Source organism: Camponotus floridanus, unplaced genomic scaffold, assembly GCF_003227725.1.
Source record: "Camponotus floridanus strain SB8 unplaced genomic scaffold, Cflo_v7.5 scaffold11, whole genome shotgun sequence".
In the NCBI taxonomy this organism is placed as follows: domain Eukaryota; kingdom Metazoa; phylum Arthropoda; class Insecta; order Hymenoptera; family Formicidae; genus Camponotus; species Camponotus floridanus.
In genome coordinates this window covers 168960-457317 of record NW_020229226.1, presented here as the reverse complement: position 1 = coordinate 457317, position 288358 = coordinate 168960, and the positions used below count along the sequence as shown (strand labels likewise).

Sequence of the window (288358 nt, the reverse complement as noted above, 5' to 3'; positions counted from 1 at the left end):
GCCAACGAGCAACAATATCTAATATTTTTAAATCTGGACTACAAATAGTTTGAACGTTTATTGAAAAGAAATTTTTTCTATTTCTGTATGCTTCACTGTTGTTGCCACCTGGAGACTGAATTTTTATGTGAGTGCAATCAAGGGCACCAATGCAACGTGGAAATTTTGCAATATTATAAAATTTTTGGCGAAGTCTTCCAATTTCTTCCTCTGTATTCGGAAATTTTATATATAAAGGGCTAAGCTGAGCAATGGCCCTTGAAACTTTATTAATTACTTTACTTGCTGTACTGTTATGAATACTACTAAAATCACCTATAGTTATCAAGAAGGATCCACTTGCATAAAATCTTAATGTTAATAAAACCATCTCAGATGCAGAAAGAGCCTGATTCCTAGATAAAATTAATAAATTTAATAATTTTATTTAATAAAATTAATAATTTTTTATTATTCATATTATAATTATTAATAGTTAGTAATAATATATGAAATATATTTAATATGATTAAATATATTTCATATATTATTACTTTATTATTACTTTATTATTACTTTTTTTTTTTTTTTATTTATTTTCATTCTTTTTAGAAATAATTTTGATAACCTTAATTTTTAGTTTACATAATATATTGTACAACAATACCTTTCAGTTGGTGATTTGATAGTATCTTCAATTTTTTGTATTATCATATGTACTGTTTCTTTGGATAATCGAAATCTTGTAATAAATTCTTTCTCATCCCAAATTGCGAAATGATTTCGTCTCGGCCTTACAACACGATCTTTTCTTCTAATCTGTCTTATATATCTTAAAATATTCTCATCTTCATCACTCACTTCAAAAAATTCTTCATCAAACATTATGGAAAATGTTTAACACTGTTATATATACACACAGAGATATATAATTTATTAAATCGCTTGTATCTTTTTCGCAGAAATCTTACAACAGACACTAGTTCAATATTTTATTTAATCTGCTTACACACATTTCGCAAATCAGAACAGATTAGAAATTATTACTAAATGAGGATCAGGATTATTTTAATTTCTAAAACATCTTTTATATAATATATGGTATATAATTACAAAAAACGTTTTACGCAAGTTTTAAATCGCACAATCTTTAAATCGAAGTAAGTTATGAAAACTTGGCGTGCCCGGATCGTAATCAAATACAGATTTAATATTTAATTGTATAATATTTATGATTTTACATTTTATTGGGGATATACAATATTTGTTTATAATGTAAACGCTACACAACAACGATGACTCGGACGTAAAAATGAAAGACACTTTCATTATATAAATCATGTCGTAGCTTTCCATTAAGAAAAAATTATCATGTAATTGTAAATTATCATGTAATTGTTTTTTATATTCTCATTGAATAATTAACTAACATGCTTGAATAAATAAATTGATAAATAAATTAATGAAATATTAATTTATTAATAAATAAGTAAATATGGATTACTTAGATAACTGAATCAACAACGAATCTTGTCTTAAATTTCTGCGAAGGGTCCCATTCAATTTTTGCCCGGAGGCCCCCAATATTATAGCTACGCCACTGAATAGAGATACTATGCAGCATGTTTCAAGTTTCTTTATAATATTTCACGACTCCTACTCAAACAAGCTACTTCTTTTTAAGTTTAGATTTTATCAACGTATTCTTTTTACTTCCACAGTCAAAAATTCTTCTACAAACCATATGAAAAAGTTGTAAAAGGTGATAAAACTCTATAAACAAATTCAACAATATATAATTTTGAAAAAAGGTATTTTTCGAAAAACATAAAAATTATCCCGGTTTAAAAGTACGCATAAATTTCCAAATAATATTCGCTAATTCGAGAATTCGAATTTAACAGGCATCGAGAATTTTCTCGAGTTTTCGATCCGTCAGAAAAACTCGACCGTTTCTGTAATTTCTCATTTTTTTCATCGTAAGAAACGCTTGTCACGCTTTATAATAACATTGTCAATCGTTATTCGAATAGCTGATTGCCAATCAGCTTATTGAAAAATACTACGCACATGAACTAAAAAAATTTCTACGTCAAACCTCATCGGTAGTCAATTATACGCGGCGCCTTGGGGCCGGTTTTTCAATAATAGTTTAATCTTAGATTAAAGTTTAAACTTTGTTCAGACATATTTGATTGTTTTTCAATGTATAGATTAATATAAAACCTAGTTTAAAGTTAAGATTAACTAAACGGTAAAAAATGACTGTTATATGTCGTTTAATAGATCTACAAAAATCATTACAAACAGCTTGTGCTCCTTTTTAAAAACTCATTAAGGGCCGGTTTTTCAATAACAGCTTAAACTAAAGTTTAATAAAACGTTTCTTGATCCTTAAACTTAGTTTTATATACTATTCGTTTTTCCATTGTACAAGGAGGATAGATTAATTAAACCTTAGTTAAACTTCTGTTAGCAACTGATCACATGCGCGAACTCGATGTGCAGTAAATATAACCTGAAGATAAGTCTATACTATACGTGTCAGAGCTTCAATCTTTACATCTATTAATTGATTTTTTTCAATTCTCTCGCAAACTATCGATTTGTTTGTCACGACTGTAATTTATAATTAACAAATATGGCAAACGATAGCAGTGCTTCATCAAAACGTGCTCCCAATTTTACAAAAACCGAAGAAGAAATTTTGGTAAGTAACCTGATTTGGTAAATAATTATCAATGAATTGTCGACAATATTAAATTATTGTTATATTAGAATTATTTCTATTGTGTAAATACATTTTTGTGCTTATACATTTTTTAACATAGGTACAATTAGTTAAGAAACATGATAAAGTATTAGAATGTAAGCGGACGGACACAAATTCGAATATATTGAAAGAAGAAACGTGGAAAACTATTTCCAAAGAATTTAATTCAACTACTGGGACGTTTAGAGATTCTCCAACTTTACGCCGCAAATATAAAAATTTAAAAAAGAAAGCAAAGAAGAAATTTGCTGATTTAAAATGCCATGTAAAAGGCACTGGTGGAGGAGAACCTGCAAATATTGTTTTTGATAGTATAGATGAGACCATACAATCTATGTTAGGAACTCAATTAACAGGAATGACATCTCAATTTGATAGTGATGCTACATTGGTGATACAAAATGATGAAAGTACATCTGAAATTTTTAAATGTATGTGTTTCGTCATTTTTATTATTTAATATATTTTTCATTAATTAATTATTTTTTTACGTCATAGTAAACACTAAAGATTTAAAAGTACAAGAAGGGATAAGTGAAAATAATATAAAAATTATTATTGAAGACACCACTTCATTTGACAATGAAAATAGTGTAGACAAGGAGAATATTAATGAAAAGAAAGGTAATATTAAAAATTAAATCTCATGATCTGTAATCATTATTAATTAAATGTACTTAAATTTTATTTATTTTGTATAAAAATTAACTATTGTATAAAAAAATTTAAGATTGGGGAAAATATTGCCCAAATATGTTGAGAACTCAAATCTAAAAAATTAAATGTATTATCTGAAAAAACAGGCGACGCTGAAAAAAAAAGTCAAGGTAATAATAAAGTTACAAAATTTTCAACTCATGAAACATATGTACTTATATATTTATCTCTATATCCTTATACTATTATATTTATTACAGAAACTTTAAAAAGTTTATCTAATAAATGTTTTAAAAAGACATCAGATGATGATACATGGACAAAAGTAGGAAAAGCAAAATTAAATTTAATTGACATTCAAAAACAATGTTTTCTAGAAGAGCATCAACTCAAAATCGAAAAATTAAAAATGGAAAAGGAAATATTACAATACGAACTCGAATATAAGAAAAATATGTTGGAGAAGAAAAATTAATATTATTAATTTTTTTTTTATAAGAAAAAGAAAAAGAAAAATTTTTGTTTTATAAGAAACTATTTACTACTAAAATATTTAATGCGTTAATTTATATAAGTATAATTTTTGTTTTGAAAATTTGTTTTATTATTTATTATTATCAAGGGCATATAAAAAATTTTATTTATGTTAATTATAAATTTTAAAGTCTTGAAAAATATTCATTAATTAAAGAAAGTCTAGTTGAATTATTGATTGTAATTGTGTTTCCATTTATATTATTTGGCATATTATTTACTACATGTATTGCTGCTTCAACTTCTGTATCTGTTAGTGGAATTTCTTCATTTTTTTCACAAGCTATGTTATGAAGAACAGCTGTTGCTACGATCACAGCTTCGACTCGATCTAAATTTAGTCTGATACCTAACGCTAGAATAGGAAATCTTCTTTTCCACACTCCATAGCATCTTTCTACTGGATTTCTGGTGCGAATTTGTGATTCATTAAATAGTTGTTCTTCATTTTTAGCAGGTCTCAATAAAGGTGTTATTAAATAAGTTTTTACGGGATATCCGCTATCACCAACTAAAAGGTTGTCACCAAATTCACCTCGTTCAAAGTGCCCTCTTATGTTATTATTATTAAATATTGTAGAATCGTGTGCTGATCCTGGCCAACGAGCAACAATATCTAATATTTTTAAATCTGGACTACAAATAGTTTGAACGTTTATTGAAAAGAAATTTTTTCTATTTCTGTATGCTTCACTGTTGTTGCCACCTGGAGACTGAATTTTTATGTGAGTGCAATCAAGGGCACCAATGCAACGTGGAAATTTTGCAATATTATAAAATTTTTGGCGAAGTCTTCCAATTTCTTCCTCTGTATTCGGAAATTTTATATATAAAGGGCTAAGCTGAGCAATGGCCCTTGAAACTTTATTAATTACTTTACTTGCTGTACTGTTATGAATACTACTAAAATCACCTATAGTTATCAAGAAGGATCCACTTGCATAAAATCTTAATGTTAATAAAACCATCTCAGATGCAGAAAGAGCCTGATTCCTAGATAAAATTAATAAATTTAATAATTTTATTTAATAAAATTAATAATTTTTTATTATTCATATTATAATTATTAATAGTTAGTAATAATATATGAAATATATTTAATATGATTAAATATATTTCATATATTATTACTTTATTATTACTTTATTATTACTTTTTTTTTTTTTTTATTTATTTTCATTCTTTTTAGAAATAATTTTGATAACCTTAATTTTTAGTTTACATAATATATTGTACAACAATACCTTTCAGTTGGTGATTTGATAGTATCTTCAATTTTTTGTATTATCATATGTACTGTTTCTTTGGATAATCGAAATCTTGTAATAAATTCTTTCTCATCCCAAATTGCGAAATGATTTCGTCTCGGCCTTACAACACGATCTTTTCTTCTAATCTGTCTTATATATCTTAAAATATTCTCATCTTCATCACTCACTTCAAAAAATTCTTCATCAAACATTATGGAAAATGTTTAACACTGTTATATATACACACAGAGATATATAATTTATTAAATCGCTTGTATCTTTTTCGCAGAAATCTTACAACAGACACTAGTTCAATATTTTATTTAATCTGCTTACACACATTTCGCAAATCAGAACAGATTAGAAATTATTACTAAATGAGGATCAGGATTATTTTAATTTCTAAAACATCTTTTATATAATATATGGTATATAATTACAAAAAACGTTTTACGCAAGTTTTAAATCGCACAATCTTTAAATCGAAGTAAGTTATGAAAACTTGGCGTGCCCGGATCGTAATCAAATACAGATTTAATATTTAATTGTATAATATTTATGATTTTACATTTTATTGGGGATATACAATATTTGTTTATAATGTAAACGCTACACAACAACGATGACTCGGACGTAAAAATGAAAGACACTTTCATTATATAAATCATGTCGTAGCTTTCCATTAAGAAAAATTATCATGTAATTGTAAATTATCATGTAATTGTTTTTTATATTCTCATTGAATAATTAACTAACATGCTTGAATAAATAAATTGATAAATAAATTAATGAAATATTAATTTATTAATAAATAAGTAAATATGGATTACTTAGATAACTGAATCAACAACGAATCTTGTCTTAAATTTCTGCGAAGGGTCCCATTCAATTTTTGCCCGGAGGCCCCCAATATTATAGCTACGCCACTGAATAGAGATACTATGCAGCATGTTTCAAGTTTCTTTATAATATTTCACGACTCCTACTCAAACAAGCTACTTCTTTTTAAGTTTAGATTTTATCAACGTATTCTTTTTACTTCCACAGTCAAAAATTCTTCTACAAACCATATGAAAAAGTTGTAAAAGGTGATAAAACTCTATAAACAAATTCAACAATATATAATTTTGAAAAAAGGTATTTTTCGAAAAACATAAAAATTATCCCGGTTTAAAAGTACGCATAAATTTCCAAATAATATTCGCTAATTCGAGAATTCGAATTTAACAGGCATCGAGAATTTTCTCGAGTTTTCGATCCGTCAGAAAAACTCGACCGTTTCCGTAATTTCTCATTTTTTCATCGTAAGAAACGCTTGTCACGCTTTATAATAACATTGTCAATCGTTATTCGAATAGCTGATTGCCAATTAGCTTATTGAAAAATACTACGCACATGAACTAAAAAAATTTCTACGTCAAACCTCATCGGTAGTCAATTATACGCGGCGCCTTGATGTCATCGCTAAACGATCAAATTTATTGGCTTACGTTGCCAAGCGCCCCAGAATCTGCTCGCTATAAAACAGGCACCGCACGTGAGCACTTCGTAGTTCGCACTTAGCAATTCACAGAATTTTCGGCAAGTAAAACCGCTTTTAATAAAACTGCTCTTAGTAAAACCGCTCTTGAAACTGCTCGTTCTTATTAGTAAAGATATATGTCGCAAAGTTACGCCGCTATATTCGTCTTCGGACTTACCTCGACGTCTTCGCCATTTCATTTCCTGAAACTTTGTACATTTTTTGTAAATATAATTTTATTTAATTGTGTGATGTAAAATAAAAAAATCAGAAAAAATACAAAAAAATACGTGTCGTGTAGAGTCTCTGTAGCTATAACAAAATTGTCGTGTTCTATTCTATAACGCTCTCTCAAATTCTCTACTCCGCAAATTCACCGTCGCGGTAATCCGCAGTCGCTCCGTGAACATATATATTTATTTTTTTTTTAATATTTTGATGAAAATGATAAGATAGTAGAAAAATTATGTAAAAGAATATATATGTTCAACTAGAAGAAATTAATAAAAAGACAGATACAATCATTATGAAATTTGATAAAAGAGAAAAGCTAAGGACCGTGGCATAGGTTGTTATTACGTAATTAAAATTAGAACATAAATTTAGGACGGAAAATTTATATATTCTTTAATAATTGATAGCAAAAGAAATAATATTATCCGTCGATAAAATAATACAAATGTCGACATACGTATGTTTCGATCTAATGTGGATGTTTTTCAACGTATTGAAACGGATTGCATTACGTGATTAAAACGCGAACGTTGCAAAGGCGCGTTAAAAAAAGTATGATCACCACGAAGGCCGAGACATTATATTATTGGTCAAGATCATATTCCTTTCTCTTTATACATGGCTTTTTCTTTCGTCTTTGCACTCTTTACGCTTTCACCTCGTTATCAATCAAACCAATTTCTTTCGGCATCTTGGAGGTTTGGATGTTTGAGTGGTTTTCACGTTTTTATCGCATTGGGACTATCATATTCTTATTACAACGACTCTCAACATATGGACAACTTTTTATAATTCGGATTTCTCTTTGTTTTAATAAGGTAAAGTACATCTTTCCTTGATTGCTCGTGTTACTTGGACGATTATGATATCGAGGTGAACGTTGCGCATTTTGCTTGAATATCATCACCATGCGCATACACATACTTTTTATTTATTTTTATTTTATCATATTTTGTACAAGTGCTTTTTATTTTTTAATCGTTATTATTTTTTTGTTGTCTTTGCGTTTTATTAGATAATCGACCGTTTTAATATGTTTGTTTGATCTATTGATTACTTTTTACTGCGCGTACCTCCGCAATGTTCACGTTCTAATTACGTTCACTTATGCGATCCGTTTTAAGACATTGAAAAAGACCCGCATTGGATCGAAACATACGTTTGTCGATATTTTTGTATTTGTATTATTTTTTCGACGGATAATATTCTTTTTTTTACTATCAATTATTAAAGAATATAAATTTTCTGTCCTAAATTTATTTTAATTTTAATTACGTAATAACAACGTATGTCACAGTCCTTAGCCTTTCTCTTTTATCAAATTTGATTGTTATCTTACGGACCATTATTCTCTTTTGTTTTTATCATTATGAATCAAGGGAGATTCAACAGGTCTCTTATTCCAAATGAAAAGAGACCTCAAATACAAATCTCCCACAATTCTTCAAAGCAAATCATTTACATTACTGCATTCTTGTACAATTCTTGGACGCAAATCATTTATATTACTGGTGTTTTATAAATAACGGAGTTTAAGTGCCCCTACAGAAAATCTTTTATAAAATGTTAAAAAATTTATATTTTGGGCTAATTTTACTTGTTTATAATTGAAATATGATTGAATTAAAACAAATGTCTTTTATAATGCAAGAAAAATAAACGTTTTTCTTGCATTATATGTCAGAATAAATTAATATTTCTAAATTTCACTATTCATGTTCCATAGTATTTGGTAAAACTAGATTTATAAAAAATTTATTAGTTGTAAAATTTTGAGTTACCGTATAAGTTAACTCTTGATTATATCTAATTCAATTAAATATTTATAAATATTTTTTCAGTCCTTTTCAATTACATTTACTAATAAAAGATTACAAGATCGACAATTTTTACGAATATTGAATATTGAACACATGAGTAGTGAAATGTAGATAAATTAACTTATTTTAATGTGTATTATACAAGAAAAAAATTTATATTTTCTTACCTCTAATAATACAGCTGCATTGAGAAAGAAGTATTCAATATTGAATCGACTTCGAATCATTCTATATCGATAATTGATCGAAACATTAATCAATTAAAAATCGATGTAAAATTAATTATGAATTAATTTTTTTTATGTTTTCGACGTATCGACACAATCTGTCGAGTCATCAATCGTTACATCAATCTGTCGAGTCATTTCTCGCTGGATCATATATAAAAGTATTTTTCTCCTTATTATTACTCCTTATTAAATTCTTACAGTTTTGCGAGAGAAAGATATCGCTGAGAATTGGAAAACATGACGAATACAAATAACAACTCGTTTTATTATTCTCTGAGCGGTAACAAACAAGAAGATGAGGTAAGAATTTATCTTTCATTCTAATTTTTCTTTTTTTTTAGATATTTCATTTATCTATGATGACTAGAGATTTTGGTGACATAAAAGATTAAGAAAATTATGATTTATTGTAGAAACTGTTAGAACCGATCAGATACAATCTTCAAATTCCTGGAATGCAGATAACGGCAAAATTAATCCAGACTTTTAATTACTGGCTAAAAATATCACCTGACAGAATAAAAGCAATCGAAGAAATAGTAATCATGCTTCACAACTCGAGCATTATGTAAGTTTGCATTTTGCTACATCATAATCTTTCATGTTTTTTTATTCCAATATATATTAAATTCTTATGATTAATATAATTTTCATTAAGAAATATTATTTTTTTGTAATATTTCACACAGCACCAAGTCTAAAAGTACCTACTCTTGAAACTGGATACATTTTTGTCATAGATATCTTTTACTGATATTGTTAAGGCTCCTGACCCTGAATAATCACCGCAGCCATATTGAAATCGTGACGTCAGAAGCGAGAAATAACACGCTGAGAATTCTTGCGTGCCATTTTTAAATAAAAAGATATTTTAAAAAATAACACTACAGATCGCTTTAGCACACTTGTAAAATATTCCGAAAACTAAGTTTTTCCCTTGACGGTTAATTAACTGCCTTAAAATAAGTATCAAAGTAAGCGAGGAAACGCATGGTTTGATAACTGTTGAAAAAAGTGGAAAATGTTTTTTACACTATATATTTCTTATTAAACTTAGTTTTCGGAACATTTTATGGGTTTCACAAACACGTTACACGTCACAGCATTAGGATAAAATGAATGATAATGAAATGGCACGCAAGAATTATTAGTCATGTCATTTAGGCTGTCAAAATGTCATTTTCATTGTCGTTTTGCGTGTGTGGATGACGGATGAGTATGTGTGTAAATGTGTGTTGTACACTGATCGATTTCTTATCAATTAGTAACACACTTCACTTATGTGATAAATCTTATTCTTACCGCGTATTTTTTTTGTCGCTACTGTCAACTCAGAGTTTCACGGTGAGTATTCAAGAGCCATAAGTCGATGGAAAAATGGCTACAAGCTGTTTCATTACTTGAATTGAGTGACATTTTAGTCTTATCCATATGATGACTAAAAGATGACTTCATTCAAGGACATCTATATAGATTATCGATACTCGGTAATAGGAATACCTTAATACAAGAAATAAATGGACTATTTATCATTTATGCATCTAATTTCAAATAATCTTAATATGCTATTTAATATTCTGAATCTCAACAAGGAATATACCTAGTGAAAACAATCTAATCAAAATGATGTCAAAATGTTATCAAATTGATAAAGAATATAATATCAAAAGGAATGATCAAAATAACGGCCAAAAAATGACAATTCGACTACAAAACGTCTCATACTTTGACGATGATTCTAACTGTCATTTTGATATCTGTTTGATGTCAAAGTAAACAAGTGGTGCACGTAACTAATCTCAATCATTACAATAAGCTATTAAATAAAGTACGAAGTATAAAATGCAAAGATATTATACAATTAATAATATTTACTTGTCTTCCATGTTAACGGACTAGCGATTACTGGTTTTACAGTGAAATTTACTGATTTTACAATGAATTTTAATTTAACAATTGTTAAAGTCTGATCACGAAAGTCATGTTATATAAAAAATTTCAACAGATTTTTTTATGGGATCGATGTACTATTATGACATTAATAATAAAATAATCGTCACTTCATGACTAAAAAATGACGTCAAAATAATGTTATATCAAGCCGTCAATATAAAGTCATGTAACAAATCAGTCATTTTGACGACATATGACCAAAAATGACCAGTTTGGAACTTCAAAATGACGTATACTTGCTACCTGAGTAAATTTGATCAAATTATCTTATTATAATATACTCATTTTGATGTCAATATGACATTGAGTTTTTCTCATTAATATTATATATAATAATTAATCACTTAAGGATGCTTTGTATGTACAATCCCAGCAAAAAGTAGCTGAAAATCAATATTGACGAATATATCCACTTTTGGTGTATTTTGAGTATGAGAAATTGCATGGAATATTACAATTTGATCTCAGTTACAGTGCATGTATTTTTTAATATTTATTGCGTTTTTACTGAAATATTCCAAATTTTGTTAATCGAAATGATTAACTTTTGCAAAGAATTTCGCCTTGTCACAGATATATGGCTAATTTCATTGAATTATATTTAATATTTAGTTTTTAATCACTTAGTACTTGTATAATATTATTTGATCAAATATTTCCTTTGTATCTAAACTACTACTTTTCCAAATTTTAAACAAATTCTGAATATTATTCCCATATGTTTTTATCATTTGAATCGACGTGATAATACGACGTGGTTTCCCATAAGAACACATGCTAATTCAGTGCAAATTAAAATCCTTATAACTTGTGAACGTTTTAGTGAATCGATTTAAAAATTGTACTGAAGATTCTAAACACATGTAAGAACATTCTGATTGCCTCGGAGGACTCTTGAAGAGTCGTTCGCTGACCAAATAAGTGTCGGTGGAGGTATTCACGTGCACTACATGCTGGCTTCCGACTGGTCTTTCGTAAGAAATGGCATCGACGAGCACAACATAATTTTTACATTACATTTATTTCTGTATTATTATTTCTATATTATTGTTCTATACTACGTGTATTTTATATTACATTTTTTTATATTACATGGATAAAATTGAATTTATATATCAAACGTGCAATTTTCTATACTGAGAATATTATAATATTCTCAATATTATAATTTGTTTTATTTTTTACAGAATTGATGACATTCAAGATAATTCCATTTTGCGGAAAGGTATTCCTGTCACTCATTCTGTTTTTGGGATTGCTAGCTCACTAAGTGCTGCCATTTATATATTGTTTATTGCTTTGGAACGAGTTATTAATTTACAACATCCTGCAGTAAGTAGCCATATTATACTTACAAAATAAGGTAAAGTATACAGTATTTTAGTCGCATTATCTTTACAAAGCAAAATAACAGATCTTATTCTCTCTTAGTGTTTAATAAATATTGTCAATGTTTAATAAATATTGTCAAAATAGGCAAAATTTAAATACTATCCTTGGATTATATGGCATTTATATATTTAAATAAATCGAAAAAATTGAAGATTATTTTGTTATAGAAAAAATAAAAATTATTGCGAGGACTTGACTGAGAAGACAAACATACATAAATGTTTTATCGTTAAAAAAAAATAAACATTTTATGATATTTTAACATAATTAATATAAAGCACATTAAATGTCGTTAAAATTGTAAATGATAAGCTCTATAATGAATGTTAAATAAAATTGTGTGTTGTATTATTGTATTAACTACGTTTTCCTTTTAGGCACCAAAAGTATGTATAGAACAATTGTTGGAACTTCTAAGAGGTCATGGAATAGAAATTTTTTGGCGGGATAATTTCATTTGTCCAAGTGAGGAAGATTACAAGGCTATGGCAATAAAAAGTAAATATTTATATTTGTGTGTGCATATATATATTTCTTTGAAATAAAAAAATTACGTCTCTTCAGAGGAGTAAAGAGGGTTTTATAGAATTCTCAAAAATGAGAATCTGTATATCTTGGTAAATGCTCCAAGTAAAATATATGCATATGCCTTGTTCTCGTTTAAATTTTCGCATACAATTAAAGAATTTTTATGCATTACCATCCGCTGTGGCTCAGAGATGCTAGTTTTCTTATCTTGTTGTTTAAAAAAATTACATATAAAAAATTATATATATATATATATATATATATATATAAAATATATAATATATAATATATATATTATAATTACATATAAAAAATTATATATATATATATATATATATATATATATATATATATATATATACACCGTGGCCCATTTTAATCGACGCACCTGAATATCTCCGTTGGTAAATCGAATACAAAAAAATTGTTCAGACAAAAGTTGTATGGCTTGAAGGGAGACATAAGATGGTATCATTGGTTTTATCTTAAAAAGTTGTTGGAAGGTCACATGAAGGCCACCTTCAATTTTTTAAATGGAACTCCCTATTTTTTATTACTTATTCTTGTAGCTTATCTCGAGAGCTTTTCAAAACACTATAATGAAGAAAACACATAATTATTTCGAAGAAAAAATATGTAATTTGCAATTAACAATTCCATATTTTTTCTTAAAAACAACTGTGTTTTTCCTTTACACCAATTGATTCCTCTCATTATTTTGTACATAAAAGTATTAAGGTAGGATAATCGAAAAATGAATATTTTATTAGATATTTTATGGTTTATGTAAAATTAAGAAATTATTTCAAGCCTCATAACTCGAAAAGTACTCAATGAAGAAATACTTTATTATAGTGTTTTGAAAAGCTCTCGAGATAAGCTACAAGAATAAGTAATAAAAAATAGGGAGTTCCATTAAAAGAATTGAAGGTGGCCTTCATGTGATCTTCAAACAACTTTTCCAGATAAAACCAATGATACCATCTTATGTTCCCCTTCAAGCCATACAACTTTTGTCTGAAAAATTTTTTTGTATTCGGCTTACCAACGGAGATATTCAGGTGCGTCGAATAAAATGGGCCACGGTGTATATATATATATATATATATATATATATATATATATATATATATACGTATACAGCAAACTTTAAGTTATACATGTTATATAACTGTAACAATTATATTATAGAGTGGGAAATTATAACTAATAATTATATTACTGTTACATAGTGTTTACTGGGTGTACATATATACACATAATTGAAATATCTATTAATTTTACAGAGATTGGTTGTCTCTTTAACTTGCCAATAAGGTTAATGGATTTGTTTTCAACTTACGAGGAAGATTTATCGCCGCTATTAGCTCTTTTGAGTTTATACTATCAAATACGTGACGATTATTGTAATTTATGCCTCAGTGATGTGAGTAATAATATATATATTTGCAACATTATACGTACGTAAATAAACTGAAAAAATTGAATTATCAATGTATTTTTTGTTATAGTATACCGAAAGTAGTTACTGTGATGATTTGACTGAAGGAAAATTCAGCTTTCCAATTATTCATGCGCTTAAAACCAATCCTGATGATAAGCAAATAATGAGTATCCTTTATTATATATTATTTGTTTATATTTTTTTTAATTAACACACTAGTAACACATTTACTAAAGAAATGTAAGCAGCCCTACATTTCTCATCATATACATACACATATACAATTTTTAGATACTTCATAATTTTATTTATAATTTTATTATATATATGTTTCCTTAATAATGCCTGATAAAGATATTCTGAAACAACGAACGAAAGATATCGAAGTGAAACGTCATTGCGTTAAATTATTAGAGAAATTTGGCTCTCTCAAGTATACAAGAAGCGTACTTGAAGAATTGGACATGAAAGCAAGAGCTGAGATTGATCGCTTAGGAGGCAATCCGTTCCTAATAAAAATTCTAGATGAGTTGAAGAATTGGGATAGCAAATAAGCGTCCCAAGATCCCTTAACACGGACATTTTTATAAGAAACAAAGTATACCCATACAGAGAATAATTGATATTAGATCCATTGAATATTCTTTATAGACATTAAGGATATCCACGAGCATATGAGAATCAGTTATTAGAAATAGCTATAGATATCCAAATATTCGTGTTTCATAAATATCCACAAGATGTATAAGCTATTATCCACAAAATATTCATACAACATCCAGTGGATACTTATGTGTATGTATATATATATATATATATATATATATATATATATTAATATCAATATAAATATCAATATATGTAATATATGTAATATATATATATATATATATATATATATATATTAAATATATTACATATATTAATATTTATTAAATTTTTGCATGGATATCCATGTTTTATATATAACAGAATTCGTCTGCGATTTCGTGATCGTCTGCGATTAATTTTTGGAGTTCTGAAGCTCCTCATAAAAGATAGAAAAGATGCGAATATAATAATCTTCGAGCTAGTGCGCTCTTTGATAAGCCGTGATTTGCGGGTCTTATACATGCGCGGCGTTATATACTGTCTTAATTGGATTCCACTCTCGAGTTAGGTGCTCCCGTTTTCACCACCTAGTGACAAAACACGGTATGGATGTATATAAATATCCAGTATATCTTTAGTAGTTGGTGAATATGCACGCAAAACAATTGGACCATTAAATTTTAGCATTTTTTTATAAAAGAAGATCGCAGAAAATTGATTAAAATATGAATTTGTTAGGATATAAATGAGCTTAAAAACTCATACATTTTTGTACCAAGAAACTGATACAACTAAGAAATGCAACTGTTTTAAAAAAATTTGTTTCCTATTTCTCAAAGTCTATCTTCAACGCCATTTTGTAAAACATTTTTTGTAAGTCAAATTTATTTTATTTTTGTTTTTAAGAGAAATGTTCAAGCTTTAATTTGATGTGTTGTTTCATTTGAATTGTTTCATCTCAGTATGATGATTTTTCACTGATTTATTTCTAATGAAATATGTTAAAAAATTGTGCTAAAATTTAGTGGGCCGTTTTTCTTGCATGTAAATATAGATATGAAAATAATATCGTGTATATCTAGTGGATATCTTTGATAGTTACTTAATGGATATGTACATGATATATATACAGGGTGTCTGCTAAACATGCGGCAAAAATTCAGGGGGTGATTTATTGGGTTATTTTAAGACTTTTTTGTTATCTGATGATTTTCGAAAAAATGCTTTGTTTCGAAAATAAAAGCAATAAAAGTTTTTTTACCAATTTTTTATTCCAAAGATAACACGCGGTACAGGTTTTTTAACAAAATTATTGAAAATTACAAGAAAAAAAAAAAAATTGGTCAAAAAACTTTTATTGCTTTTATTTTCGAAATAAAGCATTTTTTCGAAAAATTGGTCAAAAAACTTTTATTGCTTTTATTTTCGAAACAAAGCATTTTTTCGAAAATCATCAGATAACAAAAAAGTCTTAAAATAACCCAATAAATCACCCCCTGAATTTTTGCCGCATGTTTAGCAGACACCCTGTATATATACATATATAGATCTACTAGTTATCTATAGCAGACATAGATTTTATATAGCCATTTAAATATCTATTAGATCCAATTTTTTCTATGTGGGTATTAAATTTATGTATTTGTTTATCATATAAAGTGTCTTCCTAAGTGCGCTGAAAAAACTGACAGTACTGTTTTCGCATTCTAAAATTGTTTTCAGCATGCTGCAAGAGAATAACAATTATTACCATTTTAATGAAAATAGATCCTAAGGAGGTGCTAACGTCTGACTGATTCTGCACATATTCTCGAGGTAATACAAATTCAGTAATACGTATGGCGACTGGTCGTTTCTAAATTTTTCGTAACGTTTGAAAAAAAAAGGAATATCATTAATAAATCTATAATTTTATATCATTAATAAATATATCATTTTATACGTCATTATATATTTTTACGTTATTTTTTTATATTAGTTAAAATGGTTAATTTTTCTATTTTAATACTTTTCGCTCCTTTTTGTTGCTATAAAATTTATTACGCGTTATCAAGATTTATCTCTCTCTCCCTCTCTCGCGCCTCTCTCGATCCATCTATTTATTCCTTTATCCATGTTATCTACAATACTACACCTGTATTCCGATTTTCATTGCTACCACAGTCTACAGACAATTTCGGAACTGTTGATTGCAGTAGCAGTATTCTGTACTGTCAGTATATTTTCGGCGCATTTCGAAAAACACCCAATGTGACAAGTTCCCACTATTACTCAAAGTTATCTGTTATTGATAGCGAAATAGAATAAGGGATTGGGTGAAAAAAATAATATGTGATATATGATACTAATGTGAAACACTGATATATGAAATAAAAACAAAATAATATATGAAAAAAATAATATGACAAAAAGCCTTATAAAAAAGGTCGTCATATCCATTTAATTTTCAATAAAGAAATATATTTCTTAGCAATGGGTGAACATGTTTTCTGATAATTTCACTTATATATAATATATAACATTATTAAAAATTACAAAAATATTTTGGATACGTGAATTTGTACATGTATTTTATTATACATATATATAAATGGTATATGCCTAAAAATATATATGGTATATACCTAAAAATGGTATATACCTAAAAATTATAATATTTCAAAATGTCAATGGATGTCCAATACCTGCAAATAGTTTCTTAGAAGAAATTAAAAATTAATGTTAATATCCGCACCTAGAAATAATTTTTTAAAAAAGACAAATTATATTAATTAAAAATATATTCATTCGTAATCATTTTTATCAAAAAATTTATACAAATTAATTACAATATGAAATTACTTGAAAAATTAAAATTTATACACAACTCTATATCCATATTTAATCTACTATTAAATCTTTCTGGCATTATATATATAGACAATAATAATATCAATCCTAATAATGATAGAACATTTTTAACGAAGAAAAGAAAAGATACATTTCCCTCATCTAAATATATATTATTTAAATTAATTCGACGTTAAAAAAGTCATTGAATCATTGAATCATTGAATCATTGAATGAAATCATTGAATTACTACCAACATTGCTTTCGGAAATTGGCAGGAAAACTGGGATTAGTTCCTTCAATCTTACAATAAAGATTCCCAATTTTCAACAGTACACTGAACTAGACGTCGCGAATGGATCTCATAAGAACCGATGAGAAATAATTCTCCATGATGAAAATCATTTTGACTCCTCGGCGGTACGAGCGCAACTTTCATTAACGCTTATTTAACGGAAGACACAATGATAACTCTTTCATTAAAACGACAATCTCGTCTAGGAACGCGAAAAGGAACGCGAGAAAAGTACGGTGTTTTCGCAACGGTAATTTATTAATTTATCTATGAATATTTTCCGATACGAAAAAAAAATTCGTAAATACAAATATATAACTGAAAAAACAAATTATTAAATTCATAATAATTAACTCGCGATTTTATAATATCGAAGATAAACGTCAAATTTTGTGAAGCTAATATTTAATCTTTGACTTATTACATCGAATCTTCACTCTCTTATTCGACATTTCTTTATATTTAATTAGCAATATTTAGGAATATTATCTGACGAGAGGGACAGCGATAAAATTCTTTTGTTAAAATAATAATCTTTTGTTAAAATAATAATATTGTATAAGGACACGAAGAGAACGCGGAAAAAACACGGTATTCTCGCAATCATAATTTAATAATTTATTTTAAGAATATTTAGTTCCGCGCGATATAAAATTCATAAATAAATAAAGCTAACGGAAAGCAGTATTATTAATGGGTCTATTCTGTAAAAATGCTCTATAACGCTGTATCTCTATAAGCTATGTAGCACTATAGAGTAAAACAGAAAGAGCGAAGAGAGAAAAAAAGAAAGAGCTAAAGAGCTACAGAGTTACAGAGCTTACAGAGCTTACAGAGCAAAAATTCTTACCGAATACACGACTAAATTTATAATAATTGACTCGCGATTCTGTAATAAAGGCGTCCGTCAAATTTTATAATGCTTATATTTAATCATTAATTTAGCATCGAATTTTTACATTTTATATAAAAATTTTCCGAATTTATTAATGACTCTTTCATATAAAAACACAAACAGTTACTCTTTTATAAATATTCCAAACATATATACTTCAGAAACAAATACTTTAATTTAATGAATTAATAACTATTATGTTAATTACTATTAAGTAATCATTATACGTACACTTTCGATCATTTTTCGTGTAATTTACGTAAGAATTTACAATCGTAAATACAATTTTATATAATATAATTATAGTCATAATTGTATTGTATTTTACAATTAAAATATCAATGTTAGATTATAATTAAAATACAATTATAACTATTTATAATTTACAATTTATAAATTTATGATGCTATAAATATCAAATAATAATATTCCATTTATTCAAATATTTAATAATATCGATATAATAATTTGATACTGATAGCATTTGGATTTAATATTATATTTGATTTAATACACATATAGTTTTAAGTTTTAAAATAAAATATAACGTGTTATGTTATGTTATTTCTTAAACGTTAATAATTATGCAATTTCTTCAATATTTCTGAAGATAATTTTGATAATTTAAACTTCACTTTTAAAACATTTTTATTTTTAAAACATGTTATATTTATTTTTACAACGTTTTTAAAAATAAATTCAACTTAATTAAAATAATTTTAATTAGGATTATTGGAATATTAAAAGAAAGAATGCGTCTTACTTAATAGCCCTAACAATCCTACTATTACAGAATTCTAATGATCTTAAGAGCCCTATCAACCCTAATATCAATAGAAAAATTCTAATGATTTTACTTAATAGCCTTAACAACCCTACTTCATGATTAATTAAAATTATTCGAGATTTGAGGAACCTATCTCTAATCATCACCTCACCTAATCATGTATATATATTTTAGTCACGTGCCCTAACCGCCGTGCCCTAATTGCATACTCTAACCGTACTCTTCAGGCCAGTTGAACCTACTTTCGGTGATTCTGGCCACTTTCTTTCTCGATCTCTAATCAGAGATCGAAGAAGAAGATAATTACTTACTTCTTCTTTTGCCGGATAATTACCGGCAAAAGAGCGTGAAATATTTACGCTCATTTAGTAACGATCGTTCGATTTCACAATCGTTCGTTAAATATTGAATATAACTTTATTTTAACTGAAATAAAGCCAAATTACTACAAATTTCTATAAATTATATTTTATAATAAAATATAAAATTAATGTGTGTATTTATCGTATTATAAATTATTTAATTAATTAATCATTTGGTTTTATATTAAGTTAAAGTAAAGTTTAAAAATATCTACAAACAAATTCTACGATTGATGAGCTATGAGCAATTAGAAGATAAGTGCGTATTATAAGAATAAATTAGCATCAAAAGATAAAATTGATAAATGTTAATGCGTGTCCTTTATTTAATAAATTAGACAAAGTCTTTACAACAAAATCTTTTCTTGATCTCTTCTTTTTTTAAATTAATATTTCAATAAATTTTCACAATAGATGCAAAGCAAATGTTTGAAAGAACTTATTAAAATTAAAGGATCATTGAAAAAAGTGTAGTCGACCAAACTAGCCAGAAAATTTGTTTATTAACGTTTCTTGACGAAGTCTCACACGGACACAATTTGTCTCTCGAGTTCAAATCTAGTTAAATAAGGTTTTTGTTAATGTGACTTGTGCAGTTTACAAGATTATCGTCTATGCCTGTCTTCTGATTATTATTACATCGGTATTAAAATTGTTCACACTCACATTGTTTAATTCGTGAGCGTACTATGTATTCAAACCGTTAATTAATTAATTAATTTATAAATCTTTTCCAATATATACTTGATAAGGACCACAACCATATGGTCAAAAACGTCGTATTAATAAACAAATTTTCTGTTATCTTAAAGTTAGTTAGATATGCATTTTAAGATCTATCGTCGCGACACAATTTTGCATATTATTTAGCATGTATAAAATTAAGTAATAATCATATCAAATTATTTCTTAATATACTTCTCAAATCAATTGCATTTAGAAAAGGAATCTGATGAAGTTCCTCGCATCACTATTTTGTTCGAATTTATTTCGCGAATGATAATATAACTAAAAAAGTAAATATTAATGCGTTACATGTTATGAAGATGGGACGCGGTATTATTATTAATTTGTTGCAAAAATATTTTATATATAGTATATACATATACGCGCGAAATATTAAATTAATTTAGAGAATTATTTTAAATTATTGATTAATTTACTATAAATTAATTAATTATTGATTAATTTACTATTAATTTACTATACGATTGATGTATCACGAATCTTTATATTAATCTCGACTTTGCGATTTGACTGTCAAACTGAAAACAATAATGAAATAAGCATATTTAGTCAAGTTAATATTTTTTTTGGTATAATATCTACATATGTTATGATTACTATATAAATAAGACATATAAATAATTTTCTTTTTTTAAGAAAGAGAGAGAGAGAAAAGGAAAATAACTCGCAATAATATTAATTACAATTTCGAGAACTTCCTCTGATTTGTTATAAATGTAAACGCCAAGTACAAATTAAGCATGCAAACAAACAGTACTTTTACAGATCCCTTTTATATAAAGCAAAACGTCCAAAATAAATGATTTTGAGAAACTAATTATTATGCCTTATTTATATTTTTATTTGTTCGTTGAACAGGTATTTAATATCATCAATTGCACAATTATCGAAAAAATTGTTCTTGAGTATAACTTTTAAAAAGTGTAATAAATAAAAAATCTAATTCTTATGTATAAAATATCTAAATAAATATATTACAAAAAATATTTTATAACATATCTATTAAAGGTTTATATTATTATAATTAAATATTAATATATTATAATGTATCTCTATATTAAATGTTAATATATCCATAGTTTTCATGTTATCTCGTATAAAAATATTTTATTTTATTTTATAATTTTAAATATTTGAAATTAAAATGTGGAATGTATGTTGTATATATATATATATATATATATATATATATATATATATATATATATATATACGTTATATTGCATAATAATTTAGAATGAATCACTATCCAGACAATGAAAAAAGAACAAACAATATTTATTATGTGTGAAAATAATAAAATTACTTATCGCATATGTGTGTGTGTGTATGTGTGTGTTTCGTACGTTGACCAATGCTTTTCCAGATCTTTTTTTTTCTCCCTTGTATATATTATTCTTCACTATTTTCTGGTGGCATTCATCCGCGTAAATACAATTAATTACCATTAGTAAAATACGATTAATTACCATAGTCTAATCCGTGGGACATTTTGCATGCTATTCTCGATCGCGGAATAATCATATAAAATTCGCACTTTGTTATACTATAAGAGCAACATTTATACGAGATTAAAATTAATAATATAGCAGAGTGAATAGTACTGTTGATGTATGTATATATAGTATATTATACGTAAAATATAAATCTCGTAAGATCAAAAATTAAAGTAATGAAAAATCGTGATATAACAATTGTTTAATTAATAATTAATTTATACTTGCTTTTTAGAAAAATTTAATCAAAAGATACTTGTTAATTATAATAATTATAACAAATTATGTTACAATATTAGTTACGATCAGGTTGGAAAAAGAATTTGATAATATACGAAACATTTCGCACACTACTACATTATTATTCGAGTGTCACCGTGCAAATGATGACAAAGTTGTGACACGTATGCCAAGGCCAAACATAATATTATTGATAATTCTCTGCCGAAATATTTTACGTACTACATATATACACGCGGAATTTTAAATTATAGAGATATATTTTATTTTAAATTAATTATTAAACGATTGATGTATCACGGAACCTTGTGTTATGCTAATGATTTGAATTTATTCGATTGTTTTGCCGCTTTTCCGAAGTCAAATTTTATAATATTTAGTTTTACATTGTAAAAGACTGACTTAGAGCGAGCTAAATAAATAAATGATGTTGAGAAAAAGAAGACACATAAATAAATAAAATTGTAATTATAAATAAATAAATAAATAAGTAGAATTATAATAAATAATAGCGTGTAAAGAAAGAACATACTAAATATTTTTATATAATAAATTATTATTAATTAAATTATTTATATTTTTATTTATTTATAATTATAATATATTTATAATTTGTTATTAATATATTTATAATACATATATTTATAATTTATTTATAATTATTTATATTTTATTATTTATATTATCAGAGAGACATATATACTTGAATGGAAAAGAGAAATCGCGCTAACGAAGTATATTATTAATTACGTCTATATGCGAGACTATATTTCTGGTCTATAAATTGTGGATGTAGCACAGACATGAACCAAAATCGACTGTTTTATCGGCACCTAAAAGTGGATGTGGCCATGTAGTTCCAGGCGGCGTAAAATGAATGTACGCACCGCTAGTGCACGACATAGGGAAGGCGTTACCTGAAAAAGTGGCCCCTCTTAGGTTTTTCTCTGGTTCTAAATATATCAAATAAGAAATATAAAGAAAAATGTCAGAATAACTAAAAAGATTTATGAAACGTAAGCAGAAGTGGATAATTTCTCTTCCACGTGAGTTTAAGTATATCTGAAAAATATTCAATATACTCAAAAATATTAATTTCAAGAAACACAATTTTTTTAAACAATTCGTGAAATATTAAAGATTCGTATGAATCGCAATATTTTTTAAGTCGTCTATTATTTTACAATGCTTTATAGTATTATTTTTACTTATTTAATATATCAATATTTATGCTTCTAATTATTATAAACGAGTGATGATTGTTTTCAATATTTTTTATTTTATGTATATATATTTACAGATTTTATCTTTTCAGATATTAATCATGTATGATGTCACCGAGGCAATTGTAGCACAAGCTACAGATCCAAAAATTGCTTTCATAGCTGCAACTGTTTTTGGTTATTGTTTGTACAGAATTATGAGGATGACAAAAGGAAGAAGTCATCAATTTTCTGAAGACTCTGATGAAATGGATAATAATATGGTAAAAATATCAATTCATTTTGTTTTCAATTATTTAACAAAAATTCACTCAATTACTAATAATATTTAAAATTGTGTATTTTTTTGTACATAGATATATACAGACAAGTACGATAATTACAAGTTGATTCTAGTAATCAGAACAGATTTGAAAATGGGCAAGGGAAAAGTGGCAGCGCAATGTTCTCATGCTGCTGTTGCGGCATACAAGGCTGCCAGAAAGCATCCAAAAATTTTGAAAGCCTGGGAAGAGTCTGGTCAAGCTAAGATTACCCTTAAGGTATCATATCTAAATTGACAATGGATAATTGATACACAGAGAGAAGGAATATATTTTTGCAAAACATAAGAAATTTGTTCTATCAATTCGCTATATTAAATTCAATATATATTATTTTAAATTGAATATAGAGAGCCACAATACAAGTCCTATAGATTAGGTTTCGATTAAAAAAAAAAGAGTATCACTTGACATTTAATAAATATATTTAAATATACACAATTGAAATAAATATATTTTCACACACACCTTTCATACACACGTATGAAAAAAGAGATGCTAATACTAATTTTCAGGTGGATAGTGAAGCCGCCCTTGTAGAAATAGCGAAGCAAGCTAAAGCTGTAGGTCTATTATCAAACATTGTACACGATGCAGGACATACGCAGATACCAGCAGGAAGTAAAACTGTTTGCGGGGTCGGACCTGGTCCAGCAAAATTGATAGATCAAGTAACTGGACATTTAAAGTTGTTTTAAATACTTATCAAATAAAAATCGTAATCTTTTTATTACATATTTTATGATTTTGTCATTTATTTTTAATAATATCATCGCATTACCTATTATTAAAGTTATCAGTCTGTCGTTAAATTTTTCCAATTGCTATATATATGCAGAAAAATCGTAATATGGAGAAACGTTAAAGAAACTCGTAAGAAATTCGTAAAAGAAACGTTAATATCTCAAATTTTTAATATTCAAATTTTTAATATTCACATATATACAGGGTGTCCCAAAAGTCTCGGACCGGTCGAATATTTCATAAATTATGCACTTTAGAAAGAAATGTTTCAGACAAAAGTTATGGCTTGAAGGGGGCCATCAGATAGTGGCAATCATTTGATCTTGGAGAGTCATTTGAAGGTAATGTAAAGGTCACTTTCAATTTCTTAAATAGAACCCTCTATTTTTTATTACATATTCGTGTAGCTTATCTACACGAAATCTATACAAAATAATGAGAGGAATCAATTAGTGTAAAGAAAACACATAGTTGTTTTTTAAAAAAATATGTAATTGTTAATTGCAAATTACATATTTTTTTCTTAAAAACAACTTTTCTTTTTCTTTACACCAATTGATTCCTCTCATTATTTTATACATAAAAGTATTAAGGTAAGATAATCGAAAAATGAATATTTTACTAGATATTTTATGGTTTATGTAAAATTAAGAAATGATTTCAAGCCTCATATCTCGAAAAGTACTCAATGAAGAAATACTTTATTATTGTGTTTTGGAAAGCTCTCGAGATAAGCTACACGAATATGTAATAAAAAATAGGGAGTTCCATTTAAAAAATTGACGGTGATCTTCACGTGACTTTCAAATGACTCTCCCATGTCAAATCATTACCACTATCTGACTGGCTCCCTTCAAGCCATACAACTTTTGTCTAAAACATTTTTTTCTAAAGTGTATAGTTTATGAAATATTCGACCGGTCTGGGACTTTTGGGACACCCTGTATATGAAGCAAATTAATATTACATGATTTTTATCTCTTGCTTTGCAAGAAATAGAATTTCAAATTAATATTCTCTTGAATAAGATATTCCAAAATATATTTTCCTCTTGATGACCTTTAATAAAAAAAGTTCTTGTACCTTAAATTTCTCTCTAAGATTAATATAGTACATGTGTATATTTCAAGATACAAATATAGATAAATTATTGTTGTAAGTACATAGGATATCGATCTAAGTTGACTATCGCGATCAATTACGATACATAATATTGTAAGAAACACAATAATCACATTAGAGTTTGGATGCTGGTGCAGCTAGAGCCATTATAGACCGTATCGATCACATATGTTGAAAACAAATATGTAATTGTAAGTGGATTCTTTCAACTGATCAACATACAAGCTCCATATACGATCATCTTTTGTCCTAAATAATAATTCAAAACGTTAATACTTATAAACGGATGGACGGATTACAATTAAAATTATACTTGAGCATATATTATCGCTTATCAGCGAAATTAATTCGTACGTGCTAGATATTTTAGATCATATTATTCCGCGAGGTTCAACATGTACGAAAAGCAGAAATGCATCTAACGTATATTAAGGCATTTATGAGATGGCCAGTGTATTTTTCTACAAAGTGTTTTTGAATATGAAGAAATGGCAAATGCAAGATAATACGCTTCTCGTCGATCGTTCACTGCCACCGGCAGCAATTGATTTTCCGACGCGTGCGTGTGTCTCCTCTTCTTTGGTACCCAGTACTATAATCTTTCTGCAACAATTACGTTTTAATTCTTCTTTTTATAAATATAAATAATCTATACCGGTGGCGCGGGAGCCTTCCGAGGTATTTTATTCGAGCTGGCAGCGCTGCATTGCGACTCGGCAATAGATCTACCGTCTGCCTCATCCCTCCGACAAAGCTCCGGCTCATTCTGGATCCAGTTCTGCGTCTGATTATGGCCCATCGCTTTCGCAACGGATTGCGACTCCTCATTCTCAGTGGGCACGGTGCCTACCTCCTCCAGCAACTTGGACAAGGACGGTGCCAGACCTAATCCCAGATTTCGCTCGTGATACACCTCGGAGATCGTGGGCGTGAGTTCGCGCGTCAGACTCGTCAGGGAGGTAGCCAGGTTCCGCAAATTTTGAGGATGCGTCTCCGTAGACTGCGTTGCATCAGTCTGCGGGTTGCAGATATCCTCGCTGGAGTGCCGTGGCTTCCGTGATGTATTCGATGCCCCGACTTCCGTTCTCACACTCAATCTTTCTAGCATCGTGGCTGGCAGCGGCGGCAACGGCTGACGTCTCAATACAGTGGCGTGGCCGTTGTCCCAATCTGTCACCGAACTGCTCGAACTCGAGCCGGGTCTTACTGGATTCTGATCGGTATAAAGATTCCGGATTCTCGTTTGATGAGTCAAGTTGAGCGCCACGGGAGGACTTGGTGTGAATGCTACGTCTGATTCGCCTAGAACGCATCAACACATTCAGAAAAATTCAATATTGTTTGATTAATTTTTATGTAAGATTAATTATTATGTTCTTCTCTGGTTAAATAGCTTTTTTTTAATATCTAATCGAACAAATAGAAAGTTGACTTGCATGTACTCTCTTTTATAACATGAAATATTTATACAGGGTGTTTCAGATCACCCGTACTACCCATTTAAAAACTAGAGAAGTGATTATTTCAAAAAAGTAAAAACATTTTCTTTATAAATCGGGTGCGCTCTATCGATGGTGATATTTTCAACTTTTGGTTCCGGCCGAAAATTGGCGATTCAGATCGGAAGTGCATTTTTTTAAACGGAACCCCTTATTTTTCATTGCATATTTTTGTAGCTTACCTCGAGAGCTTTCCAAAACTCTATAATAAATTATTTTTCCATGAAGTATTTTTCGAGTTACAAGGCTTGAAATCATTTCTTAATTTTACATAAACTATCTTGTAAAATATTTATTTTTTGATTATCTTACCTTCATACTTTTATGTACAAAATAATGAGAGGAATCAATTGGTGTAAAGAAAACATGCAGTTGTTTTTAAGAAAAAATATGGAATTGTTAATTGCAAATTACATATTTTTTCTTAGAAACAACTGTATGTTTTCTTTATACCAATTGATTCCTCTCATTGTTTTGTACATAAAAGTATTAAGGTAAGATAATCGAAAAATGAATATTTTACAAGGTATTTTATGTAAAATTCAGACATCGAAAAGTACTTTATAAAAAAAATACTTTATTATAATGTTTTGGAAAGCTCTCGAGGTAAGCTACAAAAATATGCAATGAAAAATAAGGGGTTCCGTTTAAAAAAATGCACTTCCGATCTGAATCGCCAATTTCCGGCCGGAACCAAAAGTTGAAAAATATCACCATTCGATAGAGCTCACCCAATTTATAAAGAAAAAGATTTTACTTTTTTGAAATAACCACTTCTCTAGTTTTTAAATGGGTGATACGGGTGGTCTGAAACACCCTGTACATACCTCCACCATTTGGACACGATTGTCGCGACGGTGGTATCAGAACATTCGGGGGTTCCATGGTTTTTCCATCTGGTTCGCCACGATGTCGTACGTAACTTGTGAATGCTCCTCCTAGTCGAGGTCGTTCGAGGTTTTTCTCGGTGCTATGGGCTACGGAAGCTAAACTTTCCATTGAACTGCTCGAATCTAAGCTAAGACTTTTCGGTGCTTCCTGGGTATCTATAACACAATATATGGATATTATTGATTTATAATAATTCATCATTTATAATAATTATTATGATTTATAATAATTTATAATTTATAATTTATAATTAAAATTTTAATAATTTTTAATTAAATTAAAATTATTAATAATAATTTATAATTTTATATAATTGAAATTATAATTTTTTGTACTACTCGACACTATCGTTTACTTTTGTTAATTAATTGAAAAAATTTTTTTCACTGAAGAGAACCCGATGTGGGTAGAAACGTTTGCCAATAAAATTTGCACCTGATACATATGTTATTTTTATGTTATTTTTATAGTGTTTTCCATCTTTGCTAAAATAATATATGGGTGCTGTTATTTGAGTTTGTCGCCACAAGATACGCGATCTTGATTCATTGACCCAGAATTTCTTTTGATTATTATTTGAAATTATAATAATTTTTAATTGTTAATAATTTAAAATTTTTAATTTTTAATAATTTAAAATTTTTAATTAAATTGAAATTATAATAATTTATAATTTATAACTGAAATTTTTTCTATTGTAAATGCAAAAGTGTTGCATTATAAACGTGTTAAATTTCTTTACTTATGCGCTATTGATATATAGCATTGATATAAATGTTTTAATTTACCGAACAATGCAAGGAGAGCTTGTAGAGCAAACTGAACGGCTCTGCGCGAGGCTTGTTTGCCTGTTCTTAATGTCACTTCTGATTGTCCAACTTCCATTAAATCGAAGCCTAAGCTAGCAAACAATTCATGCGATCCCGATGCTCTCCAAACGTATACAGGCAAAATAACTTCTTGTCCTTCTGTAGCACAACTAGCTCTTCTCATGGCAGCAATAACATCTTCTGCAGCTTCAGGTGCCTACAAATTTTTAACAATTGGAATCATTGAAAAATTAAAATAATTTTAATAATAAAATTTTAATAAAATAATTTTTCTTAATAAAATTTTAATAAAATAATTTTTTTAACATGATTCAAGTAACCCAGCACCTGTAAGAGCCTGGCTAAAGCATGCAACGACGATTGACCCAATCCCAATAGAGCTTGCAAGCTGGCGCTGCATCTCGTCAGTCTTTCCTCGGGATCACTTTGCGGGAAGAATACAGAGGACGGTATTCCGTTGCCAGCCGGCTCGAATCTAAACCCTACGGACATCAGTAATTCTCGCCAACCGGTAGCCGCGCCTACTTTATTCTCAATACTGCGCTGAGTCGTATACATTGCGTTCTTCTGTCCACGATGAATTCTCTGCAGCGATTTCTCCACCAGATGAAGTGTCACTCGCAGCGCATCTCTACTATGTTCGGGACCACCGCGCAGCAATTCTGCTAATGCCTGGCCCATAAGTGCGACCTGACGAAAGAAAAAAAAAAGATGAAGCCGTCAAATGTGGCCATTGAAGCCATTGAAATAAAAAAAAACATCCTAGTCCAAACATAAATATATTGTTAAATCAGACTTATTGTACCTTGTTGGATAATCTCGCGTCTCCGCCGATGAGTAGCCAACCGGCCCAGTTAGCGGGATGAGCGAAATGTCTAGTGTGCTGGACAGTCTGCATTGCCTCGGCCAATGCACGCGATGCTCTCGCGCCTTGCAGCATCGCGCTATAGAAAGCTCGCAGAAGGATACTGCCGGCAGTTGGCGGTACCGCCCACATTCCTATCAGCACGCATTGCGCACCAGCGTTTAACAGAGTCTTGGCGAGATTTTGTATACCATCTGATGTAGCGTTCGTGGACTCTACGTTATTCCAACCGTGACCTCTGGACACGACCACTAGACGAGCGGACATTTTCAATCTGTGTAAATCTGCCTGACTTATAAGATATTCCGGTCTCTCAGATGGCTCTTCGCACTGATCGGGTGAAAACGCCAAACTGCCGGTGTTCCAAAAGACCGGTACTGTCAAATGAACGCACTCCGCATCCGGTAGAGACCGCAGCACCGCCGACTTGGTAGCTTCGAGTCCTATTGTAAACAACAAAAATGAAAAAAATTTTTTTATTAAGTTTTTGTAAAATTAGAAAACTCTGTGGATATACAGGTGTTTCAGACCACCCATTTAAACACCACCCATTTAAAAAATAGAGAAGTGATTATTTCAAAAAAGTAAAAACATTTTTATAAATCGAATTCGCTCTATCGAATGATGATATTTTCAACTTCTCGTTTTTCAACTTCTCGGCCGGAAATAGGCAATTCAGACCGGAAGTGCATTTTTTAAATGGAACCCCCTATTTTTCATTGCATATTCTTGTAGCTTACCTCGAGAGCTTTCCAAAACACTATAATAAATTATTTTTCCATGAAGTACTTTTTGAGTTGTGAGGCTTAAAATCATTTCTTAATTTTACATAAACCATAAAATATCTTGTAGAATATTCATTTTTCGATTATCTTACCTTAATACTTTTATGTACAAAATAATGAGAGGAATCAATTGATGTAAAGAAAACACATAGTTGTTTCTGAGAAAAAATATGTAATTTGCAATTAACAATTCCATATTTTTTCTTAAAAACAATTGTATGTTTTCTTTACACCAATTGATTCCTCTCATTATTTTGTACATAAAAGTATTAAGGTTAGATAATCGAAAAATGAATATTTTACAAGACAATATTTTATGGTTTATGTAAAATTAAGAAATCATTTCAAGCTTCATAACTCGAAAAGTACTTTATAAAAAAAATAATTTATCATAGTGTTTTGGAAAGCTCTCGAGGTAAGCTACAAGAATATGCAATGAAAAATAAGGGGTTCCATTTAAAAAATGCATTTCCGATCTGAATCGCCTATTTCAGGCCGAAACCAGAAGTTGAAAATATCACCATTCGATAGAACGCATCCGATTTATAAGGAAAATTGTTTTTACTTTTTTTAAATAACCACTTCTCTAGTTTTTGGGTGGTACGGGTTGTCTGAAACACCCTGTATATGTAGCTACAACTGACACTAACCGGTCATCGCACGAGCTTCCAACAATTCGGCGACTATCTCTGATTCAGTTTCGGTAGAAGCGACGCTCTCTGGCCAACCGTATTCCTCTCGAATGTCCTCCGGTAAAACGGGATTTCCAACGACCAGCGCAGCCACAGTAGCACCACCTTCCAATACAGGTGTCTTAGATCTCTTTCTAAGAGCTGCGAGAGATGGTACTACCAGCAACGAAAATCTCTCGCATAGATAATCTTCGCCCGGATTGGACTGCAAGGCTGGGAATGGCGCCAGGTAAAGTGATTTTTCGACCACCATGATTAGCTCCTTTCGCGGTGGCGGTAATAGATCCTCGAACGGAGCAAGAAGAAGATCATAAAGCACTTGTATCGGCAACGGCGCTTGCCATGTAGGTCCTTTCGCCCCTCGTCCCCAGCGTGCGCTTCCAGCGCGAGAGCTTACGGAGCCGACACTGAAGAGACTACTCAAACTATAAGAACTGGCGTTCAAGTGATGACCTCTCGATGGGATCTTGGTAGATTCCTCGATGAGTTCGTTGTTCTCGTCTAGGAGCGCTTCGCGCGCTTGAAGGACTCTTTTCTCTAAACCTACTCCGTCATCCAAGGTTGCGGAATGGAATCGTAATAGTCCGCGTCCTGGTGCTAAACACCATGCGTGTAGTTCACATCCTACCTCGCTGAAATCATTTGGTTCAATCATTTTCATCTTCTGAGAAATTCAAACAACAATAAAAAAAAATGCTTCAAGAAATATTAAATATTAGACAATATTAGATAATATTATGTTTTGCTTATGATGAAAGTTAAATTATTTGCTTGTAGAAAATTCATACCTATAATATAAAATAACTCCGCGCTGTCGATCAATAATCTCTGAATAATGAGCCGCATCGTCTAGAGAATTACTTTTAGAACGTCTGGACCTTTCCGCCCAATTCAAAGCCTCTTCTGCTCGATTCAGGCTAATGAGTACTTTTTGCAACATTCTGTACGTCTCTGATAGTAACTCGCTTCGACTGAGTTGCCCGCAAGTAAGGGACACTGAAGTTCCGTCTAATGATTCTAACAAATTCGCGGCCTTCTCCAAGTGTTCCACGGAAATGCTCGCTTCTCCGGCTTCCCAGTGTACGAGACCAAGTCTATGTCGCAGTCTTGCGACTTCCTCTCTTCTGCCCAAGCCCTCGGACAGAGATAAACCGGACTGCAGGTAACTTAGAGCGCGAGGCAGATCCCCGCATAGATGATGAAGTCGCCCCAAATTCGTGAAAGCCACTGCTCGAGCAGGTTGATCCCCCGCCGCGGCCGCCAGACTCAACGATTGTTCCTGCAACCTTATAGCTTCTTCGTACTGCCCTAAAGTCTCCTGAGTCACTCCCAAATTGGCACAAGCGCGAGCTTGCAATCCGGCGGCGTCTAGACCTTCGGCGATCGATAGTTCTAATTGATGATGACGTAACGCAGAATTTGGATCGTCCATCAAAAGATGTACCGCTCCTAAACCGCTGGCGGCTTCGGCCTCGGCAGCTTTATCACCCAATCCTCGAGCAAGGGCTAATTGATGGGACAAACAACTGACGGCTTGCTCATGATTACCCAACGCGGCATGTACTCTGCCTACAAATTAAATGTTAGAATTAGTTCGCACAATCGAGAAAAAGTTGGTGTGATTCGCATAGAAATACAGAGTGGACCAAAAGTCTGGATACAGCCGAATATCTCGTATAGAATGGATTTTAGAACAAAATGCTTTAGACAAAAGTTGTAAGGATTAAAAAGATGTATTTAACTGTAATATCCATTTGACATTGAGTGGCGTCGCCAAGGTCAACTTGAATTTTTTAAATGGAACCCTCTATTTTTCATTGCATATTCTTGTAGCTTACCTTGAGAGCTTTCCAAAACACTATAACAAATTATTTTTCCATCAAGTACTTTTTAAGTTATAAGGCTTGAAATCATTTCTTAATTTTACATAAACCATGAAATAGCTTATAAAATATTCATTTTTCGATTATTTTACCTCAATACTTTTATGTACAAAATAATAAGAGGAATCAATTGGTGTAAAGAAAACACATAGTTACTTTTAAGAAAAAAATATTTAATTGTTAATTGAAAATTACATATTTTTTCTACGAAATAACTATGTGTTTTTTTTTACACCAATTGATTCCTCTCATTATTTTGGACATAAAAGTATTAAGGTAAGATAATCGAAAAATGAATATTTTACAAAATATTTTATGTAAAATTAAGAAATGATTTCAAGCCTTATAACTCAAAAAGTGCTTGAGGGAAAAATATTTTATTATAGTGTTTTGGAAAGCTTTCGAGGTAAGCTACAAGAATATGCAATGAAAAATAGGGGGTTCAATTTAAAAAATTCAAGTTGATCTTGCCCTGACCTTGGTGACGCCACTCAATGTCAAATGGATATTACAGTTAAATATATCTTTTTAATCCTTACAACTTTTGTCTAAAGCATTTTGTTCTAAAATGCATTCTATACGAAATATTTGACTATATCCAGACTTTTGGTCCACCCCGTATATTTACCCTGGATATTTCTATGTAATTAATTTTTTTTCTAAGAACTTAAGAAAATTATAATAAATCCAAATTCAATTTTTGTATTCAGTTTACCTAGATCCCCGTAAGCAGCACCTCTCGCTTCAGGACTGTCCACTTCGTGAGCGGCCACTAATCTCTTTTCGAAACAAACCAAAGCTTCCGGTAAATTCCCGGTAGCCTCGCGAGCTCTTCCCAATCCTCTATACGCTCTCTCCTGATCCCTTATGCTTTTCAATTTTGTTGCGGCTGTCAGTTGTTGCTCGTGGCATTTGATAGCTTCTTCGAGATCACCCAAGGCCTCGTAACAATCTCCCAAGTTTCCAAGTGCTCGAGTTTTGTCGAGCAAAGCCGTGCCAGTAGTTAGTGGCTCCAAAGTTGCCAATTGCTGTTCGAAGTAACCAATGGCATCCTCGTAGTGCGCCATATTAAGTCTAGCTATACCTAAATTTCCTGTAATAAAATATAATAGTAAACGCAAGAACATTTTTAATCTTCAAAACCAAATTTGTGAAAATTAAGCAAAAATCGAATAAAAATGATTTTACTTTGAAGATGAGTGAAAAATCTTCAACGTTTATTTTAGACATCCTTAAATTACCTAATGCTTGAGCTTCGACTCCGGAGTCTGCTAGTTCCTTTGCTCTCTCCAACTGTTCTTGATAACATTTAACAGCGTGAGTGTACTGCCCCAGTGCCATGTGCACTGCGCCCAGATTGCCATGTGCTCTGCATTCGCCGCGCAAGTCGCCGGCCTCTTGCCTCAGAGTTAATTCTTGCGTGTGAAAACCGAGCGCCTTGTCCAGGTTCTTCGTAGCTCGATGAGCGATTCCCAATGCGCCATAAGCGGCCGCTTCCAAGCCGCGATCGGCGGCTTGACGTGCCAAGTTGAGTTGACGTTGATGCATCTTGATAGCTTCCTCGACTTCTCCCATGCGCAGTAAGCAATCACCCATATTTCCCAGAGCGCGGAACTTGCCGGCCAGATGTTTGGTCATGTGCGCGATCGCTATCAAATTATTTTAATTTTTCATCGAGAAATTTATTAGAGAGGACGTTATACGATTATTCACACAAGTTTTACCCAAATAATATTTCTGACATTCCAGAGCAGTGTCTAGGTTTTCCAGGGCCAAGTGAGCCAATCCCAAGTTACAGTAAGCTCTTCCCATTCCAGATTTATCCTGCAGGTCCTTCGCTAGCGCTAAATCCTGATCATAATATCTCACTGCTTCTCGATGATTTCCCAGGCAATAGTGAGCGTATCCCAGAAAGTGGCACGCTTTAGCTTCCCCCTCCACATCGTGCAACTCTTGCGACAGCATAAGATAATGCTCGTAGTACGGCACTGCCTCCTCGAATTTGCCGCGCGAAGAAAGACAATTGGCGAGATTTAACAATGCGCACGCCTCACCAGCCGTGTCCTTCAGTTCCCGCGCTATGGCCAAGTGAGCTCGGTAATGTCTTAATGCCGCCTCGTGACCTTGCACAGCTTGATACGCGACCGCCAAATTTCCGTGTGTGCTAGCTTCCGAGCTACGATCATTAACCTGAACACATCGAACATAGACGATAGATTTAATGAGTAGTTTTATAATTAATTTTATAATTAATTTATGATACGTTTTATAATTAATTTATGATACGTTTACTTTCAAGAATCTCACCTCTTTGCTTATCGTCAATTCTTGCTTATGGTACTTGATAGCTTGTTCATAGTAACCTAAAGCGTTATAAGCGTTGCCGATATTACCATAGGCTCTACCCATGCCGGCTTTGTCTCCTAATGATCTCGCGATTCCCAAGTGTGCCTGATGTAATTTTAAGGCAGCATCATGCTCGCCAAGCAATTGATACACTATACCCAGATTGCTGCAGGCTCGTCCTTCAGCCACCTTGTCCTTTGTAACCAACGCAACGTCGAGTTGTCTCTGATGCCAAAGCTTGGCTTGTCCCAGATCACCTATATGTATTAATAAAATTATATTATACACATGCATAATCAGAAATTAGTGTGAATTAGAAAAAATAATTTATTATAGTGTTTTGGAAAGCTCTCGAGGTAAGCTACAAGAATATGCAATGAAAAATAGGAGGTTCCATTTAAAAAAATGCACTTCCGGTCTGAATCACCTATTTTCGATCGAAACCAGAAGTTGAAAATATCACCATTCGATAGAGCGTATCCGATTTATAAAGAAAATGTTTTTACTTTTTTAAAAGAACCACTTCTTTAGTTTTTAAATGGATGGTACGGGTGGTCTGAAACACCCTATATAAATAACAATACGATTATTGTTATCACCTGCACATCTGGCAGCATGACCCAATCCCGCATATGCTCTGGTCTCTATAGCCCTGTCGCCGAGTTCCTGCGCTATTCTCAGAACGTTTTCGTGATAAGTCATCGCTTGTCCGAAATTTCTACGATAATGATGAGACGATCCTAAATTACTGAAAGCTCTTGCTTCCTCCACACGATCGCCCAGCCGTCTAGCTATCCTCAAATGCTGCGTGTGACAATCAACAGCGCTTTCGAATTCACCCATCGCCAAGTAGACCGCTCCAACATTGCCAATCTCACGAGCTTCTTGCAGTCGATCACCCATCTGTTTCACCAATTGTACGCACTGCTTGTGGGATGCTAGAGCGTTCGGCAAATCGCCGATCGCCGTGTACACATGTCCTAGACTGGTCAAGGCCGAAGCCGCCGCCTGAGTATCCTTGCATTTCATAGCCAGAACAAGTTGGTACCTATGAGCTGTTAAGGCTTCCTTGAAGCTACCCTTGCTGAAATAAGCGGAACCCAGATTTCCGTGAGCTCTGCATTCGCCTTGCGTGTCTCCTAAAGAGCGTGCCACTCCTGGAAGTTTTTATTGTCGATAAAAGCCTCACATTATTTTTACAAGAAAAATAATAATCAATTTATAAAGTCGATCAAAGAAATGTATCTAATCATTAGACTATTTGTGGTACTTTATTGTTACTTGTGCGCATTTTCATGCTCCATTAAAATTATAATTAAATAATAAATAAATTAATTAATAATATTTATAAAAACAATAATTTCTTATTTATTATAAGAGGAACAATATATATTAATATAAACTAATGTGAAAAAAAGATAATAATTATAGAAATAAAAATGAATTATATCAATTATAAAATCATAAATGTGTATAAATTAAAAAAAAACATGGAATTTATATATAAATTGAATACATTGATTTTAATAGATACAATTGCAAATAAATTAGATTAACTGGAATCTACAAAGTAAAAGTAATCCAAACTAAAATTACCCAAATCTTGTTGCATGTAATTTATCGCCTTGTCCAAAGAGTTCAACGCCCAGTACGCGCTAGATAGAGCGGAGAATACGGATCCCCTCAGTTTCAAGCTACACGAACCGATTGTGAGAGCAGCCTCGAGCACACCAGCAGCTGCCCTGTATTGTCCAGCTCCAAGTAACTCTTGGCCGACCACCGATATGACGACGAACGGGGATTCATCGAGTTTCATCGCTCGCAGTTGTTGAAATGTCGGTTCTAAAGTCGGTCTTAACGGAGACTTTAGAGATGCTTCTACTAAGCCAGATAATAACTGATGATTAGACGCGTCATGAGCTAATCCCGTGCTGAAGGCAACGAGTGCCTCTCCGTGACGTCCTAGGCATTGCAGAGCTACTCCTTGTCGGTAGTACGCCTGATTGCAAAATGACAGTAATAAATAAAAGGAAAAAATGTATAATGTATAATGGAAGAAATAAAAAAAATATATATATATACCTTTGGCCATTGTGGGTTCAGTTCGGTAGCTTTGACAGCGTCCTGCAATGCGGCTGCAAATAATCCCATTTTGAGCCTTGCAGCTGATCTGTTTGAGTATAATACATGACTGAGGGGATCCAAGGCGAGAGCTTCTGTATACAATGTTGCAGCAAGAGCGTAATCTCCATTCTGGCATGCCGCATTACTCCTGCGCACTGTTTCTAGGAATAGTGCCCTGGATCCAGCGGCCAAGGCCGACGTACCTTCGGGATCCACCTGAGTACCAAATGAAATAATAATTTAAACAAATTTTCCTTCTTTTATCAGCAGATAATATTAAAATATTTGTATATAAATAAAAATATCTGTATGTAAAAAAATCAAGCAAGAAAAAAAAGAAAGAAAATTGTAAAACTTTAAAGAGAGGAATCATTTTATGAGAATTATTCTTCTTATTTTTAATTCTTATTATTTGAATTATTTTTATTCTTCTGCTTATTTTAATTATATTTGTATGAGATGCATATTTATATGATAAGAATGATGAAGTTGTAACGAATATTTAAGAAGTGCAAATTAATTTAAGAAATTATATATGTATAAGAGATAACACACTTTCTATTTATAAAAAATCCTCTTAATAAAACCAAAAGACCAAGGAGATAATGTCAGACATTTTCATGCTCCATGAAAATAATAATAATAAATTAATTAAATAATAATATTTACAAAAACAATAATTTCTTATTTATTATAAGGAACAATATTGATATAAACTAGTGTGAAAAAAAATAATAATTATAGAAATAAAAATGAATTATATCAATTAAAATCATAGATGTGTATTAAAAAAAAAATATTGAATTTATTTATAAATTGAATACATTGATTTTAATAGATATAACTGCAAATAAATTAGATTAACTGGAATCCACAAAGTAAAATATAATCTAATAAAATATAATAAGAAATAAATATAAAACACGAGCGAGAACGAGACCCTTAGATCCAGAGAAATCGGGCCCAAAATCAGGGGCTGGAGGATGAAAATCTCATCATCGTTACCTCAGAGATATCCCTATGAGACATTGCTTAAGACGAGCTAGTAGCATCCTCTGGCATGAGCATCATCTACGACACAGCGAGCTGCTATGAAAAACAAGCCCCGGATTTTCAACGTGCGACCCTCTCTCTCTCTCTCTCTCTCCGCCTTGCGATAGGATCTTGGCGCCTTCCCTCGACGTTCCCGTTGTATCTGTATCTCGCAGACTAGCACTTGGCCCGTTACATTGTATCACTGTACTAGGAGCGCTAATAAAGGAGGCTTTCTTTTCCCTAGAACGAGGCAAATGGAGCCGATTAATAAAAAAGAAGGGAGGCAGGCGTCTTAGGGGGGCACCCACTGCATTCCTCAGGCACAGCCATCTTGGAATGTGACCTCGGGTCCCCCCGTTGGACCCAAAGCGGGGCCGGCACTGCTGCTGATGCCTGCCCGGCTGTTTGCTCCTTCTACGCCACGTCCCCCCCTCTCTCTCCCTCTCCCTCGTTGGGCCCCACTAGTGGGTCCCGTAGCGGGGCCCGTGTTGCCCACTTGCTCTGCAACACTATCATCAGCGTATGCGCACATACGTATACATATGTAGAGAGGCGGGCCACGAAGGCTGGATACCACCGATGAGCGTGCAACAGCATCCGTTAATGCATTTCGCACCCTCCCCGCCCTCCCTGAATATTGAGGGGGGAGGGAGTCCGTCTTCGTCAGCCGTAAATTTTATTTAGATTCACCGATTATTCAGATTATGCGAGACGTTCCGGGAACAACCAGGCGAATCTCCATCCTTTGCATTAACTGAAGAAAAACCGTTATGACCGGGATACCGTGTATATAAAAGTATGAATGATGAAGGAGGACTTTCTTCTATATATAATGAGAGGGAAAGTTGCACCAATCCTCTGTATAATTAAGATCTGAAATTTTTAACACACATTAATAACACAACACACATATACACGTATATGACAATCAATCATTTTTCAATTATATTATTTATTTTTAGATTATATATATATATATATATATATATATATATATAAATTATAATAAAAATAATAGAAAATTATAATAAAAATTATAATAATAAAAATACTAAATATATCAATTATAATAAACAGAAATAGAATATTGATCATAGAATTATATATATATATATATATATATATATATATATATATATATATAATTATTTTATTATTTATTATTATTTTTATATTATATATATATATATATATATATATATATATATATATAATATAAAAATAATAGTAAATAATAAAAAATAGAAATAATAACAATAATAACAAAATAATAATAATAATAACAATAAAAATAATTATAATAATATAATAATCAAAATATATATAATAATAAAATATATATAATATTTATCAAAATTATATATTTTTCAAACATCAAACAAATCGAAAGTTGAATCATCTCGAAAAGAGGCGCTCTTTAAAAAGATGCTCGTTCTGAAATTTTTTTTAGACAGTAATTTTCCAAACTATTTTGGTAATCTCTTGGAGTTATGCCAATATATACTAAAAAAACCTAGGAGTATAAATATGCATGAAATCAGATTCTAGCAAAACGTTAGTTCAACATATATTTATTATTTTTTCTGGAAAACAAATATCATATTTGTATGTCACTTGCATATTTTAGTTAACAGAAGAAAGATTACATATGAAAAAATGATTATACAGAAATAAGATTAAATTTGTTTTTATTAATATACACATTCTCTCTTATATTTATCTCTGCAACATTGATGTAATCCTCTCGGACGCGAGAAATTATACAAAATTAAATTCGTTGAGGTGTTTTTTCCCTGCTCGATTATTATGTAAGTGTGCTATTTCTCTCTATAAAATTGTACATAAATATATTTTGGTATTAACACTGTATATATGTATATATTGGCATATGTGGCATATACAATACGTTGGCATGTACAATATATGTGACTTACAGATATATTATAAATAGACTATTTTCACACACTTCAGGAATTTACAAAAATGATATTCTTATATTTATAAATATAACGGAACGAATGTGATTCCAGGAATGTATGTTGTTGCAGAATATTGTTAGAATATTTTATAACTAAACAAAATAATATTCACGGATGAAGCACAAGTTCATCAAAACACAAAGCTTTCGCAATTAAAAATAATTATTTTTGTGCACTGCACATTGTATAAATGCTAGAGCCGGAGGTAGCAACATCACATTATTGTGCAAAATTCGTCTTGATGTTATAAAAATCGATCGAAATAGGATGCATTTGCGATTTACGTTTTCCTAATTTTTGATACAAATGTTACCATTGGAAAACTTTCGCGCGCGCGCGCGCCCACACACACACACACACACACACACACACACACACACACACACACACACACATATGTGTATATATATATCTTAAATAAAAATATAAATAAACTCTGACAAATTATATACAGAGTGTTTGATAAAGACTGGACTAACATTCGGGGATCGAAGCACAAAAAATTTAACAGAAAAGTTCTTCACATTTTGCAATTTTTGCAATAATGATTGAAATATTAATTAAAAAAGACTGGCGAATGAGCACGCGTTTCGTGCGATGAAATATAGAATGTATGCTCTAGATACGTCAGCAGCGAGTGTCACATGGTAATAAAAAGCTTAGTTGTGCATTCTCCGATTTTTTTTTTCGTTGTGATATTCTCTTGTTGTTGCGTCCCATATATACATTTTTTAGACTAACTTCGTGAAAGGCGCGCTTATTTGCCAATTCTTTTTAATTAATATTTTAATAATTATTGAAAATTGCAAACTCTGAAGAACTTTTCTATTCAGTTTACTACTCTTTATCTATTTGCAAGCGTGGTACAATTTTTATCAAACACCCTGTATATAAGTATTTATATATCCCTGCATATATATATGTCATACAAATATGCTTATAAAAAGTATGTCAATGTGAAAGCAATATTTGTAAAATCTGACAGAATGTATAATGTGTATATACAAAATGTGACAGACCTAAGGCCATACTTTGTTGAAAAGTTCCATGAAGGAATCATATATCATGAATGTTATAGCGACATCTAGACACACTCTGCCCAGGCGTGGAATGGTTCCTTTGTAAAATGCCATTGGACCCTCCTTCTTCCACACTTGAATCACACAATCCATACTATTCTTGTACTTTGAAGCTTCCAATCCCTAAACACAAAAATAAATTGCAAATTTAAAATGACAGAAAAACACACAAATATGTATAAATAAATGATCCATAATATATACCTGCATCCTAGTTTTTATAACATCAATAGGTGTATTTCCGAAAACGGATGCTGCACCAGCGATTGCACCAAATGCACCCACGACTACTTTAGGAACACTTTTAGTATTGTCACCTCCTTTGTACCAGTCTTTTAATGTTTCCATCACAAAGAAACGGATAGCTTGATTGGATCCTTGCTTCAAGATTGTAGGTACTACTCCCTGATATACTCCTTTAAAACCTGTATACATTAACAATAGCTCATGTATCACTATTGATATATTTTATATTATAATTAAATATAATTTTGTGCACTATTAATATATTATTTAATATATTTCTTACTAAGCTATTTTTAATAAACTTCTTTAATTACAAATATTCATATTTAATATGAAAACAAACATTTGAGCATTTTACAATGTATGTATCACATGATAAGCCAACAGTGTAAGTATACAGGGTGTCCCAAAAGTCCCGGACCGGTCGAATATTTCATAAACTATGCACTTTAGAAAAAAATGTTTCAAACAAAAGTTGTATGACTTGAAGGGGGCCATCAGATAGTGGCAATGATTTGATCTTGGAGAGTCATTTGAAGGTGACGTAAAGGTCACCTTCAATTTCATAAATAAAACCCTCTATTTTTTATTACATATTCGTGTAGCTTATCTCGAGAGCTTTCCAAAACACTATAATAAAGTATTTCTTTATTGAGTACTTTTCGAATTATGAGGCTTGAAATCATTTCTTAATTTTGCATAAACCATAAAATATCTAGTAAAATATTCATTTTTCGATTATTTTACCTTAATACTTTTATGTACAAAATAATGAGAGGAATCAATTGGTGAAAACACATAGTATAAAAAAACACATAGTTGTTTAAAAAAAAATATGTAATTGTTAATTGCAAATTACATATTTTTTTCTTAAAAACAACTATGTTTTTTCTTTAGACCAATTGATTCCTCTCATTATTTTTTACATAAAAATATTAAGGTAAGATAACCGAAAAATGAATATTTTACAAGATATTTTACGTTTTATGTAAAATTAAGAAATGATTTCAAGCCTCATAATTCGGAAAGTACTTAACGAAAACTAATTTAATTATAGTGTTTTGGAAAGCTCTCGATGTGAGCTACTAGAATATTTAATAAAAAATAGGGAGTTCCATTTAAGAAATTGACGGTGATCTTCACGTGACTTTCAAATGACTCTCTCGTGTCAAATCATTGCCACTATCTGATGACCCCCTTCAAGCCATACAACTTTTGTCTGAAACATTTCTTTCTAAAGTGCATAGTTTATGAAATATTCGACCGGAACTTTGGGACACCCTGTATGTTGTAATCTGACCCAATTAAATAGTTATGCAACTCTTAAGTAGATTGAAGGTTAAACTGTAATGATACTTGAAACAATTCTTTAATATTTCTCTTTCAATATTCTAAGTAAATGATTAAATTATTAAAACTAAATAAAATAAAATATATTTAACAAAAGAATTTATACAAGAACATTTAAGCAAAAAAATTTAAGTTTCGTTGAAAAATACATTTAACATAATTACATGTATAAACATATATATACACGTATATAAAATATATTTTTCAAACTTGAGAGCAATTAAGTTACTTTTGTCTTTTCTTGAATTAATTTTTTTACCATGTTCCTTTACAATCAAGTGCACTCCATGAAAGAATCCCCTGAATCTTGGAGTCGCCGAACGTTGATCGTTGATAAATTTCACTTTAATCGTCTCCATCGGAGTGACCGCAAAAATAGCTTCGCATACTCCGGCGCAAAGACCCGCCAGGAGTCTCCTTTGTGGATTGAGTTTCCCATCCGCATCCACCAAGTGATCCTTCACTGTTTCAAAAGCACCAAATCGCACCGCTGACTTTGGTATAGAACCATAGAGTAGGACGGACAAGCCTCTATACAGGCCAAAGAATCCACGGGTCTTAATAGTCTTGGTTACGCAGTCAACTATTCCTGTATATTCTTTGCCAGCTCCAGCTTTTCCATCTAGTTGCAATTGTGTCTTTACATATTCTGTTGGATATGTGATGCAAATTTCTATGCCTCCAGTAATACCACCTAAAAAAATTAAATATATTAATTACATATTCTCAAGTATATTTGTAACAAATTTAGAAACAAATGATATATATGCATTATTACTGCTGAGGAAATATCTTGAGAAAGAAAGATTGAGTGAACTATAAATAGCTCAAGAAATCTATTATTAAAAAATAATATAATAGAAGCACAAGACTTTTTACAATCAATATGTACAAAATTAAAAGTAGGAAAAATTATAATTATAATGAGAAGAAAATAATTATAATTATGAACAGAAATAAAATATGAATTATAAAATTACAATTATAAAGAATATTATATATATGTATATATATATACATACATTTTCTTTATATAATATATTGATATTTCTACAATTATGTTTCATAAAATTTCAATTTATTACTTATTATTTTCACATAATAAATTAACACTTTTGTAATTAAAAATTGTCCACATAAATCTAAAAGTTATGCTGAAACGAAACAAACATGTGATTCATTAGTAATTATTGAAAAAGAATCTTTTGCCAAGGAAATACTGACTGTGAATACTCCAAGAAATCTGTCATTGAAAAATATGTAATACAAGTGCATACTTTTTATAATGAATATGCAAAAAATGACGATAGAACAAAATTATAATGAATAAAAATAGAACATGAATTATCAGATTACATATATATATATATATATATATATATATATATATATATATATATATACACACTATAATTCTATGATCAATATTCTATTTCTATTTATTATAATTGATATATTTATTATTTTTATTATTATAATTTTTATTATAATCTTCTAATATTTTTATTATAATTTTTACTATAATTTTCTATTATTATATTATTATAATTGAAGAATTATAAAAAAAAATATACATATACATATATACATATACATATATTTTTTTTTTATAATTCTTCAATTATAATAATATTATAATAATAGAAAAATATAATAAAAATAATAGAAAATTATAATAAAAAAATTATAATAAAAATAATAGAAAATTATAATAAAAATTATAATAATAGAAATAATAAATATATCAAATATAATAAATAGAAATAGAATATTGATCACAGAATTATAATTATAAAAAAATCTTTATAATTTATTGATGTTCTGCTATTGCATTTCCATATACATAATAAATTCATGTTTTTCAAATTACAAATCATTTAGATCCAGAGGTCATAATGGAAAGGAGCGAGCGTAATTCTCCGTTAAATCTTGGAAAAAAACACGAGGTGAGCGCACATAAATACATATTAATACGTAATTTTACGAGATCGCGCGATCTCTCGCGCCATCATCATCATCATCGTACGATTATGCCAGAGTGCGCTGACTCCGCAAAAGGAGTCCTTCATGAGCGATCCTCCTGACAGGTGTCAAAGGTCGACGCGGAGGCCTCCGGCCTCCCTCCCCCTGTCCTCCTCCCAACGAGAGTAACTTACCGGCAATGACCCCCTTGAGGCCCAGGTTGCCGGAGGCGACGGCGGCGGCGGCGACGCCGGTCTCGCTCGTCCACGGCCTGCGTGGAAACGGCGTCGAGAAGCCCCGACATCCCAGAGTCGCCAGCGTGCCCTGTTGCTGCCTCCTCGTCGAATCCATGGTACTCCGGATGTCCTCGTCGTCTCGACGCGCTGCCGCCTACACCGCACAGCTGATCGACGCGGCCGATTGACACCCGAGTCCCGATGAGCCGCGACCGGGTCCCTTCCCCCCCCTCCGCCTCGCCTCTCTCTCCCGCTCCGCGGATCACTCCCCCCTCCGCGACCGCGAACGACGACAACAATGTCGTCGGCTGTCGCGTTATTGCTTCAGCTCCAGCGTTTTTTTTTTCCTCGCCTCACTTGTAGAAGTGGACAGGAGGGGAATGTCTTCGAATTAAATTATGAAATGACATGAAAAAATATTAAAATATAATTAAATAAATATATTAAATAATTTAATATGTAATTAAATATTAAGTAATGTATCTTAATGTTTATGGAATAATGTGTATAAGTTTGTCGATCGCTCGATAATTATCTGCACGAGTGTTCTTTTTTTCTTCTCACATTTAATTGCACCTCCCCCCTCTCTTCAGGCTTGAAATAAATGAAATGAAAAATTGTTTGCTATTGTCGTTTTCTTTTAAAGAAATAAATAGACCTTCGCCGAGTTTTTTTTTACATCGAATTAGGATAACAATATCGATAATCTCGGTTGGAGACAGTTATTTTTCGAAACGATATTTTTGTTCGATGCGTGGAAAAAGAAGGCGCGGTGTTGAATATTATACATGTTTTATATTTGAAAAATTAACGAAGAACGAGTGAATCGAAAGATAAATTGCACCAAAAAGTGCCAATCATATCGTCTATTGTGCCGTTCTCATAGCTCAGTCTATTGTAAGTCCAGTGTAGTCCAGTGCGGCTAAATATATACATAAAGATCTGCTTCGTCATGGAATCTCGATTCTACTTTTAGCTGAAATTTCCGGAAAGTATATATATAAAATGTAAACATATATATATATATATATATATATGTTTACATTTTATATCAGTAAAAACTGGGAAATATTAAGATATGATGAATTAAAATATAATGAAATGATATTAAAAAATATTAAAATATAATTTAAAAATAAATATCAAATAATTTAATATGTAATTAAATATTAAGTAATGTATCTTAATATTTATGGAATAATGTGTAATAAGTTTGTCGATTGCTCAAGAGTAATTATCTGCCGTTGCACGAGTGTTCTTTTTTTTCTTCTCACATTTAATTAGCATCATGCTGATGCTTAATTAATGGGCTGCCGAAACGTTAGATAATACTCGCATCGACATACATTTTAGAATGATAATTTATTATCGTGAATAAATATAAAATCACGCGATCTCGTCGTTCGATTGAAGAAAACAAAAAAATCATAATTATAATCAACTTTATAAAGCGTAACAAATATTTTAGATATGCAGCATTTGAAACTTATTTGTCAGTTATATTTTTTATAAACAATTTTAGTAATTTTAATCATATTTTCTCTTTTTGTTGTCAAAGTTGATTATTATAAAAAGTCAATTATAAGAAACTTTATAAGATATAACGAATATTTTAGATATGCAGCATTTGAAACTTATTTGTCAGTTATATTTTTTATAAACAATTTTAATAATTTTTACTTTCTTTTTTTGTTGTCAAAGCTGATTATTATAAAAAGTTGTATTATTTTATATATATAGTTATATATATAGACCCTCGACTATAAAAAATATTATATAAATACAAACAATAATTGTAACATTTTAAATTATACTATATATATATATATATATATATATATATATATATATATATACATATATATATTTTTTTTATCAAATAAATTTACATGAAAAATAGATCTCAAATTAATTGAAAAAAAAAAAATTTTAAGGGATGACCCATTAAATCTAAGACATTTTATATAAAGGAATTCATGAAGCTGAATTTCATGAGCAGCACATATATATAAACACTGTTGACTATAATATTGTTACATCTCTTCAGATGCAACCATGCATCCATTATTTTTTCACAATTTGTTTCCATATATTTCATATTTTACGATGTGAATGATGTTGAAATAAAAATTGTATTGTTACTTATTCTACCACTATAAATATTAAAGGATATATACCATAAATTGAAATAGTATATTCATTAAAAAATGTGGATAGGATTTTTTTCTAAATGTGGCCTACCAGCCAGGTGTCGTATTTGCTAAACGTCGCATACGTCTGAAAGAGAAAATAAGTGAATGAATGATATGTCCTATATTCATCATCATAAAATACAACCAAGTATAGTTAATCCTTACCGAGTATTTCGATCCTGATCGCGTATCTTCTTCTCCATCTCCGCGTCCGTTAAAGTTTCCAAGAATGGCGCCCATTGATCAGCCTCTGATGGAGGTCTGAAAGGGACCTCTACGGTTGGAAGCGGCGCTTCGGAAAATGCATATGTTCTCTGATGCCATGACAATTGTCCACGTACACTGCAAATATACATAAGTGTACACATAGTGTATAAATCATGAGGAAAGCATTCGAAATAATTAATATATTCATTTCATATTAATTCCATTGATATTCCTTTAATAAATTATCAGACTACTCAAATCTTGTAAAAAAATTTCCAATTATATTTACTCAAAATTCGAAGAGAAACAATATTTTTATTGTATGTCTTTCCCTTTGCTTTTACAAATTTAGTTACAAGGAAAAATAAATTTACTACAAAGGAAAAATCATTTAAATTTCAAATGCTAAATTTGCATATAACTGAAAAAAATTAAATAGCTTTTGCAAAATAAACATTTTTCATTTGTATAACATTTTTTATATTTTTATCACTAAAAATTATAATAAAAAAGATATATTGCATATTCAATATCTTGCTAAAAGAGGCAAATATATATTTATAATACATTTTAAACACATAATTTAAACTTGGTTTATTAGTAGATTGCTTATACTATAACAGTAAAATAATTAAAGAATTTCTAAAAAATTTTCTGAGTCTCAATAAAATTCCATAAGAATTCCCTGACTCTTCAAGCTACAAAAAAAATCTCTGAGAATTTCAGAGAGACTAGACACCCTAGTTGTTAATTTAGATAATAGAAAATATAATTCACATTGGGCATGTATAGCTATATATCATTCTGCATAAATATAATTTTATAGTTGTAGAACGAATGAACAGTTACATTATTTTACCTGTAAGCGATGGCGGTAACAAATTCTCCACCGAGACCGAGTTCCGCGCAAAGCTTCATTGCAAATTTCTCCGGATTGTTCTCTTTCTCAGACATATCCCATTCTACTTGATCTACTAAGGACGTATTGCCTACATGTATGTTTAATTTTATTATCACTCGCTGATCGCATTGATCTTCCAAAATTGTCTCCTGTGGAAATGCTTCTATTTGTTGCCTTATCGCTTGCGCAATTGCAGGGACAAACGTTAATGGATTCAAGTCTAAATCATCACATAGTACTTCGGCGAATTGCTCAGGTGTTATGAGACTTTCTGAAAAATAAAAAATTTAATTTATCATAATTGACTATTTCTTTTCATTATTGGAATCTTTATTATCTATAAATATGTACCGTTTTTATTCCAAGTGAAGGTGTCCCTTAGTTTCTGACCTTCAATTTCCATATCTAAACGAATCGGAACAAGCATTTCTTGTTGTGCTGCATTTTCCAAGTTTGCTGAGGGATCTGTATCGTCGAAACTACATCCAAAATAAAAGCATAAGGTTTATAATTGCTACATAAAATATAGAATTTCATATTTATTTGATTGCAAAATTTCTTACCATAATGGAAACGTTCTAACTTTTTTATTGTGTACTCGATTGCGATTTATTGGCGTGGCTTGAGGAACTGCATCCAGGTGTGAACTATTTGGCAAGCTGGGTACCCATGCCATTGATTTCTTGGATTTACCTTCTCTGGGTGCCGGTGGTTCAGTTGAATGTACAGATACAGCCTTGTACTTGTCATCATTGCCTTCTATGATATCTTCTACCTCGCTAGCTCTCAACAGTGAAACACTGGATGCTAGAACATGTTGGCTTAATCCAAGCTCTACCAATTTCTTACGTTCGTCATTAGTTATGGATCTCCTAAACATGCCAGGATATCGTTTATACAAAGACCCGCGAAAAAGACGCAGATAATTGCCAACTTCCGATCCAATGCAGTAGTATTCTCCATTTTCTTCTACTTGGAAGCTTATGGGTTTGTCTCCATAGGTGCGTAACGCCATTTTGATGGCAATGTTGCTGTAAATTTTAAAAAGAGTCAAGTTTCATTTTACAAAGTGACAATTAATTTAAAGATCGCAAAACAATTATACAATGAGATATAAAAATTTCAATATATCTGGCATATTAGATATTAGATTATTAAATTTGTGAAAATTGGCAAACAAATTAAATTAATGAAGAGGATTTACTAATAATTAACAGATTTATTGCATTTATCTGTATTCTATTTTTTTTTTAATTTCTTGATAAAAATCAATGCTCTTCTATTAAATATTCATCATAGCAGATTGGTAATATTGAATGAACTGTGTTTTTTGAATATTTTTGAGCAATTTCAGAACTTGTAGACATAAACTCTTAAACTTAGATAAGATAATTTTCATCCACTTGCGTTTACAAACTCTCATAAATCTTTTCTGTCATGCATTTGTTTATATTTTTTGACACGTATTTAGGCTAGATATATAGCAATTCGAAAATCAAGATCTCATTAATTTTTTTTTAGACTGAACACAAAGGAAGGATAATTATGTTAAGATGTATTATCATAGGCAAGTAAATATAATACTCACACTGACAATTAATTATCAACTACTAATAATGAGTTCTATTATGATTCTATTAACATATCGGAGCAACAAACAGTACAAATCCTCTAATAAGAATCTGGATTACTCTATAGACTACTCATTCGATACAGAATTCAATGCTCCTATGATTGACTCCGCCATTCTTGACCAAAAAGACACCCAACCAATCAGGAAAAACTCCAGACTCGACTCGACAGTCTTTCAAGAGCGCCTCGTTTGACAGCCAATTACATCAATTTGTGCCTAGAATAATCCTTAGGGTCCCTAGGGATCCAGCATAGATCGACCAATCAGGGAATTCTATTTTGAATTGGCCAATAGGCAATGTGGTCGTTCGAAAATCAAGATCTCATTAATTTTTTTTATATAGATTAATGAACACAAAGGAAGGATAATTATGTTAAAATATATTACCACAGGCAAGTAAATATAATACTCACACTGATAATTAATTATCAACTATTAAATTGATTCCGCCATTCTTGACCAAAAAGAATCCCAACCAGGAAAAACCCCAGACCCGACTCGACAGTAAAGGTGCAATTTCATTGACGCTAGAAACCAGCGGCAAATTAAAATCACTAGACTTTCTCTAGATATGGCGTCAATAAAATAAAGTTCAACAGTTTCAACTTTTTCAGTGTGTAAAGGTGCGGCCTCATTGACGCTACTTTTTAGCGTCAATGAAATTGCACCTTAACAGTTGGCAGCCCTACGAGATAGGCTGTGCAGCACTGCGCGTATATAAAATAAATTTGAAATCGCTTCTAGCCTAACCATCTTCACGCGATCGACTTTATTTGAATTGCACGGCATCGCATCGAATTATGATGCGGCGTCGATTTGTTCGAACGTAATTCGGGACATCGCGATGCTGTATAAGCGTCGAATGAGCACGAATTGTCACGCAAATATGATAAATTACATCTACTCACCGTTCACCGGCTGTTCCACAGGCCGCTCCACTCGCTCGCCTCGGGACGTCCCATTCCGATCTTGATGCACACGATATCATCAACGAACGCGCGACACTTTATTCGGCACTCCCGATATTCGCTCGCATCCGATAATCATCATCAAGGGCGCAAATAACGCGATGCGACTTCGCTCCATCTTCGCGATCGCGCTATCACTGAACTGTGAAAAATAGCTGTCGCGCACTTTCACCAACATATTATGAAAGTCGCGCGATCATCCTTGGACACTTTCGACGCTCTTTCACTCGCGATATTCGTTTAAAAACGGTTAAAAGACGCGAAAAATGCGGACGTACAACGATCCGTGTAACTGCGTATGACTCCGATTCACGTATGACGCGTATGACGTAGCAATGACGCGTATGACGTAGCGATCACGCGCTAACATGGCGGCCGAACCAGTGCGCATTCGTTTCTGCGTACTGGTTCGGCCGCCATGTTAGCGCGTCACTGTACGTCATACGCGTCATACGTGAATCGGAGTCATACGCAGTTACACGGATCGTCGTACGTCTGCATTTTTCGCGTCTTTTAACCGTTTTTAAACGAATATCGTGAGTGAAAGAGCGTCGAAAGTGTCCAAGGATGATCGCGCGACTTTCATAATATGTCGGTGAAAGTGCGCGACAGCTATTTTTTACAGTTCAGTGATAGCGCGATCGCGAAAATGGAGCGAAGTCGCGTCGCGTTATTTGCGCCCTTGATGATGATTATCGGATGCGAGCGAATATCGGGAGTGCCGAATAAAGTGTCGCGCATTCGCGTTGATGATATCGTGTGCATCAAGATCGGAATGGGGGCGAGCGAGTGGAGCGGCCTGTGGAACAGCCGGTGAACGGTGAGTAGATGTGATTTATCATATTTGCGTGACAATTCGTGCTCATTCGACGCTTATACAGCATCGCGATGTCCCGAATTACGTTCGAACAAATCGACGCCGCATCATAATTCGATGCGATGCCGTGCAATTCAAATAAAGTCGATCGCGTGAAGATGGTTAGGCTAGAAGCGATTTCAAATTTATTTTATATACGCGCAGTGCTGCACAGCCTATCTCGTAGGGCTGCCAACTGTTAAGGTGCAATTTCATTGACGCTAAAAAGTAGCGTCAATGAAAAGGCCGCTTAAAGGTGCAATTTCATTGACGCTAAAAAGTAGCGTCAACAATTGGTTGAACAAAGAAGCAACTACTTCTTTGTTCAACCAATGGTTGACGCTACTTTTTAGCGTCAATGAAATTGCACCTTAAGGCACTAAATATATGAGTATTCTATACTCCGCCATTTTTAATCCATCCCCCCACCCCATATAATCTCACTAACCTATCTACTATAATCTCAGCTTAGCGACGAGGCGAGTGACACGAGAAACAAGGAGGGGGAATGGATTAAAAATGGCGGAGTATAGAATACCTGTATATTTAGTGCTCTATCGACAGTCTTTTGAGAGCGCCTCGTTTGACAGCCAATTATATTAATTCGTGCCTAGAATAATCCTTAGGGTCCCTAGGGTAACCAGCAGAGATTGACCAATCAGGGAGTTCTATTTTGAATCGGCCAATAGACGATGTGGTCGTCTGAAATAACACAATATTTAATGTCAAGTACATACGTTTCACGTTCAACGAGAACCAATCGGGGCCAATTCGCTTATCGTTAACTCCGCGAAGCCCGTCACCTGTCACCTACATGTGCGCGGAGTCTTCGTGCTCCGATAACGCGCGGTGAGGTGTCAAACGCCAGTATCATCGTACGGTGTCACTTGCACTCTAGCAGAAGGAATAACTCTTTTCCAAAGTGGGTGGCAGCTCGATCCGATTCTCACGGTTGTCTGCGGATAACCTTCGATTGTTTCGCTCGCCCCTTCTCCGTTCCAGTCGCTGTAACAAAATAGACAGGTATTAACGAGCGAGCAGATGCAACCGTTCGAGATACTCCGTAACGTATCACGCTTTTGGTCCATTTTGTCATTAAAGGCGACGCGTTTCCTTATCACCCTCTCGTATCCACCTCCAAGACTGCTGCATCATTTTTTTTTCCGGGCGAGCCCGATGTAGCTTGACATTTCTAGTATCCTAATCTTTATCGGCGAGAGAGTTAGCGTTATGACACCATAGATTCTGAACATTGATCCAGTTTGCTATATAGCAAGATTGACAGTGAGGCTGAATTTTTTTTATCTCGTTCAATTGGTGTCAAATCAAATTGTAGGAGAAATTAGATATAAATTATCCCATACAGAATATTGCAGCAATATTATTAATATTGTTGTAACATTGCAATATTGCTACAATATTATTTATTATTTAATTTCTCTGATTGATATTTCTTATTATTTAATTTCTTCACTATAGAGAGAGAGAGATATTTATACAGAATATTACAGCAATATTATTAATATTGTTGTAACATTGCAGCAACATTGCAATATTGCTACAATATTATTTATTATTTAATCTCTGATTGATATCTCTTCTTATTTAATTTCTTCACTATAGATATTTATACAGAATATTGCAGCAATATTATTAATATTGTTGTAACCTTGCAGCAATATTGCCACAATATTACTTATTAATCTCTTATTAATACTTTAATCTCTGATTGGTATCTCTTATTTAATTTCTTTACTATATATATATATATTTATTTTTTATATATTTTTTTTTTTTTTATTATCTGCCCTCTCATTTGCATCGCTCTCAGCTGATGTGAATTCTATATTTATTGCATTTTATTCTTGCTGCCTTTAATCCTATCATTGAATTTTGATAAGTAATTTTAAATATAAATTTAATAGTTAATTTTAATCAAATTTTACTTGTGTGGGAAAAATTTACATGAATTATCAAATTCATTAATTACTCTTACTTCAAATAAGTTTATATATTATTATGATTACTTAATTAAGTAATTATTGAGATTTCATTCTCGTGGATTTTGAATCAAATTCTACAATTTTATTCAAAACACAACTCTACGAGCTATGCAATGAAATCTTTTATTTAATTCCAGTGCAAATCTCAAAATTATTATCTCCTCTCTCATCCTCGTGGAATTATTTTTCTTTTAGCTTATGCGAATTTTGAGATATTCATTACATTTTAATCTTATTTCATTCTTTACCTATTGAATATTTTGATAATATTATTGTAGTTAATTTCAGTAAGATTTGACTTGTGTAATAACAATTTTTATTTTACTTTAAAATTTTTATATGTGGCATAAATTATCAATCTTATTTATTATTTTTATTCTAGAGTTTCTAAGTTTAGTAATTTTTATTTTATTTTTTATATGTGGTATAAATTATCAATTTTATTATTTTTATTCTAGATAACTTTGTATATATATAATTACAATTACTGATTAAGTTATTAATGAGACCTTAGTACTTTTATTAAGAAATTAGTGATATTAGATCAAAGAAAAATAGATAAAAATAAAGTTTTTTTATATTGTGCATATTGAATGTGTAATTATTAAAGATTTTATCCATAGGTTATAAATTTACATAATTTATATATTTTGTTACATACTACGCTATATAGACAGGATGACTGATTCAAAGTATTTTACTACTACAAAAAAGGGAGAGATATTTGAGCTCAAGTCAGAACTGAATAATGAGAAAAAAGAGAAGAAAAAAGAAGCTGTAAAGAAGGTAAAAATAAAAATCTACTATTAATATATGTCGTTTTAAATTTTTTTTCAAAAGAATATTAAAGAGCTTTTATTTTTTAATATGCAAAGAGATAAATAAATTATATATGTTGCATTAAAAAGAAATATACATAATTAAAACAGCAATATATTATTATAGACTAGCATTATTATAGCATTATTATAGACTAGCAAGATATACTATGACTGCATTGTTCTACTTATTGTAAATCATCTAATTAATATGAAACTAATATATCAATATAAATTATATGTATTAATAACAAATGATGTGCAATATAATAGCACTTACATAAAGCTTATTTTAAAAAGTAGAGTAAAATTAATTAATCTTAATAATCAATCTTAATAACATTGTAGAATAAAATTAATTAATCTGAATAAAAATTAAATAATAAAAAAATCTATATATCTACTATAAAATATTGCATTTTATATTGTATGGTATGTAATAGAAAGTAAACTTGTGTTACAATAACGTTATGTTGTTGTTAATTATTTATCCAGGTTATTGCTTCTATGACAGTCGGGAAAGACGTGTCTGCGTTGTTTCCTGACGTAGTGAACTGCATGCAGACTGACAATTTGGAGCTGAAAAAACTGGTGTATCTGTATCTGATGAACTATGCCAAGAGTCAACCCGACATGGCCATCATGGCAGTCAACACGTTCGTCAAGGTAACGTAGCTTAGAAACTCGCCAATTCAATTCATGATCACGATTTTATTATATAACGTGCACTTTTACCTTCTATTACATATTTCTTAATGATACTGGGTAATGTTCAGAGTCTGTCTGTAAAGAGAGGCAAGCTGAAAAAAATCCATTCTTATGTATATTAAATCTTTTTCTCTCATTGGTATTGTAAATACATTCCCTTATCAGATATTATCCTCGCTGTATCTATTTTACAGCGTGCCTCGCACTGTATACAGACTGTGCTTTGCAAATTACAGTTTGCACAGGGCTGTCTGCGTTATGGGACGGAATGTAACTTTTTCGTTCATTATGACTGAACTGTTCATTTTTCAAAGGGCACAGAGGGAAAGGGGAGACAGTGATCTGGACTTTGGTTGCCCCAATATTGTATATTTTAATAATTTAATTATTTATTAATTAATTATTATTCCTCAACAATCGAATTATATAATGATGTAATGTGAGAGAAAACATTTCCTATTTTTGTAACATCATTTTATATGCAAAACCAAATTCCAGAATGTACTCTATTATATTAATAGCCTATTTATATTGATATATAAATATTTACATGTAATGATTAGATACAATAATATATATATATTTACATGTACAACGATTGTTAACAAATAATTAATTGAATAATTTATAAAATCTCGTACATATATTACTTTCCTCACGCTAATGCACTAATATATATAAATCTTATTTTTTCGGACTATTGAGCATGTATAATTTAAAATCACGCAAATTTCAATCTTTATCCAAAATGCTTTAAATATATACCTTTATATTTCTCGCATTGCTGTATTATTTATGATATAAATATATTTTAAATCGAATTTTAAATTACACAAATACCATCTCAAAGATAGAATTCAAATGTTAATCTTTTATTCGCAAATTTCTAATGTGCAGGAGCATGAAGAATGTGATTCCTTAAATGTTTATTTTATATATATATATATATATATATATATATATATATATATATAGGGTGTGTCACTTTAAGTGATGCAGCTGAATATCTCTTAAAGTAAAGGAGATTGGGAAAAATGTATCAGACAAAAGTTGTGTGGTTTCAAGGGGGACATAAGATAGTAATTGGAGTAAATGGTCATTAATTTGACCATGAATAGTTATTTGAAGATCACGTGAAGGTCACCTTCAATTTTTTATTACATATTCTTATAGCTTATCTCGAGAGCTTTCCAAAACACTATAATTAAGTTAGCTTTCATTAAGTACTTTTCGAGTTATGAGGCTTAAAATCATTTCTTAATTTTACATAAACCGTATAATATCTTGTAAAATATTCATTTTTCGATTACCTTACCTTAATACTTTTATGCATAAAATAATGAGAGGAATCAATTGGTGTAAAGAAAACACATAGTTGTTTCTAAGAAAAAATATGTAATTTGCAATTAACAATTACATATTTTTTTTTTAAGAAATAACCATGTTTTTTCTTTATATCAATTGATTTTTCTTATTTTGTACATAAAAGTATTAAGGTAAGATAATCGAAAAATGAATATTTTACTAGATATTTTATGTAAAATTGAGAAATTATTTCAAGCCTCATAACTCGGAAAGTACTTAATGAAACTAACTTCATTATAGTTTTTTGGAAAACTCTCGAGATAAGCTATAAGAATATGTAATAAAGAATAGGTAGTTTTATTTTAAAAATTGAAGATCTTCACGTTACCTTCAAGTAACTATTCAAGGTCAAATTAATGATACCATCTTATGTCCTCCTTGAAATCATACAACTTTTGTCTGAAACATTTTTTTCCCAATCTCTTTTACTTTAAGAGATATTCAGCTGCATCACTTAAAATGACACACCCTGTATATATATATATATATATATATATATATATATATATATATATATATAATTGCAATCGGTGCTTGTGTATAAAGATCATATTTACTAATTGCACGCACAATTTGTATCATTCTCAAAATTTCAGTGTATCTATAATGAATGTAATTTGTTACAAATATAATACTTTATGATGCAAATAATATATATAAATATATATTTTGTAAATATGCTCTTCTCTATGTTAGATACATATACATATGTATCTTGTTTAAGTTATCTTTATTTGCATGGCGCTGATATTGGTGTAACATTCGTAATTTAACTTTCTTCTCATAAAACCAGCAATTGAAAGAAAAGGAAAAACAATAACTTACAATACCTCGTGCTCTTTAAAAAATGACCAGTTCTTGATCACATACTACTTTATAAATGACTGATAAGTATATAGTATTTAACACTTAATGAAAAATGGTGACGGTGACCAATTTGACCTTTTTCGTTCTGACACGCAAAAGGAGCTAGCGACATCTCCGATGACAAAGGTACCAAATGCTATTTTCTATTTTGTTAAAATTCATGGGTTGAGATAGATAGCCACTACTGTGACTAGACTTGAATCCCTGGCTTGCCCGATTTTTGCGCAGGACTGCGAGGACCCAAATCCGCTGATTCGCGCGCTAGCAGTTCGCACGATGGGATGCATACGCGTCGACAAGATAACCGAGTATCTGTGCGAGCCGCTGCGTAAGTGTCTGAAGGACGAGGATCCATATGTACGCAAGACCGCAGCCGTGTGTGTCGCCAAACTTTATGACATTAACGCAGCCTTGGTCGAGGACCAGGGATTTCTGGATCAATTGAAGGATCTCCTATCCGACAGCAATCCAATGGTAAGCTAGTCATTGTTCCACTCTCTCAGAGCTTGGTAGATCTTAAATATACCATATAGCAAATCAATACTTTCAGATTTTACATATTTTCAACGTTTCTCTGTATACAGGGTGTCCCAAAAGTCCCGGACCGGTCGAATATTTCATAAACTATGCACTTTAGAAAGAAATGTTTCAGACAAAAGTTGTATGGCTTGAAGGAGGCCATCAGATAGTGACAATGATTTGACATGGGAGAGTCATTTGAAAGTCACGTGAAGATCACCGTCAATTTCTTAAATGGAACTCTCTATTTTTTATTACATATTCGTGTAGCTTATCTTGAGAGCTTTCCAAAACACTATAATAAAGTATTTCTTCATTGAGTACTTTTCGAGTTATGAGGCTTGAAATTATTTCTTAATTTTGCATAAACCATAAAATATCTAGTATAATATTCATTTTTCGATTATCTTACTTTAATACTTTTATGTACAAAATAATGAGAAAAATCAATTGATGTAAAGAAAAAAAAAGTTGTTTTTAAGAAAAAAAATATGTAATTGCAATTAACAATTACATATTTTTTTTAAAAACAACTATGTGTTTTCTTTACACTAATTGATTCCTCTCATTATTTTGTATAGATTTCGTGTAGAGAAGCTACACGAATATGTAAAAAAAATAGAGAGTTCCATTGACGGTGATCTTCACGTGACTTTCAAATGACTCTCCCATGTCAAATCATTGTCACTATCTGATGGCCCCCTTCAAGCCATACAACTTTTGTCTGAAACATTTCTTTCTAAAGTGCATAGTTTATGAAATATTGGACCGGTCTGGGACTTTTGGGACACTCTGTATATTACATATGATATAATGTTAGAAAAATTGATAAAAGAGAAATTTTTAAAGAAGAGAGATTAAAACGATTTTAATTATTATTTTCTAAAAAAAACTATGAGACTAAATAGTGTGATAATACAGTGACGATTGTTGCTAGGTTGTTGCAAATGCGGTAGCTGCATTGTCTGAAATCAACGAGGCTAGTCCAAGTGGTCAACCGTTGGTGGAGATGAATGCACAGACCATAAACAAACTACTGACAGCACTTAACGAATGTACAGAATGGGGCCAAGTTTTCATCCTGGATTCACTGGCGAATTATTCGCCAAAGGACGATCGCGAGGCGCAAAGCATCTGCGAACGGATCACTCCACGCCTGGCACATGCTAATGCCGCAGTCGTGCTTTCTGCTGTCAAGGTAAACGTATTCTGAATAAATTGCAGAAGTAGAGAAGACTTTGATAAAACACACATTTTATACAATTTATGTATTTCAAATAATTTTTGTATTTTAAATACATTAGCTTTAGAATGTAAGAATTAAAAGAAATAAATACCTCAAGTTTTTATCTCTTTAAAGAGCCTTTAAAGTAATCTTCTTTTATTTTTTGGATAATTTTACCGCACATTAATTGAGTTTGCTTCGATATCGCAGGTATTAATGAAATTGATGGAGATGTTGCAATCCGAATCGGACTTCGTCGGCACACTTACGAAGAAATTGGCACCACCTCTTGTCACATTACTGAGCTCCGAGCCAGAGGTTCAATATGTCGCATTAAGGAACATCAACCTCATTGTGCAGAAGCGACCCGACATTCTGAAACACGAGATGAAAGTATTCTTTGTCAAATACAACGATCCGATATATGTAAAACTGGAGAAGCTGGATATTATGATTCGTTTAGCGTCGCAAGCCAATATTGCTCAAGTTTTGTCGGAGCTGAAAGAATATGCTACTGAAGTTGACGTGGATTTTGTACGGAAGGCTGTGAGAGCTATCGGTCGGTGCGCCATAAAAGTTGAACCATCCGCTGAACGTTGTGTTTCCACATTGCTAGATCTGATACAAACCAAGGTAATTAAGTAAAAGATGTCTTGGAGTAGAGAGAATGATCAAACTTAGAGGTATTTTTTAAAATCTTTTTATTCATTTTTATCAGGGTTGGCATGTTTTAAACAATGTGTTTAAAACTATTTGATTAAAACAGTGGACACTGTTTTAAACTTTTTTGTTTTAAACTATTTTAAACTACTGTTTAGAATCGTTTAAAATATCGCAAATAAAATATATGATTATTTGGAAAAGAAATTGTAAAAAAAAATCAAAAACAAACAAAAACTAATAGATGCGTATATTGCAAAAAAGTTTTTGTTTTAGTGTTTTTAGTTTTTTATCTATATTTATATAACATAGATATAAAAATATAAATAATAAAATAAAAATGATAAGATGGGTTATTTTAGCAGAAAAAATGATAAGATGGATTATTTTAGCAGAATATTTATTTTATTAAATAACAATCAATACAATAAAGATTACTTAGAAGATATTGACTGATTTTACATTTTACATTTTAGCATTTTAAATTAATAGTACATAACTCATAGCAGGTCAGTAGTTCTAAAAAAAAGTTCTTTTAAAAAGAAGAATTGAGGTTTTTTATTTTTCTTTTATTTATAATTTATGTTGAGAGTTAAGCATGAGATTACTTAATAAGAATAAGAAAGGAACCAAAGTATTATATATTAAATATTGTTAACTAAAACTTTTTTTTTCCAAAAATAAATAACTCGAAAAATACATATTCTGCTAAAATAATACCCATCTTATCATTTTTATTTTATTATTTATATTTTTAATAACGTTGTCAATTTTGGCAACGTTATTTACAGTTTAACGCTAGCGAAAAATTTAAATATTTACACAGATCAAAGCTATTAAGTGTTTTTTGCTTGTTTAAAATATGCTTTTTTTATTTAAAACATGTCTTTTTTACTTTACTTAAAAACACAAATAAAACAAAAAACATTGTTCTAAACAAAAAAAACAATGTTTTTTATTTAAAATAAAAAAAAAACAAGTTTTTTGCTAACCCTGATTTTTATTCTTTCTTTAAATCCCTTTTTATTCTTTTTTATTTTTTTTAATATACTATTGCTTTTTTTTAAATTATTTATTATCATTTATGACCTCTCTTTTAATTTTTTAACTTTTTTCAGGTGAATTATGTCGTTCAAGAAGCGATTGTGGTAATAAAAGATATCTTCCGCAAATATCCTAATAAATATGAAAGCATAATTTCGACTCTATGCGAGAATCTGGACACACTTGACGAGCCTGAGGCGCGTGCTTCTATGATTTGGATCATTGGAGAATACGCGGAGCGCATCGATAATGCAGATGAACTGTTGGAGAGCTTCCTGGAGGGATTCCACGATGAGAACACGCAGGTGCAGCTTCAACTGCTCACGGCGATCGTGAAATTATTCCTCAAGAGACCGACAGATACGCAAGAGTTGGTTCAGCAAGTGCTCAGTCTGGCCACCCAGGATTCCGACAATCCCGATCTGCGAGATCGCGGTTTTATTTACTGGCGATTGTTAAGCACGGATCCGGCAGCAGCTAAGGAAGTGGTGCTCGCGGAAAAGCCTCTGATTTCGGAGGAAACGGATCTGCTGGAGCCGACGTTGTTGGATGAATTGATTTGCCATATCTCGAGCTTGGCGTCCGTGTATCACAAACCTCCCACGGCGTTCGTGGAGGGCAGAGCTGCAGGCGCTAGAAAGTCCTTACCTGCTAGAAGCAATTCGAACGAAGATTCCCGCACAAATGCACAGCAGCCTCACGCGCAGGTCATACCCGCCCAAGATTCCCTGATAGGCGATCTCCTCAGCATGGACATTGGTAGGTGAATGATAATCGGAAAGATTATTATTAAATTCGATAATTGAAAAATTAAAATAAGTAATAATATACAGGATGTTTCGATATAAAGTGTTACAAGATATTTTCTTCGAAATTTGATTATCGTACAAAAAAAATGTTTTTTTTAGACAAAATTTATAAGATTTTGAGAGAGAAAAATTGATAATTTTGAATTTTAGCTGAGATCATTTTTCAAGAACATATAAAGATAGATTTTTTTAACGACATCAATCCTAATTTGTTTATATAAATCGATTTCTCAATATTCGGCGTAAAAAATTATAAAAGTGGAATAGTCAAAAGTTGAATAGTTTATGAGATGTTTTATACTTTGACTTAATTTTACATAAATCATGAAATATCGGAAAGTACTTATTTTTCAATTATTTTATCTCAATCTTTTACAAACAAACTAATGAGAGGAATTAATTGGTATAAAGAAAATTGTTACATACAATGTTTTTAAAAAAAATGTAACTGCTCGTTGCAAATTTATATTTTTTCATAAAAACAATTTATTCTACTTTTATAACTTTTAACAATAAATATTGTGAGAAATCAATTTTTATTAAAAAATTGGATAGTTCCATTTAATTAAGTTTACCTTCGCATGTGATCTTAAAAAATAATTTTAATTAAAATTAAAGATTGTCAACTTTTTCTCTCTCAGAACCCTATAAACTTTATCTAAAATATTTTTTTTGTACGACAAAAAAAATTCAAATTTCGGAAAAACACTCTACAACACTTTAATTGTTATGTAACACGTTCATAAATTTAATATGTATAATTACATATTAAAATATCTTAATCGATTTTTTCTTAAAATAGTATGTCTATTTTTATGTTATTTTCTAAGTCACGGATAAAAAAATTATCCTATTGTCTATGTCCAATTATTCATTATTTTAGATCATCTATTTACATAGTAATGTTCAATGTTTCCTCTCTTTCAGGTGGACCTCAAGCGGCAATGGCCACACCGACGCCCGCGCCACAAGCGGCAGGATTAGGATTGGATCTTTTAGGTGGTGGTTTGGACGGAATTCTAAGCAATACCGATAACACAAGCGCAGCGCCAGTCGTTTCCCAGAGTACAACAGGTCTCCTTGGTGACATATTCGGCTTCAGCCAAGGTCCCGTGTCTTATATATCTCCTAAAGTTAACTGGCTGCCGGCCGAAAAAGGCAAAGGTTTCGACATTTGGGGCACTTTCACGAGAAAGTAATTAATATGAAATATATAATATATCAATTAACATACAGGGTGTTTCAGACCACCCGTACCACCCATTTAAAAACTAGAGAAGTGGTTATTTCAAAAAAGTAAAATCATTTTCTTTATAAATCGGGTGCGCTCTATCGAATGGTGATATTTTCAACTTCTGGTTTCGGCCGGAAATAGGCGATTCAGATCGGAAGTGCATTTTTCTAAATGGAACCCCCCCTTTTTTATTGCATATTCTTGTAGCTTACCTCGAGAGCTTTCCAAAACACTATAATAAAGTATTTTTTTAATAAAGTACTTTTCGATTTCTGAATTTTACGTAAAATACCTTGTAAAATATTCATTTTTCGATTATCTTACCTTAATACTTTTATGTACAAAATAATGAGAGAAATCAATTGGTGTAAAGAAAACATACAATTATTTTTAAGAAAAAATATGAAATAATGTTAATTGCAAATTACATATCCTTTCTTAGAAACAACTATGTGTTTTCTTTACATCAATTGATTCTCTCTCATTATTTTATCTTCATTATTATCTTCTCTCATTATTTTGTACATAAAAGTATTAAGGTAAGATAATCGAAAAATGAATATTTTATAAGATATTTTATGGTTTATGTAAAATTAAGAAATGATTTCCTCATAACTCGAAAAGTACTTCATGGAAAAATAATTTATTATAATGTTTTGGAAAGCTCTCGAGGTAAGCTACAAGAATATGCAATGAAAAATAGGGGGTTCCATTAAAAAAAATGCACTTCCGATCTGAATCGCCTATTTTCGGCCAGAACCAGAAGTTGAAAATATAACCATTCGATAGAGCACACCCGATTTATAAAGAAAATGTTTTTACTTTTTTGAAATAACCACTGCTCTAGTTTTTAAATGGGTGATACTGGTGGTCTGAAACACCTTGTAGATTAACATATCGCGTTTTCAATGAATAATTATACGTAAAATATCATATTAATTATACGTAAAATATATTAATATCGTAGGAACGGACAGATTAGCATGGATATGACTTTCACAAATAAGGCGATGCAACCCATGGGAGGATTCGCGATACAACTCAACAAAAATAGCTTTGGATTGTCGCCGGCGGCTCCGTTGCAAGTACCAGCTCCTCTGAATCCTGGAGCGAGTGTAGAGACGAACGTTATATTATCTACCGTGGGTGCAGTACAACGCATGGAGCCCTTGAATAATCTTCAAGTCGCTATTAAGAACAATATCGACGTTTTCTACTTTGCGTGTATCGTCCCGATGAACGTATACTTCGCAGAGGATGGTCAATTGGACAAGAGAGTATTTCTTTCAACTTGGAAAGATATACCTGCACAAAATGAGGTAACAATATCACTGACTTCTATCTAAATGCATTTATGCAAAGATATTTTGTAAAGTTTACAAAATTGATAATGAGGAAAAATTGTTAAGAAAAATACATATATTGCTTGCAGGTACAATATACGCTGAATGGAGTAATGTTGACCGCGGATCAAGTTGTGCAAAAAATGCAACAAAACAATGTCTTCACAATTGCCAAGAGAAATGTAGAAGGCCAGGATATGCTTTATCAGTCTCTCAAGTTGACAAATAATGTCTGGGTGTTGAATGAATTGAAGATTCAGCCAGGCAATCCTGATGTCACAGTAGGTTTAATACAGGATCTTCAATATTAATTTTTTTTAACACAGTCATCTCTTGGGAAATTTTTATAATCATTTAAAAAAATTTAATCAGATTATAATTATTTCATTCAAAGAGAGATATATTTTATCATCAGTGTAACTTTATTCTAAATTAGAGAATAATTTTTTAAGTAGCTATTAATTTTGAAAATAATCATAGGAAGATTATTACATGTATTTATAATTTCTCATAAATTCTGGTTTTTTCATAATTATTTCTCTAATTGCAGTTATCCCTGAAATCTCGGTCGGTGGAAGTTGCTCCTGGAGTATTTCAAGCATATAACGCAATCTTACATTCTTAAGTTTTCCTTTTTTTATCAATTAAAATATTGCCATAAAATGCGAATTATAAAAAATATTATATAGCACGCAAGCATGCGCAGCATTGTATTTATAGAAGCTATCTGTGTTATACATTCGCGTATCGTGCATAAGATTCGAATATCTTGAGATCTAGTATCATAGAAATCTCTCTCTCCCTCTGTTATATATTGTCGAATTTATTATAAAAATGATCACAGACATATATGAAAATAAAAATTTATAATTATATCTGTTTTTATTTATGCGTTTTTTTGTAAATTGCAGACATAATATTATTACACACACACACACACACATTCATGTGTATAGAATAAAATAAAATTTAGAAATCAATGTAAAAACTGTAGAATACATGTTTAAAGCATTATCTGTTTTGTAAAAATTAAGTTTCCTTTTCAAAATATTTTCAAAATAAATTTAATTAAAATTAAATCAAATATATGGTTTAACATCTCGATTTTAATTTTACTAATAAAATTCTTGCAAGATATTAATCGCATTTAATTTATCATTCATAAATTCACAATATATGAAGATTTGGTTCCAAATTAAAAAAATATATCTTTAATACAGATTTTTTGCATGCAATGCAATATATTTTATATAATATACAAGTAGAACATGTTCAATAAAAGAATGTTATAATGTGATTGTATTTATTTATCGAATATAAAGAGAAGCATTAAATACATCACGTAAAATATCTTGAGATCTAGTATCATAGAAATCTCTCTCTCTCTCTGTTATATATTGTCGAATTTATTATAAAAATGATCACAGACATATATGAAAATAAAAATTTATAATTATATCTGTTTTTATTTATGCGTTTTTTTATAAATTACAGACAATATTATTACACACACACACATATATATATATATTCATGTGTATAAAAATAAAACTTAGAAATCAATGTAAAAACTGTAGAATATATATTTAAAGCGAAATCTGTTTTGTAAAAATTAAGTTTCCTTTTCAAAATAAATTTAATTAAAATTAAATCAAATATATGGTTTAACAGCTCGATTTTAATTTTACTAATAAAACTTCTTGCAAAATATTAATCGCAATTAATTTATCATTCATAAATTCACAATATATGAAGATTTGGTTCTAAATTAAAAAAAAATATCTTTAATACAGATTTTTCGCATGCAATGCAATATATTTTATATAATATACAAGTAGAACATGTTCAATAAAAGAATGTTATAATGTGATTGTATTTATTTATCGAATATAAAGAGAAGCATTAAATACATCACGTAAAATTAACATTGAACTTTTCTTCTAAAGGAACAGCCTTCCGTTAATCTTGCCTTCCCACCCGTTGGTGTGCAAAGTATCGTACGACATCCGTCACATTCTACTGGTCTCTGGGCATGGGAAAATATAGTTTTTATGGCGTAACAGCCCGGGCATTTGACATCCATGAAGTAACTGTTAGGCTTCTGCACAAGCCTCTTCAGCTTATGTTTCCTCTTTTCCTCAATGGGACTGGGATGCAAAAAATCTCTGGCCAATGGCATTCTGCAAAACAGAATCAGTTGCTGAAAACTCGCTAAAAATATATTCAGTTTGTTCTGTCAAACAACGAACATATCTTTTCACACATGTTTATATTATTTGAATAATTTTTTTTCTCTTAAGAGCAACAGATATATACATAACATTGTGCAATCTTGTCTAACAAGTGACATTAGACACCATGTGAGAAAAGAAAAAAAAACTCGAGGAAGAGTGCAAATTTTGACTTTTAATCGATAAGTTGACAGTTCAACGCTGACGTAAATACGATGGAATGAAAGTGAGAAGCGATTTGATTTTTTCGTTGCTGTAATATTTTTCTCATTTATGTGGCAATGGGCGACAAAACGGCCGAAATGCCGCTACGATATGTACATCGAATAAATTATCCACGAGCTGATCGATTCTGTCGCTTTACGAATAAATGAGACGCGTGTGACAGCGAATAAAACAATATGCATACTTGCGTGATTTACTGCGTATTTCGTCTCAATTTCAATAATTACAACCGTAACCACGTGTTTAGTACAACGTTATGAACTGGAAAGGAACATCCTCGGACTCGATGCGAAACATTTTAATCCCTAAAATCCCTCAATATTGCCAACAGTTTCTCGACGACACCAAGCCTAGTTTACATCGACCGCATCGATTGATCAGAGAGAGGACTGAGAGATGTCATGGCCTGCTTTTAAGTGATCCCTGAAAGATACTCCCTCTATGGACATTGAAAACGTGGAGATGAACTGTAAAGCCAATGTCCATGAATGTTCTCAGAGGATATCATGTGCACAATTTCTGGTTTCGTTCCGTGCTATGTGCACGAAATGTCGGTAACACCAGAGTATAACAAGACACTCATGTATATGAATTGATAGTAAATAAATTATGCAATCGTGAAAGATACTGTAATCTTCTAATGTAATGTTCAAAGATGAAAAAAATATTTTTCTATATTCATTGCCATGTTTATATATTTTTATTTACAAAACACGAAATGCCTGCTGTGGAATAAAAACATTTTTAACCGTTATTTCTATAAATCTTAATTAGCAATAAACTGATCTTTGATATTTATTAATCACTTTTTTAATTATTTAAAAAAGTTATTATATTATTAATTATTTACTTATTTATTTATTACTTATTTAATTATTAATACATGTATAGAATTTGTCAAATTAATCACTGATTGTTCTAAAGTTTTTATAATTAAGATTCGAAAAATATAGTTGCAAAATATTTTAAATATCTCTTTCTTTATAAAATATAAAGAATTCATATGTTCCATTCTAATATAGTCAACATTATTTATATACTTTTATTATAATTTTCTTACCAGCATAATATTTTTATGCTTAATATTTTATATAATACAATGTACTAAATTATAAAATTTAATATAATTACAAAATAGTATTACTATTAATAAATAGCAAAATAAATTAAAATATTGATAGGCCATAAGGAGCCAAACGCGGATGTAAGGCGTGTTCTTTTTAAATCATTATCCAAGAGAACGATCAAATTAAACGGTCATCTTTAATACCAAACGTTTCGGACTCAATTCGAGCCTTCTTCAGTGATTCTGAACAAAACAAAAAAGAACCACATGAGATATATACATTAAAACGCAGTCAATCATAATAAAATACGGAAAAAACATAGTCATCATACGTGCATGATCGTTGAGAGAAAACGCGAGCTCATCAAGGCAAGTCAACTCGAAGGAAGCCAGACATACATGGTTCTTTAAACGGTGCAAGGCGCAAAAAGCAATGCACTAAACAAATAAATATAATATGAAAACGTCGTAAAAAAATAGTCAAAAATATGCAACTATAGCTCACTCGGTATCGAGAAGACGTGACAAAGACGAACACGAACACTTTGCGCGCACATAGCCGATTAGACAACAGATTTAACTGCCAACGGTGAAAAGGCAGTTACGCGTAATCAATAATAACAATACCGCATGTACAGAGGACGAAAGCAATCAACGTACAACAATCGCAATCAAATCTTCGATATATTATCGATTATCGATAGACAAGAAGCATTCAGCTTTAAGGTGTCGTTCTGGAGATTTAATGCATTTCTTTGACGTTTAATATGGATCATCTCCGATATCAATCTCCTCCCTTTAATTTGATCGTTCTCTTGGATAATGATTTAAAAAGAACACGCCTTACATCCGCGTTTGGCTCCTTATGGCCTATCAATATTTTAATTTATTTTGTTAATTTCGAGAGCCTTTAATTTTGTTTATATTTTTTATTTTTATTAATAAATAGGTTGTATTCATACTGTCTTTTAATTTCTAATCATTTCCAATCATTATGCATTTCTATTATCTATTTCTATTATCTATTATTTTCTTCTTCAAGTTCTTGGATTATTATGGTTTATTGTATATTCCTTGGTGTTAAAATCATAGGGATTATCATCATTTGTCATGCTTCTTCCTTTCTATGGAGTCCATCGAAATATTTTCTATGGACATTTGTTCTCTCGAGTATAGATATTCAAATCACTCAGAGAGAGAGAAAGAGAGAAAGAGGAAGAGAAAGGATTTGAGATATTCAAATCACTGTAGTTGTTTTTTTTCTATTTTCTCAATTACTGTCTCTTTTTCTTTTATTTTATTCAAAAATATTAATATAATTAAAAATAACATATATATAATTTTGATATTTTTCTTAGTCTGACTCTTTCCCTTCGACTTGTCCGGCATAGATAACCCTATCTAAGGCCGGCATTCATAATTCATTCTTATATTTAAGATCGTCTTAAGTAAGTTGGAAAATACAACTATTTTTACTAACTGATCGGAATCTCAAGACGCGATCTAAGATCATACTTAAGATTATTTTAAATATAAAAATAGTCTACATATATGAATATCGCGTATTATACGTTACTGCCGGCATAGCTCTTAGATTCATTAGAGTACTCAAACCTCATCCGGCAAATGCCTCTGTAAGGTGGAGATACGAGGAAACAATTTTTTTTTATTTTCTTTCAATACAGGGTTTAATACAAAAGTGAATGTAAAATATAATTTGAAACTTAATACAAAATAATTTTTATTTATTACATGGAATAATTTAATACACGAAAATGTCTCTAAAATATACATATAATATAAAATTTACTAAATATTTTTATATAGTCCAGACAAGCCCGATTAGCGATGATTAATTATGCAACATTTATCATTGATAATCGATATGCGATAATAGAATTTAATAAGTTTTATGTAACGTAAATATATATAGTCGTGATTAAAAGAATTATTAATAAAATTATTGATCATTTCTTCGATTGTAGAAGAAAATATTTGCATTATTAGCGCATTTTGTGTAGATTATCAAAGGAAATATTCAAAATACGAAAAAATAAAATAAGCTTCAATGTAAATCAACAATTAAATTACACAATAAATCGCGATTTAAAATTCGCGAGAAAACGCGAATAAATAAATCGATAATAATAGGAATATTCGATTACGAGAAATATACGTATAATTTTTATAATATGATAATCAAAACTATCAATAGATACGCGCGCGACATAATTATTATCACACAAATGATAATACACGAAGATATTTTGATAAACATTTGTGGTCCGCATTGTTTATGAACAATTATTACTTTAATGATATTTATAGAATAAAATATAATTCCCGCGACTCTTTATCTCGTTTTATTTTTCAATTATTTAAAATTTAATTATTTAATTTAGAATCAAAACGCACAACAAAACAATCGAATTATAAATCGAAATAATTAACATAATAAAAAGCTTTGCGATACAAAGAAATTAACAAATATTATTTAATTAATCCATGTAATCTAAAACTTTTAGACACTTTAACATTTCGTGTATATGTTAAAGTACGTAAAATATATCAGCAGTGAATGGATAATAACACGATCGGTCTTGGCGGCGTATGACGCGCTGTGTTTACATGTACGGTCTTGATATCATTCACACGGCAACATTCGAAGAGTAAGGTGCGAAATACTTCGTATATTATTAAATTTTTTCTCGATAAAACACTTTTCTAACGATAAAACACAATTATGACTAGTATTAAAACATAATTCGCTATGATAATTATAATTAGTACTTGCTAAACTTTTAATTGTAATTACTACGCGATCGGGAATGCCGTGCAAAATGTCTCGTGATTTTTGCGTATACTAATATTAATTAACTAATCTTAATTAATCTTGTTTTCAGGAATGAAAGTGAGTGCAACGAAAAAATAGCGAAGGAAAGGAAAAGCAAGTCTAAAAAGCACTGGGCCACGTACTAAGCAACATTATCCAGTAAATAGTTTATAAATTATTTATCATTTTATCATTTATATTCAGATTATATATATATATATATATATATATATATATATATATGCCATTTATATTCAGATCATATTATATATTGCATGTTTTCTCAATAACGATTCTTTCTCTGTCCTTCTCCCTCTCTCTCTCCCCCCCCTCTCTCATTGTAAATTATCTAAATTATTTAAGTTTTTAAATTATATTAGTATAACATATATCTAAAATATTCTGGATTATCTTATTTTAATATACTTAAAATATCTATAATAAAATATTCTTATATTATTTAACACTTTTACATAGATAGTAGTATTTCATAAACTGCTTCACAATAATATATTTAAATATTTTATGCATAAAAGATTCCATAATAAATAAATTGTTTAATAAATAATCAATTTTAATCAATCAATTAAAACACTTCTATAATTCAATATTCTATGCGTGTGTATTTTATAGAACATAAAATATTTCGACAACGAATTATCAATAAAATCATGACTTTGGCAAGAGTGCGTTGTTTATATATTACAGTTTTGCTATCATTTGCTCGGTGATATTCAAGCAATAAATAATGATACGAAATGTTTCGTATATTAATTAATTGTTTAAATAATAAATAATCATTTAATTAATCTATAAATATAAAAACTTCTACAATTTAATATTTTGCGTTACAATCAAACAACTAAACTTCCAATTTTTCTAAAATGTGAACATAAATTAATTATTAATTAAATGACTGCTATCACAACTTTATTTATTATTTTAATATTTTCATTCTTATAATTCGTATATTATACAGCATATAATATGCGTATCAATAGCATACGCATTGCTGTAACAAGTAGCGAATGAAATTTTAATCTCGTGTAAAGGTAAATCTCATGTTGCTCTTTTATCATTTAAGTGCGTATATAAGTATGATTATTTTGTATGATTATTGAGAGTTTCGTAAAGTGCGCCACGTATTTGATTAATTATAATTAAATCGTGTTTTCGTGAGTGAGTGAATGCCACAAAAAGAAATAACGAAAGATACGTAAGAGAAGAAAGGAAGTTTGGAACATACGGAGTAAAATGAAGTAACATGAAGTAAAACAATCGAATAATATATGCAAATAATTAGCATAACGAAAGGCCCGTGACAAATTGTTTAATAAATAATCAATTTTAATCCATAACTTAGAATGCTTCTATAATTTAATATTTCACGATAATGTACAATATATTTTATAATATATAAAATATTTTGGTAACGAATTATCGATAACACGATGTTCGATTTTGGCAATGTAAAATATAAACAGTAGCGCGCTATATTACAGCTTTGTCATTATTCGCACGGTGACTCTCGAGTAAAGTAGTGGTAAGAAACGCTTCGTATACTGTAATTTTTTTACTAAACACGATTACGGTTAGTATCGAAACATAGTTTACTATAAATATTGACAAAAATTAATTAATTAAAGATTAATTAACGACATGAAACTGTATCGCAACGATACAGTTAAATCTTTATCGAATCGTAATCATTCATTACCGCGATTAAAAATTGAAACAGAAAATACATAAAAAGGGATAGAAGAATTAAACATAATCTTTCGATCATCGATGCTTATTATATTATTTCTTTAATAATATGAAACTTAATAATATTAAATTTAAATATATTTCGATCAATGCTTTAAATTTTCTCAATCCTTGTTAATTAAATAATATACAATTTAAATTTTAATAATATACAATTTAAGTTCTACTTGATAATCTAAATATAATTTCGGATGTGAGAGAACGCGAAGTAAAACAATAGAATTATACATACAAATAATTAGCATAACGAAAAGCTCCGTGAATTGATTGATAAATAATTAATTTTAATCAATAAATTAAATACTTTCATAATTTAATATTCCACGTTACTGTATATAGAGATCTGAAATATAAAATAATCACTTTGATAATTGCGATTTTTACGGACAATAATTATTATTTTAATATTTAGAATCACAAATATATTTCGTCCGTGTTACTTTATCGTTCTACTTGATAATCTAAATTTAGGATGTGAGAGAACGCGAAGTAAAACAATCGAATTATAGATGCACATAATTAGCATAACAAAAGGTTCCGTGATAAATTGTTTAATATATAATCAATTTTAATCAGTAAATTAAAATACTTCATTAACTTAATATTCCGCGTTAATGTATATTTTGTAATATATAAAATATTTTAGCATCGAATTATCGATAACATGACATTCGACTTTGGCAATATAAAATATAAACAGTAGCGCTCTATACGTTACCGCTTTGTCATTATTCGCACGGTGACTCTCGAGTAATAAAGTTGTGGTGAGAAACGCTTCGAATATTGTAATTTTTTTTTGTTAAACACGATTATGATTAGTCTTGAAACATAATTTGATATGAATATTAATAAATGTTAATTAATTAAAAATTAATTAACGACATGAAACTGTATTGCTACGATAAATCTTTATCGTATCGCAATCATTCATTGCCGCGATTAAAAATTAAAACATGTTATACATAAAAGAGATTATGTGGCGATATTTCGATCATCGATACTTATTAGAATATTTCTTTATAATATTAGAATATAATGTTAGAATTAAATATATTTCGACCAATGCTTTAAATTTTCTCAATCTTTGTTAATTAAATACACAATTTAATCGAAAATCGATTAAATTATAGGGATACAAAATATTAAATAATCACTTCGATACTCGCGATTTTTACGGATAATAATTATTATTTTAATATTTAGAATCACAAATATATTTCATCTGTGTTAGTTTATCATTCTACTTGATAATTTAAATATAATTTGAGATGTGACAGAACGCGAAGTAAAACAATCGATTTATAGAAGCAAATAATTAGCATAACAAAAGACTGTGTGAATTGTTTGTTAATAATTAATTTTAATCAATAAATTAAATACTTTCATAATTTAATATTTTACGTTAATGTATATTTTATAATATATAAAATATTTCGGTAACGAATTATCGATATCACGATGTTTGATTTTGGCAATATAAAATATAAACAATAGCGCGCTATACGGTGCCCCTTTGTCATCATTCGTACGGTGACTCTCGAGTAATAAAGTAGTGGTAAGAAACGCTTTGTATATTATAATTTTTGACTAAACATGATTACAATTAGTATGGAAACATAATTTACTATAAATTTTAATAAAAATTAATTAATTAAAAATTAATTAGCGACATGAAACAGTATCGCAACGATAAATCTTTATCAAATCGCAATCATTTATTACCGCGATTAAAAATTTAAACAGGTTATACATAAAAGAAGATAAAAGATTATGTTGTGATATTTCGATCATCGATACTTATTACAATATTTCTCTATAATATTAGAATATAATATTAGAATCAAATATGTTTCGATTCAATACTTTAAGTTTTCTCAATCTTTCTAAATACACAATTTAATCGAAAATCGATGAAATTATAGGGATTTAAAATATTAAATAATCACTTTGATAATTGTGATTTTTACGGACAATAATTATTATTTTAATATTTAGAATCGCAAATATATTTCATCCGTGTTACTTTATCGTTGTACTTGATAATCTAAATATAATTTGGGATGTGAGTGAACGCGAAGTAAAACAATCGATTTATAGAAGCAAATAATTAGCATAACAAAAACTGCGTGAATTGTATGATAAATAATTAATTTTAATCAATAAATTAAATACTTACATAATTTAATATTTTACGTTAATGCATTTTTTTCATAATATATAAAATATTTCGGTAACGAATTATCGATGACACGATGTACGATTTTGGCAATATAAAATATAAACAGTAACGCGATATACGGTTCCGCTTTGTCATCATTCGTACGGTGACTCTCGAGTAATAAAGTAGTGGTAAGAATCGTTTTGTATATTATAATTTTTGTACTAAACATGATTACAATTAGTATGGAAACATAATTTACTATAAATTTTAATAAAAATTAATTAACTAAAAATTAATTAGCGACATGAAACAGTATAGCAACGATAAATCTTTATCAAATCGCAATCATTGATTGCCGCGATTGAAAATTGAAACAGGTTATACATAAAAGAGGATAAAAGATTATGTTGTGATATTTCGATCATCGATCCTTATTATAATATTTCTTTATAATATTAGAATATAATATTAGAATTAAATATATTTTGACTAATGCTTTAAATTTTCTCAATCTTTATTAATTAAATACACAATTTAATCGAAAATTGATTAAATTATAGGGATACAAAATATTAAATAATCATTTTGATAATTGCAATTTTTACAGACAATAATTATTATTTTAATATTTAGAATGACAAATATATTTCATACGTTACTTTATCGTTCTACTCGATAATTTAAATATAATTTGGGATATGAGAGAACGCGAAGTAAAACAATCGAATTATAGACGCAAATAATTAGCATAACAAAAGACTGCGTGAATTGTTTGATAAATAATCAATTTCAATCAATAAATTAAATACTTTCATAATTTAATATTTTACGTTAATGTATATTTTATAATATATAAAATATTTCGGTAACGAATTATCGATAATACGATGTTTGATTTTGGCAATATAAAATATAAACAGTAGAGCGCTATACGGTGCCGCTTTGTTATCATTCGTACGGTGACTCTCGAGTAATAAAGTAGTGGTAAGAAATGCTTTGTATATTGTAATTTTTTTACTAAACATGATTACAATTAGTATGGAAACATAATTTACTAAAAATTAATTAAACATAATTTACTAAATTTTAATAAAAATTAATTAATTAAAAATTAATTAGCGACATGAAACAGTATCGCAACGATGAATCTTTATCAAATCGCAATCATTTATTACCGCGATTGAAAATTGAAACAGGTTATACATAAAAGAGGATTAAGAGATTATGTTGTGATATTTCGATCATCGATTACTTATTACAATATTTCTCTATAATATTAGAATATAATATTAGAATCAAATATATTTCGATTCAATGCTTTAAGTTTTCTTAATTTTTCTAAATACACAATTTAATCGAAAATCGTTGAAATTATAGGGATTTAAAATATTAAATAAACACTTTGATAATTAAGATTTTTACGGACAATAATTATTATTTTAATAATTAGAACACAAATATATTTCATCCGTGTTACTTTATCGTCCTACTTGATAATCTAAATATAATTTGGGATGTGAGAAAACGCGAAGTAAAACAATCGAATTATGGATGCACATAATTAGCATAACAAAAGTTTCCGTGATAAATTTTTGAATAAATAATCAATTTTAATCAGTAAATTAAAATACTTCATTAACTTAATATTCTGCGTTAATGTATATTTTACAATGTATATTTTACAATAAAATATTTCAGCTAATTATCGATAACATGACGTTCGACTTTAACAATATAAAATATAAACAATAGGGCTCTATACGTTACCGCTTTGTCATTATTCGCACAGTGACTCTCGAGTAATAAAGTAGTGGTGAGAAACGCTTCGTATATTATAATTTTTTTTGTTAAACACGATTATGATTATTCTTGAAACATAATTTTTTATGAATATTAATAAATGTTAATTAATTAAAAATTAATTAACGACATGAAACTGTAATGCAACGATAAATCTTTATCGAATCGCAATCATTCATTACTGCGATTAAAAATTGAAACAGATTATGCATACATGAGTATAAGAGATTATGTTTTGATATTTCGATGATCGATGCTTATTATAATATTTCTTTATAATATTAGAATATAATATTAGAATTAAATATATTTCAATCAATGCTTTAAATTTTCTCAATTTTTGTTAATTAAATATACAATTTAATCGAAATCTTATTATGTAAATTTAAATTTATATACTATATTTCAAAATAAATTCCAAATTATATGTATATTATATTATATATTATATATTATATTATTAAATGGAGTGAGAGTAAAGGATTTGAGAGCTTTTACTCTCACTCCATTTAATTATTTTTTATAGAGAGCTTATTAATTACAATTATTATATTATATTATATTATATATAAAAAAAAATTATATATAATATACCCTCCCATGGGGTACACCTTGTCGTGGTGGGAGGGCTTAGTACTTGGATGGTGCCTTGAGATTTATTTTAAATTTTTCTATTTACGATAAATTATATGGTGCCTGAAAGGGAAGCGAAGTACCCTTTCGCGTCGTCGGTGCTGTCAACGTGCCGCGGACGGCTGCGTTTCGTAACCGCGTTTTCGCGTTATAGTACTCTCGCGTTATCGCGTTTTCGCGTTTTCAAAATCCCAATTTCGTTTTTGTGAACGAGTCTCTCCTTCCGACGCCAACTAACTGGGATGTTTCATCGAGTCGTTGCTTTGCAACGTACTCGCGCCTTGTGCAACGTGGCACTTGGTGATGCCGGCCGCGCAGAACGTATGTCCAGTACAAAATGTACATGGGCGCGCGGGTTCGAGCTTCGCGCTCGATCGGCTTAGTGATGAACACGCTCTGCTTCGTCAATTGATTTGGTCCGAATCGGTTAGAACTCGATCGATTGTTCGAAATGGTCGTCAATGGGTCCCTTCTCTTTGCTCGTCTACTCTACAGCCACACGCCTAGCGTGTGTTAACCCTGTCGAGGAGTCGAGTGGATTCCCCTAGGCACGATTTTCGCTCGGTAAATGGAGTTGCCTCCCCATTTTCTAAATTGCTGAATGTTAGCTTTTAAAAAATGTGAGTATCCTCTTCTTTTATCGTCTATCAGCCTTGTGTACTGCGCTAGTGATATAGCATCCGTGCGGGTCACCTGAAATCGTGCTTAGCGGGTCCAGGTTCGATACGAGATAGGATAATTATGCGCGAAAAAGAGCTGGTGAACTTTATTTTCCTCTATTCCGTCAATCGTTTCGTCTTCTTTCCGGTTCGGGCCTAATCTTTGCTCGTTGTATCGTTGCATTCCCGACCTGTTGGCTCGAAATTGATTCTCGCCAAATTAAATGGGATTTTCGCTCGTACCGAAACCGGGAGTGTCGGACAAAGTATATATATATTAAATATATACATCGCGCGACCAAATTTTTAATCCGAATACCGAAGTAGTGCGGGAGTGCCGTTGAAAGTATCGCGCGTCAACAACATGAGAGGAGGAGGAGACCTGGGAGAGGCATCTTGCATCGGCGGAGCAACCTGATGGTGAATATTTATTATTTGTATATCAATTGTTATAAATCGTACGCATAATAATTCGATCTTATTATTTAAATGAATTAAACAGAAAATTAGAGAGAAAGATTTTTATAAAAGTTATATAAAACTTTTTAAAAAACTTTCTTAAAAAACAGTTTTAAAATTTTATAAAAATTTTCCACACGTGTTTATCTCTGCTTATTATTTTACATGTCGGATATAAAATTCCGCGCGATAAAAATTTTTTGAAATATTGATTGCATTTTGTGAGCATTAATATAAATGCATTTTGTGAGCATTAATATAAATGAATATTTGTATGTTACAGACAACGTAGCTTCGATAATTATAACTCCGCTGTTGCGCATCAGTGTCGGTGAGTGAGAAAAACTTTTATTTAACTTTAAGGTAACGGATTCGTAGAGATTGTAGATGTAGATTGTAGATTGTAGATTGTAGATTGTAGATTGTAGATTGTAGATTGTAGATTGTGAATTGTAGAGTAAGTCCGTTGCCTTAAAATGGATGAGCTAGGATAGATTAAATTAAATAACTTTTAATAAATTCTTTCGAAATGCTTTGCATCTATTGCGAAAATATATTGAAGTATTAATTTTAAAAAGAGAATCAAGAAAAGAAAATTTTTTTTGTAAAGACTTGACTAGTTTATTAAATCAAGAGCACGCATTAATAATTTTAACAATTTTATCAATTTTTGATACTACTTTATTCTTATAACGCGCACTTATTTTATTCTAATTTCTTATATCATAACTCATCTATTGTAGAATTTGTTTGTAGATATTGTTTTTAAATTTTACTTTAGCTTAAAATAAAGCCAATAAAGCCGATTAATTAATTAAATAGTTTGTAATATCATAAAAGTTATACACATACATGAATTTTATATTTTATTAGAATATATAGTATATAGAAATTTGTAGTAATTTGGCTTTATTTGAGTTAAAATAAAGTTATATTCAAATATTTAACAAACGATCGTAAAATCGAGCGATCGTTACGATGAGCGTGAAATATTTACGCTCATTTGCCGGTAATTAATCGGCAAAAGAAGGAGTGTTTATCTCCTTTTTCGATCTCTGATTAGAGATCGAGCGAGAAAGTGGCCAGAATCAACGAAAAGTAAGTTCAATTGGCCTGAAGAAAAGCTTTACGTACAATAGTACGTAATGTCGGACATTTATTCGCGCGGTTAGGGCATGCGGTTAGAGAATGTAATTAGGGCACGTAATTAAAATATGCGTGATTAGAGATAGGCTTTCCTCGAATAATTTCACTTAATCGAGAAATAGGATTGTTAGGGCTATTAGGTGATCATTAAGATTTTTTAATTTTCCTTTCAAAAAGTAGAGGATTGTTAGGGCTAATATGTGATTAATTTAGCTGATTTTATATTATGTATCTTTTAAAGAATCAGGAAATGTAGGTTTAAATAATATTAGGGAAAACTAATTAATAAATAGTTCAATAATTATATTTTTAATATTAAGATATTTAAGGGATCAATATTTTTTGAGTGTTTTTTAAGAGAGTTTTTTTTCCCCACGTAAAAAAAGAAAGGATTGTTAATTTATTTTGTATTACATTTCAAATTATATAATATTATATTTTACATTAACTTTTTGTATTAAATTCTGTATTGAAAGAAAATGAAAAATTTTGCCTTCTTGATATCTCCATCTTAAGAATGGCATTTACCGGCTGAGGAGGTTTGAGTATTTTAATGAGCCTGAGAGCTATGCCGGCGGTAACATACACCGATATTCGTATAGACTTTTCTTATATTTAAGATAATTTTAAGTATAATCTTAAATATAAAAGTGAGTTATGAATACCGATCGTAGTTATATATTGATAGAGTCATCTATGCCGGACAAGTCAAAGGGAAAGTGTCAGACTAAGAGAAATACCAAAATTATATAAATATTTGTTATATTAATTATATTAATATTTTTAAATAAAATGAAAGAAAAAGGGACAATAATCGAGAAAAAGGCAACTACAGTGATTTGAATATCTATACCTGAGAACAAATGTCCATAGAAAGTATTTCGATGGACTCCATAGGAAGGAATGACAAATGATGATAATTTTTATAATTTTAACACAAAGGAATACAATAAACCATAATAATCCAAGAACTCGAAGAAGAGAATATATTGGATAGAAATGCATAATGATTGAAAATAATTAGAAACTAAAAGACAGTGTGCAATCTTTTTATTAATAATAATACTATTTTGTAATTATATTAAATTTTATAATTTAGTACATTATATTATATAAAATATTAAGCATAAAAATATTATGCTGGTAAGAAAATTATAATAAAAGTATACAAATAATGTTGACTATATTAGAATAGAACATATGAATTCTTTATATTTTATATAAAGGAAGAGATATTTAAAATATTTTGCAACATCTATATTTTTCGAATCTTATAATAATTATAAAAGCTTCAGAAGAATCAGTGATTACTTTAACAAATTCTATACATGTATTAATAATTACATTTTTAATTTTTTTATCATTTTTATCATTTTTTAATCATTTTTAATCATTTTACTGCTAATTAAAAAGATTTATAGAAATACGATTAAAAAAGTTTTTATTCCACAACAGACATTTTGTTTTTTTGTAAATAAAAATATATAAATATGACATTGAATGTATAGAAAAATATTTATTTTATCTTTGAACATTACATTGGAAGATCACAGTATTTTTCGGGATTGAAGTCAAATTTTAACTTCTTACTTTGTGATACGACATAAATAGATATGAATCAATTAATTAAATATATATTATATTTAAATTTTTCAATGTTAATATATCTTTCGAAAAGAGATAATATATCTGTATTTATGTACACATAGAATATATATATGTAATTCCAGCGCGTGTATTTCATGTAATGTTTTAAATTGAATATATATATATATATATATATTTCTAAACATAACGCAGCTATTTCAGAATAAAGTTGTAGCGTTATATTATATGTACATATATATATTATATGTGTGTGTGTGTTTATTTGTGTATGTGTAGAGAGAGAGAGAGAAAGGGAGAGAGAGAGGACCACAAAATTTATTTAAAAAATTAAAATTAAAAATTTATTTATATTTATATACATATGCGTTTTGCTATACAGCACTGATGGCATTTCGTGTACATAGGCATTTCGTGTACTACAGGCATTTTTTACATAGCACAGAACAGAATCAGAAATTGTGCACATATATGTTACTCTCTAAGGCCGGTATTCATAGTTCGATCTTATATTTGAGATCGTCTTAAGTTCGAGCTTGAAATGCTACGCAGCTATTTGATTGGTTGAATGAGGTCTTAAGTCAACCTCCAAGCAGACTTAAGACGATCTTAAATATAAGATCGGACTATGAATACCGGCCTTAGAGAGTAACATATATGTGCACAATTTCTGATTCTGTTCTGTGCTATGTAAAAAATGCCTGTAGTACACGAAATGCCTATGTACACGAAATGCCATCAGTGCTGTATAGCAAAACGCATATGTATATAAATATAAATAAATTTTTATAAATATAAGAACTTTCGTGGACTTTGGCTTTGTAGTTCATGTCCACATTTTTTAGATTAACAGAGGGCGTATCGCTTTCAGGGATCATCTAAAAGCGGGCCATGACACCTCTCAGTCTTCTTTCTGCTAACCAATCAGCCATTGCCACGCTGCCAGCTGATTGGTCACTTCTACGCTCCCCTTGCCCCGCGAGAGAGTGGCCGCGGAACGAATCGTTGTCGCGCAGTGTTCGTTATTCCAGTGCAAGAAAACTTAGGCCGGTATTCATAGTCCGATCTTATATTTAAGATCGTCTTAAGTCTGGCCCGAGGTTGACTTAAGACCTCCTTCAACCAATCAAATAGCTGCGTAACATTTCAAGCTCGAACTTAAGGCCGGATCTACAATAGGCAATTTAAGCTTTAAGCCTTAGCCCGGGTCCACAATAGGTAATTTAAGCCCTAAGCCTTAAGAAATTGACCAATCACAGTCAAGTATGAAGAGAATATCTGACTGTGATTGGTCAATTTCTTAAGGCTTAGGGCTTAAATTACCTATTGTAGACCCGGGCTTAGGAGATTGACCAATCACAGTCAAGTATGAAGAGAATACTCGACTGTAATTGATCAATTTCTTAAGGCTTAGGGCTTAAATTACCTATTGTAGATCGGGACTAAGACGATCTCAAATATAAGATCGGACTATGAATACCGGCCTTAGTGCACGAGTTCACTGAACTGGCTGCACTAGGTCCGGAGGTAGTGCAAGCAGTGTAGAGCAACCAAGGAGGTGTTTTTTATTCCTGCACTGAATATAGCCGGCAATTTCAAAACTTAAAGGTTAATGTAATTATAAAAGTAGAAGTTTTTTTAGATAAAAAAAATTTTACAAAATTTATATTTTAATATATATACATACATATATATATATATATATATATATATATATATATATATATATATAACAGTAACTGATAACGATTTTTACTATATAAATTGTGAACATTATATATATATATATACATTACCATTATTAACAATATATATATATATATATATTGAAATATAAATTTTGTAAAATTTTTTTTTGATCTAAAAAAACTTCTACTTTTATACTTACATTAACCTTTAAGTTTTGAAATTGCCGGCTATATTCAGTGCAGGAATAAAAAACACCTCCTTGGTTGCTCTACACTGCTTGCACTACCTCCAGATCTAGTGCAACCAGTTCAGTGAACTCGTGCACTAAGTTTTCCTGCACTGGAATAACGAACGGTATCGGCTACATCAGTTCTGGAATAACGAACACTTTAGTGTACACTTTTTGAACTAGTGCAGCCAGTGCAGGAATAAAAAACAAACCTCTTATGTCATTAACATCTTGTTCGTGATGTGAAATATATAAAGTACTTTTTAAAAATTTTATTTTTAATTATATACAGAAGTAAATTGTATTTTATATCAAGATGTCACAGAAAAAAAGAGTACTTATGATATGTTTAGGTAAAAATATTATACATATAATGGAAAAAAAATGGTCTAAATTTATATAAGATGGTTATATATATGATGTTTATTAAATTAAATGATGTTTATTATGTGTGTAGTTGTAATATTTATTAATTATTTGCTAATATTTCATATTGTAGGCAATATTTGTCGTTCACCGATAGCAGAAGCTGTATTTGAAAATGAAATGAGTAAAAGAGGTTTGAAGAATCAATGGGAAGTAGAAAGTGCTGCTATAATGGGATATCATACGGGTAAAGTGCCAGATCATAGAGCTTTGAGTACGCTGAAGAAAAATGGGATCACTAGATACTCTCACAGAGCACGCCAAGTAAGACTACAGCTGAAATTAAACGTTGCAATTATAATAAATTTCCTATTAATTGTAATTGATATAAATAACAATATATAATCTTAACTTTTTTATATAAATCTTTTTTATATGAATAACTTATAAAATTTTTTTAGAAGAAATATATAAACATTATGATTAAAATTAAATAATTAATAATTGATTAGAATTATTCGAGTCATTGCTTATTGTATTTAAATCTCTTTCATTTATACAGATTACACAAGATGATTTTGATAAGTTTGATTGGATATTTGGCATGGACAATGCTAACATTCAAGATTTAAATAATCTAAAGCCAAAAGAATGTCGGGCAAAAGTGGAACTTTTAGGAAGTTATGATCCAAATGGAGAAATCATAATACGAGATCCATATTTTGTATGTCATTCTTGAACATTTATAGGATTAGGAAAAAATGCGAATGTTAAATTGTTTTTAATTTTCCTGCAGGATGGCGGTAGTGCAGGATTTCAAAAGGCTTATGAACAATGCCTGAGAAGTGTAACAGCATTTTTGAACAAACATGCAAATTAATGTGAAGAGTAATCTAAATATTAATTTAAATACAATTTTAGGAAAATACATTTTAATGTAAACTAATGAAATTTTATATTATAATTTTTCGTAATTTGTGACTGCTATTTAAAATATTGAGAATAATTATGTTTTTTTTTTTCAATTCTGAATATTTATTTCGTGATTTTTTCATTTTCAATATTAAATATTTTGAAACAAATAAAATTGAAATTCTTAAAATATATCTTTAATGTGTATGTAAAATGTAATAAAGAGTTATTTTTGTGAAGAATTGTATCTCACTTATATCTAATATATTACATTGAAAAAATAGATTTTCAATGCTTTAAAGTCTATAAAAAGTCTATAAAAAACATAATAATAAGTATATATTATATAATAAGCATATATTATGATAAATGTATATTATAAGCATTGATATAATAGAATACAAGATAAATTAAAAATTCATACATAGGCATCACAAATAAAGTTCTGAGCCAGATCACCGACGAGATATTAAAGATCGACAGTCCTAGATTTTCATGTCCACCAAGTGGACCCAGTAGGCCTGAAGATGATACAAGATTGATATCACCGACCATTTTGATTATATCAAAGACAGTTATAAAAGTTAATTAGACCATGCGAGTATTTTAGGTCATTTACTATTGTTTTATTATCGAAAATGTATAAATTGTTTATGTAGCTATTTCAAAAATAACAAAACAAACATTTTATGGTATTATCGACCATGCACAAGACATAGCCAGGTAGAAATGTTAGAGCAGGCAAGAATACTGACAGAAGTTTTGCTATCTGATGAGCAAAAAAAAGGAATATGCAAATAATTGAACAAAAATTAATTAATAATTAATTTTCCTGCTCTTGTCACTCCTCGTGGCTATGCCTCTGACTATGCATAGATTTTTCACAAGAATGGAATTTGCACATACGTATGTATATCTCCCACACGAATATATTCAAGAATCTGCCTTCATTCTTTAATAGTATCTTATTATGATCAAACAGGAAGAGAATGATGTCTTTCGAATTTAAATGGCAATATATGCTTATTTTATACATGATGAAAAGATAGAGTTTTAAAGATGATAGAATCTGCAAAAAACTGATTTTAACGTAATCTTTATTTGCCAGTAATTATAAGTATATACTGTATTGAAATATTGCAGTGATACATATGCATTATCATCAGTCGTGAGAAAGTCGTATCTCGAAAAAGTTGAATAGATATTAAATAATTCTTTTTAATCTTCCTAGAACTTATAAGCAATAATTTACAATTAGAAAGGAATCAACAATGGTGCAAAAGAAGAAAGTTCTTATGGTTTGTTTAGGTATATATTTTAATTTATTGATTGTTGATAACTTTTTCACTTATATCTTCTATTGCTTTAAAAATAAAGAATGAAAATTATTATCATTTCAATTTTTTTTCTCGTAAAAAGAATTTAATGATTGAATTAAGATTGCTTTTATATAATATATATACAGAGCGATTTATATAAAATAATCGATGTAAATATTAAGCTAAAGTTTAAGATATATAAAAAAATTCTTCATACATAAAATATTTGACATGGAGGGAAATCTCCTATAATATAAATAATATTTTTTGTAGATTGAGACTTTTGTAGATTAAAGAGGGACTTCAAGGTCTAAATTTTTTAAAAATAGGATTACTCTAATTTCTCCATATAAATCGATGCTTTACAATATTTCATTCTCTTGTAAAAAGTTACAAGAGTAAGATAGTTAGAAATTGAATAATTTACAAGATATTTTATATTTTAAGTTGACATAATTTTGCATAAACTATAAAATATGTCGTAAAATATTCATTTTTCGATTACTTGACTTTAATGCTTTTATGCAGATTAGACTAATGAAACGAATTGTGTATCGAAAATTTATTAAAAATTAAAAATATAAAAATATATTTTTTTAAATATAATGTATTTGATATGTAAAATTAAATATTTTTATTAAATATATTTTAATGTGAAATATATATTTTTATCGTATATATTTATAATATGTTTTTATAGAATAGAATAATCCTAAATTTTTCATTTATTCATTTTTTAAACGAATTTATTCATACATAATATATAAATTAATTATATATTATGCATAAATAAATTATTAAATTTATTATATTTATATTTGTATATCACATACATCGAATCTTTCTATGCAAAATTTATAAAAAATTGAGAGAAAGAAATATTTGTGCATGTAAATATTTTTATTAAAAGAAATTATTTGAAACATTTGAATTACAGCTGTAAATATCGCAATTAGTTTGCGGCAATTTGTAAATAACATGTTTTTTAAAATATTCCCAAATTAAAGTCGAATGATTTTTTTCACATAGGAAATAAATGCCGTTCTCCTATGGCAGAAGCAGTGTTTCAGGATCAAGTGCGAAAAATGGTTTAGTCCGATTTTTGGAAGGTGAAAAGTGCTGCTATTTTGGACTATTACATAGGTAATGTTCCAGAACCTAGAGCAATGTCCACTCTTCGAAAGGAAGGAATTACGAATTACTCTCATATCGCGAGACAAGTGAGTCTGAAATCTTTTTTATATGAAATTTTTTGTTGACAAAAATTATTTTCAGGTCAAAAAAAAAAGATTTCTATAAATTCGATTGGATATTCGGAATGGATAAGGATATTATGCACGAACTGTATAAGATGTGACCAAAGGATAATCGAGCGACGATTGAACTACTTGGGAAATATGATCCGGATGGAATAGCTGTTATAAGAGATCCCTTATTTGTATGTTTTATTGCATAAGATTTTTCTCATATAAAAAAAATGAAAGTTTCCTATATTTAATAGATCAAGCATTCTTTATTGTATTTTTCTAATACGTAATTATATAAATTTTATATTTATATTTTAATATTAAAAATTTCTAATATTATATTCTATATTAAAAATTTTTAATATATTAAATTTTAAATTCATAAATATATACAAGTATATCTAATATAAATTTTTCTATCATAAAATTAATCAATAGATCTTTTTTGTTAATAAGATATTGGTAGTACTGGATTTGAAAATACCTTTCAACAAGCTTTAAGGAGTCAGGCGCTCATTTTTGGAAATGAAAATGGTATTTTATCCTATTCTTTTAGAGCATTATTTAAAGAAAAATTTAAAAAAAAGATAATTGTATTTTTTGTGAAAGTATTCTTTACAAGATCTATTTTAATATCTTTTTGTGAATACTCATATATTTTCATAAAATAAATAATTAAAATATATTTTACATTATATTATAAACAAAATATAAACAAAAAATAAAATATCAGAAATTTTTATTTTAAGGAAATACTAAATATTCAAAGAAAAAAGATTCGATATAATCTGTATGGATACAATCGGGGATACGCTCTGAATGCTTTGAAGCTTTTGATTGATCAATCAGATTACAAAAATCTTCACTCCTTTTATTCTGATTGGTCAAACAAACGCTTCAAAGCAATCAGAATGTCTTCTCGATCAGATGAAAAAATAGAGTTTTAAAGAATGGCGGAATCTGCAAATTGGTTTTAACATTGTCTTTATTTATCAGTAATTATAAGTATGTACTGTATTGAAAATATTGCATATATTGATATTAGACACTTAGGCCCGGTCCAACAGTGGCTAGTTAGCTTAATTAGTAGTTAAGTAACCACTGAAACAAAATTCGGTAAGCTAGGTTAGATTTTGACAAGTTGCATTTTCGCAAAATAATATACATAAGTGAAATATTGAAAATTTATAAATTTTGTAAATAAATGTATGTATATTTTCAATATTTCACTTATGTATATTTTGCGAAAATGCAACTTGTCAAAATCTAACGTAGCTTATCGAATTGGTCACTGTTGGACTGACCGAACCTTATAATCAGAGATCAGAGATGCACCAATGACTCCCCACCACGATTTCTATCCGCCATCTTATACCCTATGACGTCATTAACATCACATATCCTTGTGTTTCGAGTCTAATCATACTGTAACAAAACGAGTTTGCTATATGAAGCATTTGGCAGTGTCTATTTGATTTAATTATTCTTATTTCTACGTTGAGTAAATCATTTAAATGTATAGTGACGCTATATTATATTTTATCTTTCTTATTATCTTTCATAATAATATCATAATAAATGCAAAATGTAAAATATATATTAACATATAATATAAATATATCAATGCATTTAGATATACAGGGTGTCCCAAAAGTCCCGGACCGGTCGAATATTTCATAAACTATGCACTTTAGAAAGAAATGTTTCAGACAAAAGTTGTATAGCTTGAAGGAGGCCATCAGATAGTGGCAATGATTTGACATGAGAGAGTCATTTGAAGGTGACGTAAAGGTCACCTTCAATTTCTTAAATGGAACCTCCTATTTTTTATTACATATTCGTATAGCTTATCTCGAGAGCTTTCCAAAACTATAATAAAGTATTTCTTCATTGAGTATTTTTCGAGTTATGAGGCTTGAAATCATTTCTTAATTTTGCAGAACCATAAAATATCTAGTAAAATATTCATTTTTCGATTATCTTACCTTAATACTTTTATGTACAAAATAATGAGAGGAATTAATTGGTGTAAAAAAAACACATAGTTGTTTTGAAAAAAAATATGTAATTGTTAATTGCAAATTACATATTTTTTTTCTTAAAAACAACTATGTTTTTTCTTTACACCAATTGATTATTTACGTCACTTTCAAATGACTCTCCAAGATCGAATCATTGCCACTATCTGATGGCCCCTTTCAAGCCATACAACTTTTGTCTGAAACATTTCTTTCTAAAATGCATAGTTTATGAAATATTCAACCGGTCCGGGACTTTTAGGACACCCTGTATAATAATATATATAATATATAAACATAATTTGGTAATTTTTTCAATTATTATAGCAGTTCTTCCTAGCAAAACAATCTTTCTCAATTTAAAAAAAAATTATGTAAGCTAATTGAGATTATGTTATAAACTTATAATATTACATATAATATCATATAATATTACATAATATATGAAAAAGACGTCATGGGGTACAAGATGGCGGAAAAACCATGATTTTACAGTGATCAATCAAAAACTGTTCGTCATTGGCGCTATTAGTTTCTGATTATATGTCGCTAATTGATACATATGCACCATCATCAGTTGTGAGAAAGTCGTATCTGGAAAAAGTTGAATATATATTAAATAATTCTTTCTGATTTTCCTAGACTTTATAGACAATATATAACTTGCAATTGGAAAGGAATTAAAAAATGGTGGAAAAGAAGAAAGTCCTTATGGTTTGTTTAGGTATACACTTTAATTTATTGATTGTTGATAATTTTTTGAATTATTTCCTATTGCTTTAAAAATAAAGAATGGAAATTATATATTATCATTTCAATTTTTTTTCTCGCACAAAAATTTGATGGTTGAATTAAGATTGCTTATATATAGTATGCTTATATATATACAGGGCGATTTATATAAAATAATTGATGTAAATGTTAAATTAAAGTTGAAAATATATAAAAAATATATAGAAAACATTTGATATGGAGGGGAACCTCCTATAATATAAACAATTTGTTTGTAGATTGAGAATTTTTTTGTAGATTAAAAGGACTTCAAGGTGTATCTAATTTTTTAAAATGGGATTACTTTAATTTCATATAAAGCAATTCTTCACAATATTTCATGTAAAAAGTTATAAGGATAGCCAAAAATTGAATAATTTACGAGATATATATATTAAATTGACATAATTTTGCATAAACTATAAAATATCTCGTAAGATATTCGTTTTTCGATTACTTGACCTTAATGCTTTTATGCATAGATTAATGAAACGAATTGCGTATCGAGAATTTATACAAAATTAATAATATAAGATATTTTAAAAAATTTTAAATATAATGTATTTGATATGTAAAATTAAATATTTTTATTAAATATATTTTAACGAAAAATATATTTTTATCACATATATTTATTGTACATGTTTTTATAGAATAAAATAATCCTAAATTTTTCGTTTTTGAATTTATTCATACGTAATATGTAAATTAATACATATATATATTTATATTCGTATATTACATTGAATCTTTCTATGTAAAATTCATAAAAAATGTGAGAAAAAAAATATTTGTACATATTTGTAAATATTTTCATCTATTAAAAGAAATCTTTTGAAAAATTTGAATTCCAGCTTGTGAATATCATATATAGTTTATGAATATTTGTAGCAATGTGTAAAAAACATATTTTTTTAAATATTCCCAAATTGGACTCGAATTATTTTTTCACAGGAAACAGTTGCCGTTCTCCTATGGCAGAGGCAGTGTTTCAGGATCAAGTACAAAAAATGGGTTTATCTGATTTTTGGGAGGTAGAAAGTGCTGCTATTTTGGACTATCACATAGGTAATGCTCCAGAACCTAGAGCAATGTCCACTCTTCAAAAGGAAGGAATTACGAATTACTCTCATATCGCGAGACAAGTGAGTCTGAAATCTCTTTATATAAAATTCTTTTTTGACAAAAATTATTTTTAGATCACAAAAAATGATTTCTATAAATTCGATTGGATATTCGGAATGGATAAGTATATTATGAGCGAACTGTATGAGATGCGACCGAAGGATAAGCGAGCGACGATTGAACTACTTGGGAAATATGATCCAGCTGGAATAATTACCATAAGAGATCCTTTATTTGTATGTTTTATTGCATAAGATTTTTCTCATATAAAAAAATGAAAGTTTCCTATATTTAATAGACAAGCATTCTTTATTGTATAAAAATATACAATTAATATAAATTTTATATTTATATTTTCATATTAAAAGTTTCTAATATTATATTAAATTCTATATTAAAAATTTCTAATTATATATTAAATTCTATATTGTATAGATAAAATTATATATTAAATTATATAATAAATTAATTATATATTAAATTTATAAACATATAAATATATAAATATATCTAATATAAATTTTTTTACCATATAATTAATCAAGATTTTTTTTATTAATAGGACGTTGGAAGTGCTGGATTTGAGACAGCCTTTCAACAAGCTTCAAGGAGCGTGCGCTCATTTTTGGAAATGAAAATGGTATTTTATCCTATTCTTTTAGATTTTATTTCTTTTAGATATTATTTTAAAAAAAATTAAAAAAAAAGATGATTGCATTTTTTGTGAAAGTATTATATTCTTTGCAAGATCTATTTTAATATCTCTTTATGAATACTCATATATTTTCACAACTAATTAAAATATGTTTTACAGGATATTATAAACAAAAAATAAAATATCAAAAATTTTAATCTTATGGAAATACTAACTATATTTTTAAAGAAAAAAGATTCATGTAATTGAAGAAATAATGTTCATATAATTTATAGATATCTTTAAGCACAGATTATCTGTATATATTATACAATATTTTTGAAATTGAGATCTCTCCTTTTTCCTATTACAGAATATATATTTTTTAAAAATTTATATGATCACATTCGATCATTAATTAATTCCTTAATGAGTGATCGTGTTTCTGAATCTATTGATTATATACCTACAATTATATTAGATAAATGTAGATGTAGATAAATGTAGATAAATGTGTAGATTAAGGATCCATTTGAAATAATTTTGATTTTGACATATGTCCTCAAGATTATAATATTTTAAAAAGTTTTTCAGTTTTGCTCGTTATTTTTATTAAAAAATTGTTATTAAATTTAATGAATAAAATGAATAAATTAATCAAATTGAATGATAAGAACAAGAGTATTAAATGCGGTATAATCTGAACTTCTTTGAATATAAATTTTATATTATATTTAAATATATAAGTAAATTCATAGGTGAGAATTTCAGAAATTCTGTTTTTCCCTCTCATTCTCATCTCCACTGACAAATTCTAAACTTTATTAACTCAATATATGCATTTATGTACAAATGTACAAATAGAATCATGTATATAATTTATGTGGAATCATACAATTATAAATTTGATTTTATATATATATATATATATATATATATATATATATATATACAGGGTGTCTCAGTTATCTTTCGTTATCTTTTAAAGATTCCTGGGATCATCTGAAGACGATTTTTCCTCAACGAAATGTGTCGAGGCTTAATAATTTTCAAATTATAAGTGATTGGAAATAAGGTGTTTTTTGTAAACTAAGCTTTGTAGAAATAAAATATTAATGGAACCACATTTTTTGATTAATTTTAAATAGAGTTTATTTTAGCTGAATTTTAATTTAAGACTTAATTGCAAAGATATATGATGACAAAAATCGGGAACATGCAAAAAATGATGGCCTTCATTGACATTTTTGCTGAGGAAAAATCGTCTTCAAATGATCCCAGGAATCTGTCTTTGAAAGATGACGGAAGATAACTGGGACACCCTGTATATATATATATTTTTTCTTTTTTTTTTTCTTGGAAGTTTTATATAAATTATTATTTATAATATATGTGTTGTATATATATATGTTGTTAAAACATAAAAATTATAACAAATAAAAGAATTAATAATTTATATAGATCATAACAAGAAAAAAAAACATGTGTATAGAATCTTAATACAAGTTTATTATGGCATGCTGGAGTCGATTATGCGTCAATGACCACAATGACTCACGCATGCGCGCGAAAGTCCCATCGGAGAGATTTGTCCCCTGCCACTGGCTGCAGTAGCCATTCAATACCCCGTATGTATTTGGTCGGTGGCAGTCTGTGATCTTTCTAACAGCGTCAACACCTGCAAGTACTGTATTGTTCTTACGGCGAGAGATTAGTTGAATATTTTCGAACAAAGAGTTGGAGAGAGACTCCTGTTGATCCCGTGAAGATTGATTTTACATCCGAGGGATTAATGTACGAGATAAATAATCCTTCAGATGTGAAATATAACATCTATTCTTCTAGGAAAAAAAAGGTTAGTAAGAAAGAAAGAGCGGGTAGTTCGCGAAATAAAGGAGAAAATGAAGATTCGCGAATATAAGGATCAAAATGGCGATTCTATAAAATGTTGCGCGAGAACAAAAAAAAAAAAAAAGACGAGACGTGAGAAAAGATCGTGATATACGTTCCAATTCAGAATATTAAAAAAAAAGATTAAAAAATATACAGGACATATCGGAAATCGTGGTACAAATGCAATGGAGATAATTTTTTTTATGCAAATACGAGTAAAAAATGTAGGGAAAAATTTGTTCATATGAAATTTCGTTTTTTGAGAAAATTGAATTTTTGCTTTTCACGAGAAGAGATATTACATATATATTTTTAAAAAAAATTCAATTTTCTCGAAAAACGAAATTTCATATGAACAAATTTTTCCCTACATTTTTTACTTTTATTTGCATAAAAAATTATATCTCCAATGCGGGGAAAAAGAAGAAATGAATATTTATCGGAAGAAGAGAATACCGTAAAAATATGACGCATAAAAAAGACACATAAAGAAAGCTCCTTTTTTTATTATTCGATCTAAAACTCGTATTTTTATGAAATCACGATTGATAAATTTTATCGATTTGCGCAGTATTTGGGATTTATCATTAGGATAATCTTTTCTAGCTTTGCAATCGTAAGAAAATTAGTATATTATTAATAAGTTCATTTTTCAAGGTCAGATTGCATCAGCATTTTGGATTTAAGTAGAACTTATATATATATAAATATGTATTTATTTTTATTTCTCTCCTTCAAATTAATAAATTTATTATATAATAAATATATATCTGTCTAAACATGGGATATAATAAATATATATCTGTCTAAACATGGGATAGCATTTTTTGTTGGAAGAGTTCATTTATATCATTAAATATCACACATATGTATTATATAATGTGTGATATTTATATATATTTTTCTAATAAGGTGAACAGATTATATATACTATGAAGATATAAATATGTAAAGCTAAAAGTGATGATAAAGATGAGATTCTGGAACAATTTCATCATTGAATATATATTGCAAATGATATATTGATATTTACAGTAACGCATTGCTTTATGTGATTCTGCAAAATGATGTATGTATATTTGTATTCACACTCAAAATAGATATTAAATAAATAGATTTTATTATGTATTTTTCTTTATCATTGTTTACACTAACAAATTATATTCAAGGAAAATAGGTGATGAAGATAAGTGCCCAGATAGCAAAATACTAGCAGATTGGCAGCAGATTTGATCAGAATCCCACACCAAAACCATAGCCATCTGTGTTCGCATTAAGCTTGTGTTCTGTCGGCAGATGTGAGCAGATTGGCAACAGAAACCATGCAGATCCTGCTAACAGGTAATGTGAGAAGATTGCATTGCGCAGACCCTTCAATTTCTGCTGCCAATCAGACATCAAACTGCGTTGCGCAGGTCCTGCTTAATTTCTGCTGCCAATCTACTATGATAATTCTGTACAAATCTTATTTGATTTCTCTTTACTGACCTGCTGTTAATTTATGTCAGCAGGTTTTGCAGTATTTTTGGTGACATTCTGCTTTCATTATTTAATGTAACAGGTCTTGTATACAATCTGTAATCTTTCTGTTGACAAAAATTTGTCGCAGATGTTTGCAAAAATTGTTGCAAAAAATGTTATGCTCGAACAGACTTTGCTATCTGGGTAGATTTTATTATATATTTTTGTATTTATTACACTATATCAAAATAAAAGTTACATTATTAACATTACAAGTTATACTTCTTATAATTCTTTAATATAATTCTTTCTTTAGGGTTTTCTCCACTGGAGTTTGTGAAATTTATTAAAACTAGATAGAATTGTATATATGTGTTAGAATTTAATTATATATAATTTATATATAATTATATATAAATTAATTATATATAATTGAAATTAGTAGAAAATTAAATGATTTATCATAATTAATTCTTTTTAGATATATATTAAATTTGTGACGAGACAAGCTATAGTATTGGAATTTGGATTATAAACTTTAATCATGATGGAGCAGTTTCATCAGGAAATTCTCCGCCAATTGAGAAAAAATATAATCGATGATTTAGATATTGAGAATGACATTTTAGAACCTTTACAACGCAATAAGATTTTAGAAAGAAATGATATTGAGAACATTTACACTGGGGTTTCTAAAGAAGAAAGAGCAGAAAAATTGTTACATATACTTCCAAGGTATGTTTATACTTTCTTTTGTTTTATATGTGCACATGTTTAATCTTTCATATCTGTTTTTACCTTAATTGTTATTTAAATTTTTATCCTATTTTTACTAATAAATAACACTAATCATATGCTGCAATTTATGCTAACAATTATTTATTTAACAATATAAAACTTACAATAAACAGAGAGTTCGATATAATATAATACATAATAAATCATTTTATCACATATAATATGTAGTAAATCATTATGTTTTTGTATTAACATTTTTAAGATGTGGCCCACATGCTTTTGATGTTTTTCATCAATCCTTAAAACATCACTACATCTGGCTTAGTGAGCAAATAGATAAATTGTTATGTAATTACAAAGTAGAAAGCAATGAAGAAGTAGATTTTTATGTTGGACCTGCTAATATGCCACCCCTTTCTCCATTGACAGTTACCAGAGAAGAAAAGGTATAATTACAAGTATAATATCTATATGATATTAGATTATATGAGTCATTATCTGACCACATTTTGATTATAAGTTCTGATGTGATAAGATAAAATTATATCTGACATATTATCCCTATAATACATATTACAAAGTATATGTCAGATTATATTATTACACAAAAGAAGGTATTTATATCGCGTAATCTTTGTGATAAAATTACTTTAAATATTTTTAAATATAAAGAGAAGTTGTAGCTTTTTTTCTTTCATAACATCAGATGTAATATATTTAATTTTGTGGTATTATAGATGTTATGATACATTATTTCGTTTTTTCTTATTGACTTTTGTTTCTTTCCATGCATACATATGGAATCTAAATTGTAAGTTTATACTAAGTTACTCAATTTCACTACTTTTATACAGCTTGAATACACACACACACATAAGTTAACATAATGAAATAATACAATAAGTCATATAATAATACAATAAGTCATATAATAATAATAATCTATAATAAAGTCATATATATATAACAGCATGTATATATGTATATGTGTGTATTTTTGAACTGTGTGTAATTTTAATTACCTAATTTATAAAATAAAATTTTATTATATAATATATTATGTTTACAGATTATACAGTTGACGACGGCTTTACAACAATTGAAACCTGCAGAATACATTGTATTACATGGTATGAAGGGATTTGGAAAATCAAGTCTAACTGCTAATAGTCTTCAAGATAAAAGATTACCGAAAAATGTATTTTCTGTATGTTTTTTTCGTTATTAGGCGCCCTTAATAATTTAATATTATATTTTGCATACAAATTATTTTTCCTTTATTTTTATTTTAGAATCAAATTTATTGGATTAAATTTACATGCGATCGTTCAATCGATGACGAAATACTAATTCAGTTAAACACGCTCTATCATAACATGAAGAACTTGGCAATACAACCAGAACAATCATTCACTCTGCTGGAGAAAGATTCTTTAATCCGATTTTTTGAAGGTTATTTTTGCCAGCCAGATAATCGCAATGCTCTACTGATTTTAGATGGTGTATCTGATAAAAAGATTGTTAACGCTTTTGATTTTAAATGTAAAACTCTGGTTCTTACTGCTGATATCAATGTCGTAGAAGGAAAAGTATATAAGAAAATAGAGGTATATATTTAGATAATTAGAATATATATTTCATTTTATGATTGTATATATGCGTTAAAGTATATAATTATTTTTAACAAAATGTGCATTGTTTTCAGATGAATGATGGATTTACAGAAACAGAGACATTAGGTTTGTTCGCTAAAGTGCTGGAAATGGACGTGGACAAACTACCTATACAAGCAAAAAGAATTCATGAAGAATGTAAGGGTATGCCATTGCTCATTGCCATGTTTGCTGCGCAATTTGAAGAATTTAAATTTGACATGAAAATGCGCTCTAATAGATGGAAATACTATCTTGAATCCTTGAAAAAGAAGGATGCAAAAAACAAGTATAAGCATTATATAATTTTTAAATATAATTTAATTTCTAACAATATTAATAAAATTATATTGAAATTGTTACAGAGTAATAAGAGAATTTTTTAAGAAACAAGAAACTATTTTTGATATGTGTATTGCACAATTAAAACCAAATTTGAAAGAATATTATAAAAATTTCGCTATTTTTAATGAAGAAGTTAACATAACTTCAAAGGTATAGTAAATTTATAACATTTGTTAATTCATTAGATATGCAATTTACACACAATGCATGAAGATTTACATCAATGTTGTCATTCATAGAGAAGTATGGGTTAAATTAAAATTGTATAGTTTTAAAGAAAATATAAAACTGAAATGAAATGTTTAAGTGAAAGGGTTTTGGACATTTGAAGATGATTCTTTTAATAATTTTTTAAATAGAGATATTTTTTTAAGCGGGATATTACTATATTATTTGCATTGAAAAACAATATGTAGTACATTACATATTGTTTTTGACTGCAAATAATATAATAATATTCCGCTTAAAAAAATATCTCTATTTAAAAAATATCATTAAAAGAATCATCTTCAAATGTTCAAAAGTGTTTTTAAATACAAATAATACAGAAAAATATGTATTGCCATCCTATTATAAAAATAATACATGTTACTATTTAAAAAATCGAAGTTTTGTAAAAAAATATTTTGTAAAAGAATCATGTATAAAAGATCGAAATATTTATTTATTATACATTAATATAAAGAAATATTGAAGTTTTGTTTTAGTGTATGCATTATTTAATGTCAAATTTCCAAAACATTTTTACTTGAAAAAATTTTATTTTATTTACTTTATATCTTCCTTAAAACTATTCCATTTTAACCCATTTCTCTCTACAGATAATCATATTTAAATTATAATTTCATGCTTTCTTTTTTTTCCTCAATTAATAATTTTTAATAACTTTTTTTAGACTCTATCAATTCTCTGGGATGAAGATATATATCAAGTTGACGAACTGATGCTTGATTTGTGCCATAAATCTCTTGCAGCCAAAAAATGGAATGAGGACTTGAAAAGTTATATTTATGGCATACACGATTTATTGTTATGTCACCTAAGAACAAAACTAACGCAAGAAGAATTAAGACAGATGCATATATCTGCTATTGAAAAATATCGCAAACATTGCGATTACGATTTTTCAAAATTGCCAGATGATAATTATATTTATTCCTATATTGGCCATCATTTGGAAGAAGCAGAGTTGTTTAACGAGTTTCCGAAACTTTATTTGGACTTTGGTTTCATTCAAGCTAAAATAATTCATTCAGGTTTAACAGACCTATTGTTGGATTTGAAAAAATACAGAGGACATATTATATATTTCGATAATAGAACACAACTCAATGATATCGAAAAATTTCTCCAAGAACAAGCACATATTATAATAGAACATAGACGAAAGAAATGCTTGGATATAATTCAAATTGCAATGAACTATCCATATGAAGGATACGTTATGCAAACTGCCAAACAACTAGCTATGACAAAAGGGCAATACCTGTATTTATCTCATCATAAAAACCTTGAACATGTGAATACATCCTTAACTCACGAACTACCAATGGACATCTGCACGTCAGTTTTCACAGACTATTCTAATTGGATTTTGATTGGGACCAAATCGGGTAAAATAATCTTGTGGAATTGCAAAAACAATGAGCAACAAGTTTTTAACGGTCATAACCATGAAGATTCAATTAAAAAACTTATTGTATCTACGAATGGTGATTGCTTCTTATCATTAAGCAGTGCTGGTATAATAAAGCTATTTCCTCTTCATTTGAATGATGAATTAGAATCTAATGATCACAATACACACTTGGAAAGCCCACGACAAAAACAAAGTTCCTGGTCTAACATTTTTAAAAATAATAATGATTTAGACGATAGTGTGGTAAAATTCTCGATCAAAGATGAAATGGTATTGGACATGGCATTTGGATACAACGAGCAATATGTTGTTGCATGCACTAATAAATCAAGAATTCAGGTATTTGTTATATTAATGTAATAAATATTTCAATCTTCCTTTTTCTTTTTTTATTTATTGATATATTTCAAAATATTCGTTTTCTTCAAAATACATACAATAAATAAAGAGAGAGAAAAAAGGGAGATATATTTTTAATAAATATTTGAATCTCCCTTTTTCTTTTTTTTTTTTTTTATTGATACATTTCAAAATATTTGTTTTCTTCAAAATACATACAATAAATAAAGAGAGAGAAAAAAGGGAGATATATTTTTAATAAATATATGAATCTTCCTTTTTCTTTTTTTATTTATTAATATATTTCAAAATATTTGTTTCCTTCAAAATACATATAATAAATAAAGAAAGAGAAAAAAGGAAGATATTGCCTTTTCTTTCCTGCACTCCAATTACTATGCTTTAGTTCTTACTTGCCAATTTTACTATTTCATAATTATAATATGTACAATATATTATTCATTTTTTTTTTTCTCTCTATGATGTCTTGTACATTTTTTTTTAGATGTGGAATCGAAAGGGGGAACTTGTTTTTACTGAAGAAAAAAAAGAGCCCACGTAAGTATAATTGTACATATAAATGATAATGTGTATATATATGTGTTAGTATAACATAATACAGCATGCATTTATTACAGGGAAATTATAACGAAAATAACATTTACGGCTGAATGTTCGTTATTACATATAATGGACGAATCAAAGATGTCTTTTTCTGTATATACAAACTGCAATAATTACGCTAGTTATCGATATCTCGCCTGTTTCAATCCTTGTCTGTTGCGATCAACAGACAAAAAGGTCATCTTTTTTCATCATATACCTAAAAAAGATAACTGGTTGATGATCGTTACCGAAAAGCAAGCTCTACATGTAAAATGGTGTTGGGATGGGTACAACGTGCACTCTTTCGACAAACAAAGAAAGGTTTGCATTGAAAATGGACCTGTAACTTATGTTTGTGCAACTATAACTTATGATGGTGAATATATGATTACGGCTGACTCTGCGGGTTATATAAATGTATGGCAAACCTCAGGTGGAGACCCAATTATCGCTATTTACAAAAGTCGTGTCACATCTTTAGACACTTATCATTTAGAAGAAGAAGGCTGTCACATTGTACGTATTATTCTTTATTATTAATTAATTAATATATTTATAAGATTTGTTATTTAAAAGATTAATTAAATTTGTAAGATTGTTTGAAATGATGGGGTAATTTCTTTTTTTTCTTTCAGATATGTGGAAACGGGAAGAGATCATTTTACAAATGGAAATTTCCAACACAGGAATTGAACAAAAAACCAGGGTAATACGTTTGAACATTATTTTTACACTACTTTCTCTTATACATCTACACTTTATTTTTTAAACCTAAATCTTCTAACATCATTTCTTTTGTTCAATTGCAGGAAATATTCATTTGATGCAATAGTTAAGCCTTATGACCAAAGAGACATTATAGTCAAGGAAAGCCAGTTAAAGAAAATAATCATCTCATATGGGGAAGAAACAATAGAACTTGACTCAAATGGAAAAATAGTAAACTTACAACTTTCTTCTGATGGAAAGGAAGTTGTATATGTCACAGGAAAAAACCTTATGGTATATAACATAACAACCAGGACGTCCAGTTTTATTTTGAATCTGGAAAAAGTAAACATATTTCTGAAGATTATAAACGTCTGTAATTCCAATATAATAATGTGTGAGCAAAATGATAATGATATATCGGTAAGTTCCTAATTCAATTACCTTACAATATAAATATTCAAAATATTTTAAATATTAATACTTTTATTAATACTTCAATAGATGTGGCAACATACTAATCTGATAGGAACGATACCTGCAACTATGATCGATAGATCTAGAAATATAACTGCAAGACTAATCAATATTCACAAATTAATGGACAATCATGTGGCAATAATAACACAAACTGACATAAAAATAATTCAGTTTAATTTATGCACTGAAACTTGGAAATTAACAAGCATCACTAAATTTCATCTATCTTCACATATTTCATTTAGTTGTGTTAGTCGCAACAAAATTTACTTGGCGGTCTTAAGTGAAGCGTATGAGTTAGCTTTATATTACTTTTGCAAGAACAAAACAGTATTACCGCCTTATATGGAAATGAATGAAGACCCTTATTTTATTCATCTATTTCCATGGAAAGTAACTTGCTGTGATATTTCGCAAAATGAACAGTTTATCGCCGTTGGAACTGAAAAAGGACAAATTTCTGTAAGTTTCTTTCACGATTTAGCACGACTTGGCTCATTAATTACATGCTTGTATGAATTTAATTTTATCTTTCTTTCGTTTTTAGATTATAGATATAAGAAAACAAATAGAGATCATTCAATTATCTTTCCACAAAGATCCTATTATACAATTGTTTTGGGCTCCGACTACCATAGATGTTTCGATTTTACTATCAGTAACAAATAATGAGTTAGTTTGGTGGAACATTGCTTTAGCAAAGAGCACTATGAAGAGAACTCGAATGGGTATCAGGCATAGCACAAGTACTCCATCATTCAACCTAAATCCATTTGGAACCCTACAAATGCCTAGCAGTCGAAGTATGGATGCCAATATATCTAATTTACAAAACAATGTATTAAATGCAGATATTTCTGCCAACGCCATTCGTACCGTAAGTGAATATTGGACAGACAAAAGAGGCAGAGATCCCGAAATGCCAGAATTATTAGCAGTTGTCGAATTACCACCAAATCCACATACCAAACTACATGTTTCTACAGATTTTACCAAATTCATGACAGTTGATATGTACGGATCTGTTAGTATATTTAAACTCATTGATTATAATAATATTTCAAAAGTATAAGATTATAATAACTCAGAAGTATACAGACTTAATTTTAATATGCAATACTGTAAATATGCAATTATATGTGATAATAGTATTATTGCAGCAAATGTAGATACAAATTTTTAAAAAATACGATTTTCAATGCATTTGTATCTATTGTTATAATTTGAAATATTATGTCGTTATAAGTAAAGTAAAAAAGTAATAAAGTAAAAAAAAGTGATAATATATAATTGCAATATAGATTACAATAAGATACACAAATTAATACGTGTATCTATATTATTTATAATGACACAATATGTATCATATAACTATGTTTTGCATATTACATATGCTTCAGTTTACGTTAGTGACATATATATACATATATCTATTTGTCATATATCAACATCAATATTGCTGCCACATGCATTTATCAGAAAATTAGTACTTATAAATTACTACTTATGTAGTAAAATTCCTTCATAAATGTGCATTTTTTTACAATGGAGCTTTTTCTCGCTCAATATATAAAATATAAGCACTACTGCAATATAATAGAATAATTAGATTGTTAATTATAATTAATATACATATTAATAATAAATTTAATATACCTTTGTGCCATTCATAAAATCTTTTATAAATATATTGCCATATATGAGTGCCAAATATCTTACAGATATATTTTAATCTTTTTGCAAGTTTGCTGACTTTTTATAAATGCTACTTCATTTTTATTAAAGTATTTTAGAAACTTCTCTGAAATTAATAATCCGTATATGATAAGAGTGTTTTCTAAAAATTTTATATTGCTTTTGTATTAATGTTACATTAAAGATGAACATAAGACTGATAAATGTGATGGCTCATCAATTTTACTGGATTCATCCAGTTAAATAATTGCAATGTATATAGCAATTAATAGCATTATATGCACACAATTAATGGTACTAATAATAACTTATAATAATTTATATATATATATAAATTATAATAATTTTATATATATATATATATTGTAATTATATATATAATTACAATATATATATGTATATAATATATTATATATATATATATATATATATATAATTATTTACATAATTAGTTCGAATATAATGATACCATGGTCACAACCGACCTTATTCTTTTATTATAGGATAAAAATAGGGATGTTCCATTGCTTCACGAACAATTAATCTTTCATAATGATCATAGCGTAAAAGTTTATCAAGAGAATCCAAGCTTTCAGATGATACTAGATGCTGATTATCCGAATGTACAAAACGTTCCACATCATTTATGCGAATGTCAAATCTAGAATGTCATTGAAACGAGGATCTCATTCAATATGATACTTGTCAAGCTATTCAATTCCTCAGTCCTAAGAATTTTTGCAATTCGAACTAATTGTATAAATATTAAATATTATAATTTTGTAATTCCATGTGCCTTATATATATACATATATATTATACACAAATATGTCAGATCTTTTTAGTAAAACTGTGTATATGATGTAATTATATTGCTGCCAGTGCAAAGCTACATTGTGCAATCTATCTTTTTTTTATTCAATTGTATTATATTATATATATTTTAATGCTTTTGAAACATAGAGAAAAAGTTTCACTAAATTTATAGTTGCTCAACTATGTAAAATATAAAAAAAATATATCTTTTATCATTAATAAAATTTTATAAGATTTTTTTGTTATTTTTAAAATAACATTTCTATTTATCATTTCTTTCTGTTAATGTTATAAAATGAAGTTTTCAATCTTGTTAAGTTATCATGTCAAGTATTGCACGTATTGATCTTATATATTTTTATTGTATACAGTAAAAAAAAATAATTATATCTCGATAAGAAAATTTTTCTATATCCAAATTATTAAGAAATGTTATTGTATATATAAAATGTTTTCACACATATATCACATATATACTGTATATATAGAATTTTTTCATACATATATCACTTTAATGTCCGTTCGCTTCATCAAAAATTCGCATTTATTGGGGACAGACTGTATAGGGTTAATTTTACAAAATGATGTACTGTATATATATTTATAATGTATTGCGACCACAAATTAAGCGAATTACTTAAAAAAAAAAGAAAAAAAAATATCACAACTAATCAGCTGTACCATCAGTTATATATTTTAATCCTCATTTTTTGAAATCTTCTATTTGTATGTTTTGACAATTACTTTGTATTGTATATTTTAATTATTATTATAAATATATATTGATCGGTAATGATAAAAATTATAGTTATATTAATTATATTATGTTTGTAACATACATGTATATAATTATATTAATTATAATATGTTTATAAAGTCCATATGTGTTTTTTGTGATGCCGATACACATTATACAATAATTTAAGCTGTTTTAAATCATTAACTATGTAAGACATTTTCTTGGATATTTTCCAAAACTATAGTTATACTTTTTCAAATCATATGATCAATGCGGAACAAATACCTTTGTTTTATTAATAGAAAATTTAACCGTCGTAAGAGACGATTTGGCGAACATCCGAGTATCCGATTCGAAACTCTCGGCCAATGTCAGTAAGAGCAAGGTCTTCTGCAAGATCACTCCTTGAAGTATCTCTAGTCACATTTAATATATTTCATACAGATAACTCAGCTATACTTACATCAAGGACATGTACAGTAAATATTTTGTTTATATGTGTTTTATTCTGTATTTCTTATATGATGAAAATATTTTGCAATATTTATGCTCCCAACGAGCGAACGTTTGGAAAAGAAAGACTTTGAAGAGAAGTATTGTTGTCTTTATCCGGCAGTAGATTTATCTGTGCAAATTAGAATGTTTATATTTTTTATTTTGTCTTTTTAAAAATAAGTTTTAAAAATAAGTCCCTAACATAACTTATGGAAGACAGTAGGAAAAGATAATTCTAAGATTTTGTAAATTGTTTCATATATTTATTTTAATTTATTTTTAATTAATTCGAAATAAACAAAAATGATAGTGATATATATATATATTAACAAATTGAAAAAGAAAGATTCTTTGAAAATTAAACTTTGAGAACCGATGACAAAACTACACTTTACAATTAATTTTATAGGTGGAATTTATTTAGAATTAATAGAATTTTAATGTGAAGCTTACAATTAGTTACAAAAATATGTGTTGGAAATGTAATAAATGATAATTTCCAAATTGAACAAAAAAATTATCGTTAAAAGAACATTTGGTGATATTTTTAGAATATCACGTGTGTAAAAGTTAATCTTTGATGCTTGTTTGCTATAATTGGAGAGCTTACTGACTTCTTGCACTATCTTATCATGTCATTCCATTAATTTTTAATAGATTATGTTCTAATTATATATATATATATATATATATATATATATATATATATATATATTGTAACAAACTATAAGCTTTATAAATGGATGATAAAAAAAGATTTATTAATAAAACAAAACATATAATTTGAAAAGAAACGAACTTAAGGAATCAAGTATCAATAGTACAAATCTTGAAAATTTTTGAAACTAAATTAAAAATATGCAGGCAAATATCCGAAATTTTAGATAGCAGTTGGGTTACGAAAAATAATAGAATTTTCCATAAATAAGTAAAAAGTGTACCAATTATTTTTCCAGAAATAAATAAAAATATACCAATGAAAAAACCACTGTAGATACGAAAAGAAATCGATCGAATTCAAACGATAAAAACACAGAAAGATAATACGTGTCGCACGTTAAACGGTAATGAAATTAAAGAATTAAAGATGTCTACGAATGCGAAATTCCAAAATAAATAAACATGATATTTCTGACCTAGAGATAAACGTTGTCTATTCGAATTTTGAAATGGTAATCATTTGATTAATAATCGACAAATAAGAAAAATACAACAATTTAATATCATCTTGCAAATTGAGATTAAATTTTTTTAACGATATATATTTTTAAACTTCTTGTAAAATTGGACATTTCATCGAGAATTTGGAGCTCTCAGTCAAAATTGTGAAAATGTTATTATATTAATTTTAGGACAGTAATTACTGGGCTTTGAATAATAATACAATTTCTTTTTAATATCATTATCTAATATTGGCACACCTATTTTTTACGAAAAATAATTTTTTAAATTATTATTTATTATTAATTTTTTAAATAAATAAAAAATTATTTACGAAAATATAGTTCTTAAATTATCAATTTTTAAAGAAATTTTTAATTAAAAAAATATAATTTGGAAAATTAACTCTATTATAAATTTCTATCAATTTACTAATATCTACAAATTATTTCTATTAATTTTTAAATTGCTTTTTTACTATATTTTTTAAAAATGAAAAATTTTTCAAAAAAATTAAATTCTTCACAGAATTGATTTCTCGTTTATGCATACAAACGATACGAATTTTCGCGTCCATTTTCTCGTTTTTACTAATTTTTATACATTATTTCTATTAATTTCCAAGATGCTTTTTTAACTATACTTTTTACTAATTTCAAAAATTAAATTTTTCAAGAAATTGATCTCTCGTTTATGCGTACATACGAATTTTTGCGTCCGTTTTTCACGTTCCTAATTTTCCATAGTGGGCGCCAATTAAGCGACACCCTGAATATATGTATGTACGCGCCAGACACTTTAAATTTAAACTATCGCGAGCTATGAAATCTGCGACTCTGTGTATCACTTGGAAAATTAGGAACATGAAAATGGACGCAAAATCGTATCGTTCGTATCGTTTGTATGCATAAACGAGAGATCAATATTTTGGAGCATTTAATTTTTTTTGAAAAATTTTTCATTTTTAAAATTAATAAAAAATATACTAAAACAGGAAAACACCTTGAAAATTAATAGAAATAATTTATAGAAATTAGTAAATTAGTAATTTATAGAAATTAATAAGCTAAAAACGAGGAAATGAACGCGAAAATTCATATCATCTGTATGCATGAATAAGAGATCAATTTTTTGGAGCATTTAATTTTTTTGAAAAATTTTTCATTTTTAAAATTAGTAAAAGATATAGTAAAAAAGCACTTTAAAAATTAATAGAAATAATTTCTAGAAATTAGTAAATTAATAGAAATTTATAATTAGAATTAATTTTCCAAATTATATTAATTTTTTTAAAAAGAAGGCGCCAATTAAACGACACCCTGTATACACGCGCGCAAATCCATCGTCGACGGTGAGAAAGGGAGGGGGAAGAGAGAGAGAGAGAAAGAGAGGAGGGAGGAGGAACCAGCAGGGATTCGAGACGAGGTCGAGGGAGGCAGCGAGATCGCGCGAGCGTCATCGCGACCAATCGGCGCACTTTGCGCCTCTCGGCCACAGCGTGCGGATTGCGTTGTCATTGATTCTCGGTCGCGTGGAAATTTCACGATCATCCGATTTTTCACGACCAAGTTATCGATCCGCGTATCTCTCGTATTCGAGGAGACCATCGATCGAGCCATGTCGGTAATCTACAGGAATTCGATGAACGCCATCGGCAAGTTCGTGCCCGAAGGACTGCAGCCTCTGTGGAAACATCCAGCTGGTCAGTACAGTGATCGATCAGGTGGCACGTGTGCCTGGGTGCGAGAGAGAAAGAGAGAAACGGAGCGAGAGAGAGAGAGAGAAAGAGAGAAATGAAGAGTGACGTGTGTTTACTGAATAATAAATAATATTTCCCTCTCTTGGAGATTGCGTTCAAATCGCCCACCCTGTATATCTTTGTTATTTCTTCGATCGATCTCGGGGCGACGATTGGTGATTTTTTTTTTAATTTCCGCGCAAAGTGTGTTCTTTTTTTTCCCTCGCAAAATAATAATAGACGCGGAAAGGTTGCTCTGATTAATCGGCGATTTTATCCTCGAGCTTATCCTCATCGATCAGAAACGCAAATGTTTCTTCCCGCATCTTATTATCGCGTAAGACTTGCGTAAGATCGTAAAAGGCGACACTCGCGTACAATTGCCTTTCCCCAAGGTCGCGTTCCTAAATTAGGTCTTGCATATCTCGCTGTGGATTTTAATAAATTTCACGTCGCGCGAGTTAACTTTCTACGCACGTCATTCATGCGAATTCACATTTTCCATTACGAATTTTATCCCATACAGCACGGAAAATTGCAGCAATATTGCAGAAATATTGTAATGTTACAACAAAATATTAATAATATTGCTGCAATATTCTGTGTAGCGATTAATACAACAATAATAATTGTAATTTTATTGTAATGTTACAATATTAATAATAACAAATTGTAATGTAAACATATTACAAATACAACATATAACAAATGTAACAATATTAATAATAACAAATTGTATAAATAAATATATATATATAAAATAATAATATTAATATTAATATTAAATTAATATATATTAATAACAAAATTTAATAACAAATAAATATTAATAATATTGCTACAATATTCTGTTTGTAGCCTTCTGCAATTTGTTATTAATAATATATTTATTTATACATTAATTTAATATTAATATTAATATTATTATATATATATATATATATATATATATTTATATATTAATATTATATATTAATATTTATATATAATATTATATATGTTTATATAATATTTATATGTATATATTAATATTTATATATTAATATTAATATTATTATTTTATATATTAATTTGTTATTAATAATATTAATAATATTGCTGCAATATTCTGTGCTGTATGGGATCGATTTTACCAAGGATTTTACGATATTATCAACCTGAAGAGTACTCGAAAACGTTTGATATCAAGATATAAGGGTGCTTGAAAATATTTAAGTGAAGATACGAAGATATTTAATATATATCCACGATATCAGATTCAGTGTACAATTCACAGATATTAATTATAAATTTATTATTAATACAGATGGAGTAGCAATAATACTAATTGATGGAAGATATTATTTGTATGAAAAGGAGATAGATTAGATTGTAGATGTAGATAGATTAAATTAGATTAAAGTTAAATTAAGTAAATTAAGATTAAATTGGAGGAATGGAAATTGCATTTTTTTTAAACATGCACTTCATGAAGTCACGAATCCACGATTTGATATTTCATGTTCACTTGTTCTATTTTCCGCCAAAATGTTGGCAAAACGGTCGCACCTTCACCGAATTACAACATGAATGAAGGCAAGGCCGTTGCGCAGCTTCGGGCTTGTGCTAAAGCTATTCTCTAACGAATTTACTCGCGCTATTAGAGCGGAAGCTCGGATAAATAGAGCGAATAGGGTCGATCAGCTCGCGAAAATGTGTTGTCGCATTGATTATCAATGGCTGTTTAATTCCTGGAAAAATATGGAAAAGGTTGGAGATTTTTAAGGATTACCCTTGTCCCTGAAAGAATCAAGGAATTCTTGTGGAATTTTACCGGGACAAGTTTTTTAAGAAATTTCTTTCTTTAAAGAGAATTTAAAAAAGAAATTTTAAGAATTAAAAGAAATTTCTTAAGAAATTCCCAGAGGGTTAAAGTTTTCTGAATATTTTTAAAAGAAATTTAAAAGAATTAAAAAGATTTTTTGTAAAAAATTCCTAAGATCGCAATAAATTAAAAGATAAGGATTCTTTCCTTTTGATAATTTCGTTATTACAATTGTAAATGATGACAATTGCAAATTATTTATGTGTTTAAAATATATTATATTTATATTTTTAATGTCTTAATAAAATATTAAATATACAGTACTTATTCTTTATTGTAATCTTTAGTGACAAAAAAAATGAAAATATAATGCAAATGAAAAAATGTTTATCTCTATTTAATTTTTTTTAACAGTCATTTTATTTTTAAGTTTAATATTTGAAAACATTAGAAAACGTATATAATAATGAATTCTGCTTTAAAAAATTGTACCAGAAAATTTTTAAATATTCTCTTTATCTGGAATTTCGAATAAAATATTTAAAAAATATTTAAAAAATATTTAAAAAAATATTTGAAATATTTAAAAATATTTAAAAAATCAGGAAATATTAAGGAAATTTTTTTACACAAGATTTGAGTGTGGATATCTATTATTACATTTATATGGAATATTATGGAATATTATAGATATATTTTTCTACATTTATTTATTTTATTTATCTTTTATTTTAAACTAAAATAGCTTTACGAGAATCTTTAAAGAATTGTATGCAAGAGATAATTGAGAGGAAAATGTGTTGCAGGCATGAAACATTTAGCTAATGCACTGTAGATTATAAGAGCGTCATAATATTCGTCATAATATTCTTCGTAATTTATGTTAATTACCATATCCTTTTTAGGTCCGCAGACCATCTTCTTTTGGGCACCAGTCTTCAAATGGGTCAGTAAAAATGTCTATCTTTTTAATATATCAATTTTATTGACTCGTTGTAATAAATTAACTAATAAACATCGAGATAATCTAAATTTAAACAGTATTACATTACAACAGTGCATTGCACACATTATTAACAGTGTTATATAAATATAAATTATTGTGATTTTCGAATAATACTTCAATTTTTTTTCTTTCAGTCTTTAAAAAAATTTATTCTCTAATTTGATTTAAAAAAAGTGTTACAAGAATGTCGTATGATTGAATAATGCTATGCCTGCATATGATTAATATACCAATCTTGCTTTTGCAAGGCAATTGCATAATGTAATGTTGGAAAGACATATATATCTACCAGAAATAAATCTAAATGCTGTGTTTATTCATACTGTAACGATTTCTTTTATAATTTGATAATTTTATAACAATTGTAAAAAATATATATTATATATTTAAATATAAAATTGTATATATTATATATTAAAGTCTCTCTCTTCTCTCTAATATATAATACAAAATAAAATAATATATAATTTATTACATAAAACAAGTATTTTATTTTTGAATGAAAATATGCGTTTTATTAATATTCAATCTTGTTGAACATTTTATTTCAATGACGAATGACATTTCATAAAATGTCGCGATAAATTAAAATAATATAAATGTAAAACTTGACACATCAACTGTGAGTCAGATTATTCGATTGCCGCGTCTCGCTATTTATATCTGTACACATTGATAACTTTGTGATAAAAATAATTCTTATTTATGTGCATTTTCCAATTTGTAAAAAAACAAAAATAAATAAAATTCAAAGGGAAACGCGATCAAACTCAAAACGAATACGCTACATCATAATGCTTAAGGTTCGCTATTTTTTTGAAAGTAAAATAAAAATGCAATAAAAAAAATAAAATTATAAAAAAATGAATAAAAAAAATATTATTCAAATTATTCTTTTCTGCAGGGGCTCGTAGTTGCCGGTCTTGGTGATCTGCGAAGACCAGCGGAAAAGATCTCCGTCAGTCAATCTGGTGCTTTGGGGATCACGGGGTTGATCTGGACCAGATATTCCTTAGTTATTATCCCAAGAAATTGGGGTCTCTTTAGTGTTAATCTCTTTGTCGCGTTTACGGCTATATACCAAATAACGAGAGCCTTAAGGTGAGTAAACGTAATATCTCGACACATTTTCGCTATCTGTAAATGTTTGATAAATTCGCCTTCCTTGAAATCTCTGTTTCGGGAGTTTCATATTAAGCACTATAAAAGTTTTATACAAGTAGAGAGATGTAAAAAAAAATCGATTTTTTTTCTAATAGGAAACAAACGTTGAAGAAAAAACATGTTTTTCATTATAAAAATAAATTTCTTTTTCATTATTTTTTTAAATATAATATTATTCTTCTTCATATTTTGTTGTTAATTCGAAAGTTCTTATATTTTTAATTTATCTTTTTTCAAAAGTTTAACGAATTAATAAGTCTTTTGCAGCAAATTATATCAAACACGCCCATGATTCGGATAATTTTTAATTAAATACATAACAAAAAAAATTTTTATTATGCATCTAATTAAAAATTATTCGAATCGTATTTGATATCACTTTAATCTCTCCCAACAATCGTATTAAAATTATTTTCGAAAAAAAATAAATCGAAAACTTTAGCTTTTTTTATTATATTAAAATAATGATTAAAATAATTTAAAAAAATTTTTTAAAATTACAAATTGTGTCTTTATATCTAATAAAAATATTTATATAATTAAAAATAATAATTACATCACTAAAAAATTTAGAAAATTAAAAACAATGAAATAATTAACTTGCAAATATTAAACAGTTAAAAAAAATTTGAAAAAAATAGCTTGTATAAAAATCGTATCATAAAGATCGTATTTTATAAAGATTTTATAAAGCTTTTTTTTATTTACATCTCTAATAGATATCATGTTTTTTGAACACTTTTTATTATTCCTGATTCGTTTTCATCTTTTAATAAGTCTTATATATGTAGAAATGAGATTATTCTCGATTATTTTTACACGTTTCTGTAAAACTTTTAGCTCTGCTGAAGGAATTAATTAAATAAGCGAATCTTTGCCAACTTTTTGTTTTCTTTGTATTTCGTTTGCTCGTAACTTCTTGCATTATTTATATTGTTTAATGTCACAGAACACGTGTTTCAATATCGTTTACTTCTTATTCTGATGGAATCAATATTTGTTTCAGGTATCAATATCAACAAGCACCTCTGGAGGATGCAAAGGCAACTTCATCAGCTCACTGATGATAAATATACTAGATATACATTCCTAGGGGACGAAACTAAGAACATATTTATTTCTTCGTGTTTTGCGAAACGTTCACGTTATTATTTAAGTGGTTGAAACGGGTAGAGTAGTGTATCTGACCAATATATCTTAATGTCGAACAAGAAAATGGAAAGATAATCGTCAAGTTATATTTAAACTTTTTAAAACCATATATACGTATATACACTAGCGGATCCTGACAACGATAATGGGAGGGAGGAGGGGGTTCTGCAAAATTATTTGATTTAATATTTTTGATTTCATGCTTAGCTTTATTTTTCTTTACGTATACTTTTTAAGCGGATTCAGCAAAATTAATTTCTTTTAATTTGCAAGAGGGGGTTTTAATCCCCACTCCCTCTTAGGATCCGCCGTGCGTATATACAGGGTGGTCCTGAACGTTCCACCTAGACTTTGAGATCTTATAGGAAATTTAATTCTGAACAAAAAATTTCCTATAAACATGGGTCGAAAAATCCTTCTTGAAGAAGTGATCGCTCAAAAACCTCTGATGAAGGAAGAGCAAAAAGTGAAAAGAAAATGAAATAAAAAGAAAATGAAACTAAATAAATTTCTTGAAAAAAACGATAAAAATAAAAAATAAAAATCTTTTTCTTTTATGAAAATAAAATTTTTTTTTAACTAACTTATTTTATTTTCATAAAAGAAAAAGATTTTTATTTTTTATTTTTATCGTTTTTTTCAAGAAATTTATTTAGTTTCATTTTCTTTTCACTTTTTGCTCTTTCTTCAGAGGTTTTTGAGCGATAACTTCTTAAGGAAGCATTTTTCGACCCATGTTTATACGAAATTTTTTGTTCAGAATTAAATTTCCTATAAGATCTCAAAATCTCTGGCTAGAACGTTTGGGGCCACCCTGTGTAGATATACATATATAGAGTGCGTATATATATATATATATATATATATATATATATATATATACATATATATAATATATAATTGCGTCTCAAGACACAGATCTGTCAGCGATCAGGCGTTATAGACACATAATTATTTTTAAATTATTTCTAAATAGGGCGAATTAAAATATCGCCTGGAATAACGGAAAAGGACAATATTCTAAAATCTAAAAAAAAATATCTAAATTGATCTGAAGTAAAAATCTGACATCTGATTAACGTTTAATTGGCATCGTTTTCGTTACAAGTTTTACGTAATGTCGATTAAGTTTTTTGGGTGCCAAACTGTGATACGTATGACTTGGTCTTAATATTACGTGATAAATCAATATTGTACGGTTAGATTAAGTATAACCACGATCGACCGAAGTCTTGCCAAGTCTCACAAGTAACGGACATTGCAAATTCGACCACCATCGTGTTACCACATACTATTGGTCTCATCGATTGTACATACATACACGTGTCCTCGACCGTCACGCATCACGTGCGTCTTATCTCGCGACATAAGGTGCTTCCGCACGACATATCGACGCTACACGATAATTTAGAGGCGAGCGGATGAATGTACAAATGTGTAAATCTCACTTATTATTGTTGTAACTGCCTCGCTCTGATCAGTTGAAATAAATTACGGATATTTTTAATATCATTGTGTTCTGAAATGTGTAGCGAGCTATCGCACAAGTTTAGCACGACATGCGTTAAACTTGTAAAATATTGAATTGCAAGTATTGGATAACGGTAAGTTGTTAGACGTTTGTTGATGTTTCCGCTCTTATCACACCTTTTAAGTCGTAAAAGGATCGCGTGCTAGATATGCTTTAATGACAGGAATAATGCCCGTTAACGTCTATTTATGTCTTCTGAACGTTGAACATACAGATATTTCACCTCACCGATCAAGGTAGACATTATTCTGTTTGATTAATGTATTCTATGACGCTTCCGCGACGACAATCTCATGGATACAATAAAGATTCCGATTCAATAATTCTAAAGTTTATAAATTTGTATCATTAATCATTTTGTAATATCAATTTTTACAAAATTTAAGCTCTAGATCGAGATATGGATATGAGTTGGTGGTTATCGGTATATTATTTATACGTATGTTAATAATTTATTATTCGTCTTGTGACAAAATTAGAATTGGAACTCTTTGATTTAGAAAATGAAAATTTGTTTTCATAAAATATAATATAATCATATATATAATCATAGCGATAATGATTTTTGAAATTTTATAATATAATCATATATATAATCATAGCGATAATGATTTTTGATCATATATATATATAATGTAAAGCAAATTATTACATTATTGCATTATTGTTATTAGTTATTAAATTAAATTTTTTTAATAAAAAGGAATATCGGATTAGGAATAAAGGATTTCAAAATTTACTTTTAAAGATTATCTTTATGAAAAAAATTCAAATATATATTTTATTTATATATTTATTTTTATATTTTTTATGTTGAAAAAAATAAATGATTTATTTTTACTATATATCAAGATATGATATATACATATATATATATATAATATATACAGAATGTGCCAAAGTTTTTTAAATGATTAAATTTTCTTAGTATATTCTATGAAAAATAAAAAGTATATATAAATATTGATTTACAAGAATCATAAGTTATTCATTTGTAATTAAAATTAATTTTTTGATTATTAATTTATCGTGCATTTATTATCATGTTATTGAAAAAAATATATTTAATTATATGTTTCAATATCATATCATTTTTTAATAGAAATTTGACATTGTTGAGAGATTGAATTTTAATACTTTATGGATTTCATGTTTACCTTGTTTTAACTTATATGAATGCCAAACTATTAATTTCCTCTTATTTATTTAATAATGTCATATAATTAAAAAGATATATTAGTTATATAAAATTATATATTTTCTTCTACACATTTTATATATACTTACGCCACGTATATATACATATATATTTATATATACAATATGATTACATATGGGCTTTATTTCTGGAATTAACAGCTCGTATATGTTTAATATATTTTTATTACAATTTTCTAATAAAATGTTTTCGAACTAATATTTATACATATAACATTTTTTTCTTGCTTTTCCATAAAACATACAGACAAAATTTGATCATTTAATTTTGGAACTTTCTGTATATACAGAGTGTTTCAGACCACCCGTACCACCCATTTAAAAACTAAAGAAGTGGTTATTTCAAAAAAGTAATAAAACATTTTTTTTATAAATCAGGTGCGCTCTATCGAATGGTGATATTTTCAACTTCTGGTTCCGGCCGGAAATAGGTGATTCAGATCGGAAGTGCATTTTTTAAATGGAACTCCCTATTTTTCATTGCATATTCTTGTAGCTTACCTCGAGAGCTTTTCAAAACATTATAATAAATTATTTTTCCATGAAGTACTTTTCCATTTGTGAGACTTGAAATCATTTCTGAATTTTACATAAAATATTTTGTAAAATATTCATTTTTCGATTATTTTATCTTAATACTTTTATGTACAAAATAATGAGAGGAATCAATTGATGTAAAGAAAACATACAGTTGTTTTTAAGAAAAAATATGGAACTATTAATTGCAAATTACATATCTTTTCTTAGAAACAATTATGTGTTTTCTTTACACCAATTGATACCTCTCATTATTTTGTACATAAAAGTAAAATAATCAAGGTAAAATAATCAAAAAATGAATATTTTACAAGATATTTTATCGTTTATGTAAAATTAAGAAATAATTTCAAGCCTCGTAATTCGAAAAGTACTTTATGGAAAAATAATTTATTATAGTGTTTTGGAAAGTTCTCGAGGTAAGCTACAAGAATATGTAATCAAAAATAGGGGGTTCCATTTAAAAAAATGCATTTCCGGTCTGAATCGCCTATTTCCGGCCGGAGCCAGAAGTTGAAAATATCACCATTCGACAGAGCGCACTCGATTTATAAAGAAAATGTTTTTACTTTTTTGAAATAACCACTTCTCTAATTTTTAAATGAATGGTACGCGTGGTCTGAAACACCCTGTATACTCTGAATATTATTTAGTATAAGAAATACATACTCTATACATGTCAATATATCTCTATTATCATCCATAATAAAAGCGATCAAATTTTAATCGGCAGAATTATGTATATATTACATGCATATATTAAATACAGCTCTCGTTAAATTTCGCTTTTTGTGTTTACGAAATGTTAAATTTTCCAGCAGAGTCATCTTGAATACCAGAATCTGCCTTCGACTCGAAATCGAAATTATCATCAATCATTCCAAGATCCGAAAAAATCACGCGACACATCATCGCCCCTCGCGAATATTATCCCCGCAGCATTGTTATTCCATCGCAGCAACATTGCAATATTACCGCAATATCGCTGCAATGTAACAACAACGGTCTCCTCGACGGTTGTTACTCCTCGCGAGATGTAATTGACGCTCGGAAAGTCGGCGGGGCGCGCGCGCGAATCGATGAGCGGCGCGGCTCTAGTTCGCCGAGCGGCCGCGCAAGGCCGCGCCGCCCGGCGCCACCGTCGCCGCCGCCGGACGGTGCGCCGTGCGAGCTGCGCGGCGCGCACGTGCGACTTACGCAGTTCGTGGTTGCGCTGTCGCGAGGGCGGACGAGATAACGCCGTATCTCCGTCACTCCGGTCCCGCGAGGGCTTCGGCGATATTCGCGTTCGATTCCGCCGAGTACTCGAGCGAGAAACGTCGAGAGGAAGCGGGGGAAAGCGAGAGAGGGATATAAATCTACCGGGGAGGAAGAGAGATCGAGAGGGAGAGGTGCAAACTCCAGGAGCGAGCTCGTTGACGTACGTCGCAAGATGTTTTCCGGCTTGACGAATCAGGTGTCCAATTGGATGGGGAAGAAGCCCGAGAACGGCGGCGAGGAGACGGCCGAGCAGAAGCCTCCGGTCGCCTCCCCGGAAGCCGAGAGCGCCGTGGATCTCGAGAAAAAGAACAACACCAGGTACGCCGTCCCCTGTTATCTACCATAACCTGCGCTATCATTGCTCCGAAACGGTTCCAGTCCGTTGACCCGTCCCGCGAAATGTCAGCCGCGCGAGATCGATCCTCTCGAGCCGGATTACGTTGACAGGCTACAGCATCCTTCGAACGAGAGATGCGCGAAGCTCGACTCCCGATTTTCACGAAAAATCGTCAATTGGCGCGTTTCAATCATTGCGAGCGAAGTGAGTCGCTTTCGAGATTCGATCTCTCGGCAGAGATCGCGAGCTGGCATGAAAGGTACCCTTAGAGTGGATTTTCACTTGACGCTCATTTTTAGCGTCGAAAGACATCATGTGATCGAAAAATGACGAATTGGTATCTTTATTTTTAGTCGCATGATGTTTTTTGACGCTAAAAAACGAGTGTCAAGTGAAAATCCATCCTTAGGGTGGGTTTTCACTTAACGCTCGACGCTCATTTTTAGCGTCGAAAGACATCATGTGATCGAAAAATGACGAATTGGTATCTTTATTTTTAGTCGCATGATGTTTTTTGACATTAAAAAACGAGTGTCAAGTGAAAATCCTCCCTTAGGGTGGATTTTCACTTCACGCTCGACGCTTATTTTTCAGCGTCGAGAGACACGACGTGACTGAAAATAAAGATACCAATTTGACAGTTCTTTGATCGTACGTCTTTTGACGCTGGAAAATGAGCGTCGAGCGCCAAATGAAAATTTGCCTTAAACTTTTCGTCTCTCAATCGCCGTTGAAAAGCGGTGGATGCATTCTCGAGATTAGATCAATAACGCTCGCGACTTACGTAAAGAGTAGCGCGACCGATATCTCAGATTATTCCTCGTGCATTATTTCGTGAAATTTTCCTTCTTAGAAATGCAGAGAAATTCTACGATCATTTTTTATTTTTTTTTTTTACCTCAGGAAATGGGAAGTTCGAATTTTAACGTCTCTTGTCATATTTTTAGATGTAAGTTGCAATAGCATATACGTCTAATTGTAACAAACGTAGTTTCTCACACACGTAACAATCCTGAGACTCATACTCGTTATAATATACAGAGTGTCCCGAATTTAAATGTCAAGACTTCGGAAGCGTGGATAATCGATAAATTATGAAAAAGGGATTTTTTTTCCTATAGATTTGCTTGTTTTTCATTTTGAAGAAAATTGTAAAACGAAAAGTTTTCACTTTTTCACTTATTTATTTATATTTTTATTTATATTTATTTATATTTTTTCACTTATTTCTTTATATTTATTTCTTTTTCGTTACTGCCTTAATGAAAGTATTATTCAAACGTACATAACCATTACACTCTCAAGTCAAGTAAAAGCAAAATAAGGTAAACAGGATATGACAATAGTTCTGCATTGTTGTGCATTTATTTACAATTTTACTTTAGGAGGATTTTAATTCACTCTCTTTTTTTTAATTCCATGTCGAACAACTTTTATCTCACGGCACTTTTCGAAAAACTTGATAATTTGTTTGTTGTTTTACATTTTTTTAGAAAACTTTTTCGTTTGTTCTTTTTTTCGATTTCTTCGAAACGAAGCAAAAACGAACAAATTTCTAAAAGATTTTTTCTCTTCGATCCCTCTTGCACTCTCAAAGTCGACATTTAAATTCGGCACACCTTATGTATCTTTCCAATGTTAATTGTCTCGTTGGACTTTAATTGCCAACTTATAATTTTACGGTTGTGTAGAATAATTATGAGACATGATTTTTAGGTCCATAAAATATTTGATGATGCTGTGATATAAAGTAAACTTTATTTCTATTAATACGTGTGCGTAGTTAATTTCATAGTTTGATGCATATTTAAAAGCATTCACGGTGTAATATGCGTTGACGCATATTAATAGTCGTTGTATATATTATACAGATCGTTGTATATATTATACAGGGTGGCCCCGACCAGACTTCCAACCAGATTTTGAGATTTTATAGGAAATTTAATTCTGAATAAAAAATTTTGTATAAACATGGGTCGAAAAATGCTTCCTTAAGAAGTAATCGCTCAAAAACCTCTGATGAAGGAAGAGCAAAAAGTGAAAAGAAAATGAAATAAACAGAAAATGAAATGAAAAGAAAATGAAATAAACAGAAACTAAATAAATTTCTTGAAAAAAAATTTCTTGATAAAAATAAAAAATAAAAATCTTTTTCTTTTATGAAAATAAAATAAAAGTTAGTTAAAAAAAATTATTTTATAAAGTAAACTCTATTTAAAATTAATCGAAGAATGTGGTTTTGTTAAAATTTTATTTCTACAAAGCTTAGTTTACGAATTTTCAATCACTTATAATTCGAAAATTAGTGCCTCGACATTTTTTTTTGTTGAGGAAAAATCGTCTTCAGATGATCCCAGGAATCTGTCTTTGAAAGATTTATTATGAGTTTTGAGACACCCTGTATATTTATTTTGTGAATAGTACAAATTTTGAAAAATTAAAATTTTAAAAAATAAAATACACACAAATAGAAATATAATAAATCAGATTCAGGAATTTTTTTTTAGATGTTTCGATCCTCGACTAAAGTATTTTTTATTGAAACTACAATTTTATACAATTTAACTGACCATTTAATATTGATACATCCTTATATTTTTATTGAAGAAGATTTATTTGAAGATCGAAATATCTAAGAATTTTGTTTATTATTTTTTATTATTATTTATTTTAATCCAGTTTTAAAAATTTCCGAGTTTGTCCTATTACAATGTAAGATAAATATATCCCCAGTTTGCTCCTTTTCGAATTAAATTTCGAGAAAAAATATTACCTCGAACTGTAATAAAAAATTTTCTAATTTTTCGAGAAATTCTCCTTTTTTTCGTATTTTAAATAACAAATCAATAATGACTCAAAGAATGGAATGTGTTTCTCAGACGATAATATCATACATAACACACATGTGGCCTTCGTAATAAGCAACAATAAAATGTTCGTATGCCATTCTGTGATTTTTCAACGACACCGCAACGTCGAAACGATCCTTTGTTTATCGCGAATTGATGCGTGCGTCGCGAATGTAGTACCTGTCAAATGTCAATACACAAAGCGACTCGTGCATTTGCGCGAAATCAACGTCCGCGTGTTCGACGTTCACCTGGCGAATACACTGGAATTTACGAAATGGAAACCGCGATGTGCGTGTTCGGTAATAATGACGTTCGTTCGCACGTGACGTTATCGAGTTTTGTTCGCGATAGAAATTTAATCGAAACTATGTCATATAAATGGAGTTTTTATATTTATTATTTTATTATTTTATTATTATTTTATTATTATTTTTTTTATATTTATTATTTTATTATTATTTTATTATTATTATTATTTTTATATTTATTATTTTATTATTTTATTATTATTTTATTATTATTATTTTTTTATATTTATTATTTTATTATTATTTTATTATTATTATTTTTTATATTTATTATTTTATTATTTTATTATTATTGTAATTCAGAATGCTATTCCTATTTCCTGAAAAATTAAGAATTCTCAGGGATTTCTTTTATATATGAAAAAAATCAGGTAATTATGAAATTTTACTGATGTTCAGGGATATTAAAAAAAATTCTTTCGTTGACAATTTTGCTCCCACATTGTAAACAATCAGCAAATCAAATAAATTAAATTTTTAAAAAATTTTGAACATTGTAAATATATATCTGTCTTTTTGTTTAAATAGTTTTTGTTTACACAATTTTTGTTTACATAATTTCTGTTTACAAAAATTTCCGTACATAATTTAACGTCTTGAAATGTCAAATTAATGAATATACAGTACATGTCATTTATTGTAATTTTTAGTGATAAAAGAATGAAAATATTGTAAAAGTGAAAAATGTCCATCTTATGCGTGCTATTTAGTTTTTCTTTAATATATTTACAAACTTAAAAACGCTCTGCGTTTTCTTCCTTGTATGAATAAAAATGTATACACAATATACAATGTGTATACAATAAAAAAAAATTATTTTAAAAAGTTGCACTAAAAAAGTTTTTAAAATATATATTTTCTTTATTGAAATTTTGGACAAAGATCAGGGAATTTTCGCGGAATTTCTTTATGAAAATTAACTAGACATCCTGTCTAATTTCTTAAAAAAAAATATTTGTGTTTAAAATAAGTATCTGCACATTATCACTTATTATTATATAATTAAATTATTTATACATCATTATATGTACCAATTAAATTATATTATTGTGAGTTTATGTCTCGTAATGCATTTCGGAATTCTCATTAATATATTCCGGAGATTCATAAGCATAATTAGTACCGCTGAGGATTTTGTCTCGCGTTGCTGCAAGTCTTTTGTGTAATAATTAGTCGCTTTGCTATAAGACGATGCATGTAAATCACATTCATGTTCCTCCGAGATTGTAAACTTTTGGCCGAGTAAGAAAGTTTTTAAACGAGACAAACTTTTATATCCCTGAATTTTGGGAAACGATTAAAAGGATCGCGTTTGTAATTCTATCTAAGCTATTGCGCTTTAATTTGATTTCCTCGCGTTAATCGATCGATTTTATATGTCTATTTGTGATTTTTATTGTATTTTCTTTTTTTTTAAATATTATCAGACGTACATTTTACAATATTCTTGAAACGGAAATGACATTATACAAACAGATTATGTTTATTCGGTCTCATTGTTTACATTATTATTAAGATTGCATGAGATATCAATCTTGATATTGTTTTGTCTTGTGAAATTTAAGAAAAGCTTAAAATAATATTTTTGATTTTCTTAAAATAACATCAAAACTAAAATTGTCAAGATTATTGATTTTGTCCAAATTATCGGATTTAAAAAAAGTTTAAGATTTAATAAGATATGTATATTTGTGAATTAAAAAAAAATATATGAACTTAAAAAATTTATTTAATAAATTAAAACACTTGCATTAATAAATTTCGAAACTATTATAATAATAAATTAAATATAATAAATAAATTAAATAATAATATAATATTTTAGACAATTATTTAGCTACACAAAACTTTGCATGCAGCACATATATGCAGTTCTTAGTATGTGTGTAAATTGCATTTGCATTCTAGCATCATTGTGTGCAATTACCTTTTCAGAAAAAATAATACATAATATATTATTTTGGAAAATAAATAAATGGCAAATAGTAATTATCTTATAAATTATTATACATTATGAAGCTTATGTTACATATTATTTTAAACAATCGTTTAGTATTAGATAAAAATTAGTAATAAAATCGAGACAAAATACAAGACGACATTTTTCTTACAAAAACTCAAGATGTAAGTTCTCAAAAAATTTTCAATATCAATAGAATATTTGATGAATATCTTATCTTGAGTATTGTGCAATTTTAATTATTACAAGGAGTCGCATTATCATTTTACAATTTTAATTAATATTATTATTTTACATTATTCCGTTATCTCGAACCCCTTTAAGAACTCAATTTTTTGCTTAAATATACGGTGGTGTGAAAAGCGTACGTATTTTCCATTAAAGTCGCGAATACCAAGATTAGTTTTGATATTCTCTTGTCTTGTCTTGAATTTCAATATCAAGATTTTTAATTAGTTATCAAGACAATACCAAGACTAAGATTATTACTATCAAGATTATTAGTCTTGTCAAGATTATTGATTCTCAAAAAAACTAAAATATTTATATTTGTAAATGAAAAAATCTCTCTCTCTTATCACTATATACGAATTTAAAAAAATTTTATTCAATAAAAACATTTATACTGATAAATTTAAAAACATTTAATATTAATACAATATAACATTTTTATAAATTAGAAATCAAACTCGCAAATTTTAGACATTAAAAAGCATTTCACTCAGGAATTGGTGTGCCTTTAAAGATTTACTTTGTAATCTGGTTTTATTTTTTGACATAGTCGGAGTTTCTATTGAGAAAAGTCTTTCTACTGGCACAGACGAGACAATTGAACTTAAAATGTCTCGAGCCATTTTTGACAATGTGGAATAAATATGAACCTGATTGTTTTACCACTCCAAAATATTTATATCTGCACATTCCTTTGGAGCCTGTAAATAGTTATTAATTTCTGTTTTCCATGAAATAGTAAATGTTTTCTTAAGTAAATAGACGGCATTTATATCGATTACATATTAATAATTATAATTAAAATATAATACAATAGTAATAATTATTTCAAATTATATTACAAAAATTGTTAAATATTATTTAAATACTTTTTTAATATTAGATAAAAAATTGTTAATAAAATCGAGACAAGACAATACAAGATTTTTGCTACCAATATTTACTCAAGACCAAGATTTAAATTTTTCAAAATTTTCAATATCAATACAATATTTTTACGAATATTTTAAATTATATTACAAAAATTGTTAAATATTATTTAAATAATTTTTTTAATATTAGATAAAAAATTGTTAATAAAATCAAGACAAGACAATACAAGACGAGATTTTTGCTACCAATATTCACTCAAGACCAAGATTTAAATTTTTCAAAATATTCAATACAATATTTTTACGAATATTGTCTTGGGTCTTGTGCAACCCTAGTCGCGAAATTCCTTTTATCCAGAATTTCCGACGAGATTTTGTGAAACGTCAGATTTAAAACGATCTTTTCTCTTGTCTGGCAGTCCGAAGGGCAATAAATTGGAAATGTTCGCCGGAGTAAAGAATCAAATGTCCGGTTGGTTGAGTGGCGGTATACCTGGATTAAGCCGCGGCGCCGGAGGCGGCGAGGGTGAGGCTCCACCGTCAGCTGAGACAGAAGAGAGCCAGGTGCCCCAGGAGAGCCAGGCTCCCGTTGCTGAACAAGTAAAGGATGATGACGCAAGCAGGTAGTTGTGTATTTCTTAAATCTTTGTTAAACTTTTACACGCACTTTTTAATATCACCTTTTCATCATTCATTTTTTAATTAATCTGCGAGACAATAAGATACGATCGGAAAATCTCTAGTAATATTTTTCATATTTTTGTCGCGAAAAATATTTTCGCAATCTTAAGTCGATCAAAACTGAGAAGATTAAAGTGCGAAAATATCAGAAATGCGTGTTTTTAACTCTACTTTCCGGATATTAATTTTTTTTATGGACATTCAATTTTTCTTCCTATGTTGACTTTAAGGGAGTGTACATTGAAAATGATTAAACTTTTTTTACTTAAAAAAAAGCTTTTTTTACTTAAATAATTTTCTCAAACTATTTTGAATTTTATAAAAGGATATTTAAATAAAAAAAATATTTAACATATAAAAATGGTTAAAAAGAAATTTTCGATATATTTTCTTATAAAATTATATTTTCCAAACTTTATGTGCCTTTTTCTTGGATATTGATTTAATTATTATTATTATTTGTTTAATGTGTATCTGTTCAACAATAAAAAATGTAAAATTTTTTGATTATTTGAGTCAAATTCTAATCAATCTCTAATTATTATATTTAAAATCTCTAATTATTAAATTTAAAATAAAAAATTTGAAAATGAAAAAATTATGATATTTGATGGTTTGATTAAAAAATAACTAATCTTATCGAAACGATTGAATTATCATATTGACTTTATTCAAATTCTAATTACAATTCGAAAGAAAAACTTATTTAAAAAAGAGCATTGATCAGAATTATATGATAATTATATGAATATAATAGTTATATAATAGTTATATAATAGTTATATGAATGAAAAAAAATTTTTTAAAATTATTTGAATGCATCAATCCAATGAAATGGTTTTTTAAATCTATTTAATACTAATAAATAAATTATGATTTGGTCGTTCAGAAAAAGGAGCATAATATATAAACATACACAAGTAACTCTGACATATTTTACAATCGCATTTACTCCTTTAAAGTCGCATGTATGACAATGTTATATTCGATATGAAACTTTTCATAAAATTTATCGTGATATAATTCGAGAAATCACAATTTCAAAAATCTAAATGTATTTTTGTAAGAAAAAAATCACGTCATTTACCGCAATACTTGTATAATACTTGATTATTGAAAGATGTTTACTTTTATAAAACTGAAGCTTTCGAAATCCAATATTTCACTTGCGACGATCCAACACTGTTATCGGATAAAAAGCGGAATTCACGGAGAAAATATTTTCACAGTGCAACCGGTGGAGCGGACAGCGGTCCCGCGAGTTTAGAGGGCACCCCGACCGACGACAAAAATGGACAACAGGCTTTTGGTGCCGGTAAGTCTCGTTATATTATTGTATGGAAGTATTGTTCGACGAGAGGCATTACTTTCAACGCCATTTATGTACATTGTTTCGCTACATTAAAGCGTCTTATGTATTTTTCATTGAGATCATCTTTACTTCTACAGGGTGGCCCCAACGTACCAGCCAGATTTTGAGATCTTATAGGAAATTTAATTCTGAAGAAAAAATTTCCTATAAACAAGGATCGAAAAATGCTTCCTTAAGAAGTGATCGCTCAAAAACCTCTGATGAAGGAAGAGCAAAAAGTGAAAAGAAAATGAAATAAAAAGAAAATGAAATTAAATAAATTTCTTGAAAAAAAAACGATAAAAATAAAAAATAAAAATCTTTTTCTTTTATCAAAATAAAATAATTTTTTTTTTAACTAACTTTATTTTATTTTCATAAAAGAAAAAGATTTTTATTTTTAATTTTTATCGTTTTTTTCAAGAAATTTATTTAGTTTCATTTTCTTTTTATTTTATTTTCTTTTCACCTTTTGCTCTTCCTTCATCAAAGGTTTTTGAGCGATAACTTCTTAAGGAAGCATTTTTCGACCCATGTTTATACGAAATTTTTTGTTCAGAATTAAATTTCCTATAAGATCTCAAAGTCTGGATGGAACGTTCGGGGCCACCCTGTATATTTTTCATTGAGATCATCTTTACTTCTATACATGTAAAAAAGAATTCTTAGAGAGCTCTTTGTATTTGGAATAAACAAGGAATTTTCATGGAATCAAAAAAAATTCTTTCTTTGAATTTTGCTTTCAATTTCATTGGGTCAACATGCAAAGCAAATTATACATTTAAAATATATTATAAATATGTATCTATTTTTGTTTACATATTCAATGACTGAATGAAATATTCAATATACATATTATATATATACATATTTAATAATATTGTAGTATTTGACAATGATAGAAAAGAAATAATTTTATGCAAGCGGAAAAGAATTATATTTGACAAAAATTCAGTACATTTACATTTTAATAATTTTAGTAAATATAATTATAATTACTTAATAAATATAATTTAATAAATTTAATAAATATAATTATTTAATAAATATAATTATAAATTTAATAAACTTAGACGTTCTGTGTTTTTTCCTTTGTACGAGTAAAAAACATAAAAAATGCATAAAAAAATATAAAAATTATTTTAGAAAGTTGCAGCAGGAAATGTTTAAAGAAAATATTTTCTTTATCTAGAATTTTAAACAAAATATCTGGAAGATCAAGGAATTTTCAGGAAATTTTTGAGGATAGTTACTCTCTGTTGTAAGTTGTCTTTAGGTAGATAAAATTGAAAGAGCGTTTTCATCGAATAACTTTGCGTTATTTTCAAATGTTGACCTTATCCTTCACCTTTCGTGACACCGCGTACGCTCGTTGGCTCGGGATTGACTGTAATATTTAATGAAAAAGCATTCGCGCGAAAATTGTACTTAATTTCAGTTGCAATTTTCGGGCGTTCTCGCTGTGTCAGGGAAAAATTGATTCTTTATTCTGCGTTTACTTTGAAAATTATGCTAGTATTAAAGTTTTAATTAAATTTTCGTCTGTAAATATATTATATAAGAGATGCTATGAAGAAATTATATTTGTGTAAAAGTGATATTAAGGCTGATATCCATCACACGAATTTTTTTTTTTTTTTACGGTGTGAATAGAAAATTGATAATAAAATTCGTAGTATTTTCAGACGCTAAAATCAATTTAAAAAATTGCAAGAATGCGAAAAGAAAGGTTGATTACATGTTATGCGTCTCGTGCATTTCAGTATCCGCTCGTGTTTGATCGCTTATTCCCACTATTCTACAATAGAGATTTGATTTCCTGGACGGCTCTGCGAAGCAATATACATATTCATTGGTAAAATAGCTAACGGCAGCATTTCACGCTTTACAAGCACGAAATTTAGCATACATTCATAAGAGTAATGCGATTAAGCAGTGAGCTATTATCGATTTGAATTGCACGTAGTATTAATTGTTGTTAACAGTTCCGTCAATCTATGTAATCAACGCATTTGAATGGATTTGCAATTCTATTTCTAAAAACAGATTTTTAACAGATTTTTTTTATTTAAATTTTTAGAACGAATATATAATTTTAAACGGTATTTGAAAAAAAATCGTCGGTCTAATCTTATAAAAAGATTTCCTGAAAATCAAGGTTGGCAAAAAACTTGTTTTTTTTTTATTTTAAAGAAAAAAACATTGTTTTTTTGTTTGTTTAGAACAATGTTTTTTGTTTTATTCGTGTTTTTAAGTAAAGTAAAAAAAACATGTTACGTGTTGTTTTAAACAAAAAAAGCATGTTTTAAACAAGCAAAAAAACACTTAATAGCTTTGATCTGTATAAATATTTAAATTTAAATTCTTTTGCTAGCGTTAAACTGTAAATAACGTTGCCAAAATTGACAACGCTATTAAAAATATAAATAATAAAATAAAAATGATAAGATGGGTATTATTTTAGCAGAATATTTATTTTTGGAGAAAAAAAACTCTAGTTAATAATATTTAATATATAATACTTTGATTCCTTTCCTATTCTTATTAAGTAACCTCATGCTTAACTCTCAACATAAATTATAAATAAAAGAAAAATAAAAAATCTCAATTTTTCTTTTTAAAAGAAGAACTTTTTTTTTAGAACTACTGACCTGCTATGAGTTATGTACTATTAATTTAAAATGCTAAAATGTAAAATGTAAAGTCAGTCAATATCTTCTAAGTAATCTTTATTGTATTAATTGTTATTTAATATCCAAAAATAAATATTCTGCTAAAATAATATCCATCTTATCATTTTTATTTTATTATTTATATTTTTATATCTATATGTTACATAAATATAGATAAAAAACTAAAAACACTAAAACAAAAACTTTTTTGCAATATACACATCTTAGTTTTTGTTTTCGATTTTTTTTACAATTTCTTTTCCAAATAATTATATATTTTATTTGCGATATTTTAAATGATTCTAAACAGTAGTTTAAAACAGTTTAAAACAAAAATGTTTAAAACAGTGTCCATTGTTTTAAACAAGTTTTAAACACATTGTTTAAAACATGCCAACCCTGCTGAAAATTCTCTATTCTATTGGATATTTTTGTTCAAAGTTTCAAGTAAAGAAAACATTTTAAAGATTTCTTAATGTAACTTTTTAAAATAAGTTTTCTGTTGTATGCGTTTTTTAATATTTCTTTTCATTCGTATAAAGAAAAAATGCAGAATCTTTTAAAAGTTGATAATTATACTGAAATAAACTGAATATAAATAAACTGAATAGTTTTTATAAGATCATTTTTCAGAACATTTTTTTATTTGCATAACATTTTCATTTTTTTATTACTAGAGATAAAGTTACAATAAAAAATAAAAAAATATATACTACATAATTCAATATTTCGTTAAGACATTGAATATGTAAAAAAATATAGATAGTTGCATTTATAATATACTTTAAGCACACATAATTTGATTTGCTGATTTTAATTATAATATAATAAAATTATCAAAAAATGAATTTAAAAAAAATTTTTTTAGTCCCAGTAAAAGTTTATGAGAATTCCCTGATTTTTTTCATGTACAAAAGAGAAATTTCTGAAAATTTTCGATTTTCCAGAAGTTGACTTCATAATCACGTTTGTCTTCATTATTTTTGCGTGCATTAATTCGTTTTAGTATTTTTAGATTAACATGTAGGAACACGATATTCTTTTTGTAATATCGTAAATATTTTATCATTAAACCAACCTCTAGATATTCGAGTCGACAAATAATGATTCTCTTTGAAAGAGGACGCTTTGTTATGAAGCACTGTGTTTCTGAAGCGTTTGTATATAGGGTGTCCAAAAAGTCCCGGACCGGTCGAATATTTCATAAACTATGCACTTTAGAAAGAAATGTTTCAGACAAAAGTTGTATGGCTTCAAGAGGGCCATCAGATAGTAGCAATGATTTGGCATGGGAGAGTCATTTGAAAGTCACGTGATTGGTGTAAGGAAAACACATAGTTGTTTTAAAAAAAATATGTAATTATTAATTGCAAATTACATATTTTTTTCTTAAAAACAACTATGTTTTTTCTTTACACCAATTGATTCCTCTCATTATTTTGTACATAAAATTATTAGGTAAGATAATCGAAAAATGAATATTTTACTAGATATTTTATGGTTTATGCAAAATTAAGAAATGATTTCAAGCCTCATAAGTCGAAAAGTACTCAATGAAGAAATACTTTATTATAGTGTTTTGGAAAGCTCTCGGGATAAGTTACATGAATATGTAATAAAAAATAAGGGGTTTAATTTAAAAAATTGACGGTGATCTTCACGTGATTTTCAAATGACTCTCCCCTGTCAAATCATTGCCACTATCTGATGGCCCCCTTCAATCCATACAACTTTTGTCTGAAACATTTCTTTCTAAAGTGCATAGTTTGAAATATTCGACCGGTCCGGGACTTTTGGGACACTCTGTATATTCTCAATATTAAACAAGTTATTTCTTTCTCCATTGGAAATACATTATTATGTCGACGGATCTTATCATTTCCCTTACATCATGTAATTTCTCGCGTAATGCAAACGTACTTTCTTCCATCGTACTTCTGAAAATTTTCGTAGAATTATAACGAGAGTGCAGTGACGTGAGAGGAAATGAGTTAGCACATGTTGAGTAATAAAATGTCACGCAAAGTGTTTGGGGAAACGAGAAATATTATGAGTGAAATATTTTTGAAATCTTAACGCGACACATGCATTTCGATTCATGAATGAAATATGCTTAAATTTGTCCGAATCGGGAAAAGTATTGTCTCATAAGCAAGCTTTTTGACAAAGTGCATTCTGGGAATTTTTCAAGAGTAAGTGGTAAAGTAAAAGCAACGGTGAGAAAATTTTTTTATACTCTCGTTCGTATTAACTCAAAAATCAAGGATAATTATTTTTATTAATATATTTTTATATCAATATATTAATATTAATATATTTTGTTATATGACATATTTTTTTATATTTATTTTTATTCATAATTCTTTTTTTTGCTTTTCACTATTTATATAATAAAATATTATTATTAATAAAATATAATTTATTTTTATTTATATATTTATATATTTATATATTTTATTATATAATTAATAATAATATTTTAATAATAAAATATTATTATTAAAATATTATTATTAATTATATAATAAAATTATATTTTATTATATATTAAATTATATATTATATATTAAAATATATAAAATATATTCAATTAAAATAGATATAAAAATAAAATATATATAATTATTTTAATTTGTAAAGATGAAACGAGGTCTGATTATGATGATTTGATTTTGTAATAATATTTTCGACGGAATATCCTCCGAGTCACGTGAATATTTTTACACATATTTCATATTCGTGCGCGGGACAAATTAAAAATCACTTAAATTAACCCATTAATTATAGGCTTGTATCGTTCGCGTAATTATTGGTTAATTTGCCTCGGTCGCGTTTGATTACACACACCGCTAAATCGTCCTGTGCGTCCGCAGAAAATTCGATTTCTGCCACGAGCGGTTATCTGCGCTTCCACACACGCGATATTATGGCCGCACAAGCGGGGATATCTCTCCTTTTTCGCCCATTTTCGCAGAGAAATTGCCTTTGTATCATTCATGTACCCTTTATCTGGCGAACCTTTTTGTGGGTCGCGTTAGCCCTTCTGTTTCAGAGATACATATGATACTTAGACGTTATGTGTATCCTCTGTACACACGAAGTTTCCTCCCTCTTGAAGGAATTTTACTCCCTTTTTCTCCCTCTTGAAGGAACTTTTCTCTCTTTTTCTCAGCTAAGAAACGTCCTATTGTAATGCATCATGCGTTGTAAATAATTGAAAGAGACAATTACGAACCGCTGCATTAAAGATTACATGTGTAGATAAAGGTTACATGTCGCAGAATATAGCCCCTTTAACATTTCGCCCTTTCACATCTCGTTATGTAAATACGTACATCGTGTCTACTCGTGAATAATTCGCGCGCATAGCGTTCATTTATTTGAAATATCTCTCATCAAGGTTTACTCCCGGGAAAAACCGAAAATTTTCAGGGATTTTTATGCTTGCAAAATTTAGGGAATTCTCGTGGGATTTTAATGTGATTCGAATAATATGAGGAATTTTTTGACAAATTTTCTCTTTGCTTTTATTATTAGCAGTCTGTTGACAATTCATCAATAAATTTTCAATTATGTGTCTGAAATATATTTATAAATATACAGAGTGTCCCAAAAGTCCCGGACGGTCGAATATTTCATAAACTATGCACTTTAGAAAGAAATGTTGCAGACAAAAGTTGTATGGCTTGAAGGGGGCCATCAGATAGTGGCAATGATTTGACATGGGAGAGTCATTTGAAAGTCACGTGAAGATTACCGTCAATTTCTTAAATGGAATCCTCTATTTTTTATTACATATTCGTGTAGCTTATCTCGAGAGCTTTCCAAAACACTATAATAAAGTATTTCTTCATTGAGTACTTTTCGAGTTATGAGGCTTGAAATCATTTCTTAATTTTACATAAACCGTAAAATATCTTGTGAAATATTCATTTTTCGATTATCTTACCTAATAATTTTATGTACAAAATAATGAGAGGAATCAATTGGTGTAAAGAAAAAACATAGTTGTTTTTAAGAAAAAAATATTTGCAATTAACAATTACATATTTTTTTTAAAACAAGTATATTTTTTCTTTAGACCGATTGATTCCTCTCATTATTTTGTACATAAAAGTATTAAGGTAAGATAATCGAAAAATGGGACTTTTGGGACACCCTGTATATCTATATACGTATATTATATCTGCCTGTATTTATATATTCAGTGTTTTAACAAAATATTAAATATGTATATTCTTTATTGTAATGTTTAGTGATAAACACATGAAAATATGCAAATAAAAAATGTTTATTTTACAAATTTACATTTAACACTTGAAACTTAAATGACTCCGTGCTTCGTTTTCATATGAGTGAAAAGCAGACATTAATTAGAAGACATAATAAAAAATTTTATTTTAGAATATCGCAGCAGAAGATCTTTAAAATATCTTTTTTATCTAGAATTTTAAATAAAAATACCTGGAAGGTCAGGGAATTTTTAAGGAATTTTTTTACAAGATTTAAATAGACCCCTAGTCACGATCGCCTTATATATGACGCGGAAATTGATTTTTTTATCGGGGAAGCCATATTTCTTAAATATATTGTTACTCTGTAAGTATCTTTTCTCGAGAATTGTTTTGTTCGATTTTTTCTTTTATTTATTCTTATATTTTCTTATATTTATATTATTAATAATGTAAACAAAATTATTTATTTATTTATTTTAGTCATTATTAATAATGTACTTTTGTTATTATATTTTTAATAGAATTTTTTTGCTATCACATATATCACTTTTTCTCATTTATTGTCCAATGACAAATTTTTCGCGTTTCTTTCGGTAATGAAACTCGGTGAAAGAATCATTTTGCTCCCTCTCTGTGTGCAGTGCGATGGGGCGTTTATAATGTCATTGACAAAAATCGCAATTCTATCTGTAATTTGTGTACATGGGCTTGGGGATCGGTCTGACAGGGAAGAAACGAGTCGCAAAGAATGATTAAGTACCATTATTCAAGGTAAATTTTCTCTTGAATATCTTTTCCTTTTCTCATTGGACAAAAATGCAAAAAAGTTTGAGAGTTTTTCAACAATAAAGTAGGATAACTCGGTCTATTTGTTCACTTTGAAAATGTGCACGAAGGGAACGGGATGTTTGATGAACTTTAAAGCCGCGAGACGATCTATATGAATACATATCTCTGCAATATGCCTTCTATGTAAAGACGCGAATGATATTTGCAATATTGTTCAAAAATTTATAAAAATATACAAATGTAATCGTACAGAGCAAATTTAATTTTTTTAATTTATTGAATCGAGTGGATTTATGGGATCAATATTTATATTATATAATAATGAAATATACATGTAAGTATAACAGTTATAATATTTACTGCAGATACTCATGAAGTATTTTTTATTTATTCAAATTTAAGAAAATATTTATATACAGAGTGTCCCAAAAGTCCCGGACCGGTCGAATATTTCATAAACTATGCACTATAGAAAGAAATGTTTCAGACAAAAGTTGTATGGCTTGAAGGGAGCCATCAGATAGTGGTAATGATTTGACATGGGAGAGTCATTTGAAAGTCACGTGAAGATCACCGTCAATTTCTTAAATGGAACCCCCTATTTTTTATGACATATTCGTGTAACTTATCCCGAGAGCTTTCTAAAACACTATAATAAAGTATTTCTTCATTGAGTACTTTTCGAGTTATGAGGCTTGAAATCATTTCTTAATTTTACATAAAGCGTAAAATATCTTGTAAAATAATCATTTTTCGATTATCTTACCTTAATAATTTTATGTACAAAATAATGAGAGGAGTCAATTGGTGTAAAGAAAAAACATAGTTGTTTTTAAGAAAAAAATATGTAATTTGCAATTAACAATTACATATTTTTTTTTAAAACAATTATGTGTTTTCTTTACACCAAATGATTCCTCTCATTATTTTGTACATAAAAGTATTAAGGTAAGATAATCGAAAAATGAATATTTTACTAGATATTTTACGGTTTATGCAAAATTAAGAAATGATTTCAAGCCTCATAACTCGAAAAGTACTCAATGAAGAAATACTTTATTATAGTGTTTTGGAAAGCTCTCGAGATAAGCTATACGAATATGTAATAAAAAATAAGGAATTACATTTAAGGAATTGATGGTGATCTTCACATGACCTTCAAATGACTCTCATGTCAAATCATTGCCACTATCTGATGGCCCCCTTCAAGCCATACTACTTTTGTTTGAAACATTTCTTTTTAAAGTGCATAGTTTATGAAATATTCGACCGTTCCGGGACTTTTGGGACATTCTGTATATTATATTTATATAACTACGAGTTTTTAAATATATTTTAAATTTATTTTTTTGTTTCCAATTTCATCAACAAAGACATCGTCATATGTGTTTAAAATATTTAATATAAATTATTTAATTTATTTAAAGTAATGCATTTGATATTTAACCATTTTAATATTTAATTTATTATTATTTAATATAATTTATATAACGAATAATTAATATAATTTAATGTAATTTATTATTATTTAATATTTAATATAATACATTAAACGTATATGGAGGAATAAATTTAACAATATACAATTTTACAGTGTAGTAATAAATTTAATATAATAAATATTTAAAAGTATTTTTCAATTTGACGTAATTGAAAATTTTTGATTTCAATCTAACATGTAAGCATTTCATTATCAAACAATCTGTCGTAGAGATGATCGCTTTTTCATCGCGAGAATTTTTTGCTGTGAATGAGCAATCACTGTACAAAAGTGCAATTTCCGCACTATCTACCTAGAAGGCTTGAGAGATGCAAATCGGAAGAAATTCAAGTCTGATAACGCATAAGATGTAAACGCATTCGCTTTCCTCGACCTTGTTTTTTTTCCTTCGCGACTTCTTGGCTCTCTATTCCATGAACGTGAATTGAACGCAGTGATTAACAAGATAGAGTGACGAAGTTGAATGGGAGGGGAACGAAGCGAGCTCGATGGATTCGTCCTTGGCCTGGGTTATACATGGATACTTATTCGAGTATCATCACCGTTCGGTTCAAGATGAGCTTTTATAGAGCCACACATTCTAAAAGAGATTGATCGGCTATTAAAAGTAAAAAATATCGGTCGCAGATACAGATTATAGCAATCCCATTTTTACAACTTGCTCCCAATTCACGGTACCAACTCCCAACGCACTCCCAATTGGCGGTACGCGAGTGATTTCGAAAATTGCATAATCGAAAAACTGTTACGTTCCCAAAGCGCTTATATATCAGGAGATTCAAAAGCCGATACGCTGATTCCACATGCACATTGATTACGCATCAATCTCAAAGGGAAAATTCGCATCGCGCTTCTATCAGAGCGAGAGAACACAAATCCCAATATGCAGATTAATTGAGCGGATGAATGGGAGGGAGGGACAAAGGGAGAGGACGCAAGGAAAAGTGGGGGAGGGCAGGAAGGGTGATAGACTGAGGAACAAACGAGTGGAGGAAAAAGAGAGAGAATGTGTCCTTGGCCCGAGATAGACCAGACACCCAGATCTAGGGGGCTCCGTCAACCCCGAGCGCAAACCGCGCTAAAATCATTAAATGCGTCTCATCTCACCCTGTCCCTTCGTACTTCACATCCTTTTCAACCCCTAGAGCCGCCAGTGTGATACATATGTAGGAGAATAGAGAAAGTGAATGGATTCCGAATGAATCCCGTTTTTCTCGCAACCCAAACCTGAGTACGACCAGATCCCGTCGTCGAGAGGTTGGACCCCATCTTCGTCGATCAATACGACCACCTCTCCCCCTCCCCCTCCAGTCTCCCGCGGATTCCGGCCGACTATTCCTTCCCTCGGAAAATCAACGACTGCGACGTAACCGCAATTCGATGGGTCCACCTCACCCGCCGCTCTCCATTTCCTCTCGTCGATTTGTTTTTCGCTCGTCCAGATTCCGGATAATTTGGTCAAGTGTTGATTTCGGCGATCAGTTCGAAGTATACAGGGTGTATCTTAAAAAGCTCTTACTAAGCAAATAGCGTTATTCCTGATTAAAAACCCGAGCCGAAAAGTCCTGAATAGAATTGCACGAGATACCAAGATTAGTCTTGATATTGTCTTGTCTTGAATTTCAAGACAAGATCAAGACAAGATTTTTAATTAGTTATAAAGACAATACCAAGACTAAGACTGTCAAGATTATTAGTCTTGTCAAGATTGGTTCTCAAAAAAACTAAAATATTTATATTCGTAAATGAAAAAAATCAGTATATACGAATTTAAAAAAATTTTATTTAATAAAAACATTTATATTGATAAATTTAAAAACATTTAATATTAATACAATATAACATTTTTATAAATTAGAAATTAAACTCGCAAATTTTAGACATTAAAGAGCATTTCACCCAGGAATTGATGCACATTAGTGCTTTTAAAGATTTACTTTGTAATCTGGTTCTATTTTTTGACATAGAGTTTCTATTGAGTTCTATTGAGGAAAGTCTTTCTACTGGCACGGACAAGACAGTTGAACTTAAAATGTCTCGAGCCATTTTTGACAATGTGGGATAAATATGAATCTGATTTTTGTATCACTCCAAAATATTTATATCTGCACATTCCCTTGGAGCCTGTAAATAGTTATTAATTTCTGTTTTCCATGAATCAATAAATGTTTTTTTATGTAAATAGACGGCTTTTATGTCGATTACATAGTAATAATTATAATTAAAATATAATACAATAGTAACAATTATTTCAAATTATATTACAAAAATGATGTTAAATATTATTTAAATAATTTTTTAATATTAGATAAAAAATTGTTAATAAAATCGAGACAAGACAATACAAAACGAGATTTTTGTTACCAATATTCATTCAAGACCAAGACAAGATTTAAATTTTTGAAAATTTTCAATACTTATACAATATTTTTACGAATATTGTCTTGTCTTGGGTCTTGTGCAATCCTAGTCTTGAATCATTTTTTTCCATAATGCTTAATAAAGTAGTAATTAATTATTGAGTAAAGTCGCGCCAATAAAAAGACAAACTTTCTCGTTATCAACATATGAAGATTTGGATAAGCAAAAAAATAAACTGTTTTGTGATTAATTTTTAAACAATTCATCTTTTAAGAAATCTTTTTAATACTTAAATCTGATTAATTATTTAATGAATCTTGGAAAAAAAATGGTTCAGGACTTTTCAACTCGGTTTTTAATCAGGAATAACGCTATTTGCTTAGTGGGAGCTTTTTAAGATACACCCTGTATACTCGATATTATATTGTCGCCAAAGTTTCAATCTCTTTTCGATAATGCGCGGGCGGAAATGAAAGAGGGAAAGACACTCCACTTGACTTTTCTCGAAAGGCATTTTTTATTAAAGACAAACGCGCGCGTGGAAGAGATATTTCTGTTCGACGTACACTGGCATCTCGACCTATGATTTTTATACGCGATTTGTGTCTTTCCGAAGGAATATTTCGGGCGCCAACCTTTTTCGTTGACGCCCTTCCGTTCTGATTGTTGCAAGTATTTCTGATTCGTCTGCGAGGCAGTTTCAAAGGTGATTCCTTCGATTTCTTCGATTTTCTTTCTGGTGGCAAAATTCCTTTCCACATCGTTTTTGTTTGTAGAACTTGAGACATGAAACAATGTGGATGGAATGCAACTTTTGTATGTTGTTGCAAAAAATTCTATAGAAAATAAAAATCGCACACATTTAAGAAAATTTATAATATTAATTAAAACAAATATTTGTTTATTAAAATATATTGTTCGACTTTTCGTACGTATTATACGATTTAATTTTTAATGTATTTTGTACCTTTTTAAGAAATTCTGTTATAGCTTGATCGCATCAGTTAAATCGCGAGGAAAATTCATATCAGATGTAACTTCAAGAAAAGCGAGCACGAGATACTTTATACCTATAGCATTTGAATGCGTACTGTGTATAAGCTTATCGTTTTTGTTTTTTTCAATCGTGAATTTAAAATTGAGATCCAGTTGCAGATGTGCAGTGAAATGGCTTTTTAGTACCATTTTCTTTGATTGTTCCCTTCGATAGCTATTTATATTCTTTGCAGAACTGGAGACAGCATAACTGTTTGTTAAAACTCCACTTATATAAATTCTATATTGTTTCTAAACTTGTAAAATTCCTTTTATATAAGTATTTTTGTATATTTTTGCTATAGGTTATTAAAGAAAACGAATAATGTAAAAAAAATCGATAGTTTAAAACGATTCTTTATTTTTTTCTAAAAGGGTTGTAATGTATATATACAGGGTGTGTAACATTTAAAATATATATTTGTAAAAATTATTAGAAATGATTAGAAAAGATAATTAAATTATTAGAAAAGATTTCATCCAGGATTACTTTATATTTATTATTTGATTTATATTCATAATTAACGATAATTAATACGATAATTAACGATAATAATTTTTTATTCGGAAATTTTAATAGATTATTAAAGAAAATGAATAATGTCAAAAAAAAATCGATGGTTTAAAACGATTCTTTATTTTTTTCGAAAAGGGTTGTAATGTATATATACAGGGTGTGTAACATTTAAAATATATATTTGTAAAAATTATTAGAAATGACTAGAAAAGATAATTAAATTATTAGAAAAGATTTTATTCAGGATTACTTTATATTTATTATTTGATTTATTATATTTTATTTATAATTAACGATAATTAATACGATAATTAACGATAATAATTTTGTATTCGGAAATTTTAATTTCGCTAAATGATACGGAACACTCGGTCGCGAGGAAGTTTTTTTTTCTTGCGAATGAAATTCATGACTTTTTAACTAGGCTAGGCTAGAGCTCGCATCGATCTTCTCCTACAGCAAGGCTCGTAATCTTAAGAGGTCCCAGGAAAGACATTAAACGATTCCGAGAAGATTATACCGAGCTACCGTACGATCATTACTGTGCCAATCAAATTTAACGTGTAATTAAGCGGTAGAATGGTGGAGAAATATTTTCGAAAATGCGATATCTAAAATATTTCTTTCACTATTAATGTTGTCCACTTGAGAATTCTACTTCCCCCGAGACGATAATCCATCGATAATCGGTTTTAACGAAGTTCATAACGATGCAACACATTTTACTTTTAATATTGAAAATCGAGACTCTACTTTTTTGTTTATGCAAGGCTTTGAACGGTCTCAAAGTGTCTTTGCGTTCCTCTTATCGAGATTATCATAGATTAAATGGGCTCGATTAATGATGGAAAGTTGGGTGATATTTAAACACACATAATACATATACATATAATAAAAATTTAATTTTTTATCATCATCTCATACGTTTATTTTTTATGGAAATTAAATTAAAATATAGTCTTCTTCAACATTTTGGTATTAAGATTTTTGTTTCCAAATGATCTCAAGAATATCACTAACGACTGATTTGTTAAGTCTGGAACATCCTGTATATGAAAGAAGCACGTACTCTCAAACTATAAAGAAAGGAAAGTCATAAAATGAACAAATAAAAATAGCAAGTTTTATCAATATTAATTATCTTTAAGAAATTCTCTGTAATGTTTATTTTTGTATAGAAGAAGATAAAAATTAAGAACATATATAATCATATTAATAATAAATATATACAGGGTGGGGCACTAACTATTAGCACCTTAAATATCTTCAAATCTATGAGGCCCAGAGGAAGATTTGTATAACCAAAATTGCACGGTACGAAGGGGGCTATCATATGACGATAATAATTTTTGTTCAGGTGGAGGCGCTTCGGAGATACCAAGGTCATCTTCATTTTTTTAAATGGGTCCGATATGTTTTTTTTCCATAATATGATAGAGGAACTCGAAACAAGTTTAGAACTCCCGACACAAGATCATTGAACAAGATTTAAAGTAAAGAAAAATCGATAGAAATACATTTTTATTATTAAATGACATTTACGTTTACAAAAGATGTTCGAACGGATACATCGTGCATGATTGACTGACTTTTATTTACATATTATTTTAATCTTATTTCAACCCATTTTTATGTCTAGTTTATCCTGAGAACTTTCTCAGATGTCTTTTAGCAGTGAAAATAGTATTCACGTATTATCACTACAATGTAAACAAACACTCTTTGAAGGACATCGTAACGACAAGATTAGTATCGACGTTCAATCGTGCAAGATGTATCCATTTGAAGAACAAGTTGACATGATTTTAATTTATGGTGAATGTCAACAAAATTCAGTGCAAGCAAGAATTTTGTATTCTGAACGATATCCTAATCGCATTCTGCCTTCGCGTCAAACATTTAAAAATGTGTGCGATAAACATCTTTTGTAAACGTAAATGTCATTTAATAATAAAAATGTATTTCTATCGATTTTTCTTTACTTTAAATCTTGTGTCGTGAGTTCTAAACTTGTTTCGAATTCCTCTATCATATTATGGAAAAAAAACATATCGGACCCATTTAAAAAAATGAAGATGACCTTGGTATCTCCGAAGCGCCTCCACCTGGACAAAAATTATTATCGTCATATGATAGCCCCCTTCGTACCGTGCAATTTTGGTTATACAAATCTTCCTCTGGGCCTCATAGATTTGAAGATATTTAAGGTGCTAATAGTTAGTGCCCCACCCTGTATAGTAAACTATATATAAATATATAAATTTACATATATGAAAAGTTTTTAAATTAAAATATAACATGAAAGAAGCACGTACCCTCAAACTACAAAAAAGGAAGCTAATAAAACGAGCAATAAAACAGGAAAAAAGTCTTACCAATACTAATTATCTTCAAAGATTTTTTGTGGTGTTTATTTTTATATAGAAAAAAATATAAGTTAGAAATGTATAATCACATTAATAATAAATAAAGTTTACATATAAATATTATAAATATTATAAAATATATAAAAATATAAAAGAAGTATAGAAATGTTATTCATATATAAAAATATATAAAAAATTTATAAAAAATATTTATACAGGGTGGCACCGAACGCTCCAGCCAGACTTTGAGATCTTATAGGAAATTTAATTCTGAAGAAAAAATTTCCGATAAACATGAGTCGAAAAATGCTTTCTTAAGAAGTTATCACTCAAAAACCTCTGATGAAGGAAGAACAAAAGGTGAAAAGAAAATGAAACTAAATAAATTTCTTGAAAAAACGATAAAAATAAAAAATAAAAATCTTTTTCTTTTATGAAAATAAAATAATTTTTTTTAAACTAACTCTTATTTTATTTTTATAAAAGAAAAAAATTTTTATTTTTTATTTTTATCGTTTTTTTCAAGAAATTTATTTAGTTTCATTTTGTTTTTATTTCATTTTCTTTTCACCTTTTGCTTTTCCTTCCATCAGAGATTTTTGAGCGATAAGTTCTTAAGCAAGCATTTTTCGACCTATGTTTATAGGAAATTTTTCGTTCAGAATTAAATTTCCTATAAGATCTCAAAGTCTGGCTAGAACGTTCGGGGTCATCCTGTATAAATATTAAATTTATATAAATATAAATATTATTAGAATTAGTAATATTAATAAAATAAATATTATAATATAATATTATAATATAATAAATATTATAATATAATAAATGTTATTAGTAAAGTAAATATTATTAATAGAATTGATAGAAATGATGAATGCATAATGAGACTTAAATGCGTTCGTTTAAATTTAATTAACGATGCCATTGCATTGTGATAGCTAATGTAGTATCACTTTAATGAAATGCGGCTGATCCGAACATAATTATTTCGGACCATTGAAGCTTCACATTCGCTTGATCTGTGCGACAGCAACAGCAAGAAAGAGAGAGGGCGAGGAGGGGGGAAGGGAGAAAAGGTTATCGACTCGGGAAATTTGCGAATGCATTTCCTCCAACGAATCTCGGACTCGTCGGATTTCAGGCGGAAGAAATCGAGAAGAAATCGCGAAATGCGAGAATCTGTCCCAGTCCCCTGATCCTAAAAACTTCACACTTGAAATTTTTTTCGCTCTGACATTATTGTTGAAAAAGAATACCGTGCACAGTATTTTCTCGCACATTTTATATTCATTTTTCACAGATGATTCTCCTGCTTCTCTAAATTCTTCCTTGACAAGAATTCGGTCAATTTGTCAATGACATCAAAATGAAAATCATTGACAAATCAAAGAGATATAAAGCGTATTTTTGATGAAACATGAAGTTAAAATCTAATCGAACCTTTGGATTTTTTTGAATACGATCTCGTCGATTTATCAAATTATTTTCAAGCTAAGAGAGAAAAATAAAGGTTGGTCCTATTTTTGTTTCTCTCCACTCGAGATACGAAATATTGAGGATGCATTCAGATTCGTTACAAAAACACTTCGTCGATACGATGGAATTTGATTCTTTTTGTATCTTCTTTCGGATCTTTTCTAGAATTGCTCCTCGAACAAAGATATTCGAAAATTCGTTATCGGCTAAACGAGTTCCGAAAGAAACAAAAATATTGAGATACAAATATTGAAATACAGCGCTAACGAATAAGAGAAAATTCTCTATGACATAAAATCAATCCTATCTTGACGAAATTGTAACAATACACGAGAATGTATTTTTCATTTGTTATATTATTTTTAATACGCTTTGGAGGAAATAGAAGAAATTTTTGGGAATTAATTTCTCCAGAAAGTTAGGGCTATTATTTTTATTTTTTTAAATAAAATATTTTTTAATAAACATTATTTCCAACAAATATTTTTCTCATTATTTAACTTTATCGATATTATACAGAATATTTATAAACTGCATAATAATATAGTATAGTGCAACAAGATAATGGAAAATAATACAATAAATATATTGAACTTATAACTTTTAAACTTCAAATAACACAGACATATCTTAATTAATTTTGAGACATAAAAAAATTTTGATTATATTCTAGAATCCTATTTGGTATATTACAGACTAAATTTAATATTATCATATTCTTAAATATATTTTCTTTTCTTAAAAATTGCTACTTACATAACAATTAGAAAAAGGAGAAAAATATTTTATTTTATTATTTTTATTTGAAAAAATTTTATTTGAAAAAAACAAGGAAAGAACTTTTAGTATAAAACAATTAAAAAAAAAGAGAAAAATATTTTATTTTATCAGTTTTATTTGAAAAAATTTTATTTGAAAAAAACAGGGAAAGAACTTTTAGTACAAAACAATGAGATAGATATTAGATTGATGTAAATGTCAGTTAAAAAAAGTCACAATGTGGAGAAAGTTACAATTTAAATATAATTATAAAATATAATAATAGAGCTTAATATGATAATAGCATATACAGAGTGGCCTCGAACGTTCGTCGAAATAAAATAAAAGTTAGTAAAAAAAAATTATTTTATTTTTATAAAAGAAAAAGATTTTTATTTTTATCGTTTTTTTTTCAAGAAATTTATTTAGTTTCATTTTCTTTTTATTTCATTTTCTTTTCACCTTTTGCTCTTCCTTCATCAGAGGTTTTTGAGCGATAACTTCTTAAGGAAGCATTTTTCGACCTATGTTTATAGGAAATTTTTTCTTCAGAATTAAATTTCCTATATATAAGATCTCAAAGTCTAGCTGGAACGTTCGGGGCCACCCTGTATATAATTTCATTGTATAATAAAGCAGATAACGATTTAAAAATAGAAATAAATAATATATTTATGTTCTAACTTTGCACAACGCGTGTAGACAAAATATTTGCTTTGATTATATTTCACGGGTTTTATAAAACAGTTTTAACATAAGATATGAGGGTCATGGAGTGAACCCGACGTACCCATCAGTAAAGTAGGATATTGTAGAATATTGTAGTAGCGAGAAGGAACATATAAAAACGAAAAATGAATTTTACATTAGAGGTCATTTTTCTCTCAGAAAATATGTAATAATATATAACGGAAAAGCGTCACAAGATCAAACTTTGCTTAAGCTCCAGTTGGCACGTTATACAGTTTGAAAACTCTTGATGGTAGTCAATTTCTCTCTAATCTCATATGGGTTGCTCTTTATTATCGTTTCGTCGGCAGACGAAATGCATTTTAGCTGCGATCGACGATCCAATTTCATCGGATATTGTTACAACATGCCTTGTCAATGACGATTTAATGTTTGCCTCTGTATTTATTTGACAGGTATCATTGCAGGTGTGTGTGTGTGTGTGTGCATGTGTACACTTTATCAAATGATCCTTATACAGGATGATTTAAAAGTCTGGAAACGGTCAATTATCTCCGAAAATAGTGGTCCTGTGGGAAAATGTTTCAGACAAAAGTTGTAGGATTTTAAGTGACGCATTACACAGTAATATTACTATGACCTTGAAGAGTGTTGTTAAGGTCACGTGAGGGTCATCTTAAATTTCTTAAATGGAACCCCCTATTTTTAATTACATATTCTTGTAACTTACCTCGAAAGCTTTTCAAAACACTAGAATAAAGTATTTTTTTATGGAGTACTTTCCGAGACTTTATGAGACTTGAAATTATTTCTTAATTTTACATAAACCATAAAATATCTAGAAAAATATTCATTTCTCGATTATCTTACCTTAATACATTTATGTACAAAATAATGAGAGGAAGAAATATGTAAAAATAATGAGAAGAAAAAATATGTAATTTGCAATTAACAATTACATATTTTTTCTTCGAAACAATTATGTGTTTCCTTAACACCAATTGATTCCTCTCATTATTTTGTACATAAAAGTATTAAGGTAAGATAATCAAAAAATGAATATTTTACAAGATATTTTACGGTTTATGTAAAATTATGAAATGATTTCAAGTCTCATAATTCGGAAAGTAGTTAATGAAAATTAACTTAATTATAGTGTTTTGGAAAGCTTTCGAGATAAGCTACAAGAATGTAATGAAAAATGGGGGGTTCTGTTTAAGAAATTGAAGGTGATCTTGACATGATCTAAACAACACTCTTCAAGGTCATAGTAATATTACTATGTAATGCGTCACTTAAAACCCTACAACTTTTGTCTGAAACATTTCCCCACAGGACCACTATTTTCGGAGATAATTGATCGTTTCCACACTTTTAAACCACCCTGTATGTATATAGATTATTGCCATACATCGTTATCAGTGGTGGGAGATATCTACCAACAGCTGTTGGCCTTGCAATTTGTATTGTGTAACGGAACTATTGTCGTTAATGGATCGAAGAAGCATTATTTTGGTCATGGTACACTTCCTTTATGCTAGTCACCACTACCCTTCCGACATATTACACAATTATCGATGTCATCTCGGAACATATGAGACGAGAAACCATGACATAAAGATCGTGTCACTAATATCACAAAGGAATTCCATCACTGTTGTCTATATGCGACCTTCCTGACCAAGATACACTCTTATGTAAGAGAAAAGCACAGGAATAATTATACTCTTAAGCCACCGTATTAACGTTTATCCGGATTTTTGTTGCACTATTTTCTATTTCCGCATAATGAAGGGTAGGGTTGCACGAGATACCAAGATTAATCTTGATATTGTCTTGTCTTGTCTTGAATTTCAAAACAAGATCAAGACAAAATTTTTAATTAGTTATCAAGACTGTCAAGATTATTAGTCTTGTCAAGATTATTGGTTCTCAAAAAAACTAAAGTATTTATATTTGTAAATGAAAAAAATCACTAAATACGAATTTAAAAAAATTTTATTCAATAAAAACATTTATATTAATAAATTTAAAAACATTTAATATTAATACAATATAACATTTTTATAAATTAGAAATCAAACTCGCAAATTTTAGAGATTAAAGAGCATTTCATCCAGGAATTGATGTACATTAGTGCTTTTAAAGATTTACTTTGTAATCTGGTTCTATTTTTTGACATAGTCTCAGAATTCCTATTGAGAAGTCTTTCTACCGGCATGGACGAGGCAGTTGAACTAAAATGTCTCGAGCCATTTTTGACAATGGGATAAATATGAACCTGATTTTTTTACCACTCTAAAATATTTATATCTGCACATTCCCTTGGAGCCTATAAATAGTTATTAATTTTTGTTTTCTTTGAAACAGTAAATGTTTTTTTATGTAAATAGACGGCATTTATATCGATTACATAGTAATAATTATAATTAAAATATAATACAACAGTAATAATTATTTCAAATTATATTACAAAAATGATGTTAAATATTATTTTATTATTTAAATAATTTTTTAATATTAGATAAAAAATTGTTAATAAAATCGAGACAAGACAATACAAGACGAGATTTTTGCTATCAATATTCACTCCAAGATCAAGACAAGATTTAAATTTTTCAAAATTTTCAATACCAATACAATATTTTTACGAATATTGTCTTGTCTTGGGTAACCCTATAATGAAGTGGTACAGTCCTCATTTTTCTTTGGGAGAATATTAAATTATGAGTAGAATTATCTGACTAATTTTCATTGAAAGAAGCACAATATATCGCTGAAAAAAAGGCAAGTTATATCGTATCAAAAATAGTTGTTTGTAGAAAAGAAAAAGAATAAAGTTCTAAATTTATTTTATCTCAAAAAATTTTAAATTTAAAACCATTATTTTGTGCGCAGGAAATTAATTTGTATCATTTTAATTAGCTCTTATATACTATTAATTAAAAGTATTATTTATAGAAACAGTCGTTACTTCAATAAAAACAAAAACACAGAAATATTATTCAAATATCAAATTATATTTTGTTATTTAATATCGTAAAAATTAAAAATTATGGCAAATAACGGAAATATTAAATTTTTGATCTTTCAAAAAATAGCTTCCATTTATTTTCAATACTACTACTCTTGATATTCTTGATAATAGTTTTTTTTCAGTTGTTATTAATATTTGATTCCAACATGTTTGTAAATATTTCCATTTCCATAATTGTAGAGAAAAGAAATAAATAATACATTTACGTGTATTTATGACATATACAGGGTGTTTCTAAATCTATGTCAGAGATTTAAGAGTGTATTCTAGGGGTCAAAATAAGAAAAAAAAATTCTTATAAATGGGTCCAAAAATGTTTTCCCTCCGAGTTATAGTCCCTTAAAGTTGGTGAAAAAAATCGCAAAATGTATTGTAGCTCTCGGAGACTTTTTCACAGAACGTTGAAAGTTTGCACAACAACAATAATAATTAATATGACCTTTATTTTTTCAATATATTTTGCGATATTTTCCACTAACTTTAGGGGGTTATAACTCGGAGGGAAGGCATTTTCGGACTCATGTTTATAAGAACTTTTTTTCTTACTTTGACCTCTAGAATACGTCCTTAAAATTTCGAAAATAGATTTAGAGACAATCTGTAAACTGTACTTTATAATTATTAAAGCGCATAGCATTTCATAACGCATTTTAAACAGTGTCAAAACAATTAAAATAATTGTATATTAATTAATTTCAGAAACCGAATAACAGATATTATATATTTTTCGTATTTTATGAACATGAGCAAAATTAGGGAAGAAAAGAATAAAAAATTTCATCGTTTACTTGTGTCTTCTATATTTTTTTTTAAGATGACGCAATACTTTCGATCAGTACTTAAACAATTATTTCGTGTTTCGTGTAAGTTGTTAACAAATAATGATGGGCTTTCTATCGATATCTTATCAAGACATTCCGGTCGCGCGAGTTTTACCGCAAAGTTAGTAAACGGCCACACGTCGTCTTTCGTTCTTCCCCTGTGACATCGCCTAAGTGAGCTATGCTCATATACCGGGGTGACATATAGCGCGAGATTTCTTGTCACGTGCAAAGTTCTCCGCCAAAGTTTGCCGAGAGACATCGTCGAGCAAAACTTTTCGGAACTTTTCGCTGGACGCCGGCGACAAGCAACGTCGACGAATTCTCACGTCGCTTTCCGCTCTGAAATTGTACGTGGGAATAAAACACGGTGGACCATTAACGAACGAAAGATATCGCGTATCGATGCAATTACGGAATTTTCAGCGAGACCGATCTGATACTAAAAAAAAAAAAAATTTGTCGTGAAACTTAAAAAACTGAGAGATTTTTTTACATATCTATTATAAAAATTTTTATAGCGAGTTTCCTTTAGGGTTGCACGAGATACCAAGATCTTGATATTGTCTTGTCTGGTCTTGAATTTCAAGACACAAGATCAAAACAAAATTTTTAATTAGTTATAAAGACTAAGACTGTCAAGATTATTAGTCTTGTCAAGATTATTGGTTCTCAAAAAAACTAAAATATTTATATTTGTAAATGAAAAAAATCACTATATACGAATTTAAAAAAATTTTATTCAATAAAAACGTTTATATTAATAAATTTAAAAACATTTAATATTAATACAATATAACATTTTTATAAATTAGAAATCAAACTCGCAAATTTTAGAGATTAAAGAGCATTTCATCCAGGAATTGATGTACATTAGTGCTTTTAAAGATTTACTTTGTAATCTGGTTCTATTTTTTGACATAGTCTCAGAATTCCTATTGAGAAGTCTTTCTACCGGCATGGACGAGGCAGTTGAACTAAAATGTCTCGAGCCATTTTTGACAATGTAGGATAAATATGAACCTGATTTTTTTACCACTCTAAAATATTTATATCTGCACATTCCCTTGAAGCCTGTAAATAGTTATTAATTTCTGTTTTCCATAAAACAATAAGTGTTTTTTTATGTAAATAAACGGCATTTATATCGATTACATAATAATAATTATAATTAAAATATAATACAATAGTAATAATTATTTCAAATTATATTACAAAAATGATGTTAAATATTATTTAAATAATTTTTTAATATTAGGTAAAAAATTGTTAATAAAATCGAGACAAGACAATACAAGACGAGATTTTTGCTACCAATATTCACTCAAGACCAAGACAAGATTTAAATTTTTCAAAATATTCAATACAAATACAATATTTTTTCGAATATTGTCTTGTCTTGGATCGTGTGCAACCCTAGTTTGTTTAGATCATTTGGTTTGAATTAGATCATTAAGAATCTGTATATTAAACTTTTCAATTATTTAATTTATTTAAACATAAGAATTCTTTAAGACATTGAATTTATTTTTTTTTTAATCCGTGTCTTCTGCCTTTGAATGGTTTCCAGTTTTGTAATTTTTTGTAGTGTCTGCATTAACATAAATGAGCATCGATGAATTTAAATGAACTTAATTGAACATAGATACAGATATAAATGAACTTAAATGTATATAAACATTAACCTCCTTTATAAATGACTTTCTCGAATCCAAGTCTGGATATGAAAATCAGAATTTTAAAGTAAGTCTTAGATATCCAAAGTAAAATGTTTATACATGGTATCTAATGATATCTAGAGTAAAATGGAATAGAAATAAGTATAAAAATAGACTGAATATAATAAAATAACACAATAGAATTAAAATTTAAATTAAATTTACAATTATATATAAAAATAAGATTAAAATATAAAATAAAAGAATGATAATAAATAAGAATATATATAAAAATAAGAATTGAAATCGAAACATCTTTGATTATTAAACTGATTAGTCCCTTAAAATTAAACATTAAAATTTGAAATAAAGAATTGAAAAAATTGAAATTGAAACATTTTTTTATTGTGAAGAATTTACAAGACTTTAAATCTATAAAATTTAATTTTAATGAGAGAAAGGTTTAAACAAATTTGGTTGACATTGTGCATTAGTACCTTTAAAGACTATCGTGTACAAATTTACAATAACATAAATAATTAAAATAAGTAAAATAATTAATTCTACTGTGTTATTATTATTATTATTATTATTATTATTATTAATATTATTATTTATATTGAATAACACAATATGTAATAAGTTATAGTATTAATTATTTTATTATTTTAATTATACTATTATAAATTTATAAACAATAGTCTTTAATATACACCAGTGTACACTAGTGCATCCAACCAAATTCACTACAATATAATTCTATCTAATGTAAAATATAATTCTATTTAATTAATCCCGTTTCGCCTCATTTCCACTCGCACATGTATGACTCAAACTCTAATCCTTTATGATGATGAATGAATAACATTAACAAATTTAAATTATATATATAAATTTTTGCAAAACTCCAAACAACCTGATATGAATTTTGATATTTATATTAATTTCGCTATTTTAAATTTATCAACTGGATTTATCACTTTGACGTTGCAGATTCTTATTCAGTGAGCTAAAAAAATCCTTAAGTTTAAGTAATTGAAAATTAAAGTAATAAATAATAGAAAATTAAAGTAATAAAATTTAAGTAATTTGAAAATTATTTGATACATCTTCAATCATCTAATTCGCATATTTAACTATGAAATCTTATTAACCATTGATACAATTCTTTCTAAATTCTTTCTAAATTTCTTTTGAGAGTTGGAAGATAATAAATTACAGGAAAATTACAGGAAATGATCGTGTCTTTTTTTATTAAATTAGATAAGTATTTCCTTCCTATAAATTCAACAATCCATTTTATGCTTTATTCTCCTACTGCATCAAAATTCTCCACTTTGGGTGTGAAAATTGCCTAATGTTTCCGCTATTTCTGCGGCAAATTCCGCAATTTTTGGTGAAGTGATAAATTATATCGGTTTATGACAAGAGTGGCTTGGCGTTTGTTCAACGATTCTTGGATGCTTCTCTCTCTCAACAAGAAATAAACTTATTTGTAAGGCCAGTTCCAGGACATCGATTATCCATGTTGGCATCTTACTTGCATATTCAATAATTATTATTAAGCTACAAAAATTTTTTTAAATCAAATAAATTTGTTTTCTTGAAACTTTTGCCTTAAGTGCAAGGAATTGTTTATTTCACTTAAGCAAAAGCATTTAATTTTAATTAAATATGCATGTTATATTAAGTACATTATTTTCATTTATATATTTTTTATATTTAAATACTAATTTTCGTAAAATATATACTATAATTTATTAAATTAAATATATTATTTTTTTAAATTAAAAAATTTAAAATCTTTGCGAATAAAAAATGCATTTTAATAAATATTTTGTAAAATTAAAATAAAAATATTTAATTAAAAATTATATTTTTTAAGCATATATATTTTTTTAAACATATGTAAATAAACACTTAACTTAAACAAACAGACGTTTTGAATACAAGTAAATACGCGATTAGTACCCACCAAATAAATAACTTCCTTGAGTTAACTAAAATTTTTTTATTTCAAGATAATTTTTTCCTCAGTGTATTTTATATCGTGTTCTCTTTAATGGTCGATTACTTGATCAGATGAAAATAGGGAAGTAACGATACGAATTGAAGTGCTTCAATCCTGTTGATTAAATCACCTTCACTCTTTCCTCTATAAATGTTAAGGGCACTCTTTCGTAAGCTTTTGTGAGAAATTACGCGCGAATTATTGAAATATTTTTTTTTCTTTTACACGAAAGACCCGCAATGTTTTAATGCGGTTCTTATATAAACGCAAGTATTACGAGGTACATAAAAACAAGGGAAATACCTGCCTCTCATTTCAAAGCTGCGCAATTTAAATATTTGAATATTTCAGTTTTCATGACTTTCATACAAACCAACCGATTTACCCGATTGACCTCACTCATTTCTGAGAATCTCTGTTTTTACTATTTTCGTTGTTTTCTTCCCATCAGGAAAATATTCTGCTTTTATATCGTGCATTAATATCTCTTAGAATTCAACGGCTTTACAGGGTATCTGCTTCCTGCAATAATTTGAAAAAACGTGGAATTCTCAAAGATTTCTTTCGTTCTTGGAAAAACCAGGAGATTCTCATGAAATTTTAGGACTCGGGGGATTTGAAAAAAATTCCCTCTTTGATAATTTTGCTTTTATATTCTAAACAATCCGCTGATAAGTCAAATTATTAAAAAATGTGTTCAAAACATATTATAAATATACAGGGTATCCCAAAAGTCCCGGATCGGTCGAATATTTCATAAATGCACTTTAGAAAGAAATGTTTCAGACAAAAGTTGTATGGCTTGAAGGGGACTATCAGATAGTGGCAATGATTTGACATGGGAGAGTCATTTGAAAGTCATGTGAAGATCACCGTCAATTTCTTAAATGGAACCCCTTATTTTTTATTACATATTCGTGTAGCTTATCTCGAGAGCTTTCCAAAACACTATAATTAAATATTTTTTCATTGAGTACTTTTCGAGTTATGAGGCATGAAATCATTTCTTAATTTTATATAAACCGTAAAATATCTTGTGAAATATTCATTTTTCGATTATCTTACCTTAATAATTTTATGTACAAAATAATGAGAGGAATCAATTGGTGTAAAGAAAACACATAGTTGCTTTTAAGAAAAAAATATGTAATTTGCAATTAACAATTACATATTTTTTTTTCTTATCTTGTTTTCTTATCTTTTTTATCTTGTAAATGATTTCAAGCCTCATAACTCGAAAAGTACTCAATGAAGAAATACTTTATTATAGTGTTTTGGAAAGCTCTCGAGATAAGCTACACGAATATGTAATAAAAAATAGAGGGTTTCATTTAAGAAATTGACGGTGATCTTCACGTGACTTTCAAATGACTCTCCCATGTCAAATCATTGCCACTATCTGATGGCCCCCTTCAAGCCATACAACTTTTGTCTGAAACATTTCTTTCTAAAGTGCATAGTTTATGAAATAATCGACCGGTCCGGGACTTTTGGGACACTCTGTATATCTGTCTCTGTTTATACATATATTTAATGTCTTAACAAATTTTGAATATGCAGTACATATTTTTTATTATATTTTTAGTGAAAAACAAAATTTAATACTGCTCAAAAATTATAAATATTATTTGGTTTTTTTCAGTACATTTGCAAATTTTGTACTTGAAATTTAAGAATTTTTTCCCTTCCCATAGGTAGAAAGCATTAGAAAAAATTGCATACAATAGAAAATACTTACTTTAGAAAATTGCACGAGGGAAACTTTTAAATTCTCTTTTTATTTGGAATTTTAAATAAAAATATTTTCAATCAGGTTTTTGAGGAATTTTTTTACAAAGTAGTTTGAGTAGATGTCGCTTCAACGATATTGACAATCTCTGTTTTCTGTCGACAATTTTTATATAAATTATATAAATTATTAATATTAAATTATATAAATTATTTTTATATAAATATTATTTTATAAGTATTATAAGGATCGCAAATACATGAGAAATTGAACTACACGACTCGAGTGAGATTTTTGTGGATTGAATGAACGGAAACGCGGTGTTCACACTCTTCCGCGAAATTGCTTTTGAAATGTTCCCTAGGTTACGAGCGAATTACGTTGATGAAATGTTGGTACACACTTGGTGAAGTACGTACTCCACGAGACGGCAGTTTTAAATGAACCGAGTCCGAAGACCAAGACCGGGCGACCTTTTCCACGTTCCGTTAGAGCTATAAGAAGAGGCGAATCGCTTTGTATTTTATCGAAAGTGTAAATGTCACTGTAACTTACCATCCATGCGGGACATAAAACGAAACGGCTAATATATTCTATTTATGAGGCACGGTTGTCGAAGCGTCACCTGTTTCTTTAACGTGACGTGTAAGAGGTAGCAATAATTTTTTTTTCGCAGGCACATTGTTTTATTTTTCGAACGATGAAATATACAGGATGAGGAAAAAGTATGGAAATCTCTAAATTTTTCTAAACTATGTATTTTAGAAAGCTATGTAATTTAGAAAACTATGTATTTTAGAAAGAAATGTTTCAGACAAAAGTTGTAAGGTTTCAAGTAATGCATTACGTAGCAATATCAGTATAGCCTTGAATAGCATCATCAAGGTCACATAAAAATCACTTTGAATTTTTGAAATGGAACCCCCTACTTTTTATTATATATTCTTGTAGCTTGTTTCAAGAGCTTTCCAAAACACTATAATAAAGTATTTCTTCGGTGAGTACTTTTCAAGTTATAAGGCTCGAAATAATTTCTTAATTTTACATAAACCATAAACAGTAAAATATTTTTTCTTCAAAACTATGTTTTTTCTTTACACCAATTGATTCTTCACGTTATCTTATGCATAAAAGTATGAAGGTGAGATAATAAAAAAATGAATATTTTATTAAATATTTTATGGTTTAGGAAAAATTAAGAAATGATTTCAAGCCTCATAACTCGAAAAGTACTCAATGAAGAAATACTTTATTATAGTGTTTTGGAAAGCTCTCAAGATAAGCTACACGAATATGTAATAAAAAATAAGGGGTTACAATTAAGGAATTGATGGTGATCTTCACATGACTTTCAAATGACTCTCCCATGTCAAATCATTGCCACTATCTGATGGCCCTCTTCAAGCCATACAACTTTTGTCTGAAACATTTCTTTCTAAAGTGCATAGTTTATGCACTTAGAAATATTCGACCGGTCCGAGACTTTTGGGGCATTCTGTGTACATTTTTATGTAATTTTAGTTTACACGTAATAATAATAAGAAAGGAGGTTTTATTTTTTAAAATTGCTGATAAAAATGTAGAAAATAGACATATACATTTTTATGTAATTTTAACTTACACGTGATAATAATAAATTACGTGTGCTACAATTTGCGATATTAAATATCGACAACTGCACGAATCTCGCGAATCAAACTTCTGTCGTCTCTTCATTGTCACAATTTTACATTGGGAACTACTGGCGTGAACAATATGCGCGAAAATTGTATACAGCGGCGTAGTTTGTATTACATTTAACATCAGGCATCTCGACGTCTTGCCTCAGAGAAACGATACGCGCTGTCCCTGATAAATGGCAAAGTCAGAATTCTCGGCGAAAGAGTCTTGTGAGGGATCTATCTGACGTATCTGGGTTGGAACAAGCTGACGACACTGTTCATTCATTGGTGCCTCGTTTGAACGCAATGATAGAATTTTTTTCGAATTTTCCTGTATTATTAATATCAATTTTTGTTTTCGAATTTCTGAAAAAAATGAAGAAAAAACTTTTTAGAAGTTTTTTTATTTTTTTCAACTACTTTTCTCAACAAACACTGGATTTTTTGTTTCTACAAAGTCCCTAGAACATCAATAAATGTAAAAAAAAAATAAAAAAAAATACTATATTTAAAAACAAATAGTCAGAATTGGTACTTTTTCATGGAGAAATGCATTTTCCACTAATCTATTATAAAAATTAAAAGGGCAATTTTTTTACGAACTTAGTACACTTTAAAGTATTTTTCAGAATTTTTTAAAAATTTTCCGTCATGTTTTTGTTATTAAGTCTATATAAAAAATACAATATTTTCTATATTAAATCCAAATTAACAATTGTATTTTCTCAAAATTTTCTCTAAGAATTTTTTGGATCACAGAATCCGAATTTAAGGCAAAATTTATAATTTTAAAATTTGTAATTAAATTTAAATTCATATTGAATCCGTCATCTTGAATTTTTTGAAATCGAAAATTTTGACATCAGATTCAGCGATCAAAAAAACTTCCAGAAAACGAATTTGCAAATATTTTGGATATAAGGAAAAATATATGGCTAAAAGAGTGAAAGAACAAAAATAAGATGGTGTATTTTTCCTTTGTAGAAAATGCAAAGAAAAACGATCGAATTTTATGATTTATTTCGCTTATTTTTAAGAGATTGCTATACCAGAGTGTCTACTTCCTGAAAATTTCTTTTCAGAGATTTTTTGTAACTGGAAAAATCAGAAAAATTTTATTAGAACTCAGGGAATTAAACAAAATATCTCTTTGACATATAATTTTACTTTTATATTATAATAAAAATTAATTTAAAAATATTATAATATTTATTTATTTAATATTATAATAAAATTTAATTAAAAAAAAAATAAAAATGGTATGCTAACGAAATGTTTATCTACGAAAGCTATTCAATTTTTTTTCAGTACATTTGCAAATCTAGTAATTCTACGTGTGTATTTTCCTTTGCATGAATAAAAAGCATTAGTACAATAAAAAATGTTTTAGAAAACTGCAGCAAAAAATTTAAGATAGTTTCCGTGTATCTGGAATTTTAAATAAAAATATCTAGTATATCAGGAAATTCTTTGAGCAGACACTCTGCACATTTTCTTGCTTCAGCAATGTTCCCCGAGTTAATGGTGGAAGAGGACAGCCTTCTCGTACAGGCAGTGTTTGCTGGTATCTAGATAAAATTATCCTGATAATTATCTAGATAAAGAAATGGATCATCTTTATTTTTAAGAAATAGATGAAGAAATACAAAGTATCTTTATTTTTATCTTAGATGAAAAATATGTCATCTTATCTAAAAATTGTCTAAGATGACGTTTTCATTATGCAAAAAAATTTTCCAAAAATCTAAAGCAAGCTTCTAAAAATCTATCTAAAATATCTAAAATATATTTTTTATATTATTATTATTAATATATTATAAATATATTATTATTATATTATTAATATATTGTAAATATATTATAAATATATTATAAATATAAATTAATAAATAAATATTTATCATATCATTTATATATATCTTTTTGCTACTATTTAAATATTCTTTAGGAAAAGAGAAAGAATATGTGTTTATGATTTTAATATCCCATTTATAATCTGCGTCACATTTTTTACAAATATTTATAGTTTTCTAAAATAAACAAAAATATCTAAATAATTATCTAGATTATCGCAATAATTATCTTATCTTTCATCTAGATTAAGTAAAAGCAAAATTATCTTTATCTCATCTAAGATAAATCCACGGATTTTTATCTTTATCTTTATCTAGATAATTTTGAAATTATCTACAACAAACACTGCGTACAGGAAACAATGCATCAATTTTGATTTTCGTCTCTTGTCTGCCATTAGTTTCCACAAAGGCGCTGGCGGGTGCGAAGAGTCTTGGTGGATTCTTGTACAGCGCCGTGAACAAGGCCGGGAAGACCGTGGTGGAGGCCAGTGTGAAGATCAAGAAGACCGTCGAAGAGAACGTGAGTTTTTCCCACTGTATTTGCCACTAATCCTGTAAGCTCGTCGATCGATCTCTATAATGATCGGTTGTATCGAGGATTTTAATCGAGATATCTCGGGAATTGATTTCGAAATAACAATACAATATGGCGTATTAATTATGGCCATTAATTTGCATATATCTTATTACAAATAATATTGTACAAATAATAATATTATACAAATAATATTTTACAAAATAATAATATTATACAAATAATATTTTACATAATAATATTATATAATTATTATATTTTATATAATATTATTTATTATATATTATATATATTATATATATTATACATATTATACATATTATATATATTATATATATTATATATATTTTATATATATATATATATAATATTATTTATTATATATTATATATTATATAATATTATATTATTTACATAATAATATTTTTGATAATCCAATATTTGTTTACGTTAAGTCTACTAGTGATTTGCATGGAATTAACGCATCAATTATACTTCCATCTTTTTTTTTCGAAAATTAACAGATTTTATCGCGAGATATTTTTCACACGTAATTACAGAAGCTATTTATGTGTTTTATGTATTATATAAATTAATGCGGATTTTAATAATCCTGCAAGTGTGTCAGTCGAGTTATGATGGATCAGTGTCGATCATTTCACTCGAGATATTCAGAAATTGATTTCGATGTAACATGGCATAATTATGAATAATTTGCGTATATCTTGATACAAATAATATTGACATTTTTGGTAATCAAATATTTGTTTACATTTACATCTACAGATGTTGATTCATTCGGAATTAGAGCATCGATTATACATCAACTTTTTCTCTCGGAAAATAACATTTATTTTATCGCGAGATATTTTTTAAACGTAATTACAATGATTATTTATGTGTTTTATATATTATATAAATTAATAGGAATTTTAATAATCTTGTAAATACATTGATCGAGCTATCTATGATGACCGTGCCGATGATTTCAATTGAGATATTCGGAAATTGATTTCGATATAATATGACTATATAATATGGCATAATTATGAATAATTTGCGTATATCTTGATACAAATAATATTGATATTTTTGGTAATCAAATATTTGTTTACATTTACATCTACAGATATTGATTCACAGAATTAGAGCATCGATTATACATCAACTTTTTCTCTCGGAAAATAATAATTATTTTATTGCGAGATATTTTTTAAACGTAATTACAATGATTATTTATGTGTTTTATGTATTGTATAAATTAATAGGAATTTTAATAATCTTGTAAATACATTGATCGAGCTATCTATGATGACCGTGCCGATGATTTCAATCGAGATATTCGGAAATTGATTGCGAAATAACATACAGTATAATATATTAATTATGAATAATTTACGTATATCTTGATACAAATAATATTGACATTTTTGATAATCCAATATTTATTTATGCTGAATCTACGGATATTGATTCGCAAGGAATTAATACATCGATTATATCATTGATATATAAACCTTTTTTTCCGGAAATTAACAGTTATTTTATCGCAAGCTATTTTTCACAAAGTAATTATAAAGATTATTTATGTGTTTTATGTATTATATAAATTAATAAGAATTTTAATAATCTCGTAAATACATTGATCGAGCTATCTATGATGACCGTGCCGATGATTTCAATCGAGATATTTGGAAATTGATTGCGAAATAACATACAGTATGATATATTAATTATGAATAATTTGCGTATATCTTGTTACAAATAATATTGACATTTTTGAGAATCCAATATTTATTTATGCTAAATCTACGGATATTCGCAAGGAATTAATGCATCGATTATATCATCGATATATAAACCTTTTTTTCCGGAAATTAACAGTTATTTTATCGCAAGGTATTTTTCACAAAATAATTATAAAGATTATTTATGTGTTTTATGTATATAAATCAATGTATATAAATCAATAAGAATTTTAATAATGTTGCAAATACATCGTTTGAACTACTAGAATGACCGATGATCTCAATCAAAAAATTGATATTGATTCGGAAATTGATTTCGAAATAACATACAATATGGCATTAATTATAATAATTTACACATCTTATAAATAATATTGATGTTTTTGAATAATTTTTGAATAATTTAAATATCTTACAAGTAATATTGATATCTTTGATAACCCAATATTTGTTTACCTTTAAAGTTTAAATTTACAGATGATGATTTACAAGGAATATTAGTGCATCGATTCCGGAAATTAACAGTTATTTAATCGCGAAATATTTTCCACACATAATTACACAGACTATTCATATGTTTTGCGTGTTATATAAATCAATAACAATTTTAATATCTCGCATATCACGATGATATTTTAACATCTCATGTGTCTGAAAATGAGGCATCGCGCATAAACCATATTCGTTCATATATACGGATTAGCTTGAAATATAGCAAGAAGTAGTAACCTAGCTGAAACAAATTTATTTCAAAGCATTTTTCCAAGAGATACAAGGAAACTGTATTTGCGCAAATATTTCCTTCTTCCTTTTCTGAGTAGTTTTACCCTCTCATCGGCCATCTCTTTGTCGACGATCGATATCGGCTCGTAGGATTTATGCATTCGTAATGGTACGGGCTGTTGCACAAACACATACATGAGAGAAAACGCGAGGAATCCGTGACGCATAATCGCGCTTTGCATTTCGGAAATTAAAGGAGGCGTTTTATGTTCCGATCAGCTGACCTTTCTGCAAATCCCCTTTAAACGAACCCTTCGACAAAACCGCGATATTAGGGTTGCACGAGATACCAAGATTAGTCTTGATATTGTCTTGAATTTCAAGACAAGATTTTTAATTAGTCATCAAGACAATACCAAGACTAAGACTGTCAAGATTATTAGTCTTGTCAAGATTATTGGGTTCTCAAAAAAACTAAAATATTTATATTTGTAAATGGAAAAAATCACTATATACGAATTTAAAAAAATTTTAATCAATAAAAACATTTATATTGATAAATTTAAAAACATTTAATATTAATACAATATAACATTTTTATAAATTAGAAATAAAATTCACAAATTTTAGACATTAAAGAGCATTTCATCCAGGAATTGATGCACATTAGCTTTTAAAGATTTGTAATCTGGTTCTATTTTTTGACATAGTCAGAGTTCCTATAGAGAAAAGTCTTTCTACTGGCACGGACGAGGCAGTTGAACTTAAAATGTCTCGAGCCATTTTTGACAATGTGGGATAAATATGAACCTGATTGTTTTACCATTCCAAAATATTTATATCTGCACATCCCCTTGGAGTCTGTAAATAGTTATTAATTTCTGTTTTCCATGAAACAGTAAATGTTTTCTTAAGTAAATAGACGACATTTATATCGATTACATAGTAATAATTATAATTAAATACAATAGTAATAATTATTTCAAATTATATTAAAAATTGTTAAATATTATTTAAATAATTTTTTAATATTAGATAAAAAATTGTTAATAAAATCGAGACAAGACAATACAAGACGAGATTTTTGCAACCAATATTTACTCAAGACCAAGATTTAAATTTTTCAAAATTTTCAATACCAATACAATATTTTTACGAATATTGTCTTGTCTTGGGTCTTGTACAACCCTACGCGATATCAAAAATTCGATATTCGAGACGCGATATTACATTGCGAATTTACATTGATACTTGGAAATTGAAGAACTAGAAAAATTATCAACTCTATTCCCCTAAAGAATAAAGAGATGACATTTAATGCACACCTTTGCTGCCTCTCCAATCGGCTCGAGTATTGACGCGTCACGTTTCCTCGGGACTGTATCATATCATCTGCCATATGCATCGTCGGCCATAGAACTCGCATCGATCAGAAAGCTCGCCGTTGAGCTGCATACATTCCGTGCATAAATATGCGATAGATATACCATCGCCATACGTTCATACGACGATGAGAATACGTGAATAGGCAAAATTTATTCTGTTTTTTTTTTCTTTTTTTTTGCGGCATCGCCAGCCACTTTCGCGTTTACATTCCGATTCTACCGGAATGATTTGTTGCGATTTTTCATTTTTCCTATCTGTATGGACGGCGCAAATTTGCGCGATAAACCGAAATTCGACATCCGTAATCGGGTCGCATTGGGATGCATCGCCGCAACTTTTCGCCCACGCGATGGCATATTTTTTCCGCGGTTTCGCGCAAATTTGTCGTAGCACGCGAACTGTCAAAGCCGCTCCGCTTTTCGTGGCATATTAATTCGCGCCCGGTAATTATTCTAATGGCTCAATTCACATGGAGGAAAAGTAACGAGCCGTTTAATGTTGCTGATCCATTACAAGCTAATCATAATTAGATGTGAAATAATAATGGAGTTTATCCACAGCTTAATGGTCGCGTATACATATATTCCTTCTAGTTTAACTTTGTTCTACATTAATAATAACGTCCTACGTAGTTTCCATCATTAATTTATGAAACGATCGATGAAAGCGTTAATGGCTTTTATTCTCAAGTTGGTTTTTATATTTCTGGATCTCTATTCTCTTCTTGGAAAAATGGAAAATCTAGATTTCTCAGAAATTTTTTTACCTAGGAAAACATTCTTATAGAATTTTATTGGGATTCGTGATATTTTTCTGAAAAAATTGTCTTTAATAATTGTTTAGTCTTATAAAGTTTTTTATAATTTTAAAAAATATATTGCTATATTATAATTTTTTCTTATAAAAGATTTTTTATAAAAGACTTTCTTTCATTTTAGAAATATGTTTTCGAGTACTTTTTCAAATTTAATATTTGGAATTTAAACTCCGTATTTATTTTTCTTGATTGCATGAGTAGAAAGCATTAAAAGGTGCATGCAATAAAGAAATTTAATTTAAAAACTTGCATCTAAAAGTTCTCTAATTTTACTCGAAAAAAAAGTTCTCTAATTTTACTCGAAAATTTTAAACAAAAATACTTGAAAGATGAGAGAAAAAATTTTTTACAGTATTTGCTTAGAGAGACACTCTGTATTCACAGATATGTGTACATATTCGTAAGCGAATTTACGTCATAAAGTGACGGCAAGAGGTCACATTTTTCTCGGCTTCTTGCCAAACACGTTTTCTAGCAATCTCGGCAAGCACTGATTTATCGTTTTCACTGCGTTGACCATTTCGTAATTTCTCAAGAGACCGCAAAGTATCGCGACGCATGCATCACGCATCGCAGCATCCATTTGTCCCGCGGTGATCTTCGATTATGTCGGTTGCACGAGGGCCCCGATGCCGCCTGATTATATTGATGTTTGTCAACCCTGATGCTGTTAATACAGGCAAAAATACAACAATCTGTACGAGGTATTGAGATAAAAATATTTTTTTAAAAGTACAAAATTTAAGTGGGAGGATTATGATTATAATATTTTATTTTAATAAATTTTTATCTTATCTTACTATTTTTTTCAATTTTAATTTCTCTTTAACTTCATTTAATTTACCTTTTAATTTTTATTTTACCGAAATTTATTTTCATCTAGCTTTTATGTTTATTGTTTTTTTTTTAATTTTGATTTGTTACATTTTTGCATTCAATTTTTGTTTTTTAAAATTTTGATTTAAGTTACATTTTTACATTCAATTTCTATTTTTTAAAATTTTGATTTAAGTTACATTTTTGCATTCAATTTTTGTTTTTTTAAATTTTGATTTAAGTTACATTTTTACATTCGATTTTTACATTCGATTTTTACATTCATTTTATTTTAATTTGTGGGTATACATAATAGCAGTCATTATAACAATCAATTTTATTTCAATATTCATCTACACCGCGAATAATGGCATCCTTACAGTAGTAGTAGTACTGTTAGTAGCTTCAACAATCTATTATGTTCGATAATTTCGGTCCTTACAATTAGACTCCGGCTTTAATTTCGAGTGTATATGTACGTCGCGCAAGTATATAAAGGCAGCACAAATTCGCACGTATGTAGATTTACTTGATGCTGTTACCATACATATTGTTGTAACTAGCGTTACAACAAACTGATGGATAGATACTATCGCGTGACAGGCGCCGGCAAACAAAGCGACACGGGATCTCTCCTCGAATGTACAAGCTCAGAAATGTGGAATTACATGGACGTCATATGGACGCGTTCTTGCACAAACCGAACTCTATGCATGTGTTTGTGTGTGTATGTGCTTTTTATATCATCGCGTGTCACTGATTACAATCGGCATTTATGAGAAAATTATGAGAAAATATTTTAATTAATAATTTATTATTATCCGATTTATCACATGATTTCCATTTTTTCAAATATTTGTTTAATTTTAAACAACTTGATTATATATTGTTTGCCATTCTATTATTTTTGAATTGTAATTTTTTTCGCGTATTCATTCAGGATGTATTTCCTGGAAAAACAGAAAACCTGGGGATTCTTAGGGGATTCATTTTTTGTACCTAGAGAAATCAGGGAATTTTATTGTGACTCAGGAAATTAAAAAAAAATTTTTACACCAAGATTGTTTTTTTATCAGATCAATAGTTTATTTAATATGTAATAATATGATTTCTTTTTAAATTATTTAAAATTGACTTAAAAGTTTATTAATATAAATTACAATTGAATTTATAAATTAAAATTAAATTTGTACTATTAATTAAATTAAATTAAAATTAAATTTGTGCTATTATTTTCTTTCAATAAAGTCTAGAAATTAAAAAAAGAGAATTTTTTACACGAAGATTGTTTCTTTATCAGATCAATAGTTTATTTAATATGTAATAATATGATTTCTTTTTAAATTATGTAAAATTGATTTAAAAGTTTATTAATATAAATTACAATTAAATTTATAAATTAAAATTAAATGTATACTATTAATTAAATTAAATTAAAATTAAATTTGTGCTATTATTTTCTTTTAATAAAGTCTAGAAATTAAAAAAAAAAGAATTTTTTACACGAAGATTGTTTCTTTATCAGATCAATAGTTTACTTAATATATAATAATATGATTTCTTTTTAAATTATTTAAAATTGACTTAAAAGTTTATTAATATAAATTACAATTAAATTGATGAATTACAGTTAAATTTATGAATTAAAATTAAATGTATACTATTAATTAAATTAAATTAAAATTAAATTTGTGCTATTATTTTCTTTCAATAAAGTCTAGAAATGTATTATTCTTAAAATGAATATCATATCTTTATTAATATCTTTTTTAAAAGGGAAAATATAGTGGTCTGGTCCTTCATATTCAGTTTACATTAAAAAGGGATGATTTTGTTATTCACGCATTTTATGAAATCGCGAATATATTTAGTTCCGGTTTGTAACTCTAGATATACTGATATTGCATAGCAGATAATGATACAGAGAGAACCGCTTGAAACATATGTTGGAAATACGATCGTATCGAGATGTAATACACATGTCAAGATTCTATGCGCTAGTCCGTTATCTGATTTGGTTGTTCATTATTGAATTATGTCGGCATGAGACGAGCAATACGGTTGTCGTGAGTTGTTATTGCAACGACAATGTGTTATGCGTTTTTATACGACAGAGAGAGATTTGTCTGCATTGTAACTTTACATCATCAGCTTAGCTTCAAATCTGATTTATTCTCTAGGTATGCATATGACAAATACGTATATTTTACTATGACTTTTTTAATAGAGCAATGCACATAATATGCTTTATTTATTTTATGATTCTCTTTATAATCATTTTTTTAAATAACTGTATAATTTTTTTTATCTTATGCTATTATTTTTATAATTCTTTTCACGTGTATATATGTTTCAGGATGTATTTCCTGAAAAAACATAGAAAACTCAGGGAATTTTTTATACCTGAAGAAATTAGGGAATTTTATTAGGATTCAGAGAATTTAAAAAAAATAAAAAATAAAAAAAAGAATTCTACCTTTTTGATAATTTTGCTCTTATATTGTAAATAATAGGCTATCCCTGTTTTTATGTATATTCAATGTTTCTTGATGAAATATTAATATGAATATTCTTTATTTTAATTTTAAATGATAAAAATAAAAAATATTATGAAAGTTAAAAATTTTTATCTTAACGAAAGCTATTTAGTTTTTTAGTAATAATATTTATAAATCTAGCATTTGAAACTTAAATGGCTTTGTTTTTTTCCTTTGTATGTGAAAAGCATTAGAAAACGCGTACGATAAAAAAACTTGCTTTAAATTTCATTAAAAAAGTCTTTAAAATATTTTCTCTACTTAGAGTAGAATTTGAACGAAAATATTTGGAAAATTAGAGAATTTTCAGGCGATTTTTTAACAAGATTCAAGTAGACACCCTGTTGCTTTTGAATTTGATTTATAAGATTTCTGTTTTTTTAATCCATTGCATTTTTGTAGATTTATCCTGGAGAGTCATATGTTTTATTATAAAAATTTTATTTCTCACGATTTTGTCGCGAAAATGTGAAGTTGTAGGATAAAAGAAAAATATATATAAATTATAAATATATATCTATCCCTGTTATATGTATATTGAATGTTTCTTAATGAAATATTAATATGAATATTCTTTATTTTAATTTTAAATGATAAAAAATAAAAATATTATGAAAGTTAAAAATTTTTATCTTAACGAAAGCTATTTAGTTTTTTAGTAATAATATTTATAAATCTAGCATTTGAAATTTAATGGCTTTGTCTTTCTCCTTTGTATGTGAAAAGCATTAGAAAACGCGTACGATAAAAAAACTTGCTTTAAGTTCCATTAAAAAAGTCTTTAAAATATTTTCTTTACTCAGAGTAGAATTTGAACGAAAATATTTGGAAAATTAGAGAATTTTCAGGCGATTTTTTAACAAGATTCAAGTAGACACCCTGTTGCTTTTGAATTTGATTTATAAGATTTCTGTTTTTTTAATCTATTGCATTTTTGTAGATTTATTCTGGCGAGTCATATATTTTATATTTTATTATAAAAATTCTATTTCTCACGATTTTGTCGCGAAAATGTGAAGTTGTAGGATATCAATATTCTATGGGTGTTGCCGCGGGCATTATCTCGTGCCACATAAACGATAAAAGATTTCATTATTCACTTTATCGTTCATAGACACCGTCTGTTTGTCCTTATTTTCGATAGAGAATCTCGAGAACGAGACTTATATCCTTGTTTATATCGTATCCATCATCGATCATACGTCGTTATTTCTTCGCGTTACGTATACAGCTGCTTCATATCGTGATCCATGTAAAGCTTTCTCGTAAAATAGCTTGGCACTTCGCACACCGTTTACAAGTCTCCCAGAATTCTACTACATATGGATAACAAATTATAATATATTATTCTGAAATAATGAATGCAAAATTGTTCACGTAGTTGTCAGAGTTATTCAAAATATTTGACATTGTCTCAAATATCCTTTTTTTACAGTTTTATAAAATATCAGATGAAATATCATATCGGGACAATTTCATTTCACTAATATTTTGCACATATTACGTATATCATTCTATAATTTTACCTTTTAATTATTTAATTATTTAATTAATTATTTTATTATTTTATCATTTTATTATTTAATTTCTCCTTTTTTTAATTATTTATTTATTTTTCTCTTTTTTAATTATTCAATAATTTTTCTTTTTAATTATTTAATTATTTCTCCTTTTTTAAATTATTTATTTATTATTAATTTTTTAATTATTCAATAATTTTTCCTTTTAATTATTTAATTATTTCTCCTTTTTTTAAATTATTTATTTATTTCTTCTTTTTTTAATTATTCAATAATTTTTCTTTTTAATTATTTAATTATTTAATACCTCGTTGCTTTTACGCGGAAAAAGGATATTCTCTAATTTAATCTGTGCATCTAATGGAATCGTGAATGAGTAATCTAAATTTTATGGTACATATTGCTAAAACTAAGCAGTATAATTTGATCACACGCTTATTTGACGAGAATGCGAAATCACGTAGTTATATACTTTGGATCAAAATTTATGCGTGTACATGTTTTTGAATTTCGATGTCTGGTCGCGGTTAGTTCGAAAGTTTAAATCGTATAACGAGAGAAGTTTGATGATATCGTAAAACTCACTTTGTCCTCTGTATTCCACGTATCCGATCATGCAAAACGCACCTATATTTAGTCTCTTCTCCGAGAATATTTCTCCTTTTTTTAATTATCTATTTATTTTTTCTTTTTTTTAATTATTCAATAATTTTTCCTTTTAATTATTTAATTATTTCTCCTTTTTTTTTTAATTATTTGAACTTGATGGATATTTATGGAAAGACGTGAACCTCGTTATCTTTAACTCATTATATAACCGATATAAAAGATTACATAATTAATACTTTTTACCTTTCTTCGATTTTTGGTGGAAAAAGTAAAATATCCAGTAAAATGTCCAGTTTTTTTGGCTCGAAGTTTCATGAACCTAAAGCTGATTTATTTATAAAATTTCTGGATGAGTGTAATAACGTATAAAGCATCATGAGACTTTATTATGTCTAGAGAAATGATAAAATCATCCTTATAAATGTCTCGCGCGAAATAATCGCGAGGAAAACACTTATGTAACTTCTTTATCTTCTGGTTCCAGAGCTATATAGAAGTTGAGAATTTAATTATACAAGTTTCCCGCCCGTACAATTCAGACAAGCGGAACGACTTGTTTCTTCTTGCATGAGAGGACAATATTTTCTTTTATAAATTTCGAGACACGAGATACATTTCATTATTAACGTGCAACTATAAAAGTGTCCATTTAATATTGAAGTATTACTTTACCATGCAATGTAAGAGAAAGAATCGTTTTCAAGCAAAGAGAGTTTTTTTTTTGGAAATATTTTTGAAATCATTAAATATGGAACGAATGCTGGTCAAGGATCCATATTAATAAGTCAACATCCTTACCAAGTGGGGAGGTTAATGCGGATGATTATTCCTGAGAGATTTTATAAAATCTACGTACACGTAAATGTGTATTAATATGTTAAAAACTGGGGAAAGTCTAGCTAAGGGACAGCGATATTTGCTTTTGGTCTGATTAAAGCGAGAGTAATCACTAACCAATAAGTGGATTGTGTCGATAAATCTCACGAGAAATCGTTTTTTTATTTTTGTTTTTCACAAATTATCAAGTGAACACAATACGTATAAATGGTGTCCCAAAAGCATTGGATTTTTTTAGTTGATTCTCTAGTCAATTTGAAATCGGTTTTTCCCTAATAATATCGAAATTCTTAGTATTTTACACAAGTTTATAATTTTTCTCCATGGTATCTTACATTTAAACCTCAAATTAAAATTCTATATGAAATTAACTAATTGTGAGAAATATAGTTTTGTCTTTTTGACTATACAAAGTTAGGTTTGGTTTTTACCTATCTTATTTTGTCTATCTTCCTTTGTCTTCGTTTATAACTACACTGAGAAAAAAATCTGGTTGCATTAATTAGAATTCTGGTAGATTTAAGCAGTATGTCTGTTGGAAAATGGACGAACCAGAATTCTTGTAGGAATTATCAGATGAATCTGATTCATTTCTTCCTGTTAAATTTACCAAATTTTCTGGTCAATAATACTAAACTCGTCAGCATCAAATTGTCTAAAATTTTTTCCATCTAATCTTAAAAGTCTGTTTAATATTCTGAACTCCAACAAGATTATTGGATAAATTCAATTCAGATTATTGAATAAATTATTTTAAATTCAATTTGTTAGAAATTAAACTCATAAACAGTGATGCAAGAAGAGGATGTAGCTCAAACACACACAATCAGAGAGCTAGCTCCTCTTTCTGGCACTACTGCTTATAAGAGAAAAAAAATATACTTTGGATTTAATGTTAACACTTTGGATTTAATGTTAATGTTATACTAGTTCTTTATATACATTTTATGGCAAATATTGAATACGAGTTTAAGAGTGGCAAGCAAAGAAATTAATGTAACAAGAAATTTGATAGATCCAACCAGAAAATACTAACCAAATCCTTATAGTAAAATCTATTAAACGTTCTAGTTATAAAAAATCAAGTCTTATCATGATAACTAGAAATTCTTGTTTGATTTAATCAAAATGCCTTCAATTATGTACGTCTTGTTAGTACAATCAAACGATTTTTCTTAGTGTAGAAATTAATTTATCGATGCTTATTGTGTAGAAATTAATTTATCGATACTATTGTGCTGTGAAAGACGAAAAATCGTCTTTATATTGACTGGAAAATATGCATCGAAAAAAGACATTTGATGACCCGGAATATTATATACACGAATCAGGTCTGTTTCGACCACGCGAAATCAATTGGGAAGATCACCAGTAGTAGTCCATTGTGTTTGGTCAGCCGTCTCACGAAAGTCACTTGGTTTTTTGTTTGCTTCTTTGATTTTTATGAATTGTCAATCGTGAATATCGCACCAATAAATAGTGTCCCAGAACCACTGAATTTTTTCAATAGCAAATTATCCAGCCAATTTGAAGTCGATTTTTCCTAAACAATGTCGGATCATCAGCATTTTACACAAATTTCCAACTTGTCCCATAGTATCTTATATTTGATCTTGAAATTAAAATTCTATCTGACTAAAATTCTATTCTCAGTTTGAAGCTCAAATTAAAATCCCTCCTGAAATCAACTAAAAAATATAATACCATAAGTAAATACCATAATATACCATACCCTAATTTTGCCAATTCTGATAACCCAATGTTTATAGCTTGTAAAAAGCCCATCCTCTTCGATCGTAAAATTATTCATCAATGTCTCGAAGGTCTATTTTCGCCAAGGGAAAATTCAAATATTTTCATTGGCCAAAGAATCTTCAATGAAAGAGGTGTTTGATGATTTGGGACACTCTGTATGCACGACTCGAGCGTCAAGTCTGTCTCGGCCGCGCGAGATATACACGGGGCGTGCATATACAGTTCCGCGAAGAATAGGGGCAGTTGGTATTGATCCGCAACGCCACCCCCTTCTTGATTTGAGAGAGACCCAACTCTACGCTAACGGAGGGGCTGATTCTCCTGACTTGTGCGTGGACTTTTGCGAAAAGCTGCCAGCAATAACTGCAATGCTGCTTCCGATACCTTCCCCTCCTCCCTTCTTCTCTCCCTCCTCCCCTCTCTTTCTCTTTCTCTCTCTCTCTCCTTTCTTTTTCGATACCTCTGCGCGAATAGTCACTTAATCAGGTCTGCTGGTGAGGTCTTTTATTTTCTGTTGTTACTTGTAACTTCAGTGTTGACTTCTTTTTCTTCCCTCCTACTCGTGAAGATGATTCCAATCTTTTTCCAGCGCGAAGCAGATTTCACCACATTTCTTTTCCAATTTCTCTTCAAAGCAACATGTTGCCTTAAGTATTTTTTTTTGATTCATTAAAAATGCAGCTTTGTTATTTCGAGACGGAAATTCACCTGTGCTAGGGAAAATGAATTGTTACGTTTTCTCCCTTTTCTTGCTCTGCAAGTATGTTTTATACTTTTTCCTTTTTTTTTCTTTTTTTTTTAGTTTTCCGCGAAAGAGAAATTCTCGCTAAACGATTGTCACTGGATGGTGTTTCTGTGAAAGTCTTGTCCTTCTACTTTTTCCTTTTGTTCCCGTCCGCAAAAATTATTTTTCATTTCTCCATTTTATGTATGCGAGGACTCTCAAAATTGCTCGTATTGGACCGAATGAAATGAAAGGCGTGGCGTTTAACAGCTTTGCAGTGATCACATTACGAAACGGCAATTGACCTCTGATTTTCTTTTATTCCCCCCCCCCTTTTCATCCCCATTTATTATATCTTCGTCGATTAGAGTTGCACGAGATTCCAAGATTAGTCTTGTCTTGAATTTCAAGACAAAATTTTTAATTAGTTATCAAGACAATACCAAGACTAAGACTGTCAAGATTATTAGTTTTGTCAAGATTATTTCTCAAAAAAACTAAAATATTTATATTTGTAAATGAAAAAAAATTACTATATACGAATTTAAAAAAATTTTATTCAATAAAAACATTTATATTGATAAATTTAAAAACATTTAATATTAATACAATATAACATTTTTATAAATTAGAAATCAAACTCGCAAATTTTAGACATTAAAGAGCATTTCACCCAGGAATTGATGCACATTAGTGCTTTTAAAGATTTATTTTGTAATCCGATTCTATTTTTTGACATAGTCAGAGTTCCTATTGAGGAAAGTCTTTCTACTGGCACGGACGAGTTCACCTTAAAATGTCTCGAGCCATTTTTGACAATGAGGGATAAATATGAACCTGATTTTTTTACCACTCCAAAATATTTATATCTGCACATTTCCTTGCAGCCTGTAAATAGTTATTAATTTCTGTTTTCCATGAATCAGTAAATGTTTTTTTATGTAAATAGACGGCATTTATATCGATTACATAGTAATAATTATAATTAAAATATAATACAATAGTAACAATTATTTCAAATTATATTACAAAAATTATGTTAAATATTATTTAAATAATTTTTTAATATTAGATGAAAAATTATTAATAAAATCGAGACAAGACAATACAAGACGAGATTTTTGCTACCAATATTCACTCAAGACCAAGACAAGATTTAAATTTTTCCAAATTTTCAATACCAATACAATATTTTTACGAATACTGTCTTGTCTTGGGTCTTGTGCAACCCTATCGTCGATGCACCACCTCGACTGATGAGAATCGATGGCACGAGAGCCTTGAACTTTCTCGCTCACCACACGCATACGATCTTCCTTCTCTTCCTACTGGTGCGCGTGTGTATTGAATGTCGATTCCAGATGCCAGTAGATTTTGTTAGCCCGACAGCTCAAGGTTGCAAAGCGATGGATGGTCGGTTCATTTTAATAAATGCGTATGCATTGTTATTTCGACGCGCGATGTTCGGATAACGGGCAGCTGAATTAATTGAGGGCAGAATTTTCAATATAATGTGATACAATAAATAAATCGAGCTCTTAATAATGCAATATATATATATGAATTAATAATACGGATTAAAATATGAATTAATAATATGAATTAATAATATAAATCGCACAACAATAAGTGGAAACAAGAAACTTTGTTTTTGCCTATTGTGCGATTTGCTCTCTTATGTAGTAGCCTGTATTTTATATTGTATTCTGTATAATACAATAGCTAAAGATCGTAATCACTTGCCTTATTTGAGCTGCCGTTACTCACATAATAATTTTAGTGTAATTAAAAAATAGCAACAATAAAATATGTCGCTAATGTAGGTCACAACAAAAATATTTTTGTATCTGCTGGAACATTGTAACATGTAAAATTTATAATAAATTCTAGTAATACCTTCTAGAAAATTTAAATTCCATTGTTAAATATTGCATTGCATAAATATGAGAGAGAGAAAGAGTTTTCATGTTATAGCTAAAATCCTTGTAGAAAATGAATTTTCTATGTATCATGGTAAAAATTTTATGAAATGATTAGTAATATAAATGTAATATATATGTAATATAAATGTAATATACTGGATAGGCCATTTTAATCTACGCACTGAAATATCTCAAAATCCATAAGTTTAAGACAAAAATGTTTCAGACAAAACTTATATGGCTTGAAGGGGGACATAAGATGGTGCCATTAGTTTGATCTTGAAGAGTCACCTGAAGGTCACGTGAAGATCATCTTCAACTTTTTAAATGAGACACTCTACATACTTTTACACATTCTTGTAATTTGCTTCAAAAGCTTTCCAAAACGCTATAATAAAGTATTTTTTCATTGAGTACTTTCCGAGTTATGAGGCTTGAAATAATTTTTCAATTTTATATAAACCATAAAATATCTAGTAAAATATACATTTTTTTATTATCTTACCTTAATACTTTTATGCACAAAATAATGAGAGGAATCAATTGGTCTAAAGAAAACACACAGTTGTTTTTAAGAAAAAATATGTAATTGTTAATTGCAAATTCTATATTTTTTCTTCGAAACAATTATGTGTTTTCTTTAGACCAATTGATTCCTCTCATTATTTTGTACATAAAAGTATTAAGGTAAGATAATCGAAAAATGAATATTTTACTAGATATTTTATGGTTTATGTAAAATTAAGACTATTAAAAAACACTTTATTAGAGTGTTTTGGAAAGCTCTTGAGGCAAGCTACAAGAATATGTAAAAGTATATAGGATGTTCCATTTAAAAAGTTGGAGGTGACCTTCATATGATTTTCAGGTGACTATTTAAGGTCAAATTAATGGCACCATCTTATGTCCTTCTTCAAGCCATACAACTTTTGTCTGAAACATTTTTGTCTTAAACTTATAGATTTTGAAATATTTCAGTACATAGATTGAAATGGCTTAACTTGTATATGTAATATAAATGTAATATAAATAATGTAATAATATAAATAGGTTTCACAGAAAGATTTTCAGAGATTTTACTAATAATTCAAGTAATAATATAGGTATAAGTTCCGCCTGTTATTTAGATTGAGTGCAAAATATATGCGATATTTTGCATTTATCTACCTCAGTTAATTTTTTGCATGTAGAAAATTGTCGCTGTTCCAAGACCATCTTGTTAAGTGAAGTTTAGATGACGTAGTACTATTTATTGTTAGATTGACAGCTTCAGTTCCTTTGGCATAGTAATAAATATGCAGGCAAGTACGTATCGATACTCGTTCGTCATTATCTGTCAGCGTATCGATAAGGTGCTATAAGAAACTTTGTACTTGTTGGAAAGTTATTGATGTATTTTCATCACTCTATGTTCGAGGAAACGGTATTGCTTATTCACTAGTATTGCGAATCTCTGATTCCTTGAAGTAGTTTATACAAATACACATTTCTTTTTCTTGCGTATTTTTAAATTTCGCAAATTTATATCGTCAGTTATACAGAGTGTCCCATTTTAATGTTCCACCCCAAATAACTTTCTTATTTTTAATTTTAGAAAAAGATGTTTCAGACAAAAGTTGTATGGTTTCTAGGGGGACATGAGATGGTGCCATTAGTTTGACCTTGAAGAGTTACATGAAGATTACGTGAAGGTCATTTTGAATTTCTTAAATGGAACACCCTATATATTTTTGCACATTCTTATAGATTATCTCGAGAGCTTTCCAAAACACTATAAATAAACATTTTTTTATTAAGTACTTTTTGAATTATGAGGCTTGAAATCATTTCTTAATTTTACATAAACCATAAAATATCTTGTAAAATATTCATTTTTCGATTATCTTACCTTAATACTTTTATGTACAAAATAATGAGAGAAATCAATTGGTGTAAAGAAAACATACAATTGTTTTTAAGAAAAAATATGGAATTTGCAATTAACAATTACATATTTTTTCTTAAAAACAACTGTATGTTTTCTTTACATCAATTGATTTCTCTCATTATTTTTTACATAAAAGTCTTGAGGTAAGATAATCGAAAAATGAATATTTTGCAAGATATTTTATGGTTTATTATGTAAAATTAAGAAATGATTTCAAGCCTCATAACTCGAAAAATACTTGATGAAAAAATGTTTATTTATAGTATTTTGGAAAGCTCTCGAGATAAGCTACAAGAATATGCAAAAATATATAGGATGTTCCATTTAAGAAATTCAAAATGACCTTCACGTAATCTTCATGTGACTCTTCAGGTCAAACTAATGGCACTATCTCATGTCTCCCTAGAAACCATATAACTTTTGTCTGAAACATCTTTTTCTAAAATTAAAAATAAGAAAGTTATTTGGGGTGGGACATTAAAATGGGACATCCTGTATAGATATTCATCGTGCATTGTGTGAAAAAATTGCTTCGTAAATAATATTTTTTAAATGAAATACCTTGCGAAGATGAATTGCAAGTCGCAAACAATTAATTTTTATTTTTTTATTACAATTTTATTATTTTATTATTGTGGGGAAATAATGAGAGGATAAAATTTTAATCAAATAGTCGTAGCGCTGCTTGTGAAACATTATTAATGTCAAAATGAAAATTTTATTATATGAAAAGATGAATAATTATTACGGAGTAAATAAAATTTGCGAGAAATTACAGCAGCAAACGGTTCGATACGAATGAAATATCTTTATTATGCAATCTATATGTCAATTATTTTTACACATACGATGTCAGGGGAAAAAAACAGCGCCAACATGGCGGCATAATGCAACGTTAATTACACATATAGGGAACAAATTGCTTCATGAACAATTAAATTGTAATTTCTTCTCCACTTGTGAATTGCAATTCACTTCGTTCGATAATTCGTATTATGTGTATTATGTTACCGGTTATAACAATTGTATGCAATTTATCATTATCATTACTTACACATATATCGATGAATATGTTCCACATCATTGTTTAATTTTTGAATATTTTTTCAAACACGATTTATCGTTTTTAAACCCAATGATGCACTTATAATTTTCGTGGAACATGAGGGAATCATATATCGCGCATGTAAATTTACATGAATTTATCATGATATCGTGAATTTTCCGATATTCTCTCGTTATAATCGTATCTTGTTTTCTCGTTTCAACATCGATAATATCTTTAATTTTTATAGTTTTATTACTCACCTGAAAAATATATCGCGCAAGTGATATTTTTTTAAATTATACTTTTAATTGTTTTAAGAAATATATATTTACAAATTTTAAACTTTCATATCTACATTTGAGATTTTTTAGTTCGTCTCTTTATGATATACACATAAAATATGAATCGATCTTTCTTATCGATAAAATATACAGTTATTTATTATATAGAAAATTGTTTTATATTTTTAATATAAATAAATAAATATATATTGCATATCAAAGTATTAAAATACCGAGAAAAGCATTGATATTTTTTAATATTTGAATATTAAAGTTTTTAATATTATTTAATATTATTTAATATTACTTAATATTATTTAATATTATTTAATATTATTTAATATTATATTTTTAATTATATTTATTTTAATATTATTTAATATTATATTTTTAATATTATACTTTTGAAACTAGCAGTGTTTTTTATTGTCATCAATTTTGACAAATCTAAAGGGCAAGAGATAGCAGGAGAGGGGGGAAAGAGAAAGAGAGAGCTTGATTATTTATCATTTATTTATTTCTTAATCCGTATCTTTCAACTTTAAATAGTTTTATAATTTTTGTGTAGTGTAAATAAATTTTTTAGATATGAAGTAAAATGTTTAAAGTGACAGATTTAGAGTAAAATAAAAAGTAAAAATGATCATATAATAGACAAAAAGAATGGAATAATAATAATATAATATTATAATAATATTAAATAATAATATTAAAATTAAATAATATTAAATAATAATATTAAATTTAATATTACTTAAAATTATTCGAAATTACCGTTATACATAAAAATGAAAATAATACAGCATAGCATTGAAGCTTAAATAAATAAATAAAAATAACATCAAATATATACATGAAAATAAGAATTAAAATCAAGATAATTTAATTATGAATTTCATGTGAAAATAACTGATTCCTTAAAATGAAAATTAAAAATAAGATTAAAATCAAAATTAAAATTGGAATTGAAATTCAGCATTAAGTAAGTATCAAGTGCTGTAATTTAAAATAAAAATATTCAAATACTGAATATATCGAAACTAAAGGAAAGACAATAAAAAATGAAAGTCAATCGAATCAAACAATATAAATTTCAAATCTTTGTATTTGGCAGATCGGAAGGGATATCGGTCGTTCACGCATCGTACTATCGTAGAGACTCTTTAACAAGATACTCCATCTGATCGATATCGAGCCTTGACCTTAGCAAGAGTGACCCGGGTGCATCGCTCACGATAACGAGTGTCATGTAAATAGCGATCATCACAACATTTTTATCTTCGTCCTCTAACCTTTATCCTTATACGTTGTATGTCGAGGAGAGCGACTATGAAAGAGATTGGTGATCTATTCTTAATTGATCTCCCCCGTGTACATTTCGTCTTGAAGATTGTGCGAGAGAATTCAGTCTTCAGGGAAATAATGCAAAGTTTTCCAGTCGCAGAAATAAATACCAGTTCTCGAGCCTTATCTTATTTTACGCGGTTTTCAAGTGTCGAAGTTGGGCCATTTTCACCGTATTTAGGGTTGCACGAGATACCAAGATTAGTCTTGATATTGTCTTGTCTTCAAGAGAAGATTTTTAATTAGTTATCAAGACAATACCAAGACTAAGACTGTCAAGATTATTAGTCTTGTCAAGATTATTGGTTCTCAAAAAAACTAAAATATTTATATTTATATTTAAATGAAAGAAAATCACTATATATGAATTTAAAAAAATTTTATTCAATAAAAACATTTATATTAATAAATTTATAAATATTTAATATTAATACAATATAACATTTTTATAAAAATTTTTATACCGAGTTTGCTTTAGGGTTGCACGAGATACCAAGATTAATCTTGATATTGTCTTATCTTGTCTTGAATTTCAAGACAAGATCAAGACAAGATTTTTAATTAGTTATCAAGACAATACCAAGACTAAGACTGTCAAGATTATTAGTCTTGTCAAGATTATTGGTTCTCAAAAAAACTAAAATATTTATATTTGTAAATGAAAAAAAAAATCACTATATATGAATTTAAAAAAATTTTATTCAATAAAAACATTTATATTAATAAATTTAAAAAAATTTAATATTGATACAATATAACATTTTTATAAATTAGAAATCAAACTCGCAAATTTTACACATTAAAGAGCATTTCACCCAGGAATTGATGCACATTAATCCTTTTAAAGATTTACTTTGTAATCTGGTTCTATTTTTTGACATAGAGTTTCTATTGAGGAAAGTCTTTCTACTGGCACGGACGAGACAGTTGAACTTAAAATGTCTCGAGCCATTTTTGACAATGTGGGATAAATATGAACCTGATTTTTGTATCACTCCAAAATATTTATATCTGCACATTCCCTTGGAGTCTGTAAATAGTTATTAATTTCTGTTTTCCATGAATCAGTAAATGTTTTTTTATGAAAATGGACGGCATTTATATCGATTACATAGTAATAATTATAATTAAAATATAATACAATAGTAATAATTATTTCAAATTATATTACAAAAATTATGTTAAATATTATTTAAATAATTTTTTAATATTAGATAAAAAATTGTTAATAAAATCGAGACGAGATTTTTGCTACCAATATTCACTCAAGATCATGACAAGATTTAAATTTTTGAAAATTTTCAATACCAATACAATATTTTAACGAATATTGTCTTGTCTTGGGTCTTGTGCAGCCCTAACCGTATTTGCCGACAACTAAATGCTAAATAATAAAATAACATCGTGCAACACGTGTGAGTCGAATTTAATTGCGAGACCTGTATTGACTAACCATCAACTCGAATTGCTCGACTATAGTTGTTCTCAAATGTGCGAGGATGTTTGTGCACATGTAAAATTTTCAGACTTCACAAACAATCTATTACAATAATAAATACATAGGGTTGCGTGTTCGGGATGGAATAGTTGAAATTATTACCTAAATTTATATTACTGTCAATATTATTGGGAAAAATTGTATTTAAAAAAGTGTCATATTAATTTGCGGGAAACAGTGTTATTTTAGTTTAAAAGAAAAATATTCAAAAGAAATTGTTGTGTGAAAATAGTTGTTAGTCCTAAAAGCAATGATATAAAAAATTGCGTCGAAAACTAAAAATAAAAACTTTTGTTAAATTATTTTTAAATCGAAAAAATCTGTTGCACTGTTGTAAATAATTTCCTAAGAAAACAATGATATTAAAAATTAGAAGTTTATTTTTTTTTAATTAAAAATTAAAAATTAATGCAAAACAAAAGATTTAATTTTAAAAATTGAAAAAAACGCTGCTACCAGAAGATAATAACCCAACCTATTTTTAGCTTACAATTAAAATTGGGTTTGAGTTACATTATATAAACCCAAATTGCGTCATGTTTTTGTATTGTACAAAACGAAAGCTTTTTTTCAGGGGAAAGGGGATGTCAGGGGAAAGGGCAAACCTCTCTCCCGCCCACGCGTTTCATTTGTCAACTAAATGAATCTGGTAGAGATTCATTTTGTGTAAAATGTTTGAAAATTATGTGAAATTCGTAAAACTTTTTTTATTTATAACTTTTTAATAAACAATGAGCAATAGCTGTTGATACTTACTTAGAACAGTGAGCTTGATATGTGTCAAGGTTATTGAAACCGGTGAGATCATTCGTAATGTGCATAATTATTTTTCAATTTTTTTTTTCTAAAAATATTACTTTTACAATTTTTTAAAATCTCAAGGACCAAACAAGAGTCGAAGAATATTCTTTATACAATATATGTCAAAATGAAAATGATCCGTGCTATAAGTTAATGAAAAGTTTTTTCGAATTAAATATATAATTAAAAATAATAAATATAAATTAACAATTAAAAAATATATTTTTTTTAATTTTTGGATATAGTAAAAAAATTTTCATTAATAGAGCAAGTTCGGCTACTAAATATATTGTATAGATAGCAAGCTTTAAACTATTTTCATGCGATACTTCTTATGTTAGTACACAGAGGAAAAAATTATCTTGAAATAAAAAAATTTTAGTTAACTCAAGAAAGATATTTATTCGGTGGGTATTAATCGCATATTTAATTGTATTCAAAACATCTGTTTGCTTAAGTTAAGTATTTATTTACATATGTTTAAAAAAATATATATGCTTAAAAAATATAATTTTTAATTAAATATTTTTATGTCAATTTTACAAAATATTTATTAAAATGCATTTTTTATTCTCAAAAATTTTAAATTTTTTAATTTAAAAAAATAATATATTTAATTTAATAAATTATAATATATATTTTACGAAAATAGTATTTAAATATAAAAAATATATAAACGAAAATAATGTACTTAATATAACATGCATATTTAATTAAAATTAAATGCTTTTGCTTAAATGAAATAAACAATTCCTTGAATTTAAGGCAAATGTTTCAAGAAAACAAATTTATTTGATTTAAAAAAAATTTTTCCCTCAATGTATTTGTCGGAGCATCATTCATTACACGTCGTTATCACCGAACCGCTAGTAATTGAATGTCCCGTAACGAACGATAGGTACGCGCATTGAATAGGAAAGCAAGACTTAAAGACTAATTATCACGACGTGAAGAACGAAAAGATAAACATGCGATTAATTTGCACGAAAAAGATGCGAGGTTCGATTCTTCTTCATCAACTCGATTGACAGTAATTCGATTATCCACCCACAATTAATGATTAATCAAATATGGACACTTCACATAGTTTAAGTAATTCGATTATCCACCCACAATTAATGATTAATCAAATATGGACACTTCACCAATTACGCAGCATATTATACAGTATGATAAATTAATCACCGTTCAATCAAGTATATCGTGTTCGCAAGTACAACAATACGTAATCCTTGAAACTTGATATCGCGTGCGTAAAGTTTCTCAATGAATTCCACATGATGATGAGAATTTCTCAAACTTCAAGATAAACATGTCATCGCTGTACATTATCTTAGCGATGTGAAAAATACTATTTTCCCGATTAAAAATCTTTCACAATGTCTCTAATAGAAATAAAGGAAGAATTTTATGAAGAAATCGATTGTCTTCTCCTATTTAATTCGATGCAAACTCAGCAGATGTGATCAAGATATTCATACACTGAGAAAAAATCTGGTTGCATTAATTAGAATTCTGGTAGATTCAAGCAGTATGTCTGTTGGAAAATGAACGAACTAGAATTCTTGTAGGAATTACCAGATGAATCTAATTAGTTTCTTCCTGTTAAATTTACCAAATTTTCTGGTAATAATACTAAACTCGCCAGCACCAAGTCGTTTAAAATTTTTCCATCTAATCTCAAAAGTCTGTTTAATATTCTGAATTCCAACAAGATTATTGGATAAATTCACTCCAGATTATTGAATAAATTATTTTAAGTTCAGTTTGTTAGAAATTAAACTGCACTGAGAAAAATATCTGGTTGCATTAATTAAAATTCTGGTAGATTCAAGCAGTATGTCTGTTGGAAAATGGACGAACCAGAATTCTTGTAGGAATTACCAAATAAATCTGATTCATTTCTTCCTGTAAAATTTACCAAATTTTCTGGTTAATAATACTAAACTCGCCAGCACCAAGTCGTCTAAAATTTTTCCATCTAATCTCAAAAGTCTGTTTAATATTCTGAATTCCAACAAGATTATTGGATAAATTCAATCCAGATTATTGAATAAATTATTTTAAGTTCAGTTTTGTTAGAAATTAAATTGTACTGAAAAAATATCTGGTTGCATGTATTAAAATTCTGATAGATTCAAGCAGTATGTCTGTTGGAAAATGGACGAACCAGAATTCTTGTAGGAATTACCAGATGAATCTGATTCATTTCTTCCTGTTAAATTTACCAAATTTTCTGGTTAATAATATTAAACTCGCCAGCACCAAGTCATCTAAAATTTTTCCATCTAATCTCAAAAGTCTGTTTAATATTCTGAATTCCAACAAGATTATTGGATAAATTCACTCCAGATTATTGAATATTATTTTAAGTTCAGTTTGTTAGAACTTAAATTATACTGATAAAAAATCTGATTCCATGTATTAAAATTTTGGTAGATTTAAGCAGTATGTCTGTTGGAAAATGGACGAACTAGAATTCTTGTAGGAATTACCAGATGAATCTGATTCATTTCTTCCTGTTAAATTTATCAAATTTTCTGGTTAATACTAAACTTGCCAGCATCAAGTCGTTTAAAATTTTTTCCATCTAATCTCAAAAGTCTGTTTAATATTCTGAATTCCAACAAGATTATTGGATAAATTCAATCCAGATTATTGAATAAATTATTTTAAATTCAGTTTGTTAGAAATTAAACTGATAAACAGTGATGCAAAAAGAGGGTGCAGCTCAAACACACGCAATCAGAGAGCTAGCTTCTCTTTCTGGCACTACTGCTCGTAAAAGAAAAAAAATATACTTTGGATTTAATGTTAATACTAGTTCTTTATATACATTTTATGGCAAATATTAAATACGAGTTAAGAGTGGCAAGCAAAGAAATTAATGTAACAAGAAATTTGATAGATCCAACTAGAAAATACTAACCAAATCCTTATAGTAAAATCTATTAAACGTTCTAGTTATAAAAAATCGAGTCTTATCATGATAACTAGAAATTCTTGTTTGATTTAACCAAAATGCCTTCAATCATATACGTCTTGTTGAACAATCAAACTCTTTTTCTCAGTGCACTTTACACATTTTAGTCTGTAAAATTGCTTGAATTTAATAGGAAAGATTCTGTATTCTATTCAGAGGTCGAACGTTAAAGAATTCTTGTCGCTGCGATCTCGATTGGATGACAAGAACGCATGAGACTCGTATTTTTTATCGAGGAGTTGCGAATCCTTTATCGAGATATTAATCGAGTCTTTCGAAATACGCGTCAAAATACCTTAGTTCGATTGTACTCTTTGCAGCCAATTCCGCGTTAATCGAGATCGAAAGTTTTCTCATTTTCCTACGTCGCGGATGAATCCGTTCTAAACCGAGTTCAATTATCTCCTCTCTGCTGCTGCCAAGTCGGAAAGATGTATTATCTCGTAGATTTAATGGCGGAATCCGTATACGAGTCAGGTAAATCCGAGGAGCTGATAAATTTGTTCACAAAATCTTTTTTTTTGCAAATTTACTTTGTGCATCATTTAGAGAGAGAATTAATTTGTTGTTTATATTAAGAATTACTGGGAGTTTAATTTTTAAATTTTTAATTAAAAGCCTAATTATTTGCCTAAAAATATATATTTGTTATTTAAAATGTAATAATTTATTTTTAAATAATTTATTTAAAATGTAATAATTATTTTAATTAAATTTTTAAATAATTTATTTAAAATGTAATAATTTATTTTTAAATAATTCATTTCAAATCGTTTAAAAAATAAATGAAAATTGAACGATAAAGCGAATTTTTGGGAAAATTCTGGAGGCTTCAGGGAAAATTTTATTGCAAATCGAGTAGTTAATATTTCAATAATTTCTCAGCTGAAATGAGAGAGGAAGATTATCTTGTCGCCGTAATCTTAGAATTATATCACGACACAAATTTCTTGTCGACCTCTTTTAAGAGAGGAGACATCATCGGGGCGACTTTTTGCGTCCTTCTATTATCGTTTCTCATTTCCCAGCTCGCTGGATTTTTTCGCTGAAATGTAATGTAATATTTGCGAGTAATTTACTGTTTACCCGGGTAGTTAGTACCACTTTGACCTTCGATATAGTTCGACCGACATTGTATCAACAATAATTTCGAACGCGATCCCATCGAACGCGCGTCATTGGTACTTTTAGTTTGCATTGGAATATTTGCGTAGGTAGTTGTGGTACACGATTTTGTAGTTAATTTGAAAAAAATTGCACAATCAGGTTATCGAGCCTTTCTATGATTTTATACGAAAAGATATCGAGAATAGGATCCGAGATATTTTTTGATAATTTTTATTTACAATTTTTATTATTTAATTCATACATATTATTTAGTATTTAAAATTTATTATTTAATTTATTATTTAACTTTTATATTTATTGTAATGTCTTTATATATATACAGAGTGTCCCAAAAGTCCCGGATCGATCGAATATTTCATAAACTATGCACTTTAGAAAGAAATGTTTCAAACAAAAGTTGTATGGCTTGAAGGGGGCCATCAGATAGTGGCATTGATTTGACATGGGAGAGTCATTTGAAAGTCACGTGAAGTGATCACCGTCAATTTCTTAAATGAACCCCCTATTTTTTATTACATTCGTATAGTTTATCTCGAGAGCTTTCCAAAACACTATAATAAAGTATTTCTTCATTGAGTACTTTTCGAGTTATGAAGCTTGAAATCATTTCTTAATTTTACTTAAACCATAAAATATCTAATAAAATATTCATTTTTCGATTATCTTACCTTAATACTTTTATGTACAAAATAATGAAAGGAATCAATTGGTGTAAAGAAAACACATAGTTGTTTTTAAGAAAAAAATATATAATTTGCAATTAACAATTATATATATATATATATATATATATATATATATATATATATAAAGACACTACAATAAATATAAAAGTTGAATAATAAATTAAATAATAAATTTTAATAATATTTTAATTTTTTTTTCTACAACGACTCGCCCGAAAATGATTTCTATGATGACCGGGCAGCGAATTCGGACATATTGATTAACATTCGTTATTCCCAGATCGCATGAGAAGAGAAATCGGAAGAAAAAGTGTCGCAGGCACTTTTCTCAGCTAGTCATAAAACAGTCGATAATTAAGTTTTCGTGTCAAATAAAATCGATACGCAAAGCTTGCAAATTCAAAGCGGACAGGCAGTTCTATCGAAAGGTCAACTCGTCGACAATTTACATTCGCAAACTTATTTTTTTATCTTTTAGCACGTCTCTGCACATGTGCTGAATAATGTCATTTTAAATGCTGAACCGCAGACAGAGAGAGAGAGAGGGGGGGGGAGGGAGAGAGAGAGAGAGAATTTTATAGTGTTCGCATTCTCATTTTCTCTCCCTACTTCTCTAGATGTATTCGCTAAAAAATATACAACGCGAACGTCTTTTTCGGAAATATTTATATGCATTGCCAATTGAAAAATTTCTCGTCGCATCTGGAATGCAATTACGTCGACTTGATACAATTTTCCCACCGCATCTATTGCATTCCTCGGCTTGATCGATGCATACCATTTCTCAAACTTTTACGAATATTCGTATTTTATTTATAAAACAATTTTTCATCTAATTTATAATAATAAATAATATTTATTTTTTATAATAATTATGTAATAGTTATATAATAGTTATATGATAATCATATAATAGTTATATAATTGTATAAATATATAATTATATAATAATAAATATATAATAATAAATATATAATATAAATATATAATTATATAATAATAAATATATAATTATATAAATATATAATTATATAATAATTATACAGGGTGTCACTTAATTGGCGCCCACTATTTGTGTAGCGATATTCCTCGTGGAAAACTGAATCGAAAAATCCTGAACCATTTTTTTCTATAATGAAAAAAATGTGAAACCATTTTTTTTTAAACCATTTTTTTTCTTCTATAATGCGAACAACTTTATTTGCATTAAAAATCATATTTCTTCCGTTAAAAGCGTTTTTTTAAAGAAAATTTTGTCAAGGAGGCTAAAGGTCGATGCTTATTGATGCAACTTTACTCAATAATTACAGCTTTATTAAGCTTTATAGAAGAAAATGGTTCAGGACTTTTCGACTCAGTTTTCCACGAGGAATATCGCTATATAAATAGTGGGCACCAATTAAGTGATACCCTGTATAATTATAATTATGACATGTTATATAATTTTATGCATATACGTACCATATAATAATATAAAATACATATCTAAATAATTATATAATAGAATTTCATGGAGTATGCACGATTATTTAATCTCCTTTTTTTTCTTTTTCTTTTTATATCCAATTGAAATTTATCAATGCTCGCTCGACATAAATCGTACTGGATAGAACCTTTTTCGCCGATTGCTCTCTCGCGTGCCGAGTCGTGCGATCGATTTGTTACGCGGCGCAAAGTCAAAAGTGTTGCCGACCATTAACGACGGTATCAATATACAGGGTGTCCCAGTTATCTTCCGTCATCTTTCAAAGACAGGTTCCTGGGATCATTTGAAGACGATTTTTTCTCAATGAAAATGTCAATGAAGATAGAATTGCAATAAATCGTTTTATAGGAAATTGACAATTATCGATAATTTAAATTGACGATCAGCATCGAAATATCCTTACGAGTAATTATGTATTTAGAATGTTTATTCAAATCTTGTAAAAAAATTCCCTGATCTTCTAGATATTTTTATTCAAAATTACAGGTAAAGAGAATTTTTTTAAAGATTTTTTGACATAATTTTTTAAACTAAAAATAAAATTTTATAATTTTATAATAAAACAAAACTCTGTCTTATATGTGTTTTCTAATGCTTTTCACTTATATGAAACATGGAGCCACTTAAATTTTAAATGTAGATTTGCAAATGTCCTGAAAGAAAAGTTGAATAGATTTCGTAAATAAATATTTGTCATTTGCATATCATTTTTATTTTTTTTAAATTATAATATATTTATTATAATATAACAGCAAAATAATGAAAGAAAGGATTTTTAAAAAAAATCCCTGAGTTCCAATAAAATTCAATAAAAATTTCCTAATTTTCCAAGTATAAAAAATCGCAGAGAATTCCAGGTTTTCCGTATTTTTCCAAGGAGTAAATCTATTATTAAAAATATTCGATTTTCTCAAGTTAATAAAAAAAAAGAAAGAGAGAAATATTTCCAATATAAAAAAAGAAACAATCATTTGACTTGAAAAATAATTATTATACATTATTTTCTTTAATCCTATATAATTATTATTTTGTTAGCGAGCGAAACATATTATTATATTATATATTATTATTACACATACAGGGTGTCCCAGTTATCTTCCGTCATCTTTCAAAGACAGATTCCTGGGATCATTTGAAGACGATTTATCCTCAACAAAAATATCAATGAAGGCCATCATTTTTTGCACGTTCTCGATTTTTGTCATCATTAATCTTTGCAATTAAGTCTTAAATTAAAACTCAACTAAAGTAAACTCTATTTAAAATTATTCGATGAATGTGCCTTTGTTAATATTTTATTTCTACGAAGCTTAGTTTACGAAAAACCCCTTATTTCCAATCACTTATAATTCGAAAATTATTAGTGCCTCGACATTTTTGTTGAGGAAAAGTCTTTGCATGGTCCCAGGAATCTGTCTTTGAAAGATGACGGAAGATAATTGGGACACCCTGTATAGGATATATGAACGCGCGTCCTTTTTCCATTAAGGAACGAGTCGTCCGTGTTGAGGTGCAAATGTGAGCCGCGTCCCAGTTTGCCGTTCGCTTGTATAACATGACTTTGCGGGTCTGTAAAGGTTTTTCCGTGTCACGTGTGGGCTCCCCCTCGGTCTGTATCCATCGTGGATGACAGGTGTCTCGAAAGGGAAACGGCGGCTGCCTTTCGCAGGCGCGACCTTGAACTTGAAAGTGGGAGACGATCTTTCACGAGGGAGGATAATTGGCTTTTATTTCGCCTTTAATATTAAACTTCGATGAGCTCGCAAATCAAAAATCGTGGATTCTGTCGATTCGAAATACGTCAGATTTGACTCGACTTGGCTATTGCGAAAATAAACATTCGCTATTTTCGTATATGATATTAAATATACGTTGACGTAAGATATATAATTTTAGCAGGGTTGACCGGAAAAGTCCAGGGAGGAGGAAAAAAACATGATAAATTTTTACGTTATCCAATGAAATTGATTGGCAAGAATTAAAATTAACCAATAATACTTAAATATATTTATATAACTTCTTATAAAAAGATATTTTTACTTTAATTAATAAATCATGTTAATCAATCTAATTTAAAATAAAAACTTAATAATAAATCGAAATTAATATGTGGAACTTTTAAAACAAGAGAACTTTGAAGATATAAATATTACTAAATTTTATATTAATTTTTAGTTTAATAAGAAAATTGTAATAATAACAAAATTAAAATTTTTATTAATATAAATTTGGTTCGCGTTTACCTATTAATATTTTCTAATCAAAAATTAATTTATTTGCTTTTGATTTCTAATTAATTATGGATTTTATTTAAAACTTAAATTAGAAAACATTCCCTCAATTGACGAATAAAAAGATTTTCTATTTATGTTAACATCTTTAATAGAAAAGACTAGTTTTTGCTTTTTTTCAGAAAATACCGGTTTTTCCAATGACATGAATTTTATTCAAAAATTGCAATTTTGCATGCGTAAATTTTGGACTAATATAGATATATGCGATGTATAATTATTATTATGCTGCAGGTAAATTACGAGTTAATAACGAAAATTAATTTATTTACTCACTGAATGCGGTATCGTCTATAAACCAGCAATATCGATCGGTTGAAATTTATGCATCGATAATATGTAATATATATATAATTACAAAATAATTGACATAGAAAATGTTCGACTTTTAGTGGCATAAATTTGATATATGAAATTTAATGCACATGACATGCGTTATTAATAAACACATAGTTCCCATTACACTAATAGGATACACAGGGAATATGCAGATACACTTTTGTATTCCCTTTTGGCAGTAATGTTCTCTTTTTTTTACCATAAACTAATTATTCCAGTTTATATGTATTTTGAAAGACATTCTGACAAGTGAAATTCCGCTCTTTTGTGCCAAAACTCTGAATGTGCAATTTTACAGACCTGAATTATTGCAATTTGAAAATTTTATTTGCTCCGAAAAATCAAATTCTTGTAAAATTCAGATTATTTAAACACTATGTATAATATATTATATAATATATTATACAGGGTGGCCCCGAACGTTTCAGCCAGACTTTGAGATCTTATAGGAAATTTAATTCTGAACAAAAAATTTACTATAAACATGGGTCGAAAAATGCTTCCTTAAGAAGTTATCGCTCAAAAACCTCTGAGGAAGGAAGAGCAAAAGGTGAAAAGAAAATGAAATAAAAAGAAAATGAAACTAAATAAATTTCTTGAAAAAAACGATAAAAATAAAAACTACAAATCTTTTTCTTTTATGAAAATAAAATAAAAGTTAGTTAAAAAAAATTATTTTATGAGATTTTTGAGCGATAACTTCTTAAGAAAGCATTTTTCGACCCATGTTTATAGGAAATTTTTTCTTCAGAATTAAATTTCCTATAAGATCTCAAAGTCTGGCTGGAACGTTCGGGGCCACCCTATATACATTATATTACATTAATATTATTGTTCAAAATTAAACAAGAAAATGGCATTAGTGAAAAATCATAAAATCTGCACATTCGTGGGTTTGGTGAGGACTTTCTCGCATATTCCTTTGCAAAAATTTATTTTACATTTTATTACATACATTCACAGACAGAAATATGCAAGAATAAATGAACAAAGAGATGCACGATGTAATATAATCAAGAAGAAATTTGCGAATCTCTTTGGCAGACAAATCGTATTCGTTCTGTAAATTTGAATAGGTCGGACACAGGGACAAACCAGGGAACACATCTCGTTATCAAGAATATTTCGAATTTAACTTTGGCCGCAAATAGCAACGACCATTAGAGTTGCCATACATTGTCGGGAATTTGCTTTGGTACAAGGACCGAGCGTGCAGTTTTAATGACATTATAGATCGTGTCCGCTTCCCATGAGATAATATAGTAACGTACATGGTATATACGCGTGACGTTTCATATTGTCTTTCATTATGCCTACGACACACGATAGGAAAGGTTGACTCGCGTCAGGTAAAATTTAAAAGCTTGTTGAACGTAAATTATGTTAGTATTTTGAATTATTCGTTTTTAAAATACAATTTCTTTCAGATTGCAAAACTTTTACGTAAAGATTTAGCAAGCATTATCAGGGCATTTACTTTCTGGAAAAATATTTGTAAAATATTTAACATCTTCGACAATTAAATATTTATAAAATATTTAATATCTTCAAATATTAATTATGTATATATTTTTTATTAAGATTTTTGGAGATAAAAAAAATGTTATGCAAATAAAAAATACTTCTTTTACAAAAGTTATTCAGTTTTTTTTTCAGTACATTTACAATGTAAAATTTAAGTGGCTTTGTATTTTTATGAATGAATATTATTATAAAACGCTTGTAGTAGAAAATTTTATTTTTCAAAATTATGCCAAAAAATCTTTAAAATAGTCTTTACCTGAAATTGTGAACAAAAATATCTGGGGAATCAGGGAATTTTTCTCACAAGATTCGAATAGACACTCTGATTCTTATCTGAGAGCTGTGGCTTAAATTTCCGCCAAGGAAAATTAATTCCGCACTGAGAAAAATCGTTTGATTGTACCAACAAGACGTATGTGATTGAAGGCATTTTGGTTAAATCAAACAAGAATTTCTAGTTATCATGATAAGACTCGGTTTTTTTGTAATTAGAACGTTTAATAGATTTTTCTATAAGGGATTTGGTTAGTATTTTCTGGTTGGGTCTATAAAATTTCTTGTTGCATTAATTTCTTTGCTTGCCACTCTTAACTTAACTCGTATTCAATATTTGCCATAAAATGTATGTACTCGTATATAAAGAACTAGTATTAACATTAAATCCAAAGTATATTTTTTTTTCTATTATGAGCAGTAGTGCCAGAAAGAGGAACTAGCTCTCCGATTGTGTGTGTTTGAGTTACATCCTCTTCTTGCATCACTGTTTATGAGTTTAATTTCTAACAAATTGAACTTAAAATATTTCTACAAGAATTCTGGTTCGTCCATTTTCCAACAGACATACTAGTTGAATCTACCAGAATTTTAATTAATGCAACTAGATTTTTTTCTCAGTGCAGTTTAATTTCTAACAAACTGAACTTAAAATAATTTATTCAATAATCTGGATTGAATTTATCCTATAATCTTGTTGGAATTCAGAATATTAAACAGACTTTTAAGATTAGATGTAAAAATGTTAGACAATTTGATGCTGGCGAGTTTAGTATTATTAACCAGAAAATTTCATAAATTTAACAGGAAGAAATTAATCAGATTCATCTGGTAATTTCTACAAGAATTCTGGTTCGTCCATTTTCCAACAGACATACTGGTTGAATCTATCAGAATTTTAATTAATGCAACTAGATTTTTTTCTTAGTGCAGTTTAATTTTCTAACAAACTGAACTTAAAATAATTTATTCAATAATCTGGATTGAATTTATCCAATAATCTTGTTGGAGTTCAGAATATTAAACAGCCTTTTAAGATTAGATGGAAAAAATTTTAGACAATTTGATGCTGACGAATTTAGTATTATTAACCAGAAAATTTGGTAAATTTAACAGGAAGAAATTAATCAAATTCATCTAGTAATAAATCCTACAAGAATTCTGGTTCGTCCATTTTCCAACAGACATACTAGTTGAATCCACTAGAATTCTAATTAATGCAACCAGATTTTTTTCTCAGTGCGTATTCGACTTCAAGTACATTAGACAGATCATGTTTCTCGAGGGATCCTCTAGGATGATAATTTCCATCTCTATCATGAATAACTTCTCTACATTCTTTAATAACTGCAATAATAACTGTTTATGGCGTGTATAAGATTCAGGACAGTTTCACAGATGCAGGATATCGTCATCCCACTCGCAAGTCGGAGGAGTTAAGTCGTAATCGTAGGAAGAATGGCAGAATTGAGACTCGTAGGAACAAAGAAGGATCAGAGAAACGAGGCCGGGTAAACATAGCGAATATCGACCGCATAGGACACCTCTTTCGAGCTATAGATGGGAAGGGGAGGGAAGGAATTAAGGAGTCGATCTGGCCAGGATGTTCAGGGTGTAGTTAATAAATTTTTTACGAACATTAAATATTATCCAAACAGTGTTATTGTATTTTGCATGAAAAGTATTAGCCAAATTAATATTTTATATGTATAATTACGAATGCTATCGTTAATCTGGAGCAAAATATCGTCTATTATCGGAGGGACGGCTAATAATTATCGACATTCGTATGGAAAGTACTAACTGTCATTATTAATTGGAAAGAAAATATTGATTGATATATAATTTAACAAAAAAAATTATTAAATTAAATATTAAATTATTAACTATTAAATTTATATTTAATAAAAAGTTGTAAAAAAATGTTAAATATTACTAGTAATTAAATTATTAAATATTAAATATGAAATTATAAAATTAAATATTAAATTAATAATTATTAAATTTATATTTAATAAAAAATTGTATTATTAATTGTAATATTAATAAAAAATTTTAAAAAAATATTAAACATTACTAGTAATTAAATGATTAAATATTAAATATGAAATTATTAAATTAAATATTTAATTAATTATAAAATTTATATTTAATAAAAAATTTAAAAAAAATATTAAATATTACTAGTAATTTTATGGAAAACGTACTCTAATCACTATCAGAATTCTCACATCAAGAGTTGATTGCCTTTATTAGAGAACACTGACCATACTATTTTTATTCGAAGAATATTAATAAACGTTTTCATAAACTTGGCGAACAGGATATTCGCGATGTATAGATGTGCAATTTCCACGGTGCTTCATACACGAAATGTCACACGCAGACTCTTTGCTGGTGGCGCTCGATTATGCTCGGTCGATGTATTATGCAAATACGGGAATTATACTGGACGGCTATATGTTCGGTAATACCAGGATCATTTACCTTATCTCGTTCAAGCTCATCTTTCATAATCCGATCGATGTGGGCGCAGCTGTAATTGCTAAAATTTTTTCAAAGTATATAATTTATATAGTATATAATTTGTTTCTTTCTGTATTTTTTGATTTTATATCATTTTATTATTAATAAAATTATTAATAGCCGGAAGATGATTAAATCTATGCAATTGAAACATTGACATTGAACAGTAGGGACTCCAAGCCCATAAATAAAAATCTTCTGAGAATGATTTCTAGAAAAAAAATTATTAAATATGAAATTATTAAATTAAATATTAAATTATTGACTATTAAATTTATATTTAATAAAAAATTGTAAAAAAATATTAAATATTGCTAGTAATTAAATTATTAAATATTAAATAGGAAATTATTAAATTATATGAAATATAATTATATGAAATATGAAATTATTAATATGAAATTAAATTATTAAATTTATATTTAAGTGAGAGATGTTTTATATTTCCTTTACGTTGAACGAGGACTCGCAGGAAGCTACGAAAGGAAATGAGTTAAATTTTGTTGGTATTTATTTTCAATAATAATAGTGGCTATTGTTGTAATTTCTTTTATGGAAAGTCGTGGAAATTTTTTTTAATTTGTTTGCAGAATTTTCTTATCCGCGCAGGCTAGAAAAAGCTATTATATTTCATGTATCAATGGCATGAACTCGTTTTAACTAAAAGATAACGCCCTAGAAACCTAAATCAGAAATATAAATCAGCTACTGAATATACCATGTTGATGACTTCCATTTCACGAAAGATGGAAGTCTGCCTGCTTTCCGTGTCGTTCTTAATGAATCTAATAAGTAAATATTTGATGTTAAGACGAAATTGACAAAATTCTATTTTTTAAACTTCGTGTCAAAAAATCGTTATTTTCTAGAAAAACCTAACAAAAATTGGTCTTTTTTATTAAAAATGTTAACATAAATAGAAAGTTATTTTATCGATATTCAATTAAGAAAGTGTTTTCTAATTGAAGCCTTATCCAAAAACAAAATTGTAATAAATTAGAAATCAGCGTAACAAATAAATTAATTTTTTAGTTATAAATTTCGAAAATGTTGAAAAGTAAATGCGAATCAAATCTATATTAAATTAAAAAATATTTAATTCTGTTACATTTCTCTTATTAACCTACAAATTAATATAAAATTTCATAATGTTTATTTCTAAAGTTTTTGTTTTGAAAATTTGATATTTGAATGTAAAAAGACTTTATTATTAGACTAATTTTATTTTTTTAAATCATGGCGATTAGTATGATTTATTACATAATTAAATATATATTTATTATAAAATTAAAACAAAAATATCTCGCATAAAGTTATATAAATATATTTTGGTGTTACATATTATTTTTATAATTTTTACAAATTTATTTTATTGATATAAAATCCGGGACAACATTGAAAAAAACCGGAATTTATCATATTTTTTCCACTCGCTGAATTTTTCGGGCCAATTTTGATTAAGATCAATATCAGAACGTATACTGACAGGACAGATATTAAATTTCACGGAAATGTAATTTATAATCCTCGCGTGACAGTTTTGCGTCTAGAGATAGATACACGCTTGAATTAATTACACTGGCAAAGTTCGGTGACGAAAATCGTTTGAAGTTTACAGTGCGATGTTACAAATCAGAGTACCGTTCCCTGGTAAGTCGTCAGTTTAGTTCATGCGGGTGTAATTTGAAGCTACATCACATCTCTGAATAATTGAAACATTACCCCTTTCTCGTATCCAGTAATTTAGCAAAGTATCTAAAGGGAAATTTGTGGAAGAACATGGAAAATTTGGAATTCTCAGAAATTTCTTTTATATCTCGGGAAAATTCAGATAATTATCGTCGAATTTTATTGACAACCTTTTTACTGCTATTTTAAAAAAAAATTATCTACTTGATAATATTGTAGCAAGTGAATAATATGTGTAGGTGTTCAAAAATATACTGCAAATATGTCTTCATCTCTATTTTATATTCACGTCTTAACAGAATATTGAATATTGCATAGATGTTGTTTATTGCATTTTTAAAAATTGATAAAAATGAAAATGTTATGCAAGTGAAAGGGGTTTACTTTACAAAAGTTATTCAATTTTGTTCTAGTTTATTCATAAACTTAAGTAGCTCTGCATTTTTTCTCGCGTGAATGAAAACGTTAGAAAATTCATATATGGAAAAAATTATTTTAGAAAATTGCACTAAACAATCTTTAAAAGATTCCTTCTTTGCACAAAAATATCTGGAAGATTAACAAATTTTTAGATTAACAGATTTTTTAGATTAACAGATTTTTTGATGAAATTTAAATCTAGATACACTCTGTTTAACGATACGTGATTTGAAAAATTTAGACTTAAATAGGAATATCCAAAAATAATAATATCAAAATATATTAAATAAATGTAAATATTAATATTAAATCCTGACATCAATATATTTTTTAATTAACAAATTGATATATCAAATTGGATTATTCACAAATTATAACATTCTTTATTATAACAATTTAATTTATATATTTTATATATAATTTGTATATATAATATTTTATATATTTTATATATTTAATATACGAGTATATAAAATATATTAAATATATAACTAAATATATAATTATTATATATTTAATATATATATATATATATATATATATTATATATATTAAATATATTATTTAATATATACAGGGTGTCCCAAAAGTCTCGGACTGGTCGAATATTTCATAAACTATGCACTTTAGAAAGAAATGTTTCAGATAAAAGTTGTATGGCTTGAAGGAGGCTATCAGATAGTGGCAATGATTTGACATGGGAGAGTCATTTGAAAGTCATAAAATATCTAGTAAAATATTCATTTTCCGATTATCTTACCTTAATACTTTTATGTACAAAATAATGAGAGGAATCAATTGGTGTAAAGAAAAAACAGTTGTTTTATAAAAAAATATGTAATTGTTAATTGCAAATTACATATTTTTTTCTTAAAAGCAACTATGTGTTTTCTTTACACCAATTGATTCTTCTCATTATTTTGTACATAAAATTATTAAGGTAAGATAATCGAAAAATGAATATTTCACAAGATATTTTACGGTTTATGTAAAATTAAGAAATGATTTCATGCCTCATAACTCGAAAAGTACTCAATGAAGAAATACTTTATTATAGTGTTTTGGAAAGCTCTCGAGATAAGCTACACGAATATGTAATAAAACATAGGGAGTTCCATTTAAGAATATGACGGTGATCTTCACGTGACTTTCAAATGACTCTCCTATGTCAAATCATTGCCACTATGTGATAGCCCCTTTCAAGCCATACAACTTTTGTCTGAAACATTTCTTTCTAAAGTGCATAGTTTATGAAATATTCGACCGGTCCGGGAATTTTGGGACACCCTATATATTATATATTGTATATTTTAATTTTCTACTACGAGATAAAAATCAGATCTCTTACATCACAGGCGCTGTACAAAACGCACTTAATATTGAACACGCAGCAATTCTATGCCCGTTCAGGTTGCCGAGTTCAACCCTATCACCGCGATCTCTGGGGCAAAAAGTAGCTCGCGAATAGTTGCATATCGTTCCGAGAAATAAAATAATTCGCGATAGCGAATCGACCGGCACGAATTTTACGATGGCGCACGTTCCTCGAGCCCGCTGACGTCAAATAAACGTCAAATTGCAGTCGCGTGCGCTGGAAATAATTCTGCGTGATTCACGGTCGACTCGCTCCCTTCCGGTGCGATACGCTATAATTATCCATTTTCGCCCCCGACACGTAGAGGCACGCACGTCGCTCGAGATGATTCCCGAAAGCGCTTTCGAGAGGGCGAGATGAGGGCGGAAAATGATGACGAGTATCCACTTTGGCCGAGGCTGCTTAGCGCACTTTGACAAGCGAGGGTGTGCATGTTACACCCTCGAGGAGGAAGGGCGAAGGGAGGCGAGGGAAGGCGAGGGGAGAGGGTTAGTCGTGACGTCATCCAGAACTGCAATCATCTGGGTCAGGACAGAATCTGACCTACTTGGACAGCTTTCCCCCTCTCCTTTGACAGGAAATACCCCTCGTGAATACGTACGCAACTTTTATATGCCGCACGTGTACGTTTTCAACGCATCTCTATTGATACGCTTGTGAAAATTTCTGATCATATTGGTTCCACCGCACCACGTTTTTTCGATTTCGGAATCCACGTGTGGAGGTATATATAAAAAAAAAAACGGTTTTTATCTAGTGGAAAATGAAGGTTAAAAAAATATGTTTCTTGTTTTTTCTTTTTTTTTTTAATACAATAATTTTTTTGATATTTTTTTATGAATATAATAAAATAATTAAAGTTTGTATATTTTTAATTTATCTTTATTCGAAAATGAATTCTTTAATGAATTAATATTTTTGCAGTAAATTACATCGAACATGATATTATTCGGTTAATTTTAAATTAGATGCGTAATATAAATTTTTACTAACTGAAACTTATGTTTGAAAATTATCCGAATTAAGTCGTGTGTGACATATTAATTGCAAGCATCTCATTAATCCATTAAAATTGGTAAAAATGAAATAAGTTAAAAAATATAAGAACTTTGTTTTTTTTTATTATATTAAAACAGTGATTAAAGTAGTGATTAAAAAAAATATTCTGTTGTTTTACATCCATTTACATCTTTACGTGTACATTTTTAAAAATTACAATTTATATTTTTATCTATAAAAAAAATTCATTCAGATTCAGTTTTAATTTGCTGTTATAGCAAATTATCTAATTAAAAGTAATAAAATATTATAAAGCCAATTGAAACGCAATTTATATTGAAAATAATGGTGGTTTTTTTTAGTTCAAATGTGAAATGTTATTTAAAAAACAAAAAATAACATTATCTAAAAGTTATTGCCTAAAATGTTATCTAAAAAATTAAAAATAATGAAAAATCAATATGCAATATCAGAATCTAAATTAAATATCTACAAAAAAATTTTTTTTTTAAAAGAAAGATACTTGTTTTTTTTTCATAAAAAAATCGTATTTTATATAAAAAATGAAAACGAATATTCCGTTTTTTTTTTCTATTTACATCTTCACGAATATGTACTCCGTGAAATGGGAAATGAATAAGCCCATGTCAAAGTTTCAAGTATACATATCGCATTTTTTTTTCGTTATTTATATTATTTCTTTCACTCAATGGAATTTGAATGGAGAAACGATATTTCAAGATGCAGGAATTTTAAACGTACATTATACAATATCGTTGAAAATTTATAATCACTTTTCTACGGAGGGAATACGTCGAAAAAAAATTCGAACGTATCGTGCCAGTTATTAAAATTAATTCGCGTTCTTACGAAAATGAAAATGGATATTTTTTTTTTTTTTTTTGAAAACGAGCCAAAGAGTTCAAAGCCATGAGGACGCGAGGGGAGGACTACCTCGTCGTCGTCGTCGATTCATCGATTTCATGCTAATAGGACGACGTAATCTCACCGCGGCGGCGCCTGCTGCAATTCTGCCGAGTTTTATAATAACGCGATCGCATCGATTCGAGCACGTTGCTACTTTAGTTTTGTCCCGCGAGAGAAAGAGAGAACAGCGCGAATTTATTTCTCCTCCTCTTCTATCTTTGATTATAAATTTCGCTGTAAATCTCGCGCGTTCGTTTTTTTTTTTGCGCAATCATTTATTAGAAAAAGTCGCGATGTGACATTTAACATGGTTTTGACGTCACAGTAAATGGCGTTAAAAAATATACGTCGATATGTGCATACATATATAAAAAAAAAATATATATATATATATATATATATATATATATGTGTATAGGATATATGTGTAGAGGATAAAGGGTAAGAGTCAATTTTTGTCTAAAAAATGTTACGTATATTACACGTATAATCTTATGCTATTTTGGATTGTTGAATAAAATGGTAGCCTCTTTATTCGCTTAAAATGATGAAAATTTATTTTAAATAAATAAGAATAAATATTTTTTAACAATAATGTAGTATAATATTTTTTAACAGTAATGTAGTATAATATTATTTTAATTATTTAATAATTTATTTTATTATTTATCTTTATAATTTATTATTGAAAATTAAGAAAACATCTTAAAAATGTTAAATCTGACATAAAACCATTATTATACAGGGTACTTTATTTTAATCTTAACAGGCAAATATTTTGAAAGAAAACACGTTATTTTTAAGAAAAAATATGTAATTGTTAATTGCAAATTACATTTTTTTTTTTCGAAACAACTATGTGTTTTCTTTACACCAATTAATTTCTCTCATTATTTTGTACATAAAAGTATTAAGGTAAGATAATCGAAAAATCAATATTTTACAAGATATTTTACGGTTTATGTAAAATTAAGAAACGATTTCAAGCCTCATAATTCGGAAAGTACTTAATGAAAACTAACTTAATTGTAGTATTTTGGAAAGCTCTCGAGATAAGCTACAAAAATGTGTAATAAAAAATAGGCAGTTCCATTTAAAAAATTCGGAATCTGCTTTAAAACCATATAACTTTTGTCTGAAACATTTTTTCGTATCTCACATATTTGTGAAAATATTTGCCAGTTAAGATTAAAATGAATCACCCTGTATAACAGATAAAAATAGAAAAACATTTTTTTCATTGAAAGAGTATCTTACGTTTTATCTGCCAACACGTATAAGTTTATGCAGTTAAAAAGATTTTAAGATATGAATATTCATATATTACTCTAGCGGTTCCATTAAATGGACTCCTTTATAAATGATTTGTTTAACTTTTAAATTTAATATCTGTTCGTGACGAATATTTAAATAATGCATGTAATATCAAAATCTTAAATTCTGATGAATAAATTTACAAATATTACGCGATATTAAAGATATAATATAAAAAGCTCGAAACAGGAAAATTCACTTTAAAAAATCTAACGTGCCATTAGTAAAATTTTTACGAGTTTATTAACAGCTTTTTTAATATTCTTTCTTACAACGATGTGTGAAATGAATATCGATAAGCTTTCTGGATTTTTTTCAATAAGAAAATTGACTTATTATTATTTGTAGCATATTTTTATATTAAAGTTGGTTGAAAATATTTAATTTTGAAATGTTTTTCATGATTATAATGAAAGAGATTTTAAGAATAAATGATAACAAAAATAATTAAAAAGAATGTACATTATATTAAAAAATATTTATCTTAATCTTTTTCAAATGATTAACAATTTTTAATCATTTTAAACGCATATAAATGTTATAACTATATTTTGCGTATGCAAAAAAATACAACTTTATTGATATAATTTACTTTATATACTTTTTAATAGAAAAATTATTTTTATATCCTTTTTTATACTCATTCTTTATAAATTCTTGAAATAAATTATATAAAAAATTTTAGATTTAAATTATATAAAAATTTTTAGATCCAATATTTATGTTCTAAACATTATATTTAATTGGACGCTTTACACAATAATGTTTGAGAGAAAAAGTATTTTGCCGATCGCAAAATATTTGATCAAATTTTACCACACCCTGCGTCCATTAATGTATTCAGACATTATGAGAAAAGTGTCTAATCCCTTTTCTAACCACGCATTAAAGTATAGTTACAGGTTCCGATCGATCGTTATCGCCAAGAACACATGTTAACACTTTAATTTTTTTTTTTTATTCTCCATGCCTTTTATTCTCCAGAAACCTTTCGAAGTCACAATTATTGCAAATATATCAATTTTGAAAGTTTAATTTCTAACAAAAATTAGAAATATTACTAAAAATAATAAATATAAATTATCTTAATATCGCTAGTCAATTAATCAAGGGATCATTGGAAATAATAATCGACTAAACTAGCCAGAAATTTTAATTATTTATATTTAATATATTTAATATATTTAAAAATAATAAATTTATTTCTTCATTTAACGTGTGTGTGTGTGTGTGTGTGTGTGTGTGTGTGTGTAATTTAAAACTAAATTAACAACAAAATTTAAATAATTGGAAAATAAAATAAATAATTGAAAAATAAAATAAATAAAGAAAATGAAATTAATAAATACGCAGATAAGTCCATTCAAGTTTGTATTCATGTGTTTGTGAAGATATAAAAAATATACAGAAAAAAATAAGTTAAAAATAAACAGAGCTAATGTGAAAAATTTTTAATGAAGTAGGTATTTCAATACCTACTCCATTATTACATTTAAAAACAAATTTCAAATTTTATTACTTTGCTATATTTTATTATTAAAAATCCCAGTAACTGCAGGAATCTATGATTACAATTATCTCAATGATTAAACTATTTAACGCAATATATTCAAAAATATCATTGCATTAAATGCATGACATTATTTTTATAAAGCAATAAAATTGCATATTTTTTAACTTAATCAGAAATAAATGTAGCGAGAAATATTTGAAATAAAAAAAAATATTTTTCCGCTCATATTCACAGTGTGCATCATTAGTACGATTACAATCGAGCTAATTAAGCGGGAAAAAAGACTACGGAAATTACTTCGGATTTTTTCCTTATCGCTCATTCTCAACCATACAATTTTTTTTTTATCATTATACATTTTATCATTTTATCATGATCATTTTACATTTTTAATCGTGAAAATTTATCATTTCAAATGATATAAAGAAGTCAAATAGTTTCTCTTTCTTCGACACGAAATAAAACGTCTCTCTCGCTACTAGTTTGCATTAATTCAAATGTACACCGACGGACTTTCTCTTGACTTTATTTCTTTCGAAAATCGTCATGAATGGAAAACGGAATAAAATTGATAACGTTTCCCTCTCAAGAGTCACTCCTTTTACGTATAATATTTCTACTTAAGAATGAAATTTATCCGACATTTTAATCTACGAAAAATGTTAAATCTAATAAGCTAATTTATACGGGTCGTTTTTTGCGATAATGTCGAATAATTAATCCTAAGATCCTTGCACGAGATACCAAGATTAATCTTGATATTGTCTTTTCTTGTCTTGAATTTCAAGACAAGATCAAGACAAGATTTCCAATTAGTTATCAAGACAATACCAAAACTAAGACTGTCAAGATTATTAGTCTTGTCAAGATTATTGGTCCTCAAAAAAACTAAAATATCTATATTTGTAAATGAAAAAAAAATCACTATATACGAATTTAAAAAAATTGTATTCAATAAAAACATTTATATTGATAAATTTAAAAACATTTAATATTAATAACAGTATAACATTTTTATAAAAATTTTTATACCGAGTTTGCTTTAGGGTTGCACGAGATACCAAGATTAGTCTTGATATTGTCTTGTCTTGTCTTGAATTTCAAGACAAGATCAAGACAAGATTTTTAATTAGTTATCAAGACAATACCAAGACTAAGACTGTCAAGATTATTGGTTCTCAAAAAAACTAAAATATTTATATTTGTAAATGAAAAAAAATCACTATATACGAATTTTAAAAAATTTTATTTAATAAAAACATTTATATTAATAAATTTAAAAACATTTAATATTAATACAATATAACATTTTTATAAATTAGAAATCAAACTCGCAAATTTTAGACATTAAAGCGCATTTCACCCAGGAATTGATGCACATTAGTGCTTTTAAAGATTTACTTTGTAATCTGGTTCTATTTTTTGACATAGTTCAGAGTTCCTATTGAGAAAAGTCTTTCTACTGGCATGGACGAGGCAGTTGAACTTAAAATGTCTCGAGCCATTTTTGACAATGTGGGATAAATATGAACCTGATTTTTTATCACTCCAAAATATTTATATCTGCACATTCCCTTGGAGTCTGTAAATAGTTATTAATTTCTGATTTCTTTGAAACAGTAAATGTTTTTTTATGTAAATAGACAGCATTTATATCGATTACATAGTAATAATTATAATTAAAATATAATACAATAGTAATAATTATTTCAAATTATATTACAAAAATTATGTTAAATATTATTTAAATAATTTTTTAATATTACATAAAAAATTGTTAATAAAATCGAGACAAGACAATATAAAACGAGATTTTTGCTACCAATATTCACTCCAAGATCAAGACAAGATTTAAATTTTTGAAAATTTTCAATACCAATACAATATTTTTACGAATATTATCTTGTCTTGGGTCTTGTGCAACCCTAATTAATCCTAACATTGAAATTTACCGCAAACGCGTGCTTTTCGGATATCACTCAGTTCTACGTAAAGCCCTTTATCTGTAGAAGATTAGACAGTGTATTTTGATGATATTTTATTTAAACCGATACAGAAACGAACTTGACAACCGCGAAATAGCAGAGCAGACTTCGCTATCATATTGGATCTGGGAATTCAATTGTTTGATAGAAATTACATCCAACGGACAGGTGCACCTTGTTATTACATTTAAGCCTTGACCTTGCAATTAGTGGCGCAGAACTGCTAATCTCCAACAAAACGGAGAAACATTTAATTAATATTAAAATATTTTCTTTCTTAAATAATTGTGCGAAGCGTCCAATTGATATATTTTCTAAAATATATAATAGTTATATACATTAGATCCAAAAATATTTATAATTTATTGGAGGAATCTATAAAAGAATGATAAGCATAAAAATTGATTGCTATTAAAAAGAAAAAAGAGATTATATTAATTTAATAATATTATATATATTTTTTTTAATAAGCTGAATACAATGATAACATTTTTATCTGTCTAAAATAATTAAATTTCATTTTAAGAGGATTAAAATAAATCTATTAATACATGGTGGATAAATTTGTTTCAATTATTTAATTATTTTTATCAATTATTTATTTATTTTAATCAATTAATTATTATTTATTTATTTTTATTTTTTATTAATCATGAGAAAAAAACATTTTAGTAATTTCAACAATTAATATCACAAATCTAACGTGAAAACATTAATATGATAAATAAATATTAATAAATTTTAGCTAATTTTTTATTGGAAGACTTGAGAAGTCTTATGTTTTCTTAAGTAAATATTCCACAAACTGCTTACAATAGTCATCAGAGATCTTGTGATATATTTGCAAGCAAATCTCGTTTGTTGAAAAATGAATAATCGATGAAATAAGATTTATGGCACAAACTTTTATTAGCGCGCAAAAGTTTCATTCTACAAACTTTTTTTTTAAGAGTAACGACATTGAAGGATTAATAAAAGTCAAGTGAGTTTTTGCAACCAAACACACGTAAATTTCAATGAAATTATGATCTATGGAATATTTCAAATCACGATTTTATTTTAACATTTTTGAAAAATGAATATTGCAAATAAATTTGTATAAGGATCGCGCGTGATGGAGACTTTAACTTTTGTTCTCGCACCGCATTCATATTTACCTGCGTTTTCACACAAATCCGAGCTTAATCTTTAGCGGTATAATCCTCAAATAAAGCAGTTTTATTTAGAATTGACCGATGATTTATGCTTCCGTGATAAACTAATGCATAGGGTTGCACAAGACCCAAGACAAGACAATATTCGTAAAAATATTGTATTGGTATTGAAAATTTTCAAAAATTTAAATCTTGTCTTGGTCTTGAGTGAATATTGGTAGCAAAAATCTCGTCTTGTATATTGTCTTGTCTCGATTTTATTAACAATTTTTTATCTAATATTAAAAAATTATTTAAATAATATTTAACATAATTTTTGTAATGTATAATTTGAAATAATTATTACTATTGTATTATATTTTAATTATAATTATTACTATGTAATCGATATAAATGCCGTCTATTTACATAAAAAAACATTTACTATTTCAAAGAAAACAGAAATAACTTAATAACTATTTACAGGTTCCAAGGGAATGTGCAGATATAAATATTTTGGTGTGGTAAAAAAATCAGGTTCATATTTATCCCACATTGTCAAAAATGGCTCGAGACATTTTAAGTTCAACTGCTTCGTCCGTGCCAGTAGAAAGACTTTTCTCAATAGGAACTATGACTATGTCAAAAAATAGAACCAGATTACAAAGTAAATCTTTAAAAGCACTAATGTGCATCAATTCCTGGGTGAAATGCTCTTTAATGTCTAAAATTTGCGAGTTTAATTTTTAATTTATAAAAATGTTATATTGTATTCATATTAAATGTTTTTAAATTTATTAATATAAATGGTTTTATTGAATACAATTTTTTAAAATACGTACATAGTGATTTTTTTCATTTACAAATATAAATATTTTAGAGAAGTTTTTTTGAGAACCAATAATCTTGACAGTCTTAGTCTTGGTATTGTCTCGATAACTAAAAATCTTGTCTTGATCTTGTCTTGAAATTCAAGACAAGACAAGACAAATCAAGACTAATCTTGATATCTCGTGCAACCCTACTAGTGCAACATTAAATAAAACATCCTATGGCTGATTATTTAAAGTAAGTTACCACGTTTATTTGATCATAGGAAAGCAAAGTTCCCACAACACATTTTTTCGCTCATAAATATATATAAGCTAGAAAAAAAGCACGCGCGAGATAGGTTGAACCGAAAAAGCTCAGACGACGTGATTGAGTCTCGGGAGACGTAAAACGATGGAGTTAATGGAGGAAAGCTGAAGAGAGGAGAGGTAGTTATGCGTGTAACGAGAGTCTAGGAAACTTCCATTGTAAACTAGCCATGATGAGATGCGGTTTTCTCGTTAACTGATGCCCTCTATACACCACGCTTGTGTAATACTGAATTGCAGATATGCACGTTCATCGAGGGAATTTAAGATCAGTTGTAACTAGAAACAAATGTGTTTATTTGTAACATCCCCCCCCCCCCCCCGAAGTAAATATACAAAATATTAAAATTCACAGAAAAGGAGCGATATTAAATTTTATTGAAATTACAGTCATAATTCGCTTTTTTCAGAAACCATTAATTTAGCTTTAGTTTTTCAATTTTTTAATTATATTCTTATATTCTTTTAATATTTAATAATTAATTGAATAATTTTTTATTATATTCTTTTTCTATATATTCTATATATTCTATATATTCTATATATTATTCTATATATTCTTTATATTGTATATTTTATATTTTTATTATATTCTTTTTATTATATTCTTTTAATATTTAATAATTAATTAAATAATTTTTTATTATATTATTATATTCTTTCAATATTTAGATAATATAATATTATATACATAATACATTAATTATAATATTATTATATAATATTAATACATTATTTTTTATTATACACATAGAAATTCAAATTTCACTTCTTTTAAATTAATTAAGAGAAATAAAATTTTGCCTAATTAATTGTTGCAGTTGTCTTCTAGATTTTAACATTAAATAATTAAATTTGAATATAAATAATTTATATCAGAAAAATAATTAATGATATTAAATAATAATAAAAATAATAATTAAAAATAATTAATAATATTATTAAATAATTTATATCCGAGAGAAGTAATTGTTGCAGTTGTCTTCTAGTTTTTAACGTTAAATAATCAAATTTGAATATAAATAATTTATATCAGAAAAATAATTAATAATACTAAATAATTAATAATAAAAATAATAATTAAAAATAATTAATAATATTATTAAATAATTTATATCCGAAAGAAATAAACTTTATTTCTGTCATAACAATTAATATTTTATTAACCATTCTCTATTAAAAAATCATCAACACATACTATTCATCATATCGAATTTGTTATAATTAATTTAATAAGCTCCTGCCTGAGTTGCATGCAGATGAAACGAATAAATCCGTATATTTGCAGTTAGATGAATCTTGTCAAGATACGATCGCGAAACATCTTAATAATTATATACGAGAAACTAGGTGGTCTCTCTAATTGCTCAGAGGAACAAGTAACAGAGTAACATTCTAATGAGCAAAACTTATCTCGATAAACAGTAGACGTGAAATAATTGTACTTGACCTTGTATCTTCACCTTTCGAAGGCAGGTGCATCGAGTTCCTTGTCATTTTAGCAGCAACATATACATATCTGAATTTACATGTAGAAACTAACCCTTCTCCGAGTAATATAAGCATGTACGTTTTATCAAGTAAAATATTTATTATAGGAACTTTCGCGTTTGAGTAAAATTTTAATATTACAGTCATAATTTTTTTTTTTTTTTTTCAGAAACCATTAATCGCTTTAGCTTTTCAATTTTTTTATTATATTCTTATTATATTATTTTAATATTTAATAATTAATTAAATAATTTTTTATTATATTCTTTATATTCCATATATATCTATTCTTTATATCTATTATATTCTTTTTATATTTAATAATTAATTAAATAATTTTTTATTATATTCTTTCAATATTTAGATAATATAATATTATATACATGATACATTAATTATAATATTAATATATAATATTAATACATTATGCAATATTTTATATATAAAATTTAAATATTTGATCAAAATTTTATGTAAAAATTGCTTTAGATGCAAAGAAGAAGCGACGGGGAGAGTTTTCAACGGAATCAACATTTTCTCTGTTGGTTATTTATACGTTAATGAAAAAAACTGTGACACCGACCTCATTTTTCCCTTAGTCTAATTTGTTACTCGTGTAACACGAAAGGAGAGTCGGAGACCCTTCTAATACGGTCCCCTCGTGTTTTACTCGCCAACTGCGCTGATGATCATGTTTTTGATCCCCTATCATGAAACGAAACAAATTGTTCTACCGCATGACAAAGGGCAAATGTTATTTCCCGTAGATTGTGCCACGTGCAATGCTGATTGTAGTTATTACATCCTTTATGAAATTCCTACAGTAATACCAAAACTGATGGAATATACAGGGTGGCTCCGAACGTTCCAGCCAGACTTTGAGATCTTATAGGAAATTTAATTCGGAACAAAAAATTTCCTATAAACATGGGTCGAAAAATACTTCCTTAAGAAGTTAAAAACGCTCAAAAACCTCTAAAGAAAATGAAACTAAATAAATTTCTTGAAAAAAAAACGATAAAAATAAAAAATAAAAATCGTTTTCTTTTATGAAAATAAAATAAAAGTTAGTTAAAAAAAAATTATTTTATTTTCATAAAAGAAAAAGATTTTTATTTTTTATTTTTATCGTTTTTTTTTCAAGAAATTTATTTAGTTTTATTTTCTTTTTATTTCATTTTCGTTTCACCTTTTGCTCTTCCTTCATCAGAGATTTTTGAGCGATAACTTCTTAAGGAAGCATTTTTCGACCCATGTTTATTGGAAATTTTTTGTTCAGAATTAAATTTCCTATAAGATCTCAAAGTCTGGAACGTTCGGGGCCACCCTGTATAGGTGATCAAGGTATATCCCTAAAAAGAACATGGAAAATCTGGAATTCTCAGAAGTTTTTTGTATTTGGGAATATTCCTGGAGTTTTATTAATATTCAGGGAATTTTAAAAAGCATTTTTTTGTAACACTAATAATTAAAATAGTTCGTTGTAACAGTAACATCAAAATACTGGTAGAATATAAGTCACTAGGGTGTCTACCCTCTAGAAAAACATAACTCTGGAATTTTCAGAGATTTCTTTTCACTTATAAATATCAGAGAATTTTCATCGAATTATTTATTATTTATTATTTATTATTTTCATCGAATTATTTTATTGGAATTTAGAGAATTTTTAAACAGCAACTTTGGTAATATTGCTCTTATATTATAAATAATTGGAAAATCTGGTCAAATTGAAAATTATATATATTTAAAATATATTTTAAATATACATCTATCTCTGTTCATATATTCATACTGTCTTAACAGAATATGCAGTTCATATTTTTATTGTAATTTTTAGTTAAAAAAAAATAAAAATATGAAAAATATATTTCACAAAAGTTCTATTCAGTTTTTTCTTAGTATATTTTTACAAACTTAAGTGACTTTGTAATTTTCTTTCATATGAGTAAAAAGTATTAGAAAATGCATACAATAAAAAAAACTTATTTTAAGAAAAAGAAAGTTGCATCCAAAATGTTTAAAAAATATTTTTTTTATTTGGAATTTCGAAGAAAAAAATCTAGAAGATCAGGGAATTTTCAGGGAATTTTATGACACTCTGACGAAATGTGAAAATGCTTTGATACGTTATCGTGATACGTACATATGTGAGTCTTGTTCCAGGAGGTTGAACGAGTGTCGCGATGTACAGGATCGAAATTGCGTCCAACGAATAATTGAGTTTTCTCTCGCGTGGTTAACAGCGTTGAACGGCGTTTCGCTATTTCTGTCAATGCGAAAAACTCGTCCAATAAATAGATTTACAAGTGTTATTCCCAAAATAATATCATGTGACGTTTGCCTTTTTTTTGTTTTTAATGTCAAGTAGTGTTGTTAAGTCGAGTTTGGGGAATCTTAATAAAACCAAAATATGTACAATTATTTTATGAACTATTTAAATATATTAAATATTTTTTATATTTAAATATATTAAATATATTAAATATTTTTTATTTTAAATATATTAAATATATTAAATGTATTAAATATAATAAATACATTAAATATATTAAATATATTAAATATAATATATTAAAGATATTAAAGATATTAACTATATTAAATATAAAAAATATTTAATATATTAAATATATTAAATATTTTTTATATTTAATATATTTAATATATTTAATATTATATACGTGAAAATATCGAGAGAGAGAAAGGTAAAGTGTCATATGATGCACGAGGAACAAAGCAAGCGAGGGGCCAGCACGTTGGGCCGGAAGTTTCGTCTGGAAACACAGAGTAATCAAGTTTTGGTTGTGCTTAATGGATCGCCGATACTATTAATTAGCGTTTCCCCTTCGAGAGCTCGTCTATTCAATCGCGGGGACAATGATAGAACGCGGAGAGAATCTCAAAGAGGGAGACACATTTACTATCTGCAGTGAATTTATTGTTGTTGAAGAGTGACGTGGAGCAAATATTCGCGAGACGATGTTTAATATATTAATTTATACATTAATTATAAATTTGATTAACTGTACCTTAGTTACACGCCATTCAAAATTATTCAGATTGCTTGCTAATTAATTTTCTCAATAATGCAATCGGGAGATACGCATCTGAAAATCTTTCATCCGAAGGGAAATAATGCTTGTTAAATATGCAATTAATATATGTAATTAATATATGTAATTAATATGTAATAGATATTAAATGTTTATAATTATTATATAATATTAATGAGTAATAATAATATAAGTAATATTAATTAATAAGTAATAAGTAATAATTAATAAGTAATATTCTATTCTATATAAATTACGTATATATGAACAATACACAATTTTATTGTATTAATAACATTGTGATGCTAAAGTGCTCTCTAACATCTTAATATTGTACAATGCAATTGTTTAATACAAATATATAATTTTTTTTATTTATTAACAAATAATGTTGTTTATATATCATAATTATAAATATATGTTGAATATATAAAATAAAAAAAATCATCCGAAAATATATTAAGATTTTTCAAATAATAAAAAATTTATTATATATAAAAAATTTATTATATAATTTATTATATATTTTATATGCATATATATTTCAATTTTTTTTATCTGACACGTCAAATTTAATAGAATGAAAAGAAATCTTCACATTACCTCACTGCTAAATATTTGCAATTTTTATTTTTCACAATTTATAATTCTTATTTTCAAAGTTTAACCTGACTTGCCGATATTAAAGTTAGATGATATTTTCAAACACGATAACGTCAATTTCGCGGAAAAGTATTTTCGAATTAAATTATTGTTTTGGGCAAACAATAATTCTAATTCATGCAATAAAATCTTGATTGATTTTATAACATCGTACTTAATTTACTTATAATACTTTAACAAAATAATTACTAATAATTAATAATATTTCAAACAAATTATTAATTACCTATTTTAATATAAGAACTAATTTAAATAATTATTATATCTAAATAATCAGGAGAAAGAGAAAGTGCGCAATTATTAAATAATAATTAAAAATTCATTTAACAAAACAAGAAATATTATTCCCCTTCAAATCACATTTACTTGTCGCACTCTGCGAATTATTAAAACGTACATTATCTTATAGAAAATAATTGTACCGTATTATGGGGAATGAGGCTGCTAATTAATTATGTGGAAGAGCTAAAACCATTAATTTCTCGGAATAAAGAAAATAGGAATTTTCCTGGAATTCCGCGTAGGCGGATTGTAATTTAACCGATGCAATTATTAATTAGATTACCGCGTGCGGAGCTTATATTCTCGCTTATATTCTGGCACAGTGCTTGCGCGTTTCCGTAATTGAACCAACGCCAACGCGACCGAAAAGTTGACGCGATAACGCGCTCGCTATAGTCACCTTCAACTCGATCGATTAGATAATTGAATTTCGACGTAATGCACCTCGAACGCTCGCGATATCGCGAAAGAGGGGGAGGGAGAAGAGACACGCGGGGGGGTCTACTCCCTGGAAAAACATGGGGAATTTCAAGAATTTTTTTTCCATCTGAAAAAACCAGGGAATTCTAATGAAATTTTATTTAATTAGTTGGAATTTAATTTTATTAATTGCAATTAATTGGAATTAATATTGGACTTCAATTTAAAAAAAAATTGATTCTCTTTGATGAATTTTAGTCTTACATTATAAGCAATCATATATATATATATATATATATATATATATATATATATATATATATATACACAGGTTGTCCCAAAATTTATAATCATTCTTTCAAAGACCATCATTTTTTGCATGTTCCCGATTTTTGTCATCATATATCTTCGCAATTAAGCCTTAAATTAAAACTCAACTAAAGTAAACTCTATTTAAAATTAATCGAAGAATGTGGTTTTGTTAATATTTTATTTCTACAAAGCTTAGTTTACGAAAAATCCCTTATTTCTAATCACTTATAATTCGAAAATTATTAGTACCTCGACATGTTCTTTGAGGAAAAATCGTCTTCAGATGATCCTAGGAATCCGTCTTTGAAAGATTGATTATGAATTTTGGGACAACCTGCTCTTCCTTCATCAGAGGTTTTTGAGCAATAACTTCTTAAGGAAACATTTTTTGACCCATGTTTATAGGAAATTTTTTATTCAGAATTAAATTTCCTATAAGATCTCAAAGTCTGGCTGGAATGTTCGGGGCCACCTTGTATGTTCTAAACCATCCTTAGTTAATAAAAAATGATGTGCCAAAGGTGACACCAATAACTATCTTATTGTTATCGAGAAAAATGGTAATAACCGATCCTGCTCGATGAAACGCATACTTTTTCCGTCTTTTGCCAACCGTAGGTTGGCAGCAGTCGGGAGTAAACAATATTTTAGAAAATTGCATCCAAAAAATCTTTAAAAAAAAAATTTTTTTTAAATTTGAAATTTAAAAAAAATATCTGGAAGATTAAGGAATTTTCCAGATAATTGTTTTAATAAAATTTACAAATATCTCAACACGATATCGCGTCGGGAGTAAAAAATATTATTTTAGAAAATTGCATCCAAAAAAATCTTTAAAAAAAAATTTTCTTTTTATTTGAAATTAAAAGAAAAATATCTGGAAGATTAAAGAGTTTTCCAGATCATTTTTTTAATAAAATTTACAAATATTTTAACACGATATCGCAAGGATCAGTATCGTCATGATCGGCGCAATTACTGTCGAAGAGCTTAATTAACGACAGGAAGAGTGATAGACGCCGATACCGCACAGTAAGAGCTGTGTGCATCGCCGATAACGCATTAATTAATGCTCGCGATAAGTCTCGGTCTCGCGTAGATCTGATGCGGATAATAAATTTCTGCTTACCCGGCAAGCGAGAGATACTCTCAGGTGACCTCGGAGTGTCGATTTTGCGGAGACACCCTCTATTCACGTCGTTATTTCTGCACAGTTTCCATAGGTGTCGATCGAACTCTCTCGTCGAAGGCATTTCCACGGAAACGTGCGGGCTTCCTGTCGCATTTCAAGGTTGTGAAAGCGTTTTATCGTGTTATACCGAACAATTGCGATACGCCTTCTTTCATTCGTAGCTGCTTCTATCCTTTTCTGTTTTTTTGCAAATAGTATTTCGCGATAGATATTCGAAAAAAACGCGAGACACTCGGTATCTTCATGAATTTTCTTGTAATCAGTAATGTTGTCTTTAAAAAAATGCCGCTCAAAGGTCATCATTTTATTGATAATCTATTGCTTTAAAAATTCGAATTAATGGTTGATTTATTCAATCATTATATCATAATGAAATGTGATAGGAAATGAAAAAGTATAAAAAAGATGTACGGAATTCCACAATTTTCGCGAATCGAATCCTAGGAAAATCAAAATAAGCAACGAGAGTTTATTTTTTTTCATTCAATCTTAAGCGGATTTTATTTTAACATAATTTTAATTTGATATAATTATCAAAATATTTAACTTGAAAATTAAGATTTATGGATGGGAACTGTTTTCGAATTTTTACCGAGAAAATTTCAAATTAGGCGAATAACAAGCAGGACGTTGTCTTTGGAAAAACATGAAAAACCTGAAATTTCTTTTCAGGAATTTCTTTTGCACTGAAAATAATCAGAGAATTTTCTTATAAAATTTTATAGGGATTCTGGGAATTTTTTAAAAAATTCTCCCTAGATTTATAAATCTAGCACTTGAAACTTAAATGATTTTGTGTTTTTTTTCTTTGTATAAGTGAAGAGCATTAGAAAATGCATAAAATAAAAATCCTATTTGTTATGAAATTTTATTGGAATTCTGGGAATTTTTAAAAACGTTCTCTCTACATTTGGAAATCTAGCACTTGAAATTTAAGTAGCTTCGTAAATTGTTTTGTTTTTGAAAAAATCAGGGAATTTTCTTATGAAATTTTATAGGGATTCTAGGAATTTTTTAAAAAATTCTCCCTATGCATAAAATAAAAATCCTATTTCAGAAAATTGCACCAAAAGATCTTTAAAATGTTTGAGATATTCCTTGTATGGAATTTTGAATGAAAAATCAAGGACTTTTTAAAGAATTTTCTTACAAGTTTTGAGAATACATAGGATTTTTCACTAGTAAGATTCCTTCTTCCAAAGTCTTTTCTCACAATTTAAGCCGTTCCATAAAATTTTAATCAGAAACATTAGGACATTTTTTTTTATATCCAAGCCGACGCGATTACCTTGGATATCGCGCAACATTAGCGATGAAAGAAACTTTCGCAACTTCGATTTCTTTTCAACGCGAATCATGCCATTATTTATGGCTCCACCTGCCTTGCTCTATTTCATCTTCGTCATTCGTATTCAATCTCCCAAGTTCTTTTCGCGAAGAAGGTCGCGTAGAGTTGGGTTAAACTTGGAGTAACTCCTGGCGAGATTTCACACAATTGGTCATCAAATCGCGTAAAGATGTATACTAATATCTTGTCAGGTTGACAGGCGCAAGTAAACTTTCGCCAACTTGGCGCGAGGAAATGTCGCAAAAAAAAAATACGATTTTATATCGATTTTATATGCGAGTCACATTATAAGTCAATGTGACAGCTCTATAAAAGATCATGCAGTCGAAAAGTCTCTTAATATTTTCGTTTCCGAAGTTGCTTGAAGAAGTTTGGCAAAATATGTCGAGCAAAAATATATTATTCCTCGATATTCGATCTATTTCTCACAGAAGTAAGAAGTATTTTAATTTCTAATATTATATTTTTTTAATAATAATTTAATTATATTTTATTAATAATATATATTATATTTTATTAATAATAATTTAATTTATGATATATTATATTTTTTTAATCATTTATAATATATAATATTTTTAATATATTATATTTTTATATTATAATATATTATATTTTTATATTATATATTAATCATTTTTTATTATATATATAGGGTGTCTCATTTCAAGCGATACAGTTGAATATCTCTTAAAGTGAAAAAGATTGGAAAAAGTGTTTTAGACAAAAGTTGTTTGACTCAAAGGGGGACATAAGATGATGCCATTAGTTTAATCTTGGATATTTGTTTGAAGATCACCTTTAATTTTTTAAATAAAATCCCCCATTTTTTATTACTTATTCTTATAGTTTATCTCGAGAGCTTTCCCAAACACTATAATAAAGTATTTTTTTATTGAGTACTTTCCGAGTTATGAGGCTTGAAATAATTTCTTAATTTTACATAAACCATAAAATATCTAGTAAAATATTCATTTTTCGATTATCTTACCTTAATACTTTTGTGTACAAATAATGAAAGGAATCAATTGGTGTAAAGAAAACACATGATTATTTCTAAGAAACAAAGATGTAATTTGCAATTAACAATTACAATGCAATTATTTTTTCTTAAAAATAATTGAAACACCCTGTATATATATATATATATATATTTATTTATTTATTTATTTATTTATAACATTCTGCGTGCGCGTGCATTTTGTGACATTACCATATAACTTTGATAAATTAAAAAAAATTAAAAAATCAAAATTTCCCCTTTTTTTCCTCCCCTGTGTTGTATATTTTTTTTATAAATATTTTTTAAGCCACGTTTAAGCTTGAGGAGAATAATATTTTAATCTGCCACTGTTTATGAGCGTCGTCTGACCTACTTTATACTTATACTACTTGTCAGAGCGTAACGTTTACTTCTGAAGTAAGAACAATTTCTTCGCTGCTAAAGGAGTACATTCATCTCAACTTACAAATAATCTTTTCATATTATAGCGAGAAACGTGAAAAAAATATAGTGATTTGAACTAGTGTCTCGCACTAGTCCCTTTGTTCGGGTTATATTTATTAAGTTATCATCTCACTGGACATCATATATCTCGTGATGTTTTCAAATAAATCTACGACTTGGGTCGTGAAAAGGAGAAAAATTGCATCTCCTCAAAATGATTTAAAAATTCATGCGAGATCGTACACATTCAGAGTTTTCGAAATAGTCGAATATCTAAAAAATAAAGCATTTTAGAGAAAAATGTTTCAAATAAAAGTTGTTTGGTTTAAAGAGAGTTATAAAATGGTGGCAATGGTTTGGCTTTGAATAGTCGCTGGAAGGTCACATGAAGGTCATCTTGAATTTTTTAAATGGAACACCCTGTATATTTTTGCACATTTTTGTAGTTCATCTCGAGAGCTTTCCAAAACACTATAATTAAGTATTTTTTCATTAAGTATTTCGAGTTATGAGGCTTGAAATCATTTCTTAATTTTATATAAATCGTAAAATATCTTGTAAAATATTTTTCGATTATCTTACCTTAATACTTTTATGTACAAAATAATGAGAGGAATCAATTGATGTAAAGAAAACATAAATGTTTCGAAGAAAAAATATGAAATTGTTAATTGCAAATTAATGTAATTTTTAAAATGAAAAAACAGAAGATATATTTCTTTATGAAACCATATTAGATATTATGAAAATGTGTTAAAGTATAAAAGCTCCGCGTCTTAGAGCGATATCGTAAAAGTTGTCTATACGATGTTTTTTCTGTTAAATGAAACGAGACGAACATATTATAGCCAAGAATTATGGGGTCTCGTTATAAAGTAGGGGATAAGCACATTGTCGGTTGGATAAACGGGCAACTCGCGCAATGCTTTTAACTGCTCCATAATTTTCCGTCTCATAAATTTCTCGCGTATATTCTGCTAGTTAGGATTACACGAGACTGAAGACAAGACGATATTCATAAAAATATGATATTGAAAATTTTCGAAAATTTTCATCTTTTGTCTTGGACTTGAGTGAATCTTGATGTCAAAAATTTCGTTTTACATTGTTCTGTCTTGATTTTATCAACAATTTTTATCTAATGCTTTGAACAATTGTTTAAAATAGTAATATATTATATTAAATTATATATAAAAATTAATAAAATATCAAATATTATTTATACAATTTTATATTGTTTATTTTGTTTATTGCATCAATTCTTTTTATAAATTTGTTAATATAAATATTTATGTTTATTAAATAAAATATTTTAAGTCTGTCCAATATAGTGATTTTTCCCATCTAATTTACAAATATACATATTTTAGCTTAGATTAGATATCTTTAAAGATCAATAATCCTCACAAGATCAATGATCTATATATTATATTAAAATTAATATCAAATATTATTTATACAATTGGTCAGTATTAAATAAAAATTATTAATGAATGCGTTGTAAGCAAAGTTTTGTGTAGCTAAATAATTCTAAAATTTTATATTGTTTATTTTGTTTATTGCATCAATTCTTTTTATAAATTTGTTAATATAAATATTTTTATTTATTAAATAAAATATTTTAAGTCTGTACAATATAGTGTTTTTCCCATCTAATTTACAAATATACATATTTTAGCTTAGATTAGATATCTTTAAAGATCAATGATCTATATTATATTAAAATTAATATCAAATATTATTTATACAATTGTTCAGTATTAGATAAAAATGATTAATAAATGCGTTGTAAGTAAAGTTTTGTGTAGCTAAATAATTCTAAAATTTTATATTGTTTATTTTATTTATTGCATCAATTCCTTTTATAAATTTGTTAATATAAATATTTTTGTTTATTAAATAAAATATTTTAAGTCTGTACAATATAGTGATTTTCCCCATCTAATTTACGAATATACATATTTTAGCTTAGATTAGATATCTTTAAAGATCAATAATCCTGACAAGATCAATGATCTTGAAAGTCTTAATCTTGATATTGTCTTATGACAACTAATGAAAAATCTTGTCTTCTGCTCCATTTCGAAACAATATCTAGTCTTGCAGCCTATCTCGTGCAGCCTTAGTGGTAATCTTTTATTTAATAATGGTCACATTCGTGCTCGTAATCGACAATACCATTATGTCGCAACGGATCTATTTTTAGTCACTTAGGAGAGTGTAGTTGAAGTAACTTGACTATGGACTCGGCTGAATTAATGATCGCCAAGTTTTCTACGAAGTGAAATTTTCGCGCAAGGGGAGTCGGCGGTTCTCTCGTTTCTCGGTAAATGAGTGAACTACGGTCCAAGTTTCGCACGCGCGAATCTACGTTGCCCTTCGGGCAACTACTGCCTTATTGCATTTTCGTGAGAACATCCCATCATGAGCGATGCTACTTCGTTAAACATCGGTGAATTACGTTAATGCAAAATATAAACAAAGCTGTAAAGGAAAATGAGAAATATAGGATGTTTCAAAATCTGATATCTTTTTTAAATAGCAGATTTTCCAGCCAATTTCGATATTTTTTCTTAACAAAAATAGAGAAAAGTTAAATTAAGCTTTTAAAAAATTAAAATTTTAATATTAAAGTTCATCTAATATTAATTGAAGAATTTATTTCTCTCAATCTTTCAACTTCACAAAATATAAACTTTAATATTAAAGTTCATCTAATATTAATTGAAGAATTTATTTCTCTCAATCTTTCAACTTCACAAAATATAAACTTTAAAAACCTTTCTTTTTCAATTGCGTGTATAATATATTAAAAATTAATAATGTTTCGATATTTTTTTGCAAAAAAGAATTTCTAAAGTGGCTAGAGAAACTGCTATTATAAGAACTTGTTGGGACACCCTGTATATAATTTGATATGAAAATTCGTTAATTTTAATCTCACTCTATATCGAGAAAATAATTTCCTAAATTTTGTTTATTTAAAGGAAAATGAGAAATATAGGATGTTTCAAAATCTAATATCTTTTTTAAATAGCAGATTTTCCAGCCAATTTCGATATTTCTTCTTAACAAAAATAAAGAAAAGTTAAATTAAGCTTCTAAAAAATTAAAATTTTAATATTAAAATTCATCTAATATTAATTGAAGAATGTATTTCTGTCAATCTTTCAACTCCACAAAATATAAACTTTGAAAACCTTTCATCTTCAATTGCTTGTATAATACCTTAAAAATTATTAATGTCTCAATATTTTCTTTGCAAAAAAGAATTTATAAAGTGACTAGAGAAACTGCTATTATAAGAACTTGTTGAGACACTCTGTATATAATTTGATACGAAAATTCGCTAATTTTAATCTCACTCTATATCGAGAAAATAATTTCATAAATCTTGTTTATTTTTATTAATTATTTTTATATAAAGCAATTATTTTTATATAAAAAAATTATGTTTGCTATTTTATTTATTAATAAATTCTTTGATGAATGTTTTGAAATAAATTGTAGCTAAAATTTTTAATATGACTTTACATATGCATATAACATCATATATTATATATAATGTTTCTTATCCCTGAAACTTTTAACGATCTTCTTTGTTCAAATTTACATTTAATACATTTTCAAGTATTGAAATGGACGATTTTCCCTCATGTTGCATATGAACTATATAATCGTTTCATCTTCGAACAATTTATTATCAAAGCTCCGCCTCGAGCGATTCATTTCGTCGATATATTATAATATCACAGGATCAGAGAGAGTGGCTGAATGTTTATTGCTCGTTTTTGTTTCTCTTTCTCTCTCTCTTTCTTTCTCTTTCTCTCGAGTGACATATATAATACAAATATATATAAATAAATATATAAATAAATTCACAAATTGAATATGCCACATATCGTAAATGCTCAGTTTGCATTGTCACAATCGTTAAGTGATTTTCTCTTGGAGTATAATTGTGAGATTAAACTGTAATTTATTATATAATTTAATGAAAATACAATCGCGCTTCAATTATGTCATCAAACAGGTACGTCGCAATATACAGGGTGTCCCGGACGTATCGAATCAGTCGTAATGGTAGATTCCTGAGGTTATTTGGAAACGAAAATCTTAATACTAAAATGTTGAGCAAGATGTAGTTTTGGCGCTATAAAAGATTAAAGGTTACCAATCAGCGCGTTACGTTCTCCTATGCTCAAAGACATAGCGTCAAGAGACTCGCGTACAGCGCGATAATATCGATGTTGATAGAGGATGTTGATAGAGAATATAAGATAAAAAAGGATTCTTCTAGTCAGTAGTATGGACATTTTTATGAAGCCTTCCTCAACATTTTGGTATTAGAATTTTCGTCTCCAAATCTCAAGAATCTACCATTAACGGTTGATTCGTTAAGTCTGGGACACCCTGTATACAGAGTTGACTGGGACACCCTGTATACAGTTGACTGAGATATCTCATTTGAGCACATTATTATTCAGGATCATTATTATTGGTAAAATTATCCAGAGACGAGGATTCTTTGTAAATTATGGGTCGGAAAAGAAAAAGAAAGGAAGAAAAACGCGTACAAGATGGCCGGAAAAAAAGAGAGGCACTCGCGACCGGGTCAGGAAATGAGTCCTCTTCGACCAGGACGTCAGGGACGAGGAGAGACACCGCCATTTCTTTGGCGGCGATCGATAAAGGCCTCTTCTTCTCCACGCGCAGATGGTTTAGTCTCGATCGTTCACCTCCCCTCGTGTGATTATTTAATTTTTCATCATTTGAAATATCCCAAAGTTTTTACTCTCCCCTTACGTAACCGGTTAAATAAAGCTCGTGACGTAATCTAACTTTTGAAACTTGATTGTCCCTCGTAGTAGATTTTTGCGGCGCAGTCTGAAAATATCTTTTTCTTTTGTGAATTGTATAATATATATACAGGGTGTCTCAATTATTTTCCGTCATCTTTCAAAGACAGATTCCTGGAATCATCTGAAGACGATTTTTCCTCAACGAAAATGTCGAGGCACTAATAATTTTCGAATTATAAGTGATTGGAAAAAGGGGTTTTTCGTAAACTAAGCTTTGCAGAAATAAAATATTAACAAAACCACATTCTTCGATTAATTTTAAATGGAGTTTACTTTAGTTGAGTTTTAATTTAAGACTTAATTGCAAAGATTAATGATGACAAAAATCGGGAACATGCAAAAAATGATGGCCTTCATTGACATTTTCGTTCAAATGATCCCAGGAATCTGTCTTTGAAAGATGACGGAAGATAAATGGGACACCCTGTATATATAATAATAATATATAATATAATAATATGTTTCGCTCGCTAACAAAATAATAATTGTATAAGATTAAAGAAAATAATGTATAATAATTATTTTTCAAGTCAGATGGTTGTTTCTTTTTTTATGTTTGAAATATTTCTCTCTTTCTTCTTTTTTTACTAACTTGAGAAAATCGAATATTTTTAATAACAGATTTACTCCTTGGAAAAATACGGAAAACCTGGAATTTTCAGCGATTTTTTTATACTTGGAAAATTAGGAAATTTTTATTGAATTTTATTGTAATTCAGGGATTTTTTTTTTAAATCCTTTCTTTCATTATTTTTCTGTTATATTATAATAAATATTATATATTACAATTTAAAAAAAAAATGATATGCAAATGACAAATATTTATTTACGAAATCTATTCAACTTTTCTTTCAGGACATTTGCAAATCCACATTGAAATTTAAGTGGCTCCATGTTTCATATAAGTGAAAAGCATTATAATAAACGCAAGACAGAATTTTGTTTTATTATAAAATTATAAAATTTTATTTTTAATTGAAAAAATTGTGTCAAAAAATCTTAAAATAAATTCTCTTTACCTGTAATTTTGAATAAAAATATCTAGAAGATCAGGGAATTTTTTTACAAGATTTGAATAAACATTCTAAATACATAATTACTCGTAAGGATATTTCGATACTGATCGTCAATTTAAATTATCGACAATTGTCAATTTCCTATAAAACGATTTATTGCAGTTCTACGTTGAAGCGACTTCGTTTAGCGTAACCGAATTTGCGTCTGAACTCGAATAATCTAATATCGATAAAATTAACTGAGATCATAAAATATTCGAAAGTCTTATAAAATGTGACGTAAATCCAAACAACATTTATTTTTAATTTTTTTCAAATTGAAGTTGGAGTATTATCCTTGTGTCGGTCCTCTTTGTTTGATTATTTACGGTCAACATTTGCAATAGCATCCCTTCATTTGATGAAGTTTTTATTTTTTTTATTTTGACAGAAATAAACAGGAACATCGGAAATTCTGAGCAAAGTATAATATCTTGCGTATCTTTTCTTCCTATCGATTTCAATTATATGAACGATCAATTCATTTGAAAGCTCGAAACAATTGACATTACAACGTCATCTCTTGGGTGATCTTGGACGAATGTTTCCTGAAACAACAACAAAGATCGTAATTCATGGACTTCTTTTGCTTTCTGTAAGTGGTATCTTACTCGTGATAGTAAACCCTGCGGCGCTTAAACTTCCTTCCTGCCTGAGAAATATTCTTAGCACAATTTCAGCACAATTTTATTCCTCAGGTGAAAATGTTCTCTCGAAGAAAAATCGATATCGATGGTTTGAAGAGATTTTTGCAACAGACCTGTAAGGTTGAGAAATTGCAATACTTTGTCGACTTTCGTTCGTAAGCAAGTCGATCGAGAACCAATGGCAAGTAATTGAAGACGATAGAAAAAATTGAAATTTCTTAATAAAAGCAGAGCCAGACTTTGAGATCTTATAGGAAATTTAATTCTGAACAAAAAATTTCCTATAAACATGGGTCGAAAAATGCTTCCTTAAGAAGTTATCGCTCAAAAACCCCTGATGAAGGAAGAGCAAAAGGTGAAAAGAAAATGAAATAAAAAGAAAATGAAACTAAATAAATTTCTTGAAAAAAAAACGATAAAAATAAAAAATAAAAATCTTTTTCTTTTATGAAAATAAAATAATTTTTTTTTAACTAACTTTTATTTTATTTTCATAAAAGAAGAAGATTTTTATTTTTTATTTTTATCATTTCTTTTCAAGAAATTTATTTAGTTTCATTTTCTTTTCACCTTTTGCTCTTTCTTCATCAGAAGTTTGAGCGATAACTTCTTAAGGAAACATTTTTCGATCCATGTTACGAAATTTTTTATTCAGAATTAAATTTCCTATAAGATCAAGTCTGACTGGAACGTTCGGGGCCACCCTGTATATATATATATATATATATATATATATATATATATATATAATTTTTGACGATCTCGGAGATATCTTCCGATATCTTCTCGATCTTCCTTCGTTTTTACTTAATTGTGAATATTTTCCATTAAAAATAATATTATTTATATAACAACTATTTGCTTTATTTACGAAGCATACTATTTTCTCTTCATCATATTTATTCACATTTGATACACTTATAATGTAAATATTTTACGACATCGATCCAGATCGAGTTTGCAAAACGTATATTTTCCACTTTAAATGAGATAACACAAAGATATTGTATTTTATTTTACATTTATATTATGATTAAATTAAGAAATAAATTAAAAAATATTTGAGAATTAAAAAACACAAAAATTATTTAAAAAAGGTATTTTAACAGATAAATAACACATTCATATATGCCAACCTAATATTTTTCCAAAAAAAATTGTAGCGAATATTTGAATAGTTTTCAATAAAGATCATTTTTTATAGAATGTAAAAGATAAAAGTAATAAAGTTTCATTTATCCATATATTTAATAGGAAAAAAGAAATTAAAACATTTGGGACGTGAAATATCGCCACTCTTTTGTTGAAATTTAAGACACGACGAAACATATGTATTATAAATTAGCGTTATAATCGGGATCCTTGAATAAATGAACGATATCCTTGGGCTTTTATATACGTTGGGTCAAAGTTGCAATTAACAATAATCGCTTCTATCCAGCCCTTTTTACATCTACCTGGTTCGCGATAATCCTCGTGTTACGTGACAATTTACGATACGAGAGTTGTTCATAATAAGTTGATATTTCGCCTGAAGCTTGATTGTAAGTGCTGCCGACAACTTGCATCCTATCAGCAATTTCTCGTGTCAAGCACTGATAATTCGCAAGATTAAGATGAGGGAAAATTAATGAGAAGTGATATCAATGTTCTGCGCAATCTCGATCTTAATCATATACATAGCATGATTTTTTTTATAAACAAATATTTACTATATTAATATATTATTCCAAATAATTTTGTCAAGTACAATGATATTAAAGAAATTAAAATTATTGATTATGATATTAAAAATTTCTTACCATATTAAAGATGGACAATAAAAATTATTTTCTGCATTCACTGCTTTTTGCAAAAAAAAAAATAAAAATTTTATGCTGAGAAAAAAATTTTTTTAAATTTTTTCTCAGCATAAAATTTTTATTTTTTTTTTTTGCAAAAAGCAGTGAATGCAGAAAATAATTTTTGTTGTCCATCTTTAATATGGTAAGAATTTTTTTAATTTACTAATTATATCTCTATTAATATATAATATGTACAGAATTCCATTTAAACTATCTATATTTAATTTTTTTTAATTACTGCAATTACTTTTAATCTTTTTAATGCTATTAATATGCATCACAATTTATTTAATTGTAAAAACCGAAATATAACATCTTATATAATATGTACAGAATTCCATTTAAACTATCTATATTTAATTTTTTTTAATTACTGCAATTACTTTTAATCTTTTTAATGCTATTAATATGTATCACAATTTATTTAATTGTAAAAACTGAAATTTAATTTCTTATATGTACGGGAAAAATTTTCCTTAGTGCAACATTCCTACAATATATTAAAAATGTATGTGTCTCTGTGTTTGTACTAGTCCTTATAAAAAACGGCTAAATAAATATTAGCAAAACCCAATTTTCATTGAATCTCTATAAAATTAACTTTGGATATCGAAAAATTTTTTTTTAATTTTTTCTCAGCATAAAATTTTTATTTTTTTTATAACAAAATTTTGAACCTCAATCTTTTTTGTCGATCTTATCACTTTGCTCCGTCTGCTGAGTCATATGGCAACCTATTTTTCGGATACGAGGACATTGTCAAATCGTAAAGAACGCCAAAGGGAAGTCGTTTATTCCTGCGAATCTCTCGGGTTTCTTTTTTATTTCGACTTTTTTTAGGAAACTAGAATTTCACGACATGATTTTACACACAACTCGCACACATCTTGACACTGGACACGATTTCGATTTCTAGGAGAAAAATAAAAGGACTCTCACGTAGATAAACTGTCCCGATAAAAGTCATGCTTTCTTCATCGAATCAAATCGTTTTTCTCACGAGCATCGTCTCTTCCACAGCTCTGGTAATCGCTTGTGTTTATCAACTATTGATTCGACAGTTTGATCGATATCAAACGTGTCTTGAATACGTCTAGGACAAGAGACGTCCGAGATTAGAAGAGCGCCAATAATCTCACAACGAAAAAGACTTCTTTACCGCATTGCATCCTAATAACAGACATAATTAAATATATCAGAAACTAAATAATAAATAAATTTAAAAAGTTTAAAAACAATAAATTTTTAATATCTATTGTATTTATTAATTATAATTAAATTCCTATTTATGTATTAATATTAAATAAATTATAATTAAATTCTTATTTATGTATTATTTAATATTAATACATAAATAGTAATTTAATTATAATCAATAAATACAATAGATATTAAAAATTTGTTGTTTTCAAACTTTTTAAATTTATTTATTATTTAGTTTCTGAAATATTTAATTATGTCTGTTATTTTTAATTATATAATTATTTACAATTTATTTGTAGTTTTTGATATAAAGCTTAATAATAATAAATTATATATAATAATAAAGGGAACATGTACACACGCACATTTATTTTTTTATATGCATAGAATTATCGATTAATGATAAATTTCATTTATTTCAATAAATAATATTGGGGGCGAATATTCAAAAATAATTTTTTTGCATCCGTTGTTTTTTGCATCATGCACTTTATCCCGCATTAGAATCCTTTAGCGTTCGATTTTTTTGGTTCCTTTTGCATTCTTAATGACTTAATCTTTCCGCAATATCCTAGGATAGCCCTTTCTTGGCGAAGGTATTTGCCAATGCCTATCGCATGCGAATCACGTTTTACCTGTAACACGTGACTGTGATACGAATTTTTTTACTCTGCATAATCTGTCTTCCGCTTCTTCATCACGGCCATATCGTGATTAAAATTATTTTAAGGCCGCCCTTTCGCTCGGCGAATCCGGTAATAGATTTCCACGACGATATCGGATAAAGGAAAAGAAGATTCGAGTATCGCGAACGCGAGAATTTTTTACTATGGCGTTGAAGATGATCAGTAATTTCTTCTATCGTGGTTGATCGATCGAGAAAAGCGAATGGAAATTTATGCAGAATTTAATTGAAAAGAGTTGAAATTAAAATGAGATGTACGGTAAAATCCTGATAAATTCCAGACGATATAATTGTATGTATGTATATATACATAAAAAATAATTTTATGATATATATACAGGATGTCTCATTTTAATTTCCCCAGGCAGATATTTCGAAAAATAATGAAAAATCGAAAAAATGTTTCAGACGAAAGTTGTATGGTTTCTAGGGGGACATAAGACGGTGCCATTAGTTTGATCTTGAAGAGTCACGTGAAGGATACGTGAAGGTCATTTTGAATTTCTTAAATGGAACCCTATATATTTTTGCATATTCTTGTAGCTTATCTCGAAAGCTTTCCAAAACACTATAAACAAACATTTTTTCATCAAGTACTTTTCGAGTTATGAGGTTTGAAATCATTTCTTAATTTTGCATAAACCATAAAATATCTAGTAAAATATTCATTTTTCGATTATCTTACCTTAATAATTTTATGTACAAAATAATGAGAGGAATCGATTGGTGTAAAGAAAACACATAGTTGTTTTTTAAAAAAAATATCTAATTTGCAATTAACAATTACATATTTTTTCTAATTTAAACTAATGGCATCATCTTATGTCCCCCTAGAAACCATACAACTTTTGTCTGAAACATTTTTTCGATTTTTCATTATTTTCCGAAATATTTGCCTGGGGAAATTAAAATGAGACATCCTGTATATATACAGGGTGAGGAAAAAGTATGGAAACCCCTAAATTTTTCGAAACATTTGTTTCTAAAATGCATAGTTTTCGAAAAATTTAAAGGTTTCCATAATTTTTCCTCACCTTGTATATATATATATATATATATATATCACAAAATAATTCTTTTTTTTTACTTTTCTACGAAGAAGATATAAGTTCCTGCGAGATATCGTGGATATCTATCCTCTTTCGAGAAAGTAAAAATAGTTGAAATATTCCAAGGAAGTGAAAAGAAGGAAGCAGATTTCAATTATCATCTTTCTCGTCGTAGGAAATTTACAGGGAATGAGTTCTTAGAGACGATAAAATTATATTGCGCAAAATTACGTCGCGATGAAAGGAAGTTTTTATAATAAAAAACTACCGGGTATTTTATATATTACATATATTATTAAATTTTCACGATGAATGGCTCTTAATAATAAATATTGCATGTTTATCGCAATCTTATTGCGATAATTATTTCTTAAAAGTTACATAATGTCGAAGAGAAAGAAGTTTTGGCTTCGGTGGGATTCTAATTTGTTATTCCTTTTTATCGCCGTTTCAGGTACACATTTTTAATCCTTGTATATTGTGATGTAGATTTTTTTCAGAAATAATTGTTGAGAGAGAGAGAAAGAGAGAGAAATCGTCTATAATCCGATTGGATAGAGTTTTTGCTCAGTTTTATAATATCATCAATCAATCATTTTTTCGTGCGTGTAAGATAAATTCTTTAATTTATTGTTAAATTTTACAATAAATGTAATTGAATATGTCCGAAACTATAAATAAATTATAAATCTAAAAAGTTAAAAAAAAATATTAAATTTTTAATATCTCACATCTATTAATTATAATCAAATTACTCTAATTAAATCTATTAATATTTAATTGAATCTATTAATATTAAATAATCTATTAAAAAATCTATTAATTAAATTTAAAAATAATTAATTAATTAATTAAATTAAAAAATATAAATTAAACAATCTATTAATATTAATATTAAATTTAATCTATTAATATTCATTAAATCTATTAATATTTAATACATATAACAGAGCTGCATTTCAATTATATAATTTCTTTTAATTGTTGCAGTCTTAACCCTTTTAATCCTATTAATAAAATTAACAAAACAATTTTCAGCGATTTTCCGCACACGTCGAAATAAGCCATAAATCAAATTCGCGACATTTCGGTATATTAAAGGTGTGAAAACCATATTACTGCTAGATGAATGGGAATCGATTCTGGATAAAATTGTTGGGAAATTGATTTGCCACTTTTTTGTGTGTTACGTATATTTACCGAGAGAATAAATTTAATTTATCGCGAAAAATCGAATAAGAATTTATTTTCAATGAAATTATGGGAGATTGATCGGCACTTAACACTATAGTATAACTCTTAAGCGACGAATTAATCTCGTAACGACGTAAAACGACAGCGGGAACAATCCTCTCCATGGAGACTTTAATTCCAGATCTCGATGTATAACGATTACAAACGTCTCTCGCTGATTTATTAAATAGCTCCGTTGTTTGTTTTACGCTCGCCTTCGTGCTAACGATAAATCCGATACGAGTTAGTTTCTTAATTCTCTCCTATATTATAATTACTGTACTTATATCTATAGCTAGTTTCTTACTTCTCTCCTATATTATAGATAATTACTATACTTATATCTTATATAAATACTCAACTTTTAATGTTAATTATTCTGAAATTAGAGCTCGATTTTAATCTTGATAATGAAAAAACCGGAATCTATTAAAGATTTAATAATGAAATTTTTTAATTATATATTTATATTATATTATTTTTATTTATGATTTTTATTTATTATTTATTTTTTTTATTATATATATATTTTTATTTATATTTTATATTTAATGTTATGTTACATATTATATAATATAATATTATATTTTATATAATATAATATGATATAATATAATATCATATTTTATATAATATAATATAATATAATGTAATATAATATTATATTATATTTTATATTATATTATATATTATAAATTATATATTTAATTATATCGTACAACTTCTCTGGGATATTTAGTATGTATTTCTATCGATAAATTTGATATAATATTATATTATTTAATTTTCAATGCTAAATATTCTTACAATTAGAGCATCTTATTTTTACAATTTTTACAATTATTTTTACAATTTTACAAGTTTTAATTTTAATACTGAAGAAATAGAAATAAAATTTTAATAATGAACATATTTTATTATATACTGATTATATATTTTTTTTATTATATTATTTTTATATCGAATCACTTCTGGACAGTTAATGTACAATATATTTCTTTCTATAAAGTGGAATAATATGGAATTCCCCTAGTAAAAAAAATACTAAAGAAATAGACCGATGTAAAAATATTTATTTCATATATTTTCACAAATAATGCTAATGAAAATTCAGAACAATTGAAATAAATTCTATTCGTTGTTCATTCGTGTGTACTCTAATCTAAAGTATCTAAAGCTAGAGCAATCAATCTTCTCTTTTTAATTGACATAAAGTAAATATGTATATTTTTCACGGATGTTATACAAATTCAACAGTCAATAATTAAGTCAATAATTAGTCAATAATTAGTCAATAATTATGAGGAATAGATTCTAATGTCAAAACGTTATTATATGAATTAAACTATATTATATGAATTAAATTATTACAATATATAATTAATAGAATAAGTATAATAAAAAAGTAAAATCTTCCAAAATTTATAAATGAACAAAATATTTGTTGTATTTATATGCAAATAAGAAAATAAAATACAAAAATAAAATTATTTTCATTTATCTGTATTGAAGGAAAAAAAACGATATAAGAATATTGAAAAGATAGATTTCAATATGTTCCAATATATTCATAAATTAAAATTTTAGGATAGAAATATATCAATTACATTTCTTGTAATTAGAGCTTTATTTTAATCTTGATGAAAAATAGGAATATTAAAGATCTAACAATGAACATTTATTATTTATTTTTTCTTATTATTTATTTATTTATTTATTATTATTTATTTATATTATTTTTTTAATTATTTATTTGTATTATTTTTATATTGAGTAATTTCTCTGGGACGCTTGATGTATTATATATTTCTGTCTGTATATCGATATAGTCAGAAGTATAACAAATCAATGCTATTCTGCGGTTCGAAAATATACGGACGAGTGTTCTGTATCCTGAACACATGACATTTCCTTTCCAATCCTCGTGTTTCTTGTTCTCGTTTCAAGATTACGCTGATATTTCGTTGCTGTCATACGCCAATTGCATGGGACGATTTATCAGCGAAGAAGTCAATATTTTATTTACAACGAGCGAAAACACGCGTCGCAGTTATTTCAAGAAACGTTTCGTTGCTCAAACTATTATGGATAACGTAAGCAATGTTATGAATTTGTATTCGTCGATTGCCTTTTTGTTAGGGTTGCACAAGATCCAAGACAAGACAATATTCGTAAAAATATTGTATTGGTATTGAAAATTTTCAAAAATTTAAATCTTGTCTTGGTGTTGAGTGAATATTGGTAGCAAAAATCTCGTCTTGTATTGTCTTGTCTCGATTTTATTAACAATTTTTTATCTAATATTAAAAAATTATTTAAATAATATTTAACATAATTTTTGTAATATAATTTGAAATAATTATTACTATTGTATTATATTTTAATTATAATTATTACTATGTAATCGATATAAATGCCGTCTATTTACATAAAAAAACATTTAGAGTTTCAAAGAAAACAGAAATAACTTAATAACTATTTACAGACTCCAAGGGAATGTGCAGATATAAATATTTTGGAATGATAAAAAAATCAGATTCATATTTATCCCACATTGTCAAAAATGGCTCGAGACATTTTAAGTTCAACTGCTTCGTCCGTGCCAATAGAAAGACTTTTTTCATAGAAACTCTATGTCAAAAAATAGAACCAGATTACAAAGTAAATCTTTAAAAGCATTAATGTGCATCAATTCCTAGGTGAAATGCTCTTTAATGTCTAAAATTTGCGAATCTGATTTCTAATTTATAAAAATGTTATATTATTAATATTAAATGTTTTTAAATTTATCAATATAAATGTTTTTATTGAATAAAATTTTTTTAAATTCGTATATAGTGATTTTTTTCATTTACAAATATAAATATTTTAGTTTTTTTGAGAACCAATAATCTTGACAAGACTAATAATCTTGACAGTCTTAGTCTTGGTATTGTCTTGATAACTAATTAAAAATCTTATCTTGATTTTGTCTTGAAATTGAAGACAAGACAAGATAATATCAAGACTAATTTTGGTATCTTGTGCAACCCTAAAGCAAACTCGGTATAAAAATTTTTATAAAAATGTTATATTGTATTAATATTAAATGTTTTTAAATTTATTAATATAAATGTTTTTATTGAATAAATTTTTTTTAAATTCGTATATAATGATTTTTTTTCATTTACAAATATAAATATTTTAGTTTTTTTGAGAACCAATAATTTTGACAAGACTAATAATCTTGACAGTCTTAGTTTTGGTATTGTCTTAATGACTAATTAAAAATCTTATCTTAATCTTGAAATTCAAGACAAGACAAGACAATATCAAGACTAATCTTGGTATCTCGTGCAACCCTACTTTTTGTTTTTCATGGAAGAAAGAAAATATTTTATATTTTATATACCTCTGTGTTTTTAAGTAAAACGGATATTTGCGTGATTCTGTGCATAATAAAAATCAAGCAGATAGATATAAATTATAAAATAATTGAAAATAGCAGCGACTTCACGAACGCGAGAATAAATAATTTTATTATTTCATAGCACTTTGCTTTTATCTACTCGTTTGTAATTTTCTCTTTATTCTCAACTGCATTTTTTTGCATCCAACATGCATTCCTTATTTTGCTTCATGTTTCACTTTTTGCGCGTACCAAATGCAAGGTGGAAAAAGTCAAACCATCCATTAGCGGTTTTTGAGTAAATAATTATTCTCGTAAAATATTAAAATCTGAATTAATCTTGATATATTTGTTTTTTTATCTCTGAATAAGAATGACTGAAATTAGATTTTTTATAAATTTTTATTTCTTATTATTTGTATAATCTATGAATATTTTATTTTAATTACATATATACGTATGTAGATTGAATATTGGTTTACAATGAAAAAATGGATGATGTCACTCAATTAATACGGATTGACGACGATAAAAATGATAAGAAGATTGTGATTGTTTTAAACAATTTAATGCTCAATATTTCTATTCAAAAATAAATTCAGGAAAAGAAAAGTACAATTGTTTATTCAGAAAAGACTTTTAATCGTTCCGAATTTTTACGAAATATTTTTGAAATATTTTATCGCAGAAATTTATATATATCTATATTTTTTCACAATTATTTTATACGCAATTTCGAAAAATATACGCGTGTAATTTTTCGCGAGCTCAGCTAATGGTTTCGTTTGTTCTGGACGAATGTCCAGTAGGAGGAAGATTTATAGACACCTTTACTCGAAATAAATGAAACCAACTCTCGTTAATCACGACTCTTGACTGCTGAAAACGGAAATAATCGAAATTGGATAATTTAGAAAAAGAAGTGAGTCATATCTGGTCCTCGAGATACTCGAATTTACGTTCATCCACGAAATATTCGTTTTGCGTTGTCAATTCGTCCGCCCAATACAATTTATTTATCAATAAATTTTTATACCACTCGCGGTAGACAACAATTTCCTTCTTTCATGCAAATTGTTCATATTTTTCACAATTGATTTCACAATTAAACGTGGTTTACGACAGGATATCTACTATCTGAAAAAACATGGAGAATTTGGAATTCTTGGGTTTTTTTTATATCTGAAAAAATCGGGGAAATTTAATGGAATTTTATTGCAATTCAAGGAATTTTTAAAAAATTTTTCTTTGATAATTTTGCTCTTACACTATTGTAACCGACAAGCTAAATGAATTATGTGTTTAAAACCTATTATAAGCATATATATATTTCTGTATTTATACATTAAATCTCGTAACACAGAATATACAGGGTGGCCCCGAACGTTTCAGTCTGACTTCGAGATCTTATAGAAAATTTAATTCTGAACAAAAAATTTCCCATAAAAAATAAAAATCTTTTTCTTTTATGAAAATAAAATAATTTGTTTTTTAACTAACTTTTATTTTATTTTCATAAAAGAAAAAGATTTTTATTTTTTATTTTTATCGGTTTTATCAAGAAATTTATTTAGTTTCATTTTCTTTTCACCTTTTGCTCTTCCTTTATCAGAGGTTTTTGAGCGATAACTTCTTAAGGAAGCATTTTTCGACTATGTTTATAGGAAATTTTTTGTTCAGAATTAAATTTCCTATAAGATCTCAAAGTCAGACTGAAACGTTCGGGGCCACCCTGTAGAATAGTTTTACATTTTCATTGTAATTTTTACCGATAAAAATTAAAAAATGTTATGCAGATGAAAAATATGTTATGGAAGCTATTCAATTTTTTTCAGTCAATTGTTAAGTGTTAAATCTAGAACTTGAAACTTAAGTAACTCTTTATTTTTCCATATGCGTCAAAAATATTAGAAGATTTAATTTTAGAAAAGTGCATTCAAAAAATGTCTAGAAAAAATTCTCTTTACCTGAAATTTCAAATAAAATCGAACCTAGAAGGTTCGGAAATTTTCAGGAAATTTTTTTTTATAAAATTTGAATGGACATTTTGCATAAGAGAAAACTAAGAAAAGGAGGTCAAAAAGATAGAAGAGCTTCATTTTTTTTCGAAAAAAAGTTTCACAATGCTCGATTAAAGCGACAAAACGACGCTATCGATCCTCTCCATTAAAAATGTCCATACAGGAAATGAAATATATTGTTGCTGTGCGGTAAATGCACCGCGAATTCGGCAAGCTTCATTGATCCACGCTTGATCTCGTGCTGAAGAAACTCGTGCAAGAAACTCCTTCCTGATTCTCAGCACTTCCTCTGACCTCGTATTTTCATTGCATTCAGCGTATTGTATTCTTTATGTTGCCAATTCGGGTCCCACTTTTTGCACACTTTTTTTTAAGTTGAAGAACAAAAAAGTAATCAGCAATTTATTAGCGGCTTTCGAATAATTAATTCCGAAAAATGCTAGATTTTAAGTCAGTCTTAACATATAAAATATATTATATATATTAATATATAAGATATATTATATACAGGGTATCCTAAAAATCTCGGACGAATATTTCATAAACTATGCACTTTAGAAAGAAATGTTTCAGACAAAAGTTGTATGGCTTGAAGGGGGCCATCAGATAGTGGCAATGATTTGACATGGGAGAGTCATTTGAAAGTCACGTGAAGATCACCGTCAATTTCTTAAATGGAACTCCCTATTTTTTATTACATATTACATATTTATATTTTATTACATAAGAAAAAACATAGTTGTTTTTAAGAAAAAAATATGTAACTTGCAATTAACAATTACATTTTTTTTTAAAAACAGTTATGTGTTTTCTTTACACCAATTGATTCCTCTCATTATTTTGTACATAAAATTATTAAGGTAAGATAATCGAAAAATGAATATTTTACTAGATATTTTATGGTTTATGCAAAATTAAAAAATGATTTCAAGCCTCATAACTCGAAAAATACTCAATGAAGAAATACTTTATTATAATGTTTTGAAAAGTTCTCGAGATAAGCTACACGAATATGTAATAAAAATAGGGGGTTCCATTTAAGAAATTGACGGTGATCTTTACGTGACTTTCAAATGACTCTCCCATGTCAAATCATTGCCACTATCTGATGGCCCCCTTCAAGCCATACAACTTTTGTTTGAAACATTTCTTTCTAAAGTGCATAGTTTATGGAATATTCGGTCCGGGACTTTTGGGACACCCTGTATATTAATATATAAGATATATTATCTATTATATATTTTCTCACGTATATAACAAGGTGTCTACTTCTAGAAAAAAATGGAAATATTTATAGATTGGAGTATTTACAGATTTCCTTTGTATCTGGAAAAATCATTTATAGATTGGAGTATTTACAGATTTCCCTTGTATCTGGAAAAATCAGAAAATTTTCATGGAATTTTATTTAGATTTCAGGGAAATTTAATAAAAAATTCTTTTTATATGACAATTTTGTATATTATAAAGTTATTCTTACATTGTAAGCAAGTCCATATTATATTTAAGATATATTTATTTTTATATATTTATATATTTTTATATATATATATATTTATATTTACCTTTGTTTACATTGAATATCTCTTAACAAAATATTAAATATACACTAAATATTTTTCATTGTAATTTTTAATAATGAAGAAATGGAAGTGTGCAAATGAAAAATGTTTATCTTATGAAAACAATTTTTTCCAATAGATTTGCAAATCTAGCACTTGAAGTTAACTTGATTGTGTTTTTTTCCTTTATATCAACAAAAAAATATAAGAAACACAATAAATAAAACTTATTTTAGAAAATTGATTAAAAAACCTTTAATATATATTCTTTATCTAAAATTTTGATTAAAAATATCCAAAACATCAGGGATCTTTTATTTTTTTTAGAAAACTTGAATAGATATCATGTATAAGGAGGAGCGAAAATAGAGAATTTTGATATTCTTATATCTTTGCGCGCATATAATTACTTTCGGATGATATAAAAAATTCTAATTTATTCATAGAACTAAAAGTTACTGTAAAAACCAGCTAGATTTATGCAAATTGTTTTCTCATAAAAATCCATTTTTCCTTTTTTTTTAAAAGAGAAAAAAATAGTTTCTATTATATTGCGTGTGTATGTGTGTATTTTCAACACTAAATAACTCGCAAATGAAAACGAATTCACGGCAGCAAATGACAGGATGTCATTCGTGTGATAATAAGTTCTCGCTAGGAACGAAGTAAAAAATATATCGCGCGCCGATTATTTCCATCGCGTAAAAGCTTTCTCGTTAATAACGAGAACCGTCGATTATCAAAATGCGCTTTATTCTCATTCATGGGAATCTCTGTTCGTGTCCTCTGCAATCAGAATTGGCCAAAAAAGTCCGATGAGTAGAAAAAACCACGATGAATTTTCACTGCGGACTTTAACCAATAAAATAAATTGACAAAAATAAAAAAAATAACTAATATGTGACACTAAAATATATTTATATGACTTTACGTAAAAAAATATTTTTGATTTAATTATTTTTTGTTTTAATTAATAGCTCATATTATATAATTATTACGGATTTAAAAAAAAGGAATTTTAATTTAATAAAGTCTTTTTTAATTCAAATTAGTATGTAAAATTTTTTTAAATAAGAACTTGGATATATATATATATATATATATATATATATATATATAAAATTAAATTGTATATTAATCTTTAGTTTAGTAAAAAAATAACAAAATTGAAAATTTTTATCGAAATATATATCTGGTTTGCGTTTTCCTTTCAATCACTTTTAGCAAAAAATTAATTATTTGCTACGTTGACTCCTAATCCATTACAAATTTTATTTTGAATAAAGTTTAAATTAAAAAACACTTCCTCAATTAACGAATATTGATGAGAAGATTTTTTTTATTCATGTTAACATTTTTAACGGAAAGGATTAATCTTTATCGATTTTTCCAAAAAGTACCGGTTTGATACCATTGGATTTTATCTAAAAAAATGTGAAATTTTGCTAAATCTCCTAATCTATTACAAATTTTATTTTGAATAAAGCTTAAATTAAAAAACACTTCCTCAGTTAACGAATATTTTATTTTGAATAAAGCCTAAATTAAAAAACACTTCCTCAATTAACGAATATTGATGAGAAGAATTTTTTATTCATATTAACATTTTTAATGGAAAGGATTCTTTAAGGAATCCTTTCCGTTAAAAGGATTCTTTAAAGGAATCTTTATCGGTTTTTCCGAAAAGTATCGGTTTTGTACCTTTGGATTTTATCTAAAAAAATGTGAAATTTTGCTAACTCTCTATTACAAATTTTAATAAAATTTCTAACTAATCTATTACAAATTTTATTTGGAATAAAGCTTAAATTAAAAAACACTTCCCCAATTAACGAATATTGATGAGAAGAATTTTTTATTCATATTAACATTTTTAATGGAAAGGATTCTTTAAGGAATCCTTTCCGTTAAAAGGATTCTTTAAAGGAATTTTTATCGGTTTTTCCGAAAAGTACCGGTTTGGTACCATTGGATTTTATCTAAAAAAATATGAAATTTTGCCAACTCTGTCTGCAATATATCAACGGAATGAATCTTTCTGTTTCAGAGGCTGATCGCTGAACTTAACAAGGAACAGGAGGCCTTCATCGCCAGTAAGCAGACAGGCGAGAAGGGCGAGGCTGTTGCACCGTGGGTCGGTGCACCGAATGAAGACGCGCTACGCGAGGAGTGCTTGTCACTTTCAACTGTGAGTGATTTCCGTTTTCATTTTCCATTATGAAGACTTGGGAGAACTTTGAAATATTTAAGAAACTTCCTGTGTCTCGCAGTTCTTGTGATGCGCTACAATTATCTCAAAATCATGTCCTTGTCACGAAATCATGCCTTTGTCATCAACTTACTAAGGAACTTCGCGAATTCGGATTTTTTCATTTTAATATAAACTTTGCGTGCATGATTATACAGGGTGGCCCCGAACGTTCCAGCCAGACTTTGAGATCTTATAGGAAATTTAATTTTGAACAAAAAAATTCCTATAAACGTGGGTCGAAAAATGCTTCCTTAAGAAGTTATCGCTCAAAAACCTCTGATGAAGGAAGAGCAAAAGGTGAAAAGAAAATGAAATAAGAAAATGAAACTAAATAAATTTCTTGAAAAAAACGATAAAAATAAAAAATAAAAATCTTTTTCTTTTATGAAAATAAAATAATTTTTTTTTTTAACAAACTTTTATTTTATTTTCATAAAAGAAAAAGATTTTTACTTTTTATTTTTATCGTTTTTTTCAAGAAATTTATTTAGTTTTATTTTTTTTTATTTCATTTTCTTTTCACCTTTTGCTCTTCCTTCATTAGAGGTTTTTGAGCGATAACTTCCTAAGAAAGCATTTTTTGACTCATGTTTATAGGAAATTTTTTGTTCAGAATTAAATTTTCTATAAGATCCCAAAGTCTGGCTGGAACGTTCGGGCCACTCTATATAAAGGGTAAAAAAGTTTAGAAATTTTTATAATTAATTCTGAAAAACTGGAACGTCCCGTTTGACCACTTTGCCAATTATATTGATTGACCATAGCCAATTATATCGACCTGTGCCTGGAATAACGAGCAACGATTGATCAATCAGAGAGTTCTATTTTGAATTGGCCAATTGGCGACGTGGTCAATCGGATATCTCTGAAAAATTATTCTAAAAGATGAAACCATGTTTTATCAGGAATATTCCCGGAAAATATCCAGTAAATAATAAATTATACTCCCGGAAAAGATCTTGAAAAATTGGTATTCTCAGAGACTTTTGTTTTACGTTGAAAAATAAGGGAATTTTGTCGTGAAATTTTATTGGAACGAAAGGAATTTGATAAAAAGTTGATTAAATTTTGTGTTAAACATTTTTGTTAATCTAAACAAGTTTAATTTTGAAACTCTGAAGACTACTTTAATAGCTTAAAAATTTGAGAAATCTATTCTTTTACAATATTTAAATTTTAAAATTTTATGCGATTTTATTGATTTTATTTTTTTTATCAATCTTTTGTGTTGGTTTTATCTTTTATATGATTTACACTAGAAATATTTTTCTCATAACATAATATGTATACACATATCTCTTGATATTTTTAGAGTGTATATAATATTTTATAACTCTTCAATCGATATCAAATGTTAGTTCTTCAGAGCCTATATTTTATTCGATATATAAATAATTATTTTAAAATATATTTATAAGAAACGTGAAATTTTTTATGTTTAAAATATATTAAAATATATTTTATTCGTGTTAAAAAATCACGCAATAAATAAATTTATTTTAAAATTGCATCTAAAAATATTTTAATTCTGTCTGGAATTTTGAATAAAAGCATCTGAAAAATCATGAAATTCTTAGAGAATTTATTTACAAGATTTGAGTATAGATTCTTTATGTTTACAATACTTTTTTCTCGATATATTTTTAAAATTAATCGAGATTTATTATAAATATTTTATGCAAAAATTTTATTATAAATATATCTCTATTTACTACGCAATAAAATTTTGAAAGAAATTTAAAGAAAAATAATTTTTTTAAATTATAATTTAAAAAGTTTATAAAATTATCTTGTTTTATTTTCTTTTAATTAATTGGTCTTAATAAAAGTGTGATATGATAAAAATTTGTAATAATTTGAATAATTTTTGCGATATATCAAGAAAATCTGAAAGAGTTTACATTACTTATGAAATTTTATCTCTTCAAATCGTTTTTCAAAAATTTTTCAAAAATTTTTAAATTTTTAAATTCATTCATACCTCTTTTACACATGCAAAGTTTCATACACATTATTATTATACATATTATTATAAAAATAAAATTAAAAATGAGTAGCTAACAACATCAGCTTGTTAAAATTATTTCCCACATTAAATACTCGCAAAAAATATTATTTCCTAATTAATTGCTCATAATATAATTAAAAAAATCAATCAATAAATAAAGAAATGGCAGTGCTAGTTTATTTACAAAAAAAAAAGTAAAATATATCAACGCAATTAATTGCTGCTATTAAAAATATCTTGATTGTATCGTTAAAATCCGAATTCCTTTAATCCTTGATCGTATCTTTTCTCGCACGTGAGTTTTTTAAATATAATTAAATATAACTTTTTTTTAATAGAATGTTTTTGATTAAATTTCTGCACTATCGCACATGCATAAAATTATCTTTATCAAATTTCTTATCAAATTTTCGCTCAAAAGATTTTCATCATAAGATGAGTTTCTCAGTTGTGCGTCACAAAGATATCGGATTTTCAACTATCACACCATACAAAGGAATGATCAGTTTTTTTCTCTTTCGGCTTTTTTCAATTTCAGTATATTTTCCCTTCGTTTAACTATTTTGTGTTTGTAGTAAATCAAAACCGATTGTTAGTAAAAATACTGCAACATTTGATACGCGTTGAAAATTGTAGAACTTCTTTTTTGGGATCGTTTTACACATCGTGTTACACATTTTTGAAACTTTAAAAGTTATTCAAGTTATTAAAAATTTTTACGATATCAACACTTTTATTTAAGACCAATAAATTAAGAAAAAATAAAACAAAATAATTTTATAAACTTTTTAAATTATAATTTAAAAAAATTATTTTTCTTTAAATTTCTTTCAAAATTTTATTGCGTAGTAAATAGAGATATATTTATAATAAAATTTTTGCATAAAATATTTATAATAAATCTCGATTAATTTTTGAAAATTTACATGATAGCCATGCAAAATCTTGTGGAAAAAAGGGACGAAAAAGTGTTTTGATAAAGAGAAAATGACAGAAAAATTGTGAGATTTTTAAAAAATAAAGACGCGATCAAACATCGCCTCTCTTTTAATGGAAAAAAAATTTCATTACTAAAACGCGATTTTAATAATTCCTTCCTAACTCAAATCTGCTCGTAGCAATTACGGGAGGAAATTTTCCTCTCGGATGCTCTTCCTGTTTATTCATGCCCGGCGTTTTGCTGTTTATTTACGCAACGTTGCAAAGGATTAAGTGCCACGGATTTGGCGTCTGGCTTTAAACGAGCCGGCCGGATTAAACGGGGATCTTTTACCCTCTCATGGATTTCAGGATCGACGTAATTTTGTGAGAGCGCCACCACCAGGGGTAGAATTCGCTTGGGACTTCGAGGCAGTTCAGCCAATGGCACAGGCCACTCTCGCTCTGGATCCGAATCTTGAGACCATGAGGTTCGAGCTTGTGCCGAAAGTGTAAGTAATAATTTTCTCATTTCACTTATTTAATATCGAATATGAAAATTCTCAGAATTTTGGCGCGATTCTTCCGATCAATCGTCGTTATTTCACGAATGTAATTTTATTTATGTTATAATTATATTTATATTATAATTATTATATTTATTTATTTTATTATATTTATTATATTATATTTATTTATTTTATTATAATTATTATATTATATTTATATTATAATTTTTTAAATTAATTAATACATGAAAGCAGGGTTGGCATGTTTTAAACAATGTGTTTAAAGCTGTTTGATTAAAGCTTGTTTAAAATGTTTAAAACAGTGAACACTGTTTTAAACATTTTTGTTTTAAACTGTTTTAAACTACTGTTTAGAACCGTTTAAAATATCGCAAATAAAATATATGATTATTTGGAAAAAAAAATTATAAAAAAAATTAGAAAAAACAAAAACTAATAGATATGTATGTTGCAAAAAAGTTTTTGTTTTAGTGTTTTTAGCTTTTTATCTATATTTATGTAACATATAGATATAAAAATATAAATAATAAAATAAAAATGATAAGATGGGTATTATTTTAGCAGAATATTTATTTTTGGATATTAAATAATAATCAATACAATAAAGATTACTTAGAAGATATTGACTGATTTTACATTTTACATTTTAGCATTTTAAATTAATAGTACATAACTCATAGGGTCAGTAGTTCTAAAAAAAGTTCTTCTTTTAAAAAGAAGAATTGAGGTTTTTTATTTTTCTTTTATTTATAATTTATGTTGAGAGTTAAGCATGAGGTTACTTAATAAGAATAGGAAAGGAAGTATTATATATTAAATATTATTAACTAGAACCTTTTTTTAGAACTACTGACCTGCTATGAGTTATGTACTATTAATTTGAAATGTTAAAATGTAAAATATAAAATCAGTCAATATCTTCTAAGTAATCTTTATTGTATTGATTATTATTTAATATCCAAAAATAAATATTCTGCTAAAATAATATCCATCTTATCATTTTTATTTTATTATTTATATTTTTAATAGCATTGTCAATTTTGGCAACGTTATTTATAGTTTAACGCTAGCGAAAAATTTAAATATTTACACAGATCAAAGCTATTAAGTATTTTTTGCTTGTTTAAAACATGCTTTTTTACTTTACTTAAAAAACACAAATAAAACAAAAAACATTGTTCTAAAAAAAAAACAATGTTTTTTGATTAAAATAAAAAAAATAAGTTTTTTCCAACCCTGCATGAAAGTATAATGACACAAGGAACAAAAGCTATCGTTTGAAATTCGTTTACTCGAAATTAATAATTCTGCAGCATTATTCTTCTTTTTATCGCGCAAGAACAATTGCACTTTTCATAAAATTGTATTGTAATCACATGACGTGGCGTGTAATAATGAAAAAAAAATTGATGAAAATATTTATTTTTATTATTAATTCGTCGACAAGTAGAAGTTCATTAAATAAAAATGTGATTGATTGACTGATGGGAGTAGTATTTTCGAAGAGGACGGGATCATTTTCAATTTATTTTATGATAAACAATTCAGTAATGAAATTAATGCAATATTTGACATAAATAAAATGCATTATATTACGTCCGCGAAATTATTTTTCGAACGAAATAATTAGATCAATGGCATTGCTTCAAACAACAAATGTTTCCGAGAGAGCTTCGGAAATATGTATGTATATAGAGTAGTCCGTAAATACGTAGTGAAAATTAAGTAAGTCAATCCTTAGATAATTTTTTTCTTTGTGAAAAGTTGATATATACTTTTTAAACGGTTTAGTTCCAGAGATTCAAAAAGGTGTTCAATAAAAAAATTATATTTTTTTTTAATCTCGAAGACAGTTCAAATGAAAAGTTCTGGTATCATTAAAGGTGTACAAGTGGTTATTGAAATTGAAATTTTGACAGAAAGAGATGAAAAATTTCAAGAAATTTTAAGAAAATTGGTTTAAAAAAAACATTTTTGTGAAATATTCTATAGTTTTGGAAACTATTTAGACAAAAGTAAAGAAATATATATACAGGGTGAGGAAAAGTATGGAAACCTTTAAATTCTTCGAAAATTATACATTTTAGAAACAAATGTTTTAGACAGAAGTGTAGGGTTTTAAGTAACGCATTATGTAGCAATATGACCTTGAATAGCACCATCAAGATCACATAAAAATCAGTTCGAATTTTTTAAATGGAACTCCCTATTTTTTATTACACATTCTTATAGTTTGTTTCAAGAGCTTTCCAAAACACTATATTAAAGTGTTTTTTCATTCAGAACTTTTCGAGTTATGAGGCTTGAAATCATTTTTTAATTTTACATAAACCATAAAATATTTAATAAAATATTCATTTTTTTATTATCTTACCTTTATACTTTTATGCATAAGATAATGTGAAGAATCAATTGGTGTAAAGAAAAAACATAGTTTTGAAGAAAAAATATTTTATTGTTTATGGTTTATATAAAATTAAGAAATTATTTCGATCCTTATAACTTGAAAAATACTCACCGAAAAAATACTTTATTATAGTGTTTTGGAAAGCTCTTGAAATAAGCTACAAGAATATATAATAAAAAGTAGGGGGTTCCATTTAAAAAATTCAAAGTGATTTTTATGTGACCTTGACAATGCTATTCAAGGTTATACTAGGATATTGCTACATAATACATTACTTGAAACCTTACAACTTTTGTCTGAAATATTTGTTTCTAAAATGCATAGTTTTCGAAAAATTTAGGGGTTTCCATACTTTTTCTTCATCCTGTATACAGGGTGTCCCAAAAGTCTCGGACCGGTCGAATATTTCATAAACTATGCACTTTAGAAAGAAATGTTTTCGACAAAAGTTGTATGGCTTGAAGGGGGCCATTAGATAATGGCAATGCTTTGACATGGGAGAGTCATTTGAAAGTCACGTGAAGATCACCATCACTTTCTTAAATGGAAAATAATATGTAATTGTTAATTGCAAATTACATATACATAATTACATATGAAAAAAAATATGTAATTGTTAATTGCAAATTATATATTTTTTCTTAAAAACAACTATGTTTCTTTTTTTACACCAATTGATTCCTCTCATTATTTTGTACATAAAATTATTAAGGTAAGATAATCGAAAAATGAATATTTTACTTGATATTTTACGGTTTATGCAACATTAAGAAATGATTTCAAGCCTCATTCCTCGAAAAGTACTCAATGAAGAAATACTTTATTACAGTGTTTTGGAAAGTTCTCGAAATAAGCTACACGAATATGTAATAAAAAATAGGGAGTTCCATTTAAGAAATCGACGGTGATCTTCACGTGACTTTCAAATGACTCTCCCATGTCAAATCATTGCCACTATCTGATGGCCCCCTTCAAGCCATACAATCATTTTGTCTGAAACATTTCTTTCTAAAGTGCATAGTTTATGAAATATTCGATCGGTCCGGGACTTTTGGGACACCCTGTATAAACTTTTCTTCATGAAATCATTTATACATTATTTTTTTAATTATTTTTTTAATTTTTCTGTACTTAAAGACCACTTTAGTAATCATAATAATTAGCCTATTAAGGATCATGAGTACGAAATATACGAGTATAATATTGTTATCGTCGAGAGTTATTCTCGGCGAATTAATTGGCTCGCTCTTGTTAATTAAATAAAATGATTTCTTGATTCTGAAAATTCGTCCGTCAGACATTTCTTGATTTCTCGATTCTGAAAATTTGTCTGTCCTTGCGACAGTATATCCGAGGAGAACTTCTGGCGCAACTACTTCTACCGGGTGTCCCTGCTGCGCCAGGGGTACGAGCTAAACGCGATGGCCAGCAGCCAGCAGCAGGCGGAGAGCAATTCCAATCAAACCCTCGCCAGCACCACTGACAGCATCGATCACACTCAAGGTGACTCGTCGTTTGTTTTCCTCCTTTTTTCTCTCGTTACGTAGTACAGCTTCCGTAGCTTACGTCATTTGGGCTCGCATTGACACTTGCGACACGTGATTAGATTCTCGAGGATGCGTCAACGCGCTTCCTCTTGGTTACTGATTCCGGCGCACGCAGCTTCCTGTATAGAGTCGAAAGGGGATGTTCTTCATGCCGTTCAAAATGGAGATACTCGAGAGACAAAAAACTTCAAAATTATTTGTATTTTTTTATCTTATTTTCAGAGATGCTAAATGCAACATATAATTTATTTTCATATTTCATATTTATTACAAGACATATTGATCTCAAAGATACCTGTAATTAACATAATTAAACAATAATATTGAATTATGTTAATTTTATTCACGATTATCTTTCTCTCCCTTTCAAGAATATCTCACTGATTTCTTTAAATTAACATTGATAATATCTGAGAAACGCACATATGATACAGTGGGAAATAATTCTTATTAGATAAATGTTTAATTAATATAAATTTAATAGCTATATAAAAATAATTTTGTAGCTATAATTGTTAAATAATTATTTAATTTAAAACTTTATATTATAATAAAAATATTTTAATATGCAGATTAATTTGTTTAACACTATTTAGTACTATTAAGCGTAAATATTACTAAGTAATATTCCATTTTATGTATAATCAACGCACATATGAATACAGTTTTATTAATAATACTGTAGATTTTCACTGAAATATTATTTTAATACAATGCAATTGTTATAAATAATCTTTTGATTCTCAATATATAACTTTGTCCACACTATAATTATAAATGTATATTGAATCTGTAAAATAGACAAGCTATCAGAAAGCACATTATAACTTTTAATAACTAATAATAATAAAATAAAAGATTTATTTTACATGTATATTTATGATACAAACTTTATTATATTCTATTCTCTTATATTAATTTTAACAGAGAAGAAATTCCCATGTTAACGCCCACTGCTATATTTTACAATTATTGTCTTTTGTAATCTTTTATAATCTTCAATAATTGTAAAATATGGCAGTGAGGTGCAACAAGGGGATTTCTCTTTATCCTCTATTAAAATTGATGTAGTGTATAAAAAATGTTGTAAAATAAATTACATAAAATTTTTTATAATTCTTATATTTTTAAAGCTCGACTGTTTTCATTTACCGATTAAAGTATATTTTCGAATGCGATAATATGATACGAATTACTTTTATAAATACTTTAATAAAATAATTAATTTTAGTATTTTAAAAAGATTCTTAATTATTTATTATAATAGGAATTAATTTATTAAATAATTATTTAACCAAAATAAATCAATCGTGCAACTATTAAATAACAATTAAAAATTTATCTAACAGGATAAAAATTATTTCCTTTCAGATCGCTTACTATCCTCTGTTAAAATTGATGTAGTGTATAAAAAATTTTTTAAAATAAATTACATAAAATTTTTTATAATTCTTATGTTTTTAAAACTCGACTATTTTGATTTACCGATATTAAAGTATTATATTTTCGAATGCGATAATATGAATTTCGTGAAAAAATATTGTTGAAATATGGACAAACAATAACTCTAACTCACATAATAAAGTCTCGATTGATTTCATAATATTTTACTATAATAATATTTTAATAATTTTATTATAATAATATTTTACTATAATTTCATTCATAATATTTTATCGTATTAATTCATACTTTTATAAATATTTTAATAAAACAATTACTTTTATAAATACTTTAATAAAATAATTAATTTTAGTATTACAAAAAGATTCTTAATTATTTATTATAATAGAAATTAACTTATTAAATAATTATTTAACTAAAATAAATCAATTGTGCAAATTTATTTATTAAATAACAATTAAAAATTTATCTAACAGGATAAAAATTATTTCCCTTCAGATCGCTTACATTACAAGATGGTGTTTAATTAGACACGAATATTGATTCGCGTTAATTTTATCGCTCAATGCAACCAAATTAATTCGGAATCGAGTATTTCTTACCCAAAGATCGGAAAATTCCGATCGTCTGCGCGGTCTGGGATCATCCCCCTTTGACATCTCGCGTCACGACGTCTCGCCGAGATAAACCCTCGCCGAGTGGATGATGCAAATTGGAAGATACAGCGGTGGAGGATCGGCGGCGTCGTGCCGCATCGTTTACGTTTGATTTGCAATTCCGATTAGCTGCGTCCTACGCTGGACTTTTTGCATGAGAGTTTTGAGATGGCGTGTCTGTAGTGGCGTGCGTTTTCTGTGCAAATGTCGATATGCCGGATGCTGGGAACATATTGATCGCGAATTGGTGCCCGAGGTTTTTAATTTCAAGTTCAAAGAGCAGAAAGATTCGCGTCTCGCGACATCATCGGATTTCAAGTTGGATTAATCATAATCACAGCGTGGATCTTATATTTATTTCTTCTATTTTAATTAATTTATTTCTATTTTTTGCCATGTCGCGAATTTTTAATATTACGATATATTAATAATTTTTTTTATATGCGACATAAAATATTTATATGTATATAGAAACATTAGATTGCATATCACATGAAATTTTTTCAATGTTTTTTTATGCATACGAGTACAAATCTAATTATAATAATTAATTATTTTTCTCATCGATACAATAATAGCAATTTCAAAATTAATATTTCTTATTGATTACAATTTTTAGATCATTATATTTTTTATAATTCATTTAGAAATTTTTAGTCGATTCCTTTTTATGAATATTATTGTATCATAATACAAATTTACTTTGTTTTTGATTATTATAATATAAAATTGATAAAAAAAGAGAAATATAAATACTAACAATTTTTTTTACATTTATATGAGAACTCGTACATACGAGAATATACTTATTAAAAATTTTTTTATGAATAAGAATCTAATTTTAAAATAATTAATAATTTTAATTAATAATACAAATTTACTTTGTTTTTGATTATTATAATATAAAATTGATTAAAAAAGGCAAATATCGTAATACTAACAATTTTTTTTTACGAATGAAAATCTAATTTTAAAATAATTAATAATTTTTTCACAAAAATATAAATTTTAATTAACATTTCTTATCGAAAGTTTTCAGACAGCTATTAGATTTATGTACAAATCAATTTTTCTTTCGTAAAATTTCTATAAATTGATTTTTTTTGGAGTTAATGTTCGCAACAAATAGATTCACGATCTGAACGTGAATTCGAGTGGAATTAAATTCTTCGGCGAAGTGGTTAGTTAACGGATTGAAAGTACGAGAGCGAATGTACCAATATGTTCTCTGCGTGGGCTTTTGCGCGAGACGTGGAGTCACGTTTGCAATCGGAATTACGATGTCAGAGAAGTAGAGAGAGAGAGAGAGGGAGAGAGAGAGAGAAGGAGAGTCATTCACCTTGTGATTGTAACTCGATCGTAAAAACAATGGAATTAGCGATGGATAAATTAACGGCATTAACGGATAAAGAGAAATACTTGTCGAGTTGGGAAATCGATCACGGACAGTGTTTGCTGTAGATAATTTCAAAATTATCTAGATAAAAATCTGTAAATTTATCTTAGACGAGATAAAGATGATTTTACTTTTACTTAATCTAGATGAAAGATGAGATAATTATTGCGATAATCTAGATAATTATCTAGATATTTTTGTTTATTTTAGAAGACTATAAATATTTGTAAAAAATGTGACGCAGATTATAAATGGGATATTAAAATCATAAACACATATTCTTTCTCTTTTTCTAAAGAATATTTAATATTATAAAGAAATAATAGCAAAAAGATATATAAATGATATGATAAATATTTATTTATTAATTTGTATTTATAATATATTTATAATATATTTATAATATATTAATAATAATAATATAAAAAATATATTTTAGATATTTTAGATAGATTTTTAGAAGCTTGCCTGGAAAACTTTTTTGTATAATGAAAACGTCATCTTAGACAATTTTTAGATAAGATGACATATATTTTTCATCTAAGATAAAGATAAAGATACTTTGTATTTCTTCATCTAGTTAAAGATAAAGATGATCCATTTCTTTATCTAGATGATTATCTAGATAATTTTATCCAGATACCAGCAAACACTGATCACGGGGAATGGAATCACTGAATGGCTTCCAAATCTTCCTGAACCTTTGGAGATCATTCCGTGAATGAAAATTTCTCAAGAGATTGTTGCTATTCATTGTCTCTCTCTCACTCTCTCTTTCTCTTGCATTCCTTGCTCTACTGTCTCCGATCGTTGAACCGGCATCTTTCACCTTTTAGTCGAGGGAAAAGATCCGATTTCGCTTTAGTTCCAGTATATCGCGAGAAATTGAATCTCTATCGGGAGGAAAATGCCAAGGAAATTCGCTGATATATATATATCCAGCTCAAAGAATATGAACATCCTGAATATCTCCTCTATGTTCGCATTTCTTATTGATTCGTATGCACGATGTCGCACGATATAGAAATAGTCCCTCTCCTCCCGGAATCTTTGCGCAATATTCAGATTTTCGCGGAAAACGAATGGCCTTTGATGTACAAGCCAGTATAAATATTCATAATGTTTTTGCCTCGTCTCGGCTATTTATTTGCACTTACAGAGGATGTGTAAGCGTAATTAATGCTTCCTGGAAAAACATGGAGAACCTGGAATTTTAAGGGATTCTTTTATACTTGGAAAAAAATCAAGAAAATTTATTAGAATTTAGAAAATTTTTTTTAAAAATGATTTTTTTTATTTCTTTTTTTTTATTTGCAAAAAATCAAGAATTCAAAATACTTTTTAAAAAACAATTTCCTCATTGATATAAATTTTGCTCTTATATTGTAAGCAAGTTATAGAGCCAATAAATATAAAAAATTATAAAAATATAATTAAAATATAAATATATTTTCAATGTTTTAATAGAATATGCAGTATAACATATTTTTTATATTTGTAATTTATAGTGATAAAAAAATAAAAATATGCGGGAAAAATGTTTATCTTACGAGAAAGCTCTTCAATTTTTTTTTAATATATTTTCAAATCTCAAAATCTTAAAATTTAAATTACTATATTTTTTCCTTTCCCTATACGAATAAAAAATGTACTTCAAAAATGCAATAATAATACAATAAAAAAACTCATTTGAGAAAAACAGCTTCATCTAAAAAATCTCTACCAAAGTTCTTTTTAAATAACCTAGAGAAGGATCAGAAAATTTTTTAAAATATTTGACTAAACACCTCAATTTTTTGTTAGCAATTTTACCTGTAATTTAAGAAAATAATTTTGCAAGAATTAAAATTCCATTTGTGTCTAATATTTTTATACTAGAACTGATCGGTCCTCTCCAATTTTTTTTAAATATATTTTTAAATCTCAAAATCTTAAAATTTAAATGACTATGTTTTTCCTTCCCCGCTATGAATAAAAAATGTACTTGAAAAATGCAATAATAATACAATAAAAAAACTCGTTTGAGAAAAAAAGCTTCATCTAAAAGATCTGTACCAAAGTTCTTTTTAACTGGAATTTTAAATAACCTAGAGAGGGATCAGAAAATTTTTTAAAAAATTTGACTAAGCACCTCAATTTTTTCTTAGCAATTTTACCTGTAATTGAAGGAAACAATTTTACAAGAATTAAAATTCCATTTGCGTCTAATATTTTTATACTGGAACTGATGCGATCGGTCTCGATGAACGAGCGTGACTTGTTTTCGACATTAATTAATCAATCGTTTGCGAACTCCGTAGACTTTAGTGCTAACTTTAGATACACACACACACCTACACACGCTCATGTTGTATATAAATACACACACGCATCCTTATATACATAAACAAACACACACACGCACACCCTACCCGTTTAGTTTAGCCGTGAGTGTTGTCTTGCGAACAGTTCAAATGACCACTGGCCAGACAACCACCCCTGGTGCCACGACGACGAGCAGTAACAACGCGCTGGCCGATTCGCCAGGCCACGAGTTCGTGTCCGATACCATGAGGGTCTCGGACACAGACCTCGAGGAGGTCCGAGAGGGGATGAGAAAGCTGGGGATGCAGCCGCCGAAAGGTCAGTTCGTTTGATCGTTGGTCGTCGTCAACTATCGATCAGATCACAGATTCGCGTCAGACGAGATCTACCCAATTTTTTTTAGAGACCCTCGAGCGAGAGGAGATCTGTATTGGTACCCGGAGATTTTCCCTCCCAGATGGGAAATTTACACGACTGGTAGATCGAGTCTGTAGCGACGCGATTCTGGAAGATCTTAGATCCCTCGTTCTCTCCCAGTCTTCGTTAGTTGCGACCACCAACGAGGATTTGCTTAAATATGTACGCCGTTTTTCATTTGTTGGCGATCGATGGATGGTATCAGTGCTCTTGTATTGCAATATTGTGTCGAAGGAACACAGTTTTTCATCTATGAAATTTTCATGAATTTTCGATGAATTTTTTTATCGATGAAATTCAGATTGCATTCAATGTAATGAAAGGAGGAACTAAGGCAATATTTGAAACATAGATTACATGAGTTTTCAAGTCACTTTGAAATAATACAAGACTGCTTCAAGTAATCTCAGAGATCTCTAGAGATAAAAAAAATATTGTTTTCTTTTTTCTGGATAAACAACAAATATTGAAAAAGAACATATCTTTGATTAAAAAAAAACATACACACATACAATTTTTTTTCATTTTTTTTAAATATAATTTATTTTTCATCTTTTTTGTTAATGAAATAAAAATATTCTCTAAAATTTTTATACTTTTAATTTATTTTTTTTCGAAAATAAGTTTAACGAATTAATGAGACTTTTGCGGCAAATTTTATCAAACACAATATGATTCGGGTAATTTTCAGTTAGATAATATAACAAAAAATTTTATTATATACATCTAATTGAAAATTATTCGAATTATGTTGTGTTTGCTACCATTTCAATCGTAAAAATCTCATTAATCTCATTAAAATTTTTCGAAAAAAAGAAATAAATTAAAAATATAGGAACTTTATTTTTTTTATTATATTAAAATAATGACTAAAGTATATTTCTAAAAAATGTGTTTTGTCTATAATAAAGATAATTCATTCAAGTTCAATTTTGATTTATTTTTGGAGAATTTACCCTATTAAAAACAATAATATATACAACAATAAAATATACTTTAGTCATTATTTTTAATAGATCGCATTTCAATTGATTATATAAAGTATATTTATAAAAAATGTGTTTTGTCTATAATAAAGATAATTCATTCAAGTTCAATTTTGATTTATTTTTGGAGAATTTATCCCATTAAAAATAATAATTATATAACCAATTGAAATACGATCTATTAAAAATAATGGTGATTCCTTCAAATCTATTACCTAAAAAATCAAAAATAATAACAGTCAACTTGAAATAATCAAAATATAAAGATGTTAAATATCTGGACAGGAAAAAAATCTTTTTTGGAAAAACAATGTTATTTTCTTTTTCACTTAAAAACTATATTTTATGAGAAGAAAACAATATTTTTTTTTCTATTATTATTCTTACTTATTATTTATAATTATTATATTATTAATTATTACATATTATTAATTATTAATTATTATAATTATTATATTATATAATTATATTATTCTTACTTATTATTTATAATAGTAATCGAGATTAGTTATCAGCTGAGAAATGGCAATTCATGAAAACTATTTCTTGTCAAAAGAGGGAGAGAGTACGATTCATTTATTTCGCCAACAAAATGGAAACGGGTCATCGAAAAAAAAAAAAAAAAAAAAAAAACGTGATCGATGCGAGAGCTCGATCCATGCCACGACACGGTCCAAGAGTACTCTCCTCGTGAGTATGAAATTAGTGTGCCACCAGTGAGAAGCCTGACCTTAATCTCTTAGTGTTACACCTTGACCACGCCTAGTGTCGTTTCTTTAGCCTTTCTGTGTACCTAACCCGATCTTCGATCTTCCTGTCTGCGCTTTCTTTAGAGGGATTGCTTGTTTCCGAATTCTCTGCGAGTTTATGGCAACGACGTGTCTTTCCTTTCCTGATACGTCATGTGTCACATGTCATGTTGTTGTCGTCGTATTTGAACATCTGTTGCGTTTTAAACGTGTCTCTATTTTTTTTTTCTTTCTTATTCTTTCTCTTTCTTTCTCTGTTACATGGACGTTCTGAACTAAACGACCGCTTTTCATTCTATTTTGTCAACAGCCTAAAAGAAGAGGAGAGTGCCCCCCAAATGCCATTATCCAAAGCACACCCCCTCAGAGATATACATGCTTTCCGCTCTCGAAAACTGACATTTTCAGTTCTTAGCGGTACCGAAACCTCCTCTCGCCTCTTTCTCTCTTCTCCTCTTTCCCCCGTTTTTTTTTCACCCCTGTACCTCGTCCCTCGTTCCTTTATTTTGTTTCCGTCACGCGAAGCCGCCCCCCGGGCAGGAACGTTCCCACGAGACGAATGTCTGTTTCGTTTCGATCGATCCGGCAGTCGACGCGATACCGTGCCAGTCGCAAGGATCAGCGAGATTGAACGCAACATCGGATTCGATTCGATGAGGAAGTTAGTACGCTAAAAACGTGGAACGTCTCCCAAGACGCGAAGTAAAAAAAAAAGGAAAATAATCTCGGAACCAGTCGAAGAGTAGGTTTTCACTTGACGCTCATTTTCCAGCCTCAAAAAACATCACGCGACCGAAAATAAAGATACCAATCATTTTTTGTTGATCATGTGATGTCCTTTGACGCTAAAAATGAATATTGGAAAGCCACCCTAAGAAGATCGTAATTAGGTAGGGATCAGTCACGTTGGGAAAAAAGCAACTTAACTGATGGAATGGATATAAATTTGCACGCAAAGTAATCGTTCGAGCTTTCTTCGTGATTGTTAAGAGGGATCTCATTTTTTTTAAATTTTTATACAGGGTGACCCCAAACGGTCCAGCCAAACGTTGAGATCTTAGGAAATTTAATTCCGAACAACAAATTTCCTATAAACATGGGTTGAAAAATGCTTCCTTAAGAAGTTATCAAAAACCTCAAATGAAGGTTAGGTTAGGTTAAAAATAAAAAATAAAATAAAATAGAATAAAAAATAAAAATCTTTTTCTTTTATGAAAATAAAATAAAAGTTAGTTAAAAAAAATTTTTATTTTCATAAAAGAAGAAGATTTTTATTTTTTATTTTTATCCTAACCTAACCTTCATCAAAGGTTTTTGAGCGATAACTTTTTAAGGAAGCATTTTTCGACCCATGTTTATAGGAAATTTTTTGTTCAGAATTAAATTTCCTATAAGATCCCAAAGTCTGGCTGGAACGTTCGGGACCACTCTGTATAGATAAAACTTCCAAGTGAACGGGCTCCAAAGACACACCTATTTCTAATTCGATGAGGAGCGTTTTTTTTCCGTCGAAAAAGTCACTTTAGCTGGACACATGTGTTCGAAAAAAATACTTGAAATTTTTGTTCCATAAATATCGAATGCAATACATTTTTTTTATTTAATGTTGACGTCTCTCGAGAGTAAAAAAAGATGTGTTTGTGAAATTTTGCCCGGCAGTTGCTCGTTAGGGACGCGTCGACCCCATCGAATCGCGAAAATGAAATGAAAGGGAAGGAAAAAAAGACGAAGAAGGTCGTCACGTCAAAACATTATGCACGCGCGAGTGCGACAAATGAAAGATAGATGCAATAAGAATAAGAGGGAGCTTGTGCGAGAGAATGAGAAAGAAAAAATAAACAATCGGATCGGATCGCGAGAAGGATACTCGGCTAACATGTCCTGTATGTTTGACTGTTTTGCTGTTGCCTCTGTCTCTTTCTCTCCGTCTCTCTCACTCTTTCTCTCTATATCAATTCCAATTAATCTAACCCGTTTCTCGATTCTCTCTCCGTGTCTTTGTAAACGTGTAATTAACGCAGAAGCAACTAGACGCATCTTTGAAGATAAATGAGTGGGAAGAATAATAATGCAGTCATTGATAAAACGCGAGCTATACGGGGTTCCGAATTTAAATGTTGAAACTTAGCGAATGCGTAGAAGGATATCGATAAGCTAAAAGGTCTTTTAGACATTTGCTTCGTTTTGGAAAAAATCGCAAAAAAAGATAAACATATTTTCATTAAAAAATGTGAAGCGACACTAAAATTATTAGGTTTATTGAAAATGAAATAGGGAATTAAGAAGAAAGGATGAACTAAAAAGTGAGTTAAAATCCTCCTGAAATAAAATTAAGGGATTGTAAATAAATGAGAACGACATTTGACTGCAATGCTTGCATTGTTGCAAGAGACTAAAATTTTGAACGGAACCTAACTTGGTACCTTTACTAAAGAACAGTAACAACATGAATAGATAAATGTAAGTAATAAAAAAGGGAAAAAGTGAAAACTTTTTCTTTTTCGATTTTTTTTTCAAAAATGAGCAAACGTCTGAAAGAATTTTTTTGCAATTTACCGATCCCCTACACGTTTTCGAAATTTTAACGCTTAAATTTTGGGCACCCTGTACATATATATATATGTATACATATATTACATTGCGCAAAAACCGCAAACTTAATCATAGGTATATCTTCGTAAGCGATTAATTAAATGGAGACCTAAGAAACAAAAAAAGATAAATATGTGTGTGTGTGTGTGTGTATATGTATATGTATATATATATATATATATATATATATATATATATACACACACACACACACACACACACACACACACACACACACATACAGGGTGTCCCAGACTTAACGAATCTGTTAATGGTAGATTCCTGAGATCATTTGGGGACGAAAATTCTAATACCAAAATGTTGAGGAAGATTTCATAAAAATGTCCAAACTACTGACTATTATCGCATGGAAAACACAATCGCGCTCACTGCAAAATCCTATTTTTTATGTTATATTCAGCCCTCTATCAACATCGATATTATCGCGCTATACGCGGGTCCCTTGATGCTACGTCTCTGAGCATAGGAGAACGTAACGCGCCGATTGGTAACCTTTAATCTTTTCTAGCGCCAAAACTACATCTTTCCCAACACTTTAGTATTAAGATTTTCGTTTCCAAATGATCTCAAGAATCTACCATTAACGGCTGACTCGTTACGTCTGGGACACTCTGTATATTATACAGACGCTATTACTATAAATAAAGTATAAAAATGCCGCGGCGCGCTATTAATACGGAGCATTTTCTCGCGTATAATCCCTCTTCCGGTCAAATCGAACGTTATCTCGTGCGAATAATTAGATGATTTCATGAGAGAAAAAGCCGTTTTGCAGGGGAATAAAAAAATTTCGATAAATTGTACGAGATATATACGCCTCAAGTTTCGCGAGGGGAGGCGGGGATTATCTCGGTGGGGGTCGAGATCGGATTTTTATCGCGCCGCCGCATAAATTCGTTGAATGACAATACGTGTTTCACCGGGAAACGAGCTGTATAATTCGGCCCGTGCCCGGCACCTCGTGCGAGCGGGGGGTGCGTGTAACAGTTGTAACGATTTTCCTCCCCGAAAATATCACGAAGCGGCCGACTGGGGTGCGATTTGTTTAGACGGCGCACCGTCCACCGGGAAAGGGGAAATAAATTAATTACGCGAGGCGAGCACTTTTTTTTTTACGCGAACGAGGCGAACGAAAACGATTTGTACGCGAAAATTTGATGAAATGTATGCGGGGAATTCGTTTGTTCGTAACCCTCTTTGGGGGAAAGGCAAGATAGACGTGAAATACGAGCATCAGGTTTCTCTAAAATGTATCATAGCAAAGGAAATTGATATTCAACGGAATATCGTGATGATTAAATGGATTGTTTAGAGAAATTGTTTGATTTCACGATAATATTTATGTTTGAATAGTGATTATTTTATACAGGATGGCCTCGAACGTTCCAGCCAGACTTTGAGATCTTATAGGAACTTTAATTCTGAAGAAAAAATTTCCTATAAACATGGGTCGAAAAATGCTTCCTTAAGAAGTTATCGCTCAAAAACCTCTGATGAAGGAAGAGCAAAAGATGAAAAGAAAATGAAATAAAAAGAAAATGAAACTAAATAAATTTCTTGAAAAAAAAGGATAAAAATAAAAAATAAAAATCTTTTTCTTTTATGAAAATAAAATAATTTTTTTTTAACTAACTTTTATTTTATTTCCATAAAAGAAAAAGATTTTTATTTTTTATTTTTATCGTTTTTTTCAAGAAATTTATTTAGTTTCATTTTCTTCTTATTTCATTTTCTTTTTATTTTATCAGAGATTTTTGCGCGATAACTTCTTAAGGAAGCATTTTTCGACCCATGTTTATAGGAAATTTTTTGTTCAGAATTAAACTTCCTATAAGATTTCAAAGTCTGGCTGGAACGTTCGGGGCCACCCTGTATATATATGATAGCATTTACGATACAGAGAGGGTGAAATAAATATGCAGGCTGTAAAACTGGTGCATACAATCGGAAAAATGATAATTTTTATCATCATGAAAGATGAATCGAAAATGTAGCTTTCTCATGCGAAATTTATTTCCGGGAAAATCGGCTTTAAAAATCGATGACATCGTGCTTTTTAAGCTTGAATGATCTTTTATAATCTTGTAATATAGTCGTCGAATTTATCTTGCGACAGCACTATCAAATATGCATGAAGATATATTTTCTTTTTATTAAAAGAATAAAATTTCAATTTAATTAAAAATCCAAATATTTTGTACACATAATATTTCTTTAATTTTTTCATTTATATTATTTTTTTATTACATTTTAATTTTTATTAAATAGAATTTATTTAGCACAAAAAATAATATTTATTTTTCTAAATATCATATTTAATATTTATTTTATTTTATTATATTAACTATTTTTTTAAACAAAATTTTCCAAATTTCTCAAGTCAATTTTCTCGGAATTTTTTCGACTTTTTTTTCATAGAGAATTATTACCTTCTCGATTGTATTAATTACGAGACATCCTGTATAAGCTTGATTCAATGTTTAGTTAAAAAAGAAGCTAATTACGATTAAATATGTGTACATTCCATGTATAAATATATGCATACATATATCCCCATGACTTTTTCAACTTTATATTTACATTAAAGTTGAAAGCAAAAGATAAAGATAAAAAAGCATCCGGAGATGTATAGTTTATCGCGAGACAAGTAACAGAGGCGGATCCTTTTATATATGTATATAACAGTTATGCATTATATTTTTTCTCGCGTTAATCGACACAATCTTATCGAAAACGCCGCAATAATAGATTCTCGTTCGTGAAACTAGTGGATTATCCGCTTTTGGTCCGATATAAAACGGACGACAACTGAATTATGGCTTTCGGTTCCCGGTTACACACTTTTTCCCGGTGCACGGGACTTCGTGGATATCGAAATATCGCTCTCTCTCTCTTTCTCTCTCTTTCTCTCGGCTTGACACGAGGCGCAAGAGAGGACGACGAACGGCGAGGAGAGCGGACGCAAGCATTTTGCGAAACATTTTCAGTATTTCATGTCATTCCGTAAAAAAAAGGCGATATCTCTTCAGTATTTCATGTCGTTCCGTTAAAAAAAAAAGCGACAAGCTCTTTTTTTATAAGAAACGGACGCGTTTACCTATGTGAAAACTACGTTTATAAGCTACGTCTTAGGATAATTCGCAAGCTCGTTTTAGTTGTCAGAGTATTATGGCATTATTTAAGGCTTAGCGTTATTAAATAGAGGCCGCGTACTTATTGAGCCTACTACTACTACTACTACTAGTTTTATTCATATGTATAATAATATTAGATAAATTCGGGTTTAAATGAATTTTTTATTTGGTCCAAGCAATGTCGAAATCTGTTCAATGCGCTTTATAACACAAACTGTATAGGATATCTATTTTCCGGAAAAACATGAAAAGTTTGATATTTCTTTTGTATCTGAAAAAATCCAGAAATTTTCGTGGAATTTTATAATTAAGTTTTATTCTGGATTTTATTCTGGAATTTTTTTTGAAAAATTCTCTCATTGATGATTTTCTCTTATATTGTAAACCAAATGAAATACGAGTTTAAAATTTATTATAAAAGTATTTATATATATGATATAAACAGGGAATAACAGAATATGTAACGCAATTCTTTATTATAATTTTTAGTGATAATAAATGTTATGCAAGTGAATAATGTTTATTTCGCGAGAGCTGTTCAGTTTTTTTATATTTGAAAAATGCACCACTTGAAACTTAAATAATTCTCTTTCTTTCCTGAATATGAATAAAGAATTAGCACCAGAAAAATGTTTTATTTTAGAAAGTTGCAGCCGAAAAATCTCTACAAAAATTTTCCTTTACCTTTGAGCCTTAGAAATCAGGAAATTTTTTAATAAAATTTGACTAACCCCCAAATTACAATTTTTCATTATCAATTTGATTTATAATTTTAAAAAATTATTTAAAGTCCTATTCAAGTTTTTTTCAATGCATTTGCAAATCTAACAACTTGAAACTTAAGTAGCTTTGTGTTTCTCCTTTTTTATGAGGGAAAAGGATTAAAAATCGCAAATAAAAATAAAAAATAAAAAAATCTTATTTTAGAAATTGCATTAAAAAATCTTTAAAATTTTCTCTTTATCTTTTTCTTGAATTTTAACTTAAAAATATCGAAATTTTGAACAAAAATATCCGACGAATCAGGGAATATTTTTACAAGTTTTAAGACACTCTGTGTATATTAAAAAAAATTGTACACGTAAAATTTTATCGAAATGATATATCACACAAACTTAATCCATCGTTTTTTATCCTTTTTTTGGCGCGCGCGTAGAAAAATCCTTTTAAAATATAATTGCATAAAATTTCATCCACTATATATTCGTATATATAAAATATCGATTTTATCGTTATATAATTTTTTATTTATCTATGGCATCGCTGATTTAGCGCAACGAGGATTATCACAGCAGCGGGTTGCTCCGATAATTACATTCCGAGGCGTTTAAGTCGCGATATCCCAAGTAATTACTTTTGTAATTGCGAGTCATTCACTTTTGTAACGAGTACACGTTAAACGTTAACGTGATGAGCTAGCCATTTCTCCGGGTAATTCGCTGCCATTTTCCGGTGAGAGCTAGTGTAGTCGACGACAACGAGTAGTCGTCGTCGTCGTCAGGGATTTGAAAGAAGCGCACGATCGCGTCGTCCTTAATAATCATGTAATATAATTTCTCACTCCTCTGTCTTCGTTTCTCTCTCAGAAGCTACTAACGTAACGTCAACGCGTTTAACGAGCTGAATTTAAGCTCTCGAAGCGAAGAGAGGAGGTCGTGGATGCCCCTGCCCCTTTCGCTTCTCTTTCTCTCTCTGTCTTTTGCCTTTTTCCCAGCAAACACCAAGTAACATTTATATAATTGTTAGGTGTAATTTCTCACTCAACAATATTATGTAACTATTACATAACATTCTCTAAAAGTGAATCAGTGAAAATATCACTAATTTAAATAGTAAAATTTCACTGAGAATCAGTGAATATTTTACTGATTTTCAGGAAACGTTTATTTTTTTTGTTATTTTATTATCTTATATCTCACTGATTATGGTCAGTTAAAATAAAATTCACTATAAAACCAGTAAATTTCACTGTAAAATCAGTAATCGCTAGTTTGTTCGTTTACTGCTACGATCGCTATCTTTTTCGTATTTAATTTTTAGTAAGTCATAAGAATTATACAGGGTGGCCCCGAACATTCCAGCCAGACTTTGAGATCTTATAGGAAATTTAATTCTGAACAAAAAATTTCGTATAAACATGGGTCGAAAAATGCTTCCTTAAGAAGTTATCGCTCAAAAATCTCTGATGAAGGAAGAGCAAAAAGTGAAAAGAAAATGAAATAAAAAGAAAATGAAAGTAAATAAATTTCTTGAAAAAAATGATAAAAATAAAAAATAAAAATCTTTTTCTTTTATGAAAATAAAATAATTTTTTTTTAACTAACTTTTATTTTATTTTCATGAAAGAAAAAGATTTTTATTTTTTATTTTTATCATTTTTTTCAAGAAATTTATTTAGTTTCATTTTCTTTTCACCTTTTGCTTTTCCTTCATCAGAAGTTTTTGAGCGATAACTTTATAAGGAAGCATTTTTCGACCCATGTTTATAGGAAATTTTTTGTTCAGAATTAAATTTCCTGTAAGATCTCAAAGTCTGGCTGGAACGTTCGGAGCCACCCTGTATAAAGTTTGGAAAGAGCGACAGATAAAATTAAAAGTATTAATTCGATTTAATTTCTGATACAATCTCAATAGAGATACTTTAGGTGTTAAATTGATCTTAAGTCGAACAAATAAATGTCTGACTTAATGAAAATTATGAAGAGATGAATTATAGTTTAATATTACTGACGATAGAAAGAAACATATTACCGATATTGAGAAATATTACTGATTGAAACAGTCAAAATTATTAACTGATTCTTTCAATAAAATATCACTGATTTACAGTGCTGTACTTATAATTGCTGTAATCAGTGACTATTTACTGTTTTTCAGTGAAAATATCACTAATTTAAACAGTAAAATAAGATTTCATTGAGAATCAGTGAGTATTTTACTGATTTTCAGTGGAAAGTTATTTTTTTGTTATTTTATCTTATATCTCACTTGATTATGGTCAATTAAAATAAAATAAAATTTACTATAAAACCAGTAAATTTCACTGTAAAATCAGTAATCGCTAATTCATTCATTTACTGCTACAATCATATTTAGTTATAAGAATTATATAAAGTTTGGAAAGAGCGACAGATAAAATTAGAAGTATTAATTCGATTTAATTTCTGATACAATCTCAATAAAGATACTTCAGATATTAAATCGATCTTATATCAGTCGGACAAATAAATGTCTAACTTAATGAAAATTATGAAGAGATGAATTATAGTTTAATATTACTGACGATAGAAAGAAATATTACTGATTGAAACAGTCAAAATTATTAACAGATTCTTTCAATAAAATATCACTGATTTACAGTGCTGTACTTATAATCGCTGTAAGAGGGCATGTAACAGTTATATTGTCGAGTGGAAAATTAATAACTAACAGTTCTATAACTGTTATTCGATGTTTGCTGGGTTTCTCCCGAGTTCCCGTAATTTTGAGTTTTCTCGCCTCTTTCACGATCCCCACTCTGTACACTCACGTATACTTACACTTACATACATACTTGTCATTTCCGCGCGAGAAGCTCGGATATGACACAAGCACCAAGCGAAAAGACACAAGACACAAAAAAAACAGACAGACAAACAAAAGACCAGAGTGCGGCCCTCTCTGCAAAATAGCTACAACGCTGCTTGTGCCTCTCCGTAGAAGAAGATTGGGAACGTGAGTTGGAGGCCGAGCTAAAGGATTACGAGGTTGTAACGGGTGGCCACGAGAAAACCAGCAGCAACGTCATCGCCACGAGAGACATGACGGTGAACGATAACGATTGGGAGAAGCACATCGACGAGCTGCTTGCCAACGAGGACGACGAGGATCTCAAGTGAGTCAAGGAGGAGATCCTCCTCGTGACCGGTTAAATGGATCTGCATTATCGGCGGAGCTCGAAACTGCTCTTCCTCACCGATCGAGGGAGAAGCTCCTCGCGGATTTCTTTTCCACGCGATTTGTTTATTTACGTTTATCACTCTCTCGTCGAGCAGAAGGAGAAGAAGGACGAATCGAGTTGTCTCTTCTACGAGAGATCGATTAAGGATACACGTTGTTTGAAAAAAAAACGTGTAAGAAGAGAGAATCTATTTCGAGCGAACGATTCGACTGGGATTCAATTGTGAGGGAAAAAATGGATGTAAAAATTCTGTTAAAATAATCTTCTTGCGATAGAATTCGATTCCATTATTTTCTTTTTACTTATGCAGAGATTGCGTGCTATTCGAGGATAATAATTTTTGATCGTTGTATTTTTGATGGAATTTTCTCCTCTCCTTTTACATCGAGAAGCTTTTTACATCTGTAAAACTGCGTTTTGTTACCTTTCTTTTCCGTCAACTTTGAAAGACTGGAAGCCCTCCTTTCGTCGAGTCACAAAGCACCGCTTCGAAAAGATTCCTCTTCTCATCTTGATCCAGTGTCGATGTCTCCCGAGGGTAGGAAACGCGAATAAAGAAACGCATGGGTTCTTTGAGGATCGGTTTGTCTCCGGGAAACGAGGAGCAGAATAAGAGCAGGATGCAGGCTGAAAATTGTGAAAAATGGCGGTGTAAAAGCGAAGATTGTATTATAAAAAGCATAAGTGTGTGAAAGTGAAAGAGAGAAAGATAGAAATGTTGTATCTTCATTATTTTCCTTGCTCTCTTTTTTTCTTTTTTTTTTTCTTTTTCTCCAAAACAGCGCGAATTCTTTGCGATTCTCGGGCACGATGATGGCAATCGTCGTTTCATAGCTCGGAGACGAAAGAGAAAAGAAAAAGACTAATCGTATTCATACGATTATATTTTCGTACGATCGTAAAATATTCGTGCATCCGCCCCCGAGCTATGATACGACGAATTTTGCGTTGGTGAGTACGTGAATTAATCAACATCGCACATATACACACTTGTGTCAATTATTGGACAGCTTTGTCCGAAGATATAACGTTTGTAACAATGAAATTTTTCATTTCAAAATTATGCGATATTATATATATATTATATATAAATTAATTAATTTCTCGACACACGCTGGGAAACACGGGTCGACCGCTCATCATCGTGGCCGCAAAATCGACAATTTTCTCTCTTTGGAATAAATTAATACAATTGAAAATAAATTGTACACTGCCGTGGATCGAGAGAGACACAGTTTCGACGATTATTCGAATCGGCGGCGCACTTTCTGCTACGAAATAATTCTGGAAATTATCCGTCATAATTTGTTTTCAATCCGTCATAATTTTTTTTCTATTAAAGAAAAACAAAAATTCCGCTTTTGTAAAAAGGAAAAAGAATAAAGCGCATAATAAAAGGTGCCACCGATGATCGTCGTTCTTTCTTTCCAATCTAACACTGGATACTTGTCATTATTAATTGTCAAAAATTTTTAATTGTCAATAACTATTTCGATCGCGAAATGTGTAATTCCACGAAGGAGTATACCAAAGATGATGCGAGAATCGATTCGGCTCGATGGATGATATTTTTGATCTGACCTGTGGCTAAAAAAAAACAGGGTTGGCATATGTTTAAAACTGTATGATTAAAACTTGTTTAAAACAGTGGACACTGTTTTAAACATTTTTGTTTTAAACTGTTTTAAACTACTATTTAAAACCGTTTAAAATATCGCAAATAAAACATATGATTATTTGGAAAAGAAATAGTAAAAAAAATAAAAAACAAACAAAAACTTATAGATGTGTATGTTGCAAAAAAGTTTTCGTTTTTAGTTTTTTATCTATATTTATGTAACATATAGATATAAAAATATAAATAATAAAATAAAAATGATAAGATGGGTATTATTTTAGCTGAATATTTATTTTTGGATATTAAATAACAATCAATACAATAAAGATTACTTAGAAGATATTGACTGACTTTACATTTTACATTTTAGCATTTTAAATTAATAGTACATAACACATAGCAGGTCAGTTTCTAAAAAAAGTTCTTTTAAAAAGAAGAATTGAGGTTTTTTATTTTTCTTTTATTTATAATTTATGTTGAGAGTTAAGCATGAGGTTATTTAATAAGAATAGGAAAGGAAGTATTATATATTAAATATTATTAACTAGAACCTTTTTTTAGAACTACTATGACCTGCTATGAGTTATGTACTATTAATTTAAAATGTTAAAATGTAAAATGTAAAGTCAGTCAATATCTTCTAAGTAATCTTTATTGTATTGATTGTTATTTAATATCCAAAAATAAATATTCTGCTAAAATAATACCCATCTTATCATTTTTATTTTATTATTCATATTTTTAATAGCGTTGTCAATTTTGACAACGTTATTTACAGATTAACGCTAGCGAAAAATTTAATTATTTACACAGATCAAAGCTATTAAGTACTTTTTGCTTGTTTAAAACATGCTTCTTTTGTTTAAAACATGTTTCTTTTTACTTTACTTAAAAACACAAATAAAACAAAAAACATTGTTCTAAACAGAAAAACAATGTTTTTTGTTTAAAATAAAAAAAAACAAGTTTTTTGCCAACCCTGATAAAAAAATGAGGAAGGCATTAGATTTAACGATATGTTGTTTAGCGTGTATGTTTTCGATGAAACCTGTAGATAAGATGCGAGAAGTGCCGATCGATGATGATGATGTCGATGATGATGATGTTGAGAGAAGAATGTTTAATTTGTCAATTGTGGGAGTGTTTTGTTATGCGTTGTTTATATTGTGAAGAAATGAAGAAATGTGAGAGCGAGACGCGTTCGCGTTGTCTGTACGGACGAAATATCGCAAGAATAAATTGTTGCGTTCACGTATAATTACGTATGCATTTGTATTGCACTCTATATTATTCTTAATTAAATTATCGTAAATTAAAAGGCGGCGGAAATGAAATTTTCAGATTAATTACGTATCCCGTATAGACTCGGCTGACATTTCATTGGTGCGATTATTCTCTACGCGACATACCGTCCAATCGTCCTCTGCCATAGAAGAGATGGGAAGAAGAAACAGCTGATTCTCAGACGAAGAGAGAGACTTTTTGCGACAGTAAAATGTACCGCGTTTCAAATTTATGGTTTACCAAATATTTCATTTCGTCTAATTAATTAGATATCTACAAATTTCGTCTAAAAATTAGATATTATACAGATCTATCTAAAATACAGATTTATCTTTATAATATCCAAATTAGATATTAATTTAGATAATATATTATAATAATAATAATAATAATAATAATAATAATAATAATAATAATAATAATAATATATAGGATATATATTATAAATTCTAGAAAAGGATGAGATTGAGCTTTACTCCTGGATATCTTCTCCGTGCAGACAAACGGATCTCGAATCCGACTCGGGCAGCAAGAGAGAAATCAATTTATTAGTAAGATACTTGAAGCTCACGATTATTATCGTTAATGTCAATGACACACGAATGTGATAAGGTGAAGGGCGCGTGGAAAGGTGAACAAACGTCGGATCAAAGCGAAGCATCGGAGTAAAAAAAAAAGGCTAAATTTATGGTGGGACTTGGAAGAGAATGTATAGACTTTCTGTACGAGATTTTGGATTGTAAATTTTACATTGAATCGCGTGTCAGGTTTTAGTATACATTTTGCGTAAAATAACAATATATCCTCAATGGAAACGTTTGTAGCATTTAAGCAAATAAATAAAAACGAATGCTACTTATTATTATTTCATATGTATTGCTTAAAAAAAAATTCATCCATTGTAAATTAAATCTTCATTTCTATCTTTTTTTTAAATTAATTAGAAATAGCAAGGAAAATAAAATTCGCAGGATTTCAATATATTTTATTAAAAGTTTACTGTTTACTCTATTTATATTAAGTAAATTATATTAAGTAAAAAGATTATTGAAAGATACTCGAGTTAATAGCATTTGTAATAATTTATTTTATTTTGATAAATGTAATAAATTAATTTATTTGGATATACCTTCTTACTATGATCTACTTGTTCATTGTTTTTTATTAAATAAATTTTATTAAATAAATATTAAGTAAAAAAATTATACGAGTCAACGTTATTTCTAACAATTAATTTTATTAATGAAAATTTGGAAACATCGATATAAGAGTTAATCGCTACTTCCATATTTTATTACTCTCATTAAAATTGTCTGTGAAATGATTTAAAATTCTATTTAATAAAAACAATACAAATGAGAGCGAGTGGCGATTTTATTGCAAAGATGATATCATATGAGTACGGATAAAATTGTTATTTTATCGCCGCAAATGTATGCTAAAAGCGAGAATATTTCCACAAGCTACTTTTCAAGCACATGATTTTCCCACCATAAGTCCCGTAAAAAAGAGGGGAGGGAAAAGAAAGAATTTAAACTGTCCGCTCGTGCTCTCAAAGACACCGCTTCATCAAACGGGTTCATCTTTCCCCGAGAGCAAGCTCGTTGTAAAGTTTTTATTCGCATTAGTCTCGATAAGACTTGTAAAATGTACCTTTTATTCGGTGGCGCAATTTTTTCACACCCCCAGGCCTAAAGTCTGTCGAAGTATGTAATGAAAAAAAAGACGATAATTGCAAAATTTATCCCCCTCTTCGTTATTTATGCGCGGCTCGTGCCGAGAATTCCTCATTCGAATCCCTTCGACTGTCTAAATATGAAAATATCGCGAGAGAAAAATTTTCCCTTCTCTTTCTCTCTCTCTCTCTAACCGAAGAGCAAAAAAAGGTAAAAAAAAAAAGAAAAAAACAAGAACGGTATGCTAAATTCCTATTTTCCGCGAGAGCGACAGAAGACAAAGGCCAGAAATATCGCGGTGTACTTCGGCAGAATAACAAAGCGAACTCTGTGAATTAATTGTGTAATAAAGCTATCCTACGATATTGTGTGTGTGTGCGCATTCACAGTCGTGAACAAATGGAAAACGAACATACACCCGATATCTAATATACATATATATGTATACACGTATACATATGGATAAATATATATATATATATATATGTTGTTGACTCCATTGAAAGTATGATAATATATTATGGATATATTATAATGAGAATATATATATATAATATGATGCAAGCATTAAGACGAAACTATTGAGGAAATTATTAATGTAATGGGAGAATGTAACAATAAAAGTCGTAAGAAATGAAATAAAATGAAATATTACCTCTTATAAAGTAATGCTTTTTTCTCCCTGATGTATATCATTGCTTTTTCCATAATTGAAGCATAATTATAGAACCGAATACATGTAAAATGTATCAAATTATCCTCAGTATACAGGATGTCCCAAAAGTCCCGGACCAGTCGAATATTTCATAAACTATGCACTTTAGAAAGAAATGTTTCAGACAAAAGTTGTACGGCTTGAAGGGGGCCATCAGATAGTGGCAATGATTTGACATGGGAGAGTCATTTGAAAATCACGTGAAGATCACCGTCAATTTCTTAAATGGAACTCCTTATTTTTTATTACATATTCGCGTAGCTTATCTCGAGAGCTTTCCAAAACACTATAATTAAATATTTCTTCATTGAGTACTTTTCGAGTTATGAGGCTTGAAATCATTTCTTAATTTTACATAAACCGTAAAATATCTTGTAAAATATTCATTTTTCGATTATCTTACCTTAATAATTTTATGTACAAAATAATGAAAATAATCAATTGGTGTAAAGAAAAAACATAGTTGTTTTTAAGAAAAAAATATGTAATTTGCAATTAACAATTACATATTTTTTTTTTAAACAACTATGTGTTTTCTTTACACCAATTGATTCCTCTCATTATTTTGTACATAAAATTATTAAGGTAAAATAATCGAAAAATGAATATTTTACTAGATATTTTATGGTTTATGCAAAATTAAGAAATGATTTCAAACCTCATATCTCGAAAAGTAGTTCAATGAAGAAATACTTTATTATAGTGTTTTGGAAAGCTCTCGAGATAAGCTACACGAATATGTAATAAAAAATAGGGGGTTCCATTTAAGAATATGACCGTGGTCTTCATGTGACTTTCAAATGACTCTCCCATGTCAAATCATTGTCACTATCTGATGGCCTCCTTCAAGCCACAACTTTTGTGTGAAACATTTCTTTCTAAAGTGCATAGTTTATGAAATATTCGATCGATCCAGAACATTTGGGACACCCTATATACAGTAAAATAAAATAATTAATAAATAGTAAAATAAAATAATTTTTCTTTTTTAACTAACTTTTATTTTATTTTCATAAAAGAAAAAAAATTTTATTTTTTATTTTTATCGTTTTTTCCAAGAAATTTATTTAGTTTCATTTTCTTTTTATTTCATTTTCTTTTCACCTTTTCCTCTTCTTCATCAGAGGTTTTTGAGCGATAACTTCTTAAGGAAGCATTTTTCGACCCATGTTTATAGGAAATTTTTTCTTCAGAATTAAATTTCCTATAAGATCTCAAAGTCTAGCTGGAACGTTCGGGGCCACCCTGTAGAATACACACACGCACATTCAATTAATATTCTAAGTAAAGTTACATTATAAAATCTGCAGTTATACATGTAAGATGTTTACTGTAGAAAATTATAAAAATTAATGTACTTTTAATTTCATTTTATATTCTGCAACAAATGTGTTGTATATAATTGCAGATAAATATAATAATCCAAGATATTGTATTAAAATAAATTTTTATTACACATCATTTGTATCCCATAATATTTACAGATCTTTCAAAAATGTATTTACATTGATTAACATTCTGATCCTCATACATTCCACTCGAGTTGAAATTCATGTACTCATGAGATTCCTATTATTGCCCTAAATAGAGTATTTGCCCCAGTATTTGATAATCATAAAAAAATTATAAATTAAAATAATACAAAATTATTAATCGATATGATTTGATCGAATAGAAAAAGGAAGCTATGCTGATTAAGTTGGCATTACAAAGAAAATCACAAATAGCTGCTACAGTCGGTCGAACGAAATAGAAGAGACGAAATACGTAAGATTATTAAATAAATTTACGAAACGCTATGTATATCAGAGTATAAAAGCGAGATCGAGAGTACTTGAGTAGTATACTTAAGCATCTAGGATGTTTGAGCGGTTAATTTCTGTTACGCATACAGTGGATTTACTTCGTCAACCTGTCTGCAGCGAGTATTTGAAGTTGCAGCTCAAAATATACGTATGTATACGTGATAATATCTTGTTTTATATAAAATTCATTGTATAAATTCTCAAACTATAACAATTAAACTGTAACTGTCTGTCTCATCCATTCGTTTACGTCATAATAAAAAGGAAAAAATGAGGTGGACTCTTGAAATTATCTTACATATGTTACACTTCTGAGTTGACTTAAATGTAACCCCAGCTTATGTAGAAACTAAATGTAACATTAGCGAGTTTTGATATTGATAATATAATCGTACTGTCAAGATTCGCGTTTCAAAATAATCTTCAAATCTTCTGGCAATACATGCGTAATGTCATTTATTCTTTCTCGTAATCTCTCTCTTACTGAGTTATCGATTGGTACGTCATCGATGCAGCTTCTCTCCAACTTTTGACGAATCCTAAGAATCATATCGACCACCTCCACTTCCTGTTTCCCCTGCACCCACGTCTTCAAGTCCTATCCATGAAAAAACTATTGAGAATACTAGAGAGGGTATAGAAAAAAATCAACGTCTTCTTTTAATACGTACTGCTTGCGACAATTTCTCCAATTGTTTAGCTTGCAACTGTTGACTCAACTCTGTATATCTAGTGTGGAACCATCCAGAGAAGTTGGGCGATCGAAAGAATCGTTTGTACAGTCCCACCCAATCTCCCTTTATACCCGTAGTCAACTGGGGACCAGAGCTACTTAAGCTAGCTAGGAAGTCATCTGGATTGAACATTTGTGGTGTAGGAGTTGCCTGAAGTAGTCGCATTTTTATTACATTTTAGCACGAGCCGAAAGAGATGAGATTCTATAATTATTAAAATAAAACTGATCTACCTTAAAAGGCGATATGTTCTTTTGCAGCGGCATGAGAGTCGCGATGTACCTCTCTAGTGGAATCATGAAACTCTCGGTTAGCTCTATCAAGTGACGTTTCAAGAGCGCAGTTTGCACCTCGCCCGGTCTCTTGGTCTGAATGCCTCTGAACAATTTCTTCAAGATGGTCTTATCCTTCTGCAGGAAGGGTTTGTATTGAGTATAAACGCCAGGTTTCGAGTCCAGCACTTTGAGATTTTCAGATCTCTTGATCTTGTATTTTTGATCTTCTGAAACATCAAATCTTCAACACAAACTAGTCAAGATAAGTGTCATAGAACTTACCACTGCTGTTGCCGTTGCTTATTCGGATGATGTGCGGCCAGTGCTGCAGAGTCTTGGCGAAGAACGGATTGGTCACGCCCAGAATCACAGCAGGCGGTGTCGGAGAGTCTGTGGTGTATTCCTTAAATTCCGAGTCGTGGATGGTGAAGTACGGGCGATGATCAGCGCAGTATTTTAACGGCGCGATCATGCTGTGGAATGTTTTCTTTTCTGTTATACAGGGTATTTCAGACCACCCGTACCACACATTTAAAAACTAGAGAAGTGGTTATTTCAAAAAAGTAAAAACGTTTTCTTTATAAATCGGGTGCGCTCTATCGAATGGTGAGATTTTCAACTTCTGGTTCCGGTCGCAAATAGACGATTCAGACCAGAAGTGCAGTTTTTTAAACGGAACCCCCTATTCTTCATTGCATATTCTTGTAGCTTATCTCGAGAGCTTTCCAAAACACTATAATAAATTATTTTTCCATGAAGTGCTTTTCGAGTTATGAGGCTTGAAATCATTTCTTAATTTTACATAAACCATAAAATAATATCTTGTAAAATATTCATTTTTCGATTATCTTATCTTAATACTTTTATGTACAAAATAATGAGAGGAATCAATTGGTGTAAAGAAAAAACATAGCTGTTTTTAAGAAAAAAATATGTAATTTGCAGTTAACAGTTACATATTTTTTTTTTAAACAACTATGTGTTTTCTTTACACCAATTGATTCTTCTCATTATTTTGTACCTAAAAGTATTAAGGTAAGATAATCGAAAAATGAATATTTTACAAGATATTTTATGATTTATGTATAAAATTAAGAAATAATTTCAAGCCTCATAACTCGAAAAGTGCTTCATGGAAAAATAATTTATTATAATGTTTTGAAAACATACCTCTCGAGGTAAGCTACAAGAATATGACAAGAATATAACAATGAAAAATAGGGGGTTCCATTTAAAAAATTACACTTCCGGTCTGAATCGCCTATTTCCGGCCAGAACCAGAAGTTGAAAATATCACCATTCGATAGAGCGCATCCGATTTATAAAGAAAATGTTTTTACATTTTTGAAATAACCACTTCTCTAGTTTTTAAATGGGTGGTACGGGTGGTCTGAAACACCCTGTATATATTGTAAATAGATGACAAAAATATTTTTTCAATGTTTCATTCTACTTACGCTATAAGCGCTTGAACTAGTTCGGAACACGTGGTGGGCGAGCTAGCCATTACAACGATCGGCTCGCTGAGAAGCACCAATTCCCATAATAAATGCACATAACTGACAACACTGGCTAAACTCCGAAACATGTCGCCTTCGTAGGCTGACGTCAACATCAGTCTTCGTGTTGCGTGTACATTCGGTGCGTGTTCCATGGCAGCAATTGAGGGTATGGTGGCTTTACAATTTTGATTTGGGATATATGTCTGAAACAGTTGGACATTGATATACGCAATGTATCTTTATTTATATTTGGAAAAAACTGGTTAAAAATAGTCTATAAAAAATTTTCTATTAAAAAAGTTCAAATACATAGAAAACTTTTTTTAAATTTGTCTAAATTGAGAGTATTTTTTTCCCATTTAAGCTTTATCCAAAATAAAATCCTAAGATTAGGAATCGATAGCAAATAAATTGATTTTTTATTAAATAAAAGGAAAATGCAAATTAGGTGTATATTGATAAAATTCTATTATTATTACACTTTTCTTATTAAAAATTAATATAAAATTTAATAACATTTATATCTTCAAAATTCTTGTTTTAAAAATTTCACATATTAATTTGAATTAAAAAAGACTTTATTATTAGATTTATTTTAATTTTTAAATTATAGTAATTAAGCACCTTGGGATGATTTATTAATTAAAGAAAAAGTATTTTTTTGCATAAAATTGTATAAACACATTTGAATATGGATAATAGTTATTTTTATCATTTTTGTCAGTTTATTCTATTGGATAAAAAATCCAGGACAATAAAAATCGGAATTTATTATTATTAATATTAATATTAATATTAATTTCATGATTTTTTCCACTCACTGGGCTTTTCTGGTCCTGTTATATTAATAAAACGGATTTATATAATTTTAGCAATTTTAGCATATCTTTTACCTGGAATAACACACCAATAAGAGGTAAATGAACCGTCTGTCCTGGAACTGGAGGAGGCCATTGATCAATCTCGCGTACCACAGCCTCCATGAGCGCGGTTCCGGCTTCGAAAAATTCCGGCGCGATTAGAGCGCACAGTTCACCAAACAGATTGACGAACGGCAGTTTTGTAATTATAACAATACTCTGAAAGTGAAATTTTGCGATTGGTCATAGAAAGAAATTTCAGGCGAATCGCAGTCTCTCGCTTCAGAACAGCACAAACCTTTTGAAAATATCCCCTCGGCAAAGACTTGTCCTTTACTTGTCGAAAATATACGTATCCCCAGTAATAATCTCTATCAGTTTGTAGAAAAGAAGGTGATTTTCTGTCGTATTCCTTAAGCGCAGTGGTTTCCTGCACCATTTTGCTACTTTGTCTTATTCTTACATGATACTGAGTATCTCCCATGCATCCAGAATTGGAATCGGGGAAGGCTAAATAGCAGACATTTGATCTCTCTTGCTCCGATAATTTAATATGACTTGGATAAATTGCCTAAAATTCATAAAAGAAAATTTATTTATTATTTATTTATTATTTATGAGAGATTAGTATAGAAAAATATTTCATTTTGTGTTAGTTAAAGCAAAGCGAGGGTGATATTATCGTACCTCTATAGCTTGACCCAATTCAAGATCAAAAGTAACAATGCATATACAATGCACCCAATTATTAAAACGTTCCCATTTTTCGTACGTCATTTTCTCCTTAGTGTTTACATTATCCGGCTCTTTACTCGAGCAGGAAGGAACTGACATTGTTTCTTCTTCTACTTATCTCGCTATTGATCTAGTCGTTAAATTGTGTATTAGCGCATGTGTCATTTGTCATTGTACAACATGATTATGATTCCTCATGACATTTTCCATATGATACACTGCGCTATAGCAATTGACTATTAATTATCTCATGTTACGACACAAAATATGTGCGTAAAAACTTTAAATAAGACCTGAAAAATATACATGTATATATTATTATTAATATAAATATTATTTAAATAAATATTTAAATAAATTATTAATATAAATATTATTTATAAAATATATAATAATATAAAATATAAAATATATAATAATATAAATATAATAATAGGAATATAATAATAAAAATATAACAATATAAATGTAAACAAAATATAATAATGCAAATATAAACCAAACTCTTGCGATTGAAATGAACTTACCACTATGTATATATATGCATGCATTAACTATAAATCTGTCCTAGGAAGTTTTTTGCGCTAACTTTGACTATTCTACTCGGACTACCGTTAGTCTCGAGAGTTTGTACCCTGTTCGATGATGCTTGAAAATATGGAATAATCTCTCTGCGTCCTTGAAAATCCTTTTGCGTGCAACGCCTAGTCAAGGATGAGTAATCACGCATAACGCCGTGTATACCCGCGATGTATCGTTAAAATCTCCTCCATATGCTCCCCACGTCCAGGTGACAATCTGTCAAACGAAACGTCAAAAGGTGCGGGCGCGCGAGCGAGAGTCGTCGGGGCGGAACAGCTGATGGGCACAGTTGACATTTGTGTAGACACGCGACGCTCACCCTCGCTCCCTCGTAGAAATTCCTCATAGTGTTTGGAATATCGACGATATGCTATAATTGGGCGCCTATAACCTCTGTCGAAGAATCCACCTTACGATTGACAGCTCGATGACAGATGTCGGATTGATCCACTTCGGAGTCGAGTCACTTGGCTTGGTGTCTGTCTTTCGCAAGTAATAAATTAGCATCGTCGTCCGGATACTTTACGATACATGTTTCTCGTCTCTCTTGTACATAGTTTTCACCGAGAAATCATAAGCGGATCCCAAGACATGGCGGCATCCTCTCTCTCTCTCTCTCTCTCTCTCTCTCTCTTTCTCTCTTTCTCTCTCAGCTTCGGTTTAAAGATACCATGGAGACTTCTGGTGGCAAATCGTGAAATGAACGGGCCTTGGAGCCTTGGAGTTGGAGAATGCATATGCGTACACACACACATTTCAGGAAACAAAATTTTATTTTCTTAGAATAATAAAAAAAAATTTTTTTTAATCTAAATTTTAAAAAAAAACTAAAAATTATACCTAAAATACGAGAACATTTTCTTTCATTTTTATCGAATTTCTCAAATATTTCTCTTATTTGCAAAATTTATATAGTTGTTCAAATAACTGATACAAAGAATTAGAAAAAAAGTTATGTAAAAACAAATTTTATTATATATTTAAATATATTATATATTAAACAAAATTTTATTCTTTTTGGAATAACAAAATTTTATTTATATATAGTGAGTCGATTTAAAAATTGTACTGAAGTTTCTAAACAATACAAGGACATTCTATACAATTTTTATTAAATTCTCAATATTTTGAAAATAGATACAAAATATCCTTAAAATATTCCTCTTATTTCAAAATTCACAATTGTTCAAATTATTGTATTACAAACACAAATAATTGGAAAAAATTTTTAGATAAAAACAATTTTATATATTTATATAATAATATAATATTTAAATAATACCTGAATAACATATATTTTATATAATAAAAATATCAAAAATATTAATAATATATTTCATATTATTAAAATATAAAAAACATATCATTATTTTTCATATCTATAATTAAGCTATGTAATCTTCATAAGACGATGATATTTGAAGTTACAAAAATTCGAACACAAATAAATATTTTATATATAAATAATATGAGTTATTACTCATATATTTATGAATATAACATATTTTATATAATTAAAATATTTTAACTAATAAACTATCTCCTTAAATAAAACCTTAAATAAAACCTTAAATAAACCTGTAACAATAAAAAATTGTTATTTGAAGTTATACAAATATATATTATATAAATTCGAACACAAATCAATATTTCATATTTAAATAATATATGAATAATATATATCTTATACAATAAAAATATCAAAAATACTAAAAATACTATGTTTCATATAATTAAAATATAAAAAAATATAATCATTATTTTTCATATCTACAATTAAGTAATCCTCGTAAGACGATGATATTTGAAGTTACAAAACTTCGAACACAAATAAACATTTTATATACAAATAATATGAGTAATATATGAAAATAACATATTTTATATAATATTTTATATAAAATATTTTAACTAATAAACTATCTCCTTAAATAAAATAAAAATAAATTTCTCTATAAACCTGTAACAATAAAAAATTGTTATTTGAAAATTGTTATTTGAAGTTACAAAATATATATTATATAAAAATATATATATTTTTATATAAAATTTCTTCTTTAATCTCACCATTTAAAAACGCTGTTTTAACGTCTAGTTGACACGTTATTAAATTGTATTTGTTGATAATAACCAATACAGCTCGAACCAAGGTGAGTCTTGACACAGGTGCATACGTTTCTCTCAGTTCATAATTATTGTTATCTTTGAATCCTCGAATAACTAAGCGTGCCTTGTATTTCGATCAGCTTCAGTTTTATGTTTAAAGACCTAGAATCTAATATATTTACTCTCTGACTATTTTCCATTAGACTGGACGTTTAACTAATTTCCATACTTTGTTTTTCTTCATAGATCTTAACTCATCATCAATAGCATCCTGTCAAAGTGTATTATCTTTAGTGTGCATAGCATCTTTGTAATTAAGTGGATCAGAATTTATGTTAGCTAGCATAGCATGAAAAACTTCATCGTTTGTTTGATCGATTTCTGTTTCTATCTCACCGTGTCTTAAATTCGTAAATAATAACTCTTGTTTTTCATTTCTCATCGATCTGTAAATTGTCAAAGCTATTATCGTTTACGGTCTCGTCCAATTTATTTGATTTAGCTTTCTTGTGTTCTGTTTCGTTTCCTCGGTCTACCCCTTTTCCTCTTAATCTCTCCCTCCGTTTTTGACAGTTCTATTAACTCATTTTCACCTTTATCAGATTGAACTGACTCATTATCACCTTTATTAAATTGAACGAACCACTTTTCTTTATTAAGATCTTCATTTGGTTGTGGGAAGTCTTTAATACTGTTTTTCACAAATTTGTCTCGGTATACTAATTTTTCGTTAAATCTTACTTCTCTACTTTCATAATATTTTCCTTCCTCCGGTCTTAAGAATTGATATCCCATGGGTATATAACCAACTAGAATAACTCGCCTTCCTTCCGCTCTAAATTTCGGATCTGTTTTTCTTTGGACTTTAATATACGCAACACATCCAAATCTTTTCAGTTGATTGATGTCAAAGTTATGATGTGGATTGAATTTTACTAACGGTATAATATGTTATTTGAAAAATGGGGTGTGCGATTATAGGCGTATACAGCTGCTGAGAGAACTAAATCCCATAGATACTCTGGTAATCCTTAATCATATACATACGATCTACATACCTAATCTTCTTCTGTGTCGTTTGATTGAACCTTTCAGACACACCATTTAACTCAGGAGTATCGGGAGGTGACAATTGCAATTCCGCGCCTAATTTATTTAAAACTTCAATTGTGTATCCGCCTACATACTCTTTGCCTTGATCAGATCTTAAATAACACACCTTTGCATCATACCCCAATAAATTTCTCGCACTTCGCATAAACATTTCTAAACAATGTCCTACTTTGCATTTATTTTTCATGGGATATGCCATTGCTAGTCGCGAATGATCGTCAATGAACACAAATATAAATCTATATCCTTTAGGATATGAGGATGGAGATATTGGACCCATTATATCCGAATGAATGATTTGCAAAAGTGCTGTGGCTCTAGTACGTGTTGAATTGAAAGGTAATTTCTTAAATTTCGATATCAAACACACCTCATAATCTAATATTGATTTATCAAAAATGGCATCATTTAAGTCTTTATTATTTGGAAATTTTGATTGTAAGGCTTTCAGATAGACTAGCGACGCATGTCCTAACCTTACATGCCACAGCATGGTTTTATTAAAAAATTTATTCTCATCTGAAAATAAAGATTCGTCATCATTTAATTTAACTATAGGTAGTTCATTAACGTCATGAAATTTTCGGTCCCAAATAGTCACGTCAAAATTTGATTGCTCATATGGTGCATTTTTTGGTTTATCATATTCGTTTGAATCCAACATCTCATTTGAACTTATTTTCTCGCTTAAAGCTTTTAAACTCTTGTCTTTATTTTCCTGGCTTTCAACATCAACCGTAATTTTTCTTAAATTTTCAGTCTGCTGAATAGACTGTTTTTGTATCAAATGTTGTAATTTGGCTGTGACGCTTCGCGTGACATATTTATTTTCTGGCAACTCTCCTTCAGCCAAATTCGCAAGTATTCGTCTATTAATTATTACAGATCTGCTTTTGTCAGTTGCGTTATTTGTGTTAATTTCTAAATCAACAATCCAATAGGGTCGCTTATACACCAGATATAAAACGCTCATTTGAAACAGGATCAAAAATATCTATTCTTTTATTATCCAAGTAAATAGCAAGTCCCTTTTCGACAAACTTATGCAACGATAATAGATTTTCTTTGAGTGTATTCGCAAAAATAACTTTGTCGATTTCTAAACTTTTACCATTTTCCAGACTAATTTCTATTTTTCCTACTTCCTCCGTTTTTCGCTGAGTTGTTTTTATTCGCGCATCTGATCTCAGCACACTTTAACTCATCGAATGTTTTGAAATCAATTTGGACTTGGTCAAATGTTCTGTCGCGTCCGAATCTGCTAGGAATTTTGTAACGCATCTACCTAAACTTGATTTACCCGTAGTAGTGTACACGTCTTCGGTGTTCAGTAGATTACATTCTACTATGAAATTATTTTTGCATTTTTCTATTATTTTCAACTAAGTTTTGTAATATATACTCACCTTTGTTTTGATTTTGTTGATCCGATGATTGGCTAGGATTTTTCTTCTTTCGTTAACTTTTCCACCATTGCCCTTATTGTTATTGTTTTTATAACTACCCGAACCTTTCGCACTCCTGAATCGACCTCTTTTCGAGAAATGTGTATGTCTACTTTCCATTCTTTTTTCAAACCTCGCCTTGTAAAACCGCCTCGAAACGCACCGCGATTAAGGTATTCATAGTCCGATCTTATATTTAAGATCGTCTTAATTCTGGTCCGAGGTTGACTTAAGACCTCATTCAACCAATAAAATAGCTGCGTAGCATTTCAAGCTCGAACTTAAGACGATCTCAAATATATGATCGGACTATGAATACCGGCCTAAGATTATTATTTTGGTTGTATCTTACAGATCCTCTGCATCTGCCCCCCGACGTACTTGACATGAATTCAACTTGACTGGTACATTCTGGGAGCCTTGTGCCCAAATTTCCGACATTTATAACATAGTGGGCCTTTTCCAATGTTAGGGCAAATTCCGGCCATGTGTCCATAGTGTATGATTGACACTCGTAGCCGTTCTCACGGTAATAACTCTTGTTAACCCGTCAGGTCCTGGATGGAGATGTGTTACTCGAGCGAGGAGCCATTTTCCTGGCGGATAGCGTTCATCGGCGATGAGGAACATTGTTCCTTCCTTTATGTCGTTTGAAGGATGATGCCACTTTGATACTGCTTGGTAGCGCTGTAAACACTCGAAGGACCACCTTGTCCAAAAATGGTCTACCTTTTGTCTAAGCAGTTGCCATCGTGAGAGCCTTGAAGTTTTCTCGTCTAATAGAGCAGATTCTGGAATAGCAGTGGGCGCTTCCCCTATAAGGAAATGCCCAGGAGTCAGAGCGCTATAGTTAGTCGCGTCATCTGATAGCGGGCATAATGGTCTTGAGTTTAAGACCGCTTCTATCTGCATTGATGGTTGTCATTTCCTCATAGATCAATACAGTCTCCTTTAACACTCGTTGCAAGTGATATTTAGTTGATTTTACGACCACCTCCCACTTTCCTCCGAAGTGAGGAGCTGCTGGGGGATTGAACCTCCATATAGTGTGGTCATTGGCGAGCAGGGATGCGAGATGTCGTAGTTCCTTGGAGGATGTCTTAAATTGTCGTCTTAACACTGCATCAGCTCCCACAAAATTCGTTCAGCAGTCACTTTGCAATGAGGCGCATATGCCTCTTCTGCTCGTGAATCTTTTGTAGGCGGCAATGAAGGCATCAGTCGTGTAATCCGTGACTACTTTTATATGAACGGCTGATGTAGCGAGGCATACGAATATAGCCAGATAGCCTTTGTATGTTCGTGCCACCCGCCCTTTCCAAGTCTTCAAGGTGACTGGACCTGCATAATCAAGGCCCGAGTTGTAAAAGGACCGAGCCGGTGCCACTCGAGCAGTAGCTGGCCCATTAGCTGCTGCGCCCGGATCCCTCGATAGCGAGCATACCGTCCGCATCTCAGAATCTAAGATCTGATCGGCGCTCTTCCGCCGATGATCCAGAACTAATTCTTCGTATAAAGGCCAACGTGACTTGTGTACCCCCATGGAGCATTCTCCTGTGAGCATCATCTATTACCAGCTTGCTGAGGGGCGATCTCCTTGGTAAGATATACGGATGCTTGATCTCCGAATCGATTCGGGCATTATGTAAACGCCCTCCGACTCGGAGCAATCCCTCTCGATCAAGGAATGGGATGAGTCGTACCATTGGATTGGATTTCGGCAGCTGCTCTCCCTTAGAGATGATTCCGATCTCATAGCCAAATCAAGCTCGTTGTACCATTTGTATTCAGAAAGTGCGGCTTAGCTCGAGCTCCACAGGTGTTAGTGGATGCTCGATCGGCGATGATTGCGACACTCTACGTAGGTACGAGATGAACCTGCGGCAGAGTGCCGTGACTCGTATCAGCTTCGTGAGAGTGGAATATTTGGCCAGCAATTTCCAGTAGGCACCTGATCGAACGATTGTAACGAGGATATTCCTTGGTCCTTCTTCTAAGTTAACGTTTTGGGCCGATGCAGGTTCAGAACGGAGTGAGGGCCAGGATGATTTTACGTCTGACAGCCAGCTGGATCCTTTCCACCACAAATGATGAGCTATGTTTTCCGGTGTGGCATAATCCGCGGGATTCTTTTTCCTAGGTACGTAGCGCCATGTTGCGTTTGGCAGAAGGTCGTGTATTGCAGAAACGCGATTATGTACAAAGTCTTAATCTCCTTACCGAGCATGTGCCTTATTTTAACCTTGCGACTTTGAACAATTGTGATACTGCGATCTCGGATTTTTTTATATCTGTTTAGAGAGGACCACCGCTCACAGATATAGCCGAAGTTTTCTCGATAGTGAGGACCACCGCACATCGAGCAATAACCGACGCAACAATTAATCCTAGAATGCTTTAAAGAATTAATCCTAGAATTAATCCTAGAATTATTTAAAATATAATGCCTAAAACTCGCCGTGCTGGTAGGAAGAACCAAGTACGCCGATTACGTCAGAATTACGAACGCACCGCGGATCGCTACTCATTCATCGTCGATAAAAATTATTGTGATCCGGAATACGAACTCTTATTCGCGAACGCATCAAAAGTGACGTGCAAGATCGTGTGGCTGAAGCAGCTCATCCCTATCGACGCCGACGTCACGCCGTATCGACCCGCTTCCATCCTTTCCCACGAGGATCACCGCGCAGTCCAATCAACCACGACAGTGAATCACGCACTGATTAATTCTGGAGGAAATATAGGAGACATCTCAAGAATAAGTGGATTTCGAGAAATCCTGTCCGTACAAGTTCGCCGGGCTCTTTTGTTCTTTTGAGTGTAAGGCGTCACTTTTTATGACTATACCCGACCCTTAGGCGCCTCGTCGCATTCCTATGTGTCTCGAAGACCCCTCGAATTAAATCGCCAACACTGTCTCGCGAATTACACGCGATTGCGAGGAATTAAATTAATAATAATTAATGTCAACAATAATAAACAATCACTAAAGTCTCCTTTTAATAGAATCTAATTAATTCGCGCTCGAAGTCAGCCCCGAAATGGAAATTTTAATCCAACCCTTCGAGATTTAATCCGATGACCCAGTGACCTATATTCCAAATCGGGATTTAATCCGATGACCTAGTGACCTATATTCCAAATCGGGATTTAACCTGATGACCCAGTGACCTATATTTCTTGACCCGATTACCTAGTGACCTACTTTCCCGAATCCCTTTAATCCAATTCTGCGTTAAAGGGACTCTATTCTCGGTCGAATTCTCCTTATAAGGCAGAGTTCTATATTAAATTTGCACATTAAAATCACATCATCCCTAATGCGACCTCGCGAATTTCATAATCTCATCACCCCTGCCCCCTCTATCCCCCTCGACCTATCTCAAAGGTTCTGCCAAAAGGCATGCGAATTTGCTAATAATAATACTAGAACCACGCTTTGTAGCTTCTGTTATTACCCTTTGTCCGCGGAAGAGCGGCTACAGTATAATTACGCGATAAAACATAGACTAATCATTGGCGAGAGTATCGGATACGCATGTTACTGCTGCGGCAACAGATTAAGTAGTACCAGGATTAGCGACGAATGTTCGGAGTTTTCTCAGCGGTACCTAGACTACTGGTTGCGCTCCGCTAATTTCCCTACTAATCAAGATGGTAATATAGTGATCCCCATTGTATACCCCGAAGAAGACTCTACCGACACGGAGTCCGAAGATTAAGTCCGAGTGCTTCAGATCGGGCGCATCCCCGGGGAGAACTGTCTAGGTTTGCCAGACCCGAAAAAGCGATCGAGTCTCGTAATGTCCGACTAGTCATTTAGATCCGCGACACTCCGGGACGTAACAAATTTGCTGACAGCGGTGGAATATTAGAGAAGAACTCGGATAAAATTATTCTGATACGTCGGATAACCGCAGCGGAAAAACCACGGGCAAACCGCTGACCGAAGCGGAAATCGAAATAATACAGGTTAAGCTTAATGAAAAAGACGAAAAATTAAAGGAAGAAGCAGCACTTTTGAAAGAACAGCGCGAGGAGTACAAAAGAAACGTGCGAGATTTTAATAAATATCGTAAACAAATGAAAAAGAACATGGAAGCGGACAAAACGGACATCGTAAGTAATGACGCGCCACAAAGTACTCCGCGAATTATAACATATGCGCCGAGAGCTCAAGCTTCGTAGGGAAGCCCACCCAACATCACGACATTCCAGGTTTCCCTCTACGCGATTCCCAGGAATATCAATATGATCTTTCCTCCTGAGATCAACACAACTCCCTAAGGTTTCGTTTCGCGAAGCCACGGATTCAGTTCCTAGCTTTGACGGTTGTAATATCGCCCTGTCGCAATTTAACAAAGCCTGCCGGCGCGCGAAAGAAATCATCCCCCCCTCAGCAGAAAGTAACCTCAGAAAATTATTAATCAATAAATTACGCGGACGCGCCTACAGCGCCGTAGAAGACGAATCCTGCGATAATATAACTCAATTAATCGATCTTCTGACAACTGCCTTCGGATCTAAAAAGATAATAGAATAGCATCGCGGAGAACTTAGTATGATCTATCTGAAACTGCAAGAATACATCTTGGATTACATTAGCCGAGTGAAAGAACTCTGCGTCGCGATCCTCGATGCCGAGCGCCGCGAAACCGGAACCGTAGCACCCGCGACAGAAGCCGAAATTAACTTGTTGACGGGACGATCATTTTGTAAAGGATTACCACTAGAATATCGCTCGCAAATGGGAGAAAGCCTTTATTACAAGCCTTTTGAAGCTTTCTCAGCCGCCAAGATGATCGCGAAAGAACAAGAATTGGACAAAAATCGATTCGGTACGCGCGATCGATTAAACTATAAAAACGGAAATACGAATTATAGTAAGAGGCAATACGCACCTCCCACTCCCCCCGCGGGAACGATATAATGACCCCAGATCAAACCGCGCGACCCCAATGATGAGTTCCCGAGCGAACTACCCCCACATCGACCGTCCATCATACGAATATTCGCGATTTGACTGCCCACAAAGCGGCTACTCCCGCGCGGAAACCCCACGCAACGCACTTCAATACCTGGAGCGCCCACGAGACGAATACTCGCGCACTAACTCTTTTCCCAGCAATAATAACCACTCCATCAACTACTCCGCGACCCTCCTTCAAGAACAACAGGTCGCCCGGACGCAGGCCAAGAGGTAAAACAATGCAAGTATTGCAAAAACCTCGAACACGAAATCAACGAGTGCCGAAAACGTGCGTACAAAATAACGTTCGACAAAATGACCAGGGAAACCCGCAGACCGGCCCCGCGAGACCGACGGGTGACGCTCGCCAAGGGCCCTCGACACGCGAAACACGCTCGGTAAACCCGATAAACGCAAAACCCGCCGGGAATACCGAATAGCAACGCTGAACCCGCAAAATTTTCCACGTGCGCCTACCGTCACGTTAGCCGCTGACGGGCTCACACAAAAAACCACTTTTATGGTGGTTACAGCCGCCTCTTCTAATCTCGTCAAATGACGAAATGTTCATCTCGAGATTAACATCTGTAAAACCGACAGGTTATACCTTTGCGGCATAACGGAAGGTAGGATTAAAACATTCGGGTCTATACAAATTCATTACATGGGCCATCCCCTCGAATTGCATGTAGTAAACAATAACTTCCCGATACCGCAAGAAGGTATCTTAAGGAACGACTTCCGCGACGCGTCAAATATACATTTAAAGGAAAAATACGTCTCATGGAGGGGAATACAAATACCGTTCACGGAAACCGAACACGAAACTCTCATAGTACCTGTCAGGTCGCGCGCAACTTTCTATATCAAGGTACAAAATCCGGAAGTCACGACAGGATACATCCCGCGACTTAGCGTCGACTAGGATGTCTACCTAGGAGAAGCATTAGTGACGAATCAAAACAGTAAAGCATATCTACACGCGGTCAATTCCGGTGATACTGACAAGGAATTGATACCGACAGTTGAGCTACAGGAGATAGAGACCGCGTCGGACGATCGCTCGTTAAAGGCGAAACCGAACATACAGCAACCAGCGGAGTGCTGGCGGACTCTGCCGAATCAACCTCGGAAAATCACGATCGACTTCAGGCCATCCGAGACTTGCTTCGCCTAGAACACTTGAACCGAGATGAAACTAACCACGTGTCGCACCTAATCCAAAAACATGATAGCTTATTCAGATTACCGACCGATAAGCTGGAACACACCTCTGTCATATCACATAAAATTCCCACAACCGACGAACACCCCATCAACACGAAACAATATCGCTTCCCACCAATCTATAAAGAAGAAATAAATAAACAAATCACAGAACTCCTAAATAACGATGTTAAACCATCCGACTTCCCCTATAACTCTCCTCTCTGGATAGTCCCCAAAAAGCCCGACTCTAAAGGCAACAAGAGGTGGTGATAGACTATCGCGCGCTAAATGAAAAAACCATAGGTGACGCGTACCCTCTCCCAAACATCGTCGAAATACTAGACCAATTAGGCAGCGCGAAGTATTTCAGCGTTTTTGACCTCGCATCAGGTTTCCATCAGATATCGATGGACAAAATGCATGCGAAGAAAACTGCGTTCTCTACTCCCCACGGGCATTACGAATTTAACCGCATGTCCTTCGGTTTGAAAAATGCACCTGCAACGTTCTAGTGACTCATGGACCAAGTTCTATCGGGTTTACAAGAAACAGAGTGCTTTGTCTACCTCGATGATATTGTACTGTACGCGAGCTTCTTGCGCGAGCATGAACTTAAATTCAACAAACTAGCAGAAAGATTAAAAAGAGCCAATCTAAGACTACAGCCCGACAAATGCGAATTCTTGAGGAAAGAAGTCGGGTACTTGGGCCACATTATCAGTAATAAAGGAGTGAAACCGGATCCCGAGAAAATCCGCGCGGTTAGAGACTTCCCCAGGCCGAAACACGCAAAAAACATCAAACAATTCCTAGGCCTCACGGGTTATTATCGCCGATTTATTCCGAATTTTTCTAAATTAGCGTTCCCCCTTACGGAACTCCTAAAAAAGGATAGAGAATTCAAATGGAACTCGGAACAAGAACAAGCGTTCGCAACTCTCCGCGACTCCCTGTGCACACAATCTGTCTTACAATATCCCGATTTGACCAAACCCTTCGTTCTTACAACTGATGCTTCGGGATACGCCATAGGCGGGATACTAAGCCAAGGAGCCGTAGGAAAAGACCTACCTATAGCCTACGCTTCACGCTTGCTTAATAATGTAGAGAAAAATTATTCTACGATAAAAAAGGAGCTTCTCGCTATTGTATATTGCGTGAACCACTTCCGCCCCTACCTATATGAACGGAAGTTCATGTTGGTAACGGATCACAAGCCACTCATGTGGCTGCATTCTGTAAAAGACTCTATCTCCCGGCTCGTCTGCTGACGCCTAAAATTGGCCGAGTACGAGTACGAGGTAATGTACAAAGCGGGAAAAACTAACGTAAACGCGGACGCACTTTCGCGGAACCCCATCCCTATATCCGCCAAAAAGGATTCCCAAATCCTAGTCCTTGAAAACGAACCTCTATTATCCGATTCAGATGAATGATCTCTATTTTCCACAGTGCCAAAACCAGGCACTAACGAGGGCGGCACGCCGACCAAAGCGGAGGGAACGCCCCCGACCCTACCTTGCGACCAGCTAAATGAAGTTGAAGAATATGCGAATAGCGAAAGCGAAATCAGCACCAAGAGCGACACGGAATGAAAGTAGTTCTGAATCCGATGACGACAAACGATTGCTCAAAAACCCGAATGAACCCGCTATTATACGAAATCCAGCGGGTCCTAATATAATAACAATACCCGACAATTTTACTACGCGACGCGATAATCTTGTTATTTTCATTACACAGCAAGGCATCCCGATCGACCAAGGGGCTCGCATGCTCGCAGAAACGAGCTCACTACCGTTAATTAGAGACACGACATTGGGCAGAGTCCGCGTCGACCGGAATGGCTCGCGACGAATCATATCCTTAATTGTCAAAGATAGAGTGTCGGGAATTACGGAAAAGGAGATTATTAAAGAAGCAACCTCCTCCTTGCTAAACGTCGTCACCGAACTCGATCTACGATCGATCTCTATTGCCAGAGGCAACGTTGATAATGTATCCTGGGAAACAGTATACATGCAAATCATTCGAATTCTAAGCGAAACTAGAATCAAAATCTTCATTTGTAAAAATGACATTACAATACCAATGGAGGAAAAGAGACAGCAAATTCTCTTGGAGAATCGTTGTTCTGCCATAGGCGGACACAAGAGTGTTGCAAAGACGTACAATCGCAAAAAGAG

At 29.0% G+C, this 288358-nt stretch overlaps 15 protein-coding genes and 1 long non-coding RNA gene across 37 annotated transcripts; 10 read left to right on the top strand and 6 right to left on the bottom strand.

Annotated features, from left to right (window-relative positions):
• The first annotated feature begins 2401 nt into the window (after positions 1–2401).
• LOC112639520 (myb/SANT-like DNA-binding domain-containing protein 3) lies at positions 2402–3804 on the top strand. The gene is made up of 4 exons (XM_025413732.1): positions 2402–2689; positions 2811–3183; positions 3251–3376; positions 3483–3804. Exons 1-4 carry the CDS (start codon positions 2621–2623, stop codon positions 3524–3526), a joined length of 612 nt encoding a protein of 203 aa, XP_025269517.1. The 5' UTR covers positions 2402–2620; the 3' UTR covers positions 3527–3804.
• A 2876-nt stretch (positions 3805–6680) lies between these two features.
• Positions 6681–15096, top strand: LOC109610140 (geranylgeranyl pyrophosphate synthase-like). 2 transcript variants are annotated; one of them, XM_025413716.1, is made up of 8 exons: positions 6681–6774; positions 9200–9299; positions 9413–9567; positions 12140–12284; positions 12722–12842; positions 14159–14298; positions 14384–14483; positions 14671–15096. In XM_025413716.1, the coding sequence occupies exons 2-8, from the start codon at positions 9237–9239 to the stop codon at positions 14868–14870; spliced, it is 924 nt and encodes a 307-aa protein (XP_025269501.1). In that variant the 5' UTR covers positions 6681–6774; positions 9200–9236; the 3' UTR covers positions 14871–15096. The 2 variants fall into 2 exon arrangements, with proteins under 2 accessions (XP_025269501.1, XP_025269503.1); XM_025413718.1 differs by lacking the exon at positions 6681–6774 and adding an exon at positions 7380–7767.
• Positions 15097–23443: 8347 nt separating this feature from the next.
• Positions 23444–24828, top strand: LOC105250848 (peptidyl-tRNA hydrolase 2, mitochondrial). The gene is made up of 4 exons (XM_011257167.3): positions 23444–23605; positions 23875–24045; positions 24139–24324; positions 24621–24828. The coding sequence occupies exons 2-4, from the start codon at positions 23884–23886 to the stop codon at positions 24801–24803; spliced, it is 531 nt and encodes a 176-aa protein (XP_011255469.1). The 5' UTR covers positions 23444–23605; positions 23875–23883; the 3' UTR covers positions 24804–24828.
• Positions 24829–25681: 853 nt separating this feature from the next.
• Positions 25682–39771, bottom strand: LOC105250849 (tetratricopeptide repeat protein 28). The gene is made up of 15 exons (XM_011257168.3): positions 38892–39771; positions 37845–38102; positions 37359–37761; positions 36362–36919; positions 35724–36019; positions 35141–35606; positions 34658–35065; positions 34132–34509; positions 32322–33102; positions 31492–32165; positions 29997–30499; positions 29519–29881; positions 29150–29387; positions 28298–28516; positions 25682–27273 (listed from the first exon to the last, which is right to left on the bottom strand). Exons 1-15 carry the CDS (start codon positions 38913–38915, stop codon positions 26621–26623), a joined length of 6222 nt encoding a protein of 2073 aa, XP_011255470.1. The 5' UTR covers positions 38916–39771; the 3' UTR covers positions 25682–26620.
• Positions 39772–40476: 705 nt separating this feature from the next.
• On the bottom strand, positions 40477–45934 carry LOC105250851 (putative tricarboxylate transport protein, mitochondrial). Its single transcript, XM_011257170.3, has 4 exons — positions 45732–45934; positions 43835–44269; positions 42184–42404; positions 40477–42102 (listed from the first exon to the last, which is right to left on the bottom strand). Exons 1-4 carry the CDS (start codon positions 45886–45888, stop codon positions 41920–41922), a joined length of 996 nt encoding a protein of 331 aa, XP_011255472.1. The 5' UTR covers positions 45889–45934; the 3' UTR covers positions 40477–41919.
• Positions 42282–45853, top strand: LOC105250850. Its single transcript, XR_889156.2, has 3 exons — positions 42282–42370; positions 45457–45521; positions 45663–45853. It is a non-coding gene; the product is annotated as an uncharacterized LOC105250850 (long non-coding RNA).
• A 1781-nt stretch (positions 45935–47715) lies between the features above and the next one.
• On the bottom strand, positions 47716–50828 carry LOC105250852 (SWI/SNF-related matrix-associated actin-dependent regulator of chromatin subfamily B member 1). Its single transcript, XM_011257171.3, has 6 exons — positions 50662–50828; positions 49637–50104; positions 49425–49552; positions 49032–49344; positions 48131–48307; positions 47716–48050 (listed from the first exon to the last, which is right to left on the bottom strand). The coding sequence occupies exons 2-6, from the start codon at positions 50086–50088 to the stop codon at positions 48011–48013; spliced, it is 1110 nt and encodes a 369-aa protein (XP_011255473.1). The 5' UTR covers positions 50089–50104; positions 50662–50828; the 3' UTR covers positions 47716–48010.
• Positions 50829–53307: 2479 nt separating this feature from the next.
• LOC105250853 (AP-1 complex subunit beta-1) lies at positions 53308–65972 on the top strand. Of its 3 annotated transcripts, none has more exons than XM_011257174.3 (12): positions 53308–53553; positions 55207–55319; positions 55847–56017; positions 58391–58417; positions 58520–58765; positions 59748–60008; positions 60246–60668; positions 61814–62498; positions 63476–63743; positions 64750–65101; positions 65215–65406; positions 65676–65972. In XM_011257174.3, exons 2-12 carry the CDS (start codon positions 55212–55214, stop codon positions 65748–65750), a joined length of 2808 nt encoding a protein of 935 aa, XP_011255476.1. In that variant the 5' UTR covers positions 53308–53553; positions 55207–55211; the 3' UTR covers positions 65751–65972. The 3 variants fall into 3 exon arrangements, with proteins under 3 accessions (XP_011255476.1, XP_011255474.1, XP_011255475.1); XM_011257172.3 differs by lacking the exon at positions 53308–53553 and adding an exon at positions 53568–53593; XM_011257173.3 differs by lacking the exons at positions 53308–53553; positions 58391–58417 and adding an exon at positions 53570–53593 and having other exon boundaries at positions 65676–65971.
• A 424-nt stretch (positions 65973–66396) lies between these two features.
• On the bottom strand, positions 66397–67949 carry LOC109609964 (40S ribosomal protein S27). 2 transcript variants are annotated; one of them, XM_025413774.1, is made up of 3 exons: positions 67766–67949; positions 67036–67305; positions 66397–66462 (listed from the first exon to the last, which is right to left on the bottom strand). In XM_025413774.1, the coding sequence occupies exon 2, from the start codon at positions 67302–67304 to the stop codon at positions 67047–67049; it is 258 nt and encodes an 85-aa protein (XP_025269559.1). In that variant the 5' UTR covers position 67305; positions 67766–67949; the 3' UTR covers positions 66397–66462; positions 67036–67046. The 2 variants fall into 2 exon arrangements, with proteins under 2 accessions (XP_025269559.1, XP_019882948.1); XM_020027389.2 differs by lacking the exon at positions 66397–66462 and having other exon boundaries at positions 66975–67305.
• A 15671-nt stretch (positions 67950–83620) lies between these two features.
• On the top strand, positions 83621–84980 carry LOC105257850 (low molecular weight phosphotyrosine protein phosphatase). Its single transcript, XM_011268746.2, has 4 exons — positions 83621–83981; positions 84128–84318; positions 84557–84718; positions 84791–84980. Exons 1-4 carry the CDS (start codon positions 83945–83947, stop codon positions 84872–84874), a joined length of 474 nt encoding a protein of 157 aa, XP_011267048.1. The 5' UTR covers positions 83621–83944; the 3' UTR covers positions 84875–84980.
• Positions 84981–86011: 1031 nt separating this feature from the next.
• LOC105257851 (low molecular weight phosphotyrosine protein phosphatase 1) lies at positions 86012–93032 on the top strand. 5 transcript variants are annotated; one of them, XM_025413752.1, is made up of 6 exons: positions 86012–86023; positions 90133–90214; positions 91216–91406; positions 91461–91622; positions 91949–92026; positions 92201–92248. In XM_025413752.1, exons 2-6 carry the CDS (start codon positions 90178–90180, stop codon positions 92219–92221), a joined length of 489 nt encoding a protein of 162 aa, XP_025269537.1. In that variant the 5' UTR covers positions 86012–86023; positions 90133–90177; the 3' UTR covers positions 92222–92248. The 5 variants fall into 5 exon arrangements, with proteins under 5 accessions (XP_025269537.1, XP_025269534.1, XP_025269542.1 ...); XM_025413749.1 differs by lacking the exon at positions 86012–86023 and adding an exon at positions 87532–87663; XM_025413757.1 differs by lacking the exons at positions 86012–86023; positions 92201–92248 and adding exons at positions 88396–88477; positions 93009–93032.
• Positions 93033–93604: 572 nt separating this feature from the next.
• Positions 93605–103096, top strand: LOC105257852 (apoptotic protease-activating factor 1). Of its 5 annotated transcripts, XM_025413632.1 has the most exons (15): positions 93605–93875; positions 94826–94982; positions 95856–96109; positions 96375–96558; positions 97182–97319; positions 97405–97719; positions 97818–98053; positions 98130–98259; positions 99005–100087; positions 100593–100645; positions 100726–101209; positions 101329–101399; positions 101503–101824; positions 101906–102343; positions 102429–103095. In XM_025413632.1, exons 3-15 carry the CDS (start codon positions 95919–95921, stop codon positions 102951–102953), a joined length of 4170 nt encoding a protein of 1389 aa, XP_025269417.1. In that variant the 5' UTR covers positions 93605–93875; positions 94826–94982; positions 95856–95918; the 3' UTR covers positions 102954–103095. The 5 variants fall into 5 exon arrangements, with proteins under 5 accessions (XP_025269417.1, XP_019885106.1, XP_019885105.1 ...); XM_020029547.2 differs by lacking the exon at positions 94826–94982 and having other exon boundaries at positions 97191–97319; positions 102429–103096; XM_020029546.2 differs by lacking the exon at positions 94826–94982.
• A 2368-nt stretch (positions 103097–105464) lies between these two features.
• On the top strand, positions 105465–114070 carry LOC105257853 (mitochondrial pyruvate carrier 4). Of its 2 annotated transcripts, none has more exons than XM_011268753.3 (5): positions 105465–105610; positions 108085–108489; positions 111235–111275; positions 112240–112436; positions 113506–114070. In XM_011268753.3, the coding sequence occupies exons 2-5, from the start codon at positions 108405–108407 to the stop codon at positions 113561–113563; spliced, it is 381 nt and encodes a 126-aa protein (XP_011267055.1). In that variant the 5' UTR covers positions 105465–105610; positions 108085–108404; the 3' UTR covers positions 113564–114070. The 2 variants fall into 2 exon arrangements, with proteins under 2 accessions (XP_011267055.1, XP_011267056.1); XM_011268754.3 differs by having other exon boundaries at positions 105496–105605.
• A 4052-nt stretch (positions 114071–118122) lies between these two features.
• On the top strand, positions 118123–267323 carry LOC105257855 (synapse-associated protein of 47 kDa). 5 transcript variants are annotated; one of them, XM_025413810.1, is made up of 9 exons: positions 118123–118515; positions 125177–125383; positions 126668–126753; positions 158362–158483; positions 238329–238469; positions 241831–241970; positions 245741–245898; positions 251847–252020; positions 266897–267323. In XM_025413810.1, the coding sequence occupies exons 1-9, from the start codon at positions 118370–118372 to the stop codon at positions 267049–267051; spliced, it is 1329 nt and encodes a 442-aa protein (XP_025269595.1). In that variant the 5' UTR covers positions 118123–118369; the 3' UTR covers positions 267052–267323. The 5 variants fall into 5 exon arrangements, with proteins under 5 accessions (XP_025269595.1, XP_025269587.1, XP_025269583.1 ...); XM_025413802.1 differs by lacking the exon at positions 266897–267323 and adding an exon at positions 263301–264401 and having other exon boundaries at positions 125177–125380; XM_025413798.1 differs by lacking the exon at positions 266897–267323 and adding an exon at positions 263301–264401.
• Positions 267324–270275: 2952 nt separating this feature from the next.
• On the bottom strand, positions 270276–282256 carry LOC105257317 (protein DENND6A). 5 transcript variants are annotated; one of them, XM_011267872.3, is made up of 11 exons: positions 280344–282256; positions 279953–280112; positions 275273–276044; positions 274698–275038; positions 274309–274581; positions 274044–274229; positions 273106–273353; positions 271931–272121; positions 271607–271875; positions 271311–271523; positions 270276–271237 (listed from the first exon to the last, which is right to left on the bottom strand). In XM_011267872.3, the coding sequence occupies exons 4-11, from the start codon at positions 274842–274844 to the stop codon at positions 271037–271039; spliced, it is 1728 nt and encodes a 575-aa protein (XP_011266174.1). In that variant the 5' UTR covers positions 274845–275038; positions 275273–276044; positions 279953–280112; positions 280344–282256; the 3' UTR covers positions 270276–271036. The 5 variants fall into 5 exon arrangements, with proteins under 5 accessions (XP_011266174.1, XP_019884949.1, XP_011266177.1 ...); XM_020029390.2 differs by having other exon boundaries at positions 279953–280100; XM_011267875.3 differs by lacking the exon at positions 280344–282256 and having other exon boundaries at positions 271607–271872; positions 279953–280220.
• Positions 280460–281534, bottom strand: LOC105257320. Its single transcript, XM_025413903.1, has 3 exons — positions 281168–281534; positions 280889–281110; positions 280460–280806 (listed from the first exon to the last, which is right to left on the bottom strand). The coding sequence occupies exons 1-3, from the start codon at positions 281532–281534 to the stop codon at positions 280460–280462; spliced, it is 936 nt and encodes a 311-aa protein (XP_025269688.1).
• Positions 282257–288358: the final 6102 nt, after the last annotated feature.

Bases quoted from the DNA above. Each gene is read 5' to 3' on its own strand.
- LOC112639520 (XM_025413732.1), top strand. From the start codon at position 2,621: ATGGCAAACGATAGCAGTGCTTCATCAAAACGTGCTCCCAATTTTACA. The intron at 2,690-2,810 runs GTAAGTAACCTG...TTTTTAACATAG, and splicing joins AAACCGAAGAAGAAATTTTG to GTACAATTAGTTAAGAAACA. The intron at 3,184-3,250 runs GTATGTGTTTCG...TTTACGTCATAG, and splicing joins TACATCTGAAATTTTTAAAT to TAAACACTAAAGATTTAAAA.
- LOC109610140 (XM_025413716.1), top strand. From the start codon at position 9,237: ATGACGAATACAAATAACAACTCGTTTTATTATTCTCTGAGCGGTAAC. The intron at 9,300-9,412 runs GTAAGAATTTAT...GATTTATTGTAG, and splicing joins GTAACAAACAAGAAGATGAG to AAACTGTTAGAACCGATCAG. The intron at 14,299-14,383 runs GTGAGTAATAAT...TTTTTGTTATAG, and splicing joins GTAATTTATGCCTCAGTGAT to TATACCGAAAGTAGTTACTG.
- LOC105250848 (XM_011257167.3), top strand. From the start codon at position 23,884: ATGTATGATGTCACCGAGGCAATTGTAGCACAAGCTACAGATCCAAAA. The intron at 24,046-24,138 runs GTAAAAATATCA...TTTTGTACATAG, and splicing joins ATGAAATGGATAATAATATG to ATATATACAGACAAGTACGA. The intron at 24,325-24,620 runs GTATCATATCTA...ACTAATTTTCAG, and splicing joins AAGCTAAGATTACCCTTAAG to GTGGATAGTGAAGCCGCCCT.
- LOC105250849 (XM_011257168.3), bottom strand. From the start codon at position 38,915: ATGTCTCATAGGGATATCTCTGAG. The intron at 38,103-38,891 runs GTAACGATGATG...TTTGGTACTCAG, and splicing joins CTCATAGGGATATCTCTGAG to GTGGATCCCGAAGGTACGTC. The intron at 33,103-34,131 runs GTAAACTGAATA...TTTAATTTGTAG, and splicing joins TGCTGCTTACGGGGATCTAG to GCAGAGTACATGCCGCGTTG.
- LOC105250851 (XM_011257170.3), bottom strand. From the start codon at position 45,888: ATGGATTCGACGAGGAGGCAGCAACAGGGCACGCTGGCGACTCTGGGA. The intron at 44,270-45,731 runs GTAAGTTACTCT...TAATTTTTTTAG, and splicing joins CCTCAAGGGGGTCATTGCCG to GTGGTATTACTGGAGGCATA. The intron at 42,103-42,183 runs GTATATATTATG...TTTTGTGTTTAG, and splicing joins TTATAAAAACTAGGATGCAG to GGATTGGAAGCTTCAAAGTA.
- LOC105250852 (XM_011257171.3), bottom strand. From the start codon at position 50,088: ATGGCGTTACGCACCTATGGAGACAAACCCATAAGCTTCCAAGTAGAA. The intron at 49,345-49,424 runs GTACATATTTAT...TTTATTTTTCAG, and splicing joins CTTCACTTGGAATAAAAACG to AAAGTCTCATAACACCTGAG. The intron at 48,051-48,130 runs GTAAGGATTAAC...TTTCTCTTTCAG, and splicing joins GATCAGGATCGAAATACTCG to ACGTATGCGACGTTTAGCAA.
- LOC105250853 (XM_011257172.3), top strand. From the start codon at position 53,572: ATGCAACCGTTCGAGATACTCC. The intron at 58,418-58,519 runs GTACCAAATGCT...ATTTTTGCGCAG, and splicing joins CGACATCTCCGATGACAAAG to GACTGCGAGGACCCAAATCC. The intron at 60,009-60,245 runs GTAAACGTATTC...TCGATATCGCAG, and splicing joins TCGTGCTTTCTGCTGTCAAG to GTATTAATGAAATTGATGGA.
- LOC109609964 (XM_025413774.1), bottom strand. From the start codon at position 67,304: ATGCCATTGGCCAGAGATTTTTTGCATCCCAGTCCCATTGAGGAAAAG.
- LOC105257850 (XM_011268746.2), top strand. From the start codon at position 83,945: ATGTCACAGAAAAAAAGAGTACTTATGATATGTTTAG. The intron at 83,982-84,127 runs GTAAAAATATTA...TTCATATTGTAG, and splicing joins AGTACTTATGATATGTTTAG to GCAATATTTGTCGTTCACCG. The intron at 84,719-84,790 runs GTATGTCATTCT...ATTTTCCTGCAG, and splicing joins TAATACGAGATCCATATTTT to GATGGCGGTAGTGCAGGATT.
- LOC105257851 (XM_025413752.1), top strand. From the start codon at position 90,178: ATGGTGGAAAAGAAGAAAGTCCTTATGGTTTGTTTAG. The intron at 90,215-91,215 runs GTATACACTTTA...ATTTTTTCACAG, and splicing joins AGTCCTTATGGTTTGTTTAG to GAAACAGTTGCCGTTCTCCT. The intron at 92,027-92,200 runs GTATTTTATCCT...TATGTTTTACAG, and splicing joins CATTTTTGGAAATGAAAATG to GATATTATAAACAAAAAATA.
- LOC105257852 (XM_020029546.2), top strand. From the start codon at position 95,919: ATGATGGAGCAGTTTCATCAGGAAATTCTCCGCCAATTGAGAAAAAAT. The intron at 96,110-96,374 runs GTATGTTTATAC...AACATTTTTAAG, and splicing joins TTGTTACATATACTTCCAAG to ATGTGGCCCACATGCTTTTG. The intron at 97,320-97,404 runs GTATGTTTTTTT...TTTTTATTTTAG, and splicing joins TACCGAAAAATGTATTTTCT to AATCAAATTTATTGGATTAA.
- LOC105257853 (XM_011268753.3), top strand. From the start codon at position 108,405: ATGTCGGTAATCTACAGGAATTCGATGAACGCCATCGGCAAGTTCGTG. The intron at 111,276-112,239 runs GTCAGTAAAAAT...TCTTTTCTGCAG, and splicing joins GGGCACCAGTCTTCAAATGG to GGGCTCGTAGTTGCCGGTCT. The intron at 112,437-113,505 runs GTGAGTAAACGT...TATTTGTTTCAG, and splicing joins CAAATAACGAGAGCCTTAAG to GTATCAATATCAACAAGCAC.
- LOC105257855 (XM_025413798.1), top strand. From the start codon at position 118,370: ATGTTTTCCGGCTTGACGAATCAGGTGTCCAATTGGATGGGGAAGAAG. The intron at 126,754-158,361 runs GTAAGTCTCGTT...GTCTGCCATTAG, and splicing joins ACAACAGGCTTTTGGTGCCG to TTTCCACAAAGGCGCTGGCG. The intron at 238,470-241,830 runs GTGAGTGATTTC...CATGGATTTCAG, and splicing joins AGTGCTTGTCACTTTCAACT to GATCGACGTAATTTTGTGAG.
- LOC105257317 (XM_011267872.3), bottom strand. From the start codon at position 274,844: ATGTCAGTTCCTTCCTGCTCGAGTAAAGAGCCGGATAATGTAAACACT. The intron at 271,876-271,930 runs GTAAGTTCTATG...TTGATGTTTCAG, and splicing joins AAGCAACGGCAACAGCAGTG to AAGATCAAAAATACAAGATC. The intron at 271,238-271,310 runs GTACGTATTAAA...TTTCATGGATAG, and splicing joins TGGAGAAATTGTCGCAAGCA to GACTTGAAGACGTGGGTGCA.
- LOC105257320 (XM_025413903.1), bottom strand. From the start codon at position 281,534: ATGGGGGTACACAAGTCACGTTGGCCTTTATACGAAGAATTAGTTCTG. The intron at 281,111-281,167 runs GCATATGCGCCT...GAGCTGATGCAG, and splicing joins AAGATTCACGAGCAGAAGAG to TGTTAAGACGACAATTTAAG. The intron at 280,807-280,888 runs GTCTTAAACTCA...ATTTCCTTATAG, and splicing joins CATCAATGCAGATAGAAGCG to GGGAAGCGCCCACTGCTATT.